Below are 288,358 nucleotides of genomic sequence, written 5' to 3'. Positions count from 1 at the left end.
GTTAGAGTCCCAAGGCTCAGCGGTGAGGGCACTTCATAGTCGCTGGAAGAGCTGGCAGAGACAGAGAGTGCCAATGGCGCCAGCAGTCGGAGGACTGCAGGGGACCAGGCACATGCTCAGTCGGTGCCTGATGATGTCCCTCTGGGGTCGTCTGCGATGTAGCAGGGGCAGGAAATGCGGCCGGGTGTGCAGGAGCATTTGGTGGAGATACATGAGGCTATGCTTGGCTTGGTGTCTGTGGTGGAAGAGTCTACGTGGACTATTGCTGAAGCAATGAGCCTCATGTCTGAGCACCATGCGTCCCCCATGGAGATAGTGGCGACTCTCATGGAGAGGCTCCTCCAGGAGACCCATCAGGGCTTCCTGGGGATGCGCTCGGACCAGCAAGCCCTCACATCGGCATTGACCTCAGCTGGTCATTGCCAATGTGGGTGATGGTCTGGGCACCAAGTTTCCTGCTTGGTGCCCACCCATCCATGGTGAGCAGGGAGGTCCGAAGCAAGCTCACGTTGGCGCAGCAGCTGCCTGTCGTCTCTGTGGGCTCCTCTCAGGACGTTCCGGATGAGGGCGGCACCTCCTCCACCCCTCTGCCAGTGACCGTTGCATCCGATGAGGCTGTGACGACTGGGGAGGTGCCAGCTGTGGAACTGGCAGCTCCCTCCCAGGCGGGGCCAGCACAGGCTCCACAGGCCAGAGGACGACTGCCAAGGTCATCGAGACCAACAGGACAGTAGAGTCAGCAGGCTGTCTCAGAAGCCACTCCCAGCGAGGGGGAAAAACCAAGATGTAGCAGCCGAAAAAATAAACAGAAGGCACCTTCAGCACACCATGGATTTATCACTGGTGTTTTTGTGTTGGCCCGCAATGAGGTCTTTATGAGTTGGTGTGATTTTTAACACCTTTGTCATTTTGTTTGATTAAGTTTCTTTAACTGTAATATTAAATTCAGACATGTCACCATTGCTGATGGTGCCTCTTTTCTTCTGCAGGTGGATGGTTTCCAAAAATGTAACGAGTGTTTTGTGGGACATTCAGCTTTATTAACAAGGCCCAGAGTTAATGTTCCTAACCAGGCAGATTTTGCATTTAGGTATCCAGTATGGAGCCTACAGCCCAGGCTTGTCCTGGAGGTCCATATGTGGTGTGCTAGCTGAAGGTTCATGGATTAAAGCCTCCCGTGTGTCCCTGCCTCCCTGGAGTATGCCCAGGTCAGCATTTACCCCATCAGCATTTCCCTGTGCATGCTCATCCTCGAACTCACTGCTGGACTCATCGTGTGCAGCCGTAGCCACTGCGTTTACATCATCATCATCCACTGCGTCCCCCCTTTCCAGCGCAAGATTGTGGCGAGCACAGCATGCACCCACTATCACCGAGACACAATCTGGGGGGTACTGGAGTGCGCCCCCTGAGCGGTCCATGCATCAGAAGCGCATCTTGAGAAGACAATGGTTCTCTCCACGACAGCCCTCGTGGAGCACTGGCTCCTATTGTAGCGCTGCTCAGCTTCTGTTCTTGGATGGTGGAGAGGCATCATGAGCCACCTTCTGAGGGGATAGCCCTTGTCACCCAGCAGCCATCCATCCAGCCGAGCCAGAGCATTGAAGAGCCCCGGCACCTGGGAGTGTCTGAGGATGTAGGCGTCGTGGGAGCTGCCTGGGTACCTTGCACAGACTTGTAGAATCTGCATCCTGTGATCACACACTATCTGCATGTTCATGGAGTGGAAGCCCTTCCTGTTGACAAAGGCACCGGGCTCACCTGCTGGCGCCTTGATGGCCACATGTGTACAGTCTATTGCACCCTGGATGCGGGGGAAGCCAGCAATGGCCGCGAAGCCTCTGGCTCGCTGTGTCTGACTTGCCTGGTCCCAACAGTAGTGGATGAAGGTCAATGCACGCCTGAACAGAGCGTCTGTGACCTGCTTGACACAAGTGTGGACAGCTGATTGGGAGACATCGCAAAGATCACCCACCGACCCCTGGAAGGAGCCAAAGGCATAGAAGTTGAGGGCAACTGTGACTTTCAGAGCCACTGGCATGTGGTGTCCACCCACACAGTTTGCAGGGATCTCACGCCCAATCATCTGACAGATATAGTTGACTGTCTCCCTTGAGAGACGGAGCCTCCTTTGGCACTGCACCTCAGGTATATTGAGGTAGCTGCTTCGCCGCCTGTATACCCTGGCGGCAGGATAGTGGCATCTTCTGCCACCCCTTCCGCCTTGGACAACCTCTTGGCCCTGCGCTCCTTGTGCCTGTGTCTGACCTCTCAAAGGTGACTCCCCTGGAGGCTGAATGGGCACTCCTGGCCTCCTCCCCCTCTAGTCCTCCCTTCCTCCTCAGAGGAGGTGCCTCCAGTGGATAGTTCAGCTCCCATTCCCAGGCTAAGGGAAGGCTTCCTGAAACCTGCAGGCCCAAAAAAGATTCCTCACTGCAGAGTGCTGACCTGAAGGTTGTGAGTCCAGACCAAGCAGCTGGTATACGTTTTGAAGTATTGCAGCTCACACAGGCAAGTATCAGTAACTTTGAAAAATCAATATTTGACAGAGCACACTCGCGACCCCACTGAGCCCTCTTAACATAGGGCAGAATTTTTCCGTCGGCGAGCTGGGGGCAGAACCCCCGACATCATCACGCCCCATTTAAATCTTTAGGAAGGTGGGGGCACAGTGAGATCAGCTGTCCGCCCGCTGACCTGTCAATGGCTAATCAAGGCCATTGACAGGGTAGTTACATCAATTAAAGGCCCTGCCCAACCAACCTTAAGGCTGGCGGGCAGGCCAGGAGCCCCAGCGGGCTTCTGAAAAAACATGAAACCTCATCCACCAGCAGGATGAGGTTTCATGTCGGTTTTAAAAAACTTTAATAAAGTTTCTGTGATATTTATTAACATGTCCCATCTCGTGTGACATTGTCACATGAGGGGGACATGTTAATAATTTTTTTATTTTTCTATTTTTAAACTTTCAAACACTGTCAGTGATCTCCCTGAGGCAGCACTTCGTGCACACGCGCGAAAGAGCACACTCTCGCTTTTTGGGGAATCCCTCCCCCCTCGCACAGGAAGCGCAAAGCGCTTCCCGTTGGGTGGAATTGGCCTGCCCACTCAAAATGGCGGCAGGGCCCGTTTCGGCAGCGGCGATCGGCTACCCGCCCACCGCCGAGCCAGTGGGGCACGCCCGCCCATCAAGGGCAAAATTCTGCCCATAGAAACTAGGAGCAGGAGTAGGCCATTTGGCCCTTCGAGCCTGCTCCACCATTCATTATGGTCATGGCTGATCATCCAAATCAATTGCCTGCTCCCGCTTTCTCCCCATATCCTTTGATCCCTTTTGCCCCAAGGGCTATATCTGACCCCTTCTTGAAAATATACAATGTTTTGGCCTCAACTACTTTCTGTGGTAATGAATTCCACAGGCTCACCACTCTCTGGGTGAAGAAATTTCTCCTCATTTTAGTCCCAAATGGTCTACCCCGTATCCTCAGACTGTGACCCCTGGTTCTGGACTCCCCCACCATTGGAAACATCCTTCCTGCATCTACCCTGTCTAGTCCTGTTAGAATCTTATAGGTTTCTATGATTTCCCCCCTCATTCTTCTGAACTCCAGCAAAGATAATCCTAACCAACTCAATTTCTCCTCATATGTCAGTCCTGCCATCCCAGAAATCAGTCGGGTAAACCTTCGCTGCACTCTATAGCAAGTACATCCTTCCTCAGATAAGGAGACCAAAACTGCACACAATATTCCAGTTGTGGTCTCACTAAGGCCCTGTACAATTACGGCAAGACATCCCTGTTCCTGTACTCGAATCCTCTGGCTATGAAGGCCAACATACCATTTGCCTTCTTTACCGCCTGCTGCACCTGCACCTTCAGCGACAGGTATACGAGGACACCCAGGTCTCGATGCACATTCCCCTCTCTCAATTTATAACCATTCAGACAATAATTTGCCTTCCTGTTTTTGCTACCAAAGTGGATAACCTCACATTTATCTGCATTATACTGCATCTGCCATGCATTTGCCCACTCACTCAGCTTGACCAAATCACACTGAAGTGTCTCTGCATCCTCCTCACAACTCACCCTCCCACCCAGCTTTGTATCATCTGCAAATTTGGAGATATTACATTTAGTTCCCTCATCTAAATCATTAATATATATTGTGAATAACTGGGGTCCCAGCACCGATCCCTGCGGTACCCCACTAGTCACTGCCTGCCATTCGGAAAAAGACTAATTTATTCCTACTCTTTGTTTCCTCTCTGCCAACCAGTTTTCTATCCATCTCAATACACTACCCCAGTCTCATGCGCTTTAATTTTACACGCCAATTTCTTATGTGGGACTTGGTCAAAAGCCTTCTGAAAGTCCAAATAAACCACATCCACTGGCTCCCCATCATCAACTCTACTAGTTACATCCTCGAAAAATTCCAGTAGATTTGTCAAGCATGATTTCTCTTTTGTAAATCCATGCTGACTCTGTCCAATTCTGCCTCTGTTTTCCACGTGCTCAGCTATTAAATCTTTTATAATGGACTCTAGAATTTTCCCCACTACTGACGCCAGGTTGACTGGTCCATAATTCCCTGTTTTCTCTCTACCTCCCTTTTTAAATGTCAGGGTTACATTAGCTACTCTCCAATCTGTAGTAACTGTTCTAGAGTCTATAGAATCTCAGAAGTTGACTGCCAATACATCCACTGTTTCTAGGGCCACTTCCTTAAGTGCTCTGGGATGTAGATTATCAGGCCCTGGGGATTTATCGGTCTTCAATCCCATCAATTTCTCCAACACCATTTCCCTACTAATACTGATTTCTTTCAGTTCCTCCTTCTCACTAAACCCTGTGTTCCCCAACATATCTGGTATGTTATTTGTGTCCTCCTTTGTGAAGACAGAATCAAAGTATGTATTTGGTTGGTCAGCCATTTATTTGTTCCCCATTATAAATTCCTCTGTTTCAGACTGTAAGGGACCTACATTTGTCTTCACCAATCTTTTTCTCTTCACATACCTATAGAAAGTTTTACAGTCAGATTTTATGTTCCCTGCAAGCTTACTCTCGTACTCTATTTTCCCCTTCTTAATCAAGCCCTTGGTCCTCCTTTGTTGAATTCTAAACTGCTCCCAACCCTCAGGTCTGTTGTTTTTTCTGGCCAATTTGTATGCCTCTTCCTTGCATCTAATAATATCTCTAATTTCCCTTGTAAGCCATGGTTTGACCACCTTTCCTGTTTTACTTTTGTGCCAGACAGGAATAAACAATTGTTGCAGTTCACCCATGTGCTCTTTGAATGTTTGCCATTGTCTATCCACTGTCATCCCTTTAAATAACTCTTATCCCACCCATGGATGAGGTTTATACAAATGTGTCCTACCCACCTGCCCGTTGCGCCCATGCGCCAACCCGAAGATTACATGGGCACTAAAAAATCGCCGTCGATTGGTGAGTCAAGGGCCTTAAGTGGCCGGTTAATTAATGGCGGGCACACATCGGAGATCAACACATGGCCGCCCAACGGAATATCACAATGGCACGCGGTGACATCAGGAAGCTCGCCCGACATCACCTCGCATCATTTTACCCGCATGCATGCAGAGCCTGCTCCGGCACACCAACGGGAAAATTCTGCCCAGGAAAATCTTTGTGAAAGAATGAGTAGTTCGGATTTGGAATGCACTGACTGTTAGGGTGGTGGATACAGATTAAATAATAATGCTCAAAAGGCAACTGGACAAATGCTTAAAGGGGAAAACATTTTAGGGGTTTAGGGAAAGGACAGGGAAGCAGGACAGGCTGAATCGATCTTTGATAAAGTTGGCAGTGACTCGATTGGCCGAATGGCCTCTTTCTATGCGGGTTTAATTCTATGATTCTAGCTATAAATATAAAGGCTAATTAATCATAGTTCTTACAAAACAATGCTCAAAGTTGTGACATTGAGCTCAAACGTTCCAGGAAAATCCCAGAATATAATGTATTAAAAACGAAATGTGATTTATTCAGTCTCCCTAAATCGACGGTCCTGATGTTATCCCTTACAAGTAACGCTATTGTTATAAGCAGCGAATACTTGGCCTCACTGTAAAAAATTTATCCAGACCTTTTTCCGAGCAGCCAGGGCGTCGACTAAAGATTGGTCACCATGAATGTTGCAGTAAAATCCCTGCCTGTGCAGATTGAGCATATGCCTTCCCACTGCTAAATCAGCTTGCTTTGGTAGCCCCTGGGTTCGGTGTACTTAAAGAGTAACAAGCATGGACAGATAAATTTATAATGAAAAATGTTGACAGCACGTGCAGCAAATGTAAGGTTTTTAACATACTGTGGATTAGTACATACAGTGGAATTGTGCCGAAGTAGAAGTCGATTAGCATCCCTATTCCTTTAAGGCTCAAAGGAAACATGCAGGACAAATGTCAGCTGCCCCCTCCTGCCTAATCCTAGTTATGATGAGTGTTATTGATCACTTTTGTATTGGCGTATTGACATCTCAATAAGCAAGTGTGGGACAATCGCCTATCTTGGGATAAACTTTCTGCTGTAGAAAACCTTGGAGCTGCATAAATACTGGCTGAAGAAGTTCAAGATATCCTGCTCTAGGCTTATCCTTAAGCTTGCAGGACCCATCACTTCAGAAACAATGATAATCAGCAAATATGCATCCAGGATCCAATCAGCTGTCACTTGACAATCAGATACTTGACATGGCGACAATATAAGTCTGGAGATCTGACCCTTTCAGATTGCCTGGTGTCGGGCCAGGTGATGACATGAGAGAGAGCGATCAAGGCAAAGGTCACCACTGGGGTTGGAATGATATCAAGGTTGTTGGTCCGGGTATGACTTGGAAATCTGCTCAGGGTAAATCTGCATGGAGCTTAAATGTTATTATTATTAAATACTTGGGCAGATGACCCTGACTTAATTCAATTCTTAACTATATCCCAAATCTGACACTAAAATCAGCACTGATTCGAACAATTTATCTTTGAGAGGTCACAAAAACAGGAATAAACTTGCTACACTGGTACAGGAGGGTAATTCTTGGAGAACTGAGACCGAGAAACATGATCTGACTCTCTGTCATCCATCATACCTTCTGTTTGCTCTATGCAGTTTAAGGACAGAATTTTCTCCCCATCTAAGGGGCTGAGCGGGAGCGGGTGCGAGCGGGCATGAAGCCAATCGACGACCGCGATCGGCTATGCGCCACCATTTTACATGAGCAGGTCAACTAAGGCCTGCCCAGCGTGACGCGCCACCAGAAGCGCTGAGCGCTCCCTGTACGGGCGGGAGATGGGGGGAGAGTCAGGGCCTGCGCTGTTTCGCGTACGCGCACGAAAGAGCCCAGAAATCTCCCTGAAGCATGGAGCTGCCTCAGGGAGATTACTTTGATTATGAAAAATTGAAATAAAGAAGAAAAAATATTCAGACATGTCCCCTCATGCGGCAGTGTCACACGAGCTGGGACATATCAATGAACTTTAATAAAAATTTTAATTCAATTTACAAACACTTCATGAAACCTCACCCCGCCTGTGGATGAGGTTTCATGATAAAAGCAAAGGCCACCTGGGCTCTTCGCCTGCCTGACAACCTTAAGGTTGGACGGGCGTCTCCATTAAGTATTTTAATTAGTTTTTAAATGGCCTTAATAGGTCTTCGACAGTTCGGCAGGTGGGCAGCCGACTCCGGTGCGCGCCCGCCAAACTGAAAATTGGAATGACGCACGGTGACGTCGGGACACACACCTGGCATCATCGCTCGGCATTTTACACGTCGGCGAGCAGGGCCCGGCCCCACAAGCCGACCCGAAGGTCCTGGCCTAAGAGTATCAAAGTGGGAAAGAAACATCCCATTCCCCAACACGCAAATCGCGAAATAATTACATTAAGAGAATTTATAATGATTTGTCCTAATTTGTATTTGCAAGACTGAAGATTGTACCAGCATCTTTAACTTGATATAAATTAACCAGGGTGTTTAGGTAAACCGTATTGTAACAATGGAATATTTGAGGTGTATATATTCAACCAAAATTATTATTTTTAATAAAAGCAGAACTGGGAGGAAAGCGGGTCCTTTTTATGAACTACACACATTAGAGACAAGTTCCACTGTCCCCACCTGACCAGAAATCTGACTGAGGGAGTCGGTGCCCCTTATAGAAACCAATTAGCACCCCATTGCAATCATGTGGGCTCGACAACAAGGGAAACATGGCCAGAATCTTCGGGTCGGCGGCAGTATCCCCATTAACTCAGCAGATCTCAAAGTTGAAAGTTAAAGAGCTATTTATATAGAACAGCAAATTTGATATGGAATAATCAAAGACAACATCCCAAATTCAACCCTCATTTACAAAGGAGGATAAAGTTCACTCCTTCTAGGTTTTTTTTACTCTTTCATGAGATGTGAGGTCGCTGGCAAGGCCAACATTTGTTGCTTATCCCTAACTGCCCTTGTGAAGGTGGTGGTGAGCTGCCTTCTTGAACCGCTGCAGCCCATGGGGTGTAAGTACTTACACAGTGCTGTTAGGGAGGGAGTTCCAGGATCTTGATCCAGCGACAATGAAGGAACAGTGATATATTTCCAAGTCAGGTTGGTGGGCGGCTTGAAGGGGAAATTTGCAGGTTGTTGTGCTCCCATGCATCTGCTGCCCTTGTCCTTCTAGGTGATAGAAGTTGCACATTTGGAAGGTGCTGTTGAAGGAGCCTTGGTGAGTTTCTGCAGTGCACACTGGTACAGTGGTACACACTGTTGCCTCTGTGTGCTAATGGTGGAGAGAGTGAATGTTTAATGCGATAGATGCGGAGCCAGTCAAGCAGGCTGCTTTGTCCTGAATTGTGTCAACTTTCTAGAGTGTTGTTGGAGCTGCACTCATCCAGGCAAGTGAAGAGTATTCCATCACATTCCTAACTTGTGCCTTGTGAAGGATGGGCAGGCTTTTGGGAGTCAGGAGTGTGTTACTTGCCACAGAAACTTCAGCCTCTGACCTGCCCTTGTAGCCATAGTATTTATGTGGCTAGTCCCGTTCTGTTTCTGGTCAATGGTAACTATTAGGATGTTGATAGTGGGGGATTCAGTGACGGTAATGCGATTGAACATCAAGGAGCGATGGTTAAATTCTCTCTAGTTGGAGATGGTCATCACCTGGCACTTGTGTGGCATGAATGTTACTTGCCACTTATCAGCTCAAGCCTCAACATTGTCCAGGTCTTGCTGCATTTGAGCACGGACCGCTTCAGTAACTTGGGAGTCACAAATCGTGCTGAACGTTGTGCAATCACCAGTGAACATCTGCACTTCCAACCTTATGTTGAAGGATTGTTCATTGATGAAACTGCTGAAGATGGCTGGAGCTAGGACACTACTCTGAGGAACTCCTGCAGCAACGTCCTGGAACTACTGTAGTACTACAGTCTGATTTTCAATCTTTCCTAGTTATGTAGATGTAAATATATATAGGGTCAGGAATTCATTTAATCTCATCTGATTAGTGTTTTTGGTTTCTTTTTAGCTTGTAGATAACCTGTAGCTTTGTAGTGCAGCTAGAAATACTGAATGTAAAGATTAAAGTTCTTCGCTCCTGGCTTTGATGTGTCTGAATATGGTTTTAGCTGGCACTGATCTTTAATTATCTGTTGGAAAATGTGGGCTGTAAGATTAGTGTTCCCTGAAGCAGTTAGCCAGGGTGGTTTTCAGATAACAGGTGGAAAAATGGAGAACAGAATGAAAAACAAGTGACTTCTGTTGTTTCTGTTGGAAACCAACTTTTCTGGGAGTATTGGTCATAATGCCGTAATCAGTTATCAATGACAGTGTTTGCTGAGAAGGATACTATAAGTTCTTGAGCTTTTATTTTAGCAATTTGTACGGATGATCAGAACTGAAAAGGAACAATGGATGTTACACCCAGTAATATTATTTATTTCTCTGTATGTTTGTCATTTAAAGCTATCGTGTCTATTTAATCCTGGCCTCATGACTAGTTTCAAACCATAATCTGGAGGCAGGAATCGAACTTGTTACATAAATTGATGGAAGTGGCAGAAATATGACTAGCAACTCTCCTAATTGGATGAAACAAATAGCCGTGATTCAGCCTTGTAGAAGCACTGGTGCTGGTACCATGAAATTGGGTCTGGCACTTCTGTCCCAGCAGAAGACAAAGAGCTGAATTTTATGTGCCCCTGGCAGGTGTGTTTCCGGCCTCCCCCCCGCCCCCATTATATGGGAGGGTAGCCAGGCGCCAAAACCTGCAGCCCACCCCCCATATTTAAATGAATAGTCGAGGGTCAACTAGGCTTGTTATCAAGTCAATTGACTTTAATAATATGCTCCCCATACCATAAAATGTTTGGTACAGGCAGCAGGGTGGGAGCAGGAAGCCCGATTTTTAAAATCACATGTGTTATGCCGTGGAAGATGATGTGTGCCAGGTGGATCAAATCCACGAGGGAACCTTGACCACACAGTCACAACTGTTTTGCAATTTGTATTTTATTTCGAGATGTGTGCCCTGAATGCAGAAGTAGTAAGACTACCAAGACTTCAGAGGTTTTTAGAAAACTAAATTAAACATTTATTAACAAAAGAAAAGATTTCAAGCACATACATAGGTCAACAAATTACCACTATAATAACTCCTAAAACCCCTAATTAATCTGGCTCCCAGTTATACCTCCATTAAGGCAGCAGTAAAAACAAATAGATTTAAACAGACCCAGGCAAAGCAACACGATACCCTGGACAGTGATATTCAAAGTGAGTTTTCTTAGCTTCGGTTCCTATACATAGCAACATGACGCACAGAGGCTGGAGGCTTTTCACATTTGTGTTAGATCTTAGAATGCCTTCTCTTCTCTCTGACACATAACCTCACCTCCTTTATACATGTTTTTCCCTATTTAATGTAAATTCCATTGTTCTTGTATTAATTTTTAATTTTATCATAATATAAATCTTTTGATAGTACTAATTTCATCAGTAACCATTGGGAAAAATAACCACACTGTTTGGCTTAGCTTCTTCTAGCTAAGTATAATGTTTTACCATCTCTTTGAAATTCAAACTACTCTGGTTTATCTAAAAATACAAATTTTCCTTATAACTCACATTCTAAAACTTCAGCCATGTTTACATATTTAGCATTTCAAACCTAGATTCTTGATGACTTAAAGCCTCAAGATCAGGTGTCTCCAATTCAATTAAATCACACACACACACACACACACACACACACACCAAGAAACAATCCAAACCCCATTATTAACCTACCTTTACAAAAAAATCACAATAATATTATGAGAATTATTATATTTTCAAGACAAATGCTTCAAGGGTGAGAAGGAATGGGGAGGTCGCACTATGGGGGCTGTCCTTTTCCAATCATGGGGCAAGACCTCTTGGGTCAATCCACCCATGTCCTTCCTCCCTACTCCTTCCCTTAAAACCACCCCTCCCCCTTTCGTCCCTCTCCCTGACCAAACCAACCTCTCCGGCCCAAGACCCCAGACTTAACTGCTCCAGGGACCCATGGGCCTTGATCTTCTTCTTCTCCTGCAGTCCCAGCAGTGGCCACTGACACCTTATTGGTGCTGGCAGGACTGATGGAATGATGCAGGTTGGCCAGTGAGAGGTGGAAGTCCCACTCAGCTCTCGTTAGTATGCCGCGTAGCACTTTATGGCTGCGGGGCAGGTCAGTGTGGAGTGTGTCGGTTTCACACCGATGTGGCTTCCTGAGGGGGTGGGGCGCGTGCCATCCACCCCTCATATTATTTCACCCAAAGAGCGGTGTGTGATGGGGAATCATCCTCTCCTAGAGATATGCTCTCTGGAGTGCCCCAGGGAACTGTGTTGGGACCTTTACCCTTCTTCACATAGATAAACAACATGCCCAAAAAGTTAAAAAAAAAACAGGGTGTGGCTATTTGCTGATGGCTATGTGGTTTACATGTCAGAAACATGCATGATCATATCAATTCACTGCAAGATTATCTTCTGGAATTGCAAAACTGACAGGACCATTCAATGCCACAAAATGCTATGTTACATGCATTACCAACAGAAAGGATCCGCCGGCTTTAAGTTTTGTAATCAAATTCTCCAGCAGGTAGATACACAACCGTACATGGGGGTTCAGCTGAAAAACAATTTTCAATGGGGATTCCACCTTCAGCAGATGGCATCTAAAGCAAACAGGGTTCTTGGATTTCTGAGGTGCAATCTTTGGCATTGTAACAAAAATATCAGAGTTATCGCTAACCAAACATTTGTTCATCTAATCCTGGAGCATGCAAATTTTGTGTGGGATCTTTATATGGCAAGAGATATAAGTAAGACTGAAGCAATCCAAAAACATGCTGCATGATTCCGCATGAATCAGTATGGGAAATACATCAGTATCACATCCTTAATCAAAGACTTGTAATGGGACAAGGTAGACATCCACACAAACTACAAAGACCATTTGTTTCCAAGGCAGTGTATCAACAATCATCCTTCCCAAGGACAATCCCACAATGGAAGAAGCTGCCAAAGGAAATAGCGTTACAACTGGGTGAGGAGGAGTGAACTGGCTCCCCTTTATTCAGTCTCCTCGAATGGTCACAACAAAGGATTTTTACAATTTATTTTCCCTGTAAATGCCTTTCTCTAATCTAAATGTATTTACTTTATAATAAGGGGCCACTCAAGCCAGGTTTTCTCACGTCAAAGAAAGAGTAAGTTTATTAGTTACGGAACCTGAGAAAAAATAATAAAAGATGCAATGACACACACACACAGATCTCAGAAGTAAGAAAAGTTAGAGTCCAAATGAAAGCTAAAAGAACATACAATCAAGTCCTTTGCTTGTCCTTAAGGCATAGATTGTTGAATGTTGCGGCCATTTGAAGTTAGCTGGTTTCCTTTAAAATCCTTGAGTTGAATTGAAGTTCAGGTAACTGCACTTTTCTGGAGACAACCCTGTCTTCAGAGAGAGAGATAGAGAGAGAAAAATCTTTACTGATCCCTTCAGCAGTGTTTCCTGATGACTTTGACTTTTCTCTCTGTTTCTGGCTTGGCAAAAAAAGTTCTTAAACCTCCTGTCTGTATGTTCCAAGAAGGAATTTGATTAACATGTCTTGCAGTCATTATTGTAGAAAAGTAATCACATTTTTGATCTTTCATCTCAGAAACATTTGACACATTTCAAGATAGTAGAAACAAAGCAGAGATGGGGGTTTTTCACCCTCCACAGGGGATTTTGTGTGTCCTTTGGGTGTGTCTGACTGGTTAGCAGTTCCCATAGTCTTTATAGAATTACACTTGATTAAAGACCAGCACTTTGCATTTTTAATGCCTTCCTTTCAAGAGTCCCTTTTTAAAGTGGACCTTGACACCTCTAGGTGTGGAATTACATGACCAACATGTCAACAGTGCAATCCGTATAGTAGTTTTCCAAAAAACATTAACTTACAGCTTCAGACATCAGGTGACTCATGGCAGCCATTTTTGGTCAATGGCCTGTCTTTTATTTTTTTAAGAAAACAGGTCTTCTTTAAACAGTTCAATATGTCTTTGGTTAGCTGGTGAGGCTATAGGTAGATCTTACTCAGTCACCATTTCCCGTCGTTGTGACAATAGTCACAGCCCCATCACTAGAAATCTTCAAGACCAACCTTTGGATTATTTCTATTTACAAGTCTTCACTATCAGGACTACCAGTTCAGCAGGACATGCCTGGTTTAGCTAATGCTACCCATATAAATGTTGACGGAATACGGTCATTAGTCTGTGATGCTGACACAACTAAAGCAGAAGCCGGGATCTCCAAAAAATTGGCTGGACAGCTCAACCCAGCCCCAGCTCTTTGACAGACACAGGCTCCTTGCATCACCAGAGCCCAAAGGAAGCCGTGTGTGCTTCAATTTTCCACTTTTATTCGATTATAAGGATACTAGCAAGGGCAAGACCTAAATCATCAGAAACAAGTGGGCAGATCATAATGTCAAACAATGCCTGATGCTGATTTGGAGCACAAACTGCCATTTTGGACCTTGGTGGTTGCGTTAAAACCCTTTCTCATCTACCCCTAGCTAAACATACATTCAGTTGCATGAGGGACCCCCAGACTCCAAGGGTGCTTATTAAAGAGATTCCCATGGGAACCTTAGGAGGTGGAGAAGAGTAGGAGAAAGAGGTGGAAGAGAAGGAAGAGAGGAAACATCTTGGTGCCTTTTGCTCTGGATAGGCTCTCCATGCCTAGCTATTCAGACTCTGATCCCGTAGAATCTCATCTCCACATCACCACTGTTCTAGAATTCCTTACCTTTCCATTCCTCTCTCATGGACCTACACAGTATCCCCTTCGCCACAATCCTAAATTAATGAACACCACATAATAAAACCATTCCTTAACATCTTTATTTAGTAATACTGTCAATAGTGCATACAAAATTGAACAATTCACCCTTATGCATTCTCTTATTGCCTGTCTTCCAGGCACCTTTGCATGACTGAGTGCTCCTACGCAGCGCTACCCCAGTGACTGCAGGTGATCCCAGTAACTGCAGGTGACAGCTGTAAAGTTGCTACCCTCAGTAGGGAAGACTGCAGGTAGCCTTGCAGGATGCCCTGGGGCAGATCTGGGCCTTGAGGGTCTGGCTTTAGACTTCACTTATATTCATGACTTAGATGAAGAGACAGAGAATAATGTATCTAAGTTTTTTTTATTCATTCACTGGATGTGGGCTTTGTTGGCTGGGCCAGCATTTATTGCCCATCCCTAGTGCCCTTCACAAGGCGGTGGTGAGCTGCCTTCTTGAACCACTGCAGTCCATGTGGTGTAGGTACACCCACAGTGCTGTTAGGGGGGGGGTTCCAGGATTTTGACCCAGCAACAGTGAGGGAACAACGATATATTTCCAAGTCAGGATGGTGAGTGACTTGGCGGAGAACTTCCAGGTGGTCATGTTCCCATCTATCTGCTGCCCTTGTCCTTCTAGATAATAGTGGTCATGGGTTTGGAAGATGCTGTCGAAGGAACCTTGGTGAACTCTTGCAGTGCACCTTATAGATGGTACACACTGCTGCTACTGTGCATCGGTGGTGGAGAGAGTAAATGTTTGTGGATGTGGTGCCAATCAAGAGGGCTGCTTTGTCCTGGTTGGTGTCAAGCTTCTTGAGTGTTGTGGGAGCTGCACTCATCCAGGCAAGTGGGGAGTATTCCATCACATTGCTGATTTGTGCCTTGTCGATGGGGGACAGGCTTTGGGGAGTCAGGAGATGAGTTACGTGTTGCAGGATTTCCAGCCTCTGACCTGCTCTTGCAGCCACAGTATTTATATGGCTAGTCCAGTTCAGTTTCTGGTCAATGGTAACTCCCAGTTGTTGATAGCTGATGATACCAAGCCAGATGAGAAGGTAAGCTGTGGGGAGGACACAAAAAAACTGCAAAGACACATAGGCTTTTAAGTGAGTGGGCAACAAGATGGCAGGTCGAGTATAATGTAGGGAAGTGTGAAGTCATTCACTTTGGTCATAAGACTAGAAAAGCAGAATATTTTTTCAAAGGTGTGAAACTTGTAAATATTGATATCCAAAGAGACTTGGGTGTACTCAGTTAGGGAACACAGTAAGTCAGCATGCAGGTTCAGCAAGTAATTAGGAAGGCAAATGGCTTATTGACCTTTAGAACCAAGGGGACTGAAGTACAGGAATAAAGAAGTCTTTAATGAAACAGAAAATGCTGGAAAAACTTAGCAGGTCTGACAGCATCTGTGGAGAGAGAAACAGAGTTGACGTTTCGAGTCCATATGTCTGATGCTGGCAGACCTGCTGAGTTTTTCAGCATTTTCTGTTTTTGTTTCAGCTTTCCAGCAGCCGCAGTATTTTGCTTTTATCTTAATAAACAAGTGTTGTTACAATTGCACAGGGCTTTGGTGAGACCACATCTGGAATCCTGTGTGCAGTTCTGTTCTCCACATTTAAGAAAGCATATACTTGCATTGGAGACGGTTCAGCGAAGGTTCATTAAATTGATCCCTGGGATGAGGGGTTATCCTATGATGAGAGGCTGAGTAAATTGGGTTTATATTCTCTGGGGTTTCGAAGAAGCGATCTCATTGAAACGTACAGGATTCTGAAGGAGCTTTTGCCAGTCAGCAGTGGGTTTTGCACTACAATCATGTCAATCATCAGGCAATACAAAGTTCGTATACCACCAGCCTCAAATTGACCTCATGTAGTCTGCACGCGCACGCTGCACCCCAACCACAGTGGCCCATCTGAGGCCTCCAGCGGCTCCTGTCCACACTACTGGTGATCAGTCCCCAGAAGATAGTATGGCTGGTCCCAACCCCATCCCCCAGCAGACACCTTGGACACTTTCGGCGTCCATCACTGAATAGCACACGGATCTTAGCGCCCACGGCAAGAAGGCGCATCTAGGTGCGGCGCCGATGCCAGCAGATGGCACTTGGCCAAAACACCTTGAGACACCCCTTGCACCATCTCATTACCATCAATATGACATGTGTTGGAGTTCTGAGTATGTGTCTAGCGGCCTCCCCTGCAGGTTGCCCCCAGACTATTCAAATGCCACAAAGATCAACATATGCTGCGGGGAGAACCCTTCTTCACCTCAACCACTAAGGCTGGTGTAAGCATGGTCAGTACCCATTTACCCACCCAGCGTGCACCAGATGCCCTATGCAGTAACGACAGCAAGACATGGTGGGGGAGCACAAAGGCTAAAGCTGCCTTCTGGGTCAAATGGCCAAGACCGACATGGTACTCACCCGTCCAGAGCGCAGCAAATCATTGAATCGTTTCATGCACTGGGTGCCAGTGTGCCACACATCATCATGGGCGCTTACAGCATCACCCACCTCCTCCCAGGCCTGGCTGGTGACATGGGGGGCCTTCCTCCTCCCATCCTCCGGATACAGAAGGTGCCGACGGATAGACACCTCTTGCAGGAGGACAGCAAGGCATGCATCTGAAAATCAGGGGGCACAGTGGCCCCCCCATCTGGCCTCTCCTGCAGTCTGCCCCCCTCCTCTTGCTCATGCTGCTGTCCACTCGGACCTCCCTCCCTCCCTCACTCCACGAGTGGCCATGGTGCACTGCCTCCAGCAGGCTGCCTGGCCACTCTTTATGCAGGCTGCCGGCTCCCCATTGGAACCGGCAGTCTGAGGCCGCCCGCCCCCGAGACTATTTTCCCGTTCTCCATGGGAGTCGCTTACCCGCTGGGCAGGCCTTAATTGGCCCACCCGTGGAAAATGGCGGCGCGGCCCGTTTCTTCAACAGCAATCGGCCGCCCACCTATAACTCTATGGGCAGAAATTTTCGTTGGGCGGCCAGTGCGCGCCCGACCCGCTGGAGTGTGAAATGATGCGCTTTGACATTGGCCGAGCATGCCAACGTCAACGCGCAGTCGCACGATAGTTCGGTCAGTAGGCACGTGCCGGACTCAGCGCCCGCTGACAATTAAAAGGCCAGTAAATAATCAATTAAATTAATATTTTCGTTGGCTATCCAAACTAACGGTTGGCGGGCAAGTGAAAATGCCAAGCGGCATTTGCGTTTTTTTTGGAAACCTCACCCCCGGGCGGGATGAGGTTTCCAAAAGCAAATAATAATAAAATAAAAGTTTAAAATTTAATCAATAACATGTCCCTGCACACAGGTCAGAGTCACATGAGGGCACATGTTTCATTACATTTTTATTTTTTTATTAATTTTTAAAATATCTCTTCATCTCCCTGAGGTAGCTCCGTGCCTCAGGGAGATTATGCAACACTGGCACAAAGCTCATGCATGGCGGGCTCCCCCCCACCCCCCCACAATGCACAGGGAGCACTCAGCACTGCCGCTCATGTAATTGGTCCACCAGCATGAAATCATGGTGCGGTGTCGCTCGCGAGCAGCGGTTGGCTTCCCGATCGCCCCCACCCGCCCCCACCGAGCACCCCAACCAACGGGGGAAATTCTGCTCTATGAATGCCTAGGACAAGATTCATAGTTTCATTTGGGTAGAAAGCTATGGTGGCAAGTATGTGGCTTTATTCCCCAAATAGTTTGAGTAACTTTTATGTCTTGGGTAAATGAGTTTGTGGGCCAACCGAACTCTAACTGCACGCCTTCCAATGTTCTCCTCAATTGCTACTTGCAACCAATAATGGGGAGAGACTGATATAAGAATAAACAGTGATGGTTAATTGAGACATAGGGCAGAGCAACAGATCATATGCGCTCACTCAGAAACCTCCAGAACGAGACTTACAGTTCCCAGTTACCTGCACTATACAGTGATTCTTCAGTGTTGTCACATGATCAGTACACTTGCATTCTCTTAAAGGGACAGGGTACCTCACTTTACCACATCCCTCTCCCTTTACTTTAAAGTGCGGATAACAAGCTTAAACACATTAACTATTTACACAATAAGTATTTACAGGCCAAGTCTCTCAGGAGGCTTTCTCGGACATGTTGAGCGTCTCAGTTTGACAACCTCGGCTGGTTTTTCCAAGGCCTCCTTTTCAGGGGATGGTTGTCCACTTGGTTCCTCAGTGGAAATTGGCAGGTTTGTCTCCCCGACCCCCTCGGGTCCCACAGGCCTCACCGGTGCTTCCCAACCATGTGGCCTGTCCTCTACATGTGGCACAAAGTCAAGCGTAGATGAAGACTGTATTTCTTCTTGTGGGACTGGTGTTCTTTTGCAGAGATGACCTACATATTGTCTAATCATTCGGCTGTTTACCAATACATTATAGAAGAGGGGTCCAGTTACTGCACTCACCTTGCCTATCAGTCAATTGGGCCCATCTCCAAAGTTCTTCACGAGGACCGTATCTCCCACCATGAAAGTTCTTTCGCAACCATGACCATCATGCCTGGCCTTCTGCACCTCTTGGCTTTTCTCCACCCTCCCCTCTAAATTCAGCTGTATAAGGGTCAGGCAGGTGCAGAGACATCTCTTTGTTAGTAGTTCTGAAGGGGCAATGCCGGTCGTCATGTGTGGCGTGGTCCGGTATGCGAACAACAACTGGGACAAGCTCGTGCTGATGGAATGCCCTTCCATCTTTTCATCCTGAATTTAAAGGTTTGGATTGACCTCTCAGCCATGCAGTTCGATGCTGGATGGTAAGGTGAGGTTTTGATATGGGTAATGCCATTAGGGGTAGAACTCCCCACTGGTAAAAGCAGTCCCATTGTTGGACACGAGGACCTCCGGCAACCCATGCACTGCAAAACTCTGCCACAAGCAGTCTATGGTGGCGGCCAACGTGGGCAAACGGAATTCATAGGCATCCATCCATATGGAGTGGGAGTCAAACAGTGAAAGGAACATTGTTCCCAAGAAGGATCCCATGTAATCGACGTGGAGGCGCACCCAAGGCCACCCCAGCCATTCCCATGGGTGAAATAGAGCTAAAGGGGGGAGCTTTTGCACCTGCTGGCATTGAGGACAGCTTTTGACCAATGTTTCTATATCTAAGTCCATGCCTGTGTTATGACTGATGCAGTTGGTAAAGCAGAGAGAAACTTTAAACAACTGTCATAACCAATAATTTTAAGTGTTATGTTTGAGATGTGACTCTAAATTTAAGAATCAGACCATTAGTTCTCGAGGCTTTACATTAAACTAAATGAAACATTTTATTAATTTTATACAGGTTAAAATATATATATATACATGGCTTCAAATTACTACTATCATAACTTATTACAAATTCCCGAACCAATCTCCATGAAGGCAACAGCAACCCATAAACTTAACCAAACACCAGGCAAAGCATTTTCACCTTACGAATTCAAAATGAGGTTCTTTCATTTTGGTTGCTGTGGAGCCAATTGGAGGCTTGCAGCTGCCTTTTGATCTGAAATTACTTCTGCTCTGCACACCCGAAAACTATTGAAGTCATACCTACCAGCCCCATTGAATGTTAATTCTCATTGTATCAACAACCTCTGAACTAAATCTCTCTAATAATAAAACCCCTTTCATAGTACCAACTTTATTAGTAGTATTATTGCTTGGTAGCTGCTAGAAAGGGCTCAGTTTTCACCCCACTTCTTGAATGCTCTATTCAAAAAATGCAAATGCACATTATCTCTCTTACAAAACTACTACCCAACAAAGCACCCAGACTAGCTGGCTTTAATCCAATTAAGACACAGCCGCAGACTAAACCTCTATTTTAAAATAAAAATATTTTCCAAAATATTGTATGCATTAATAGCTTCATGACAGCCTGCCCACCACAAATACCTGCACGTGAGCATCTTAATTCTGCTACTGCCCGGATGAGCGCTATGTAGCTCGACTAAAATTGGCCTTCACCCCCTCAGGGGCACGATAACCCTTGCTCCAAGAGTAATATGCCATCCTGGCAGGAGAGTTCATAGTTTTCGAGTCTGGGGCACGAGATGATGTGAGGCTGCGGATCAGCCCATACATTTTGCTCCCGCATGAGGACAAAAGAATCACCCCCTTCTTCTCCTCCCCCACGATGTCATTAGCAGTAAAAAAGATCAGAATAGGGCTTCATCTCCTCAGATTTAGATCCACCTGACCAACCATTCAAAACCTGCTCCCGGTGTTTAGACAATAGTGGGTCCCGGCTTGTCCAGTCACGGATTTGTCTGGTCTGAGCAGGGGAGGACTCCAAAAAATTTAGCACTAAGACCAATTCCTGGGGAATTGGAGCCTCCCCGTTATTCGCTAGAGAGCGTTTCCCGTCTTTCCATGGAATCCAAAGTTTTCACGCCTTTTGCTGCTGGATCGTCCCGCTCGACCAGATGGACGGCGCCATTTTGTGTCTCTTTTATAACTTTGGAATTTCTAACAGCACTCTCCATCGTGGTGGCTAATTCTAATGCCTTATTGAAGTCTAGACTAGGTTCGGCTAGCAAACATCTTTGGATTGGATCATCTCCAATCCCACATATCAGCCGGTTTCTCAACATATCACTAATGGATGTTCCGAATTCGCAATGCTTAGTTGATGCCTTTAAAACAGCCACATAGTCAGCTATTGTCTCCCCTGGAAGCCTATCCCTTGAATTGAACTTGAAGTGCTGCATAGTAACTGAGGGCTTTGATCTCAGGTGGCTCTGTAAAATTTTTATCAACTCGTCAAAAGTTTTCGAGTCTGGAGCACAAGATGATGTAAGGCTGCGGATCAGCCCATACTTTTTTCTCCCGCATGAGGACAAAAGAATTGCCCCCTCCTTCTCCTCCCCCGCGATGTCATTGGCAGTAAAAAACAATGCTAGGCATTCAACCTACTGAGACTAGTCATCTGAAATGGGGTAGAATGGATCAACACGCCCGAACTGTGGCATCGTGAACGACTCCAAGGGGATTGCACTTCTGATAGGCTTTCCAGGAATATAGGTATTTGGGTTACCGCGGAGTTGCCCTCTCTCTGGGGTCTCTTATTATTTTCTGCCCACAGCTATTTTTCATGTATTTACCAGTTTAAATGCATTACTGCTTTAAGAGCAGTCATCATTTTTTTTAGCTCTGTCTCTGCCGCACTCGGCTTTTTTCTGCTGAGTTTCGCACTCTTTTCAAGTTTTGGTAGGATCCCCATGATCACGATTCTGCAGGGTTTTTTTATTTTAAACTGCAGCACTGCTTTCTGCTCCAATTGCTGACTGTCACCTATTTTACAAGTTAAATACAGATGTTCTTTCCAATGTTTTGCTCACCCATCTTAAAATTTATTTTCTTTAGTTCTTTATCTCATCACCACTTTTATGTCTTGGGTAAATGAGTTTGTGGGCCAACTGAACTCTAACTGCATGTTTTCCTATGTTCTCCTCAATTGCTGCTTGCAATCAATAATGGGGAGAGACTGATGTAAGAATAAACAGTGATGGTTTATTGAGACATAGGGCAGAGCACCAGATCATATGTCCTCACTCAGAAACCTCCAGAACTAGACTTACAGTTCCCAGTTGCCTGCACTATACAGTGGTTTTTCAGTGCTGTCACATGATCAGTACACTTGCATTCTCTTAAAGGGACAGGGTACCTCACTTTACCACAGTAACCATGGAGGTTTAGGAAAGCTCTTCAAAATAAGTTTATTGATGTAGCTGGCAGTGAGGGGTTGATCACCGTAAGGACTAAGCAGCTATATGCGACGGTGATGACCCGCATAGAGGGGCTGATGAGTGAGAAAAAGATTAAATTAAAAGCAGCTATAAATTTGTTAAGATTCACGGCCTACTTTTGCACACAAAATTAAGGCAGTGTAACCAGTATCTTAAAAGAGAAAGCGCAGCAACAATATGTTGACAATACGAGGATATATCAGTTATGCTGCCTCATTTACAACTGGCAGCTACAACCCTAAGGGTTAGGGCGCAAGAATGAGATATTTTACAATCAGAGAACAGCATATTAAAGTAGAAGTTAGAAGATGCTAGAGCAGTCTTACGGATGCTTCTCATCCACCCATTGAAATTGATGGATCACACGCAATGCGAATTAACAATGTATGAGTTTCAGGGAAAGTTAAATAGACAAGGAACTATGGTCTCTGCTGCTACTTATGGCAAGGGTCTGGACAGAAAACACAGGTACAATACAATGACTGTAGTAACAGTTCTGTTGTCCCTGTCTTTAAAAATGATGACCAATGACAGAATACATTAATAAACAGCTGTTACTATCATTCATACCTCATACTGTGAGTGTCACTGTGCAAAAACAGGAAAGCTTATTTCTATAACTGCTTTTAAGGGATCTATGGGTCAGTGGCATGGAACCCAGGAGGTGCACTATGACTTTGGCCAGATAAACGTCATTGTTGACCATCCCGTAGCAATAAGAACGATAAACTGTGAAGGTGAAGATACTTTAGGATACATTTTTTTCAAACGTTGTGGTGTGATTGTTCATTCTACAATGTGTTATGGTTTCACCAAGGATCCGATCACATTGTGATGGACACACACATAGGGCAGAATTTTCTGCCTGTTAGGCGGGCAGGCCCGAACAAATCTCCGGCGGGCAGGGAGTCGATCCCCACCGGAAAAGAGGACCGAACCGCCATTTTACGTGGGCAGGCCAATTAAGGCCCACCTAGTGTGATGCCCGGCGGGAAGCGCTATGCACTTCTTGTGCGGGCAGGGGGGATTCCCCAAAAGTGAGAATGTGCTCTTTCACGCATGCGCACAAAATAGCGCACATCTCCCTGAGGCTAAGTGCTGCCTCAGGGAGATCGCTTACACTTTGAAAAAGATTAAAAATAGAAAAAAAAAATTCCCTAACATGTCCCTCTCATGTGAAAATGTCACATGAGATCCCACCACTTGATGAGGTTTCATGTTTTTTCTATTTCCCACCGGGGCTCCTGGCCTGCCCGCCAACCTTAAGGTTGGACGGGCAGGTCCTTTAATTGTTTAAATGATCCTGTCAATGGCTTCAATTGTCCATTGACAGGTCGGTGGGCGCACAGCTAATTCTGCTGAGCCCCTGCCTTCCTGAAAATTTAAATGGGGTGGGATGACTTTGGGTGTTCCGCCCAACGTCATCCCGCACCATTTTACGTGTTGGCGAGCAGGCCCCGCTCCCTGCTCCCCGACGGCAAAATTCTGCCCATAGTGTTCGCAATTAAGAAATCCAAGACATCCCTTACCAAGATATACAGGCGCTGTTAACACAGTACAGAGAGCAACTGTGAGTGTAGCAGCTGAAAGAGGAGAAAGGAATTAACAGGCTGTCGCATGATGAAGTTAAGCAGTACTCTATTCCAACTGAGAGCTACCCTGCCTTGCACAGTACACTTGAAGCACTGTAATAGCAGGGTGTTATATGGCAGGGAATTTTCATGACCAATTCGCCCATTTGGCTTGTTAAGAAACCAAATAGGAATTAGCATCTAATAATTGATTATCGAAAGTTAGACTCCGGGCTGTCCTCCAGACGTGAGTACCAAGTACCGAGGGAATGCATTGGTTTTCAACGCTCGATATCGTCAATAGGTTCTTGAGCATTCCTGTAAAGTGGGATGTCCAAAATCAATTTCCTTTTACTTTTCAGAATCAAAAGGAGGTCTTCTGGTGCAGTGAGCAGCATCTTTATCTCTGAGCCAGAAGCTCTGCGTTCAAGTCCTATTCCAGGACCTGATGGCCACAGAAGGTGCATTCACAACATAGCCAAACAGGTTGATCATCAACCTGCAAATCCTTCCAATATGCCTATATGACAGGTGATTAGAACAGGAGAGATTCCTGGTCAGCCATGCTTGATGCAAAGTGGTGCCCCTCAAGCTATAGCCTCTAGCTCCAGGCAAGGACACCTTCTCAAGAGTAATTAGGGATGGGCAATAAATGCTGGTCTAGCCAGTTTGCCCACATCCCATGAATGAATTTTAAAAAGCATCCTGTTTTAGGAAACCCAGCGGAAACTGTGCTGTATCTGCCTTTTGTGTCTCTAGATAATGAAGCTGTTTGGATAGCTGTCTAACATTTAAGAAGTATTTAGATAGTCACTTGTGTTGCCATAGCCTCCAGGACTATGGGCCAAGCGCTGGGAAATGGGATTAGTGTAATCAGATCTTTATTGACCAACACGGAGATGATGGGCTGAATGGCCTCCTTCTGTACTGTAAATGTTTATGAGTCTATGGCCAGAATTTTGATGTCAGCGTGCGTGGGCAGACCCGGCACGTCGACGCATAAAATGACGCACGGTGACATCGGGCGTGTATCCCGACATCACAGCGCATCATTTAAATCTTTCGTTCGGCGGGCATGCGCCGGAGGTGGCCCCGACTCTCCCTCCTCCCCCCACCCGCAATGGTAGCACCTTAATTGGCTCACCCACGTAAAATGGCGGCAATCGGCTCCACGCCTACCCGCGCCAGCTCCAGTCCGGCCCGCCCGACATTCAGAAAATTCTCCCCTATAAGTTTAGGGATCAGTACACCTGGGCCTGTCTACCATTTTTCATAAGAGAATAGCTACTGCAGCCAGTAACTTTGCACCCCCAGGTTTTTTTGTTACAGTTTGTAAGTGATTTGCTTTTTGCCACTGAAACCTGTGGCAAACACACACAACTGCTTCAGGAACTGCTGAAGCTGCCGACAGATACTGGTCTTAAAGTTAACCCTCGAAAGTCAAATCTCCAACAGCCTGACAATAACTTCCCTCGATTTTAAAATCTCGCATGAAGGATGGCCGCCCTGGTCAATATAAAGTAGATGTGATCCAGGGACTGCCGTTGCCGGCTCCGATGAAAGCTTTGCAATTTTTTTTCTGGGGTTAGTGGGATACTATCAATCATTTATTCCACAATCTGCTGATCTCACCACGACCACTGTGTGTCCTCTGAAGCACCAGGATAAAGAATTTAGAGGCAACTGGATAGACAGCTTTCGAGCAGTTAAAAGCAGTTAAAATGGAAGCTGCTTGCTTTATCTCACCCGATCCAGATAAAGCCTTTCAACTCAAAATCACTGCTACTGATCAAAACTTGACTGCAGTTTTATGCCAGGAGATTCGGAACAAATTACTTCCTATTGCATTTGCCTCATGGATTCTGATTGAATAGCAGTTTAAAATTTTAAAATTCTCATCCCTGTTTCCAAATCCCTCCATGGCCTCTCAATCCTGGCAATCTCCTCCAGCCCATAATCCTCCGAGATATCTGCATTCCTCGAATTCTGGCCTCTTGAGCATCCTGGTTTTAATCGCTCCTCCACTGGTGACCATGTCTTTAGCTGCGTGGGTGCTAAGCTCTGGAATTTTCTCCCGAAACTTCTCCAACTCTCTCCCTTGCTTTCCTCATTTAAGATGCTCCTTAAAACCTAGCTCTTTAACCAATCTTTTAGAACCATAGAAAAGTTACGGCACAGGAAGAGGCCATTCAGCCCACCGTGTCTGTGCCGGCATCTGACCAACCTTCTTGTGATGTGGTTTGGTGTAACATTTTCTTTTATATTCCCCATGTGATGCACCTTGAGGCATTTTATTATATTAAAGGCACTAGATAAATGCAAGATCTTGTTGTTGTTATGAGGGACATTTATTAGCCATGTTTTGGGCAATCCAACATTTTACCTTCATCACTAGTCTGCAGTCATTGATTTTTCACCTCCCTCATATACTATTTGAATCTCCTGATGCAACAGGGAAGCACTCTGATTTCCTGTGCAAGTGGAAACATTGGATTTTGTTACTATAATGGAGCGTGATTTACACATTGCACACCCCCAAAAATTACCTTGCTGCCACAACATTTACTTTACCCAGGGGAGCCTCATCAGTGCCCATTGCCACCGTTGGTGTTCAAAATACATCCTGTGTTGAAGAAACCACTGCCAGGTGGTGAAGCCATGTCTAGCAATAGGCCTTCCTTTCATCAAGATAAAACACCTATGATAGATTCACTGCTTCTTCTACTCACAACGTCAACCAGTGCAAGTGTGCCCTACCTTCAGCATTCCAAAATAGCTATTTTACTAATAGCTGTGAGGAGTCCCTCCCAAAGACCAGAAAATGTTTATGCTCTTAATACCACTCTGTCTCTCCCATAAAATACCATTAAAGTAATCTTAAAGCATGTGACAGGAAAATCTTAACCCATGCATTACCAACGATTTCTTTGTGGCACGTGGTCAAATCCAGACAGGCACCATCCCACATTAGTAAAGTAAAGGCACATACCAAGATAGATCACAAATATTTAAAGGAAAACTCACTAGCGGATAGGATAGCTAAAGAAGCAGCTTAAATAGGCTAGCCTTGGGAATCTCTCCTATTTAGGGCTTTCAACTTGTCTAAGACAGCACCACAGGAGTTGAATTTAGTATCTCTGCAGGGCATATTTGAATGTTAGCAAATAGCCAAGAAATGGCGCACCTCTGACAAATCACTGTATCAAGCTACTAAGTGGGCTAAGGATCATAGAAGCATAGAATGGATATATGCAGAAGGAGGCCATTCGACCCATTGAGTCCATGCTGGCTCTCTGCAAGAACAATCTAACTGTCCCAATCCCCCCGTTCTTTCCACATAGTCCTGCAACATTTTTTTCCTTCAAATAGTTATCTAATTCCCTTTTGCAAGCCATGATTGAATCTGCCTCCACCACGCTCTTAGGCAGTGCATTCCAGATCCTAATCACTCACTGGGTAAAGAAGTTCTTCCTCATGTCACCTTTGATTCTTTTGCCATTCGCATTAAGTCTGTGTCCTCTGGTTCTTGACACTTCTGCCAAAGGGAACAGTTTCTCTCTACCTACGCTGTCTCGGTCCCGCATAACTTTGAACATCTCTATCAAATCTCCTCACAACCTTCTCTGCTCGAATGACTTTTTAATCAGTTTCTCAACCTGCCCTTCAATGATTTGTACACATATACCCTCAGATCTCTCTGTTCCTGCACCCCATTTACCATTGTACACTTTATTTTAAAATTCTCTACTCATTCTTCCTACTAAAATGTATCGCTTTGGACTTCTCGGCATTAAATTTCATTTGCCACCAGTCCGCCCATTTCCACCAGTCTGTCTATGTTTTCTTGAAGTTTATCACCATTCTCCTCACTTTTCATGACACTCCCTAGTTACAATCATCTGCAAATTTTGAAATTGTGCTCCGTACATCCAAGTCTAAGTCATTAATATATATCATGAAAAGTAGCGGTCCTATTATCAATCCCCTGGGAATCCCACTGTATACCTTCTGCCAACTGAAAAAACCACCAGTCACCAAATCCTGTTCTTTAGCCAAATTTGCATCCACACTGCCATTGTCTGTTTTACCCCATGGACTTCAACTTTACGGACAAGCCTATTATGTACCACTTCAAATGCCTTTTGAAAATCTATGTACACCACATCACTCATTATATGGCTTGTCCAGTCAGTTTCTAGTCAATGGTAACCCCCAGGATGTTGATAGTGGGGGATTCAGTGATGGTAATGCCATTGAAAATCAAGGGGCGATGGTTGGATTCTTTCTTGTTGGAGATGGTTGCCTAACACTTGTGTGGCGCGAATGTTACTTGCCATTTGTCAGCCCAAGCCTGGATATTGTCCAGGCCTTGCTGCATTTGGAAGCAGTCCATGTCCAAATGCAATAAACCTGGACAATATCCAGGCTTGGGCTGACAAGTGGCAAATAACATTCACGCCACACAAGTGCCAGGTAATGACCATCTCCAATAAGAGAGAATCCAACCATCGCCCCTTGACATTCAATGGCATTACCATCGCTGAATCCCCCACTATCAACATCCTGGGGGTTACCATTGACCAGAAACTGAACTGGACTAGCCATATAAATACTGTGGCTACAAGAGCAGGTCAGAGGCTAGAAATTGTGCGATGAGTGACCCACCTCCTGACTCTCCAAAGTCTGTCCACCATCTACAAGGCACAGGTCAGGCGTGTGATGGAATGCTCCCCATTTACCTGGATGAGTGCAGTTCCCACAACACTCAAGAAGCTTGATACTATCCAGGACAAAGCAGCCCGATTGATTGGCAACACATCCACAGCATTCACTCCCTCCACCACTAACGTACAGTAGCAGCAGTGTGTACCACTTACAAGATGCACTGCAGGAATTCACCAAGGCTCCTTAGGCAGCACATTCCACACGGCCACCACCATCGAGAAGGACAAGGACAGCATATAGATGGGAACACCACTACCTGGACATTCACCATCCTGACTTAGAAATATACTGCTTTTCCTTCACTGTCGCTGGGCCAAAATCCTGGAACTCCATTCCTAACAGCACTGTCAGTGTACCTACACCACATGGACTGCAGCGGTTCAAGAAGGCAGCTCACCACCACCTTCTCAAGGACAATTAGGGATGGGCAATAAATGCTGGCCTAGCCAGCGAAGCCCACATCCCATGAATGAATAAAAAAAAGGGAAAATCATATTTAACTAACTTGCTGGAGTTTTTTGAGGTGGTAACAGAGAAGGTTGATAAGGGCAATGCTGTTGATGTTGTGTATATGGATTTTCAAAAGGCGTTTGGTATAGTACCACACAACAGACTTGTGAACAACATTCTAGCTCATGGAATAAATGGGAGAGAAGGCACTTGAATAAGAAATTAGCCGAATGACAGGAAACAAACAGGAGTGGTTAATGGATGTTTTTCAGATTGGACAAAGGTTTGTAGTTCCCTAGGGGTCAGTGTTGGGAATCTTGCTCTTCCTGATATATATATTAATGACCTAGACTGTGGTGTTCAGGGCATGATTTCAAAACTTACAGATGATATGAAGATTGGAAATGTTGTCAACTGTGATGAGGATAATCTTGAACTTCAAAAGGACATAGACATGTTGGTGGATTGGGCAGACACGTGGCAGATGAAGTTCAATGCAGAGAAGTGTGGGGTGATTCATTTTGGCAGGAAGAATATGGAGAGGTAGTATAAAATAAAGGGAGAAACTCTAAAGAAGGTGTAGGAACAGAGGGACCACTGTGTATAGGCACCAAATTAAGAAGCAGAATCTCAAAGGTAATAATCTCTGGATTATTACCTGAGCCACGTGCAAATTGGCATCGAGCAAAATAAGATTAGAGAGATGTATGTGTGGCTCAAAGACTGGTGTGGGAGAAGTGGGTTCCAGTTGGTGGGGCACTGGCACCAGTACTGGGGAAAATGGGGGCTATACCATTGGGACGGTCTACACCTGAACCATGCTGGGATGTCTGTTCTTGCGAATCACACAACTTGGGTAGTAGAGAGGGCTTTAAACTAAACAAGGGGGATGAGGGATGAAGCTAGGGTAGATGTGGCAAACCAACGGGTAAATTCTAGGCAGGAAACCATAATAATAAAATGGGAAATAGGGGTCATAGAATAGCAGAAAGGGACAGAAAACTACACCAATAGTCAAGACTAGATGTTACAAAGATAACAAAAAGACAAAACTAAAGGCTCTGTATCTGAATGCACTTAGCCTTCATAATAAAGTAAATAAATTGATAGCGCACATTGAAGTAAATAAATATTATCTGATAGCCATTACGGAAACGTGGCTGCCGGATGACCAGGATTGGATCCTGAATAGTGAGGGGTATATGATATTTAAGAAGAATAGGAAGCTAGGTAAAGGTGGAGGGCTGGCACTGTTGATCAAGGATGGCATTGGTGCAATAGTTAGATATGACATTGGTTCAGGAGATCCGGATGTAGAATCAGTTTGGGTAGAAATGAGGAATAGTAGGGGAGAAAAGTCACTAGTGGGAGTGGTCTACAGGCCCCCTAACAGTAACCACAATGTAGGACAGAGTATGCAAGAAGAAATATTGGCTGCTTGTGATAAAGGGACAGCAAAAATCATGGGTGATTTTAATCTACATATAAACTGGAAAAATCAGATTGGCAGTAGTAGCCTGGATGAGGAGTTCATTGAATGATTTCGAGGTAGCTTTTTAGAGCAGCACATTCTGGAACCAACCAGAGATCAGGCTATATTAGACTTGGTATTGTGTAATGTGACAGGATTAATTAATGACCTCAGAGTGAAGGCACCCCTAGGTAGCAGTGACCACAATATGATTGAATTTTACATCCAGTTTGAAAGGTAGAAGAGTGGGACTAAGACTAGTATTTTAAACTTTAAGGGCAACTATGTGGGGATGAAAGCTGAGCTAACTGAAGTGAACTGGGATACTAGGCTAGGAGATAGATCAATAAAGAAGCAGTGGCAGACATTTAAGAGGATATTTCAGAATACCGAGAATAAGTGTATTTCTACAATAAAGAAAAATTCTAAGAGGAGGACCCAGTATCCATGGTTAACTAAAGAATTTAAGGAAAGCATCAAACTTAAGAAAGTAGTATATAACCGTGCAAAGATGAGTGGCAGGTCAGAAGATTGGTCAGATTATAAAGAATGGCAGAGAATGACCAAAAGGTTAAACAGGAGAAAGAAATTAGGGTACGAGAGGAAGCTAGCTAGAAGTGTACAAATGGATAGCAAAGGAGTTTCTGCAGGTATTTAAGAAGGAAAAGAGTAAGTGTTGGTTCTCTAGAGAGTGACAGTGGGGATTTAATAGTGGATAATAAGGAAGTGGCGGATGAAATGAACAAATATTTTGCTTCTGTCTTCATTATTGAGGATATAAAAAACATTCCTGTAAATTAGGAGGTGGAAAGGAGAGAGGAGCTTGGTGAAACTACAATCACTAGGGAAGCGGTACTGAGCAAACTGATGGAACTGCGGGCTGGCAAGTCTCTGGGTCCCGATGGACTTCATCCTAGGGCTTTAAAAGAGTTAGCTAATGAGGTAGTAGATGCACTGGTGATAATTTTCCAAAATTCACTAGGTTTTGGAAAGGTTTCATCAGGCTGGAAAGAATCAGATATAACCCCTCTATTCAAGAAGGGAGGGAGGGAGGCAGAAAACAGGAAACTATAGGCCAGTTAGTTTGATGTCTGTCGTGGGGAATGTGTTAGTATCGATCATTAAGGAGGTTATAGCGAGGCACGTGGAGAAACTCAAGGTAATCAGGAAGAGTCAGCATGGTTATGTGAAAGAGAAATCATGTTTAACCAATTTATTGGAGTACTTTGAGGCAGCAACATGTGATGTGGATAAAGGGGAGCCTGTAGACATGCTGTACTTGAATTTCCAGAAGGCATTTGATAAGGTGCCACATAAAAGGTTATTGAGGAAAATAAAAACTCCTCATGGTATAGCAGGTAACATATTAGCATGGATAGGAGATTGACTGCCTGGCAAGAATCAGAGAGTATGCATAAATGGGTCTTTTTCTGATTGGCAGGATGTGACCCGCAGGGGGCTGTGCTGGGGCCTCAGCTTTTTACAATATTGATCAATGACTTAGATGACAGGAGTAAAGGCATGATGGCTAAATTTTCAGATGACACAAAGATAGGTAGGAAAGTATGTTGTGAAGAGGACATAGGGAGGTTGCAGACGGATATAGATAGGTTGAATGAGTGGGTAAAAATATGGCAGATGGAGTATAATGTAGGAAAATGTGAAGTTGTTCACTTGGCAGGAAAATTAAAAAGGCAGAACATTACTTAAACAGAGAATGGCTGCAAAATTCCAAGGCGCAGGGGGATCTAGGTGTTCTGGTGCATGAGTAATAAGTCAGTATGCAGGTACAGCAAGTAATTAAGAAGGCTAATGGAATGCTATCCTTTATCATGAGAGGAATTGAACATAAAAGTAAGGATGTTGTGCTTCAGTTATACGGGGCTTTGGTGAGACCACATCTCGAATATTGTGTGCAGTTTTGGTCTCCTTATTTAAGGAAGGATGTAAATATGTTGGAGGTGGTTCAGAGGAGGTTTACGAGATTGATATCTGGAATGAGCGTGTTGCCCTATGAGGAAAGATTGGACAGGCTGGGCTTGTTTCCACTAGAGTTTAGAAAAGTAAGGGTGACTTGAAGTATATAAGATCCTGAACAGTATTGACAAGGTGGGTGTGGGAAGGATGTTTCCTCTTGTAGATAAGTCCAGAACTAGGGGGGAATGCTTAAAATTAGGAGTTGCCCTTTCATGAAAGAGATGAGGAGAATTATTTTCCCTCAGAGGGGTGTGCAGCTCTGGAAGTCTCTGCCTCCAAAGGTGGTGAAGACGGGGGTCATTGAATATTTTTAAGGCATAGGTGGATAGATTTTTGCTAGGCATATGAATCAAAGGTTATCGGGGGTAGATGGGAATATGGAATTTGAAACACAAACAGATCAGCCATGATCTTATTTAATGGCAGAGCAGACTCAAGGGGCTGAATGGCCTACTTCTGCTCTGATTTCATATGTTCATATATGTACATAAGCCATTGAAGATGGCAGGTCATGTTGACAGAGCAGTTAATAAAGAATTTTGTATCTTAGGTTTTATTAATGGCGTTAGGAAATAGAGATAGTTTAAGTAGGTTATATTTATATTTGTGGGCGTTAGGAATGAGTTTTAGCTTTGATGTTTAAGTTTGATTTGTATTTCTGCATCTGTGTGTTAAGAAAGGTGAAATTGAGTGTTAGTTTCACTCTAAAAGGTGCCTACATTTCTAATGAGAGTTTTACAACTGTTGCAGCTAAGTTAAACAAACAAGGGTAGAGAAACTGGGCTGTTGCCTAGCAACAGGGGTCCAGAGAGGCAGGTCCTTCCCATAGATACACACAGAAGAAACTAGAAACAGCAGTTTGATTTGGAAACTGTTTGAGTTCAGTTAGTTTTGAAGACAGCTGCCAGGAGAGACTGGAGCAAAGGGAGCAGATAGCCAGTCCCAAGCTAAAGAAAAGATCCCAAAATCCTGGGGAGTGGAACAGGATAAAGTCCCAAGAAGACCTCCTAGTCAAAGGACGGACAGGAACTTGGAAAAGATCCTGTTAAGTGAAGTTAAGATTGAGAAGCAGAGAGAACAGCTCCAAGCTTCAGATTTAAAGAGACAAAAGCTACAGAAAGCAGAATTAAAGCGAGAACAGCTTGCAAGAGCCCAGGAGATCTGTAACTCTTTACTATGGGCATGTGAAGCAATGGTGTACTGTTAATGGGTGAGTCAGTGAGAGAGAGTGCATGGAAGATAGCTTGAATGCATGTGGTGACCCAGGGAAGAGGAAGATATGAAGGAGAGTTTGAAACTCTGAAGGTGAACCCTTGAGGAAGGCGTCTGAGAGAAAGTGTCAATTTGGGAGAAGACTACAAAGCGAGTTCTTCAGGAGTGGAGATTGGAACCCCTCGTGTGAAAGAAGGAGTTCAGTGAGACCGGTTGGCTCAGAGTGGGACAAGCGTCAGGTGTTGGGGGGGGGGGGGGGGGGGGGGGGGCGGGGGGGTGGAGTTGATGAGAGATCCATAGCATCTGTTAGGGGTGGCATCTATCACTTGGTTTCAGAGTGCGGTTTACATGGACTGTGTACTTACTGTGAACATTAGAGTATAAAATAGCGTTTGTAACTTGTGTTATCCTTACAAGCCTGCATATATCTGTAAAGGTATACTTGTGGGTGAAGGAGTATGGAATTATAGTTCATCTTTTCTTGTTTAATAAAAGTTTTATGCTTTTGTTAAAAGTTCACTAGCTGACTCTGGTAACCCTGTTCAGTGGCCCCTCTCTACATATCTAAACAAATAAATAAAAGTTAGGGTCTATCAAACTGGGTTCCACCCTGGGATCAGGCTTGTCCAGTGGTAACCTCAGCTGGGGATCATAACAATAGGGGCATTGAGCACAAGAGTAAGGAGGTCATGTTGAACTTGTATAAGACTAATTAGGCCTCATCTTTATTTATTCATTTACGTGATGTAGGCATCGCTGACTAGGCCAGCATTTATTGCCCATCACTAATTGCCCTCAAGAAGGTGATGGTGAGCTGCCTTCTCAAACCGCTGCAGTCCTTGTGATGTACGTATACCCACAGTGCTGTTGGGAAGGGAGTTCCAGGATTTTGACCCAGCGACAGTGAAGTAACAGCGAAATATTTCCAAGTCAGGATGGTGAGTGGTTTGCAGGGGAACTTCCAGGTGGTGGTGTTCCCATGTATCTGCTGCCCTTGTCCTTCCAGATGATAGTGTTTGTGGGTTTGGAAGGTGCTGCCTAAGGAGCCTTGGTGAGTCCCTACAGTGCATCATGTAGATGGTACACACTGCTGGCACTGTTTGTCGGTGGTGCTGGGAGTGAATGTTTGTGGATGTGCTGCCAATCAAATGGGCTGCTTTGTCCTGGATGGTGTCAAGCTTCTTGAGTGTTGTTGGAGCTGCACTCATCCAGGCAAGTGGAGAGTATTACATCATGCTCCTGACTTGTGCTTTGCGGAGTCAGGAGGTGAATTATTCGTTGCACAATTCTGAGCCTCTGACCGGCTCTTGTACCCAGAGTATTTAAATGGCTAATCCAGTTCAGTTTCTGGTCAATGGCAATACCAGGATGTTGATAGTGGGGGATTCGGTGATGGTAATGCCATTGAATGTCAAGGGCCGACAGTTAGATTCTCTCTTCTTGTAGCCTGGCATTTGTGTGGCACAAACGTTATTTGCCACTTGTCAGCCCAAGCCTGGATATTGTCCAGGTCTTGCTGCATTTGGACATGGACTGCTTCAGCACCTGAGCAGTCGCGAATGATTGTGAACATTGTGCAATCGTCAGCGAACATCCTCACTTCTGACCTTATGATGGAAGGAAGGTCATTGATGAAGCAGCTGAAGATGGTTGGACTGAGGACACTACCCTGAGGAACCCCTGCAGTGATGTCCTGGAACTGAGATGATTGATCTCCCATAGGCACACCCATCTTCCTTTGTTCTAGGTATGACTCCAACCAGCGGAGATTTTCCATTGTTTCCCATTGACTTCAGTTTTGCTAGGGCTCCTTGATGCCACAAAGTCCGGTTCTGGGCGCCATACTTGAGGAAGGATGTGAAGATATTGGAGAGAGTACAGAGGAGATTCACAATAATGATTCCAGGGATGAAGAACTGTAGCTATGAGGATAGATTGAAGAGGTTGGGACTGTTTTCCTTGGAGAAAAGAAGGCTGATAGGAGACTTGATAGAGGTATTCAGGATCCTAAGGGTTATGGACAGGGTAAATAGTGAGAAACTGCTCCCACTCAAGTGATCATCAAGAACTAGAGGGCACAGATTCAAAATAATTGGCAAAAGGTGTAAATGTGATGTGAGGAAAATTTTTTTCACCCTGAGGGTGGCTGGAACCTGGAACAAACTTCCTGAGTGTGGTGAAGCAAGTTCTATGGAGGTATTCAAAAAGGAATTGGATTGCTATCTGAAAAGAAAGAATGTACAAGGTTACGGGGATAAGGCAGGGGAGTGGGGCCAATAAGAATGCTCTTTCAGAGAGCCAGTGCAGGGTCGATGGGCCGAATGGCCTCCTTGTGCATGGTAAAGATTCAGTGATTCTGTAATTCTGTGATACCTCATCAACTCCCTCTATTACCTCATCAAAAACCTCAATCAAGTTAATAAAACACCATTTACCCTTAACAATTCCATGGCCTGAATTTTACATTCTGAGATAGAGCATACGCTCGACCCGAAAGCACGTAAAATTGCGCAAAATGACATCGGGCGTGCGTCCCGACATCATCGCACACACGTGCAATATTGAGGTAGGCGAACACATACGGAAGTCGGAGCCGCACCTGCCGCCAATTAAAGGGTCAATTAAGGCCATTAAAAAGCTTATTGACTGAGATTTTGCGTTGCCCTTGCGATTTTGCACTCGTCGCACAGGCAAAACGGGCAGGCGGGCAGCACGTTTTTAGCAAATTGTCATCCAAGGGCAGGAGAAAAAGAGTCTGGGGCATTGCCATTGTGAGTAGTGAGGAGTTTAGGAAATAGTTTACTATTGGTTGCTTAGTGAAACTTGACAGCTTTATCTCTGCTTTGAACTTCAGTCTTTATATTGCTAGCCTTCATTTCAGGACTCATTGGTGTCTCCAAGACCCCTGGAGGATTTATACCATGTGGACCCTTGCAGTCACCAGACAACCTTCTGTTTCTCCGATAATGGGGATTGTCTACTCCACTGGTGGCACCTCTTCTGAGGAGAAAGAGAGGGGCAGCAAGGAGAGGAGGCCAGGTGTCCCTTTTCAGCCTCCAAGGGAGTGACCTGTGTGAGGAGAGGCACAGGCAGTGCAGGGCTAGCAGATAGACCAAGGCGGAAGGGGCCGAAGAAGACGCCACTATCCTGCTGCCAGGGTTTACAGGCAGCGATGCAGCTACCTCAACATGTCAGAGGTGCAATGCCGAAGGAGGCTGCACCTCTCCAGCGAGACCGTGACCTCCATGTGTCATATGATTGGGCTGGAAATCACCTCCAATTGTCAGGCTGGCCACCCCATGCCAGTGGCTCTGAAGGTCACAGTGGCCCTCAACTTCTATGCCTTCAGCTCTTTCCAGGGGTCAGTGGAGAATGTGTGTGGAGTGTCCCAATCAGCTGTCCACAGTTGCGTGAAGCTGGTGACTGAAGCTCCATTCAGTCAGGTCATGACATTTATTCATTTCCGTATGGACGAGGCCAGCCAGGCTGACAGAGCCAGAGGGGTTGCAGCGATTGCTGGGATTCCCCGCATCTAGGGTGCCATCAACTGTACTCCTGTGGCCATCAAAGCACCAGCGGGTGAGCCGGGTGCCTTCGTCAACAGGAAGGGATTCCACTCCATGAACATGCAGATAGTTTGTGACCACAAGATGCAGATTCTGCAAATTTGTGCAAGGTACCCTGGCAGCTCCCATGATGCATATATCCTCCGACACTCACATGTGCCAAGGCTGTCCATCTCCCCATCTCGACTGGATGGATGGCTGCTGGGTAACAAAGCCTATCCATTGAAAAGGTGGCTTATGATGTCTCTCCGGCACCCAAAGGCAGAGGCAGAGCAGAGGTATAATAGGAGTTATGCCTCCACAAGGGTGGTGATAGAGAGGACCATTGGTCTGCTGAAGATGAGATTCAGATGCCTGGACCATTCAGGGGGGGGCACTACAATACACTCCAGAGCGGAGTCACTGATCGTGGTTGCAGGCTGCGCTTTCCGTAATCTGGCTCTGACAAGGGGGGACCCACTGGAAGAAGAGGATCGTGAGGCAGCTCCACAGGCCACAGAGGATGACCCCAGTGGTGGATCAGAAGAGGAGCCCGGGGAAGAACATGGTAAGGACGTGGAGGCAGACCGCTGGAACCTTCAGGGAGGCAGGGACACCAGGGAGGCCTTGATTCAATGCACCTTCAGCTAGGCTGCCAAGGCACTGTTTCCACCTCATGCCAGGGGTGCCACCTCCTTACCGAATGTTTGAAATGACCCATTCCATTCGGCCCAAAGTCCACTCAGTACCTGTGCAATCAATTTTAGGGCCTCTCACGTCCAGCATGAGATATCTATAAAACAAGTGAAGCATACTCAGGCCATTAACACAAAAGCAAAGTTTATTTGCTCTTGGCACTTAGAAGCAATGAACATAACATTATTAGGTGTTAACAGTCACATCAGTGAACAACTTAACAAATAATGGCAAAATGGAAGATCACCCATGAAAAGTCCTTCTTGTGCTCACAGTGTTTTAAACAAGCGTTTGCAAGTGCTGCCTCTTGGTGTCCCACCCTGCTGGCAACAGCATTGGAGGCAGCCCTGACTCGGTTGTCGTGTCAGCCTTGATGAACTTGGTGGTCACTGCCTGTGAGGGTGTGTCCAGCGCCATGGCTGGGCAATCCTCAGTCATTACCAGACGGCACGGCACAGTCACTGGCAGAGGGGTGGAGGAGCTGCTGTCGCCATCCAGAACACCCTGGGAGGAGCCTGCAAGACAGCACAAAGCTCGTCCAACATGAGGTTGGTCTGGACCTTCTTGCTTGCCATTGATGGACGGGCACCTAGCAGAGATACTAGGTGACTCATCCATCTCTCACACTGGCAGTGACATCCTGAGGTCAGTGCCTGTGTGAGAGCTTTCAAGCCCAAATGCAATCCCAGAGACCCCTGATTTTGTTCCTGGAGCTGCCTCTCCATGAGCGTCACCACTCTCTCAATAGAGGAGGCTGTGCATTTGGTGCTCAGGGTCACAGTGCTCATGCCCCGCATGTACTCCTCCATGACAGAGACCATGGCGCACAAACCTTCAGGAATCTCCGCCAGATCCTCCCACGCATCCCACTGCACATCCGGCATCTGCCACCTAATGGAGGACTCCAGAGCCTTGTCATCTGCCTCAGACTCAGCATGGTCCTGGTCTCCAGCAGTCCTCCGACTGCCGGCGCCTTGGCACTCTCTGTCTCCACTTGTCATGCAAATGTGCCGTGCCCTCACCGCTGTACACTAACATTGTGGCCAACGATCTAATGACCACTGAGGTGTTTGTATCTGCGCTGGTGCCTGGTGCAGAGAGTGGGTGTGACACAGGTGCATCTGACAGGTACTGGTCCTCCAGTGTCAAGGGAGCTCCTCAGGGTCCTGCAATAATTTGCTGGATGGTGATTTTAGGGGATGAAAATGACATGTCAGTAGTATCAGTTATCACACTGTCACTGTGCATGCTGGACGGGCTGGTGAGAAAATGGAGATCTGCATCATGGAGCCATCATCTTTCAATGAACAATGGGGACTGAAGGTTTCAGGTTTCCATTACAGATGAGACAACAATGTTTACACACTCTGACACTCTTGCAGCTGTGCACTGCACTCTTTGTCAGAGACCCCTGCCTCTCCATGACCAGTGGAGTGAGCTGGGCAACGGCACTCCATCTCCAGGGCATCCATCCCGTTCTTCATCAGAATTATCAGGTCTGGGGGGCCTCTGCCTGTCCTTGACCTCTTGATGGTGTCACAGCTTCTCTTCTCCTGAAAGGACAAAGGACCATTGATTAGTCCAATCTCTACCTGCAGCGCCAATGCAGCCTGGCCAACTCCACCTGAGGAACACCTTGCAGAGCACATCCAAGTCGTGGCCCTCAACTGGCAAGGAAATCGGGCCATGCAGCCAGGGGTCACCATGTTGGCTGGTGCTGATGTCAGTGACAGTTGGCACTCAGACTCTTACACCCCTGAGCACCATGGCGGGATGGCCAGCGGTTAACGCTTCTCCACACAGATCCATGCCAACTCGATACTCACCCTTGCTGAGCGCAGCAGATCATTGAACCCTTATGGCACTGCACCCATATGCGCCGCACAACATCATGGCCGCTGACCTGGGCATGCCTTCTTGGTGAGGTGCAGTGGCCTCCTCTTGCCATCCCAGGTTATCAAGATGTCCCATCGGGCACTGACCACCTCTACAAGGATTCCCAGGCACTCATCCGAGAACTGGGGGGAATGTGCCCACCGGACTTGCCCTCCCACCTGGCATGCCCAGCAGGTGCAGATGCCATTGCTATTCCATACAAATTTTTCTTCCTCAAACTCGAGAGCTCTCTCTGTGTCCCCTGGCAGCCTTCAGGGATCTGCCTCTGCTGCTTTTGAATCCTCTACCGGGTCGCCATTGGACCCAGCGCCCGACAGGCTCCAGCTCCCGCCTGGCCCTCCTGACCAGTGAAAAGATACGTTTCATGTTGGGTGAGCCTGAATTGGTCACCCAGCATGAAATGTGTTGAAAACACGATCTCGCCTGGGAGCGGATTCTACATCCACTTCTGGGCCCATCGACGTCACATGCGTACCAAGCGTGAAATTCAGGACCATCTTTGCTTTCTTTATTAGCCAATACACTTTCAAATGCCAATTAATTAATAATTTAATAATCTGCACTTGTCCAAGTGACTGCTAATTTTACCACACATTATCATTTCTGAAAGCTTTCCCTCCACCGAGGTTAAACTGACCGGCCTTTTATTTATTAAACATTCAAGGAATTAAAGTGTCAATGACAAAGGCCAGCATTCATTGCCTATCTTTAATTGCTCTTGAGAAGGTGGTGGTGAGCCATATTCTTGAACTGTTGATGCCCACATGGTGTAGGTACACCCATAGTGCTGTTAGGGAGGAATTTTGCATTCTAGCATTTTGATCGAGTGGCAGTGAATGAACGATGATATATTTCCACGTCAGGATGGTGTGTAGCTTGGAGGGGATCTTGCAGGTGGTTGTGTTCCCATACATCTGCTGCCCCTGTCATTCTAAGTGGTAGAGATCACAGGTTTGGAAGTGCTGTCAAAGGGACCTTGGTGAGTTGCTGCAGTCCATCTTGTAGATGGTACACACACTGGCGCCACTGTGCATTGGTGCTGGAGGGAGTGAATGTTTATTGTGGTGGAAGGAGTGCCAAGCAAACTGGCTGCATTGTCCTGGATGGTGTCAAGCTTCTTGTTGGAGATGCACTTATCCAGGCAAGTGGAGCCAAACCATCACATTCTTGATTTGTGCCTTGTAGATGGTGGACAGGCATTGTGGAGTCAGGAGTTTAGTTACTCTTTGCGAAATTCCCAGCCTGTGATATTCTCTGATAGCTACAGTACTTATCTAGCTGTCCCACTTAAGTTTCCAGTTCATGACAACCCCCAAGATGTTGATGGTGGGCACTCAGCAATGTGAATGTTGATGAACACCTAGGGGTGATGGCTAGATTCCCTTTTTCTGAAGATGGTTATTGCCCAGCACTTGTGTGGCAAAAATGTTACTTGTGTTGTGAAAATTTAGTTCATAATCATATATTTTAGAATATATCTTTCAGTTTTAGGAATATAACTTTTAGGTTGGTGGTTAAAGTGTTAAATGTAAGATAAGCAGAAACATCTGCTATAGAAATTGATAAACAACCCTGAAGTAAATGCAATTCAAACAAGCTTGGAATTTATTATGCTTAAAAAACAACTTGTGTTTATCTTTAAGATCAGAGATAGAATTGTAAACACTGAACAATGGGTGATCCATTTCGGGACCTGTTGTGTCTATCATTATCTCAATAAAAGAATCTAAAAGCTAGCAATTTTGGAAAAGAGGATTGTAATGCTCATTAGGGGTATAAATTATTCATATGAGTTAAAGAATCAAAGAGTTGTGTTGAAGGTAAAACATTCAGTTTGCATTTCTGTTTGAGAACATCCCAAAGTATGCCACATTGTCATAGAGATATGTTGTTGGTAGAAGGTTCTTTGTTTAATTTAGCTGGGCATTTCTTGCAGAAGGCAGTTGCAGTTTTGCTTTGGTGTAGACTGGATTCACTGGGCTAAAAGCCAACAGGAGATGATTCTTAGTCAAGCCTGCAGTTTAAGCAGAGCAAATACTAACTTTATTGTTCACCAGATGGAATGCAGGTGGGGTTCAAGCTCAGTTCCAATTTCGTGAGGGGAAAAGATTTGCCTAGCTCTAAGCTAGAGGAACAAACCTACAGTGGTCCTCACAGAGACTTGTGGTAGAAAGCAGTCAGTAGAGCTAGCTTGGAAGGCTGTGAGAAGGTAGTTTGGTATTTGCCAGCAAACAAAATAAGGGGCTGAGGCAGCTACAGTCATGAGGTCTTAAAGAAATGATGTGGGGTTGCATAGCAAAAAAGCTAATGGAAGGACCCCATAATATCTTAACTCAGAGAATAGCTGGAACACTGAGGGGAATTGAAATGAAGGCTGGAGGGTGATGGCATACCTTTGGGTTGGTTGCTAAAGAAGTGAATGAACCTTCAAGATTCTTGTAAAGTGTAAGAGAACTCTTGGGAGAAGTAAAAAGTAGCGCTAAGTATATAGAATCAGTAATTAAAATTATAATGTTAAGTTAATAGTTCTTGCTTTGCTTAATTACTTTTATATATAATATCATTTGTTTTAGTTTAAAAACATGAAATCTTGTGCGTAGTCCTGTCAGTTAATCACAGGGTATTTGGATCTCTCTTTAAATGTTAAGTGTCCCAAACAGAATTGTAATATTTACCACTGATCAGCCTAACCCTGATTGTTGTCAAGGTCTTGCTGCAAACGGACAAAGACTGCCTTAATATCTGAGAAGTCACGAATGGTACAGGACACATTGCAATCATCAGTGAACATCGGACTTCTGACCTTATGATGGAGGAAAGGTCGTTGATGAAGCAGCTGAAGATAGTTGGGCCTGTACTCCTGTCCAGAGATAATTGACCTCTAACAAGTACAACCATCTTCCTTTGTGCTAGATATGACTCCAACCAGTGGAGAGTTTTCCTCCTTATTTCTATTGATTTCAATTTGCTAGGGCTCCTTGATGCCACATTCAGTCAAATGCTGCCTTAATGTCAAGAGCAATTACTTTCATCTCACCTCTGGAATTCAGTTCTTTTATCCATGTTTGGACCGAGGCTGTAATGAGGTCTGGATCCTCATCCTGGTGGAAGCCAAACTGAGCATTGATGAGCAGGTTATTGCAGTGTGAGTGCTGCTTATTAGCACTGTCAATGCCACCTTCCATCACTTTGCTGATGATTGAGAATAGACTGAAGGGGCGGCAATTGGCCCTGCTGGATTTTTCCTGCTTTTTGTGTACAGGACTTACTTTGGCAATTGTCCACATCATCGGGTAGATGCCAATGTTATAGTTGTACTGGAACAATCTGGTTAGCGGCCCATCAAGTTCAGGAGCGTTAGCGTTCAGTACTACTGTTGGAATGTTGTCCAGGCCCATAGCCTCTGCAGTATCCTGTACCTTCAGTCAGAGGAAACCACCCCACCCCCCTCAGTTCTCTGCCTCTTCACAAGGCCGTGTGGTCTCTCCCCCTGCGAGGAGAGAAAACAGGGAGATATGATTGTTTGTAATAGCTTGTGTGGTTAGCAGGAAAGAGCAACATTTGTGGAGGGTTACTGTGAGGGTGTGTGAGGGCAATAGGATGACAGTGACTGTGAATGTTGTCTGCTCAGCTGGGGTTGTGACGACTTGCCCGGAGAGAGAGGAATGAGTGGAGCTGAAAGGTGTGTTGTTCAGAGGAATGCTGTTTAGGAGAATACTAGGAAAATCAATAGTGTGGGACTTGGCAACCGAAAGTGTCACGCCATCTGTCATGCGCCCCTGAGGTCCTGAATCATTCTGATGCACTGTCTCCAGGCTGGAAGGACCACACTCCTGCTGCTGACTTCCATGGCCACTTTGATTCACGCCTCCTTAGTTGGAGAAATTGTCCTCTTCCTCCTGTCCTTGAGAAAGATCGCCTCACTGCAGTTCGCCCTCAGACCCCATAGCAGAACCTTCAGGTAAGAGTGAGAGACCCTGGGAGTAGTTAGGGTCTCCTCTCCGTTCCTGTGGTTGCTATAGCCTCAAATATTCAAGTGCCGTTAAGCCAGTTTAACCAATGTAGTAGCACATTTAATTAGAATCCATCCTTTGACAGAGCCAGTGTGTCATCCCGCCCATCCTCCCTGATTAGCCAGGGATCTCGGCGGCAGGATGCTTATGCCGTGGCTCAATTAAAGAGCCTTGGCAAAGCCTGCTCCAGCTGTCAACAGGTTCCCGAATCGCTAATGGTCCCGCCATTTCAATAGGGACTAAGTTAAAAAAGTTCCGCTCAACATTTCAGATCAATGATCTTTTGTCAGAATAAATACTATTGTAATACTATTATGAATACTATTATAATACTATTATTAATGGCATTGTATTACTATCATAAGTGCTATTGTAGTACTATTAGAACTACTATTGTAATACTATTACAAATACCATTGTAATACTATTACAAATATCATTGTAATACTATTATAAATACTGTTGTAATACTATTATAAATACCATTGTAATACTGCTATAAATATTATTATAAATACCATTATAATACTACAATAAATATTATTGTAATACTATTATAAATATGATTCCTCAATAAATACTTTGGGTTTAGGAAGTAGAAGGATAGGCAAATCACCTGCAGGGCAATCCGCTCTAGAGATAGCTGATGTTATTGTCATGCCAGGTACCTTTAAGTCACTGTGGCAATTACATTATCCTTATAGTCAGAAAAGGTACAAACTCAAGTATGAATGTGTGCCAGTAACAAAGTACTGGAATCAGATTACATATACTCATGATATTTGTTACCCAGTATGAGCATGTGAGTCAATAACTGTTTAGGTTCAACAATATCCTCCAACAAGGGATACTCAATCCGAGGAAACAGTGTGTGATGGAGCATACTTTACAGCGGGATCCAATAATGGACTGGTGGCACAGGTCATACATCAAGTGGTGTACTCAAATGTGCAATGTGAAATTGCATTGGTTGTGATTGATTTAACAAGCATGATATAAGCTCAGAGACTGTGTGATAATGATTAGAAAGTCATACCTGAACAAACGTAGGATTGGTTATATAAACAAACTGCTGGAACTGGGGAGCAGAGTGAGAGAGTAGTGCTTCAGGACACTCTCACAACAAGGTTCATTATGTATTTGTTAGGAAGGTTGTGCTGCTGTTTGGGCTGGATGGAGCAGAATTGATATAGAAAGTCAGTATTATGATCAAAACAAATTAACTGATCAGTTGAGAAGTATATAACATTAGTAAGAAGAATTCAAAATAATGGGATTGTTGGATAGTAAGTGAAGAATCAGATTGGGATTTCTTCATTCTCAGTAGCAGAATTGTAAGATGTTGCATATTCATATATAGGGAGGATTAGGATTAGGTTCCACCTCATCTAATTAACCTTTTTCATTTCTGTTTAGTTTGTAGATTACCTGTAGATTTGTACTATGATACTGAATGAAATGGTTAAAGTTGTTCATTCCCATGATGCCTTAGGGTTTGATGTGTCAGGGTCCAATTTTAGCTGACACTGGGGTTTAATTGCCTGCTGGAAAGTGCAGAGTGTCAAATTTGTGTCTCTTGAAGCAGTTAGCCAGTGTAGTTTTCAGAAAGAAGATGGGATAATGGCAAACAGAATGAAGAACAACAGGCTTTTTTGTTTTTGTTAGAAATACATCTTTTCTAGAAGTATTGGCCACAATGCAATAATCAATTCTCAATGACTGTGTTTGCTGAGAAGCACTCTAAAGATCTGGAGCTTTTACTTTAATCATCTGTAGAGATGATCAGGAATCTACAACAATTGATGTTACTTCTCCTCTTGGGGAAAGAAAACATATGGTAGCATTGTTTTATTTCTCTTATTTTTAAAGATATTGGGTGTATTTGATTCTGGTCTCATGCAATAAATGGAGATTAATTGCAAAGGATATCTGATGTCAGGGCTTGAACTTGTTACACCAGGGTGTAATGTTGGTTTTGTATGATAGTTGATTTCAATGGAAATAAAAAAATCAAGGGAGATGTAAAATGGACTGCCGTTTCCCTTTGACCCATATTTCACTATGGCACAAAGTCCATTTCTATCATTATGTCTACTCAATGTCATTAGTAAAGCAGTAAATGATTCTACATTAATGTTCCAAGCAGTCTATAATCTACACAGGAACTGGCGAGGGGTGGGTGGGGGGGTGGAATGGGGCTTAGGGGAGGCCTTAAAGGAGAGAGAAACACAGTCATGAAGCTAATAGTATGGATGTGTCTGTTCAAATATTTAACTAATAATCCAAGACTAACACAGTGCTTGGGAATAACAGAAGTGCCCAGTGAGTTTCAATCCAAACCAAATTCTAAGCTCACAGGACTCAGGGAAAGTAAATCAGAAATATGTACTTCCTCTAAGAAGTAGAACTCGGTAAAACAGCTTACAGTCTCCAGCCAAATAATTGTTAATTCCACCATTTTCAAACAAACCCAAAATATGTCCCAGCAGGAATCAAATAAATATCAGCATTTAGTAAGTACTTTTCAGGCCAGGAATTGTGTTTGTCCTTCAGAGTAGAATCCCTTTCTGATAATTTAAAATAAAACAGAATTGATGGATTAGGGAGGCTCACTTTACTTTGATGCAGTCAGAAACTACATCAGGGCAATCTTGTTCAGAGAGGCCAGCTGAGCTGCCAGCATGATGAGTAATAGGGTGATAGGTTGTGTTACTCATGGCAACGCTGTCATTTATTGCTCATCCCTGACAAGGTAGTGGTAGGCCAGCTGAGTGGTTTGCTTGATCAGTGGTCTCAAAGTATGGACCACTGGTGGTCTGGGGGCGGGTCCAAAATACAATCACTGGCATGCAGTGCTACAGCAAAGGTCTCACAAGAACCTCATCACATAATTAGACCAATTCCCACGTACATGGCACGAGTTATCATGAGCGCTAACAACGACAATGCAGTTTTAAAAGCAAGATTTGTGTTACTGTAGCTGTTGTTTGATTAATATCAACGTAAGATAAATATTAGTTTCTCAGAGGAAGATTATTGTGATAATGTTAAAAAAACTATTAGGATGTTGCAAATAAATGCGTTCCCTTGTGTTAATGTTCATAATGGCATGAATTAATAATTTACTTATGATATTTAATGTTTTTTAAATGCCTTTTTTTACATTTAGTAGCACAAATGCACTGAAATCTTTATAGTTTTCATACGTTCCCATTATTTCTGATAAGTTTTTTTTGCAGTGGCAAGCGAAAGCAGATGGTATAGGAATGCTAAATGTTCTGCAGGGCCTTTTGTCCCTCTAAAGCGGTCCGTGGACTAAAATGTTTGAGAACCACTGCTCCAGGCCATGTCAGATGGCAGTTAGGAGTCAACCGCATTGTTGTGGTACTGAAGTCAAATACAGGCCAGACTCAGTGAGGACAGCAGGTTTTCTTCCCTTAAGGACACTAAAGAGCCAGCTGAGTTTTTACAGCAATCCAAAGTCACCTTTTTTGGTACCAGCTTGTTTAAAAACTGAATTCAGTTTCTCAAATTACCACAGTGGGATGTGCAATCATGTTCTGCTGCATTGTTAGTCCAGGTCCAGTGACATAATCGCTATGCTACCAGACCCCAGAGTTATAATGGTCCACATGCTAAATTTCAGATTTAGCCAACTGACCACTATGGGATGGGTCGTGGGGAAGGACCATTAATGGGAAGATGTATTCCTTTAGAAACATAGAAAATAGGAGAAGGAGTAGGCCATTCAGCCCCTTGAGCCTGCTCCACCATTCAATATGATCAAGGCTGATCCTCTATCTCAATGGTGGCATAGTGTTATTGTCACTGGACTAGAGACCCAGTGTACTGCTCTGGGGGACCTGGGTTTGATTCCTACCATGGCAGATAGTGAAATTTGAATTCAATAAAAATCTGTAATTAAAAGTCTGATGATGACCACAAAATCATTGCCAATTGTTGTAACAACCCATCTGGTTCACTGAAATCTGCTTACTGGTCTTACCAACATGTGATTCCAGACCCACCAGCAATGTGGTTGACTCTTAAATGCCCCCTGAACAAGGGCAATTAGAGATGGACAATAAATGCTGGCCTAGCCAGTGACGCCCACATCCTGTGAATGAATAAAAAAACATACTCAAGCTCTCTCCCCATACCCCTTGACACCTTTAGAGTATAGGAATCCATCTATTTCCTTCTTGAATATATTCAGTGACTTGGCCTTCATAGCCTTCTGTGGTAGAGAATTCCACAGATTCACCATCCTCTGAGTGAAGAAGTTTCTCTTCATCTCAGTCCTAAATGGCCTGCGCCGTATCCTGAGACTGTGACCTGTTGTTCTAGATTCCACACCCCCCAGCCAGAGGAAACATCATCCCTGCGTCCAGCCCTGTCAAAATTTTATATATTTCAATGGCACCAACAGAAAGTTGGAGGGAGAAACACTATGGAGAACCTCACCATTTCAGAAGGTCAATGGCAGACAGCTGAGAGAGATTGGCTGCTTCTCAGGCTTTGTGCACCAAAATCTAAAGAGAAAGCGAGCAAGGTGCCTAAAAACACATATGTACACTCCTACACACAAAGATCTTCTCACCTTTAAGCCGCTTCATTAAATTTGTATTTTTGATGATCTTTTTATATTGAAAATGAAAATATAAGATAGCCATTAAAAAATCCAATGAAGGTTTTACAGGAAACCTCTTTAGCCAGCAAGTGATTAGGTTGTGGAACTTGCTACTTCATGGAATGATTAAAGTGAATACTATGGATGAATTTAACGGGAAGTTAGATAGGTGCAATCAAGTTAAAGGGATAGGAGGATATGCTGATAGGATCACATGAAGCAAGGCGGAAGGAGGATTGTGTGGAACATAAACGTGGCAGAGATCATTATATCTGAGTGGGCCATTTTGAGCTGTAAATTCTACCTAATTTTATGAATGAACACATAATCAAATGTGTAGGGATGCAGATGTTCTAGTGATTTGTGGACTTGGAGACTAGACAACCAAAGAAAGTCATACAACTCTGGTTCTCTGTTACCATGGAACCATGGAACAGTTACGGTGCAAAAAGAGGCCATTCAGCTCATCATGTCTGCGCTGGCCCATAAAAAGAGTAAAAAGGAACTAGCTGCTCATTTTTAATTCCACTTTCCACGCCTGATCCGTAGCCTCGCAGGTTAAAGCACTTCAGATGCAAATCCAGGTCCTTTTAAATAATTTGAGATTTCTAGCCTCAACCACCAACTTAGGCAGTGAATACCAGATGCCCACCACCCTCTGGGCAAAAACGTTTTTCCTCATGTCCCATCTAATCCTTCTTCTGATCACCTTAAATCTATACCCCCGGGTAATTGACCCCTCAGCAAGTGAAAACAGGTCTTCCTATCTACCCTATCTAGGCTCCTCATAATTTTGTACATCTCAGTTAGGTCACCCCTCAGCCTCCTCTGTTCTAAGGAAAACAACACTAGTCTAACCAATCCTTCTTCATAGCTGCAATTTTCAAGCCCTGGCAACATTCTTGTAAATCTCCTCTGTACTCTCTCCAGAGCAATTATAGCCTTCCTGTAATGTGGTGACCAGAACTGTACACAAAATTCCAGCTGTGGCCTAACCAGTTTTTTATACAGTTCCAGCATTACATCCCTGCTTTTGTATTCAATACCTGGTCCAATAAAGGAAAGCATTCCATATGTTTTCTTGACCACCTTGTCCACCTGTCACCTTCAAGGACCTGTGGATATGCACTCCAAGGTCTCTCACTTCCTGAACCCCCCTCAATATCCTCCCGTTTATTGAGTATTACCTTGCTTTGTTTGCCCTCCCCAAATGCATGACCTCACACTTCTCTGGATTGAATTCCATTTGCCACTTTCATACCAAACCATTGATATAATTCTGGAGACAACAGCTATCCTCTTCACTATCAACTACATGGCCAATTTTTGTGTCATCTGCAAACTTCCCAATCATGCCTCTCACTTTTAAGTCCAAACCATTAATATATACAGCAAACAGCAAGGGCCCCAACACTGAGCCCCGTGGAACACCGCTGGAAACTGTTTTCCACTCGCAAAAACATCCATCGACCAATACTCTTTGTTTCCTGTCACTGAGGGAATTTTGGATCCAACTCACCACCTTCCCCTGTATCCCATGGGATCTCACTTTTCTGGCCAGTCTGCCTTGTGGGACCTTGTCAAATGTCTTACTAAGGATCCATGTAGACAATGTCCACCGCACTACCCTCATCAATCCTCCTTGTTGCTTCCTCAAAAAATTCTATTAAATTAGTCAGACACGATCTTCCCCTAACAAAACCATGCTGACTATCCCTGATCAATCTGTGCCTTTGTAATTTTATCCTGTCTCTCAGAATTAATTCCAATAATTTACCCACCACTGAAGTCAGACTGACTAGCCTGTAATTTTGGCCTATCCCTTGCACACTTTTTAAGTATTGGTACAACATTCGCCGACCTCCAATCCTCTGGTACCACACCTGTTTCTAGTGAGGGTTGGAAAATGATCCTCAGAGCTTCTGTTAGTTCCTCCCTGGCTTCCTTTAACAGCCTGGGATAGAATCCATCTGGCCCTGGTGATTTATCCAACTTCAAAGATGTCAGTCCCTCCAGTACTCCCTCTCTCATTATGCGTATTGTATTTAATATTTCACATTCTTCCTCTTTAACTAGAATGTGTCAATTATCTCTCTCCATAGTGAAAACAGAGATAAAATACTCATTTAGAACCTTGCCCACATCTTCAGCATCAATGCACAAGTTACCATATACATCTCTGATAGGCCTTACCCTTTCTTAGTTATCCTCCTGCTCTTAATGTACTGGTAAAACATCCTTGGATTTTCTTTGATTTTACCTGCCAATATTTTTTCATACCCTCTATTTGCTTTCCTAATTTCCTTTTTTACTTCACACCTGTACTTTCTATACTCATTTAGGTTTTCTACAGTATTAAGTATTTTGTGACTATCATAACTTTCTTTTTCTGATTTTTCTTACCCTGTATGCTTCTGGATAACCAGGGGGCCCTAGATTTGGCAATACCACCCTTTGTGGGAACATGTCTACACTGTGCCCATAGAATCTTGCTTTTGAATACCTGATTTGACACAGCTTTCCCTTCTAGTAGCTGTATCCAGTCTACTCTCACCAGTTCATCTCTCAGCTTTGTAAAATTTGTCTTTCCCCTTTTTAGAACTTTTACTCCTGTTCTATCGTTGTCCTTTCCAATAATGATGCTATATCTAACTGTATTATGGTCACTATCTCCAAAATGTTCCCCCACTGGTACTTCATCCACTTGCCCAGCTTCATTTCCTAAGACTAAATCTAGAATTGCACCCCCTTTCATTGGGCTTCTACATGCTGGCTGAAAAAGGTCTCGAATACAGTTCAAGAATTTTGTGCCCACAGTGTCCTTCACATTGTTAATATCCCAATTGACATGAGGGTAGTTGAATTATTACTGCCCTTTTTTTTTGGCACTCAGTAATCTGCCTACACAGTTGCTCTTCTAATTCCCTTCCACTATTTGGGGGTCTAGAGTACACTCCTAGTAATATGGCTGCCCCTTTTTTATTTCTGAGTTCAACCCACATGGCCTCATTTGATGCTACATTTAGTATATAGTCTCTCTTCACAGCTGTAATTGTTTGTTTAACCAATAATGCTGCACCCCCACCTTTTTCACCTCCTCTCTATCCTGTCTGAAAACTCTATAGGCCGGGATGTTGAGCTGCCATTTTTGCACCTCTTTAAGCCAAGTTTCCGTTATAGCGGTAATATCGTGCTGCCGTGTATCTATCTGTGCCCTCAGCACACCAGCTTTATTTGCTATAATTCTTGTATTTACATATTCACCATTTAACACTGCCAAATTCCTGTGCTGTACACTTTTTAACCTGTGCTCCTTCTGTCTTTCAGAGTCACTCACTAATTCTCCATCTCCAGTTCCCTGTTCTGACTTTGCCCTCAGGTTCCCATCCCCCTGCTAATCTAGTTTAAACCTCCCCACCTCCACCAGCACTCATAAATCTCCCTGCGAGGATATTCATCCCAGTCCTGTCCGGCTAGTGCAGGTCCTACCTTCCCCAGAACCAGTCCCAATACCTCAGAAATCTGATGCCCTCCCTCCCTCCTACATCAGCTTTCCAGCCACGTGTTTAATCACTCAATTCTCCTATTTCTACACTCACTAGCATGTGGGACTGGGTGTAATCCTGAGATTACTGCTTTAGAGATCCTGCTTTTCAATCTCCTTCTTAGCTCCATGAAATCTGCTTTCAGGACCTCATCCTCTTTCCTACCAAAGTCATTGGTACCAATGTGGACCACGACCTCTGGCTGATCACCCTCCCCCAGAAAAATATCCTGCAGCCTCTCGGTGACATCCTTGACCCTGGCACCAGGGAAGCAAAATACCAGCCTGGAGTCACGTCCAAAGCCAAAGAAATGCCAGCCTGTTCCCCTAACTAATGAATCCCCCTATCATTACTGCTTGTCCCTGCTTCTAACTTCCCTCTTGTACAGCAGGGCCACCTGGGGTGGCACAAACCAGGCTCTGACTGCATTCCTCTGAGGAACCAACGCCCTCACCAGTGTCCAAAATGGAAAACCAGCAAGCAAGCGGGACACCAGAGGACTCCTACACAACCTGCCTAGCTCTCTTGGACTACCTGGTGGTCACCCATTCCTTTTTTGCCTCCAGGCTCCTAAGCTGCGGAATTTTCCATGCCCACTGATGTCAGGCGTGCCCAGTGGTGTGAGCGAACAATATGGCATGATGGCGTGAAACCAGTTTGCGATTGTCCGCTCAGCCTGTCGTTGGAAAGCCACGTTTCCAAACTTCAGACGTCAGGAACCTCATTATAATACATCTGCACATTATTATTAGGCCAGCCCACCAGAGTCATCCTTGCCCCACCGGATCATCTATCCACGTCGGCGGGAAAGCACACCAACATGTTTCACAGCAGCACATAAAAGATGTGCACTCGGTGGGCTGCACTTTGAGGGGAACTCGGAGGTGAGTATACAGTAACGTTGTGCAGTGTTCGCGAGAGTCGCCTGTTGGACTTCAAGCTTGAGGCACGTTGATTATCCCGGGTGAGTTAAGGGCAGCTCTGCCATTGAGACAACATATGAGGGGGGTGGGCAAGGGCTGCCCTGTCGTTAAATATAGAACACAAGCATTTGGGTTGGGGGGTAGGGTGGGCAAGGGAAGCAGCCACACATTAGGGGAAACCTTGTATAAAGTGACCATTCCTCTGCAGCTGAGACAGTTCAGGCGCAGCCACATTGATATGATTGGAGTTGGGCCTCAAGCTTATCTGCCCACTCAAGCAACGCAGAGGCATCAAAGTGCCACCAAGTGCTTCAAAACCTTTCACCCCCATCCGGCGCAGACTGCAAAGTCATGAGCATTTTAGTGGACTGCAGAGCAGTTGGATGACTGCACACATTGTACAACCTCCTCACTAAAACTGGGCATGGAGCAGTCATTGGTGGAGGTACTCACAGCCCCGTGCAATGTCAGCATCTCGGTTTGGACCAGTCTCCCCCAGTGCAGCCTTGCAGTGTGGGTTAGGAGAATGCCTGCCCCTGAGCTGAGAGCACAGCATGCAATCTAACTGGAAAAGCTGTTGCTAATCGGCCGGCTGGAGTGGGGTGGAGGTAGTGGAGTTTTGGGCAGCCAAGCAGCACACTACACACTGGCCATCCAAGTGGTGGCCAGCACTCTCCAGGAAGTGTTAAGGGGTCTTCACACTTAGCCAGGATAGGTTCTTAGTACACCATGCTAACCACGTGTCTCTCTCTTTCATCCTGCAGGAGGACTACATCAGGATCATGAAGCCTAGTGAACTAGCTGTATGGCTGATGGCCTACAAAGAGCAAATACAACAGAGAAGAGAGTGACTGAGGCTCCTGGCTGTGCAAAGGCAGGAGCAGCAACCTTAGGAGGAAGGGGCGGCTAGGGCTCCCGCACATGCCCCCAAAGAGCCACAGCGAGCCGTCACTGGTTGGACCTAGCAACACCCAGGGTCTATAAACACAGCCTTTCATTCCTGCAGATGACTGAGAACCAGTGTTTCCAAAGACTGCGCATGTCTAGGCAACTGTTCAGTCACATCTGCCAGCTACTGCAGGATTTGACACCATTGGGACATGGAGGGTGTTAGGGGGAAGAAAGTAAATGAGAATTTGTGGTGAGGGAAAATTCATTATAAGGAAATGAATTACTTAAATTAGAAGCTATAGGCAGGCCAGCACAAACCAGTAAATCAACAATTAAACAGTTAAACCAGATGAACCGTATACACTCTTAAACTTTGTACACCCTCAAGGTTTGCAATCGCCAGCAAGGTCCTGGGAGTTAGACTAGAGACCTAGGTTGGAAAACAACTAAGATTAAGTGTGCTCTTCAAACAGAGAGGGGAAGAACAACAGATGGTCCTAGTTTAGGTAGGAGGGAAGATCTCTGCCTGGGTGAAAAATAGGGACATACGATGCATGTACCTGTTACCAGAGAGGTCTGTTTAATGTGAACCTATATGTTGATGAGATCAGAATCAGGAAACTGTTCTTGGACGTGACCAATAATGTATAAATATGTTGAACACTTGTAATTTAGCAGAGTGCTATCTCAAGCTGCATTGGGATGGTTCTCTCCTTGTAATCGCTCAAATAAACAATCGTGACCTGTACCTGAGACTCCTGTGGTCCATTTGTCAAAGTGACCACAACAGAGGGCATCCACTGCCAGTGGCCGTGAAAGTGACCATGGTGCTCAATTTCTACACCAGGGTCTCCTTTCAGGGCTCCACAGGTGACGTCTGTGGGATCTCTCAAGCCTCCACCCACAAATGCATCCATGAGGTCACGGATGCCACCTTTGCGAGCGCACACGTCCTTGTGCATTTTGCCCGGACCAGGAAAGCCAGAGCGATTCGATTCACCCAGATCACGAGTTTCCTACAGGTTCAGGGTGCAATCAACTGCACTCATGAGGCGCTCAGATCTCTGTCGCAACACACGGTGGTCAACTATGTAAACCGCAAGGGGTTCCACTCGCAGAATGTGCAGCTGGTGTGGGAGCACCAGAAATGCATCCTGCAGGTGTGTGCACAGTTTCCAAGGAATGTCCATGACTCCTACATCTTACTTCCCTTATGTTAACTTTATTTTACTTTGGTTTACTTATGCTGCTTTATTTTATCTGGCCTTGACTTAACTTTACTTCCCTATTGCTTGTGTTTCTTACTGAAATCTATGTAACTCCTCCTTTTAAGGAGAATGATTTCTCTAATTTTCGGCTAGTTGAATACTCTCCCTAACAGCAGTTTCTCACCAGCCGAACTTGTGTCCCTCCTGTGATGTCGCTCTTGGATGTTTTCGAAACTCAGCCCTCTCATGCAGCTTTTCAACTCCTGGTGTCCTGCAGGCTGAGAAAGAAAGAGATTAAAAAAGAAAAGAGCCCCCCACACACCGCACCCACCCCCGCCCCCCACCCCCCACCCCCCACCCCCCACCCCCCTCCACCTCTCCCTCCCTCCGCTCCTCACCAAACTCCCTTCTGACCAAACTCACAGCAATTCCACTCTGTAGCAGTACACTCTGTTAAAGTTACCTTTAATGATTTAACACAGCATCAAAATGGTTTGCACCAGCATAAAGAGAGCAGCAAGCAATGCACATAACCTTTAAACCAAGGAATTAGACGGGATTAAGATGATGTGCTCCCATGTGACACGATTGTTTCTCTAGTGGTACGTCCTCCTCCAGGCAAAGCTTTGTTGGACCCTCGTCAGCTGCAGTGTCACACTGTTGTAAGTGCTTGTTCAGTAAGTCTCATGAAGATGTTCAGGGGCTTGTAAGGTTGTGCTGTAGTGCTTATTGGTAACATATAAATATATGTATAAAATATAGCCCAAACTGGGAGCTAACTTCATGCTGACTTCTACTCGAGTCTCTCCATACAACTCTGTCTCCTATATAATGTCATGTGTGTCTCAATATCATACTATGGGCGGTTCTGTCCTCCAGTCCCACATTAACCCCTGCTTTGCTGAACACCCTTATACTACACACACCTGCCACCATTGTCCCAGCTGATGTTAACACTGGACAAGTCAGGTCCCAGGGTGAAACCTGGCTTGATAGATCCTAATTTTTTTTTAAACCATGGAGGAAAGTTACTGAACAAATTCACAGCAGTCTGCTGATGAACATTTAGCACAAAGAATAAAATACTTATTAAACAAGAAAAATGAACTATATTACACCAGACAAAAAGGTTGTAAAGATCTCAATACAAACACAAGAAAATGATTCAAATCACACTATTCCTTTACCCCAGCACTATCTTTACAGACACATACAACTTCAGAATGGTACAACAATTTACAATGTCAAGCTTACAATTTAACATTCAGGGTACGTATGAGCTACATGTGAATTAACAGGCAAACTGTGGTCAGACACGCCACACTGCAAAGTAAGTGACAGATGTGACCAAAGCAGATTCCTAGGATTTCTCAACAACCCACCCAAATGTTCATCACATTATGAGCCAACATATCTCACTGAAACTTTGTCTTCCTCACGAGAACTTCCAATCTCTACATTTGAAGAACTCATCTTGGAATTCTCTCTAGACATTTCTTCTGCTTGGATGGCTTCAGCAAGGATCCACTTCCAGGGTTTCAATCTCACCTTCTGAGATTCCATTCCCCTGGACCTCCAAGTACACTCAAGCTTCACCTTTCAAGCATAATTTCAGATCTTCAGCCATGCTAAGCAGAACACCACTGCTCCAAAACAGCCCACAGTAAGGAGCCGGCAACCTTTGGCTGCCTCCTTGGATCGTCAGGGCTTCTCTCAAGCCCATTTCACGTCAGGTCTGCTCCTTGCAGCTCTCTAACTTGGAGCCTTTTACTTTGCTCCTTTCTTTAAACTGGATTTGTGAGACCTCTTCTTGATCACTGTCTTTGTCCCTGCCTGGGACTTTCTACTGGGACCTCTCCCTGTACCCCTCCCCATGTCCTGCTCCCTGGGACACCTTTTCTGTATGGTGCTCCAGCTCAGATCACCTGACCTGCAGTTCTGCACCATTTCACTTTGCTTCTTTCTCCCTGCGCAGGCGCACACGGCCGGCTCCTGGCCTGAAGAACATAAAAGACTCAAACAGTGCATGTGCAGCCATTTCCCGGCTGGCGCATGCGCAAGAGGCCCAAAGCTCACTGGGATGGGAGTTCTTGGCTTTCAAAGGTAAGTATTTGCATTTTATCACTTCTTTGACCTTGGAAGAAAGAAATCTTCAGCGAAGGTTTCTGTACAATGGCTTTACACTTTCTTTACAAGAACTTAACATCATAATCTTCTAATAAAGAGCTTATTCCATACCATACAGGTAACCTTTTCATTTTGTTTCACATCTACACATGTCATTATAGTGGTACAAAGGTTTAACCAAAACAGAAGTCAATATATGTAACAAATAGGATTAGCAGGACCTAGCAAGGTGGCAGGAGGAGGTGGTGGTGTAGTGGTATTTTCACTGGACTGAGACATCCAGGGATAATAGTCTGGGGACCTCAGTTCATATCTCACCATGGCAGATGGTGCAATTTGAATCCAATACAAAAAAGTCTGGAATTAAAAAGTCTGATAATGACTGTGAAATCATTACCAATTGTCATTAAAAACCTATCTGGTTCACTGATGTCCATTAGGGAAGGAAATCTGTTTGTCCTTACCTGGTCTGGCCTACATGTGACTCCAGATCCACAGCAATGTTGTTGACTCTTCAAAATGCCCTCTGAACAAGGGAAATTGGGGATGGGCAATAAATGCTAGCTGAATGAATAAAAATATCTAATCATCAAATCATCATAACTCAGAATCTGCCTTTTCTCCTACAACCTTTCTTTGAACTCTGAATAGAACACCAACAATTATATGGTTTTTGGCCTTTTCAAGGCCTACCAAAGTAGCGGATACATTAAAGTTTTCTTTAGCAACATCTTGGCCAGCCTGTATTTCTGTTTTGTACCTTGCTGGTGTGACTGCAAACCAATAATAGGTGGCCTTCCCGTCTTCAAATGGATATCAGATATCGGAAATGGCGGAGGATGATCCTTTGAATGCGGAGGCTGGTGGGGTGATAAGTGAGGACAAGGGGGACTCTATCATGTTTCTGGGAGGGAGGAGAAGGCGTGAGGGTGGATGCGCGGGAGATGGGCCGGACACGGTTGAGGGCCTTTCCGTTTCTTCCCCCTCCCTTTTGTTTTTTCCAATAATTTATATAGATTTTTCTTTTCCCACCTATTTCCATTATTTTTAAATCTATACCTGTAATACCCTGTCAGTCTTTCCACCCCACCCCCACTGGAGCTGTACCTTGAGTGTCCTGCCATCCATTCTTAATTAGCACATTCTCTTAGATAATATCACCACTTTCAACACCTCTTTGTTCCTTTATCTGTGACATCTTTTGATTATCTGCTCCTATCACTGCTTGCTTGTCCCTACAACCACACACCACCCCCCCAACTTCTCTCACCCCACCCCCTCCCCATCTTAAACCAGCTTATATTTCACCCCTCTCCTATTTTTACTCAGTTCTGTTGAAGGGTCATGAGGACTCGAAATGTCAACTCTTTTCTTCTCTGCCGATGCTGCCAGACCTGCTGAGTTTTTCCAGATAGTTCTGTTTTTGTTTTGGATTTCCAGCATCCGCAGTAGTTTTTTGTTTTTATTTCAAAATTATCTTCTTCACTCATTTCTTCCATGGCAGATTTTCTCTTTTCATTGTTTTGATCAACACCAGATGAATGGGCTTGCATCGAGTGACTTCTCGTCTCTTTACTCAAATCATTTTCTAGCTCAGCCACGAGATGTTCCACAGTCTTCCGCACACATTCATATTCTTCTCGTTGATGTTTCAGAAATGGAACCTTCATTTCCACTTCTTTCACAAGTTTATCCAAGTATTTGCTTACTCTGGGGAAGGCAATGGCATAGTGGTATTGTTGCTGGACTAGAGATGCATGGTAATGTTCTGGGGACTTGAGTTCAAATCCTGCCATGGCAGATGGTGGAGTAGGAATTCAAATAAAAAAACATCTGGAATTAAAACTCTAATAATGACCATGAAACCACTGTTGTAAAAACCCATCTGGTTCACTAACATCCTTTAGGGAAGGAAATCTGCTGTCCTTCACCTGGTCTGGCCTACATGTGACTCCAGACCCACAGCAGGTGTGGTTGACTCTTAAATGCCCTCTGAACAAGGGCAATTTGGGATGGGCAATAAATGCTGGCCTAGCCAGTGATGCACACATCTCATGAACAAATAAAAAAAACTCTCTCATGTTCCACTTCTTTTCCAAGTTTGTCAATCTTTTCATTCAGCTCAGTAACTATCCTGGTGATTTCAGTTGTCATTGTTTCAAATCAGTTGTGGAACCTTTATACAAGGTTAAGAACTTCACATGGGCATTCAGTTCATTTTGGAATATTTCTTCCATGGTTACCAACTGCTCTTTAGGCTCCTTTATTTCACTCATTAGATCCTCAGTCCATTTTGAAAAATTTTCCTTGTCTGCTTTGAAATTCTGGATTTGCTCTCCATACCACACATCAGTTTGCATTGAAGTTCAAGAATCTCATTGTTCTTTTCACGACAAAGTTCTAACAGTTCATCAGTCTTGGTTTTTAGTTCTGCATTCGACCAACTGTTTTGATTCACCAGTAATTCTTTTTATTGTACAAGGTGTTTTTCATTATATTTCATCGAGACTTTTGATGCTTAAATTTCATCAAGCTTTAACTGAAGATCTATCTTTGTTGAATTTGCCTATCTCCTTTATTATTTTGGCATCCTTCTGCCTGTTCCTTAGAACTAGTACCTTTTCCATCACCAAGTTTCCATCAAGTTTTCTGTTCCTCCAGTTTCCCTGCTGATTCCCATATCACCATTTCCCCACATGTCACTGCCTGTGTGAGATATCATAGGTATCAGCCAAAGCTGCCGCTTCTTGGGCCTTTCACACTTGATGCATTAAGTCTTAATGGTTACTGAAATACTATTTCAGAATTCTTTACATAATCATAATTTCCCTCACGTTCTCAATTTCTTTTCTAACTAGTGATTGAAACCACTGATCCCACGGCACTTTTTCCCCCTAGCACATTCAACAAACATCTAATTAGGCTTTTTCCTTATGGTCCTAAACTGTAATTGATAAGCTTCAAGAACAAGTTCATAGGCATTGCCCTTTTAACCACTTCATAGCCTGCAGATTGATCTTCTGACAGACCATTGTACACATACATAGCTGTACCTGTCAGGACACTTCGTAACAGTAAGGTCCAAACATCTTTTGGCCACTTCAACTTCACAGGTATCTTTTCAAGTGAGATGAAATATCTTTCTACTCCATCTCCTGTAAAACAAAGATTCCCAGTGGAATCAGAATCATCCTCTGAATCACTATCTCTCCTTTCGTTCTTTATTCTAAGCTTTCTTCTAGCCAATGCATGTTACCCAAGTCCTTTCTCTCTTTGAAACTCTCTTTCCCTTTCCTTATCTCTCTCCTCCCTTGCTAACTTCTCTCTCTGGAGTTTGAGTTCATGTTTTCTCATTTCCATTTCTTTTGCCCCTTTTCATTTTTTTTCTCCTTTTTTTCTAATTCAAGTTTTTTTTTATTTCTCTTTCTTTTCCCTCCAATTCGAGCGTTTTCATTTCTCTCCCTTTCTATTTCAAGCTATTTCATCTGCAACTGAATTTTAACTCTAACTCCAGCTGTGATACATCCTTTTCAAGTTTCTTTCCTTTTAATTCTAATCATTTCATCCTTACAAAAATCCTGCTTTTATTTCTACCTTCAATTTATCTGCTAACTCTTAGTGTAGCCTTAGTCAAGGATTTCAAATAATTTACTGTTATACCTTCTATTCACAGAAAAGTGTTAGCAAAAGTCAAAGTCATTTGAGTTCCAACCAGTGTAATAGACTTCACAGCAAAACCTGTTCTTGTGCCCAGTATCGCCACATACTTGATTCTTCAAGGAATCACAGATATCACTCAAATTCAAGGGTTTTTGATGCCACAAAAGCCCCCACTTTATTATGATCCCAGCTGATGTTCATACTGGACAAGTCAGATCCCAGAGTGAAACCTGGCTTGATAGAGCCTGACTTTTTTTTGAAACCATGGAGGAAAGTTACTGAACAAATTCACAGGAGCCTGCTGATGAACATTTAACGCAAAGAATAATATATTTATTGAACAAGAAAATTAACCATATGACACCAGACAAATAGGTTGGAAAGATCTCAATACAAACTCAAGAAAATAATTCAAAATACACTATTCCTTTACCCTAGCAATGTATTTACAGACACATACAACTTCAAAAAGATACAACCATTTACAACATCTATCTTACACTTTAACATTCAGGGTATGTATGCATTACATGTGAATTAACAGGCAAACTGTGGTCAGATACACCATACTCCAAAGTAAGTGACAGATGTGACCAAAGCAGATTCGGTGGATTTCTCAACAACCCACCAGGCATTCACCACATTATAAGCCAACCAGTCTCACTGAAATTTTGTCTTTATCACAAGAATTTCCAATCTCCATATTTGAAAAGCTCGCCTTGGAATTCTGTCCAAATGTCACTCCCACTTGGACGACTTCGACAAGGATCCACCTCCAGGGTTTCAATCTCACCTTCTGTAAGTCCTTTCCCGAGGATCTCTGACACAACCTGTGCATGTGCGGCCATTTCCCAGCTGGCGCATGCGCAGGAGGCTCAAGGCTCATCGTGTACTGATGTTCCTGGCCTCTGAAGGTAAGTATTAGCATTTCATCCTCATTTTATGTTGTTTCTGCCTGTTGAAGCATAAGTAGAAGTTAGAGAAAGGTCCATTTTGTCCAATCACAGATCAATGCTCAACATTAATGATGGATAGTTGGCTTTTTGTTGTGCACCACGCATAAGCTCCACCTTCCAAGCACAATTCAGGTCTCCAGCCATGCCAAGTAGAACACTACTGCTCCAAAAGGCCTACAGTAATGGGTCACCAACCATTGGCTGCCTCCTCAAGTCTTCAGGGCTTCTCAAGCCCACTTTGCTTCAAGTACACTCTTCACAGCTCTCTCTAACTCAAAGACTATTGCTCTTCTCCTTTCTTTTAACTTGACTTCTGGGACCTCTTTTTGATCCCTGTCTTTGTCTCTGCCTGGGACTTTATTCTAGGATCTCTCTCATCCCCCTCCACCTGTCCTGCTCCCTGGGACACCTCCTCTGAAATGGTGCTCTGGTTCAGGTCACCTGACCTTCAGTTTTACACCGTTTCAATTATTTTCTTCTGTACAGGCTCGCAGGGCCGATTTCCTGAAGAACATAAAAAACACAACCTGTGCATGTGCAGCCATTTCCCAGCTGGCGCATGCACAGGAGGCCCAAGGCTCATCATGAACTGGTGTTCCTGGCCTCTGAAGGTAAGTATTAGCATTTTATCCTCTTTTTATGTTGTTTCTGCCTGTTGAAGCATAAGTAGAAGTTAGAGAAAGGTCCATTTTGTCCAATCACAGATCAATGCTCAACATTAATGATGGATAGTTGGCTTTTTGTTGTGCACCACTCAACTTCCTAGGAGATTAAACCTGGTTCAGCCCTTCACCAACAGCCTTTCTTCTTATCTCACTTTTTCCAGACTGCAGAGCATTTAGGCCTCTCTTAGTATCTGAACCCTCTTGAAGCCTTGCTTTGGACAGGGATGCCCTGATTTTCCCCAATACCTCAGCAGCCTTTAATAACTTTGTTCTCATTTGATCAGGCCTGTAGTATTTTGCAACAATTTCTGCCCAGGCTGCCTTTTTGTTTTAAATACACAATGTCCTAGGGTTGTTCACCCTTTGCGTTCAAGTGTGTTCCCTCCTTGTGGTTTTTCTCAACATGGGACGGTGCCATAGATGTATACTCCTCGACTTCACACAGTGAAGCATTCGGGGTTAAACAGATAACAGGGAATGTGGCATCATGAGTCATTTGAAAATTCTTTCTGGCCTTCATTCAGCATTTCCCTGCACCAGTGGATTGACTTGCTGGGCTGAGAGCACACCATGCGGTGACATCCGAAAACGCTGCCAGTACAGTCAACATTTCAGGTTAATGACCCTTTGTTAACTCTGGTCAGTGATGTGAAATGTTTACTCTGTTTCCCTTTCCACAGAAGTTGCCAGACCTGCTGAATATTTCCAGTATTTTCTGTTTATCTTTCAGATTTCCAGCATCTGTGGAACTTTGCCCCTAAGTCACGGGGTAACCTGGTAATGCGGTGACATGGAGCCAGATTGAGAATGAAACATTGCATCATATATATTATACCCTGGGTGGCAGAGTATAAATTGACCACTGATGCCTTGAAAAATCCCTCCAAAAACAGGGGTTGACTTATGGGCCGAGTATAGGAGCGAACCTACAGCTTGGGTGCAGGTGGTCGCCATTTTGAAATCTCATCGGTATCCGACGCAAAGAGTGGGTGAGTCTTAAATCCCTGCGCACCTTCACAACACAGCCCGTATCGCCTGCATGATCCTTGCACCCAGTTATAAGGTGCTGGAAAGTAAAACAAGCATTTATGCAGTGAAAAATTGAGGCTGACTACTAATGCAAGTATAGCATGTTGTGGATGAAATGGGGTTTGACTTATACACCGAGTATATGCAAAAACATTTTTTGGGACTGGAGAAATTAGGCCATCTTATACACCGGATCAACTTATACAATGTAATTTATGGTAAATGGCTCTACAGATAACGCATGGTCCATTTAATCTCCTGGAATAGTTTATATCCCTTAGTTTTCAAGCTTGGATGTTAACTGTAAATCAGTTGATAGTTAACTGTTGGTGAACTATAAATAGTAGTGCAAAATCCAGCTCAAACCATAAACACATTGAGAAGTGTGAAGATTGAGGTGAGAGCAGAATGAGAATAAAAAGCTTCTAAACCAGGAATTTGGTGAGATTGGGAAGAACCAACAGTGACGTGAGGAAAGGTGGTTCACCAAAGTTGCCCGTGAGTGTGTGTATTTTACCCCCCCACCCTGCCCAAGTGAGAAACTCAATTTAAAATAACCCAGCAAAGTCTTTTTACTAGTTTATTTCACTATTTTTCTCTGGAAGTTACCCAAGGGCAGGTTTCCCCAGTCGGCGAGCGGGGGCGGGGCCTGCTCACCAATGCATCAAATGATGCGGGGATACATCGAGCGTGCGTCCCGATGTCACCCTGCACCATTTAGATTTTCAGTTCAGCGGGCGTGCAGCCGAATCAGCTGCTCACCCGCCGAACTGTCAACGGCCTATTAAGGCCATTAAAAAGCTAATTAATTTGATTGACGGACCTGTCCATCCAACCTTAAGGTTGGCGGGCAGGCCGGGAGCCCCGGCGGGCCTTGGAAAAAGCACGAAGCCTCATCCACGGGCGGGATGAGGTTTCATGAGGGCTTTTAAATGTTTACCAAATGTTTAAATAAAAGTTAAGGACATGTCCCAACTCATGTGACAGTGTCACATGAGGGGACATGTCAGGGAAAATTTTTTATTACCTTTCTGTCAACTTTTGAATCGGAGCCAATCTCCCTGAGGAAGTACTTTGCCTCAGGGAGATCAGTGCACTCTTCCGCGCATATACATGAAAGAGCACACGCCCAGCTGAGGGAATCCCCCCCACCCACCCCCTCCCACCCTCGCCCGCACAGGGAGCACATAGCACTTCCTGGCGGACGTCACGCTGGGTGGGCCTTAATTGGCCTGCCCACATAAAATGGCAGTGCCCCCTGCCCCCCACCCCGGTTGGGGCGCCGATTGGAAGGCCGGCCACCGGCGCCCGCTCCCGCACATCCTTCCCCCCGACCGGGGGAAAATGTTCCCCTAAGAAAAGGTAAAGTTACGAACACATACACACACAAAGATTAATTACAAATGAAAATAGAACGGTACTTTAAAAAATTGGATCAGTTCATTCCCTCCATTGTTCGATCCAGGCCTGATATGTTAGAAGTCGAGATGTTGTGTTACCTGAAGTGAAGGTCTTGAGGTTGCAGAGTTGCGGCCATGATGGCTTCCACTGTGAACTTGCTGGAGGTTGCTTTAACAGGCGAGCGGACTAGGTGAAATCAGATTGACAGGGAGGAGACAAGGTCCCTTTCTTCTGGTTTTGCAGGTGTGACACTTTCAAACAGCCTAGTTTCTTACAACAGAAGCAGTGGCTGTTTCTAAATGTCTTTCTGTGTCTCTCCCTGGGTTGAAGCTCTTCAAAATGATTGTCTGTAGCTCTGCCCCTTCCTGCCCTTTACAATGCTTTTTGCCGGTAAGGAAAGATGGTCACCATTATCATGTGACCTGTACAAGAATGCCAAGTCACATCCACAAAAGGCAAGTGGTAATTCCATTACAGTTATCTGATGTCTCCTTACCCCCTGTAGTGATCAAAAGGATCAAGGTTGTTCACACCTTACAGCGGCTTATCAATTAGTCTCTTTGTGTTTGGAGGAAAAGTCATCAAGTCAATGAGTTTCTGTTTACTCTTTTGGAACACTCATTGAATTTTGAATTTTACTTGTATGTGTCTCAGGAATGCATCCTGGTCTTCTCGGGAGCAAGAGATGATTCTGTCTGGTAGCCTGGAGCCATTTTGAGAACAGTCTTTAAACTCAGTCCAATGTTTTCTTCAACAGAAAATTTTTCTACCATAACTGTGCACCTAATTAAAAGGATTTTTTTTTTTGCAGTGAGTGGTTAGGATCTGGAATGTATTGCCTGAGAATGTGGTGGAGGCAAATTCATTTATGACTTTTAAAAGGGAATTGGAGAGAGAGAAAAAATACAGGGCTACAAGGAAATGTGGGGCAGTGGAACCAGCTGAGTTGCTCTTGCAGAGGGCTGGCACAAACGTGATGGGTCGAATGGCTCCCTTTTTGCTGTAACCATTCTATGATTCTTTAGGTGCAAAGGGGAATCGAGGTCTTAGACAGACTAGTTAGTCAACTTGAAATATGTGCAAGTATGCAAATATGTGCAAACTGTGAAGTAGAACAAACTAAATCCAAAAACAGCAGCACAAGAAGGGACAATGATTTGTTATTCCATGTTGCACCAGCTGAATTATGTGAGATTATTTTGATTCTCTGATGACCTATATTCCTATCACATGAAGTGCCATCTTAAGGCTGAACTTTTAAAATGAGACCCTTTTGTGATTATAAACGGTCACTGTTCAAAGAATGACCAAGTGTATTGTTCAATATTCATCTCCCAACCAATACCACATTATTGCTGTGAAAGTTGTGCTATGTGAAAATGGATGCCATGTCTGTCTATCGAACAACAATCATTGCGATTCAAAGTAATTCATAGCATATGAACCACTTTGACATTACTTTTTCTTTCTCCCTTCCCTTCTCCTTCTCTTTCCCTTGTCTTCCCTCCCTTCCTTCTTTACTTCATTCCCTCCTTCCCACTCTGAAATATCTTCTCTAAAGCGAGATCATTCAGGTAATGTGCAACATGAAGGTCATGGGCATCAATGCAACCTTACTCAGGTCAATTGGTGATGAAAAAGACAACAGGTTAGATGAAAGGAACTGCTGTAAAATTAGTCAGGGTACCGACAAGGGAAGGCTATCCAGCTTCAGCTATTGACAGACTTATAGATGCGCAGGTGTCATCTTACAGTCTTTCCATTGCTGGGTTTACCTTCATTATGGGAATATATATTATCCATTTTCCATAACTCAATTTCCCTGAAACCGTCTGTCTGTCCCCTCTGGGAGCCCACATATCACATTTAATGATGGTTCAATTCAGAAACCTCAGCAAGGAGTGAGTTCAGGGAATAAACAGAAACACTTGGCCCTGTAATGTTCCATTACTGCCACCTCCTGGCTGCTCCAGGCTGTGGCACCCTCAACGGCCAATAAATAACATATGCAACTCTGACAGTAAAATAAAGATATAATCATTACATTATACTTCTACTAGACAGCTGCATAGGAGATGCAAAAGGCACCATTCCTGTTTAAATTGGAGATTTTTGCTGTAACTACCTGTTGTTTAAAGTTTACACAATGAAATATTAAAATGTTAAAACTGGTCAAGGAGATAGTAGACTATCTCATGTAGCAAGTAGCAGAGACAAAGGAGAGTGTTTCTGTATATCATAGTTAACAGGGAAGAATTGAAATGCCCAATTAGAGGTCGATTCTTCAGGTTCATTCAGAGCCAATGAAAACACTTAGGCCGGGATTTTCCGGCCCCACTGTGGTGGAACCCGCCGTGGGACGTTCAGCGGCCCAGTCACAAGCCCATTGACTTTGGGCTGAGCTAGACGATCCTGGCAGCGGACAGGGCCAGAGAATCCCATCCTTACTCTTCTCACCTACTCCCACCTTCTTCAATCATTATCATAGTAATAGGCTTTAAGGAATTCAATGCGGGAAGAAGTTATCATAGAAACATAGAAACCAGGAGCAGAAGAAGGCCATTTGGCCCTTCAAGCCTGCTCCGCCATTCAATATGATCATGGCTGACCCTCTATCTCAACGCCACACTCCCGCTTTCTCTCCATACCCCTTGATGCCTCTAATATCCAAAAAATTATCAATTTCTTTCTTGAATATACTCAATAACCCGGCCTCCACAGCCTCCTGTGGTAGCGAATTCCACAGGTTGACCACCCTCTGAGTGAAGAAATTATTCCTCATCTCAGTTCTAAATGACCTGCCCCGTATCCTGAGACTGTGGCTCCTGTTCTAGACTCTCCATCAGGGGAAACATCCTCCCTGCATCTAGTCTGTCTAGCCCTGTTAGAATTTTATCCATTTCAATCAGATCCCCTCTCATTCTTCTGAACGCTAGTGAACACAGGCCCAGTCAAACTGATCCTTCCTCATACGACAGTCCTGTCATCTCCAGTATCAGCCTAGTGAACCTTCGTTGCACTGCCTCTATGGCAAGTATATCCTTCCTTAGGTAGGGAGACCAAAACTGCATGCAATGCTCCAGGTGTGGCCTCACCAAGGTCTTGAATAACAGCAGTAAGACATCCCTACTTCTGAGCTCAAACCCTCTTGCAATGAAGGCCAACATACCATTTGCCTTCCTAATTGCTTGCTGCACCTGCCTGTTTACTTTCATTGACTGTGTAAAAGGACACCCAGATCCCTTTGTACATCCACATTTCCCAATATATCACCATTTAAATAATACTCTGCCTTTCTGTTTTTCACACCGAAGCGTGTAACTTCACATTTACCACATCATACTGCGTCTGCCATGTGTTTGCCCACAAACACAACTTGTCTAAATTGCCCTGAAGCCTCCTTGCATCCTCCTCACAACTCACAACCCCGCCCAGTTTTGTGTCATCAGCAAACTTGGAAATACTGCATTTGGTTTCCTCATCCAAGTCATTTATATATATCATGAATAGCTGGGGCCCAAGCACCGATCCCTACAGTACACCACTAGTCACCGCCTGCCATCTGGAAAAAGACCCACTTATTCCCGTTCTGTTTCTAGTCTGTCAACCAATTCTCAATCTATGCCAGTATATTACTCCCAATCCTATGTGCTTTAATTTTGCCCATTAGCCTCTTATGTGGGACCTTATCAAAAGCCTCCTTAAAATACAAATACACCACATCCACTGGCTCTCCCTTATCTATTCTACTAGTTACCTCTTCAAAAAGACTCCAGTAGATTAGTTAAGCATGATTTCCCTTTCATAAACCCATGCTGACTTTGTCTAATCCCGTTAATGCTTTCCAAGTGTTCTGTTACCACATCTTTTATAATAGATTCTAGCGTTTTCCCCACTATTGTTGTTAGGCTAACTGGTCTGTAATTGTCTGTTTTTTCTCTCCCTACTTTTTTAAACAGTGAGGTTACATTTGCCACCCTCCAATCTGTAGGAACTGCTCCAGAGTTTATAGGATTTTGGAAGATGACCACCAATGCATCCAATATTTCCAGGGCCACTTCCTTTAGTACTCTGGGATGTAGATTATCAGGCCCTAGGAATTTTTCAGCCTTTAACCCCATTAATTTCTCTGGCATCATTTTTTTACTGATACTGATTTTCTTCAACTCCTCCCTCACACTAGACCCTTGGTTCCCTAACATTTCTGGCAAATGTTTTGTGTCCTCTTGTGAAGACAGAACCAAAATATGTGTTCAATTCTTCTTCCATTTCTTTGTTCCCCTATTAAAATTTCCGCTGTTTCTGAATGTAAGGGACCTACGTTTGTCTTTGCTAATCATTTTCTCTTCACGTATTTATAAAAGCTTTTACAGTCAGTTTTTATGTTCCCTGCAAGTTTACTCTCATATTCCATTTTCTCCTTCTTGATCAATCTTTTTGTCCACTTTTGCTGAAGTCTAAATTGCTCCCAATCCTCAGGCTTGCTGCTTTTTCTGGCAATTTTATATGTCTCCTCTTTGGATCTAATACTATCCCTAATTTCTTTTGTATACCATGGTTGGACACCTTTCTTGTTTTATTTTTGCGCCAGACAGGAATGAGTAATTGTTGTAATTCATACATACGTTCCTTAAATATTAGCCATTACCTATCCACTGTCAACCCTTTTAGAAAGGTTCCCCAGTCCATCATTGCCAACTTGTGCCTCATACCCTCGCAATTCCCTTTATTTAGATTCAGGACCCTAGTTTTTCATTCAACTTCTTACTCTCCATCTTAATGAACAATTCTACCATTTTATGGTTGCTCTTCCCCAAGGGACCCCGCACAACAAGATTGTTAATTAATCCTTTCTCATTTCACAATACCCCGTCTAGGATAGCCTGCTCTCTAGTTAGTTCCTCAACGTATTGGTCTAAAAAAAACATTATGTACACACTCCAGGAAATCCTCTTCCACAGTATTACTGTTAGTTTGGTTTGTCCAATCTATATGTGGATTAAAGTCACCCATGATTACAATTGTACCCTTATTGCATCTCTAATTTACTGTTTAATGCCTTCCCTTATATCTCCATTACTGTTTCAGGGCCTATAGACAACGCCCACTAATGTTTTCTGCTCCTTGGTGTACCTTATCACCACCCAAACAGATTTCACATCCGAGCCAATATCCTTCCTCACTATTGCATTGATTTCATCCTTTACTAACAATGCTACCCCACCTCCTTCCCCTATATGTCTGTCCTTCCTAAATATTGAATACCCCTGGATGTTCAGTTCCCATCCTTGGTCACCCTGCAGCCATGTCTCCCATAATTGCAACTAGATCATAATCGTTTATATCTATTTGTGCTGTTAATTCGTCTACCTTAATACGAATGCTCTGCTCATCAAGATACAATGCCTTTAGACTTGTCTTTTTAACCTTGTTAGTCATCTTAGCTTTACTTTGCACTATGACCCCATTTGTTATTCACCCTTGTTTTTTCTGCCTTTCACTTTTGCTTCTTACTTTTCTGTCTTTCATTTCTACCCTTGTTTCCCCCTCCCCTGTCTCCCTGCTCAGGTTCCCATTCCCCTGCCATTCTAGCTTAAACCCTCCCCCAACTGCACTAGCAAACACCCCCTCCCCGAGAACATTGGTCCCAGTCCTGCCCAGATGCAACCAGTCCTGTTTGTGCTGGTCCCACCTTCCCCAGAACTGGTCCTAATGCCCCAGGAATCTGAATCCCTCCCCACTACACCATTTCTTCAGCCACATATTCATCTGATATATTGTGTTATTTCTACTCTTGCTAGGACATGACACTGGTAGTAATCCTGAGATTACTACCTTTGAGGTCCTGCTTTTAAATTTACGTCCTAACTCCCTATATTCATCTTGTAGGACGTCAACCCTTTTTTTACCTATGTTGCTGGTACCAATGTGTACCATGACCACTGGCTGTTCATCCTCCCCTTCAGAATGCCCTGCAGCCTCTCCGAGACAACCTTGACCCTGGCATCAGTGAGGCAATATACCATCCTGGAGTCTCTTTCACAGCCACAGAAATGCCTGTCTGTTCCCCTTACTATTGAATCCCCTATCACTATAGCCCTCACACTCTTCTTCCTCCCCTCTTGTGCAGCAGAGCCACCCATGGTGTCATGGACTTGACTCCTGCTGCTTTCCCCTGAGAAGTCATCTCCCCCAACAGTGACCAAAATGATATACCGGTTAGAGGGGGACGGCCACAGCGGACTCCTGCACTACCTACCTTCCTCTATTCTGCCTGGTAGTTACCCATCCCCTTTCTGCCTGTTCAGTCTTTACCTGCGGTGTGACCACCTCACTGAACACGCTGTCCACGACAATCTCAGCATCGCAGATACTCCACAGTGAATCCACCGACAGCTCCAGCCCCAAAAAGTGGTTACCCGGTAGCTGCACTGGACACACTTCCTGCATACATGGTTGTCAGGGACTTTGGAAGTGTCCATGACTTCCCACATAGCGCAGGAAGAGCATATCATGGGTGCAAGCTCTGCTGCCATGACTTTCCTTTAGATTAAGCTTGTTAGTTACTCCCTTTAAAGATTACTAACTACGCTTGGGGCCTTATTGGGGCCTTATTCCACTCCAAACACTCCCACTACAGTCTAAAGCCCTTACCTTATTTTGTTTAAGCTAATGGACTGCAGCAGTTTAATTAGTAGAGAAAGTAGAAGTAGAAGTACTCACCTGACCCTACTTACCAATCAGCTGCCTCCCCTGCATCAAGTCACTTTTTGAATTGTGATGTCGTTTCAAACTCCACCACCTGAGGGTACGCCTCTCCTCTCCGGTCTCGGCCTCCGTCTTTTGTGTCCTTTTATACCGCTCTCGCTGGCATCTCCTCTCTGGTCTAAAACTCACCTTCTTTCAACCCTAACAGCAACTTTTAGTTTAATTGCTAACTTAAAGAAAGACTAGACTTAAGACAGGATTTAACCCTTAAGCTCCCTCAGTCACCAATCTCCAACTGAAGCTCTCTACTGCAGCCAAACACAGCACTCCAGTGCAGATAAAGTCAGCACTATAAGATAGCCTACTTTCATACTCTCTGAACCTAGCCTCTGAAAACCTGATTAAGCCAGTTATCTAATTAACTAGTTACAGTTGCAAGCAGAGCCTGAATGAGCTCGGTTTAAAGGCTGGGCTAAAACTCACCTTCCAACCCTAACAGCAACTTTTAGTTAATTGCTAAATTAAAGAAAGACTAGACTTTAGATAGAATTTAACCCTTAATTTAACCCTTAAACTCCCTCAGTCACTAATCTCCAACTGAAGCTCTCTACTGCAGCCAAACACAGCACTCCTGTGCAGACATTGAACGAGCTGTACTCATATGGTTTGGGAACTTGCACAATGCTGATTTTCTGGGGGCAGGTGACTGGTACATTTGAATAGGAGCTACAAACACTATCATCTACTCATAGCAATAAGAAGGCAAGTGGCTGTTGGCCTTAATTGCAAGGGGATTGGGGTACAAGAATAAAAAAGTCTTGGTACAATTGTACAGGGCTTTGTTGAAACCACATCTGGAGTGCTGTGTGCAGTTTCGGCCTCCAAATTTAAGAAAGAATATATTTGCATTGGATGTGGTACATCAAAGGTTCGCTAGGTTGGTACCTGGGATGATGGGGTTGTCCAACGATGAGGGGCTGAGTAAATTGGGTCTATTTTCTCTGGAGTTCAGAAGAATGAGAGGCGATCTCATTGAAACATATAATATTCTGAAGGAGCTTGATAGGGTTGACACTGAGAGATTGTTTCCCCTGGCTGGGGAATCTAAAACACAGGGGCAGAGCCTCAGTGTAATTTCATTTAGGACTGAAATGAGGAGAAATTTCTTCACTCAAAGGGCCGTGAAACTTTGGAATTTTCTACCCCAGAGGGCTGTGCTCCATCATTGTATACATTTAATGCTGGGATAGACAAATTTTTCGTCTCTCAGGGAATTAAGGGATATAGGAACAGGCAGAAAAATGGAGTTGAAGCCCAAGATCAGCCACAATCATATTGAATGGCAGAGCAGGCTTGATGGGCCATGTGGTCTACTCCTGTTCCTATTTCTTGTGTTCTCCCTGTCAACAATAACAACTTGCACCTTTAGCATAGTCAAACATCCCAATGCATTGAGCCACATAAAGAGATGCTAGGGAAAATGGCTAAAACCTTGGTCAAAGTGATAGGTTTTATGGAGCGTCTTACAGGAGGAAAGAGAGGTAGAGAGGTGTATGAAGGGAATTCCAGAACTTAGGGCTGAGGCAGCTAAAGGCACAGCCACCAATGGTGGATCGCTGAGAATCAGGGATGTGAGTGATGCCACAATAAGAGATGGATAGGGATCTTGTAGGGCTGTAGGGCTAGAGGAGGTTACAGGGAGAGGGAGGGGTGAAGCCATGGAAGGATTTGAAAACATGCATTTGAGTTTTTAATTCAAGGCGTTGCCGGATCGGGAGCCAATGTAGATCAACAAACACAGAAGTGACGGGTGAATGGAGGATGGTGCAAGTAAGGATATGTGCAGCAGAGTTATCTCCTAATGTACCTGACTCCGGAATGCTCCGTGATGACACTGCGTGGTTGCCAAAAATGGAATTGGTCCAATCCCAGGATAATGTCTTACCTCAGTGAACACAAAATAAATCTGAACTGTCAGACTTTCAGCCCTTATCTCTCTTCCTATCTCTGCCCCGTTACTAATAGGGTGACTGTTTAAGCTGTGGTTACAGGTTGAGATTGCAAGATAGATTTACAACTTCACTCCCAGGCAGAAAGCTGGTATTGTCAGTCCCACGTTATGGATTTTAATGACAATTGATCCACAACACCAGGGAAGAAAGTTGAAAATTTCCCCTGATTTGAATCAACAAGGGGTCGAACAAGGTAGCTTCTGCTACAGGTTAGCAAACCTGCCATTTGCACTTACAATGTATGGAACAGAGGCTTTTACTGAACTGAAATTGTAGGCAACCCATGTGTATTGCTGAATTATACTGACCTACTGTGTAGCGCTGGGCCGGAATTGTATTGAGTGATATCCTATTACCTCAATAATTATTTTTTAAATAGAATTCCATCAAACATTCAATCTCAGCTTTGTAATAAAGAATGGTTGCAGATCTGCCTGGAGTGGAGAGATGGTTAAAAAAAAGCAAAGTATAAATGGACCTCTATTACACACAACCTTTAACAGCCAAGGATTCCACCCTCAAATCTGCTAAACTCTAGGTCATTTCTTTTCTCAGTGACAGAGACTTCAGATTCATTTTGTGTTCACTGAGGTGAAAGATTTTCCTGGGAATGGAACACTTCCATGTAGTGTCACCGAATGAGCCGAAGTCAGATAACAGTTCAGGGTCTCAGTCCCAGCATGAGGAGTCACGCACTCACTTCTGGGTCACGAGGGGTCACGCACTCACCTCTGGGTCATGAGGGGTCACGCACTCACCTCTGGGTCACGAGGGGTCACACATTCACCTCTGGGTCACGAGGGGTCACACATTCACCTCTGGGTCATGAGGGGTCACGCACTCACCTCTGGGTCATGAGAGGTCACGCACTCACCTCTGGGTCACGAGGGGTCACACATTCACCTCTGGGTCATGAGGGGTCACGCACTCACCTCTGGGTCATGAGGGGTCACACACTCACCTCTGGGTCACGAGGGGGGCGAGTACTCACATCTGGGTCACGAGAGAGGCCGAGTACTGACATCTGGGTCACGAGGGGTCACGCACTCACCTCTGGGTCACGAGGAGGCGAGTTCTCACCTCTGGGTCACGAGGGGTCACGCACTCATCTCTGGGTCATGAGGAGGCGAGTACTCACCTCTGGGTCACAAAGGGGCGAGTACTCACATCTGGGTCACGAGTGGTTGAGTACGCACCTCTGGGTCACGAGGGGTCACGTACTTACCTCTGGGTCATGAGGGTTCACATATTCACCTCTGCATCTTGAAGAGTCTCGAACTCACCTCTGGGTCATGAGGGGGTCACGTACTCACCTCTGGGTCATTAGGCCCTGGACTCAATCCCCTTCCTGGAATTCATAATCTCGACAGATATTTTCATGCAGGACTTGGTTAGATGTCTCATCCTAAAGGCAACACCTCTGACAGTGCAGCACTGGAGAGTCAGCCTAGGTTATGTGTTCAAGTATCTGAACCCATGACCTTTCAGTCTCCGAAGCGAGATTACTGAGCCACAGCTGATGGACTGATCCACCTGCACTATCAATATAATGCTGGGAATGTGGCCCAAGAGCCGCTTCACTTTCCTAAAAATATCTTATTTCCCTCCTTGTCTTATATCATTAATGAATCATGGACATTCAGCCCATATGATCATTTACAACATGTGCACAATTTTTTGTTTGACGATGGAATTATTTGACAAATGATGCTGTAAATGAGGGCGCAATAAAATGAGGCTGGACCTTATTCCTTTGATCCTCTATAGCTTTCCAGTTGCTAGGATTAATTCATCATTGTCAGCCAATGAGTGAAGCATCTTTTATTCTGATTTGCAGTCATCTTCCTTCATATTCTTTTTTCATCAGTATGCATTTCTGCCTCAGAGTTACCATTTGTTTGCTGCAGATTTACTCGTAGCTCTGTGGAGATTCCTGAGGTAAGCATTAATCAACCATTTCTAATTAGTCATCCTGGGTAGCTCTCCCAACCTGCTATTACAGTCTACCATCACCGATTGTCAGTGCTTTTCTCCTCAATAATACATCACTCTTAGTACCATCAGGAAACCAGTTGCCCAGAGCTCAAGTCTGAGGATTGTTGATTGATGAAGTCTGGCACTCACTGGGATTATTATATGTCTATGTGTGAAGGGGGCATGTGTTCATACCCCCAGCGTTGCAAATTAAAATCTATTTTTATTGTCTTCAGCCCTCAGCACTTGTGCCTGGTTAAGATAAATTCAGAAAGATCCCAGACAGATGAACGGCAGACTTATTACACAAACAGTAACCATATATATTAAAATAAACATGTTTTTTTTCATGAATTTGAACATAGGTCAGCATTCTGACCTAGGTTAGCTGTTGAGGGTGGCCTGATAAACCTGCGTTGGTTGCCATGCCACATTCTTGCACGACACAGGATCTAAGCTGGTGTTGCTGTCCCTTGCCTTGAGGGTGAGAGAGAGAGAGAGAGAAAGTAGGAAGAGAGAAAGAGGGGGAGAAAGAAGAGAGAAAGAAAAGTGTATCTAAAAGATCCTATGGCAATATTCATAGGAGAACAGGGAAGATTTCCCTGCTGCCCTGGGCCATGTTTATCCTTCAACCAAGATTGCTAAAACGTTGATTTTGTTTTATTCATATATGGGATGTGGGTGTTGCTGGCTTGGCCAGCATTTGTTGCCCTTCCCTAATTGTCCTTGAGAAGGTGGTGGTGAGCTGCCTTCTTGATCCGCTGCAGTCCATGTGCACAATTTGGCTGCCACGCTTCCTACACTTCCAAAATACGACATTCGTTGTAAAGTATTTTGGGAAGGCCTGAAGCCATGAAAGGCACTATACAAATGCAAGTTTCTTCTTTTTAATCTAATATTAGTGTCCAAGTAAATGTCATTTCATTATGCAGTTAGAATGGCAAGAGTTGACAAAGATGTTGAACTCGGTATCAGTGTTTGATTTGTAGCAGATCACAGCCAACAACTCTCGTGAATCCACATTCCTGCAGACAAGAGCCGTAGGAAAACTTACTACCTTCAAACATTTAAGAATAGTTTAACTTACCAATCTTCTGAAAGGGTGTAAAACAGCATAAGGATAACAAGAGTTTTAAACCTTCCATGATGAATACAAGTAATATATACACCAAGGGCAAAATTTAATGCCTTCCTTATGGCGAGTTTAGTGGTGGGGGGCATTTAATCGGGCAGGAGGGTGATAGGTTGGGACCCTACCACCTCCCTGCCTCTGCCGCGATTAAATCCATGGTGGGAAGGTTCAGGGTCGACCTTCCTGCCCCACCACCAATTGAGGCCTTAAATGAGCAATTAATGCGACCCCCATCACACCAACACCCACTTGTGCCTGGGTCTCTAGGTGATCCTGGGCCTTGGTCAGGTGCATTACCAGCAGCAGCAGCCATCACCGCCCTGGTGGCTTGCCGAGCAATGAAGAGCTGCCTGCCTCTGATTGGCCAGCAACTCCCGGCAGGCCTGAACTGTCTCAGCTGCAGAGGAATGGTCACTTTATACAAGGTTTTCCTAATGCGTGGCCGCTTCCCTCACCCAACACCTCCCCCTCCCCCAACCTACCTTCAACCGCAGGGCAGCCCTTGCCCCTCCCTTGAAGTCCAGCAGGCAACCCGGGCGAGCGCTCCACAACATTATGTCACATCCAGGTTCCCCTCAAAGTGCAGCCCACCAAGTGCACATCTTTTACTTGCTGTTGTGAAACACATTGGGGGCAGATGATCCAGCGGGGGGCTATGATTCCGGCGGGCTGGCTTTATCCTAATGTATTACAATGTGGTTCCCGACGTTCCCTGCCATCGATGGGCTGAGCGGACAATCGCAAACTGGTTTCACAACCGTGAAATCAATTTTTTGCCTTCTCACCATATTGTCTGCTCACCCCACCGAACACCCCTGATGCTAGAGGACATGTAAAATCCTGGCCTGACTCTGTATTCTCTAGAGTTTCGAAGAGTGAGAGATGATCCCATTGAAACATGCAAAATTCTTACAGGGCTCGACAGGGTAGATGCAGGAAGGACGTTTCCCTTGGCTGGGCTGGGCTGGGGGGGCTGCTGGTTGTCTAGAATCAGGGGACATGGTCTTGGAATAAGGGGTAGGCCATTTAAGATTGGATAAGGGGGAATTTCTTCTCTCAGAGGATGTTGAATCTTTGAAATTCTCTACCCCAGAGAGCTGTGGAGGCTGAGACATTGAATATGTTCAAGACAGAAATTGATAGATTTCTGGATATTAAAGACATCAAGGGATATGTGGCTAGTGCAGGGAAATGGTATTGAAATAGAAGATCAGCCATGATCCAGTTGAATGGCAGAGGAGGCTCAAGGGGCCGAATGGCCGACTCCTATTTTAGAGGAGATGGTGGAGTAGTGGTATTGTCTCTGGACCAGTAATTCAGAGGCCCAGACTAATGCTCTGCGGACTTGGGTTCAAGTCCCAAGGCAGCTGGTGGAGTTTAAATTCAATTTATAAAACTTGGGATTGAAAACTAGGGTGGGATTTTCCACCCACCCACTGCTGCAATCTTCTGATCTTGCCACAAGTCAAGGGACTTCTGGTTGGGGCGCTGCCTCGCCCGCGGCAGGTCCCAGCCCTAGTCTCGGTAATGGTGACCGTGAAACTATCATTGACTGTTGTCAAAATCCATTGGGTTTACTATTGTCCTTTAGGGAAGGAAATCTGCTATCCTTACCCTGACTGGCCTACATGTGACTTCAGGCCCACAGCAATGTGGTTGACTCTTTACTGCCCTCTGCAATGGCCCTAGCAGGCCCCTCAGTTCAAGGGTAGTTAGAGATGGGTACAAATGCTGGCCTTGCCAGTGATGCCCACATCCCATGGAAGAATAAATAAATAAAACATTTTGTTCCTTTGCAGGCCAGGAAGAAGCCCGTGCTGTGGGTTGCAGCTAGAGCCAAACCTTGGGCCTACACTCGAGTGTTGCTGTGCCATCCAGGGTCAAAGCAGGTGCAGAATGCTGTTCCGTTTAATAGTGGCTGACCTGAAAAGCCAAATGGTTTTATGAAGAAAGCCGGGTGAGTGGGACAATATTTCATCTGGAAAATGCACTCCCCCGCCACTATCCCAAATAAAACCTCCCTTGCAGTAAGATTTTATCTGCAATGGTAAGATGAATGATTGGGTGACTGGGCAAATGTCCCCTGCAGGCAGGCGTTCACATTAAGAGCAAGCCATTAACAGGTTTCCATTGTATCGTACCATCCAATTATCTAGACTGCTCAGGAGACAAAGAATTAGTTCAGATAATTGAATGTTTTAACAGGAATTGGCTGAGGAATGATTCCTGAAGCCCTAACTCCACACTGAGCTCTTTGACAAGGATAGATTTGCTTCTGGAGGAATCATCAAACTCTACATCTAATTATAGTGTGGCAGTGAATTTTAGCTCCCATTGTTGAAATATTGACTTATTCCGTGACTGCCACTGCTTTGATTAAGAATTCTCAACTCAAATAAATCAAAGGTGAAACCACCCTGTATGACCCTCCAAAGAGGAAATCAGATTGTCCTTATCCTTATAGATATAGCTTAGTAATAAAAAGAACTGAGAGTCATGGGGTGGCAGAAGGGAGGATGCAAGCAAAGCTTCACATTCTGTCAATCTACAATTTTGTTTTTTGTCAAGTATAAGGTTCAGGGAGTGATTTTCAACTTCGCGCTGGACCGTAAAGCTGTTAGTGTAGGCTAGATGATTGCCGCAGAAACTGCCTGACTTTCCTTTGCAATGGGATCAGCCTGCAGGGATGAAGGGGCAGATTTTCAATACCAGGCAGAATCGATCATAATCAGCTGAGCTGCCAGCCCATCAGGGGATGGTGGCCAGCAGGCTTGGCCCATTTTACTGCCCTGGTCTCATCAACATGCTGACCTTCAAAATGAGCGGGAGGTTGCTGCCTAGTGTAGGATTGCTCAGAACCAGACATATTGCAATGCCCAGGAAAATTTCACCCTTCATATTTCTCACTGTAGAGCTTACCCCTGACACCCCCGCCGCCCCGCCCTCTTTGCCCCCTCCCACCATCATCCTCCTCAGCACTGTAATGAAATATCAACTTAGGTTATCTGCCCCAGTCTCTGGCTTTCTTCTGACTCAGAGGTGAGAGAGTTGTACCCACTGAGTCACAGCCAAGACAATGTATTATCCTCAAAACCAATGGATAATGGGTAAAATTCTTTGAATCTACAATTACAAGGGGAAAACATTTCCACACTCTTCCACCAAACCTCCAAAACAAACCAGCTGTCTTTGCATGTTCAACTCAATCCCCAAATGCAAAGTGCACAAACAGAAGCCACAAGCTCCTCAAAGCTGATTTTAAAAGGCCCATAACAACACCCTTTCAGTTACTTGTAGTGATTTCAATAAATGCTCGGTGAATCCCACCAGTAATGCTGTTAAAATAGTAGAGAATCTTGGCCTTGAGTGTTATTGATAACATCATGATCCTCACCAGACTTGTTCCAAAGCCAAGTCCTCATAGATGTCTTCAGCGCCATCTTTTCTGAGTTCCTCTTCCTAAATTCTTTCTCCATCAATGCTCCAGAACCCTTTAGCTACACACTTAGAGGTGTAGAAACGGAGGTCATAATCCAGTAAAAGTCGACAATGAATCCAGTCAAACATTAGTTCAAATCCCACCATGGCAGTTTGGGAATTTAAATTCAGTTTCAAAATAAAGAAGTTAGCACCAGTAGAAAGTGACTACAAAGCTGTTGGATTGTCATAAAAATTTAATTGGTTCATTAATGCTCCTTGGTGAAAGAAAGCCTACTGTTCATGCCCAAAGCCTGGCCTGTATGTGACACCAGACCCACAGCAAACTGAACTGGACCAGCCATATAAATACTGTGGCTATAAAAGCAGGTCAGAGGTTGGGAACTCTGCAGAGAGTAACTCACCTCCTGACTCCCTAAAAAAGGCTGTCCACCATCTACAAGGCACAGTCAGGGGTGTGATGGAATACTCTCCACTCGTCTGGATGAGTGCAGCTCCCACAACACTCAGGAAACTCAACATCATCCAGAACAAAACAGCCCGCTTGACTGGCACCCCATCCGCCACTTTCAACATCCACTCCCTCCACCATCGACGCATAGTGGCAGCAGTGTGTACCATCCATAAGACACACTGCCACAGCTCATCAAAGTTCCTTTGACAGTACCTTCCAAACCTATAATCTCTACCACCTAGAAGAACAAGGGCAGCAGATGGGAACACCACCAGTGCAAGCCACACATCATCCTGACTTGGAACTATATTGCCATTCTTTCCACTATCACTGGGTCAAAATCCTGGAACTCCCTCCCTAACAGCACTGGGTGCATACCTACGTCACTGCAGCAGTTCAAAAGGTGGCTCAACACCACTTTCTCAAGGGCAATTAGGGATGGGCAATAAATGTTGGCCTAGCCAGTGATGCCCACATCCCAAGAATGAATAAAAAACATGATTGACTCTGAAGTTGCCTAGCAAGCCATTCAGTTGTATCATCACCTTCTTAGGACAATTGAAATGGGCAATAAATTCTGGCCCTGCCAGAGATCCTGACATCTCATTTAAATGCTGTGGAAAGCAGGCATTTTAAATGGACATTATTGGCTGTATTGCCAGCTGAATCTCAAAGAATCCCTCCAGCAGATGATGAACTAGCTCATCCCTCTGCTTTAACCTACTTCACTAGCTGATTTCTATTTTCCCTACAGATTGCTGTAGGCCTCGACACTTGCTGAGTTCTTGACACGCCAGTAATGGAATTTGCTAACTTGCAGTTTAACCACTTGACAGCCGCCTTCTCTCTATGCCGCTGTGAAGACATCACCTCTGTTGAAAGAGATTAGAAGCTGTCTGTCCATGGAAAGCCTCCATTTTCCCTTGTTTCCTTTTCTGTCCCCAAACATAGCAATAGATCAATTTAATAGAAAATAAATAAATAATGCTCTCGATCCAGGCAATTTGTCACGTTGAACAGTACACATTAATCAGATGGACTCTAACACAGAGTTGCTTTGTAGACTTGTAAATTGAAATTCAGGTCTATAATGGGGGAACTGTGTTGTAATGGACTGAGCAGACAGCACTTCCATACCTAGGACTTAGTTTGCAATGTTTTTGGGATGTTGAATGAGGGATAAATATTGGCTATGAGACTGGGGATAACTCATCTGCTCTTCTTTGAAATAGTGCCATGGGATTTTTTACGCCCAGCTGTGATGGCAGACAGGGCCTTGGTTTAACACCTCATCCAAAAGACAGCACCGCTGGCAGTGCAGCACTCTGCTAAAGTGTCAGCCTTGATTTTTATGCTTAAGTCCTGGAATAGGATTGAACCCATGACTTTCCTGACTCTGAAACAAGAGTGTTATTAACTGACTCACAGTTGAAATGCATTCCCCACATTATACAGTGACTACACTTCAGTAAGTATTAATTATAAAGCACTTTGGGACACCCAATGCTTGTGAAAGGTGCTGCATAAATGCTCTCTTTTTCTTTCTTTTCTGTTTTGAATCCAGCTCAGGGAGTTTCCTTTCTAACATGGAGCCCTGCCAATTGAAATGCCCATCAGTGGTCTGTACTGAGCCAGCCAGCCTCAGGGAAAGCGACTGTTGCTGCACTGCAATTGCTTTCAGTGCCCCTGGATGAAGGTGGGAGGTGTGAGGGTTTTATTCAAGGTTGGTTGCTTTCCAGTGATCCATGCGAGAATCATTCAACACAAAAATTTCCCCATCATGTCTGTGCCAGCTCTTTGAAAGAATGATCTAATTAATTCAATTCCCCTCCCTTTCCCTATATCCCTGTATTCAATTGCTTTTTGAAAGTTACTCTTAATTCCACTTCCGCCACCCTTTCAGACTAGGCATTCTAGGTCATAAAAACACACTGGGCAGGATTTTGCCCTTGGCAGGGGTGCTCAGCGGGGGTGGGCAGGGGCGGTAGGGCAGCCGACCGCTGCCCGCAATCAGCTCTGCACCGCGATTTCATACGGGCGGGCCAATTAAGACCCGCCCTGCGTGGATCGCAAGCGGCAGTGCTGAGCGCTGCCTGTGCGGGCGAGGGGGAGGAGGGAGATCTGGGTCTGGCGCGAGAAAGAGCGCTTCAGTCTCCCTGAGGCACGGAGCTGCCGAAGTGAGATTAAAGGGCTGTGTAAAAAAATAATGTAGTGAATAAAAATTTAACAAAACATGTCCCCTCGTGTGACTGTCACATGAGCTGAGACATGTTTTTAATTCAAAAATAAAGTTGTTATTTGATGAGGTTTCCTAAAAAATGTAAAGGCCACTTGACCTTTTCGCTTGCCCGCCAACCGTAAGGTTGGACAGGCAGCGTAAATTTTAATTTAGTTAAATTGTTAATGGCCTTAATAGGCCTTTTAATTACTGGCGCATGCCCGCTGAATGAAATGTTGCGAGACTGCGCGATGACATCGGGATGCACACCCGACGTCAACGCGCATCATTTTACATTCGGGCGTGCCGGGCACGTGCCCACCCGCCGACCATAATATTCTGCCCACTGAGTTAAAATAAAATCTCATCTCACACTTGGCTTTTTTGCCAATTACAGTAAGTCTGAGTCCTAGAGTCAGAGTTTTGCAGCATGGGAAGAGGCCCTTCAGCCCATTGTGTCCGTGCCGGTCATCAAGCCTCTATCTACTCTAATCGTATTTTCCAGCAATTGGCCCGTAGCCTTGTACGCTATGGCATTTCAAGTGTTCATATAAATACTTCTTAAATGTTGTGAGGGTCCCTGCCTCTGCCACCCTTGTGAGTTCCAGATACCCCCCACTTTCTGGGCGAAAAAAGTTTTCCCCAAATCCCCTCTAAACCTCCTGCCTTTTACCTTAAATCTATGCCCCCTGGTTATTGAACCCTCTGCTAAGGGGGAAAGTTTCTTCCTATCTACCCTATCTATGCCCCTCATAATTTTGTATACCACAATCAGGTCCCCCTCAGCCTTCTCTGCTCTAAGGAAGGCAATCCTAGCCTATCCAGTCTCTCTTCATAGCTGAAATGTTCCAGCTTCTGACACTTCTACCAATGGAAACAGTTTCTCCCTAGACCCTATCAAAACCCTTCGCAAATTTGAATAGCCCTATTAAATTACCTCCTCTACAGTAAAGGTAACAGCCATAGCTTCACTACTGTCCACACGTACATATATTTTAGCATCAGGTAGGTGAAGGGTCATGATCGGTTGTGAAACAACACCCAGTTCAATAGTCAGTCAATACTCATAACATTCAAGATCACACATGAAGAATGACCATTTGTAAAGAGAAGTTAGAGGTCTGTCTGGTTCTGTGAAATGATACCCTACTAAGGTACCTTTGGGAGAAGGGAGAGGCCAAAAAACCTGTCTGTAAGTCCCTTAATAAAATGAATCTCAAGCCACCCAAATCCAGTTCTTAAAATTGCCCATAATTCAGCCAGTTTGCTCCGAGTGAATCTACCCCCTGAGTTTGATTGGCCCTGCTGTTTACTTGGAGTTAATTGAGAGCTGGGTGCATCTGCTAAATCAAGTGGCTTGCTTGAAAAATTGAATGTGAAAATATTCAAATCAAGAGGAGCTAACTTTGGTGAAATGAAAAAGTATTGGGCCAGGTGGACTGGAATCAAAGATAAACAAGTAAAATAGCAAATAAGAAACAGGAAGCCCTGAAAGAGGGGATTGGCAGGATTTTTTGGTGGCATCAGAACCATCAGTCCCATAAGGGTGTCCCAAACCTGTCCATGTCATTAGTCCATGTCCATGACATCCGACGCATCCTTCCAGGAGAAAGCCTTCTATTGCCTGCCTGTGTGCCCATCGTCCTAGTAAGCATGGCAGGTGATGCTGTAGGCCCAACCAGAGGGCCCACAGCGATGTGAGGCTGGCAGCCCCAGAGGGAGATGTGGGCATTGCCGTAATAGAAAGGCAAGCCCAAGGGTGCCTCAGTGTGGGTGCACCCTCAGCTGACTGCATAGAAGCGATCAAATAGAGAGGCGCACACCCAGTAGGGCCATTGGGTTGTGTGGGGCACTTCTCTGCAGGAGTAGTGCCGGACGCGGTTGAAGCCTTTCATCCCCTTGACCCCATGATTGGGGCAAGGAGCCTTTAGCTCCAGTGGTGCACTGGCCTGCCACCGGGGGGCCATCCCAATTGAGCCAGATGCCCCCGCACACAGCAGGATGCTGCTGCACCATTGATAAAATACCAGCGCTGTCACAAAATGGCCCCTAGGTGGAACCTTAATTATACTAATTTGCTGCCCATCACCTTAGACCAGGCAGTCAATCCAGTCCCCAGATACATCGGTTACAGATTAGATACTTTCCTATGAGTGGGGGAGAAGGAAAGATATCTAGGCCTGAATCTTCTGGTCGGTGCGTGGGGGGTGGGCCCCACTCGCCAACGCGTGAAATGACATGCGGTGACGCCGGGCGTGCATCCCGACGTCACCGCACATCATTCTGATCTTCAATTCGGCAGGCATGCACCGGAGTCGGCTGCGCGCCTGCCGAACTGTCAAAGGCCTATTAAGGCCATTTAACAACCACTTGAAACAATTAACAGGGCTGCCTGTCCAACCTCAAGGTTGGCGGGCAGGCGAAGAGCCCAGGTGGTCTTCGCATTTATCATGAAACCTCGTCCACAGGCGGGGTGAGGTCTCATGAAGGCTTTACAAATTAATTAAAAATTTTTATTACAATTCATTGACATGTCCCAGCTCATGTGGCACTGTCACATGAGGGGACATAGCGGAATAATGCTTTTTTTCCTTATTTCAATTCTTCATAATCAAAGTAATCTCCCTGAGGCAGCTCCATGCTCCTGAGTACGCATCACGCTAGGTGGGCCTTAATTGGCCCGCCCACATAAAATGGCGGCATGCAGCCAATTGCAGGCGGCGATCGGCTGTGCGCCCGCCCATGCCCGCTCCCGCCCACCCGACGGGGAGAAAATTCTCCTCCTAAAGTTGCAGCTCTCTGGGTGACTAACGAAAGATATGGAGATAAAAACAAAAAACTACTGCGGATGCTGGAAATCCAAAACAAAAACAGAATTACCTGGAAAAACTCAGCAGGTCTGGCAGCATCGGCGGAGAAGAAAAGAGTTGACATTTCGAGTCCTCATGACCCTTCGGCAGAACTGAGTAAAGTTAGGAGAGGGGTGAAATATAAGCTGGTTTAAGGTTGGTGGGGGTGGGGGGTGGGGGGTGGGGTGGGGGGAGAGAAGTTGGGGGGGTGGAGTGGGGTGGTTGTAGGGACAAGCAAGCAGTGATAGGAGCAGATAATCAAAAGATGTCACAGACAAAAGGAACAAAGGGGTGTTTATCACCCCTTTAATAATATCACCACCTTTAGCACCCCTTTGTTCCTTTTGTCTGTGACATCTTTTGATTATCTGCTCCTATCACTGCTTGCTTGTCCCTACAACCACCCCACCCCCCAACTTCTCTCCCCCCACCCCACCCCCCAACCTTAAACCAGCTTATATTTCACCCCTCTCCTAACTTTACTCAGTTCTGCCAAAGGGTCATGAGGACTCGAAACGTCAACTCTTTTCTTCTTCGCTGATGCTGCCAGACCTGCTGAGTTTTTCCAGGTAATTCTGTTTTTGTGAAAGATATGGAGGTTAAAACGGAACTGAGAAAGACTTACAGTAAATCTCGGTTCCTAATTCATTAGAGAATTAAGCTAAGTACAGAAGTACGGAGGAGAACTGAAAATGAAGGGCAAAGAGACTGCATGAGTAACATCAAAGGGAACTCAAATGTCTTTGATAAATATGAAAATAGTAAAATGGAGTCAAAGGAAGGGTGGGGCTGTGTAGAAATGTCAAATTTCTCCACTGCATGATAAAATTCCATAGGTTTTTAAAACAAAAAGGTGTATTTTTTAAATGCTTGTGTAGATATTTCAGCTTCAACCTTAATCCCATGTGCATGTTGCAATTTTATTTCGCTTTCTATAAAGGTATAAAAAGTGAATGATATAATGTTTGTTACCTCCTGGTTTGCTGTCTGTGAGAATTCTTAAAAGTGATTGGCAACTTTCTTCAGGGTCAGTGTTGAGTGCCTTCACTTCAACATGAACCACAAAATACAGGCTCACAGATTTTCGCTCGCTTGTCAGTGCCAGATGTATGTGGGAGCAGTCAAGGTTTTTGATTCAAATCCAAACGTCTTGTGGGATTTGATCAAATATAAAAATAATTGAGGGGTGGGACCAGTTCTGGGTCCCAACTCCACTCTGGTTGTCAAGGTCCCCGTCTGGAAGATCTTCCCAGAGGTAGCCAATTAAGAGACTGTTTTCTATACCACCAGAGGTGGGTGTGGCTGCAGCAGGAGTGGATTCATTTTGAGACACCCTCTGAAGGGGTATTTACTTTCACAAAATAAACAGTGGTCACAGCTGCCAGGCCACCCCTGCGGAGGGAAACTCCTCCATAGGATGGTTGGCAGCTGCAGCTGTGGCCTACTGATGGCCATGGCTCTGGTGGGTGGGGTAAGAACAAGAGACCTCATGGGCTCCCGCCTCGACCAGCAGTCAGCAAGCTGCCTCCAGGCACCTGGCGCCATCCCCAGTCAGCCCATGAATGAGCAGTTAATTATTTAGATCGGCTACCCTCACCTGCCAGGCAGGTAGCCTCTGTCGGTAATTCCAGCCAGATCGGCCAGAGGTGGGACCACTGACCCAACGCTAGGATATCCAAATTTTCAAGCCCGCCTCCATGGGTCCTGAAATATTTCCCCCTTGATTAGCAGGGATTTGTTCAATTAAACAGCTCAACCGCAGTCACTTTTTAAATGATTTTATCATTCTGTCCTGTTTGAAACATCAGAAGCCTTCAGAGAGTGATAGTGAGCCTAGGGAGATAGCAAGGATATGAAAGGAACCATTAATCAAGAAATATTACTTATACCATAGTTCAGTGCAGCACTCACAAACTATTCATTATTTGCTGCTACTCAAGGAGCTAGTGAAGTTTAATAGGAACCATCATATACCGCTAATCGCTTGTTCATGAGCCAGAGTTATATTGGGTGGAATTTTCCATGCCCGCTGGCATTAGGTGTGCTCGGTGGCGTGAGCGGAAAATATGTCGAGAAGGACAAAAACTGGTTTCACGATGTTGTGAAACCAGTTTGTAATCGTCTGCTTAGCCCATCTAAGGCAGGCCATGTTTCCCGGCATTGGATGTCGGGAATCTCATTGTAATACATCTGCATATCATTATAAGGCTACACGCCAACGTGTTTCACAACTGTACATAAGCGACGTGCACCTGGCGAGCTGCCCTTCACTCGGGACTTCGAGGTTTGTTTGCCTATCTTGCTTCGGTCAGCGCTCACTGTCATCAGCGCCAGGCTTCACAGACAGAATCACATCACTTTTAGGGGGACTCACGGGCAGGTCTCCACTTATCAAACCAGCCACAAGGTGGGGGTGACTTTGTATAGTTGCAGGTCTAGGGCTTGCTTGGGGAAGTGGGAGAAGTGGCCTCAGGCAAGGGAAGAGGCTGCAGGGTGAGGGCTGTACTGGGGAAGGGGGATATCCCAGGGTTTGTGTGGGGGCACATGTTGATCTGTGCAAGTAGCCTCAAGATGGTGAGGGCTGAGGAGACAGCCTCCAGAGAAGATAAGGCCAGATGGAGATGTGAGGTGTGTGTGAGAGAGTGAGTGGTGATGTCCCGTGAGCTGGCAGTGAGTGAGATGCAAATGAATGTGCAATGGGCTTCTGTGCGTGTGAATTTAGAGTGATGAGATGGTTGCTGTTACACACAATAAGAAGTTGTGTGGAAGAACTAATCCAGGCTGGTCTCTTGGTTAAAGCTGGTTTATTTCTAAGACAACTCCTCAATGCTACTAACTTCCTAGTAACTTTCCCACAAAGTGTTCCAGCTGTACCTCTTTATTCTATTCAGTTGGGATAATTAATGCCCATCACCTGTTTAACTACCATTTGGTTTTAACAAGATGATTGGCATATTAATAGTTGCCATACTCTGGTTGCACTGATGAGATCATTCATCCTCTATCTGCATTGGATGGCCAAAGTCCTCTTGGCTCTGACCACCACTGCCACCGCCTACCTAGCCAGAGTGGTAATGTTGCTGCTCCTCCTACAGCCAGAGTGGGCACAGTGGACATCATGGCAGCTTCCACAGCATCCAAAAGGTGCTCGAGGGAAGCGTCACTAAATCCGCGGGCTGCAGTCTTCTTGCCTTTCGGGGCCATGTCTTATTTGCAGCAGTCCTGGGCTGGAAGCACTGAGAGGTGTGCTTGCGGCTGTACTTTAAATATGGTGCCCGGCATGGTGAAGCGGCAAGGTGATGATGTGGCAGGCGAATCGGAACCCGCCCGCCATCAAAAAGCCGTGTTTCCCGGGAATGCATAATTAATGCGGCAAGCTTGGGACAATAGTGTGAGAAGCCGCCATCGCGGCCAGCAGGTAAAATGTTGTTTTACTCGCCCGCTTCCACACTTAGTGCAAATCTGGGATGATTCCACCCATAGTGTTATGTTATTCTGTTGTCATCCATGGACGAAGAGATCACATGAGGATATCAAATAAAATCAATAAGCTGAAAAGTGTTCACTGGCACACCACGTTAAATACAGACCACATTATCGTACCACATTACATACAGTACACAGAAATCACAGCCTCAATTTTAATACCCCTCGCCCATCAGGAATGATTAAAGAGAGGAGTTAAGAGCAGGCTAAGTCCACTTACTGACCTGACATCACTCGGTTCTCCCTCATCGGCATCTTCATCAGCTTCAAAGTTCTGCTGCAGCAAGGTGTGGGCCCTAACATATTTAAAAGTTACAGCCTATAGGTGCCATCGATGCTGCAACGTGATTGTTACGGTGCTGCAGGAAGGGAGACAGGACAGAGGCGTGAGAAGATCAGGCCAAGTTAAGGTTTGTAAAATAACTGTGAAACCCTTGTGAGCCAGGAGGAGTAGGAGTGTTCTCTCACCTCAACCCCTCTACTCCTTAATTCCCACCAGCACCCTCCCACCAACCCCTACCTCCCTACCTTCCCACTACCACCACCCCCCTCCCCCCCGCCGCATGACTTTGCAAGGAGTCCTTGGGCCTCCCCAGCTCTGTCCTTGCCTCGATCTTGCTAGGCTGCTATTAGCTGCTGAAGCCCTTCCACTGAGGTTATGCCAGAGACTATCCCTCAACTCCTAGGGATCCAACGGCTCCCAAACTTGATTCTCACTCCTGTTTGCCAAGTTTGAAATACACCCTGCCGGTTTTAGGAGGGGCAGCTATCCTGGATTATTTGAGTGAAGCCCGGGATTAAAATGGTTCAAGCCTCTCGCTGAGACAAAACTAACTTACCCTCTATGAAGCAAATAATCCTAATTATATTTACCTCACCTCACCCCAGTTCCCATATCTATACAATCCTTTTTCTTTCATTCATCTGTCCAATCTAATCTTGCATGTTGATATAGTTTCTGCCTCAATCAAGAATCTTGAAAATTAGTTTTACAGCTTCTGAACTCTATTTGTGACTGAGTTTCCCTGCTCTCTGTTCTAAATCTTGTGTTTAATCTTGTATCTCAGGCCCCTCAGTTACTAGAAAATTGGCTTCTACGAGCCTGCCCCATCCTTTCATAATTTTCACCACTTTTACAATATTCTCCCAATTTGTGTTCTCATAAAATGTTTCTACTTATTATATATATTAGATAGATAGATAGATAGATAGATAGATAGATAGATAGATAGATAGATAGATAGATAGATAGATAGATAGATAGAGATAGATTGATTGATTGATTGATTGATTGATTGATTGATTGATTGATTGATTGATTGATTGATTGATTAGCAGAAATAACCAAGGGTTAACATTATCCCAGGAGTCTGTTACTATCCTTACCTCATGGAGCTGCAGGTTATTTTTGATCACTTTAATGAAATTTGTATTTCAGTTAATTGTCAGGCTGTCTGAATAAACCAGGGTTGGTGGTTGATCAAAACTTTCTGCTTGTGAAAAATATCTTTTATGCGATAAAAGGGATATGGGGATAGTGTGGGAAAGTGGACTTGAAGTAGAAGATCAGCCATGACCTCGTTGAAAGTGGAGCAGGTTCAAAGGGCCAAAAGGTCAACTCCAGCTCCCAAACCTTATGTTCTTATGTTCTCACACATTCAGACATATAAAATAGTATCAGGACTTAGGGAATTAGGAGTGACCTGTAATTGTGATGTGAGAAATGATATACCTGAAGCAAGAAGCCTCCAAAAAATATAATCATTGCACGTACTGCACTGGAATCCCGAACGTGCTACGTTCTACTCTCTGGCTAAATTGGAATGTGAGAACTGTTTGGTGCAAAAAGCCAATGGCCTGAGCCAATAGAGCCCTGAGAGTATGTTTGATCAGGCTGCAGCGATACAACTTGGGCTCCCCCAGCAGCTCTATCTACTAGGTCAGTGTTATCCAACATTGAGAGCCACAGATGTGGCTACGACTCTATTTTAGCCACATGTACTAATCTTAGTAGAATTTATCTTATGCACAATTCAGGTAAATGTACTTTGTAAGTGTATATTTATTTAACAAGCATCTACCATGATTAGTAACCAAGGAATGTAAAAGACTCACACTCTGCTTTTTACCTTTTTATGCACAGCAATGTTAAAGTTCAACAAAAACAAAAATTGCTGGAAAAACTCAGCAGGTATGACAGCATCTGTGGAGAGGAAGACAGAGTTAGCGTTTTGAGTCCGTATGACTCTTCATCAGAACTAAAGAGAAATAGAAATGTGGTGAAATATTCACTGTTTAAGGGCGGGAGGGACAGGTGGAGCTGGATAGAGGGCCAGTGATAGGTGGAGGTAAAGGAGAGATTGCCAAAGATGTCATTGACAAAAGGTCAAAGGGGTGTTGACGGTGGTGGAATTAGCTAAAGGATGTGCTAATGGTGACATTAAGGGTAGAAAGCAGGATGAGCAAGTGACAGATGGACCTAGTGGGGGTGGGGTGGGGGGAAGGGATTGAAATAGGCTAAAAGGTGGAGATAAAACAATGGATGGGAATACATTTTTTAAGTAGTAATAGAAATATGTGGGAAAAGAAAAATATTTATATATAAAAAATTATATAGTAATTGTTAGAAAAAAGGGGATCAAAAAGGGGGTGAGGATGGGGGAGAGAGTTCATGATCTGAAGTTGTTGAACTCAATGTTAAGTCTGGAAGGTTGTAAAGTGCCTAGTCGGAAGATGAGGTGCTGTTCCTCCAGTTTGCGTTGAGCTTCACTGGAACATTGCAGCAGGCCAAGGACTGACATGAGGGCATGAGAGCAGGGTGGTGTGTTGAAATGGCAAGCGACAGGGAGGTCTGGGTCATGCTTGTGTTCACCGCAAAGTGGACACCCAGTCTGCGTTTGGTCTCTCCAATGTAGAGGAGACCGCATTGGGAGCAGCAAATACAGCAGACCAAATTGAGGGAAGTGCAACTGAAGCGCTGCTTCACCTGAAAGGAGTTTTGAGCCCTCGGACAGTGAAAAGGGGGGAAGTAAAGGGGCAGGTGTTGCACCTTCTGCGGTTGCATGGGAGGGGGTTGAGGTGTAGGGGGTGATGGAGGAGTGGACCAGGGTGTCCCGGAGGAATGCCGATGGGGGGGTGAAGGGAAGATGTGTTTGGTGGTGGCATCATGCTGGAGTTGGCAGAAATGGCGAAGGATGATCCTTTGAATGCAGAGGCTGGTGGGGTGATAAGTGAGGACAAGGGGGACCCTAACTCCTCTCTATAATCATTCCTGATGGGCGAGGGGTGTTAAAATTGAGACTATAATTTCTGTGTACTGTAATGTGGTATGTAATGTGGTGCGATAATGTGGTCTGTATTTAACGTGGTGTGCCCAGTGAACACTTTTCAGCGGAATGGTGGTGGGCTAGCCACCCATCGTATTTTACGTGCACAAAACGCTGTTAGTGGTGGGCTGTACAATCCAGTCCATGGTCACAGTCCAGTCACCCCTGATAGAAAGTGCATGTGTGGATGTCAGCGGAGGCAAGCTCAGTGATGCTTTTCTCAGTTGAATGAATCCTTGGACTAGGTGACAGAGGGTTACCAGTGTTCATGAACGATGACCTCTCCTGAGCCCAACAAAGCACAAATAAGGGAAGGGAAGTATGGTATATAGTCAGAAAAATGCTGCTTTTGCCTTAATGCCATTTAGAACATGAAAACTGATTAAAAGACTTCCCTGCAGCAAATTTGCAATCACGTGACTTTACCTGAGTAACTTAAATTAGGTACAGTGCTCCATTGATTGTGTAGTGTTTATCTCACTAGATTAGTAATCTGTATGAGTTAGCCCGCAAGCCATGAATTAATTAAAAGAATGAAGAGTTTTCAGAAGGTAGTCGCAGCAATGATGTTTTCATCTGTGGGCGAATCCAAAATGAGCAGCTAGAAATATAAGATAGTCACTCACAAATCCAATAAAGGATTCAGGAAACACATCTTTACCCAGAGGGTGGGGAAAACATGGAACTTGTTGGCACTAGGACTAATTGAGGAAAATCGATGCACTTATAGAGAAACTAGATAAGTACATGAGGGAGAAAGAAATAGAAAGTGATTTTGATAGGGTGAGATGAAGGAGCTTAGGAGGAGACTTGTGTGGAGCATAAACACCGGCACAGACCAACTAGTCTACTTGGTCTGTTTCTGTTCTGTTGTAAACTCTGTGTAATTCTTCTGTGATTTAATGCAGCTTTAGTAATATGACTGAGAACAAGGGTTAATATTCATTGAATCAACAACCATGCTCCAGATGTATTATCAGCACAAGCTCAAAAATAAAGATAAAGGTGTCACTTCATGCAAATATTGTAATATTTAATTGTTAACCTTTAACACTGCACCACTCACAACATCTATTGCGCTAATCGCATGCTGCTCCTGTTTCGAAGTTGAACATGACTATAATGACGCTGTATGAGGCTGCCAAACGACTCTTCGCGCAGTCAATCTGTTTAGATTGCATTCGGCCTCAGTTAGAGCTGGGAGAAAGGCAAGTAACTTAAAACCAGAGATGGGCGACTTGGAGGGGAACTTGGAGGTAGTGGCGTTCACATGCACTGCTGCCCTTGTCCTTCTTGGTAGTAGAAGTCATGGGTTTGGAAGGTGCTGTTGAAAGAGCATTGGTGAGTTGCTGCAATGTATGTTGTAGGTACACACTGCTGCCACGGTGTGTTGGTGTTGGAGGGAGTGAATGTTGAAGGTGGTGGTTAGGGTGCCAATCAAGCAGGCTGCTTTGTCCTGGATGGTGTCAAGCTTCTTGAGTGTTTTTGGAGCTGCACTCATCCAGGCAAGTGGAGAGTATTCCATTACACTCCTGAATTGTGCCTTATCAATGGTGGACAGGCTTTGGGGAGGCAGAAGGTGAGTTACTGTTACAGAACTCCCAGCCTCTGACCTGCTCTTGTAGCCACAGTACTTTTATGGCTGATCCAGTTCAGTTTCTGGTCAATGGTATCCCCCAGGATCTTGACAGTGGGAGTTTCAGCGATGGTAATGCCATTGAATGTCAAGGAGAGTTGCTCGGATTCTCTCTTGTTGGAGATGGTCATTGCCTGGCACTTGTGTGACATGAATGTAACTTGCCACTATCCGCCCAAGCCTGAATGTTGTCCAGGTCGTGCTGCATATGGACATGGACCGCTTGAGTAACTGAGGAGTCGCGAATGATGCTAAAGATTGTGCAATCAGCGTGAACATCCCCAATTCTGACCTTATGATGGAAGGAAGGTCATTGATGAAGGAGTTGAAGATGGTTGGACCTAGGACACTATCCTGAAGAACTCCTGCAGTGATGTCCCAGGATTGAGATGATTGACCTCCAACAAACACAACCATCTTCCTTTGTGCTAGGTATGACTCCAACCAGTGGAGAGTTTTCACCCTGATTCCCAAAATTCCAGCTTTGCTAGGACTCCTTAATGTCACATTCAGTCAAATGCTGCCTTAATGTCAAGGGCAGTCACTGTCACCTTGCCTCTAGAGTTCGGCTCTTTTGTCCATGTTTGGACGAAGGCTGTAGTGAAGTCAGTGAATGGCATGTTTCTGTGCCGTATATCCTATATAAAAGCCCCAGCAGTCTCGGTACAGCCTGAATTGGAGTTTGAATCACTCCAGCCAGTTGTCTTTATATGACCCACACAATTGTAGGTTTGGACAGTTGGTGAAGTAGAATGATTTCGGTCATTGGGGTTTGCACATTGTGATGACCCCTATGAAGACCAATGGCCAAAAAGTACCAAACTTCCCAAATGACCCCAATGGAAGAAACGGATGTACAAGTTTTCACTACTGTAACTCTTACTCTAACAATCAAACAAAAGTCAATATAAATTAAACATAAATTAATAGGCAAATTGCATTCAATAGAAACCATTAATTATGCTTTAAATGGTTGATACAACAAAGATAGATCTCTCAGATTTAATGGCAGTCCCCTTAACACATATGCAGCATCATGTCCAGCCCCAAAACCCTTCACAACTCTGTCTTCCTCCAGTTGAGTTCAACTCCTCCTCCTTGTGCAGGATTTGATCGTCAAGTCGCCTCCGACAACAGTTTTACTCCATTCGAGTTCCACGGATATGGTTATCACCAAAAAGGATGCAGTTCTGCAGGACCTCCTTAGTTCAGTTCACAACAGTCCTGCTGACAGAAATTCTTCAGAGTTACTATAATCCAGTCACTCAGTAGCACCACAATACACGGTAAGGCCGTCTCTGGTTAAAAACTGAAGCAGCGGCTGTAACTTTATTTCACTATCTCTACTCCTAAACCCTGCCTCCAGTTTTCATTCTTTCTTAGCTGTCTCACTCACACAGCTCCTCAACCTCTGTACTTCCCTGACCTCATGCTGAAATCTGATCACTGCAACCCTTTTCCCCAATCAGCTTCTGCTTCCCTAGCAACCTAAGGTTACAGGCTGATTTCCCACAAGCCTGATGTCACAGCCAGGAATTCAGATTTGCAATGTACCCCCACCCACACCCCTCCCCCCCACCACCCCCGCCACCACCCCCCCAACCACCCACCACCACCACCACACACACACACACCACATATTTTCCCAGAAAGCTAAAGTTTTGGTTTATCTTTCAGCCGCCTCAAAAAATACAGGCTTCAAAACCAAAGTTACTGAGGACAAAAACTGGGACACAATTCCAAACTGGTCGTGCAAACTGCAGATTTCATCACAACATTTAACTGATTGATAAGCAAAAAGGGGCTGGACTGAGAGAAAGGAAAAAGACTTGTATTTATACAGTGCCTTCCATAAGCACCAGACATCTCAAAGCACTTTACAAACAATGGAGTAATTTTGAAGTGTGGTCACTGTTGTAAAGTAGGAAATGTGGCAGCCAATTTGTTCATAGCAATCTCCCACAAACTTCAATGTGTTAATGATCAGATGATCTGTTTTTCTGATGTTCATTGAGGGATAAGTATTTTCCAGGACACCATGGATAAGTTTCCTGCTCTTCGTTGAAATGGTGGCATGGGATCTTTTACATCCACCTAAGAGGCAGACATGGCCTCAGCTTAACTTCTCATCCAAAAGATGGCACCGTCAACAGTGAAAGTCTTCCTCAGCAATATACTGGAACATCAGCTTTGATTTTTGGACTCAAACCCTGAAGTGGGATTTGAACCCAGCATCTTCCACTTCACAGGTGCCACCAACTGAGCCACCACTGATACATTAACAAACTAGAACCATAGAGTGTCTATGCTGATGATTCACCAGGATAATGCCAGAGATGGACAATAAGAGTTGTGAGGAAAGACTTGAGATACCAGAGCCAAGAAAGTCAAAAGGAGGATACATCAAATAGGGAAAACTATTTCCTTTGGTTAGAGAATCAGTGACAAGGGGCTATCAATATGAAATCCGTGCTAAGAGACTGAGGATAGATATCAGGACTTTTTTTATGCAGAATATTGGTGGAGAATGGGATTACTTGAGAGAGACATTGAGTCAGAGACCACTTCTTCCAGAGAGTAGTGTTATGAGGATGTGCTTTCTTTTTTAAAGATACAATTTCTATTTTTTCTTTTTCTGGCTGGATTTAATAAAAAACTGAAAGGTTCTAAAAAGAATGGAGACTGCCCAGAGAATATACAGCTAGTATTCCACCAAGTCGGATGGAAAGAAAAGACACTCAATTCCCTAGGGAGCGTGAAAAGCCCTATCTCCTGTTGGCTTTACACTATCCTGAAACTTTGGAAATGGTTAATCTCCCTCTAGGACCAAAGGAATTATTTCAATGTTTTTTATTCACCCCAAACCTGAATCTGTAACTCTAATCAGCTTCAGCAACTTATTCAGCCCTTTTCATTAATTTTATACATCACAAACTTTTAAGCTTCACAAGATGTAGCCATGACAACTGTTCACTCCTATTCTACGGGGCTGAGTCTCTGCTCACTCCGTATCTGTCTCTGTATCTAAACCTGTCCTAAAGATAGCTCAGGCCTTGCTCTTTTATGACCTCGCTGAGATCACTCGTAAACTGAAATAACATTTTTACAGTTCATACGCTACTTCTGTTTTTGTCTTTTTTTATACTTTTAATAGCGTGAACTCTGATATCAAAAGTATCATGAATGCACACTCTTCAAAATGAATGGTTGATTGATTGATATATAGTTATATAGGCCGGGATTTTCTGCGCCCATCGGCATCAGGCATGTTCAGTGGCGTGAACGGACAATATGGTGCAATCGGTTTCACAATGGTATGAAACCAGTTCACAATCATCCGCTCGGTCCGCCAATGGCAGGCTGCATTCCCCGTCGTTAGATGTCGGGAACCTCACTGTAATATATCAGCATGTCATTATTAGGCCTGCCCGCCAGAATCATACCCCCACCCCGCCCCTCGCTGGATCGTCCGCCCACGTCGGTGGGAAAACAGGCTGACATGTTTCACAACAGCACATAGGCAACGTGTACCTGGCGGGCTGCACTTCATTCAGGATTTCAAGGTTTGTTTGCCTTCCTTGCTTCAGTCAGCACTCGCAATCAACAGTGCCAGGCTTCACAGGCAGCACCACATCACTTTTAGGGGGGCTCACGGCAGGTCTCTACCCACCAGATCAGCCATACATGGGTGGCTTTTCAATGGCTGCAGGGCTAGGGCTTGCTTGGTGAAGGGGGAAAAGTGGCCTCAGGCAAAGGAAGAGGCTACAGGGTGAAGGCTGTACTGGGGAATGGGGGTATCCCATGGTGAATGTGGGGGCACATGTTGATCTGTGCAAGTGGGCTCAAGATGGTGAGGGCTGAGGAGGCAGTCTCCAGAGGAGATGAGGTCAGATGGAGATGCAAGGGTATGTGTGTGAGAATGGGTGGCGATGTCCCTTGAGCTGGCAATGAGTGAGGTGCCAGTGAGTGTGTGATGGGCTTGAGTGTGTGAGTTTAGAGTGATGAGATGGTTGCCCTACCCTGGCTGCACAGATGAAATCGTTTGTCCTCTATCTGCATTGGATGGTCAACCTCTTCTGTGCAACATTGGCACAGATCACTACTGCCACCACCTCCAAAGCCTGGTTGGTCATGCTGCTGCTCATCCTGCAGCCAGAGCGGGGGTGGTTGGGGGGTGGGGGGGTTGGGGGGGTGGGTGGAGGATATCCCAGCAAGTCTCCACGATGTCCAAGATGCATTCCAGTGATGCGTCACTAAACCTGGGGGCTGCAGTCTTTTGGCCTTTCGTGGACATCTTCCTTGCAGCAGTCCTGGGCTGGAAGCACTGAGATGTGTGCACGCAGCTGGACTTTAAATATGGCGCCTGGCCTGATGGAGCGGCGACGTGATGGTGTGGCGGGTGAATGAGAGCCCGTCTCTCATCGAAACAGCGTGTTTCCCAGGAATGCATAACTAATGCGGCGGGTTTGGGGCAATACGACATGAAAACCTGCCATTGTGGCTGGCGAGTAAAACCTTTTACCCACCCGCTACAGCAATTCATGCAAATCTAGGACAATTCCGCCCATAGATAGACAGGCAGGCAAATAGATAGCGTGAGACAGAGGGAAAGAAAGAGAACACATAGACAAATGATAATTAGGCAAACAAAAAAGTCTCCTTCATTTTCATGCAGCATTACATACGCTATGCAGCACAGAAACAGGCCATTCAGCCCAACGAATCCATGTCAATGTTTATGCTTCACTTGAGCCTCCTCCCATCTTTTCCCATCTAAATCTACCGTTGTAAACCTCTATTCACTTCTCCCACATATACTTGTCAAGTTTCCCCCAAAATGCATCTATACTATACACTTCAACCACTCTCTGTGGTAATGAGTTCCACATTCTCCCATTCTTTGGATAAAGAAGTTTCTTCTGAATTGCCTACTGGGTTTCTTGGTGACTACCTTATGTTGATGGCCTCTAGTTTTGCTCTTCCCCACAACAGGAAACATTCTCTCTGTATCTTCTTGATCAAAACTTTGCATAATTTTAATGATCTCTGTTAGGTCACCCCTCCGCCTTCTTTTTTCCAAGAGAGAAGGTTAAATATTTGCATTGAGACTCACTGAGCCCCTGGCATGGTCTGCCCAACTCACCGTGACCTTCTCTCTCCAAAGCCTAAAGTAGTTACTTATAGATATTCATAAACATGCCACTATCCCTGGGTGTATTGATTTCGCCCCACCACCCCTTTCCCCATTGCACCCCCACCACCCCCCACCTCCTCACTCACAATGAACACCAAATTTGCATGGAACTAAAATGTTGCATTTGTAGAATTCTTCCACTGGGAGTCATGAGTGTTTCACCAACATCAAATCCTGATTATAATCGCATTGTACGGAGCCCTGCAGCAGGGTGATGCTTTTCTGATGACAGACCTGGCAGCCAAGATAGTGCAATAAAACATCTCAAACTCCCACAGAAGATCCCTTTCATCTATTTGGTTTATCATCCTTCCCCACCTCCCCCGGCCCCACAGGAGGCTTTCCATGCTGAAGCTGCTAGCTAAATTCTAACTACTGTTTGTTATTTAGACAACCAGGAAATATAGCAGAAACTAAAGTTCCCTCTTCACTACCCTGAAAAATGAACCTGATGCTTCATCCAACACTCCCTATTGTCTCAGTGTGACAGATACAATTGCCTCTCCAGCCATATTTTGGGTGCCTTAAACACTGAGTCAATCCATCATCAATCAGTAGTGAATAGTGAAAATGCTGCAACTTCGTATTAGCTCAAAGTTGGGTTTAAATTACACAAACCTTGGAGGCCTTGGGTGTAGTGGGGTATGCACTGACCATCCACCATTGGAACTTAATGTAAAAGCCCTCGAAGGAGTTTTGAAAATTTTAAACCATTTGTTTTTCAACATAGGCCATTCCAGAGAATTTGTAATGATTTAGTCACACCTCATCAGTCTCCATAATTCCTTCATTAACTCCAACAGATCATCGTTTAATGCCCTTTTTATTGGTCCCTACACTCCAGTTAAGTTTGCGTAACATTGGTTACATTCTTGTAGGCTTTGGGCCTTCTACAAGAACTAGCTTGGGAGAGGGAACATGAAAGGCACCATTTATGTCCGCTGGTTCATGCAACACATTCTGGAAGTCAAGGTAAGATCAAAGAAAGAAAGGAAGAGCTTGAAGTACATTTAGTAGCTGAGTCACTGATGTAAGCTAGGAAACATGGCAGCCAATTTACAGACAGCAATATGCGATGATAAGCAATGAGATGTTGATAATCTGTTTTAATGATGTTTATTGAGAGATAAATATTGGCCAGGACACAGGGGAGACTATCCCAACTCTTCTTCAAAAAGTACCATGGAATCTTTTAACCCCACCCTAGGGCAGACTGGGCCTTGATTTAATATCTCATCTAAAAGATGCCTTCTCCAACAGTGTAGCAGTCCCTCAGTACTACAGTAGGGTATCAACCTAGATTTTGGTGTCAAATCTCTAGATTAGATCTTGCTAAAACCTTTTTCTCACAAGAGGTCATTGTTTTTGATGGGTCAGTATTTTGGTAGTGACATGTAGCATAATATTACACCTACCTCAGCAGGGAAATGGAGAAGGCATCTCACACTGATGCTGAAGGGGTTGCTCTCTTGTTTTAGGGCTCAGGTATATCTAATTCTGTATCTCACTCTTACTATTCCTGGCCTGAGCTATTTGACACTGGATGCTCCATTCCGCAAAACCCTTCTTCTTGACGAATAGGAGGAAGAAATTGTCCAAAATCCTGGGATTTAGGAATTTTACCCCCAGCACAATCTAACGCAAGCCCCTGAGGTAAAGTGACAGGACTCGAACAGTGCATCACCCATCCATGATGAATTAATTTTGATATACTGTTAGATATAAATTGTATTGACAACAACAAAACACTTTGATCATAAACAGGAATCTTATGTGTTGAGCAAATGGATTTCAGCCCATGCATTTAGGGATATTTGAACAGTAGGTTAAGCAACTCGTCTCACGCTAATGTGATAACATGAGCGGTATTTCCTACTAAAAGGATGCTAATGTCAGTCCAAAAAGGTGTTCTGCCGACAATTAAGCAACATCGTGCATGAATTTCAGTGCTGAAGGGTTCTCAAAATTCCTAAATTTTTCATATCATCAACAAGGATATGACTTTTAGACTTTTACCTGAAACCAGACGACGAGAGGAGACAGAATATGCATTCTTCCCTTTAAAACAATCAACACGAAACTACAGATAAAAACAAAAAGCTAAAAGCTACTGCGGATGCTGGAAATCCAAAACAAAAACAGAATTACCTGGAAAAACTCAGCAGGTCTGGCAGCATCGGCGGAGAAGAAATCAGTTAACGTTTCGAGCCTTCATGGCCCTTCGGACGCTACCTTCAAAAACAGCTCCTCTGACATGTCCTCCTTCTTCCTTAACTGAGGTTTTCCATCCACGGTCGTTGACAGGGCCCTCAACCGTGTCCGGCCCATATCCCGCGCATCCTCCCTCACGCCTTCTCCTCCTTCCCAGAAACATGATAGGGTCCCCCTTGTCCTCACTTATCACCCCACCAGCCTCCGCATTCAAAGGATCATCCTCCGCCATTTCCGCCAACTCCAGCATGATGCCACCACCAAACACATCTTCCCTTCACCCCCCCTGACGGCATTCCATAGGGATCGTTCCCTCCGGGACACCCTGGTCCACTCCTCCATCACCCCCTACTCCTCAAACCCCACTTATGGCACTTCCCCATGCCCACGCAGAAGATGCAACACCTGCCCCTTCACTTCCTCTCTCCTCACCGTCCAAGGGCCCAAACACTCCTTTCAAGTGAAGCAGCATTTCACTTGCATTTCCCCTAACTTAGTCTACTGCATTCGTTGCTCCCAATGCGGTCTCCTCTACATTGGAGAGACCAAACGCAAACTGGGCGACCGTTTTGCGGAACACCTGCGGTCTGTCCGCAAGAAAGACCCAAACCTCCCTGTCACTTGCCATTTTAACACTCCACCCTGTTCTCTTGCCCACATGTCTGTCCTTGGTTTGCTGCATTGTTCCAGTGAAGCCCAACACAAACTGGAGGAACAGCACCTCATCTTCCGACTAGGCACTTTACAGCCTTCCGGGCTGAATATTGAATTCAACAACTTTAGATCTTAAACTCCCCCTCCCCCCATCCCCACCCCGTTTCTCCCTCCCGCCGCTCCCCCCCGCTTTTTTTTCAATAATTTATATAGATTCTTCTTTCCCCACCTATTTCCATTATTTTTAAATCTAAAACTAAAACCTCGTTAGTCTTTCCACCACACCCTCACTAGAGCTGTACTTTGAATATCCTGTCTTCCATTCTTAATTAGCACTTTTCTTAGACAAATATCACCACCTTCAACACCTCTTTGACCCTTTTGTCTGTGACATCTTTTGATTATCTGCTCATCTCCACAATCCCCACACCCTCAATGTCTCTCCCCCCCCCCCACCCCCACCCCCACCCACCTTAAACCAGTTATATTTCTCCCTTCTTCTAACTATGCTTCAGTTCTGCCGAAGGGCCATGAAGGCTCGAAACGTTAACTGATTTCTTCTCCGCCGATGCTGCCAGACCTGCTGAGTTTTTCCAGGTAATTCTGTTTTTGTTAACACGAAACTAAAGCCCATCAAAATCTTGCATAAATAACCGCTATTAACTATGGGGGCAGGAAGACCACAATCAATGCAATTATGCAAACCCATCAATACTCCACACATACAATGGCTTTCAGTTCAAAACTAGTTAAGGGGACAGGAAGACAATGATAAACATCATGCAAGCTCATTAAAAACAACAAGGCAACAATCACACGGGGAAGCTCACCAAAATCAAACAAAGAACTAACCTTGATTTGGATTGAGATAAGAAATTCGAAAAAAAACAGTATAGCTGGGTCAGGAGATCTGAAGTGAGCAGTTTTGGACAGGGACACAGAAGGGTGAGCAGTTTTGAAAGCTGACACAGGGCAGTGAGCAGGTGAGAGCAGTTGAAGCCGAGTTTAAGTAGGGAGCTGAGCCAAGCAGGGAGGAGATCCAGAAGTTTGCAGGCCCGCAGGCAACATCACGGCGAGGGGCACGGGGTGGCAGGCTCAACCGAAGACAACAAGGCCGCAACCGCAGCCCTCCATGAAGATCGACCACCCACAACCACGCCCTCCACCCAACTGAAGAACCTTTGCAGATTCCACAGACCAGGACCACGTGGGGACGGCAGGCCCCAGAGGACACAAAGAGCGTACCCCAAAACTGCAACCGGCTTACCTGGCTGGATTTCGAACTGTCAAGGAACCCTGGTTGGTGAGCATGATCCCTGACCTCTCCTAGTTCAATTTAGTTAGGTTTTGGGGGTGGGACAAGGGTAAGGGGATAAGTAGCGTGATTTTCCCTCGTTATGCCGTGTGTTCCACATTCTTAACTAAGTGTACTTTGTAGGTCTGTATAATCTCAGTGTAATCCAAATGTTATAAGTTCATTTGTGACTTCAATAAACTCAGTTTTTTTCTTGCACCAAAGCCAGTTGTCTGCTGCACTTTGTCACAACCGCCAAATAAGTCCATGGTCTAGAACCCAGGGAGTGGGAGCGATTCGAACTGCTCAGAAGTCAGAGGTGAAGCTGACACACACACCACCACCCCCTACAGTGCCAATGTGATGACAGGTACGTAGGCCATACTTCCCGATGATTGGCTGATCGAGTCAAAAAATGTTTCTCTGGCTGCTTGTAATAGGCAGAATAAACAACCAGTTCGTGCTTGCAAAACCCAAAACAAAATATCACTGTTAGATGTGATTCTGCAATTGAGCAGCACTTTCTGAATAATCCTGGCTGCGCTCATAGCTACGCTAACGCAAGCATCCTTTCTCTACAAACAAAAGAAGTGTAGGATGAAAATCTTTGGAAATTGTCTCTCTTTTCAGCAATAGTCAAGTTCTGTTTTACCAGCTGACTGTTTATTAGGGATATGTTCCCGTCACTGAGGTGAAAGATGATGTGTATGTGTGTACGTGTGTGCGTGTGTTTATGCAAGTAACAGGCAGTGAGTGAATAAGCAAGTGTGGGAGCATTTGTGTGACCATGTGGTTTTTACTTTCTGCAGTCTCTCTGATCAGCATCAGAGGGAGCTCCTAAACCAAACTTTACAGTCCTGAGGAAGCTGCAATCCAATCTGCATCGAGATACTGCATGCACTTTTGGCAAATTCTCTGCCAGGACTCAACACTTGCCAAAATCACACTGAGTTGATCTCCCAGAATTTCCTGAGGCTGTCCCCAGTATTTCCTTAGAGGGACTCTCAGGGCCCTGCCACCAGGACATGAGTGATAACAAGCAGCTGCCATTCTTAAAACAGCAACAATAAAGGGGCTCCACATTTCTGGGTTGCTGAAAGTGCAGAACCTCTCCATTTCTGAGGCTAGTCTGGATGTGATCGCAGACATTGTGCAGCAAAAGAAGCAATGGTATACTTGGAAGCAGATGGCTACCAGAGTCGTTGTGTCTCAACAATGATGGAGCTCAGTTTGGCCAGTTTGGGGTGGGGGTGATGGTACAGAATCCAAAATCTGTCCAACTTGGCAGCAAGGGGATCGAACTGGAAACTAGCAAGTGTTGAATGATCTGTCTGAAAGCCAGGCTGGGAGCTGCACTGACCTGGAGTCTGAACCTGGATGCTAATGGCAGGAGACAGGAGTTCCTGGAGGAGAAACAGAGGAGGTCCCAACAAAGCAGCATTGGTCAACTTTAAAACATTGGGGTTCATTATTTTCCCCGACCCATCCACCCTGAACTGGCTCCCCCATTAAGCCTCAAACATGCAGAGGAAATGGGAAGAAATTAATTCACAATGGTGAACTCTCCCTTCTCTGTAACCACCTGCAGCCCTACAACCGTCCAAGATCTCTGCACTCCTCCAATTGTGACCCCTTACACATCCCCAGCTGGCCGTGTCTGCAGCTGCCTAAGCGCTAAGCCCCGGAATTCCCTCCCTAAATCTTTACAACCCTCTTTTCTCCTTTAAGACACTCGTTTAACCAAGCTTTTGGTCACCTGTCCTAAAGTTTCCATTTGTGACCTGGTGTCAAATTTTGTTTAATAATGCTCTTGTGAATTGCCTTGGGACATTTTCCTACATTAAAGGTGCTGTGTAAATGCAAGTTGTGTTTTATTATTCTTTCATGGGATGTGAGTGTTGCTGGCTAGGCCGTTATTTGTTGCTCCATCTGAATTGCCCTTGAGAAGGTGGTGATGAGCCGCCTTCTTGAACCATTGCAGTCTAAACATGTAGGTACACCCAAAGTGCTGTTAGGAAGGGAGTTCCAGGATTTTAATCCAGCAACAGTGAAGGAACGACGATATAGTTCCAAGTCAGGACGGTGTGTGGCTTGGAGGGGAACTTACAGGTGGTGGTATTCACAGGCATCTGTTGCCCTTGTCCTTCTAGGTGGTAAAAGTCATTGGTTTGGAAGATGCTGTCGAAGGAGCCTTGGCATGTTGCTGATGTGCATCATGTATATGGTACACATTGCTGCCATTGTGCGCTAGTATTGGAGGCAGTGACTGTTTAATGTGGCAGATGAGGTGCCGATCAAGTGGGTTGCTTTGTCCTGGACGTTGCCAAGCTTCTTGAGCGTTGTTGAAGCTGCACTCATCCAGGCAAGTGGGGAGTATTCCATCACACTCCTGACTTGTGCCTTGTAGATGGTGAACAGGCTTTGGGGGGGTCAGGAGGTGGGTTACTCGTTGCACTATTCCTAGCCTCTGACCTGCTCTTTTAGCCACAGAATTAATATGGCTAGCCCAGTTCAGTTTCTGGTCACTGGTAACCCCCAGGATGTTGATAGTGGGGGATTTAGTGATGGTAATGCCATTGAAAAACAAGGGGAGATGGTTAGATTCTCTCTTGTTGGAGGTGGACATTATCTGGCATTATCTTGTGTGGCATGAATGTTGCTATAGTAACTGAAGGTATTGCCTCTCCTGCTGTCTATCAGGGTAACGTAATGTTCTTGGAGGCTCTGACCAATGAACTCTAAGCACGGGCTTCCAGACGAGAGTGCTGATCAATCATATACTATCTGAAAAGCTCCCTCTAATAAAGTTTATCTGTTTCTTGTTGAAACCAGTCCACTCCATCAAGTCATTACGTTTGGCGACGAGGGTAAAATAGCTCCGATTCTGCACCTCAGCTGGTTACCGTGAATATCGAACGTTAAGAAAAAAGAAAAGACTATTCACCAGTCATGCCACTCTTCGGCAGAATCGACCCTTATGATGCGACTATAGAAGACTGGAGCCAGTATGTAGAGCAGCTTGGTTTTTATTTCATAGCGAATGAAATTACTGCAGAGGAAAAACAGAAAGCCATCCTTTTGAGTGTATGTGGTAGCAAGACATACAATCTCACCCGCAGCCTGACGGCCCCGAGCGCGCCCAACTCTAAGTTCATTAATGAATTAGTGGACCTTGTGAAAATGCATTACCAGCCAAAACCATCCATAATAATGCAGCTTTTTAAATTTAATTCCAGAGTTAGGGCCCCAGGAATGTCCATCACAACCTATGTACCGAAGCTGAAGCAGTTGACAGAACACTGTGACTTCGGGGACACATTAAATGACATGCTGTGGGACCAATTCGTTTGTGGAGTTCAGGGCGATGCCACTCAGCACCATTTACTCGCCGAGTTCGACATCAACTTGAAGCGCAACCTGGAAATATCTCTTGCCATGGAAAGTGCTGTGAGAGACTCGCAGGCTTTGCAACACATACAACATGGCGCTGTTCTTCATGTGGGATGGGAACCAGAGACACAGCAGCAAAGCGAGAGGCAATGTCCACTGTTAGAATCATGAAAAGGCCTAGTAAGAACACTTCAGCAGTGATTCCAAGGTTAATTTGTTATAGATGTGAGGGTGATCACGGACCGGACACTTGTAAATTCAAGGAGGCAGATTGCCATTACTGCCATAAGAAAGGTCGTGTAGTAAGGAAATGTAGGAGGAAGTCTAAACAGCCCAACCTGGAAATCAGCAAACTAACGTGATTGAATTAAAAAATACAGCAGAACCTGAAGCTGCCGACGCCGACATTTATTCCCTGTATAATGTAACCACTGTAAAAACCAAACTTATCACTGTCACAATCCAAATTAATGGGAAGCCATTAATAATGGGGGTGGATACAGGTGCCTCAACCACAGTGGTGGGAGAGCACACCTTTAAGTACCTAAATGAAGGTACCCAGCCCTAAATCTGGAGCGGGCAACCACTAAATTGAAGATATATGTTGGAGAATCTATTCGGGTAAAGGGCATCGCCACAGTACCAGTATCTTATAGGCTCAGCTTCCAGTGATAATAGTGACAGCAGAAGGATCTAATCTTCCAGGCCGAGACTGGTTACAGAAGATCAAACTTGACTGGTCTGAGACATTTCACCTGAAAACAGGAGGAGTTCCTGGACTGCTGAGGAAATACGACATAGTATTTCGGGATGAATTAGGCAAGTTAAAAGGCGAGAAGGCAAAAATATATGTGGATCCTCAGGTAAACACCCCATTTCTTTAAGGCCAGACCTGTGCCTTATGCGTTGAAGGAGAAGGTGGATGCAGAACTGTGCCAGTTAGAAAAACTGGGCATCATCCAACCTGTCTAATTCTCGGAGTGGGCAGCACCCATAGTTCCAGTGGTTAAATCTGACCAAACCATACACATTTGTGGGGACTATAAAATGACCATAAAGAAAGCAGCCAAACTAGATAAGTTCCCCATTCCAAGGAAGGACGACATATGCAAAGCTGGCTGGAGGCAAATCCTCTACAAAATTGGATATGAGCCACGCCGACCAACAATTAGAGCTGGATAGCACGTCTAGAGAATACGTGACCATTAACACACACTAGGGTCTTTATCAATACACTCGCCTACTCTTTGGACTATCACTTGCATGCAACTATCTTCCAGAGAACAATGGAGAGTCTTTTGCAAGGACATCCCTGAGTGATAGTATACCTAGATGATGTTCTGATCACAGGGTCACTGAGACCAAACACTCGGCCAGCCTGGAGGAGGTGCTAAGAAGGTTCGTGGAAGCCGGCGTATGGTGAAAGAAGGAAAAATGCACATTTCAAGCGCTATAAGTTACTTACCTGGGTCACAGGGTGGATGCCATGGGTTTGCATCCAGTAGAAGAAAAAGTTCAGGCAATAAAAGACGTACCCTCACCATCCAATGTAACCGAAGTCAAATTCATCCTGGGTATGATCAACTACTATAGCTGCTTCTTGTCTAACATATCAACCATGTTGGCACCATTACACTTGTTCTGAAAAAAGTATCACCATTGGTCGTGGAATTCACAACAGGAATTTGTGTAAGTAGAGAAACTGTTGTATTCGTCATATTTATTGGTATACTACAACCCATCAAAAAAATAGGCATTAACATGTGATACTCCTCCTTATGGTATAGGAGCTGTGTTATCACATAGAATGGAAAATGGATCAGAAAGGCCCATTGACTATGTCTCGAGAACCCTCTCAACAGCTGAGAAGGGCTATTCCCAGCTGGAAAAGGAAGGTTTTTCGGTGACATTCGGAGTGAAGAAATTCCACCAGTACATGGACAATATTTCACCATTGTGTTGGCCATAAACCATTAAGGGATTTATTCAGTGAGGATAAGGCCATTCCGCCAATAGCATCAGCAAGAATTCAACGTTGAGCTGTGATATTATCTGCGTATGAGTATACCTTTATGCACCGTCCTGGCTTGCATATTGCAAATGCAGACACATTCAGTCATCTCCTGTTACCTGCATTGTACATGCTCCAGTGCCACAAGAGGTTGTGCTCGTGCTGAATTTCTTGGATTCTTCACCTGCGTGTGTGAAGCAAGTTAGAAATTAGATGAACAGAGATCCAATTTTGTCGAAAGTCAAAGACCTTCTATTGCAAGGGTGGTCAAATTCACCTGTATCTGAAGAGATGAGACCATTCCATGCCAGAAAAACAGTTAAGTTGTCAAGATGGAATTTTGTTGTGGGGATCAAGAGCTGTTGTCCCTTCGCAAGGTAGAGAACCACTCTTGACAGAGCTTCACAGTGCACACCCAGGCATATCAAAGATGAAAATGCTTGTGCGAAGCTATGTCTGGTGGCCAGGCATAGACAGTGACATTGAAAGCATGGTCAAGCGCTGTCTCCATTGTCAGCAACAAAGGAGTTGCCTGTTTCAGCTCCACTGCTGGGAGTGGCCTGGTCAGAGAACATATTGATTGTGTAGGACCATTCTTAGGTACCATGTTTTTGTTGATCGTAGATGCACATTCTAAATGGATGGATGTATACAAAGTTAAATCACCAACATCGGGAATGCAACTATCGAGAAGCTGCGTTATTGTTTTAGCATACATGGCCTACCGGAAATCGTCGTTTCTGATAAGGTAGAGTCTCTACCAGCGCGGAGTTTCAGAGATTCATGAATTTAAATGGAATCAGACATATTAAAACATCCCCTTACCATCCCTCATCAAATGGTTTAGCCAAGGGAGAGTTGTTCAAGCTTTCAAATCTAGAATGAAGAGGTTATCAGAAGGTACTCTAGAAACACGACTTTCTCGCTTTCTTCTTAGTTATTGTGCAACGCCACATTCAACTACGGGTTCAACACCATATGAATTATTGATGATACACCGCCTAGGTACAAGGTTAAGCCTGGTGTTTCAAAACTTGGAGAGGAAGGTGGAGAGCTATCAGAGTAACCAAAATTGAACCACGATATTCACAGCAAAGTTCGCACATTCAATATAGGAGACACAGTACTCATACGGAATTTTGGAAGTGGACCTTGTTGGGTTCCTGGAACCATTGTCTCAGAGACTGGTCCCTTATCCTTCCAGGTGGAAGTGGAAGACAGAATCATTCAAAAACACGTAGACCATATTTGTGATGGAGAGACATTCCAACAATCATCTATTCCGCCTATGATTAACATCAAACCATCAATCCCTACAGTGACAGATCGACCTAGAATAGACATGCCCTATGTCTCTGTAGAGTTGCCAAATCCAGAACTGACACTTTCTAATGATGTATCTTGTGCTGTAGTTCCTAATCATGTTGATCATGTGGAGGAACCTCAAGTGGTTGTGCTCTGCCACTCTAAGCGAATAAAGAGAGCACCTCAGAGACTTAATCTTTAATTGCCTGAAGTTGTATATATGTACATGTTGTTGGCTATTCAAATATTCTCTGTAAATAGAAACTGTAAAAGGCTAAAGAGGGAGGAAATATACTAACTTAAGATATAGCCCCTCCTGCTGTCTATCAGGGGTCACGTGATGTTCTTGGAGGTTCAGACCAATGAGCCCTAAGCGCGGGCTATCCGGGCAGCGGGGGCTTCCTGATGAGAGTCCTGATTCAGCATGTAGCATGTATCTGAAAAGCTCTCTGTAATACAATTTATCCATTTCTTGTTGAAACCTGTCCACTCCATCAAGTCATTACAGTTACTTGGCACTGATCAGCCCAAGCCTGAATATCATCCAGGTCTTGCTGAATATAGACATGGACTGTGTCAGTATCTGAGGAGTCACGAATCGTACTGAACATTGTGCAGTAATCAGCAAACTTCCCCACTCTTAGCCTTATGATGGAAGCAAGGTCATTGATAAAACAGCTGAAGATAATTGGACCTATCCTCATGAAGTTGGCCAAGTTGAAGTGAGCCAGCACCTCACAATAGATCAGCCACTGCTAACAATTTCCCTTTATCCTGTCACATCCTGACTAACCTTGTGTGCTAGGCAGTGACATAATAACACTTTTAAGGCTATACATGTCCATAGGGCAGCAGGGCACTTCCTCACACCATTTCAAGTTGGCACTGTCATTACATGCCAATTTGAGAAGGCGGCCCCCACAAGTAAGACAATTTAACTGCATGATGCATGTTATGATCTCCAATCCCTCCAAGGCCTCATTGCCCTCTATCTCTGTAATCTCCTCCTGTCCACAACCCTCTTGAGACATCTGCTTCCTCTAATTCTGGCCTCTTGAGCATCCCCGATTTTAATTCCTCCTGTTGGCAGCTGTGCCTTCTGCTGCCTGGTCCCTAAAATCTAGAATTGCCTCTCTAAACCTCTTGACCTCACTGTCCTCCTTTAGAATCATAGCATGGTTACAGCACAGAAGGAAGCCATTCAGCCCTACTTGCCCGTGCCGGCTTTATGCAAGAGCAACCTATCTAGTCCCTCACGTCGCCTTTGCTTCTTTCGCCTTTCCCCCGGAATCTGTGTTCTCTGGTTCTTGTCCCTTCTGCCAATGGGAAACATTTCTCCCTATTGACTCTGTTCAGACCCCTCATGTTTTTTGAACACCTATATCAAATCTCTTCTTAATCATCTCTCCAATTTCTCCAATCTATCCATATAGCTGAAGCCCCTCATCCCTGGAACTCACAAATCTGGTCTGCACCCTCTCTAATGCCTTCACATGCTTCCTAAAGTGTGGTGCCGAGAATTGGACACAATACTCCAGTTGAGGCCAAACTAGTGTTTTAACTTCTTTGTTTTGGTACTCTATGCCTTTATAAAGCCCAGGGTCCCATATGCCTCTTTCTCAAACTGTTCTACCGCATTCACTGATTTATGTACATATACCCCCAGGTCCCTCTGATCTTGCACAAGAATTGTATCCTTTTTTTTATAAGGCCTTTCCTTGTTCATCCTACCAAAATATGTCACTTCACACCACACTTCTGTGCATTAAATTTCATCTGCCACGTATCCACTCATTCCGCCAGTTTGTTTATGCCCTCTTGAAATTTAACACAATCCTTCTCCCAGTTCACAATACTTTCAAGTTATACGTCATCTGTAAATTTTGGAATTGTGTCCTGCGCACCAAAGTCTAGGTCATTAATATACATCAAGAAAATCAGTGGACCTTGTACCAATGCTTGGGGAGCCACACTGCATACCTTCCTCCAGTCCAAAAAACAACAGTTACTCTGTTTCCCATCACTCAGCTAACTTCGTATCCATGCTGCCACTGCCCCTATTTGGGCTCTGACTTTGCTGACAAGCCTGTTATGTGGCACATTATTATAACACCTTTTGTACACCACAACAACCACATTACCCTCATCAACCCTCTCTGTTACCTCATCAAAAAACACAATCAAGTTAGTTAAATATGATTTGACCTTAACAAAGCCCTGCTGGCTTCCTTAATCCAGATTTGTAGCATATTGCTTAAAAACTGTTTCCTTTACCAAGCTTTTGGCCATCTGTCCTTATGTGGCTCAGTGTATAATCTTATTGTATAATGCCGCTGCAAGGTTTTATTATATTAAAGGCACAATAGACATGTAATGTATTATAGTTAGTGACTTATTTGCATGCAAGTGGATTGCAGAATGAATACTTGACTGCTGCATGCCTAGGTGCTCTTCAGTTTTATAGTATTCAGTACTACGACCCACTTGCAAGATGATGAGGCACATTATAAACGAACTGGCCAAAAGCAAAAAGTGATCCCTATCATTTAGGCCTCTCAATTTGATGATATAGAGGCAATTTTTATTTCTTTATTCTTTCATGGGATGTAGGCATCACTGGCAAGGCCAGAGTTTGTTGCCCATCTCTAATTGCCCTTGAACTGAGTGGCTTGCTAGGACATTGCTGAGGACATTTAAGAGTCAACAACATTGTTGTGTGGCTGGAGTCACATGTAGGCAAAACCAGGTAAGGTTAGCAGATTTCCTTCCCTAAAGGACATTAGTTAACCGGATGGGTTTTTACAATAATCGATGTTAGTTGTCATGGTCACCATTACTGAGACTAGAAGCTACAAAGTGACATAGATAGGTTAAGTGAGCGGGCAAAGACCACAAATGGAGTATAGTGTGGGCAAATGTGAAATTGTCCATTTTGGCAGGAAGAATTTAAAGAAAGTATATTATCTAAATGGTGAGAGATTGCAGAGCTCTGAGATTCAGAGGGATCTGGGTGTCCTAGTGCATGAATCACAAAAGGCCAGTATGCAGATACAGCAAGTAATTAGGGAAGCTAATTGAATGTTATTGTTTATTGCGAGGGGAATTGAATACAGAAGTAGGGAGATCATGCTTCAGTTGTACAGGGCACTGGTGAGACCACATCTGCACTATTGTGTGGATTATTGGTCTCCTTCTTTAAGGAAAGATGTAAATGCTTTAGAAGCAGTTCAGAAAAGGTTTCCTAGGCTAAGACCAGGAAAGCAGGTTGTCTTATGAGGAAAGGCTGGACAGATAAGGATTGTAATCACTGGAGTTTAGAAGAGTAAGAGGTGACTTGATCGAAATCTTTAAGATCCTGAGGGATCTTGACAAAGTGGATGTGGAAATTATGTTTCCTCTTGTGGGAGAATCTAGAACTAGGGGTCACGGTTTAAAAATAAAATCATTCATTTAAGACAGAGATGAAGGGAGTTTTTTTCTCTCAGACGGTTATGTGTCTTTGGAAATCTCTTCCTCAAAAGGCAGTAGAAGCAGGGTCTTTGCATATTTTTAAGGCAGAGCTAGTTAGATTCTTGATCAACAAGGGAATGAAAGGTTATCAGGGGTAGGCAGGAAGTTAAAATCAGATCAGCCACGATCTTATTGAATGGCGGAGCAGCCTTGAAAGGCCCAGTGGTCTACTCCTGCTCCTAATTCATGTGTTCATATGTTCGTATTACAGGTTTATTAATTGAATTTAAATTCTCTCTAATTGTCCTTGAACTGAGTGGCTTGCTAGGCCATTACAAAAGGCAGTTAAGAGTCAACCACATTGCTGTGGTTTAGCATTGTCAACCTTCCAGGATTGGCCTGGAGTCTCCAGGAATTGAAGATCAATCTCCAGGATGCTGCAGTGTACAACCCTGAAGGAAAATCATTAGGATATTAAAAATGATTATGGTCTTTTGTCATTTTTTTAAACATTTTTCTTTACCATATACAAAAAATATTGAAAGTAGGGAAAAGACTGTTTGGCTGACAGTCAAGCATCATCCAATTGGGTAATGAGTCTTTTTTCTTTCCAATTAGCGTAGGAAGGTAATACATCACAAGGATGGATGTGTTGGCTGACTAATGACTAGACCATGGGGACAAGTCAAAGTGATGAAGCCTCTAAGAATACATTTAATCACAGTTTGCAACCCTACTGTGGGTCTGGAGTTACATGTTGGTCAGACCAGGTAAGGATGGCAGATTTCCTTCCCTACAGAGCATTAGTGAAGCAGATGGATTTTTACAACAATCGATAATAGCTGTCATGGTCACCAGTACTGAGACAAGCTTCCAAGTACAGGTTTATTGATTGAATTTAAATTCCACCAGCTGCAATGGTGGGACTTGAAACAGCATCCCCCAGAGCATTAGCCTGGGCCTCTGGATTAACTAATCCAGTAATATAACCACCACACCACCACCACAGCTAGAGGTATTTCCAAAACTCAGGGCCAATATTATCCTTTTCCTATTATGCTTCCACTGCTTACACACTCACTCACACACACACTCGCTCACTCACTCTCACACACACACATACACTCTCAAACACACACACATATACACTCTCAAACACACACACACAGACTTAGACAAACACACACATGCACACAATCACATGCACAAAAACACATGCACAAACACACACTCTCAAACACACAAACACACACACATACACACAGACATAGACACACACAAACACACACACACACTCTCAAACACACACAAACGCACACAGACATAGACACACACACGCTCTCAAACATGCACATACTCTCAAACACACACAAACACACACACGCATACACACAGACATAGACACACACACATATACACACAGACTAAAACATACATTGTAGCGCACTTCCATGACATACATGACATTAAATATGTAAGCTGTTTTGCAGTGCTTTTAGACATTGGTCTAACAGGTGTTGTTATTCTGCTTCTGTAGATGACACCCAAGAAGTATTGGCAAACCCTAGTAATACGCACAAACCCATTATGTTCCTGGAGAATAAATATTTGCTGCAGTTACTGGAGATGTGGAAATAATATGGTATATCTGAGTAGCTGTGCTGTAAAAGCAATGAACATCCTATAGCAATCTCTGGGACTCCAGTCTCTTACTTCAATCCATTCACAGTGCATAGAATCATACAGTACAGGAGGAGGACACTTGGGCTATTGTGCTTGTGCCAGCTCTTTGAAAGATTTAACCATTTATTCCCACTTTCTTGCTCTTCCCACTCCAAAGTTTTTCCTTTTCAAGAATATATCCAATTTCCTTTAAACAGTTACTAATGAATCCTTTTCCATCAGCATTTCAAGTAACACATTTCAGATGATAGAAAATTGCATTTTTCACAACCTCGAGATGCCCCAAAATGCTTTACAACCAGTGAATGCATTTTGAAATGAGGTCGCTGTTGTAGTGTAGGAAATGTGGAAGCCAATTTGCGCACAGCAAGCTCCAACAAACAGCAGTGAGATTGTGACCAGATCACTGTTCTAGGTTCTGGTTGAAGGATAAATGTTGACCAGGAAATCAAGGAAAACTCCTCTGCAGTTTGAATTGTACCAAGGGATATTTTACAATCACCTGAGAGGGCAGATAGGGTCTTGGGTTAACATCCCATCTGGAAGATGACTCCTCTAACAGTATAGCACTCCCGCACTGGAGTGTCATTCTGGATTGTGTGCTCAAGTATCTTAAGTGGGATTTGAACCCACAATGTTCTGAACTAGAAGTGAGAGTGCTACCATATAGAGACAAAGTTGACCCTTGGGGTAGTTGGAGTAGGGGCCATTAGAAAAATTTAAGGTTGTTAGTTTTCATTTTGTGCTCTAAGAGAGCTTCTCTGTTATTGTCACTGCTTCCGTCCATTTACCATTGTGATGAATATCTAGGTCATGGTTCACGTTCATACTTTAGAGGTAATGTTTTGCTCTGGGAAGATTGTTGTTGTGAAGGTAAGGTAATTAACATGCTGGGTTTTAGCAATAGCCAGAACACCTAAAAGAAAATGGCAGTTGAGAAGGTTACCCATCCATGTTTAATAGAGTCAGAATAGAAGAGATGGAACCATAAAACAGCAGGCAGGTTTACTATGCTGGAGAGCTGGAGATATGATGTCTACACTGTTTGCAAAGAAGTGCGGTCCAGGGAGATGTTTTGTTTTGTGAGTTAGAGTTAAATTAGCTTAAAAGCATTCAGTGAACCATGAAAGGCTAAGTTGTCATGGAGATGGGTGGAGCTTAAGAAGTTTCACTGGTTTCAATTTATCTATGTGTTTACTGGGAGAGGGGGGGTTGCTTACAGTTTGGACTTCATGTGGTTTTCAGTTCACAGAGAAGACGTAGGAGCCATTTGGTTCAGTTAGGGCTCAGGAGAAGTTCTAGAGAGCTGTGAAGGTGGCAGAAGGTGGCTGGTTCCATGCTGGAGAGGGTTAGGGCTCATAAGAGCACTTGGAACCATTTATAATGCGCTGCAGCTGGAAGACTAGTGTTTGGAGAAACCCAGGAGCACTGCCAGCTTAGGTGAAACAAGCAGCCTGCAAAGGAGTTGGAATTGTGCTATTAGTTAGAGGCAGTAGTGCAGCTTTATGAATCTCATGGAGAGCAGTCTCAGGAGAAGAGATTAAACTATCAGGATGTGTATAGTACTTGAGGCAATCCGAGTCAGAGCAGCTTTCGAGGGAATTCAGAGGCTAGATCTTCAAAAGTGAAGAATTGAAATCCCTTGTAATTGAGATAAGAGAGAAAGAGTTTTACAAGATTTTGTGACTCACAGTGGTCATTGATGTCTGCGCAGGTTGCTGAGAAATCCATGGAATCTGTCTTGGTTGTAACTGCCATTAAATGCGCAGTGTGGTGTGTTTAATCACAGTTTGCCTGCTAATTCATATTTATCTCATGTTAATTCTGGATGTTAGAGTATAAGATAGATATTGTAAATTGTTTTACTTTTCTGATTTTGTATAGTAAAGTTTATTTTGTTTGTTTAAAACTCTGGAATCGTGTTACTTTATTCTCCTAGTCGGTAACTGGGATATCTAACTTTGTCTACATTAAACAAAAAGTTACTGGTCCCAACCAGAGTGTAACACCATACGCAAACAAGAAAATAAGTCGGGAGCTATAACCAGGAGGAGTACATGGCTTTGAGTAAAGGGATGAGGGGGTTAAAATCGGGGAAATGGCAACACGTCAGGAAGCCAGCTTCAGCCCTCTGGCTTCCTCATTTCACTTTAGAGTGTATATGTGATGATGCACCCTCAGAAGAATTCAACTCCTCTGCAAAATCATAGTCCATGATCTCCAGAAACTGCTGCACACATGAAAGATCCATCGGGGTTAAGAGATATGAATTGGTCCTCGCAAAATAAGAATGTTTCAAGTTATCGTTACGGAGGTATTAATATTTCACTCACCATTGAAATTAAGCATGACTGAGTGCCATATGACATGGTTTTTGGCTGATATTTAATCGAATCACCAGTTAACTGGGAGATCCCCATCGCCCCAACTCCAACACACAGGCACACCAAATTTCCATCCATATCCAGTGCCTTCTCCCCTGCAGTTTTCAGATATGAGCTGGCTGAAGCACCACCTCCAGTTCTCGCTCTCTGGCTCTCATATTCTGTCCTCTCTTTTCCTGCAATGAATAAAAGAACAGGCCCATTAGTGACAGTAATGGCATGTGCTCAACCAATGGATGGAGAGCATTTAGTGAGAGTGAGTATCAGAGAGAGAGACATAAAAACACATAAGGGTGATGGTGAGATGGAGTGGTAGATGGATAGTTGGAAACCTGAGGAAGTGCATAGACAGAGAAGCATGAGACCTGAGAAGGCAGAGTAAGGGGTGGTGTGATGCATGCAGCATGATATAGGTGAGTATGCACCTGTAGTTACCCTTCCTGAACTGGTTAGGTCATCAAACTACTTCTGAACTGCATCCAGGAGTGTGATACTAAACTTCCGCTGCTCAACTCCTTGGCAACCTCGAAAAAATATATTTTTTATTCATTCATGGGATGTGGGCATCGCTGGCTGGGCCAGCATTTATTGTCCATCCCTAATTGCACTTGAGCAGGTGGTGGTGAGCTGCCTTCTTGAGCCACTGCAGTCTATGTGGTGTAGGTACACCCACAGTGCTGTTCGGGACGGAGTTCGAGGATTTTGACCCAGCGACAGTGAAGGAACGGCGACATATTTCCAAGTCAGGATGGCGTTGCTCCCATGTGTCTGCTGCCCATATCTTTCTAGATGGTAGCAGTCATGGGTTTGGAAGCTGCTGCCTAAGGAGCCTTGGTGAGTTCCTGCAATGCATCTTGTTGATAGGACACAATACTGCCACTGTGCATTGCTGGTGGAGAAAGTGAACGTTTGTGGATGGGGTTGCTTTGTCCTGGGTTGTGTCAAACTCCTCAAGTATTGTTGGAGCTGCACTCGTCCAGACAAGTGGAAAATATTCCATCGTACTCCTGACTTGTGCCTTGTAGATGGTGAACAGGCTTTGGGGAGTCAGGAGGTGAGTTATTCGCCACAAGATTCCTAGCTAGTCACCTGCTCTTGTAGCCACAGTATTTGTATAGCTAGTCCAGTTCAGTTTCTGGTCAATGGTAACACCCATGATGTTGATAGTGGGGGATTCAGCGATGGTAATACCATTGAATATCAAGGGGCAATGGTTGGATTATCTCTTGTTGGAGATGGTCATTGCCTAGCACTTGTGTGGCGCAAATGTTATTTTCCACTTGTCAGCCCAAGCCTGGATATTGCCCAGGCCTTGATGCATTTGGACATGGACTACTTCAGTATCTGAGGAGTCATGAATGGTGCTGCACATTGCACAATCATCAGCGAACATCTCCACTTCTGACCTTATGATGGAAGGAAGGTCACTGATGGAGCAGCTGAAGATGGTTGGGCCTAGGACACTACCCTGAGGAACTCCTGCAGTGATATCCTGGAGCTGAGATGACTGACGTCCAACAATCACAACCATCTTCCTTTGTGCTAGGTATGACTATAGCCAGTGGCAAGTTCTCCCCCGATTCCCATTGACTCCAGTTTTGCTCGGGCTCCTTCACGCTACTCGGTCAAATGCTGCCTTGATGTCAAGGGCAGTAACACTCACCTCACCTCGGGAGTTCAGCTTTTCTGTCCATGTTTGAACCAAGGCTGTAATGCGGTCAGTAGTTGCGGACAGGACATACCTGGGCAATTTTCCATGTTGTTGGGTAGATGCCAGTGTTGTAGCTGTACTGGAACAACTTGGCCTGAGGTGCGGCAAGTTCTGGTGCTCAGGTCTTCAGTACTAATGCCGGAATATTGTTAGGGCCCATAGCCTTTGCAGTATCGAATGCCTACAGTCGTTTCTGGATATCACGTGGAGTGAATCGAATTGGCTGAAGACTGGCATCTGCTATGAATCTCCGGAGGAGGCCGAGATGGATCATCCACTCAGCACTTCTAGCTGCTGATGCGTCAGCCTTATCTTTTGCACTGATGTGCTGGGCTCCTCCATCATTGAGGATGGGGATATTTGTGGAGCGTCCTCTTCCAGTGAGTTTTTTAATTGTCCACCACCATTCATGACTGGATGTGGCAGGACTGCAGAGCTTAGATCTGATCCGTTGGTTGTAGAATCGCTTACCTCTGTCTATCACTTGCTGCTTATGCTGTTTGGCAAGAAAGTAGCCCTGTGTTGTAGCTTTACCAGGTTGACACCTTATTATTAGGTATGCCTGGTGCTGCACCTGGCATGCCCCCTGCACTCTTCATTGAACCAAGTTGATCCCCTGGCTTGATGGTAATGGTAAAGTGGGGGATATGCCGGGCCATGATGTTACAGATTGTGTTCGAGTACAATTCTGCTGCTGCTGATGGCCCACAGCACCTCATGGTCACCCAGTCTTGAGTTGTTAGATCTGTTTGAAATCTATCCCATTTAGCATGGTGGTAGTGCCACACAACACAGTGGAGGGTATCCTCAATGTGAAGACATGACTTTGTCTCCACAAGGACTGTGCAGTGGTCACTCCTACCGAGACTGTCATGGACGGTTGCATCTCTGGCAGGCAGGTTGGTGAGGGTGAGGCCAAGTATGTTTTTTCCCTCTTGTTGGTTCCCTCACCACCTGCCGCAGACCCAGCTTAGGTTAGCAGTTATGCCCTTTAGGACTCAGCCAGCTCAGTCAGTAGTGGTGTCACCAAGCCACTGTTGGTGATGGACATTGAAGTCCCCCACCCAGAGTACATTCTGCACCCTTGCCACCCTCAGTGCTTCCTCCAAGTGGTGTTCAACATGGAGGAGCACTGATTCATCAGCTCAAAGCCGGTGGGAGGGGGGGGGGGGGGGGGCGGGGGGTGTGGGGGGGGGGGGGGGGGGGGGGGTGTGTTGGGGGAGTGGGGGGGTGGGGGGAGGGTGGGAGGTGGTGGGAGGGCAATATGTGGCAATCAGCAGGAAGTTTCCATGCCCATGTTTGACCTGATGCCATGAGACTTCATGGGGTCTGGAGTCGATGTTGAGGACTCCCAGGGCAACTCCCTCCCAATTGCATAACACTGTGCAGCCACCTCTGCTGGGTCTGTCCTGGCGTGGGACAGGACAAAACCAGGGATGGTGATGGTGGTGTCTGAGATGTTATCTGTAAGATATGATTCCATAATTATGACTACGTCAGGCTGTTGCTTGACTAGCCTGCGAGAGAGCTCTCCCAATTATGGCACAAACCCCCAGATGTTAATAAGGATGACTTTGCAGGGTTGACAGGGCTGAGTTTGCCGCTGTCGTTACCGATGCCTAGGTCAATGCCAGGTGGTCTGTCTAGTCTCATCCCTTATTGACTTTCTAGCAGTTTGATACAACTGAGTAGCTTGCTAGGCCATTTCAGAGGGCATTTAAGAGTCAACCACATTGCTTGTTGTTTCTGCCACAGGTGTCATCATTGCTGAAGAACAGTAGATCCTTCCAGCCCCCTTCAGCCCCCAAGAGTACATCGAGGGAGGCATCAGTCAACCCGAGTACAGCCTTGGAAAGGCTCAACTGCATTCTTTAACTTCCTCTTCTATTGATTCCAACTCTAATTCCCTCAAATTGCAACTCTGGGTCGGCCCTTTAAATACGTACACGTGCGTTATCATTTTCATCGTTATCACCCGTCCTTCGATTCAAGGATGATGTCGGTTGAGGGTCACCAATTCTACCATGGATCTACATGTGACTGAACAGGCCAATTCTCAACCCATAGAACTTTGGGTCCATGGAGCAGGATGTCCCAGGATGTAATGGGGTCTGGAGTGCAGGCTTTGCTTTCTTTTCTTTCCTTCTCTGCTGTCACTCTGCCTCATCATTGGGACATTGTGACTCAAAGCGTGATGCATGATGGACAAGTTGCCACCATTTTGGATGATTTTTTGCAAGCTCCTCCCGGTTATTAATGTCAATGCTGCTGCACTTCAAGGAGAGTTTCAGAGTGTCTCCGAATCGTTTTCTTTGTCCTTCCCTGAAACGTTGGCCATTGAGAGTTGATAAAACACTATTTGGCCGGGGAGACGGTTTTCAACCATCTGTACACAGTGTACAGTCCATCGAAGTTGAATTTGCAGGAGTTTTGGCTTAATGTTCATGGACCTGGCTTCAAGAAGGTCACCAGTGTTTATTCAATGGCCCTCCCAATGAATCTGGAGGATGCTTTGGAGGCATTGCTGAAGGAATTTCTCTAGCATTCTCATGTGTCACTGATACACAGTCCAGGTCTCACTACAATAGTGGAGTGTGGTGACTACAATTACTCTGTACACTAGAACCTTTGCTGAGTACTCCCCATTTGCCTGGATGAGTGCAGCTCCCACAACACTCAAGGGGTTTGACACCCCCCTGGACAAAGCAGCCCTGCTTGATTGGCACCACATCCACAAACATTCAATCCCTCCACCACCGACGCACAGTAGCAGCAGTGCGTACCATCTACAAGATGCACTGCAGGAATTCATCGAGGCTCTTTCGACAGCGCCTTCCAAACCCATCACCATTACCATCTAGAAGGACAAGGGCAGCAGATACATGGAAATACCATCACCTGAAAGTCACCCTCCAAGTCATTCACCATTCTGACTCGGAAATATATAGCTGTTCCTTCACTGTTGCTGGGTCAAAATCCTGGAACTCCCTCCCTAACAGCACTGTGGATGTACCTACATCACATGGACTACAGCAGCTCGAGGAGGCAGCTCACTACCACCTTCTCAAGGGCAACTAGGGATGGGCAATAAATGCTGGCTCAGCCAGCGAAGCCCACATCCCGTGAATGAATAAAAAAACAAATTAGTCGAGGTCTTTACTATCAAACACTCACTGCTGTAGCTTGTAGAAGTCTGAACTGGCAGGTCTGATCTGGTGTTATTTTCCTCGTCAATGGAGAAGACTGTGTGGGAGGTGTGTTGTCATTCTGTTCGCTGATTTTGATTGGAATGCAAACCTGCAAGCAAGATGATAATGTGGTGGCTGAGTTAAAAAGTCACTGGCAGACACGCTGTACTCACTTCCAGGTTTCCCATGTGATATCGGACCTCATCCACTCCACTGCCAGCTTGTCTCCCAGTTGGTCCAAATCTGTGAAACATTTCATTAGAAAACATTTAGGGCAATGGAGCTTAAAGAATCTGTGAAATGGTAAAAAATATAAACAACAAATGCAATTGAAGTTGGCAGATAATATATTTGCTTTGAATTCTATTCCTTCACCTCTGAGACCTTAAGTTGGAATTGAGCCCAAAGGTGGGGTAATCACACACCCCCTTTCTGTCAGTTTTTAAATGCTCCTAACTGGACAGCATTTGACCTGCTTAACCCAGTTAATAAAAAAATAACCAACCATTCAGCACAATTAAGACTAATTTAGTAATGTCATTCAGAGCGGCCAGCAGCCCATACTGATCGGGAAATAGGTAAGACACCCTGAGGCAGCACACCATTAGCATAGCGTCCATTCATCTCTGCCAGTTGGGTTTGGATACAGATTGACAGATTGAATAGATTGTTAGAGGTAACCAACTGCTAACAGGGCATTGCCAGGGACATTCCCAAGGATTTTACCAGAGGCGTAACCAGGGGCATTACCAGGGACTTTAATAAGGATGTTGCCAGAAACATTCACAGGGAAACAGAAATGAGAATTTCCCTCCCAAACCTGCCCCTCACCCGCTTCTCTTACAATAAGTGTCCTTTGAAATTCTGCCAGAGTCCTATGTGAAATTATTTTTAACCAGAGACTGAACTGGACCAGCCATATAAATACTATCCACCATCTACAAGGCATAAGTCAGGATTGTGATGGAATATTCTCCACTTGCCTGGATGAGTGCAACTCCAACAACACTCAAGAAGCTCGACATCATCCAGGAGAAAGCAGCCCAGTTAATTGGCACCCCAGCCAGCACCTACAACATTCACTCTTGCCACCACCAACACACAGTGGCAGCAGTGTGTACCATCTGCAAGTTGTCTGCATGTTCGTGCGGCAACTGACCAAGGATCCTTCGACAGTATCTTCCAAACTTGTGACCTCTACCACCTCGGAGTTCAAGGGCAGCAGATTCATGGGAACAGCACCACCTTCAAGTTCCCCTCCAAGCCACACACCATCAAGGAGTCAGCTCACCACCACCTTTGCAAGGGCAATTAGCAATGGGCAATGAATGTTGGTCTAGCCAGTGACTCCCATATCCTGAGAAAGAAGAATTTTTTTAAAATTCCCTACCCACCTGTGGAGGCCCAAGCCCACAGATGCCTATAATCTGTTACTGAACTGACAAAAAAAGCCAGAATGGAACAGATGGAAGTCAAACATCTCACAGAAGGAGACTTGCATTTACATTTTTATGGTTTTCATTAATATCTCAAAGCACTTCATGAACAGTGAATTAGTTTGATAAGCACTAGTTGTTTCTTACACCCTTTTCTATACAGCATGATTCCAAAAATAACTATCAGATGAACGATTTGTGTTGGCAGTGTTGGTTGGAAAGAATGTTAGTCAGGACAGATCTCTAGAAAAATCCTTCACAAACCATACCCCTACAAATTGGATCCCTACAAAATTTGACCTTTAACATACATTTGAACCACTGGAACATGCAGGCAGGACTCCAGTTTAATATAGCAACCAAAAACAGGGTAGTGCCTTAGTACTGTAAAGAAAGATGAAAGGCAGTTAAGGAAGGAAAGAGAGAATTTGTATTTATAAAGCACCTCTCATGGCCACAAGATATCTCAATGTACTTCACAACTAATGAAATACTCTTGAAGTGTAGTCAATATTCTAATGCAGGGAAATGCATTAGCCAATTTGTGCAAAGCAAACACAGACAGCAAGGAGAATGATGACCAGGGAATCTATTTTGGTGATGTTGGCTGAGGAATAAATATTGGTTAGGGTACCTGGTGAATTCCCCTGCTCTTAATCTGACATTGCTACTACTGAGTCAAGTGGCATGGAACATTTCCCATGATACATTGGGAGCTGCTCTTGTGGTTGGGAGTTAAAACACATTTTGAGGGCTAATAAGCAAAGGGAGCTCTGTTCTGCATACCCGTCCTATGCTATACCTTACCCGGGAGTTGACAGGCTGACTACACTGCAAAGACAGTGACCTATCTCCCAAATCCAGTATCATTTCTCTTGATGACCATTAATCGTCATCCACTTTTCAGCTGTGGCCCAGCGGTAGCACTGTCACCTCTATGTCAAAAAATTGCATGTTCAAGTCTCACTCCAATGACTTTAGCATGTTTTCTAGGGAGCTCTGAGGGAGTGCTGCACTGTTGCAGGTGATGACTAGAGGAGACAATAATCTGAGATCCAATTTGCCCTATCAAGGAGATGTGTAGGATCCCATGGTACACTGGTGCCCTGGCCAACATTTATTCCTCAAGCAACAGAAGTAAAAACAAACATATTCTATGCTCTTTAATATCATTGCTGTTTTTGGGAACTTGCAACGCACACATTGCTTGCCATATTTCCTACGTTAGAGAAGTAAGTTTAAAAAAAAGGATTTAATTTTCTGAAGTGTTTTGGAATGTGCTGAGGTCTTGAAACACACTATTAAAATGCAGCCTCTATTTCTTTTGATAAATATTGCATTGAATATGCCACAGATCCTTTTTGTATTAGATGAGTTTTGTCTCCATATCTGAAGATGTGACATGCAGGCCCATTAACCATCTGCAATCAAAATTGTTCATTTGTCTTCTGAATGAGACGCCTTGGATTAGAATTTGAACATTATGCAAATTTTAAACAAGAGAACTGCTGTTTGAATAGCTCCCTTGTGGAATTAAGTAATTTTATTACAAATGCAAAGTAAACAAACAAACACAGCTAAAGTCTGGTCAAAGCCTACTTCTAAAATGCTCCATTGTACTGATGAATTTTCCTTTGCCTGATACCTAGGATACAGCAAAGTTTCTCATTAAAGAGACATTAATCTTTTAGTTTCAAGGGCTCTGCATACAAGATAAGGCAGTGTACAGCGCTGCAATGGAATAGCAATGAATTAACGGAACTGTGAACACTTCTTGTATCTGGTGACAGTTGTAAAACACCCAGCTCATCAGTAAAATCAACTACAATGCCAATCTGTGTGGTCGAGTCCTTGCCAGCCTTGTCACTCTGAACATTATCCTTTCATGAGGGGGAATCAATGCTGGTGGCTTTCCATCAGATTTATGACATCATTTGGCCACCAGCTATTAAAAACCTCAACTCCCCACTTTACGTTACTGATCGCTGCTCCTTAAAACCTCTATTGCCTAAGGTATATTTCATCCACAGGTGGGCAGAGGCAAGGCAGAGGCAGTTGGAAATAGGTGGCCTTAGCAATGGAGAAGGTATGGGACCATAAGCTTAGCTCTTAGGAACATAAGGTTCAAATAGGACACTGATTTCACAAACGCTCTTATTCAGCAATAGGTCCAATTTTCCCCTCCTTATCCCATGGGTACTGAAGCAATTGTAGTACTCCTTCGACTGTACTGAATGAGATCAGCTAACTGGGTGTAAGCCTAGTTCCTTCCTATTCTGCAGGGCATATATCCTCACTGGGTGAAAACCGGACCCTTTGATGGGAGATATAGTGTGCATTTATACAGTGCCTTTCTTGTCCTCAGTACATCCACAAGTCACATGAATGTGAATGCTATTTAACCTTTGATGAAAGGCAGAAGGCAAAGTCAGAGAAAAGTGATTTGCCTGCTAATGTCTGCAAGATCTCCATCAGAACAACAGCAGTGTTACCAAATGATGAGCCAAATATCCAGAAACGTATCAGGAACATAAAAGATAGTTTTACTGATCCACAATAGCTGCTTGCAAGACCAGCAGTAAAGCTTCAGGTTCTGCTTCGCCTGCCTGTTAAAGACTCTCCCAGGCAGTGTCACCACTGGAGTTCAAAGGCTGAGTTAACCATTCCTGCTGAATAGATTTCTCAGAGTAGACAGTGAGATTGGCAGCACTTTGTTACATGCTACACTTAATTTTTGATCCTTGGAAGGTTTGCCGATTCCCGTGTCTCTTGATCTTCATTCACTGCCAGAAGTATGCGAGACTCTCTAAGATGGGACCCTGTGCCATTCCGACAATTGTTTGCTCTCTGACAAACATCTCTGTTCACTCTCATACTAGGGATTTGGCTCATAAACTAAGCTCACAGTCCAATTGAAAGTGCTGGAGTAAGCAAAGGTACCTTTGCTTCCTTTTCTGATACCTAACATAAAAAGTGTAGTTTTAAATTGCCCCACTCAACAATCTCCACTGAAATTCAAAAACAATATTTACACTCATTTGAAAGCTCAGTTGATGGTGTGGGTCAGAACTGAGCCATACAATCCAGGCAAGCCCCAGTTTTGATCCCCGATCTCTGAGGGGTTAACTGATCTCAGTCAGAACAATGCTGAGGCATTAAAATTGGCTTCAGTGTTCCCGGGCTAAGAAGTGAAAAAGTCAACCAGAGTTTCTGCCCCTGATCACCATTAACAGAAATCCCCACTGTCGGCACTCTCCCCCACTGACAGACATGCCTTCAGCTGCCTAGGCCCTAAGCTTCCCTAAACCTCCCCACCTCCCTATCCTTTTAAGGCACTCCATAAAACCTAACACGTTGACTAAGTTTTTGGTCAACTGTCCTAACATCTATGCCTCAAATTCTGCTTGATAATGCTCCTGCGAAACATCTTGAGATGTTTACATATTATAAGGGTGCTATATAAATGCAAAGGCTGTTATGGTCAGAAAGTGCATGGGTGTGAATGGCCTGGTTGAGAATAGGAAGAAGCTCATCTGCGATAACCTTGATGGAGAATTAAAACCACACACACTATCAAAGCTGCTACATGAAAAACAATGGTCCAGGTGATGTACCAAAGAGTTACCAGCACAAGTCAGCACTTGCAGGATAATAGGCGATGTTATATATTGTTTTATTATCTGTAAGTATCTGTAAACAGCTAGAAATTAATTAGTTAAGAACTAACGTGTTATGTGTAAGTGTTCCAGGGGGGCACATTTCATGGCTGCATTAGAGACTGATGTGAAGCATAACAGAACCAGTTCAATTGATCCTTCTTTGTACAGGACAGCAGGGCAAAATTAAGCACAAAGAATTTCTGATCTTTCCAACCTTAAAGTGTGATGACTAACAACATTTGGGAACCAAAAGACAACAAGAACATATAGCAGGAAATTAGAAGAATCATACTGACCAGAAATATTTTTAAAGATGCACCACTAAATTCTCAAAGCACAAGAAATTCTCCTACACATGAGCCCAGAGTGGTTGGCCTCACCTGCAGCCATAATTCATCACATTGTGCTGATCACTGAAGTACATCATTTCATCTGAAGTATGCACTACATTTTTTGTTGTTTTGGTAGAATTCAATAAAGATGAATCTGTATGATGTGCAGTGCAGTTCATAGTCAAAGGAAGTTGTCATAACTGAATTTGTCACACAAGCTTAATCAGCCCGTGTACTGGATAGTGGCTGGCAAATTTGGCAGGTTTGCCCCGAATGTTTTGGCTCAGTGCATGTTGTATGGCATGGAATTGCTAACGTATGGAGCAAGGAAATGCAGCTGGCACAGAAGCACTTGATACAGCCCATGTATCGGCTGCAGAGATAGGAGAGTGCAAGCTTGTAGCACTGCTATTTTTGGAAAGGATTGTAACTTATGGAAGTCATGGCTTATGGTGAGTTATTCATCAACTGTCACACACAAAATAAGCACGAATACACAATGGAAAGGTGTTACAATGTATCAAGGCATCTGTACACAATGCTTACAGAGCTGGAAGCATAGGTACTTTCTAGGGTTATCACCCCCGCTGCGATTTCAGGCATTTTTCCAGGTTGAAGGGTCAAAGCAGAATAGGCTTTGGGGGAAATCTCACCAGCCAGGGAAGATACATCTGGAAGTTACTTGTACTGTCCATAATTTTCCACTGACCCTTAAGGGGTGAAGTACAGGAAAGCACAAAGAGAACTTAGTCCCAGAATAAACTCACATACCTTGTAGAGAGGTTGAGGATTACGGAAGGATCCTGTTTGAAATGGGTTTGGTAGTTTAAGACTGTTTCTTCCCAGGGTGGGTCTGCAGTTCACAAAATTCCCAATAATTCAGAACCAGCAATTACACTTTAGCCACCAGGATGGCATTCTAAGGGAAATGGAAATGGATGCATTTTTCTTATGGGTAGAGGAAGGAGAATTTAACTCTTCAACAATCTTGGCCTGAATTAGCCTCAGAATGATGTCTCAAACACAATGGGGAAGACGTTATGCTTCAGTTGTGCAGGACCTTGGTCAGATTTTAGTCGTCATTGTTGTCATTGTCAGCTATCCCTCCGTTTGAAGATGGCGTCTAGTCAGGCTCACCAGTTTCTGCCATGGGTTGTCATGTGACCGAACAGGCTGATTCTTGACCCACAGATCTTTGGGCACATGGGGCCAGGCATCCCATGAGGTAGCGGGATCCGGAGTGCAGCATTTGCTTCCTCTTCTTGCCTTCACTATGCCTCATCACTAAGATGTTGGGCCTCAAAGCAAGATGCAGCTTGATGGACAAGTTGTTGCCATTTTGAACAATTAGTAGAAAACACCTCTCCATTATTAATGTCAATGCTGCCACTTCCAGGAGAGCTGCAGACTGCCTTTGAAACTTTCTCTCTGTCCTTCCCTGGAATCCTGGCCACTTGAGAATTGAGAAAACAGGACCTGGTGGGGAAGATGCTTTTTGGCCATCCAGGCAAAGTATCCAATCCCTTGAAGTTGATTTTGTAGGAATTTTGCCTCAATACTTGGAACCTGGCATCAAGAAAGCCAATAGCGTTTGTATGATGGTCCTTCTATTGAATCTGGAGGATATGGCAGAGGCACTGTTTATGGTTTGTCTCTAGTGCTCTTATGTGTTGCTGATGAACAGGCCAGGTCTCACTACAGTAGAAGATTGTGGCTACACCAGGATTTTATTGACATGAGGAGGTCTTTGTTGTCAAACACTCACTGCCATAGTTTGTAGAAGGCTGAGCCAGCACAGCTAATCCAGTGTTAGATCTCCTCATCAAAAGGGTCTTTTGGGAGAGATGGCTGCCAAGGTATGGGAAGTGCTCAACCCATTCTAGAGTCTCTCCTTCAACATATATGGAGATGGAATATTTGGCTGACCAGGTGTGGGTTGATATTTGAGTTTTGTTTTCACAACATTCAAGGACAGGCCGACCTTCTTGTAGGCAGAATTGAAGAGATTAAGAGTGACTTGCAAATATGGTGCAGAGCGGAAAACAACTCTGCAGTCAGCCACAAACTGTAGATCATGTACATTTATGGTGGTCAGCTCTTTCTCCTCCCAAACCCATAGGGTGAGTGTTTTGATGTGAGCAAAAGTCCATCAGCTTTGAAGACCTCTACTGGAATACCACCAGGGCCACAGGCTTTGTTGTTTTTCATCTGTTTGATTGCTTGTTGCAGCTCCCGCATTAATGGTGGTTCACCCATGGATCCTAACAGAGGGCACTGGGGGATAGTCTGGAGAGTATCAGCTGTCACTGTAGATTCATGGTTGAGGAGTTATTGAAATATTCTTTCCAGCATTGACAAATGGCATTGTCATCCTTAAGGAGAGAAACACCATCCTGTGAGCGAAGGGGATTTTGTCCATTTGACCTTGGTCTATAAATGGTCCTGGTAGCTTCAAAAAAGCTTCACATGTAATGATGGTCAGCACATTGTTGGATCTTTTGGACTTCTCTTCCCACCACATGTCCCTTATCTTCCAGGTTTGTATTTAGACGTCAGCTTTGAGCTGTTGTAATGCTGCCTTCTTGACGTGTTCTGTCTGGCAAAGAAGACTGCTCATTTTTGTTCCAGCAGGTCACATATTTGAGCATTATTTTTGTTGAAGTCTTGGTGATGACAATGCTCGAACCCAATGGTCTGAGCACAGGAGTCTAGTACAGCTGACTTTATTTGATCCCACTCATCTGGAATGGAGTTGGATGTGTGAAGACTTTCCAGTTTGATTGTGAGCTGCACTTGGAATTCCTCCCTTTGGTCAGACTGCTTTAGGGCTGAGGTATTGACCTTCTTCCTCCAGGACACTAGGGCTCAGATCGCCATCTTGGCATGGTGGAGAAGCTTGTACACTCTGGCGATCCCTTGCGATGCTGTCATAAACTTCTTGCTAATGGTAGGGCCACCCTTGGCAACAAGGAAGGAGGAGGTGCCAGAGAAAGTGCAGTCCAAAATGTCGTCAACGGCAGAGCAGGTGAAGGAAGACTGCATGTCTCAATGGCTGCCAAAGCGAAAGAAGGCTGCAGTGGCAAGGTGGTCCTGGTCATCGTGGTTTGACATGTCACTGAAATCTGATCACTAGCCCATCAAGGCCGTGTGGACAATGATAGTGCTCCAAGTTCTCCAAGTTAAACAAAGTCACGTGCAGGCTTCTACCAGGGCCCATTTGCCAAGTCCCATAGCAATCATCAGGCTCTACCTTGAGTGCTGCTTTCATTCCCAGCACTGCACCTTAGAAGGCTACATAGATCTTGAGGATTAGAGTTCATCAGAATTATACCAGGGCTTAATGTATTAAATTATAACTATAACTTGCATAAAATTGGTGTATTTTCCATTGTCTATAGAAGATTAAAGAGTGACCTAATTCAAGTGTTTAGAATTATAAAAGGATTGACCTAATTCAAGTGTTTAGTATTATAAAAGGATTCATTAGGGTAGCTAAAGAGAAATGATTTATTTGGTAGGGGAATCCAGAGCAAGAAGGCATAATCTTAAAACAAGAGCCAGGCCATTCAGGAGTGAAATCAGGAGGCACATTTTCACGCAAAGGGTGGTGGAAATCTGAAACGCACTCTCCCCACCAGAAGGCTGTGGATACTGGGAGCCAATTGAAACTTTCAAGGCTGAGATTGATAGGTTTTTTTATTGGATATGAGTATCAAGTGTTATGGAGCAAAGGCAGGTAAATGGGATTGAGATACAGAAAGCATTATGATCCAATTGAATGATGGAACAGGTTCGAGGGGTTGAATGGCCTACTCCTGCTCCTGTATTTCATTGCAAGTTTGATGTTAACACTAGGTTCAAGGGGGAACAAGTGTCCCATTCCGCCCAAGGATATTTCCCATCTTGCTCACAAAATTGCCTCACAAATTGAACCTTTATCCAAGTAGTGAATGTGTTAACAGCAAGACCAAGGTTGACAAATTATTAATTTTCAGTGTGAAATGTAATATGTAGTTAAACTATGTAGACAACAATGGTACAAAGAACACACCTGCAAGAACTCCCTTTCTGTCAAACATCATGTATTGTTATCATTTAATGTAATATAGAAATTCATCTAAAATTGTCCTTTTGCTGCAGTTCATACTGGGCATGTGTTTAATTGCAAACTGCCAGACATATGGGTGACAGAAGATTCACCAGAATCAAGAGTCATTAGCACATTGGCTGCAGCTGGCACAAGGAATGCTGCACTGCGGGGAACAGATGACATAAAGACCACAAATAATTTGGCTGGCATAGGGGCAGGTTGCACAGAAATTACAGAGAATGTAATTGGCAGCTTTGGCAAAGTTAATGAGTGGAGGGCAAAATGGCAAAAGAAGTAGGTATGCGAGCCGAGGTTTAGGAAAGTGTGCAATAATGTCAGTCCTGGATCAGTGGATAGTGATCTCGCCTATGATTTAGGAAGTCGGGGAAGTCAAGACCCTCTACAGAGACTTGAGTACAAAATCTAGGCTGCCACTTCAATGCAGCACTGAGGGAGTGCTGCACTGTTGGAGTTGCCATCTTTCGAATGAGATGTTAGACATTCTGTGCCTTCTCGGGGGTGTGAAACATCCCTTGGCACTATTTTGAAGAATAGCAGGGAGATTGTCCCAGCAAACTGGCCAACATTCAGCCCTCAGCCAACATCTAAGAGAGCACATTCATCATATTGCTGTTTGTAGGAACTTGCTTTGTGCAAACTGGCTGCTGTATATCCAACATCACAACAGTGACTGCACCCCAATTTTTTTTTTTGTTGGCTCTAACAAGCTTTGGGAGGTCCTGAGGTTGTGACAGAGGTTTTATAAATGTGAGTCTTTCTTCCTTAAAAACAGAAAAGCCTTTAGCAGCTGAAGTTAAACGTACAATAAAAACTGTCACAAAAATGCGCACGGTTTGTGTTAAATTGTATCATGAGTTGATATTTTCTTCACCTTTAAAGGAAGTGAATATTTGTTTGATTATTTTCTCTTTGTGTGTGAATTTAATGTGAATATATCATGGTTGGACTCTGGAGAGGAAGCCTGAGAACAGCTAGAGGATTGGGATTTATCATTTAGCTCTTTCAAGGAGCCTGCACAGGCACGATGGACCAAATGGCCTCCTTTTGTGCCGTGTGCTCCTATGACAAATGAGAGTGTTGTATAAAAAATTTTTAAAATCTCTATCATGATCCATTGTTGAGAGGCCATTGACCTGAAACATTAACGCCATTTCTCTCTCCCAAGGTGCCATTTGACCCATCTAGTGTTTCCAGTATTTTTGGTTTTATTTCACACTTCAACGTTTGAGGACTCTGGGTCTATACTCGATGGAGTTTAGAAGGATGAGGGGGGATCTGATTGAAACTTACAGAATACTGAAAGGCCTGGATAGAGTGAACGTGGGGAAAATGTTTCCATTAGTAGGAGAGACTAGGACCCGAAGGCACAGCCTCAGAGTAAAGGGAAGACCTTTTAGAACAGAGATGAGGAGAAACTTCTTTAGCCAGAGAGTGGTGAATCAATGGAATTCATTGCCACAGAAGGCTGTGGAGGCCAGGTCATTGAGTGTATTTAAGACCGAGATAGATAGGTTCTTGATTGGTAAGGGGATCAAAGGTTATGGGGAGAAGGTGGGAGAATGGAGTTGAGAAACTTATCAGCCATGATTGAATGGCAGAGCAGACTCGATGGGCTGAATGGCCTAATTTCTGCTCCTATGTCTTATGGTCTTATGGTCTTCAAACATCACTCAGTCAGAAATGCTGAAAAACATTTAGCTGTTTTGCATCTCTAAAGGTGGAATATGAATTTCAGTTATATAATTGTACAGAGCAGTTAGCATCTCTCTTATGAAAATGTCACTGAGATCATCACAGGTACAGTCACATGCAACTGAAAGGCTGTATGAATGCAAAGGGAGGAGACTCACGGGAAAGATTGTTGAGCTCAGCTGGAAGGAGTTTTTTCCATAGCTGTCAAATAAACAGCTGTGCAGATTTGTTTGTGAGATGTAAGGAACCTGAACAACAGTACGAAAACAGCAGGAATATTCACCAGTTTGTTTGGGGATGTGGCGAGGGAGGGAAGGGGAGGTCAGATCCTCAGATATAATCCTCCCACACCTCCACCCTCCTTTAATGTTTAAAAATGAATATGTTAAGCTATCCATTCTGAGATTACTAAAACATCAATATAACTACGAATCTTATTGACCATTTCTGTTCTTCCCCTCTTCACGAGACTGGGAAGAGCTATTCGTTTGAGGTTCTGAGGACAGGGACCATAACCTCAGAAAGCCACTTCTCAGGGAGGAATTACAATGGCTCCTCGATTCTCAGCACCCCAGCCCTCTCTTTCCTGATTATCTGACAGACTTTTTGAAAGACAGTCCATAAATGAGACATTGTGGTGTGACGATATTGTCTTGGGATGTAACACAAAATGGTCATTCTGGCATTGGGCACCCATTAAGCCCCAACATCCCCGCCCCCCCCACCCCCAACCACCCTCAGATCTATTGGGCAGAATTGTCTATATCCGCTGGTGTCGGGCATGTTCAGTGTCGTGAGCGGACAATATGGCGAGAAGGCCAAAATTTGGTTTCACGTCATGAAACCAGTTTGTGATCGTCCGCTCTGCCCACCAATGGTGGGTCGCATTTCCCGCCATCGGATGTCAGGAACCTCATTGTAATACCTCTGCATGCCCATTATAAGCCCAGCCCGCCAGAATCATCTACCCACGGCTGGATCGCCTGCCCACATCGGCAATGTTGCACACCAACGTGTTTCACAACAGTATATCAAAGGAGCGCAGTTGGCGGACTGCACTTTGAGGGGAACTCGGTGGTGAGTGCACAGTAATGTTGCAGAGTGCGCGCCCAGTTCATCTGTTGAGGCACGTTGTGCGGGGGGGGGGGGGGGGGGGGAACACAAGGGCTGCCCTGAGGTTAAGGCATGTTGTGGGGGGATCAAGGGCTGCCCTGCAGTTGAATGCAGCGCACAAGCACGTGTAGGGTCAGAGGGGAGGTGCGGGCAAGGGAAGCGGCCAGGCATTAGGGAAATCTGTATAAAGTGACCATTCCCCTGTGGCTGAGACAGTTCAGCCGCAGCCACATTGATATGATTGGAGTCGGGCCTCTAGCTTATCTGCCCACTCAAGGACCGCAGAGGCACCAAAATGCCACCAAGTGCTTCAAAACTTTTCGCCCCTTGGACAGAGATTGCAAAGTAATGAGCATTTTAGTGGATTGTGGAACAGTTGGATGACTGGGCACATTGTACAATCTCCTCGCTAAAGCTGGCCATGGAGCAGTCACTGGTGGAGGTGCTCACAGCCCCTTGCACTATCTGCATTCCGGTTTGGACCAGTCTCCCCCATGGTTCAAGCTAACAGTGTAGCCTTGCAGTGTGGGTTCGGAGAATGCCTGCACCTGAGCTGAGAGCACAGCATGCAGTCCAATGGGCAAAGCTGCCGCCAATCGGTCAGGTAAAGTGGGGTGGAGGTAGGTGCAGTTTCAGGCAGCCATACAGCGGACTAATCTCTGGCCATCGAAGTGGTGGCCAGCACACTCCAGGATGTGTTAAGGGGCCTTCAGACTTAACCAAGACAGGTCCTTAGTATATCCAAGCTAACCCATGCGTCTCTCTCTCTTTCATCCTGCGGGAGGAGTACATCAGGATCATGCAGCCTGGTGACCTAATTGTATGCCTTGTGGCTTACAGAGAGTGAAGACAACTGAGAAGAGAGCGACTGAGGTGCCTGGCTGCACAGAGGGAGGAGCAGCACCTTCTGGAAGAAGGGGCGGCTGGGGCTCCCGCACATGCTGCCAAAGAGCCACAGTGAGCTGGTCGGTGCCTAGCTAGACCCAGGGACTAAAGACACCACCTTTCATTCCTGCAGATGACTGAGAACCAGTGTCGCCGAAGACTGTGCATGTCTACGGAACTGGTCAGTCACATCTGCCACCTGCTGCAGGATTTGATGCCATGGGGACATGGAGGGCATCCACTGCCAGTGGCCGTGAAAGTGATCACAACGCTCAATTTCTACGTCAGTGGCTCCTTTCAGGACTCCACAGGTGATCTCTGTGGGATATCACAAGCCTCCTACATTCTCAGTCGGTCACAGATTCCTGAGGTTTTCCGGGGTCCACAGAAGCTGCAGGGTTGGCTCCTCGGGGACAAGGGCTACCCGCAGAGGCCGAGGCTGATGACACCCATGCGGTGGCCTCAGACTGCAGCAGAGCGAAGGTATAACGAGGCTTATGCTGCAACTCGCAACTTGGTGGAACAGACCATTGGGATGCTGAAAATGAAGTTCCGGTGCCTGGACCAGTCTGGTGGAGCCCTGCAATACAGTCCACAGAGGGTGTCACGCATCATCATCACCTGCTGTGCCCTTTACAACCTGGCGCTGCAGTGGGGAGAGGACCTGGCTGAGGAGGAGATGGAGGAGCTGGAGGTCGCTTCCAGTGAGGATGCAGATGGGGACGAGGGTGAGGAGGTCCTCGAAGGTGACAATGACAGGGATGAGACCCTCACACTGGCCAGACGAGGCAGGTGTGCTCGGGAAGCCCTTATAGCTGCTAGATTTGTGGAGAATGATGACGACATGCAGTGAGGAGACATCATAAATCCTCACATTGCATCTATGAACGTTTGACTCCAGTCTGGTTTATGGCAACACACATACCCTCTGTAATAATGCTCCTGTCATGGAGATGCAGTGGAGGCCTTAATAGTCGCTTGATTGATGAAGGATGATGACAACATGCAGTGAGGACACTCCATAGATCTTCACATAGCTTCTGAGAATGTCTTGACTCCTGTCTGGCTGAGGGCAACTTGCTTGCACTCTGTGATCAGGGTCATATTATTGAGACGCAGCCGTGAAACTTTAAAAGCATCTGATCCTTTGTCCACCTTCAGCACCTGAGCCCTTCAGGAGCACAGCATCACTGGTCGCAGATGCTGAAGAGATTGGGGCCAGCCCCGCCTTAAAGGTACTGAGAGCACACAGAGAGAATGACGGAACTCTGTGGCGCCTGCCCACAACATTCTGGCAGTGATGACCAGCACCACCGAGGTGCAGGCATCAGTAATGTTTCCAGGGAGTGTGAGGCTGGACCATCACTTTGGTCTGAAGGCTGCACAGAGCACAGGGAAGAGGCCCTGGACTGAGATGCCTGCTTTTTATCTTGTGCAGAAAGGTTTCACATCTGAGTGACATGGATACTGCTCATCAGAACAAGGAGCCATTGGCAGGGAGACATTCTTGGGGGTTTATTGACAATAGTGAGCAGCATGTATAAATGATTAGCACCCGTTCCCAGGCTGTACAACTACACCTTCTTAACTTTCCTAACTCTGCCGCTACGTCTTGGTGCTCCCCCGCCATCCACAGCGGAGGTGGAGGCAGCCTGCTGACTACTACACCCCATCTGTGATGACCCTGGCGGGCATCCTCTGGAGGGCCAAGACCTGGAGGGCCCCAGCCTGCTTTTGGGGTCCTGTTGTGTGGCAGTGGTACCCTCTTCGACCTGTGGAGCTGGAGCTGCTGGGGTCACAGGGAGAGTGGATATGGATAGCCTGACACTCCCGGAGTCACCTGGATGGTTGGCCCTGGAGGTGTGCACCTGCTGATCCTCCTTCCTATGGGTGCCCAAGGGCTCCTCTCTCACTCCTTGAGCAGAGGGGGTAGCTGGAGTTGAGATCGAGCTGCCCGCACCCCTCTTGCATAAACAATGCTGGAGGCCAACTATGGCATCAGTGATGGAGTTGAGCCCGTGCAGCAGTGCAGGAGCGACATCCTGGACCAAGGTCTCCATGGCGGCCGCCATCCTACCAGTGTTGACCTCGATGCATTGACATGCCAGTGCTATCGCCTCAGCCTGCAAGCGGACGGACTCCTCCATCATGCCTTGCAATCGGAGGAGTTCAGTGGTCATCCCTTCCTGATGTTCCCGAGCTTGCCTTTGCAGCTCCAGCAACTGTGACATAACCAAGTCCAGAGGCTCATCATCTGACTCGGACTCAGCAAATTTCTGGCCTCCAGCAGCCCCCAGAGTGCTGGACACCAGGGAAGTCCCTCCCACCGCCTACTGTGGATCAGACAGTGTGATGCGCTCAGGTTGTGATCCCAAGGTTTCTGTAAAGCTAGGTCCCACCAGTGTGCGTCTCTGTGCTGGTGGAGGGTGTGGGTTTGTGATGGGACTTCAAGGAGGGTGCCTCAAGATTCCTCTTCAGAGGTTTCTTCAGAGCTTGATTGGAGGCCCTAGATCATGGACTCGGTCGGCTGTTTGGCAGATGTGCCTGCAGAAGCAAGGAGAGATAATTAGTGCATGGCAGTGGCCTGTGGAAGAGGACACATCACTCACGGCATGGTTGTCTGATGGATGTTGCACTGCTGGATCCTCACTTGGTAAAGCACCCCTGACCTCACCGTCAGCACAAGAACTGTCCAGATCCTCACCGGCCAGCTGGGTGGCTCTGTTTTTAAAGTCCTTGAGGACCTTGATTTCACGCATTCCTCCACCAGCCTGCAACGTCTCCCTGTTGTTGTGTGCCAGCTTGCCCTACATGAATAGAGACAGAGAGAGTGTAAGCTGGATGCCTGCCGGGCCAGATGATATGTATGCCTGGCATGTGCGGTTGGTGAGTGATCTCATAGATGGGATGAGGACAAGGTGTGTGTAAGAGAGTGAATGGTGATGTCCCTTGAACTGGCAGTGAGTGAGACCCCTGTGGATGTGTGATGGGTTTGTGAGTGTGTGAGCTGAGAGTGATGAGAAGAGTAACTTACCCTGGCGGAACGGAGAAGGCCATTCACCCTCTTACGGCACTTGGTGGCTGTCCTCCTTTGAAGGGCATTGGCACGGACCACCTCTGCCTCCGCCTCCCAAGCCAGATTAGTGAGGTTCCCGGCCGTCATACGGCCAAAGTGGGGATAGAGGACATCACAGAGAGCCTTCACTGCGTTCAAAAGGCGCTCGAGGGTCGCGCAATTGAACTTGAGGGCTGTAGTCTTTTTGCCTTTCAGGGCCATGTCTTCTTTGCAGCAGTCATGGGCTGGAAGCACTGAGAGCTGTGCACGCGGCTGGGCTTTAAATATGGTGCCCAGCATGCTGAAGCAGCGAGGTGATGGCGTGGCGGGCGAATGTAAGCCCTACCTGCCATGGAAAGGGGCGTGTGTCCCGGGAATGCATAATTAATGCGGCGGATTTGGGACTATGCAGCGTGAAAAGCCACCATTGCGGCCGGCGGGTGTTTTACCCTCCCGCTACCGCACTTAATGCAAATCTGGGACGATTCTGCCCATTAAGTTTAATGACCATCAGTGACTTTCCTCCTGCCCTGAATATATTAAAATTGAAGGGTCAGCGGGAGGACACCTTTTTTGCATGGGTCAGGTAGGTGAAAGCACTATCTTCGGCACCTCCCCGCTGCCCGCCTTCCCCACGTCTGCCAGAAACTATGGAGGAGGCTCGTTAATCCATTGCTGGGTTGCCCAGGGCCTCCACCTACCCAGCTTTAGTTCTATCAAATCCCCTTATCAACACTGAATTAGACTATAGCTCCACCTCACCTTCTGATCAGATAAGAGGATCTCTGTGCAGGTACAGAACTCCACACATCCCGTTAAATTTTTAACGCTGGTGCTGAACCGGTGCAACAGTCACCTCTTCATTGACTCGCATCATTTGAAAGCATAAGTCCGAAACCTCCCCAGGTGGGCCAACATTTTGAAATTTCACTTCAGACCAACTGCAGTTGCACTGTGAAGGATCAGTTACATAGCAGCCGTGCAAAAATCAAGGTGATATCAATCATGCTGAGATGTCACATCACTGCACCACCAGCATACTGCAGATTTCCCATTAACATGACACATGAAGCTTGAAGTCGAACTGGCACCGGAGAATTCCTCAAAGGGAACAAACTGACCCATGGGTGAAATATGCAGAACAAACAAGAATAAATTACACATACAACATGCCTCCTTCAATGCTAATATATTTAAAAATTGACTGACGTCCAAGTATTTATGACTTAACCTGAGATTTTTAAATTGACCTTTAAGCTCTCTGTCACTCTTGCTTGAGGTTCTTCTGAAAAACTGCTAAGAGAAATAATGAAGGACAAACACACATTGAAAATTAGTTCTGCTACACAAGCTTTACATAAATTATCCTGATATTTACATATTAGCTGCACAAACAGAAGCTGTCTGTTACCTGGTGGGCTTTACTTCCATATCTTTCTCATACACAGTATCAAGTATCATTGCTGTAACTTAACAAACAAACAAAAGCAGAACACTGCGGCAGAGGAAAATCTGAAAAACAGCAAATGATGGAAATACTCAACAGGTCAGACAGTAACTGTGGTGAGAGAAACAGGCGCCTGGAGTATTATTACCCACTTAAGACCCTCAGTCCGCCGACGCTGCTAAAAAATAGTTGGGCAGTGGAAGGCGGGCAAAAGTAAGAAGGCCGATTTTTTTCACCCAAGCTGGTGTAAAGGCGGGAAGAAAGGGATGCACATCCTTTGGTGGGGTGTCCTGTGCGCATCGAGGGCACCTCCCCTAAGATCGTACTCCCCCTTTGTGCCCCCCCACCTGCCTTCCAAAACCCGCCCTCCCCCTACTCTCCTCACCTCCCTCCCTAGGGTGTCTGATCCCTTTCCACCCAAAAAGCCCAGAACTTTCCTGTCTCCAGCACCAATAACACTTCATCATGGGACTGCTTAACAATCCCAGCAGCGCCCACTTCTGGTGCTACTGGGACTACAAGAGTGTTGGCAGTTCCCGAGGGCGGGACTCCCTTCCACTGAGGGGTGGAAGTCCGACCCTCAGCTTGTTAAGGCCACTGCATGTTATCACTACTGGGCAGCCTTTTTTAAAGTCAATCATTCCGGAATCCAGCTCAGAGCTAATGCTTCAGGTCAATGATATTTCATTAGAACTTGATGATGGCAGAGATGCAACAGGTTTTCAGCAAGTATGCAGGGAAAGGGAGAGATCAAGGGTAGAAAGAGCAAGAGGGAAGGTCTGCAATAGGGTCGTAGATTGGAGAGATTAATTGATCAAAGAAATGATGGTGCATATGACAAAGGGACAAGGTAATTGGGCAAGTAAAGAGAGAAAAACTGGGCCTAGAGAGCATGTAAATGGGAAAACAGAAACATTACCAAAAGCTGTTGAACAAAAACATTGGATGCAATGATTATGGTTGAAATTGTTGAACTCAGTGTTGAGTCTGGGACGCTGTAAAGCGTCTAATCGAAAGATGAAGTCCTGATCTTCGAGCTTACATTCATATTCATTGGAGAAGTGCAGGAGGCAAAGGACAGAGAGGTCAGAGTGGCAGTGGGAGGAAGAATTAAAATAACAGGTGACTGGAAGCTCCAGGTCACACTTGTGAACTGAAAGGTCTTCCACAAAGCAGTTACCCAATCCACATTTGGTCTCCCCAATTTAAAAGAGACCACATGCAGTGAATACAATATATTCAATTGAAAGGAGTACAAGTAAATCACTTATTCGTCTGGAAGGAATGTATGGGGCTTTGGGTGGGGCGGAGAGAGGAGGTAAAAGGGCAGCTGTTGCATCTCCTGCATTTGCATGGAAAGGTGTCTTCAGGAAGGGAGGGGTTGTTGGGAGTGATCGAGGAGTTGACCAGGGTATCGTGTAGGGAATTGTCCCTTCAGAATGCTGAAAGGGGGAAGGCGAGGTAGATATATTTAGTGGTGGCTTCATGTTGGAGGTGGTAGAAATGAAGGAGGATGATCCATTGAATACAGAGACTGGCAGGGTAGAAGGTGAGGACAAGGGGAACCCATATCACTGTCCTGGGAGGAAGGGGAAGGGGTGAGAGCAGAAATGTAGGAAATGGAATAGACACAGTCAAGGGCCCTGTCAACCACAGTGAGGGGAGTCTTTGTTAGAGGAAAGAGGAAGGCATATCAGACTCACTGTATGGAAGATTGTATTGTTTAATAGAAAGAGATAACCAAGATGGAGAAACTGGGAGAATGCAATCGAGTCCTTACAAGAAGAGGGGTGTAATGAAGTGTTGTCAAGATAACTATGGGAGTCAGTGGGCTTTTTTTCCTTTCATGTGATGTGAACATCACTGACAATGGCACCATTTAGTGCCCATCCCTAAATACCTTTGAGAAGGTGGATCTAGCAAATATTTTCTGATAGCCTATCCCCAGAGATGGAGATAAAAAAATCGAGGAAGGGAAGGGAATAGTCAGAGATGGGTCATATGAAGGCACAGGAAGGGTGGAAACTGGAAGCAAAGTTAATAAAATTTTCCAATTTTGGACAAGAGCAGAAAGTGACACCGATGTACTGGAAACAGAGGTGAGGGAGGGGACCTGAGTAGGGCTGGAACAATGAATATACCACAAACCCCACAAAAAGGCAGGTATAGCTGCAATCCAGGTGGGTACCCATAGCAGCAACTTTATTTGGAGGAAGTGAGTGGAGTTGAAGACAATGTTGTTCAATGTGAGAAGAAATTCAGGCAGACAGAGAAGGATGGTGTTACCCGGGGACTAGTTGGGCTCCTGTTCAAGGAAGAAGCAGAGAGTCCTCAGGACGTCCTGGTGGGGCTGAAGCTGTAGAGAAATTTCCATTGTGAAGAGGAAATGGTATGGGCCAGGAAACTGGAAACTGTCAAAGTGACAGAGGGCATCAGATGAGTCACAGATGTAGGTGCAAAGAGCCTGGATAAGAGGAGAAAAAAAAAGAGTTGTGCTGGGAAGAAATTAGTTCCATGGGGCACAAACAGGCTGAAAAGATGGGTGTAACATGGCAGCCCTATTTGTGGATGTTGGGAAGGAGGTAGAAGCCGGCTGTTCAGGGTTGGAAGACTATGAGGTTTGAGGCCGTCAGGGAAAACCATCAGAGAAGATGCGGCCAGTGACAGTCTGGGAAATGTTGACTTGATTTTTGCTGGTGGGCTCATGCTGTGGGGAGGTAGGAGGAAGTGTCTGGGAGTTGGCATTCAGCCTCTGCAAGGTATATGACAGTTCACCAAACAACAACAGAACCAGCCTCGTCCGCAGGTTTAATTGCAATGTAAAGATTGGACATGAGAGGATGAAATGCTACACATGCAGTGGAAGATAGGTTAGAGAGAGTGAGGTGAGCATAAAAATTGAGACAGCCAATGTCATGCCACCAGTTCTCAATGAAAAGATTGAGAGAGGATAAGAGGCCAGAGGGAAAGGTTCAGGTCGAACGAGACTTTGCTGTGCAGAGAGAAGGCTCCTGGCCAAAGGAGTGGAGGTGAAAGTGATGAAAGAAGAGCCCAGTTTCATGCCAAGCTCGAAATTCATTGAGGTGGGGTTTTAAAGCATTGAAACTGAGCCCTTTGCTGTGGATTAATTGTTCAGGGTTGGAGGTGGGGCAGGTCAGAGGGCATGGTGAAAACATGGCAAGAGGTGAAATTGGAAGAAGGGATTGGTTCAGTGAAAAACGAAGGGAAAAAAGGATCCGGAAGCTCGTTGGTGTCAAATGTTGTTGAGCTTGCGCTCCTCGACATCTGAAAAAAAGTATTAAAGTGCCAGATGAAATGAAACTGCGGACCAGGACAACTTTGAGGTAGAACTAGTTGGTGCTGCTGCAGAGAGAGGCTGAGAATGGGCATGTGGCAGCTCATGGCATTGAGTTTGGATTTCAGGAACTGCGAGAACAGTGGTTTAAGGAACACTAGAGATATCTGTAACTGCAGGCGGGCCTGAAACATGAAGGATGGGGTTTCAGTTGGACTCCATGTGGAAGTCCAGTCAAAGTTCGGGACAGTTTCAGATTGAAGAGACGTGGCTTGAGAAACCAGCTTCAGTGGGTACACGGTAAAATGCAAGAAAGGAAACAAAGCAACGAAGAGGAACAAGATAAAAAAAACAAATGAAAATCCCATCAGAGTGAACAGAAGAATCTCTTCAAAGTGGACATACCTGGAAGAGGAGTGGGAGTGAATAAAACACTAATACAAAAGCAAAAATTCTGCAGATGCTGGAAATCTGAAATAAAACAGAAAATATTGAAAATACTTGGAAAATCTTTTCCCCCGTTTTTTCAGACGGTAACTGCTGGCGACGTTTCTGCTGTTCCTACTTACATCTCCTCTAGACAAATCTTTTGTTTTTTCACTTGTCCCACTTCTTTTTGACTTGCACCATCAATCCTTTCACCATTTAATCTCTCCTGCCTTCCAGCCTATCAGAGAGCTTTTCTCTCCACCCCCTTCCCTATTTGTATGCTTGCTTAAAACCAGCTACTTAGCTAACGTTTTCCAGTTGAGAGAGGCTATGATCCGAAACGTTAACTCTCTTTCTCACTCCATAGATACTACCTGATCTGCTGAACATTTCCAGCATTTTCTGTTTTTATTCTTGTAAGTGATCCTTTGGTCTCTGTAAGTCAGAGTATGTACCTTACATGCACAATATCTGGGAGGCTAGATTTTTTTTTTTTGTAAAAATATACTTTATTCATAAAAAATCTTCAATCACATTCAAAACCATTTCAAAAACAACATTACAAGGGTACAATCCAGGTTAAACTTTTACAAAATGTATCACCAGGTGCATCAGTACAAACAATATTACAATCATTTACAGCCTTTCATTTTGATCTGTACAGCCCGAGGGGCTCTAAACAGTTCCCAGTCTCTCGGTGCGCTGTGGTAGAAAGGTTTTAGACAGCGACCCTTCCCCATTGCGCCTTTGCGGCAGCTGCCCCAAGCTTTAGTGCGTCCCTCAGCACGTAGTCCTGGACTTTGGATTGTGCCAGTCCACAACAATCGGTCGGGGACAACTCTTTGTGCTGGAAGACCAACAAGTTTCGGGCAGACCAAAGCGCCTCTTTCACCGAGTTGATGATCCTCCAGCTGCAGTCGATGTTTGTCTCGGTGTGTGTCCCTGGGAACAGCCCGTAGAGCACAGAGTCCTGTGTCACAGAACTGCTCGGGATGAACCTCGACAGCAACCACTGCATCTCTCTCCAGACTTTCTTTGCAAAGGCACAATCCACAAGGAGGTGAACAACGGTCTCTTCCCCACCACAGCCACCTCGAGGGCAACGTGCAGAGGGGGTGAGACTCCTGGCGTGTAGGAAGGATCTGACGGGGAGGGCCTTTCTCACCACCAGCCAAGCTACGTCTTGGTGCTTGTTGGAAAGTTCTGGCGATGAGGCATTCTGCCAAATGACTTTGACAGTCTGCTCGGGGAACCATCCCACAGGGTCCACCCTCTCCTTTTCCCTCAGGGCCTCTAGGACGTTACGTGCTGACCACTGCCTGATGGACTTGTGGTCAAAGGTGTTTTTCTGCATAAATTTTTCCACCAGGGACAGGTGGTACGGCACGGTCCAACTACTTGGAGCGTTCCGCGGCAGCGTGGCCAGACCCATCCTTCGCAACACCGGGGACAGGTAGAACCTCAGCACGTAGTGACACTTGGTGTTTGCGTACTGAGGGTCTACGCACCGCTTGATGCAGCCACACACAAAGGTGGCCATCAGTATGAGGGCGATGTTGGGCACGTTTTTTCCCCCTTTATCTAGAGGCTTGTACATCGCGTCCCTGCAGACACGATCCATTTTCGACCTCCAGATAAAGCGGAAGATGGCTCGAGTGATCGCCATCGCGCAGGAGTGTGGAATGGGCCAGACCTGCGCCACGTACAGCAACAGCGAGAGTACCTCACACCTGATGACCAGGTTCTTACCCGCAATGGAGAGGGAGCGTCGCTCCCACATGCCCAGTTTCCTTTTCACCATAGCCACTCGCTCCTTCCAGTTTCTAACGCATGCCCCGGTCCCTCCGAACCATATCCCCAGCACCTTCAGGCCGTCAGCCCTGACAGTGAAGGGGACAAAGGATCGGTCAGCCCAGTTCCCAAAGAACATGGCCTCGCTCTTCCCACGATTTACCTTGGCTCCCGAGGCCAGTTCGAACTGGTCGCAGATGTGCATCAGTCTGCGCACCGACAGCGGATCCGAGCAGAAGACGGCGACGTCGTCCATGTACAGGGAGGCTTTTACCTGAGTGCCTCCACTGCCTGGGATCGTCACTCCTCTTATGCCCGGATCCTTCCTGATGGACTCGGCAAAGGGTTCTATGCAGCACACGAAAAGGACAGGCGAGAGAGGACAGCCCTGCCTGACTCCAGATTTAATCGGAAAGCTATCTGTTTCCCACCCATTGATTGAGACTGCGCTACTGATGTTAGTGTAGAGCAGTTGGATCCAATTTCGAATTCCCTCCCCAAAGCCCATTTTGGAGAGCACATCCCCCATGTAGGTGTGCGATATTCTGTCAAAGGCCTTCTCCTGATCCAAGCTGATGAGGCAGGTATCCACACCCCTGTCCTGTACATAGGCAATCGTATCCCTGAGCAGCGCCAGGCTGTCAGAGATCTTCCTGCCTGGCACAGAGCAGGTCTGGTCAGGGTGAATCACCAATTCCAGAGCGGATTTGACCCGGTTGGCGATGACCTTGGACAGAATCTTATAGTCCACATTCAACAGTGAAATGGGTCGCCAATTTCTAATTTCCTCCCTTTCCCCCTTGTGCTTGTAGATGAGGGTGATGATGCCTTTCCTCATGGATTCTGACATGCTGCCGGCCAGGAGCATACTCTCGTACACTTCTAGCAGGTCTGGGCCAATCAAGTCCCACAGAGCCGAATACAACTCCGCCGGCAGGCCGTCGCTTCCGGGGGTTTTACTCTTCTTGAAGGACTCGAGGGCCTTAGTCAGTTCGTCAGGAGTTAGCGGTTTGTCTAGGCTCTCCCGCGTACTGTGGTCTAAGACCTCCGTGATAGAGGACAGGAAGGACTGGGAGGCCGTGCTGTCCGTGGGCTTCACGTCATACAGTCCGGCATAAAAGGATTTGCTGATCCTCAGAATGTCGGACCGTGATGACTTTACTGAGCCGTCTTCTTCCTTCAGGCTGCTGATCACAGAGCGCTCTCTGTGTACCTTTTGGAAGAAGAAACGTGAGCACGTCTCATCCTGCTCCACGGAGCGGACTCTGGAACGGAAGATGATCTTGGAGGCCTCCGAGGCAAAGTGCGAGGCTTGCTGGCCCTTCACCTCTTGGAGCTCCTCCTTGACATCGACCCCCATCGACTGCAGCCGGAGCAGATTCTGCATCTTTTCCTGGAGTCGGGACATTTCCCTCTGTTCCTTTCTAGCTTTCTGGGTGCCTTTGCGGATGAAAAACCTCTTGATGCTTCCCTTGATCACTTCCCACCAGTGTGTCAGGGACTCAAAGAGGGGTTTCACGGTTCTCCAACCTTTGTAATCCCTCTTGAGCTCCTCAATGTTCTCTGGGGTCAGCAGTTGCACATTTAGCTTCCATGCCCCCCTGCCCACCCTCAGGTCTTCCTCCAAGTGGCAGTCCGCCAGTAGGAGGCAGTGGTCAGAGAAGAACACCGGCTTGACGTCGGTGGAATATCTGGGAGGCTAGATGCTGTATAAGTCATAAGCCAGTTTGTGATCTCCTAGGTTTCAAAGGGCAGTATGATAAATGCTCTATCAGATGGCGGCTTCACGTTTAACTTACAGTAGTAGCAAACGAGTAGTTGCAAAATCAATAAAGCAGATTACAATAGTGTACAGAATGTTGTCCATGCCTCCATGTAAAAATAACGAATGTGCAACATTTGACTAGATCTCTCAATAGCAATGAAGCAGCCTCCAGAGCATAATTTACATAGAATTACATGGGGTGGGATTTTCCGGAGTCGCCGCTGCTGGGATCGTCCAGTCCCACCAAACGTCAATGAACTTTTGGCTAGGCCACCGAATCTCCCATGGCAGGCCCCGCCATGACAAGGCCGGAAATTCCCGGCCATAGTATATACAGCAGAGAAACAGTTGACTCAACTAGTCTTTGCTGATGTTTATACTCTACATGAGTCTCTTAACTATTCCATCCACCACTACTCAGCCTCTCAGCATTATCTTTCTATTCTTTTTTCCCTAAAGTACTCACCAAATTTCCTTTTGAAAGCATCTAAACTATTTGCCTCAACCACTTACTGTTGTAGCACATTCCACATTCTAACCATTCTCTGAGTAAAGAACTTACTTTTTATTTCCCTATTGGATTTATTAGTAACTAGTATTTATAGTCCCGCGTTCTGGGTTCTCCCATATCCTCTCTACATCAATTCAGTCTAACCCATGGGTAACTATAAAGACCTTTTAAAAATTACAACATGAAGTTTCATTTCACCCCACCAAACCTCAAACCTCTCTCATGACTTCAGAAGAACCAATGGAATTGCCACAAGATAGGTCATGACAATGCTTTCCATATCTTTGAAGTTTGAACAGGGACAAACTAATTAAATAAAAAATATTTTCCAAATCAAATAAAGCTACTATTGTATGTAGAATTAAAGGCACTGAGAATTTCTGCAGGCATTGGGCCAGTGGCGTGTCAGTAGATTCTATCTCTTAGCTGTTCTTAATATCTATTTTTCACCATGTTTCAAGCCCCACTAGCCTTGATCGACCACTTTCTGAATAAAGCCAGCAATTAAAAGGAAAGTGTCCTAGTTAGATCAACTGAATTGCTGCAAGACTGCCATTAATAACTATTAATACATCAAACCCATTTTTCTCAAATTGGAAGGTTTATCTCTTAGAATGGGTGCACTGGCCTAATGAAAATGTAGCTCTTAAACTGGATTATTCCTTTAAGTGCACCTGGTTTTAACCCTGAAGAAAATGAAGAGGAAGAAAAGAAACAAAAATACTCCATTTTGTGACGGTTCTATGGAAATTGAGAAATACATCATCTTCTTCCCTAGTAATACACAACAGATAGACTGAATTGTATGTGACGAGAATATAATACTGTTCACTAACACATGGAAGCTTCTCATTATAAAATTCAATAATGTCAAATCTCAGAATTGAAAACTTAAAATTATCATCATAAAAGCAATAAAAAAAATGATGAGCTAAAACCTTCTCCTTCACAAAGCCCTGCCTCCCGAGAATAACAAAATGGTTTTAAAATCTATTTGATGAAAATCATAAACCATACTGAGCTGCATTAATACCTGAAATATGTTTCAGGCCTATCACTGAATCTCACTTGGGTCTTTCAAAGGATCGCACAATTAGAACAGATTACTTTAAATGTTCCTTTGGAGGCTTCCTTGTGGATTATAGCTGTGACAACAGAAGGATGCTCTAGAAGCTCCTATTAATAATAGTTTTGTTGCTGTCTGGGCTGCCTCATAGGGAGATAAGTCCTCCTGTTCCAAACACCAGCTTCCAATTTAATGTGCTGCATGACTGGGTCGGCCATTTGGTTCAACCTCTGACTTGCATTAAGTTGGCTAATCTCAGTGCAATCAGCTTGTGTTCTCTTAGCCTGAGAAAAATAATATCAGCTGGTGTTTGCACAACTAATCACTTATTCTCCAACTCCTGTAGGACAGTACACGTGTGAACATTGAGTCAGATTTGGCACGGCTGGGAAAGTCCAGTGGTTGAATATACAGGCAAGAAAGTGGAGTTAAGGTCACAATCAAATCAGCCATGATCTTACAGAATAGTGGAGCGGACTCAATGGGCCAAATGGCCTACTTTTGCTCCTACTTCTTATAATCTTTTGATCTTACGAATAGCCACTCACCATCTCTGACCTTGCTGACCTGCATCAGCTCCTAATCCCTCAATTAAATGAAAGTAGGAGAACAGCCAGGCAATAGTGACCATAACATAATAAGCATTAAGATGGTAATTGAAAAGGACATAAGTATGATGCAAACCAAGTTAATAGATTAGAGAAAAGCTTATTTTGAGCTGAGGATAGAACTTGGGAAAATAAAATGGGCATCAATATTGGCAATACAATTTCTAAATTTGCAGATGGCACCAAATTGCCAGGCAGGGTGAGGGGTAGAGCAGAATAGTCGATCCTGAGAAGGACTGCAACAGATTACAGCAGGAAGTGCAGAATGCGAAAATAATTGGCAAATGAAGTTCAACACAGATAAATGTAAGGTAGTACATTTCAGTAGGAAGAATAGGGAGGCCAGTTATTACTTGGAAGTTGAAAGGCTAAGTGAGGTAGAGGAACAAAGGGATCTTGGTGTACAAACACAGCAATCACTAAAGGTTGCACCACAGGTTAGAAAGGCCATAAAAAAAAGCAAAGCAAGCACTGGGCTTTATTTCTAGAGGGAGAGAATGGGCTGCATTTTTAAAGGACCGTGGGGTTGGGAATTGCAGGCAGGATTTCAAAATCATGGTCCCAGAAGTCATCTCAGGATCCTGATGTTTCCAGGCCAGTTTGTAATTTTTAAAGATAGTGAGGAGGAAACCCATTTGCCATCAATTAACAATCTCTGAAGCTCCTTGTTAAGGTGCCTGTCTGGTGCAGAATGAGATTTTTAAATTTCATTCCAGTGAACCTGAACTGTCTGTTGCATATTAGTGAACAGCTGTCAGGTTCGCCATGGGGACAAGTAAAGTTTATTTGTCTTAGTGCTGAAACTGCTTTTTAATGGGGTACCTGTGTCTTTGCGAACACTGGGCCTTCATTTTTCCTGCATGGCCCCTTTATCCCCATCAACACTGCTGGCCCTGTATGCAGCTGCCTGCTCTATCCAGCAAGGCAAGCAGCCCTTACTTCCTGGAGACACTTGATGCCACTAATTGGGTGCCAAGCTCACCTCCTGCCTAATTAGGACATTTACATTTAAGAACAGCTTCACAAGAGTGACACAGCTTGGGCATGGAGACAGGACCCAGGATTCAATTCAAAAATGCCACTCAATTTTTCAATTTTTGCTCCTAAGAACCTCCCATTCTCAACTTCAATGAGAACTGAGCAATATGGCTATGAAAAGAACATTTGAGGTGGTTTCCTGTTGCCTTCCTCATGTGTGCTTAAAGGAAACGCAAGTCCTCATCCCGAAGGATCCTCCACCTGGAAACAATTGCTTTCCCTCGAGGTTCTTGCTCTTCTGCCATCTCTACCGAAAATTCGTCGGCTCCCTCCGAAAACTCTTTTTCTAGTACATCAGTGATTGTATTGATGTCGCATCATGCTCTCATCTGGACCTGGAAAAAAATTATTGACTTTGCTTCCAATTTCCACCCCTCCTTCACCCTCACATGGTCCACCTCTGACTTTTCCCTTCCTTTCCCTGATCTCTCTGTCGCCATTTCTGGTGATAGGCTGTCCACCAATATTCATTACAAGGCCACCGACTCCCTCGACTGCAGCTCCTCACACCCTGCTTCCTGTAAGGACTCCATCCCATTCTCCCAGTTCCTCCGCCTCCGTCGCATCTGTTCCGATGATGCCACTTTCCAAAACAGTGTTTCTGACATATCTTCTTTTTTCCTTAACCAAGGGTTAACATCCACTGTGGTTGACAGGTCCCTCAACAGTTTCTGATCCATCTCCCACACCTTTATCCTCACCTCCTTTCCCTGTCCTCTCTTTTCATCTCATCAGCCTACAAAGGATTATGCTACGCCATTTCCGCCAACTCCAGCATGATACCACCACCATTCCCTTACACCCACTGTTAGCATTCCATAGGGACCATTCCCTCCGGGTCACCCTGGTCCACTTCTCCATCACCCCCGAATCTTCATTCCCTTCCCACATCACCTTTCCATGCAATCGCAGAAGGTGCAACACCTGTCCCTCTACCTCCTCTCTCCTCAACAGCCAAGGGCCCAACTATTCATTTCAGGTGAAGCAGATCTTCACTTGCACCTCCTTCAATTTGGTCTACTGCATCCACTGCTCCCAATGTGGTCTCCTCTACACTGGGGAGACTAACCCCAGACTGACTGACCGCTTTACGGAACATCATCGGTCTGTCCTCAAACATGACCCAGACCTTCCCGTCATTTGCCATTTCAACTCACCATCTTGCTCTCATGCCCACATGTCCATCCTTGGCCTGCACCAATGTTCCAGTGAAGCCCGACGCAAACTGGAGGAACAGCACCTCATCATCCAATTAGGCACTTTACAGCATTCCGGACTTAACATTGAGTTCAACAACTTCAGACCATGAACTCTCTCCTCCATCTTTACCCCTTTTTTAATCCATTTATTTTTTTTTTTTCCCCAAACCTCCCACCCCACCTACCACCCAGGGCCGTCTGTCACTTGTTTCTATGTTTTGCTTTCACAGAGCACTGACCTTTGTTCTGCTATTAACACATTCTGCTATCTTACCTTTATGCCACTATCAGCACCTTCTTTAGTCTTTAACTCTACCATTAACATTCCCTTTGTCCTGTGTCCATGACATCTTTATCAAATTTCTCCTGAGCTCCCACCTATCCCTGACCTTCTATTTTGCTCCACCTGCTTCATCCCTGCTTAAACAGTACAAAATCCATCACATTTCTACCTCTCTTTAGCTCTGAAGAAGAGTCATACGGACTCAAATCATTAACACTGTTTCTCCCTGCACAGATGCTGCCAGACCTGCTGAGTTTTACTGTTTTTCTTACATGTTAAATAGAATTGGCCATGGACCAGCCATGATCAAATTGAATGGTGGAACAGGCTTCAGGGGCTGAATAGCTTACTCCCACGAACATACGAATTAGGAGCTGGAGTAGGCCATTCGGCCCCTTGAGCCTACTCCATCTTTCGATAAGGACAAGGCTGATCTGATTGTGGCTTCAACTGCACCTTATGCCTTCCCCCAATAACCGTTGGCTCCCTTTTTATTCAAGAATCTATCTACCCCGGCCTTAAAAATAATCATTGACCCTCTCTCTATCGTTCTCTGGGGAAACGAGTTCCAAAGATTCACGATCTTCTGAGAGAAAAAAATTTCTTCTCATCTCCCTGTACGAACTGTTCTATGTTCTTATACATAGAGTAAACCTAGAATAATATTTCAAAGTACACCTGGCTAATATGACCACTGAGCATTAATTTCGATTAGCGAAACCCAAACTGCAAATAGACATGGGAACTACTTCACTCTTTGGGGTAGATTTTGACTTTGTGCAATAGGGTGAAACAATGAGGAGAATCAGCAGCTCCTTTTACATCTCTCAGAATTGTTTCCATCAAAAACCATGGGAAAAAAGGAGGGACATATAATCCAGTGCCAGGGAACCATTCACAGGGGTGCTGGGAAATCTCCCAATTGTACCAACCTGCACACAACACTCAACATTCAAAAGGAATCAATGACGGCTTGCATTTGTATAATGTTTTCATGTAGTAAAGCAGCCCAAAGCGCTCCACAGACAAAGCAGGTAAACACACAAAAAAAGGGGGAAAATTAGGACAAAGGTTGATCAGACAGTTGGGTTATAAAGTGCATCTCCAAGGAGCTGAGCGCATGATGGAGAGGCGGAGAGGTTTAGCGAGGGAATTACAGAACTTGGGGCTCAAATTGCCATCAAACTTGGGGCAAATGATGTGGAAGTGAGAAATATGAATAATTAAAGTGTCAGCATTCTCTGCGTTTCGAAGATTCTGAATGGAAAAGCTCCACCTTTCATCGTTCAAAAGTAGAGCTCAAAAAGTTTTAATATTTTAATCATCTGTTAAATATTTATCCATCCTGGCATTAAAAATTAAGATTTATACTGCCTTATTTGATTGCCTCCTGGCTTTTGTTTTAAATCCACTTAAAAACAAGTGATTCTCTTTTTTTAAAAAAAAATTCCTTTCAAACTGGTGACAAGGATTGATGTGGGATTTCAGGGAGGGTGGCAAATCACCTCTCCGCCTAACCTTCTCCCTGCTTCTCCCGCCCCCGGGAACTGCTGTGCTTTCATCTGAAAGGTGGGGGGAGGGGAGGGGAGCCTCATCTGGAAACAGTCAGTCACCCAGACTCAACAATCACAGCTTCAAAGAGCTCCTGACACCCAGACGCCCCTCCCAGTCAAACTGACAAGAGGCAATCAGCTTCTGCCAAAATAGAGAAGCTGCATTCATTTCACAGTGCAGCACAATCCCCTTCTTAAATCCGACCATCAGATGCCGGGGCTGGGGTGTCTGCAACTTAAAGAAAAGAGCAGGACTGGTCTGGACATCTTCTTTGCTGAGTCTCGGGGTTGGGGAGATTCTTTTTTTTTGGGGGGTGTGTGTGTGTGACTGACGATCCCTTTGCAGATTGCATTTGATCGGCGGCCTCCCTGGAAGGTACAGCTTGCATTAAGAGCATCCTTTATACAAATAGCTCCATCCACATATTGAAGAAGGGGAAAGGGGTGCGGGGGGTTGGGTGGGGGGGGAGAGGGAGGGCGGGGGGGAGAGAACAGGAGAGGAGGGGGGAGAAACGAGAGGTTGTGGGGATGTTGAGACTGTCACTGACCCAAGGACCTGGATTTCTGTGGGTTTGTGGAAAGCTATTTGACTGAATGTTATGTATCGCCAGAACGATGGGAGTGCATATGGAGCATAGCTTGGTGGATTTAAACCGGGGCGTCTTTCTCTTTTTGTTCTAAATATATTTTTTTTTTGGAAAAAAAAAAGAAAAAATAGAGCAACAAAAGAGTGATTTGAGAGATCATGGCCAGATTCCGCAGAAAAACCTGCATCGCCTTATCTCTCTTCACACTCTTCATTTTCGGCACTATGATGGGTTTGAAGACACTGAAACCGACCGATGGCTTCGGAGAGCTTGGCCCTGGACTTCACCGGCTGCCCTTTGCGGAGCGAGTGGACAGCAGGCGGCCCATCTCGGTCAAAGCCATCTTGATGCTTCCCCCCACCGTGACCAAGGCGAACGCCGCCCACCTGGCAGGTTACCCTCCCACAAACTACGACCTCCACATCTTTTACTACGGCTGGTATGGCAACCCCCGCTTCGACGGGAGGTTCGTGCACTGGGATCACCTGCTAGTGCCTCACTGGGACCCCAAAGTGGCGGCGAGTTACCCTAAAGGCAGGCACAACCCTCCCGAGGACATTGGCTCCAGCTTTTACCCTGAATTGGGACCCTACAGCTCCCGGGATCCCCATGTCATAGAGGAACATATGAGGCAACTTCGAACTGCAGCCGTAGGTAAGGAGTCTGCAAGCATTACAGTGAGAATGTGTTAAATGCTCGCCAATATTTTAACAATGACCTTGTACACTGGAGTGAACCAAACTAAATTCGTAAACAAAAAGTGATATGATGTGCGTGCAATTTTAAAGATGCATTATTATATAAATTTGGTGTTTTGTCTTTCACCCGTCCTTGCTCCAAGGGTTGGCCGCACTATGTACAATCTTTTTCCACTGATTTCTATTCTCCACTGCCCTCACTGCTTGCCCCATATAGAGAGGCCAGTCCATGTTCTGAGATTACCCATCCATGCCATCTTGGGTCTCCCTTGTGCACATTTTCCAGGTGCCTTGCCTTGCATTGCCTCTTTTTTTTTCAAAACACTCCCCTCCTGCGCACATCAAGTGTCCAAAATATGTGAGCTTCCTTAGTATCACTGCCTCAAACAAGTTCCTCTTAACACCACCTTTTCTCGAGCACCCACTCGTTTGTCCCCTTGGCCCTCCATGACACACGTAATATCCGTCGGAATCCTTTCATTTCAAATGCTCTAATTTGAGCCTCAAGTATTGTATGTATGTGTATGTGCATTGTGTATTGTTTGTGCATTGTATGTATAATATCACTATAACATGTGAGTATATCCAGAGTGGGTATAACATAATAATGGCTACAGATAAGCATCACTCAGGTTTAACCCTCTAGCACCACATTTTACACAGGTTTATTCCCTGTTGTACCTCAAAGAAACATAATCAAGGTTTTGGTTGCAGAGTTTGATCACAAATGTAACTGCGGAGGTTAAAGTCTCTCAGCAATGAGGTGAGCTTTGCTAACTCTGAAGAAGAGTAAAGGTCCGACAATGTTTTTCAAATGAAATTAGAAAATGCTGGACTTCCTCAGCAGGCCAGGTAGCGTCTGTGGAGTGAGAGGCAGAGTTAACGTTTCAGGTCAATGACTTTGTGTCAGAACTGAGGAAAGTTAGAAATGTGATAGTCTTAAGCAAATGAAAGTGGTGTGGGGGGTGTGGCGGAAGGTGGAAAAAGAACAAAAGAGAAGACCTATGATAGGGTGGAAGACAGGAGAGATTAAATAACAAAAGAGCTGGTGGTGCAGGGCCAAAGGGAGTGGTAATGGAACAAATAAAGAGACAAAAGACATGTCCTGAATGGCAGAATGATGAACAGCTGTTGGTCCGAAAGCAAAAACATGGGAACAAGAAGACTAAAACCAAAACCTGCAGAGAAAGGAAACAAAATGGAGGCAAAGATTATAGTCAGAAATTGTTGAATTCAACATGAGTCTAGAACATTATAGAGTGTCCAGCCGAAGGATGAGATGCTGTTCTTTGAGCTTCACTGCAGGAGGCTGAGAACAGAGAGGCGAGCATAACAGCAATGTGGAAAATTAATATGACAGGCGACTGGAAGCTCAAGGTCATGCTTGCAGACTGAATGGAGGTGTTCTGCAAAACGGTCACTCAATCTTTGTTTGGTCCCCCCCATTGTAGAGCAGGCTGCATTGTGAATACTGTATATTAAATTGAAAAAAACCAGACACAAATTGCTATTTCACCTGGAAGGAGTGTTTGGGGCCTTGATAAGGGAGGAGAGAGCAAGTAAAAAGGCAGGTGAATCATCGCTGCACGTGCAAGTGAAGATGCCATGGGAAAGGATGAAGGGGGTATTGGGAGTGACTGAGAAGCTTGTCCAGGGCATCATGTCGGGATGTGTCCCTTCAGAATGCTAAAAGGGGAGGGGAGAGGTAGATGTGCTTGGCGATGGCATCATGCTGAATGTGGGGAAATAGTGGAGGATGATCCATTGAATCCTGAGGCTGGTGGGGTGGAAGGCGAGGTCAAGGGGAATCCTATCATGGTTCAGAGGGGGAGGGGAAGGGGTGAGAGCAAAAGTGCAGGAAAGAGGACGGACATGTCTGAGGCCCTGTTAGCCTTGGGGTGGTGGGGGGGGATTCCTTAGTTGAGGAAAAAGAGCTATCAGGAGCGGGCCCTCGATAATGCCCATCTACAGCCTTCCAAATTCAATACTGTATTTAACAATTTCAGACTGTAATCTCTGCCCCCGTTTTGTTTCCTTTTCCTCTGCAGTTTTTGGTTTCAGTCTAATTTTTCCTTTGTTTTTGCTGTCAGAAAGCAGATACTCCACATTCTGCCATTCACACCTCCTCCAGACACATCAATTGTTCCTTTATTTGTTCCAATACTACTCCCTTTGGCCCTGCGCCACCAGCTCTTTTGTTATTTAACCTCTGCTGTCACAGGCCTTCCCTTTCGTTCTTTTCGCCACCCTCCCTCCCCTTTCACGTGCTTAAAACCTATTGCATTTCTCATTTTTCTCAGTTCTGATTGAAGGTCATTGACCTGAAACGTTAGCTCTGTTCCTCTCCCCGCAGCTGCGGCCGGAGCTGCTGAGTATTTCCAGCACTTGCTGTTTTTGTTTCAGATTACCAGCATCCACAGTATTTTGCTTTTGTGCCATGTTTTTCACGAGTGCAAGGAGTTAAAAGCTTAAACAATCCAGTATTCATTTTGGAAATGTCTTGATATTTGATTTGAAAGAGAATTTATAGATGTTGACTTAATAATAGTCAATGTGGCACCAAGATTGCAATTCTGCAAATGGTTGGAGCATCTTAAGAAGTCTGCATGACAAAATTTGTAAGCAGACGCTGTGGCTGCTGAATGTGAAATTGCGTAAAACCCATAATAAGATCCAGACTCCCCCAGTCCCAAAGATGAGTCTAATTGGACTCGAAATGTTAGCTTTGTTTCCCCTCTCCACTGATGCTGCCAGACCTGCTGAGCTTTTCCAGCAGTTTTTACTTCGGATTTTCATTAACCGCAGTATTTTGCTTTTGTTCCAGATCTCCCTACATGCGTTCAATGCTTGGATTCCTGAAAATTGTAGGGCAGAATTTTTCGCTCGCTGTACGGGTGCGCGCCCGACACGCTCAAGTGTAAAATGGTGCGCGATGGCGTCAGGTGAGTGTCCCGATGTCATCGCGCACTTGCCCGATATTTCACTTGGCAGGCACACACGTGTGCCAGAGCCGCGCCAACCATTAATTAAGGGGCCAGTTAAGGCCATTAGAAAGTCAATTGACGCCAATTTTTCGTTGCCCGTGCAATTTCGCGCTCGTCGCATGGGCAAAACGGGCAGGCGGCCAGCCGACAATTTCAAAAACCTCATCCAGGATAAACAGGGTCAGCCACATTGCCAATGTGAGTAGTGAGGAGTTTGGTGAATAGTTTGCTGCTGGTGACTCATTGGTATATGGCAGCTTCATCTCTGTTCGGGGCTTCATAGTTAGCATTTCCAGGCTTCATCTCAGGACTCCTTGATGTCTCCAAGGACCCCGGAGAATTCAGACCGTGTGGACCCTTCCAGCTATCAGACAGCCTTCCCTTACCCTGGTAATGGGGATTGTGGTCTCTGCTGGTGGCACCTCCTCTGAGGAAGAGAGGGGCAGAAGGGAGAGGAGACCAGGTGCCCCAATGCAGCTTCCAGTGGAGCAACCTATGGGACGAGAGGCGCAGGCACAGGGGGCGCAGGGCCAGCTGGCAGTACAAGGCAGAAGAGGCCACAGAAAACATCACTATCCTGCTGCCAGGGTTTACAGGCGGCAATGCAGCTACCTCAATATGTCCAAGGTGCAATGCCGAAGGAGGCTCCGCCTCTCCAGGGAGACTGTGACCTCCATTTGTCAGGTGATTGGACCTGAGATCACCTCCAACTGAGTGGGTGGACACCCCATGCCAGTGGCTCTGAAGGTGACAGTGGCCCTCAACTTCTATGCCTCTGGCTCTTTCCAGGGCTCAGTGGGGATCTGTGAGGAGAACACTGAGGGTGTGGAGGCAGACTCCTGTAACCTCCGGGGAGGCAGGGACACCAGGGACGCCTTGATCCAACGTTCCTTCAACTAAGCTGCCAAATACACGCTACCATCCATTTCCCTACAAATTAGAGAACCAGCAAATATAATAATTTCAACTTTGAGGAGAGAATCTGATACTGGATGTAACAGTGAGTTGCTACAATCCTAAACGAAATGTAACTTATAAAGAATTGCTGATTTTTGATGTGTGCAGAAAATGGGATCAGTACATGCCTGAAGGACAGACTGTCAAACCCACGAACTAACAGAATCACAATTTGTGGTGTTCCAGATAATTGTCTGAGAAAAGAGCTGCCAATGAAACAAGGCCTTAGCTTATCAGGAGGTGTGAACTAAGAAAAAAAATAAACCTTCTGTGCTATAATTTGTAAAATGAGCTTAAATGAACAGTAATCATAAATGCTACCCACCTTCGGGAGAAGGAACTAAGAGAAATTTGTGTGGATGGTATGGAATACAGTATAGATCCAAAGGTTCAATGAGTAAATGGCTAACTACCAAAGCATAATTATTTTGCAAAACAGTTGTAGTTACCAACTAAGATAAAAAGCAAAATACTGCGGATGCTGGAAATCTGAAACAAAAACAAAAATAGTTGGAAAAACTCAGCAAGTCTGACAGCATCTGTGGAGAGGAATACAGTTAACATTTCGAGTCCGTATGACTCTTCATCAGAACTAAGGAGAAATAGAAATGAGGTGAAATATAAGCTGGTTGAGGGGGGTGGGACAGGTAGAGCTGGATAGAGGGTCAGTGATAGGTGAAGGCAAAGAAGAGATTGCCAAAGATGTCATAGACAAAAGGACAAAGGGGTGTTGACGGTTGTGATATTAGCTAAGGAATGTGCTAATGGTGACATTAAGGGTAGAAAGCAGGACGAGCAAGTGACAGATATCCCAAGTGGGGGTGGGGTAGGGGGAAGGGATCGAAATGGGCTAAAAGGTGGAGATAAAAGAGTGAATGGAAATATATTTTAAAAATAATAGAAATAGGTGGGAAAAGAAAAATATATATATAAAGAAAATATATATATATTGAAAAAAATATAAGTTATTGGGAAAAGGGGGATCGGAAAGGGGGTGGGGATGGAAGAGAGAGTTCATGATCTGAAGTTGTTGAACACAATGTTAAGTCCGGAAGGCTGCAAAGTGCCTAATCAGAAGATGAGGCGCTGTTCCTCCAGTTTGCCATTTGAGCTTCACTGGAACATTGCAGCAGGCCAAGGATGGACATGTGGGCATGAGAGCAGGGTGGAGTGTTGAAATGGCAAGCGACAGGGAGGTCTGGGTCATGTTTACGGACAGACCGAAGGTGTTCCGCAAAGTGGTCACTCAGTCTGCGTTTGGTCTCTCCAATGTAGAGGAGACTGCATTGGGAGCAGCGAATGCAGTAGACCAAATTGAGGGAAGTACAAGTGAAGTGCAGCTTCACTTGAAAGGAGTGTTTGGGCCCTTGGACGGTGAGGAGGGGGGAAGTAAAGGGGCAGGTGTCGCACCTTCTGCGGTTGCATGGGAAGGTGCTGTGGGAGGGGGTTGAGGAGTAGGGGGTGATGGAGGAGTGGACCAGGGTGTCCCAGAGGGAACGGTCCCTATGGAATGCTGACAGGGTGGGTGAAGGGAAGATGTGTTTGGTGGTGGCATCATGCCTGAGTTGGCGGAAATGGCGGAGGATGATCCTCTGAATGCGGAGGCTGGTGGGGTGATAAGTGAGGACAAAGGGGACCCTGTCATGGTTCTAGGAGGGAGAGGAAGGTGCGAGGGCGGATGCGCGGGAGATGGGCCAAACACGGTTGAGGGCCCTGTCAACCACCGTGGATGGAAAACCTTGGTTAAGGAAGAAGGAAGGCATGCCAGAGGAACTGTTTTGAAAATTGGCATCATCGGAACAGATGCGACGGAGGTGAAGGAACTGAGAGAATGGAATGGAGTCCTTACAGGAAGCAGGATGTGAGGAGCTGTAGTCGAGGTAGCTGTGGAAGTCGGTAGGCTTGTAATGAATATTGGTGGACAGTCTATCACCAGAAATTGAGACAGAGAGGTCAAGGAAGGGAAGGGAAGTGTCAGTGATGGACTATGTGAAAATGATGGAGGGGTGGAGATTGGAAGCAAAATTAATAAATTTTTCCAGGTCCCGACGAGAGCATGAAGTGACACCAAAGCAGTCATCGATGTACCGGTGAAAGAGTTGTGGGAGGGGACCTGAGTAGGACTGGAACAAGGAATGTTCCACATACCCCATAAAGAAACAGGCATAACTGGGGCCCATGCGGGTACCCATAGCCACACCTTTTATTTGGAGGAAGAGAGAGGAGTTTAAGGAGAAATCGTTCAGTGAGAGAACAAGTTCAGCCAGATGGAGGAAAGTGGTCGTGGATGGGGATTGTTCAGGCCTCTGTTCAAGGAAGAAGCGGAGAGCCGTCAGACCATCCCAGTGGGGGATGGAGGTGTAGAGGGATTGGACGTCCATGGTGAAGAGGAGGCGGTTGGGGCCAGGGAACTGGAAATTGTTGATATGATGTAGGGCGTCAGAGGAATCGCAGATGTAGTTGGGAAGAGACTGGACAAGGGGAGAGAGAATGGTGTCAAGATAGCAAGAAATGAGTTCCGTGGGCCAGGAATAGGCTGACACGATCGGTCTGCCAGGACAGTCCTGTTTGTGGATTTTGGGCAGGAGGTAGAAGTGGGCTGTCCGAGGTTGGGAGACCATGAGGTTGGAAGCTGTGGAGGGAAGATCTCCAGAGGAGATAAGGTCAGTGACAGTCCTGGAAACAATGGCTTGATGTTCAGTGGTGGGGTCATGGTCCTGGGGAGGTAGGTGGAAGTGTCTGCGAGTTGACGCTCAGCCTCTGCGAGGTAGAGGTCAGTGCGCCAGACAACAACAGCACCACCCTTGTCAACAGGTTTGATGACAAAGTCAGGGTTGGACCTGAGAGAACGGAGTGCGGCAAGTTCAGAAGGAGACAGGGTAGAGGGGGTGAGAGGAGCAGAGAAATTGAGACGACTGATGTCACGCCGACAGTTCTCAATGAAAAGATCATGTTCCGATTAGGCATTTTGCAGCCTTCCAGACTTAACATTGAGTTCAACAACTTCAGATCATGAACTCTCTCTTCCATCCCCACCCCCTCTCCGATCCCCCTTCTTCCAATAACTTATATTTTTTTCTATATATATATATATATGTATATTTTCTTTATATATATGTTTTTCTTTTCTCACCTATTTCTATTATTTTAAAATGTATTTCCATTCATTCTTTTATCTCCACCTTTTAGCCCATTTCGATCCCTTCCCCCCTACCCCACCCCCACTAGGGCTATCTGTCACTTGCTTGTCCTGCTTTCTACCCATAATGTCACCATTAGCACATTCCATAACTAATATCACAACCGTCAACACCCCTTTGTCCTTTTGTCTATGACATCTTTGGCAATCTCTTCTTTGCCTCCACCTATCACTGGTCCTCTATCCAGCTCTACCTCTCCCACCCCTCTCAACCAGCTTATATTTCATCTCATTTCTCCTTAGTTCTGATGAAGAGTCATACGGACTCGAAACGTTAACTGTATTCCTCTCCGCAGATGCTGTCAGACTTGCTGAGTTTTTCCAGCTATTTTTGTTTTTGTTGTAGTTACCAATTGTCTGGGCTAGCTTGACTAACAAGCTAACCATTAATGAGACATGGAAGTATTACTAATGGCTGGGTGTGATTGGCAACTTGGAAGTGGGGGTTTGGTTGTGTGTACTAAACATGTTGTTTTAAGAAGATTGATTTGTAGGTTCATACAATGCAGAAGGAGGCCATTTGGCCCATCATGCCTGTGCCAGCTTTTGAAAGAGTTAGCCAATTAGTCTTCTCCACCCTTTTCCTTTCAAACATATTTCCAACTCATTTTTAAAGTTAAGTTGAAGTGTATTGCATCGAGGTATTGTATACTGTATTATATTGTATTATTATATTATTATATTGTATCTAAGTGTATTGGACAAGGAAGAGGCAAGAGGGCCTCAGAGTAAAAAGGTAACAGAGTAAGTATTAGGAGTTTGGCCTGAATTGGAATTCAGAACTGGTTTTGAAATGACCTTTAACCCATTTATTATTACAGGATAGTGAAATCCAATAGTATACGGAACTTGCATGATATGGGAGTTTCAAGAAACTTTGAGGGTCCAGGCAGTCAGAGTTGTAAGAAATGTCTCCAGGTAAACTCACCTGAGCTTCGAGTTACTGAACTCAAGAAACAATTTGAGTCGTTTTACACTGTATTGTGGGAGGATGGGTTTCTACAGCAAACATTACAGGAGGCAATCACATTACAACTTGGGAGAAATAGTGAGACACAGAAAAAGAGAAGTGGGTGATCATCCCCCCAGGGAAGAAGGAGGATTCAGATGGAGGCAGTTCAGGAAAGCCCAGGCTCCGGATATTTGTGGTGGAGGCAGGAATCAAGAAGCAGGTTCATTTCCACTGCTCAAACCCATCCCTGACAAGATGTAGAAACTTATCAGCGTTTTGGCGGAGGAGAGCTGTCATTTGGGCCGGGAACGGATTTGCCGGCTAATTAGTGGCTGGAGGGAGGCAAGAAAAGAAGTGAGTCACTGGAAAAGCAGAGCATGTTCTGACTCGCTTAGGCAACCATTGTTGTGACTGCTGTTTGATAACTTTTAAATTTGAAAAATGGAAAGTGCAAACTTTTCATGTATCAAAAGACAGATAGAGGCCTGGAACCCAGGACAGGGTAGGAACCTGAGAATCTGTTGAAATATTTTTGAATTTTTCTGTGATGGGTCTGCTCCACCGAGCCTCTTCATTGTCACTTATCAGTTGATCTCCTCCGTTCAAAATGCAGCCGACCCTGTTCTCGCCACTCTTCAGCTGATCTACATTGGACAGCTCCTGAACGCGGCCCAGCCCAGTGAAAATTTGGATAAGATTCAAAGGCAAGCTCTTAATGAGCTCTTTAAGTGTCTCAACTGGCCTGATAGTGACTGTAGGCGAGTTCACTAGCCTGCCCTCCTCCCAACTTCACAAAAATCGCCTGGGCCAGGAATGGAGGCGGCAGACCAGCCCACAAAGCGTCAGTGCTACTTTTTTTGGGGGTTGCCCACTTCCATTCTGGCCTGCTCCCAGCAGCGAAGAACCGGCCAGAGTCTGAAGTTGTTGATGTTAATGTTGCAATCCTGTCATAATGAAGTGCATGCTCTAGTTGTAAGTGAGAGCAGCTGTTACTAACTGGGGGAAAGGTTAGGGCATTATTCTCAAGTATATATAAGAACTGGTTTCCACCGGTGTGGGGAGAAGGGAAAGGAAGTCTGTGCTTTTGGGCTTTGTGAATCAACCTATGTTAAGTAGAGACTGACCCCAGATTCTTCCCTTACTCTGTAAATGAGCAATGAATTATAATAGTTGATAGAGTGTCCAGCATTGTCTAGCTATGGCACAGAGAAGGATGACAACTTGGGGTAGAACCCAAAGTAATCTGGTTAACTTTTAGCTGCCCTCAGAAGTGACCTAGCAAATTACTCAGTTGTTTCCAAGAAGGCAGCTCACCAACACCTTCTCGATAGCAATTAGGAATGAGTAAGAAGAAAAAAATACTTGAGAACTGACTTAACTCATGAAAAGTAAGTGAGTTGCTTACATAACATAGAAACAAAAGACTTGAATTTATATAGTGCTTTTCATGAACACAGGCCATCCAAAAGCACTTTTTGAAGTGTTCACTGTTTCAGGAAATATGATAGCCAATTTGCACATAGCAAGGCCCCACAAACAGCTATGTAACAATGATCCAATAATCTGGTTTTGTGATATTGGTCGAGAGATGCATTTTGGCCTGGACACTAGGGAGAACTCCCCTGCTTGTCTTTGAAATAGTGCTATGGGATCTTTTACATCCACCCGAGGGTCCATGGGGCCTTGGTTTGATGTCTCATCTGAAATATAGCACCTAACTAGAGTGTAGTACTTCCTCAGTACTGCACTGGATGGTCATGCTGGATCAGAGAGCCAGAACTGGCAATCAAGCAATGTTTTCCCTGGGGCTCAGGTGTTTCAGTGCTCTAATGAATTTCTGGGCTCTCAGCCAAGCCTTAGGGAAAACATTGCTTTATTGACAGCTCTGGCTCTCTGATCTCTTCTGTCAATTGCACAATGTTCATTTACACAAGATAAAAAGGTTTCAAATGCATGCAGTTTCAGATATTGATACTATAAAGAGGCTGGATAATTGAAACTTGCGTTGGCCCATAGTAAAAAGGAGTTTTTTTAAGAAAATTGAAAGTTATCAATAAATGACTTTTTTAAAGCTTTTTTTACACATACTATTGTCACTATAGGATTCATTGGATCTATACTGCGTATAGTGGGTGAATGGGCATGCAAGTGCCATAGCTTGGCATGGGGGCATGAGGGGCCATAAGGGGTGGTGGGAACCTTACCTCAGCATGGGGAGTCATGTGGGGTCACGAAGGGCTGTTTGGGGCATGAGGTGGCATGGATGGGGCATAGGGAGTGTGTGGGGTGTGAGGGCTAGAGGGCCTTACATTTTTCAGAACTGGGACAAAATCCCCCAGCACCGAGGTATGCCTTTTAAACAGCCTGCCTCAGCACCCAGCAGCCCCTGCGCTTTCCCAGGTCAGCTGGCCCGACTGCAGCTTGCACCCGTCCACCCCATCCCCTGCCCCCAACAATGAAAATCCCGTCTTTCCTGGCACTTTCTCACAAGGTGGGCGGGCCCTAGCCAAGAATTATCCCAACTCTTGCTACCTGCCTCGAGGATGAAAATCCAGCCCAGTAAAAGGGAAAACCACAAGCTTCGAATTTAAAATGAGATTGTAGCCTAGTTTGCTATTGCAAGATACCGCAGCAAGTCAGATCCATTCTGGCAACTGAAACTGAATGAAGCACGTTTCATGTTTTGGCATTTACAGTACTCCTTATGAGAGGTAATTATAATTATGACTGCCCTTTGACATCGCTCTGGAAGTTTGTAATTAAACCACTCTTAACACACAGAGCAGATTAACCCTATCTAAACACTAATGGATGGCAAAATGGTGCAGTGTTCATCCAAAGGGGAACATGAAGATCAGAAGATACTTAAAGTTATCGGAAGAATCGACATAAAATTCAGAGATAAATATCTACTTGGAGCCCCTGAGCTGAGTTTGTTGGTGACATCCCCGCTGGTGACGATGTTCAATCTGGCAATGTGAAAGTCTTACAAGTACTACACTATCCATACTAACTCCACCAACAAGAGAGATGTGGGGAAGTTTCTAGGCATTATCGATCAACTAGCACATTCTCGTCAAATTTTCAAAGGAGAAAAATGTATCAGATTTTGCAAAGCTGCAAGAAAATACTGCTGAATGGAGCTAGTTCTGATACAACAGCAACTTTCATTTATATAGTGCCTTTAATCTAGTAAAAGTGCTTCACAGGAGTGTAATCAAGTTAAAACAAAAAGCAATGAGCCAAAAGAGACATTAGGACAGGTGACCACAGAGATAGCTTTTATGGAGAGTTTTAAAGGAGGAGAGAGAAGTCAAGAAGCGGACTAAGGAGGCAATTTCAGAGCCAAGGCCCTATGTGGATGGAAGCATAGCTGCCAAGTATTGGGCGAGGGATGTGAGAAATGCACAAGAGACTAGAACTGGGGAAACGCAGATTTCTCAGAGTTATAGAGCTGCATGAAGTTACAGAGATAGAGTGGGCCGAGACCATGAATGGAACAGTGGAATAAGAATTTTAAAACTGAAGCCAGGGAACCAATGAAGGTCAACAAGCACTGGGACGATGGGTGAACGGGTTAGAATATAGGAAGCAGTGTTTTGGATAAGCAGGAAGAAATGTGGCAAGCCATAAAAGGAAATGCTCAGGTAAGAACTGGTTCCAAAGTTCTATGATCCTGAAAAGCCAATAAAGATTCCAAGTGATGCATCACCGATGGAATAAGTCACTGCAAAAGTGTGATATATGGCATTAATTCACCGGTACAGATTTAAGATATCCAGAGATCGAGAACAAGCTGTTAATCTTAGCATCTTCCAGTGAAAGTTCATTCAGCCTGTAATGGCTCCAACATTAGTCTTGAAAAGACCCTGCAACAATTATTAGGTGGCAAAAGTGAAGGTATCACACACACTGGGCAAATTTTAAGTGCAGCACTGATCCAGCACCAAGAGCAGTAGACCAGAATGCAAATGATAAAACAGACAAGGGTACTGCATGGCTAATGGCTATTGTAGATATTGTAGAAGCTAATCAGAACTCAGAATGAAAGGGGTAGGTCCTTTGTTAAACTGAAATAAACAATAATGAAGGATGGGCACAAGTAAAACAAGACATGAAAAATTATTAGACTTGGAAAGAGGAATTAATAGTAAAAGATGGAATTATGCAAGTGAGACCATGCAAAAAAATCAGCAAAAGATTCATGAGGGCATACAAGCGAAGAGAAACATAAAAATTGGGTTTAGGGAGTCCTGTTTTCATCCAGAACAATTCAGGACATTGATCATTGTCTAAAATATAGACTAAACCATTGAAGCTCAAATCAACAGTACAAGAGTGTCAGTCCTGTTTTGTTCACTTGGCAAGGGAAAGACTGCTCGCTTGTGACTAATTACTAGTCCATTTACCTAGAGGTGAGCAAACTACACAACGTCACTTGCAAAATGGTGATAAATTGCATGAAACCAATTTTCTCCAGACATGAAATACCTAATGGGCTACAGTTTGTAAAAGATTACTTCAGGCAGCATGCCAAAGAATGGGATTTCATTTCACACCTCTTCAAGTCCAAATTTTCCGCTGTCAAATGGACTCCTGGAGGAGTCAGTGCACACTGTAACGTAGAAATAATAGGACAGCGAGAGTGATGGGTATGGAACTCCCATAGTTTAGTGTGGTACCCTAGTACAGAATGGATTAGCATTCGTACAAGCAGTTACAGGAAGACTGATAAGAGCAAATCCACCTGCAGGGAGAATTACTGAAGACTACTAATTCAAAGTAGGTTAAGGCAGAAAAAAGAACAAAAGTTTAAGCAGAAGTAATCTTACAGCCCAGATATCTGCTGATAGTGCCTGAAAAATAGAACCACAAGTACATGAATACAGAAATATACACCAAGTAGCAAATGTATCCATATACACCAATGTAAGTTGGTGTGATCATACAGAACAAATAGAAGCCATTTGCTTCCACTCCCCTTTCAGGTGATGCACTCTCCATCATAACAATTTGTGGCATAAAGAATTTCTCTTCATTCGATACCCAGTATTTTTCAGCAATTATCTAAAAATTTGTGTTCTCTAGTTATTGACTCTCCTACCATTGGATCTATTCCTCCCTAGTTACTGTATTAAAACATCTCATAATGTACTGTAAGCGTAGAATTTTCATACCATTAGAGATGGGTTTCTCATGCATGCATATATTTTTTATGTACGATGTATGAATAAGTGCTTTTGAAAGTTGTGGTGACCCAATTCTGAAATGGATTCCAAGCTCTTTACTGAAAACTAAAATGGTTGCTCTGAGACAATAGATTGCCTCAAAGCTGCTGCCACTTTGTCACCATAGTATCACCAGAAGCCTTAATTTTACCACACTTCTGAAGGAGTTATAGAGGGAGCAGCTTCAAGGAAATTCCCCCAACACTTTTGACTTGCAGGTATATGTCTCCTCTGCGACTAATACCTGTTGCTTCTATCTTTCCTGGCTCTGTGGCACAGATTGATTCGCAATTCTTGGTCGTCATGTATTAATCTAAGCAGGCCATTCCCCAGGGAGACCAAAGGAAATTAATTCACCATCCCTCTGTTTACTAAGATGTGGAGAGTGTTAATGCTATTTTTTTGCTAGACCACTGAAGAAATTGCTTCAACTTCGGAGGGGAAAATAGCCTTCAATTCCATATGTCTTCCAACACTTATTGATTTCTGTTCAGTATGGAGCTGTGTTAGCCATGGCTCAGTGCTAGCACACTTGCCTCTGAGTCAGACGTTTGTGGGATCAAGCCTCACTCCAAAAGTTTGAGTACATAATGCAGGCTAACACTTCAGTGCAGTACTGATGGAGTGATGCACAGGTGGAGGAGCTGTCTTCCAGATAGGACATTAAATCGAGGCCCCACCTGCCCTCTCAGGTGACTATAAAAGATCCCATGGCACTATTTTGAAGAAGATCAGAGAGTTCTCCCTGGAGCCTTGGCCAATATTCATCCCCCAAACAATATCACAACACCAGATCATCCAGTTACTCATCGCGGTTTGTGGGAGTTCACTGTGAGCAAGTTGGTTGCTATTTTTCCTAAATTACAATAGTGAGTATACTGCTAAAAAAAAGTACTTAAATGGCTGTAAAGCAGTTTGGTACATCCTGGGGACATGGCAGGCGCTGCTAAATGCATCCTTTTTATGTTTGTTACATGGAAGTTGAAATCTCCCTGTGTAATATTAATGATAAGCATCTTAATATGAACTTCATCTGCTGTTTTAACACAGCCTTTAATGTAAATGGATTGACACGTTTGTTAAACTAATGGGCAAAGAATGTTTCAATATATTTGTTACTAATGTCATGCAAAAACAACTTGCATTTGTGTAGTGGTTTAACATAGAATGATGTCCCAAAGCACTTCACAGAAGAATGGTCAAGAAAAATGGGCTCCAAGGCAAAAAAGTGGGATCAAACACATCGGGGTTGAATAAAACAGTGGAGGGGTTGGGGGGAAACAGATTGCATACTTACTGGAAACCATGTCGGTGTGGAGCCAACACGCTCCACACCAACCTGCTCCATAGCCATGAAGCATTGCGGGACAGACTAATGAGGGCCAAGTGGAACTTCTGCCCCTCATTCTACCACCTTCTGCAGCTGCCGGCCAATCCGATTTGTCGGCAGCTCCATCAGTTCTGGCAGCACCAGGAAGGCAGCAGTGGCCACTGCCGCGAATGCAGGGGAAGAAAGGACCCAAGGCCTTGGATCCCCGGAGCAGGTAAGTCCAGGGTCTTGAGCTGGGAGGGTTTGGATAGGTTAGGGAGAGGTGCAGTGGGGTTTAAGGGAGGGACCGGGTCAGAAAGAAGGAGGAGTTCAACCTAAGGTGGGCCACCACGCAATCTGCAGAGGGCAGCTCCCAAAGAGTGAACCCTCCCTTCCTTCCCACCCTTTAAGCACTTGAGGTAAAAAAAAAACCAGGCTTCCCACTCCAGCCACACCAAACCTTTTATGACATGGATAGTTCATTATCAGGGTCAATTGGTTTGATAACAGGCCGAATTGACCCTTAATTGTTAATCTAAATATGGCGGGCAGGCTGCTGATTTCAGCGCCCGCTCACCCACTGTATCATGGAGGTGAGCCCAGGGGTACATATGAACATACAAAAATATGAACATTGAGCAGGAGGAGTAGGCCATTCAGCCCCTCGAGCCTGCTGTGCCATTTAATAAGATCATGGCTGATCTGATAGTAACCTGAAATCTGCATCCCGCCTACCCCCAATAACCTATCATCCCCTTGCTTACCAAGAATCTATCCACCTCTGCCTTAAAATTATTCAAAGACTCTACTTCTACTGCCTTTTCAGGAAGAGAGTTCCAAAGACTCATGACCCTCTGAGTGAAAAAAGTTTGCCTCATCTCTGTTTTAAATGGGTGACCCCTTATTTTTAAACAGTGGCCCCTAGTTCCAGGTTCTTCCGTAAGAGGAAACATTCTCTCCACATTCACCCTGTCAAGACCCCTCAGGATCTTATATGTTTCAATCAAGTTGCCTCTTACTCTTCTAAACTCCAGCGGATACAAGCCTAGTCTGTCCAACCTTTCCTCATAAGACAATCCACCCATTCCAGGTATTAGTCTGGTAAACGTTCTCTGAACTGCATCTAACACATTTACATCCTTCCTTAAATAAGGTGACCAATACTGTACACGGTACTCCAAAAGTGGTCTCCTCAATGCCCTGCACAACTGAAGCATAACCTCCCTACTACTGTATTCAATTCCCCTCACAATAAATGATGACATTCTATTAGCTTACCTAAAAACTTGCTGTACCTCCATTCTAGCCTTTTATGATTCATGCACCAGGACACCCAGATCCCTCTGCACTTCAGAGCTCTGCAATCTCTCACAATTTAGATAATATGTTTCTTTTTTATTCTTTCTGCCAAAATGGACAATTTCACATTTTCCCACATTATACTCCATTTGCCAGATCTTTACCCATTCACTTAACTTATCTATTTATATCTGTTTGTAGCCTCCTTATGTCCTCTTCACAACTTACTTTCCTACCTATCCTTGTGCCATCAGCAAATTCAGCAACCATCCCTTCAATCCCTTCATCCAAGTCATTTATATAAATTGTAAACAGTTGAAGTCCCAGCACTGATCCCTGTAGCACGCCACTCATTGCGCCTTGCCAACCTAAAAAAGACCCATTTATGCCTACTCTCTGCTTCCTGTTACACAGGGAAATTAACACACACAGACACAGGCACAGTAACACAGGCACAGCAATAGATAGTCACACATAGACATTATAACACACACACACAGACACAGTAACACGGGCAGACACAGTCACACACAGGCAAAGTAACAGACACAGTAACACAGGCACAGTAACAGACACAGTCACACACACAGACACAGTCACATACAGACACAGTAACACACGTAGGCAAGGCCACAGGCACAGTAGCACGCACATACATGGTAACAAACACACATATGGTGACACACACAGACACAGTAGCACACACAGAGACAGTCACACACACAGACACGATCATACACACACATACAGTAACACACAAAGACACAAACACACAGACACAGCCACACACACAGGCACCATAACATGCACATACTCCATAACACACACAGATACAGTAACGCACACACGCACACTAACACACACAGATACAGTAACACACAGACATAGTCACAAACACAGTAACACACATTGCAGACATGGTCACACATAGACGCAGTAACACACATGGATACAGTAACACACAGACATAGTAAGATGCACAGACATGGGGCAGAATTTCACGCCTTGCGGACGGGTGAGCGCCCGACCCGAACAGATGTGAAATAACGCTAGATGACGTCAGGCGGAAATCCTGACATCATCCTGCATGCGAGCAATCTTTGGGTCAGCCGCACCCGCCATCGATTAAAAGGCCACTTAAAGCCATTAAAAAGGCAATTGTTCACAATTTTACATTGCCCATGTGATTTCGCGCTCGTCGTACAGGTAAAACGGACAGCCAAGCAGTCCGCTTATAACAAAATCTCATCCAAGGGTGGGATAAAAAGGGTCGGCAGCTTTGCCAGTGTGAGCCGTGAGGAGTTTAGGAGATAGTTGGCAGCTGGTTGCTTATTTGAACTCGACAGCTTCATCTCCATTCTGAGCTTCAGTCTTAGCATTTCCAGGCTTCATTTGAGGACTCGTTGGTGTCTCCAGGGTCCCCAGAGAATTTTAACCGTGTGGACCCTCCCAGGCACCACACAGCCTACTGTTACCCTGGTAATGGGGATTGTGGTCTCTGCTAGCGGCACCTCCTCTGAGGAGGAAGAGAGGGGCAGAAGGGAGAGGAGGTCAGGTGTTCCATTGCAGCTTCCAGGAGAGAGACCTGTGGGAGGAGAGGCACAGGCACAAGGGGTGCAGGGCCAACAGGAAGTCCAAGTTGGAAGGGGCCACTATCTCGCAGCCAAGGTTTACAGGCAGTGATGCAGCTACCTCAATATATCTGAGGTGCAATGCCGCAGGAGACTCCACCTCTCCAGGGAGATGGTGACCTCCATTCGTCATCTCCAACTGTGTGGGTGGACACCCCATGCCAGTGACTCTGAAGGTCACAGTGGCCCTCAACTCCTGTGCCTGGGGCTCTTTCCAGGGGTCAGTGGGGGATCTGTGTGGAGTCTCCCAATCAGCTGTCTACATTTGCATCAAGCTGGTGACAGAAGCTCTGTTCAGGTAGGTAATGGCATTTATTCATTACCGTACGGATGAGGCCAGCCAGGCTGAGCGAGCCAGAGGCTTTGCGGCGATTGCTGGCTTCCCCTGCGTCCAGGGTGCCATTGACTGAACACGTGGCCATCAAGGCACCAACGGGTGAGCCCGGTGCCTTCGTCAAAATGAACGGATTCACTCCATGGATGTCCAGATAGGGATGCAGATTCTGCAAGTCTGTGCAAGGTACCCAGGCAGCTCCCACGACGCTTACATCCTCAGCCATTCCCAGGCGCTGAGACTCTTCAGTGCTCCAGCCCGGCTGGATGGATGGCTTCTGGGTGACAAAGGCTATCTATTGAAAGGATGGCTTATGTCGCCTCTCTGCCACCCAAGAGGCAGAGCAGCGTTATAATAGGAGTCATGCCTCCACACAGGTGGTGATAGAGAGGACCATAAGACTTCTGAAGATGTGCTCCCGATGCCTGGACCGTTCAGGGGGAGCACAACAATACCCCCCAGAGCGGGTGTCACTGATAGTGGTTACATGCTGCGCTCTCCACAATCTGGCAAGGGGGGACCCACTGGAGGATGAGGATCTTGAGGCAGCTCCACAGGCCCCAGAGGATGAATCCAGTAGTGAGTCAGAAGAAGAGCAAAGTGAGGAGAACAGTGAGGACATGGAGGCAGGCCTCTGGATCCTTCATGGAGTCAGGGACTCTTTGATCCAACGCACCTTCAGCTAGGCTGCCAAAGATCGGCTTCCACCTCATGCCAAGGCTGCTGCCTCCATTCCAGATGTTTGAAATGACCCTTTCCTTTGAACCCAAAGTCCACTCAGTGCCTGTGCAATAAATAGAGCCACTCAAGTCCAGTGTTAGATACTGGTGTAGTAAAATCAAGTGAAGCCTACTCAGGCCATTAAGATGAAAGCAAAATTTATATCATTTTGACATTCACAACAAATAAACAGAACTACATCTGGTGTTAATGGCCACACCAGTAAACATATTATCAACACATGGCAGAACAGAAGATCACCAGTGGACAGTCCCTCTTGTCCTCATGGTGCCTTAAACTTATGTTTGCAAGTGCTGCATCTTGCTGCAGCCCCCTCATTGGTAGCGGCATTGGAGACAGCCTGCCGACTGTGATGTCCTGTTGGCCTTGATGATCTTGGCAGTCGTCCTCTGGCCAATGGAGCTTGTGTTGGCCCTGCCTGGGAGACTGGCATCTCCTCAGTCATCACAGCCTCATCAGATACCATGATCATTGGCAGAGAGGCAGTGGAGCTGCTGCCGTCATCCAGAGCTCCCTGAGAGGAGCCCCTAGAGACAATAAGCAGGTCATGTGCCAATGTGAGATCGCTCTGGATCTCTCTGCTCGCTATTGATGGACAGGCACCTAGCTGGGAGACTGGGTGCCTCATCCATCTCCCACACTGACACTGACCACCTGAGGTCAGTGCCTGTGTGAGGGCTTGTAGGTCTGAGCACAACCCCAGGAGCCCCTGATTCTGTCCCTGGAGCTATCTCTCCATGAGAGTCACCACTATCTAAATGGAGGAGGCAGTGCGCTCAGCGATGAGGGTCAATGCAGCGCGCATGCTCTGCATGGATTCCTCCACAACAGAGACCATGGCACACAAACACTCATGGATCTCCAACAGGTCCTCCCTCACATCCCACTGGACACCCAGCATCTGCTGTCTAATGCACGACTCCAGAGGCTCATCATCTGCCTTCGAATCGTTCTGGTCTCCAGCAGTCCTCCGACTGCCGATGCCGTGGGCACTCTCTGCCTCCGTCTGCTCCTCAAGTGAGTGTGAAGTGCCCTCACCACTGTGCTCCGACATTCCAGCCAATGATCTAATGTCCACCAAGATGCTGGTAGCTGCACAGGTGCCTGGTTCAGAGAGTGTGACGCAGGTGCATCTGAAACCCGGTGGTCCTCTGACGTCGAGGGTGGCTCTTCAGGGTCCTGCATTCAAGTGTGTGCTGGCGAATCTAAGGGAGAACAATGATGTCATTAGTTTAAGTCACCACACTGTCACTGTGCATGCCAGGCACCCTGGTAAAACAATCGAGATCTGCATCATGGTGCCATCGTCTTTCAATGATCAATCGGGACTCCAGGTTTGAGGCTCCCATTAATGATGTGTTGCACAATCCAACACTCTCACCTCTGTGCACTGCACTCTTACCTTTGTCAGAAACTCCTGCCTCTCCACGACCAACTGACCGAGGTGGGTGGCAGCTCTCCAGCTCCAATGAATCCATTTTGTACCGTCTGAAGATTAGGATGCCTGTCCTTGACCTCTCGATGTTATTATGGCTCCTCTTCTCCTGAAAGGACAGAGGAGCATTGATTAGTCCACTCTCTACCTGCAGCGCCATTGCAGCCTGGCCAACCCCACCTGAGGAACACCTCGCAGGGCAGATCCAAGCCATGGCCCTCGAACTGCAAGGCACTCAGTCCAAGCAGCCAAGGCTCACCCCCTTGGCCGGCTCTGACAGTTGGCACTCAGACTCTAACACCCCTGAGCTTCACGAGAGGGATGGCCAGCCCTTAACACTTCTCCACACTGATCCACGCCAACTCAGTATTCACCCCTGCTGAGCGCAGCAGGTCGTTGAATCTTTTGTGGCACTACACTCATGTGCGCCTCACAATGTCATGGCTGCTGACCTCGGCTGCCACCTCCTCCCAAGATTTTTTGGTCTGGTGCGGTGGCCTCCTCCTGCCATCCCTGGTTACGAGGGTGTCCCGCCTGACACCCACCTCCTCCACGAGGACCACGAGGCATTCGTCTGAGAAATGGGGGGCCGAGTGCCCACCCGACCTGCCCTCCTGCCTGAAGTTTCCTGCCACTGGTGAGGCCATTGCTCCAGTCTCCGGACTGAGTTTAATGATTCTCCTCTGGCAGCCTTCAGGAAGCTGCCTTTGCCGGTTTTTTTAATTCATTCACGGGATGTGGGTGTCACTGGCTGGGCCAGCATTTATTGCCCATTCCGAGTTGCCCTTAAGAAGGTGGTGGTGAGCTGCATTCATAAACTGCTGCAGTCCATGTGGTGTAGGTACACCCACAGTGCTGTTAGGGAGAGAGTTCCAGGATTTTGACCCAGTGACAGTGAAAGAACGGCAATATATTTCCAAGTCAGGATGGTGAGTGACTTGGAGGGGAACTTCCAGGTGGTGGTGTTCCCATCTATCTGCTGCCCTTGTCCTTCTAGATGGTAGTGGCCATGGGTTTGGAAGGTGCTGTCGAAGGAGGCCTTGGTGATTTGCTGCAGTGCATCTTGTAGATAGTACACACTACTGCCACTGTGTGTCAGTGGTGGAGGGAGTGAGTGTTTGTGGATGTGGTGCCAATCAAGTGGGCTGCTTTGTCCTGGACGGTGTCAAGCTTCTTGAGTGTTGTGGGAGCTGCACTCATCCAGGCAAGTGGAGAGTATTCTATCATATTCTTGATTTGTGCCTTGTAGATGGTGGACAGGCTTTGGGGAGTCAGGAGGTGGGTTACTTGCCACAGGATTCCTAGCCTCTGACCTGCTCTTGCAGCCACAGTATTTATATGGCTAGTCCAGTTCAGTTTCTGGTCAATGGTAACCCCCAGGATGTTGATAGTGGGGGATTCAGTGATGGCAATGCCATTGAATGTCATGGAGAGGTAGTTAGGTTCTCTCTTGTTGGAGATGGTCATTGCCTGGCACTTGTGTGGCGCAAATGTTCCTTGCCTCTTGTCAGCCCAAGCTTGGGTATTATCCAGGTATTGCTGCATTTGGACATGGACTGCTTCAGTACCTAAGGAGTCGCAAGTGATGCTGAACATTGTTCAATCATCAGCGAAAATCCCCACTTCTGACCTTATGATGGAAGGAAGGTCATTGATGAAGCTGAAGACCTGGCCCGCGGACCCAGCCCACCGGGTCACCATTGGACTCAGTGCCCGACAGGACCCCGCTCCCACCCGGCCCTTCCTGACCATTCAGAAGACATATTTCATGCTGGGCAGACCTTAATTGACCATCCAATGTAAAATCACAGTCAGGGCCTGTTTCCCATCCACTCTCAGGCCCACCAACCGTACGCGCCCGACGAGGGAAACATTCAGGCCATGGTCATACAAATAGAAACGGTCACACACACAGACACAGTCACACACGCAGACATAGTAACACACACAGACACGGTCACACACAAACACAGTAACACACACAGACACAGTCACACACGCAGACATAGTAACACACACAGACACGGTCACACACAAACACAGTAACACACACAGGCACGGTAAGACACACAGACACAGTCATACACACTCACGGTCACACACATGCAAACATAGTCACACACAGATCCAGTCACACACACAGACACAGTCACACACAGACATTTCTCTAGAATGCACATAGACACGGTCATACATACAGGCACAGTCACACACACATGCAGTCACACACGCAGACAGGATAACACACACAAATACAGTAACACACACAGTGGTGTCTAGTTCTGGTTGAATATATTTCTGAAGGTTTCATCACATGACCTGCTCCCCCCACCCTGCCCAGAACACTCTGACACAGTCTGATCCTGTTCTTCATTGGATCACAGGTTTCATATTTCTGGAATGTAAATACTGATGTATATTTTTCAGATATTCTCACACTTTCACCACTTTTATGACACTGAAATTCTGAAGCCAGATTCTGTTCTGTCTGTGGAGCGGAGAGTGTGACTCCTCCTGTGTGCTTCATCCACACCAACCAGCTGGTGAGGAAACTCACACTTTGGTTGAAGTTGATTATCTAACTGCAGACCGATCAGACACAGCCACAGATCCCAACTTAACCCCTGATCGCTGGACAAGGCTAGAGAAATGTAAACCTTACTGGCCTAGTGTAATGTCCACCAGATTTGAGCAAAAAAGTGAATAGAACTTTCCCCATGGCACTGTGTAGTATTCCTGAGAATTTAATGCATCTGACTCCTTAATCAATGTTAAGAATTGGAAGTTCCCCTACAAGCCACACACCACCCTGACTTGGAAATATATCGCCGTTCCTTCGCTATCACTGAGTCAAAATCCTGGAACTCCCTCCCTAACAGCACTGTGGGTGTACCTACACCACATGGACTGCAGCAGTTCAAGAAGGCAGCTCACCACCGCCTTCTCAAGGGCAATTAGGGATGGGCAAAAATGCTGGTCTAGCCAGAAACACCCACATCTCGCGCATGAATGAAAAAAAGAACAATCTAAGAGCCAACTATCAAAATTATCGACTGACCCGGCATTTTCTACAAGTAAGGCATGACTGAAATACTAAACTGTGATTTCATTTTTAATCAGAAAACCATTCTCTGACTCTTATCGAGTTTTTTGCCTTGGCAATTGTCAGGCTATCACAATACACCCACTTTAAGAGGACTGCTTTTGCAACAGCCATTTTATCTAAATTTCTAGTCACAATTCTTCACAACAACAGCAGCTTGCATTTACATCGTGCCATTCACAACCTCAAGATATCCCAAAATGCTTCACAGCCACAGTGTTTTGGAAGCATTATCACTGTTGCAATTTTGACAAACAGAGCAGCAAGAGAAAGATATTGACTACGGTAACAATAAATAGGGTGCATAAAGACATTGGCCCAACAGGCACATCATTTAGCTAAGCTTCTATTAACTGCCTCTTCACACGATTCCTCAATATGCTTTTCCCTTTCCAGAAACTCTGCTAATAATTGCATCAACTCAAATTTAAACTTTGTATTTGGATCGCCTCACAATTAAATCTCCTCGCATTTAGATCAATTTGCAATTTTTTTTATCTGTTCTTGGGATGTGGATTCACTGGCCAGGCCTAATTGCCCTTTTCAGAGGGCATTTACACATTGCTGTGGGTCTGGAGTCACAGATAGGCAAGGACAGCAGGTTTCCTTCCCTAAAAGGCAATTAGTGAACTAGATGACTTTTTATGGCAATGGTTTCATTGTCATCATTTGACTTTTAACTCCAGATTTTTTTTTCTATTCAGATTCTACCATCTGCCATGGTGGGATTTGAACCCAGGTCACCAGAGAATTAACCCTGGGTCTCTGGATTGTCAACCCAGTGACAAGACCACTATGCCACCACCTCCCAATTACATCACTTGGAATTTAGATCACCTCACAATTGAATCTCTTTCTAAATAGCTCACCTTGTAATTAACTCTCGTATTTAGATCACCTTGCCTTGTCTTTTCTCAGCTCAGAATCCCTGACTTTTCCTTTCATAAACTTCTCTTGAGAACAATAACAACCATTCTATTGGTGATCAAAATTCCACACTATTTTCCAAATGGAGTGCCATCAACATTTATTACAAAAGTAATATAACTTTTTTATTAACTCTGCTTAAACGATCCAGCACCATTTTGCCTTTATCTGTGTGTTCATCTCTGAAAAAGATATAGAGGTAGCTATGGCACCTTGGTGTTAATAGCCTTTGTTATTATTTCTCCTTACTTGCCCTTCCCTCTTTGTAATTTCCCACATACTACCCTTGGTCTTAAAGACAGCAGACACCTGTTCCAAGGACTCTACCATTTGTGACTCTGTGGCCAACTGTGAGGAGGGGGGAAAGGGTAGCAGGGGATGACTCACATGCTTTTCCCTGAAAAGACTTGTCCTCGGACTGTACGCCCCTTTGACATCGCTCTTGAGAGTCACTGGATGGGCTACAGATCCCCCTATTCTGTGTAATTCAGTTTCCTGGAGACAAGTGACCTCTTTTTAGGAAATTTTACTCCTCTTTTTCTTGGGTTTTCCCACACTACTCATGACCAAAAACATAAGAAATAGGAGCAGGAATGGACCATACGACCTGGTGAGCCTGCTGCGCCATTCAGTACGATCATGGATGATCTTTGGCTTCAACTTAACTCTCCAGCCCGCTCCCCATATCCCTTAATTCCCTGAGAAGCCAAAATTTTGTCTATCCCGGCCTTAAATATATTCAACAATGGAACATCCACAACCCTCTGGGGTAGAGAATTCCAAAGATTCACAACCCTTTGAGTGAAGAAATTTCTCCTCATCTCTGTCCTAAATGATCAACTTCTTAACCTGAGATTGTGCTCCCATGCCCCAGAATCCCCAGCCAGGATAAACATCCTCTCAGTGTCTGCCCTGTCAAATCCCTGCGTGTCTGTGTGTCTGACCATGTCTCTGTGTGTTACTGTGTCTGTGTGTGTTACTGTGTCTGGGTGTATCACAATGTCTGGATGTGTCACTGTGTCTGTGACTGTGTCTGTGTGTGTTACTGTGTCTGGGTGTGTTACTGTGTCTGTGTGTGTCACTGTGTCTGTGACTGTGTCTGTGTGTGTTACTTTGTCTATATGTGACTGTGTCTGTCCGTGTCACCGTGTCTGGGTGTGTCACTGTGTCTGGGTGTGTCACCATGTGTGTGTGTGTGTGTGTGTGTGTGTGTGTGTGTGATGGTAGAGGTGGACGTGGCTTAAAAGGCTGAAGAGCCAACAAATTTGCCCTACTGCCTAATACCCCACTTAGGGGGATATTGAGACTGTGGCTGGGATTTTCTCGCCATCAGATTGGCCCCCGCTGAGGTGGAGGCTGGCAACATCTTTGAGGCAGTCACCTGCAAGGCCATTGGAGCATTATCTCACTAACCACATGAAAGCACCACAAAAGTGCAAAGGCTGCAACCTCGATCAGAACCCTTCCTGTGAAAGGGCTTCCTCTCCATATTGATGGCCCTACAAGCTGTGGGCTCTCCACATTTTAAGGTATTAAAAAGACTTCCAAGGGCGCCTCCATTTTGAGACACCCTCGCTCTTCCATACCTGCTTCAGCAGCCCCACCTCTGCCAGTAGGGCAGCTGTCAGTCCATTGCTTCCAGCCCTCCTATTGGGCTGACTGCATCAGGAACATGCCCACCATCCCTAATTTGATGACAAACGCAGAGGAGTCTTCTTATTTGGCCATCTCTAGAAAGATTCTAACTGTCACACATCTCTGGTCGATGTGGGATTGGGGCCTGGAAATTTTCCAACCGTTGGGGCACTGATGATGTCAGGAAAATTCAGCCCTGAGTATGTTTTAGTGTCTGGGGGTATGTGTGTCTCTATATGTGTGTGTGTGTGTGTGTCTCTTTGTCTGTTTGTGTGTCAGTGTGTCTCTCTCTCTGTTTGTTTGTGTGTCTATATTTATTTGTCCATGTATGTCTATGTGTGTCTTTGTGTATGCATGTGTGTGCTTGTGTGTGTGTGGTCTCTTCCTGTGTGTGTCTAAGTGTGTATATCTGTGTGTTTGTGTGCACGTGTTTGTGTGTCTGTGTGACTGTGTCTCCCTCTGTCTGTTTGTGTGTGTGTGTCTCTCCCTCTCTCTATTTGTTTGTGCGTCTGTGTGTATTTGTCCATGTGTGTCCAAGTGTGTCTGTGCATGTATGTTTGTGCTTGTGTGTGTGTGGTCTCTTCCTGTGTGTATCTGTGTGTGTATGTCTGTTGTAGATCGTGCTGTCATCTTCACCATTCAGTATCTTTGCATTTCATGCCCCATATTCCAGTGGTTCTCAGAGTATGGCCCTTGGACCCACTGATGGTCCGTGAAGGTCCTTCAGGTGGTCTGCAGGCAGCTGCAAAACACAAGTCACTGACACACAATATCATGCTGAGGCCATATGAGAGAACAGGCCCGAGTCCTCATCCCCATCACTTCATGATGTCCACAACCAGACCGGCTACCACATATGCAGCATAAATCAACATAAGCACGAGCAATAACAATGTTGTTTCATAAGCAAGATTTATGTTACTGTTGATATAGTTTGATTAATAAAGATGTAAGTTAAGCATTAGTTTCTCTGAAGATTATAGTTTATGGTATAACTCATATTAGAATACTTCAAACAAACATGTTCGCATGTAGTATTAATGTTTACAATATGAAAATATCTATACTTTTGTTTCTGCCATGAATTAATAATTTACTTATATTTAATAAAATTATTGCACATAAATTTATTCCACTTAGTACCGAAAAAGCAGTAAAATATTTAGTTCCCATAAATTCCCATTAACTTGGATGAATTTTTTGTGGAAACAAGAGAAAGTAGGTGGAGTGGGACTGGTAAGCACTCGGGCGAGGGGGGGACGTTGATGTGGCTTTTGCCTCGTCTAAGTGGTCTGAGGGCAAAAAAGATTTGAGAGCCACTGCCACACTCTATGATCTCTCATATGCCGAACCCCTGTCTGATTCTGCAATTTGGTAGAGCCCAGCAAACCATTCAGGCACGGTGAGAAGTTGGGATTGTTGATCTGCCATGGTGACACAGGTAAATTTGTGGAAGAAGCTAGTTGCCCAAGTGTAGATCTGCTTGGTTGTCGTTTCAATCATAACGGTGATAACATGATACTAACTCCAGGTCCACTTCTCCTATTGTGGAAAAGTTAGACGTATTTGACAGGCTGAATTATGCTGCTCAACTCCTCGCACTTCCATGAGAGGAATGACTGAAAAGACCACATCTTGGCTTTCGTTGGTTTGATTTTAAGTTCTCGTCCTTGGATTCAAATTCCTTCGTGGCTTCGCCCCTCCCTACCTCTGAAACATCCTTCAGTCCTAGAAGCTTCCAGTGGTTTGCATTCCTCCAATTCTGGCCTCTCATGCATTCCCAAAATTTTTTTTTTCATGGAATGTGGGCATCGCTGGCTAGGCGAGCATTTATTGCCCATCCCTAATTCCCCTTGAGAAAGTGATGGCGAGCTGCCTTCTTGAACTGCTGCAGTCCCTGTAGTGTAGGTACATCCACAGTGTGGTTAGAGAGGGAGTTTCAAGTTTTTGACCCAGCGACAGTGAAGGAATGGCGATATATTTCCAAGCCAGGATGGTGAGTGGCTTGGAGGGGAACTTCTAGGTGGCGGTGTTCCCATCCATGTGCTGCCTTTGTCCTTCTAGATGCTTGAGGTCACAGGATTGAAAAGTGCTGTCGAAGGAGCCTTGGTGAGTTGTTGCAGTGCATCTTGTAGATGGCGCACACTGCTGCCACTGTGTGTCAGTGGTGGAGGGAGTGAATGTTTTAAGGTGGTGGATGGGGTGCCAATCAAACGGGCTGCTTTGTCCTGGATGGCACCAAGCTACTGGAGTGTTGTTGGAGTTGTACTCATGCAGGCAAGTGGGGAGTATTCCATCACACTCCTGACTTGCGCCTTGCACCAAGGACAGGCTTTGGGGAGTCAGGAGGTGAGCTACTCACCACAGAATTCCCCAGCCTCTGACCTGCTCTTATAGCCATAGTATTTATATGGCTGGTCCAGTTCAGTTCCTGGTTAATGTTAACCCCCAGGATGTTGATAGTTGGGGATTCAGCAATGGTAATGCTATTGAACGTCATGGGGAGATGGTCCAATCCTCTCTTATTTCACCCCAACATTGATAGCCATACCTTCAGCTGTCTAGGCTCCAAGATCTGATATGCCTTCCCAACCTCTCTGCCTCTCCACCTCTCTTTCCTCCTTTAAGATGTTCCTTAAACTTACCTCTTTGACCAAACATTTGATCACCCATTCTAATGTCTCCTTCCTTGGCTCAATGTTTCTCTGATAGTTCTGCTAGGAAACACCTTGAAATGTTTTGCTTCATTAAACGGGTGTATAAATATCAATTATGTTATAATTAATTTTTTTATTCATTCAAGGAATGTGGGCTTCGCTGGCTAGGCCATCATTTATTGCCCATCCCTAATTTCCCTTTATAAGGTGGTGCGAGCCATTCTAAACTCCATTGACTTTGGTGGATATGTAAAATCCCGCTGCCGTCCAATTCCGTCCAATGTTTTGAGTCCATATGACTCTTCTCCAGAGCTGAAGAGAGGTAGAAATGTGATGGATTTTATTCTGTTTAAGAGGAGAATGAGCAGGTGGAGAAAATAGAAAATCAGGGATAGGTGGGAGCTCAAGGGAGATTCGACAAATATGTCATAGATACAAAACAAACGGAATGTTAATGGTAGTGTTAAAGACTAAAGAAGGTGCTAATAATGGCATAAAGGTAAGATAGCAGAATATGTTAACAGCAGAACAAGGGTCAGCGCTCTGAGAAAGCAAAACATGAAAACAAGTTACAGTTGTCCCTGTGGGGAAGGGGTTTGGGGAAAAAAAATTTTAAAAGATCAAAATGGAGGACAGAGTTCTTGGTCTGAAGTTGTTGATCTCAATGTTAAGTCCAGAAGGCTGTAAAGTGCCTAATCAGAAGATGAGGTGTTGTTCCTCCAGTTTTGCGTTGGGCTTCACTGGAACATTGCAGCAGGCCAAGGATGGACATGTGGGCATGAGAGCAGGATGGTGAATTGAAATAGCAAGCAGCAGGAAGGTCGGGGTCATACATGCAGACTGAGGGAAGGTGTTCCACAAAGCGGTCACCCAGTCTGCGCTTAGTCTCCCCAATGTAGAACAGCAGTGAATATAGTGGACTAACTTGAATGAGCTGCAAGTGAAGCGCTACTTCACCTGAAAGTGGTGTTTGGGGCCTTGGTGAGGAGGGAGGAGATAAAGGGGCAAGTGTTACACTTCCTGCGATTGCATGGGAAGGTGCCGTGGGAAGGGGATGAGGTGTTAGGGGTGATGGAGGAGTGGGCCAGGGTGTCACAGAAGAAACGGTCCCTACGGAATGCTGACAAGGTGGGGGTGGCATCATGCTGGAGTTGGCGGAAATTGCAGGGGATGACCCTTTGAATGCTGAGGCTGATGGGATGAATGGTGAGGTCAAGGGGAACCCTATCATGTTTCTGGGAGGGAGAGGAATGTGTGAGGGCAGCAGTGCGGGAGATGGGTTGGTCGCGGTTGAGGGCCTGTCAACCACAGTGGTGGGGAAACCTTGGCTCAGGAAGAAGGAAGGCATGTCAGAAACGCTGTTTTGGAAGGCAACATCATCTGAATAGATGACGCAGTAACTGATGACATTGCAGCCAGCCATGTGAGACACTTTTGACAGCGTGCTGTTTAGGCTCAAGGCTAGGGGTTGGGGTTAGTGGTTTGGGCTAAGGGTTAAGGTTATGGTGTTGAGGTCATTGGTAAGGATCTATGGTTCTAGTTAGAAGTTAGTGGTTAAGGTTAATGATTAGTGCTCAAGGTTAAAGTTACAACTGTTATTACCAACACCTTTGTCACTAGACATGTCCTTAGATGTCCATTGCTTCCTGTGGAAATTTGTATTGAGAGCATGAAGCAGTTCAGGCTGCCCATCCCCCATCCTCTTTCTTTAGATCTGGAATTCCATAACTTTGGAACAAATAAAAAGAAGTGTGTTCATTCAAAATTCCAAAATGTGGGGAAAATTTAGTTCCACAGAGAGAATTCCGTTTCATGCAAACAATTAGGAAGGACTTGGCATCACGATGGAGGTCAGTTAGAATGGGTTTATCACATTTCTCCACTCGAATCAACCAGCAACAATCTGCAAAGCACTAACCGGCTCATTTGCAGCTGTGCAAATGAATATGCTAATAGTTCTTGTGAGCTAATGCCTCATCATTCCTGAACTGGTCAAATGAAGTGTTGAAAAAAACCTTTCAAATGTGCTATTATTGCCAACTAAAGTGACACTTTACAAAGTAAATAGGTTTGTTCCCCATGCAGTGTAGTGGGTATTCTAGATATGTGTATAAACTCTGCAGAAAATCTGTTTTACACTTAAGTCCTTGCAGGCCTTGCTAAGGAGATCTGAACAGGAACTAATGGGAGATGAAGCCCATACTTCACATCAGTGATTAACTTATTTCGGCCCATAAACTGCAGTGAGACTCCTGGCTGTATTAAGATTCTAATTTGAGAGCTGTAATGGCAATCCTAATTCAGGAGCAAGATGCTGCTGCAATTGCACATCTGCACTCATTTGCATTGCCGTAAAGTCGACGCTGTGAAAACAAAGCCCAATGATGTTGTATCAGTAAATGTGAATTGTTTTGTTACAGTATTAATTGTGTGGCTCACTGAATCATATGCTGCAAAAGCCCCTGAAAGCTTTGTAATCTTGGGTGAAATTTTACACTTCTCCAAGGGCAGGTTGGAAGGCAGATGGGGTGGGGGGGTGGGGGGGGTGCGGGGTGAGGGGGCATAAAGTTCTGTGCACTGCTATGGGTGCTGCTCCTGCCACCTACCCACCTGCCCCACCCCGCCATAATTTTACGAGCAGTGGGGATGGTGTCAGGCTGCCCGCCCTCCTGCCCACTAATTAATGGCCGCTTAGTAGGGTTGCCAACCCTCCAGGACTGGCCTGGAGTCTTCAGGATTTGAAGATCAGTCTCCAGGACACTGCTGAACACAACCCTGGAGAAAAATCATTAAAAAAAGATTGGGTTTTTTTGTCATTCTCTTTGAACATTTCTCTTCACCAGATATAAAAATATTTTCCCATGGGGAAGAAAACCTGCCTGTTCTGGCATACATGTGACTCCAGACTCACAGTAATGTGATTGCCTCTTAACTGCCTTTAAAATGGCATGGCAAGCCACTCAGTTCAAGAGATGGGCAACAAATGCTGCCTTGCCAGTGATGCCCACATCCCATCAAAAGAATTTTTAAAATGCCCAGCTGCCAAAAGCAAAACATTTGCCACCAGATCTGTCATGATGTAAGGCAATGGCTCACAGCCCCTGTGCAATTGTCACTGCTCCAAACTCATCCATGGGTAATGGGGCACATTGAATGACTGTGATATAATGACAGCAACTGTATCACGTTTCAAACAGCAGTTTATTGAAAATATATGGTTTCAACTTTATTTTTGTGCAAACATCACTATATTCCCTCTCATCCAATTCCAGGTGTACTGGTGTTGTCCTGGTATCCTTCTGGATTGGAAGATGACAACAGAGAACCGGTGGATGACCTGGTACCTGCCATAATGGATGCTGCAGACAGATACAGTCTGAAGGTAGTATTGTGGGCGGCCAGCAATGTATTAAACACATATCCACTATTCAGCAGCACACCTTCACATTACTGTGTCTGAGTTGATTTTCTCTTGCTTTGCTGCTCCTTCTTTCACTCTTAGAAAACCTTGAGGAATACTGAAGGAGTAGTAGGGAGATAAAAAGGGAAATTTGAAATGTTAAATGTGAATATGAAAATATGCTAGCAGATAACATAAAAGGAAATGATAAATCTTTTACAATTATCAGAAAAGGCAATTAAGAGAAGGCATGACTGCTTAGGATGAAGTAGGAAATTAATTAAGGAAGGTGAAGGTATGACAGGGACATTAAATAATTAGTTAGAAGATGTTAGAAGTGATCATAGAAAGATGTACAAGTAAACCATTGTTTCACCTGGAAGGAGTGTTTGGGCCCTTAGTCGGCGTGAAGGGAGGAGGAGGGGAAAGCAATTTACTTATACTTCTTTCAGTTTAGTAAATTGGATTCACTGCTCACGATGTGGATCCTTCTACAGTTGGGGAGACCAAATGCAGACAGTGAGACTGCTTGGCAGAACACCTCCAATCTGCAAGAGCTTTTGTCATTTTAATTCTCAACCTTGTTCCCATTCTGAACTCTGTGACCTTGGCCTCCTGCACTGTCCAATGAAGTTCAATGCAAGCTCAAGGAACAGCACTTCATCTTTCGATTAGGCACTTTACAGCCTTCTGGACTCAACATTGAGTTCAACAATTTCACACTGTAACCTCTGCCCCCATTTTGCTTCCTTTGTCTTTGCCGGTTTTGGTTTTTCTGTCTTTATTTTGCTTTCAAATGGTGTTCTTGATTCTGCCATTCACAGCTCCTCTGGGTACATCATTTGTTTCTTTACTTGTCCCATTGATTCCCAAACCCTATTGATTTGCACCATCAGCTCTTTTGTCATTTAATCTCTTCTACCTTTCACGCTATTACAGACCTTCCCTTTTGTTCTGTTTCCACCCTCCCCCCATTCACTTGCTTAAAACCTGCTACATCTCTAGCTCTTCCCAGTTCTGATGAAAGGTCATCCACCTGAAACGTTGTTTCTCTCTCTCCACAGATGCTGCCTGACCAGCTGAGTATTCCCAGTATTTTCTGCAGTGTTTTACTATTCAGCATCTGCAGAATTTTACTTTTGTATTAGTGCTGCTTCTATACTGTATAGTTCACAGAATCTTAACAGCAAAGAAGGAGGCCATTTGGCTCATTGTGTCTGCACCAGCTCTCCAAATGAGCATTATGACCTAGTGTCATCGCCCTGCCTTTTCCCTGTACCCTTGCTTTCTATTCAAATATTCATCTAATGTCCTCTTGAATGCCTTGATTGAACCTGCCTCCACTATACTTCCAGGCAGTGCATTCCAGACCTCAACCACTCATTGTGTGAAAAGAAATTCTCACATCACACTTGCTTCTTTTGCAATCACTTTAAATCTGTGTTCTCTTGTTCTTGATCCTTTCACGAGTGGGAACAGCTTCTCCCTATCTACTCTGTCCAGCCCACTCATGATTTTGAACATCCCTATCAAATCTCCTGTCAGCTGCGGTCTCTCCAAGGAGAACAGTCCCAACCTCTCCAATCTGTCCTCATAGCTGAAGTTTTTCATCCCTGGAATCATTATTGTAAACTTCTTCTGCACTCTTTCCAATGTGTTCAGATCCTTCCTATAATATGGTGCCCAGGGCTGTACACAATATTCCAACTGAGGTCTAACGAGTGTCTTATATAAATTCAGCATAACCTCCCTGCTCTTGTACTCTATTCCCCTATTAATAAAGCCCAGGATACCATATGCTTTATTAACTGCCCTCTCCACCTGTCCTGCCACCTTCAATGATCTAGGCATATATACACCCAAGTCTTTCTGCTGCTGTACCCCCTTCAACATTTCACCCCTTATTTTATATTGCCTGTCTATGTTCTTCCTACCAAAATGCATCACCTCACACTTCTCCCCATTGAACTTCATCTGCCACCTATCTGCCCACTCCACCAACTTGTCTGTGTCCTCTTGAAGTTCTACACCAACCTCCTCGCAGTTCACAACACTCCCAAGCCTTGTATCATCGCAAACTTTAAAATTGTCCCCTGCACACAAAGATCTAGATCATTAATATATATCAGGAAAAGCAAGGGTCCCAATACCGACCCCTGGGGAATTCCACTACTTCTCTGCTTCCTGCCCCTTCTTCCTTTCTTCCATGAACACTTCCTCCCTAACTTCCTCTGTATCTATTGGCTTTCTTGTTCCTACTTGACAGTTACATTCTCATTCACTTTTCATAACCTACTCTCTCAGTGTGATTGCTTTCCTCCTTTGTCTCTGTCTCCCTTTCACACATACTGTTGAGCCAATAACTCAAGGTGTTTCCCTTTAGGCTGATGGAATTGAATCACTGATATTTTGTTTTTGTATGGAAATGAGGAGGACAGTGTCCGTGGTTACCATATTATGCAAATACACTTCCACCACTGTTATACACCTATAATAACAGATTCATGGATTGGACAGTGTGCAAAGATGAGCAATTAGAAAGATTCCCAAGTGTGAAGGGCATGAGCTATGATTAAAATGAAAATTTATGAAAAATAAATTTTAAACAATTATTCAGAAAAACCTCTTTATTCCAAGAATGCTGAATATTTTCAATAATCTGGCAGGCATGTAGTAAGGACAAAGACATCTGAGGAATTTAAAATGCAAATGAATACACAGTTTGGAGGGTCAGGGTAAAAGAGGCGTCAATGCGATGAATGGACTTTGCTCAGAAGAATATAGGAACAGCAATAGGACATTCTCTCAAGCCTATTGCACCTTTCTATTAGATCATACCTGATCTTTCACTCCATTTCATAAGGGATGAGATCCCTTCATACCATGAACTCTCTCCTCCATCCCCACCCCTTTTTGATCCCCCCTTTTTTCTTATTCAGTTTTAATTTTTAAAAATGTATTTATTCCCCCCCCCCCACTTATTTTCGTTATTATTGTTTTTTGAATTTATTTTCATTTTTATTCATTGTTTTATCGCCAGCCTTTAGCCTTTTCGATCTTTTTTTCCGCCACCGTCCCCTCACCCCACCCTACCCCCACTAGGGCCATCTGTCACTTACCCTGGCCTGGCCATTATCACATTCTGCTTTCCACTCTTAATGTCACCATTAGCACCACCTTTAGCCAGTAACACCGCTATTAACAACTCTTTGAACTTATGTTTATGACATCTTTCGCAATCTCTCCTTTGCCTCCACCTATCGCTGGCCTTCTATCCAGCTTCACCTGTTACACCCCCCTTAAACAGTATATATTTCACCACATTTCTACTGCCCTTTAGCTCTGAAGAAGTCATACGGGCTCAAAACATTAACTCTGCCTTTCTCTCCACAGATGCTGTCAGACCTGCTGAGTTTTTCCAGCATTTTTTGTTTTCCTTTCACTCCGCTTGCCTTCACTCCACATCCTTTTCCTAATCTCTTACCTCAGTTTTAAAAGTCTTAATTGGCCCCCACCCTCAGCTGACTTTTGAGGGAGAGAATTGCAGATTTCCAACACCCTTTGTGTGTAGAAATGCTTCCAAACGTTACCCCTGAATTACCTTTGTATTTGATTTAAGGTGAGAGGAGAAAACTTTAGACAGATGTGTGGGGCAAGTTTTTTACGCAGAGGGTAGTGAGTGTCTGGAATTCGCTGCCAGAGGAGGTGATGGAAGCAGGTACGACCATGGTGTTTAAGAGGCAGCTTGACAAATACATGAATAGGATGGGAATAGAGAGACACGGACCCCAGAAGTGCAAAATGTTTTAGTTTGACAGGCAATATGATCGGCGCAGGCTTGGAGGGCCGAAGGGCCTGTTCCTGTGCTGTACTTTTCTTTGTTCTTTGTTCTTGAGTCTTGTTCACACAATGGATGTCTTTGAAAAGATTGTCAAACACAAAGGGACAGAGTTTCTGTTCGTTTGACTAGGGATATCAGTGCGATCCAGGCAAAATCAGAAAAATTGACGGAGAAGATCAGCTCATTTCAACGTCAAGCAAGTTAGCCTGAAGGCACAAATGTTCGTGTTTCTGTGAATTTTTTTTACACCAGTTTAAGATTCATTTCTCCAGATCAGGTTCAGCCACCAAGATTGACCACGGCTGCAGGTCAAAATTCCGAGATTCTGTCGATGGTAGGTGGCTCAGGAAGGCTCCTCAAATTGCATTCACTTTCTTAGGTGATTTAGGCACAAGTAGGCACAATTTTAAAATGTTATATGTCACATGAAAAATGAATTAATGTACCAAGAAACTGACTTGTGTGCATCAATTAAACCATTAAATGGTTCAAGTATAGCTTTTTTAAAGCAATTTGTTTTAAATTTTCCATCAGTAGGTAGAGGACTGGACACCCTTATTTCCTTTTTAGCGATAAACCCATTTTCAGTTGCAGTAATCTTACGCTGCAGGTTATCACTCAAGGGAGACTTACTATTGGAAAGAAACAATTATGTTCCATTACAGGGCCCAATTGCAGCTGTTATTTGAAGATTTTACAGTTGTGGTTATGCAAATTAATTCTATTGGAAAATTGAACTGTCATCTGATTGCTCGCTAAATCTAAACTTTACCCCCAAAATAATCTTCATCTGTATATGCATTTTGGGTAGCCATGTAAGGGATGATTCTCTGATCTAATGTTCCCAATAGAGAAGGGCGCTCACAGGAAAGTGAATCCATGGAATTTCAGGCCAGGATTTTACGGGGCCACAGAGAGCATGCTGGGTGTAAAATTGGGTGGATGGCCATGGGATGGCGTGGCCATTGGGAAGTTTGCCATGTGGGGACACTGCCAGCTATACCCTGGCAGCCTCCCGACATGCTTGAAGAGGGCCCTCCTGATCAGGCAGCCTGTTGCCGATGGAGGGCCCAGTCCTGCTGAAAGATCCCGCCCTTGCCCCCACAACTGAACCTCCCCCCCACCCGCCCGATCCCTTACCGGGGCCTGCCGCATTGGCCCTGGCGAGCCCATCCCAACTTGCCTGCACTCTCGGGCCTCCTCCACGGTAGCTTAACTGGGACTGGCTGCAGTACTAGCACTGGCCATCGCCCAGTGGCGCTGCTGGGACTGAAGAGCTGCCGGCCCTCCGATTGGCTGGCAGCTCTTAAGAGCAGGACATCCTAACCTAGAGGGCGGAGCACATGACTGCAGGCAATTAACTGCCTGACCAATGTAAAATTCAGTCAGGGCTTCCATGGCAGGTAGAGGCGGGGTTGCCCTCACCTTTCAGCCTGTGGTGGGGGCCACCACCAGCCTGCAAGACTCTGGTCTGAATTTCTGACTCCCCAGGGGATGCTGGATCAGAAGATAATTCCAATAAGAAATATGCTTCTGTTTCATTTAATTTATAGAAATCGTTTAAATTGTGGCCTGTAGTAATATTGATGCAGTTAGTAATAGATATAACATACGGTTTCTCTAGCCAGCAATTCATACTCATGAAATTATAGATTCTTTGAGCACGGAAGGGGACAATTCAACTTATGTGCCTGTGTTGGCTCTTTGAAAAAACTATCCAATTATTCCCACTTACCCTGCACTTTCTCTATTGCCCTACAATTTATTTTCCCTTCAAGGGTATATCTCTTTGAAAGTTACTACCGAGTCTTCATCCACCATCCTTTCAGCCAGTTCATTCCACATCGTAACAACTCACTGCATAATAAACATTCTCATCTCACCTCTGGATTTTTTGCCAATTATTCTGAAGTTCTGTCCTTTGGTTACCAACCCTCCTGCCAGAGGAAATAGCTTCTCCTGATCTACTCAAGAAAAATTGTTTGTAATTTTGAACACCTCCATTAAATTTCCCCTTAACTTTCTGTACCCTAAAGAGAGAAATCCCAACTACTATGGCCTCTCCGTGTGATTGAATTCCCTCATCTCTGGTACCATTTCTAGTATATCTCTGTGCAGCTTCTCGAAGGCCTTGACATCCTTCATTAGGTGCAACATGCAGAATTTGACTTTTTTTTTGCATTACATATTATAATTTCATGTAATTCAATTCTGTTCTCTTCCTCACTAGCTCCTGAGAGGAATTATTTGTTTCTCTGCTTCTTGGTTTAATAGTGTCTTATGCTTGAGTTATTAGCTGAATGAAGCAGAATGACTAAAACTGTGACTGACTCCATTGTGCTCATGAATCATGAGCTCATTGTTTCTCTTGTGACCTAAAATATGTTTTCAATAAGTGGTTAATTCTGCACAGGTTTATAAGCTAAATAGGATGACTTTGTACTGTGGACCAAAAAACAATATTCATTGTCCAGTGGGCAAACATCCTGCCCTTTCATCTCAGAACTTGAATCAGTGAAGGGAAATTAGGGGGAACATTGCTGGTGCCCCGCTATTTACAGCTTGCCAGCCTAAAAATGTTCTGTTTATTTCTACTCTCTGGTTTCTGCCCATTAAACAATCCTCAACCCGTGCTAATATATTGCCCCTAAATCCATGAATCCTAATTTTGTATATTAACCAATGTGTGGCATCTTATTGAATGCTATTTGAAAGTCCAAATATGTTACATTCACTGGTTGTCCCTTATCCATCCTACAAGTTATATCCACAAAAGAAACTCTAACAGATTTGTCAAACATGATTTCTCTTTCATTAAATTCATATTGAAACTTTGCTCAATCATGTTATGATTTTCCAAGTAAAAACAGAAAATGCTGGATGTTGCCAGTCCTGCTGAGTTTTTCCAGCATTTTCTGTTTTTATTTCAGATTTCCAGCATCTGCAGTATTTTGCTTTATGATTCTCTAAGTGCCTTGTTACCATGTCCCTAGTAATAGATTTTCCTGACTATTGATGTTCAGCCATCTGGTCTATAGTTCCTCCTTTTCTCTCTTCCTCCTGCCTTAAATAGCAGGGTTATGTTTGTTACCTTCCAATCCTTGGGAACAGTTTTAGAATCTGGGGAATTCTGGAAGATCAAAATGAATGCACCCACTGTCTCTGCAAATACCTCTTTTAAAACCTAGGATGCAAGTCATCAAGTCCAGAGGATTTATCACCATTTAGTCCCATTAATTGCTCCAGTGCTATTTCTTTACTTATACTGACCTCTAAGTTCCTCATTCTTACTAGACCCTTCATTTTCCATTACCTCTGGAATTTGTTTTGTGTCTTCTAGCGTGAAGACAAATTCAAAGTATTTATTCAATGTCTCTGCATTTCCTTATTGCCCATTATAAGTTTATTAATGGCGCAGTTGTCTCTGATTTTAGTGTCCTGTCCAACCTTACAGTTGGCAGACGGACAAATCAACCAGGCGGCCTTGGCATTTTTCATCAAGCCTCATCCGAGGGCAGGATAAAATCTCCGTTATGAAATAAAATAAAAATAAATATCCGTGGACAGCATTTTTATGAGGTATGAGGGCTTGATTGTGATGCATGGATATTTTATTGCAGCTTTTTAAACCTTTATTTCATCATTTGCAGGTCTGCAGCTCTCTGAGGCAGCTGTCTGCCTTCAGGGAGCTCTCTTGCAGTGCTCACCCATGCCCGCGGTGACATCATCGCCCGCCCTCTTCCTGCCCCCACCCCAGCAGCACTGAGCTTTTCAGCGCTCGTTTCTCGCTGGCTGACCGTTAAATGGCCAGCTAGCATGAAATCGCGGTCGGGGGCCGATCGCCGTCCCGGGGCCCGTTTCCCGGCAGCTCCCGGGCCCACCGATCACGCACACCCGTCAAGGGTAAAATTCAGGCCTATGTGTCTCTGCCTCTAATGGGCCCACATTTGTTTCACTAATCTCTTCCTATTTGCATATCTGTAGAGAGGTTTCCAATCTGACCTCAGATCTCTTGCTAGTCCCTCTCATATTATGTTTTCTTTTTTCTTATCAATTATTCAGTCCTTTTTTTCTGAATTCCAAAGCCCTGCAAATCCTCAGGCCCACTTTTCTTTATGGCAGCATTATCAGCCTCGTTCTTTGATCAGATACAATCTTTAACTCCTCTTGTTAGCTGTGATTGAAGCATTTCTTCTGTGGGGCTTTTGTGCTTTAAAGGAATGTAATACTTATTACAAATTATGTTTTAGTTTTTAAAATACTAGTCATGCTTGTCTACAACATATATTGAAATATAGTTTCCCGATCAACCTTAGTCAACTCACCCTGCATACCTACATAGTTTGTGTGGAATAAGGGAGATTCTTTGTCCTGGACGATGTCAAACCTCTTGTACTCATCCAGGCAAGTGGAAAATATTTCATCACACTCCTAACTTGTGCCTTGTAGATGGTGCACAGGCCTTGGGGAGTCTGGAGGTGAGTTACTCACCACAGAATTCCCAGCCTCTAACCTGCTCTCGTAGCCACAGTATTTATATGGCTGGTCCAGTACAGCTTCTGGTCAATATCCAAGATATTGATGATGGGGGATTCAGCAATGGTAATGCCATTGAATATCAAGGGGAGATGGTTAGATTATCTTTTGGAGATGGTCAGGCACTTGTGTGGCATGACTGCCACTTGCCACTTATCAGCCCAAGCCTGAATGTTGTCCAGGTTTTGCTGCATATGGGCATAGACTGCATCAGTATCTGAGGAGTCGTGAATGGTACTGAGCATGTACAATCATCAGCAAACATTCCCACTTCTGACCTAATAATGTTTCTGCCCAGTTTCAAATCGGGAACCTTTCACATGTTAGACAAATGTGATAACCATGATCGAGGGAAGGTCATTGAGGAAGCAGCTGAAGATTGTCGGGCCTAGGACACCACCCTGACCAACTCCTGCAGTGATGTCCTGGGGGTGAGATGATTGGCTTGCAATGACCACAACCATTTTCCTTTGTGCCAGGTATGACTCCAACCAATGAAGAGTTTCTCCCTGATTTCCATTGACTCTAGTTTTAGGCTTCTTCATACCACACTCTGTCAAATGCTGCCTTGATAAAAAGGGCAGTCACTGATACCTTATCTCTTGAGTCAAGCTCTTTTGTCCAGGTTTGGACCAAGGCTGTAATGAAATCTGGAGCTGAGTGGCCCTGGCAAAACCCAAGCTGAGCATGGGTGAGCAGATCATTTGCTGTGTAAGTACCGCTTGGTAACACTGTCGATGACACCTTCCATCATTTTGGTTATGAGTCGAGTAGATTGACAGAGTGGTAGTTGGCCGGGTTGGATTTGTCCTTTTTTTTGACAGGACGTACCTGGGCAATTTTCCACATTGTCAGGTAGATGCCAGTGTTGTAGCTGCACTGGAACAGCTTGGTTACAGGCACAGGCAATTCTGGAGCACAAGTCTTCAGTACTACTGCCAGAACGTTGTCAGGGCCCATAGCCCCTTGTATCGTATTGGTATTCTCACCATCCCTTTCTGACTCATTCTATTTATTTTTACCCAATATGCTGCTCTGCTCGAGAGCCTTGACATTTCCCTTGCTGGTTTTGAATTTACTATTTCCTGACTCCCCCCCAACACTCTCCCCTCTTATCGGTTTAAGTCCCTCTCTAATGCCTAGTTATTCGATTCACCAGAACGCTAATCCCAGCCCAATTTAAGCGGAGCCCTTCCCAATTGGAACAGCGCCCTCTTTCTCTAGTACTGGTGCCAATGACACATGCCTCCCATCATTTTTCTTTCAGTCATAGTATTTAGCATTCTAATCTTTTTATGCCCATGCCGATTGACATGTGGCTCTGGTAACAATCCAGAGATTATTATCATGAAGATTTTGCCTTTAATTTGGATCCTATCTCTCGCAGCAAAACATCATTCCTATTTCTACCCATGTTGTTTGTTCCCATGTGGACCACGACAACTGGCTTTCCAGCATCCCCACCCACTTCCCTCCTTCGCCCCCGCCCCCACCCTTCCCCACCACCCCGACTGACTCCAGGTTCTTCACCAGCTGCGAGGAAATGCCTTTCACCCCTGCAGCTCAGATTCTACCTCAACTAATTTGAACTTAAGTTGATTGAGCTGCAGACACTTCCTGTCATGTTGTTATTATGAGAGAAAGGCACCAATCACTCATAAGAGATTGTGTAAACAAGCTGTGGGTCCATTTATTTAAACTAGGCATATGAGAACAGGTATACATGGACAGAAAGCTTGAAGACATCAGCAGTAGAGCTTTGTGTGTGTGCTCTGCTCAAAAGCAAAAAGTGAAACTAAGACTGGATCGCATGACACATTTCCCTTCTAGTGATGTCATGCTGCTATTCCTTAAAGGCATATTACAACATTTCCTAAAGATATGTTTGTCCAGGATCACAATGCCCTCCACAAGCTCCCACATATTATAGTTATGGTGTGACACCTGCCCTGCCATGTCTCTCAAATCTTATTTATTTACTTGATTAGCTAATTTGTTAATTTTTTAAATTATTATTTTAGTAGTATTAATTAATTCTAAGTTGCTAATTTAATAAAGTAATAGTGAGTTAGTTTCCTTGCTTAGAAAGAAAAAAACACTCACCGGCTACTGGGGGATAAAAAAATCAAAAGCAACACCTCCTTCCCCCTCTGCACTGAATTCTCACTTACACAATATTCTCGACGTTAGGGCTGTGTTAACAAAGCACTCTTTCGCAATCACACTCTGCACAGCAAGCTGCCAACACTGAAAGAGCACCAACAGGCAGCTCACCCATGCAAGGTGCAGGACATCTGGCAACTGCTGTGCAGATCCAATCTACAAGATTAGGTACATCTTTAAAGTGGGGGCAGGAGGAGGGGACAGTCCCGTCTGAGGGGCATGGAGGGTGGGTCATTCCATGGGAAGATTTTGAGAGGTTGGAAAGAGCATTAAAGTCACAAAAGTCATTCTATATAACTATCATTGTCACCATAATGTACTATCCTACTTCATCTTTCTTGAACGCTCGTCAGTCTTCAACACAATCAATCACTCCTTCCCCCAACAGTTCATGGGACTAGTGTTGATGGGTCCTGGTCTCAGCTAACCAAGCATAGTCATTGCACCTTCAGCACTCGCTTCTCAACCCACCCATTATTGTCATCTCAAGAGTTCTCCAAGGATTCGTTTTTGGCCTCCTTCTCTTCCACATGCTGCCCCTTAGCCATGGGGATCACCTCCCAAAAGCACGCTAATGGTACTTCCACTGCCTCCTGTTTTATCAGAATGTTTCCCCAGTGTCAGGTTTTGAATTAATCACAATTTCATCTAGTTAAACATTGGGAAGACCAAACTCATCCTCTTCAGCCCCCACCCTCTCCCTGCCCTCCACCCCACGCCTTTCCTGTCATTAATCACACCCCAACCCCTCTCCACCATTGGCCCTACCCATTTGACTCTCGCTAACTGATCCCACTCCAAACCCCTTCCTGTTATTAACCCCACCGCCCCTTCCTGTCACTGGCCCACCCCTCCCCCTCCCCACTACCGCCCCCACCACCTCCCTGCCACAGGCCTAATGCTTCCCACCACAAGCTCATGTATTTTTCTTTGCACCTCTTTGAAACACATTTTTCCACATTATGGGTATTATATCAATGCAAGTTGTTGCTGTATTCAATTGACCCTGAACTCAGGAATCAAGGGGTGTGGGACTGGGCAGCAAAATAGAGTTGAAACCCAAGATCAACCATGGTCATATTGAATGACAGAGTAGGCTCGATCCCACTCCTATTTCTTGTATTCATGTGTTCTTAGTGAGTGTACATGGTGTAAAAGATTTATGATGGTGTTCTGCAATAGTGTTGGAGGCAACATTTACAGCTTTAATAAAACCATAGTGTCCAATGCACATGCACCCAAAAAAGAATCTAAATCCTGTCTTACATGGTCCTATATTAGGGGAACATAAGAGCAGGAGTAGGCCATTCAGCCCTTCAAGACTGCTCCACCATTCAATAAGACGATGGGTGATCTGGTTGTGGTCTCAACACCATTTTGCCATCTGCGCCCCTTAACCCTTGACTAAATATAAGGAAAGCTGATAGTCAAGCAGAGATAGAGATAATGGTGAAAGTCATTGCACCCCCTTGATCTCCTGCGTTGACTTCACACTTTGGCTAAGCCATTGCTGAGCAGTACTGGCAATTGCTATATCACAGGGAGGGAAAGCACCCATAGTTGATGGCTCACACCTGCTGGAAGTTAATAACCTGTCCCCCCACAAAGAGAAAAGTGCAAAGAGTAAGGAGCATCCAATCTGTCTTCAGTTATGTCCAGCTCCTTGGCTTTGTAGCTATGTTGGATCAAGTGGACATCAAAAGAGAAAGAATTGCATTTATATAGCATTCTTCATGACCACTGGATATCTCAAAGCACTTCACAGCCAATGACATACTTTTGAAGTGCCATCACTGTTGTAATGTAGGAAATGCAATAGCCAATTTGTGTATAGCCAATTCCCACAAATAGCAATTAGATAATGACCAGGTGACCTGCATCTTTTGTAATGTTGAATGAGGAAAGACAGCTCAAGCAACTTTTATGAGATTGAGAATCCTCAAAAAGACTCCTTGCATTCAACAGTGATGGCATACTGCAGACTGTTGATAGCACTCCTGCCTCTGAATCTGAAAGTTGTGGATTCAGACCGCAGCCACAGGACTGATCTAGACTGACACTTCAGTGTACCACTGAAGAAGTGCTGCACTGTCAAGACGTACTAACTTCCATTCAATTGTGTCTAGCAGATCTGGTCTAAAAGATCCCAAGACATTATTGTATTTGAAGGACATTGTAGAGTGTTCCCAGTGCCCTGGTCTCCCCTCAATTAACACAATGTAAAAAAATAAACAAATTAACTAATCATTCATTCAGTTTGCAATTTGTAGTATCTTGCTGTAGCCATAATTACTTACATAACAAGAGTGACTGCACTTTAGAAGAAATTCAGTGAATGGGAAGTGCTTTGGAGTGTCCCAAAATTGTAACCAGTCTCTAAGTAAATTCAAGTTCTCCCTTCTTGTACTCCTGTGTGCTTCTACAAGAATCAGTCATCTCACATAAGCTGCGTAAGTGGCCATTTCACACACAAGCCTAAACATCGAGCATCAGCAGGTTGCTTTATCCTGGAAAGCAAGGATTATGGTTGAGTCCAACCCTATCCTCACCAGATACCCTCATACAAAATGTGTCATGCAACAACAGTCAAAAAGAACCCATCCAAACATGTACCTGTGTCCATGGGATCCAGATCTTTCTGAATCAAAGCATCACACTGAAAAAAAAGGGATCAGGATCTAATTGCACAGGAGGTCTTTGGTGCAGTGGGTGGTGCTCCTACCTCTATGCCAGAAGCTCCAGGTTCAAGTCCCACTCTGGGACTTGATAGCCACAGAAGATGTTTTCATAACATGGTTGATTATCAGCCTGTAAATCCTTTCAATATGCCTGATGGCAAGCAGTAAGAGCGGGAGAGTTTCCTGGTTGCCCATACTGCAGAACAGCAAACCACTGCAGTACTTTGCCAAGCATAATGATGGATCAATCCAACGGAAGTCCATGGTTGCTTGGAGCAGGGCACCTGAAGGAGGATCTAATTGTATAAGGTGCTTAAACAGTGATAACAGGGGATGACTTTGATTAAGCTCACTTCGATTTTAATGGAAGCTGAATTTTAAATCTAATAATTCCACTGAAAAGATGACACCATGACGCATTTTGTTACTGCTTACTGATCCCTACTTCAATAGTGATGAATTGCACACATGACAGCTTAATGTACAATCTAGTCAATAGCTTCAAAATCATCAATAAGTAGACAGTCTACAGATGCCTGCAGTCACAGGCAACCAGCCCTATTGCAACATATCAGCTTGTAATTAAATAATAATGCATCTGCAGGTTCATGAACAGGTCATTTGGATGTCATGGGAGGCTTTTATTATAATGCATTTCAGGCCTGCTACTTGGGTTTCCTTCCTACAATGTTTAATTTCATTGCTACAAATTTTTTGAGATTTAATTCTCACCCTTGTTTTCAAATCCCACCGTGACCTCAACCCTCCCTATCTCTGTAACCACTTCCAGCCCCATAACCTTCCAAGAACTCAGTGTTCCTCCAATTCTGGCCTCTTGTGCATATCTAATTGTAATCACCTCACCAATGTCGGCTGTGCCTTCCGTTGTCCAGGCTCTGAGGTCTGGAATTCCCTCCCTAAACCACTCTACTTTTCTTTCCTTCTTTAAGATACTCCTTAAAGCCTACCTCATTGGCCAAGTTTTTGGTCACCTGGCCTAATATTCTTTACATCTGTGTCAATTTTTGTCTGATTATAGTCCTGTGGAACGCCTTGAGATTTTTTTTTTTGTTCATCCATGTTATGTGAGTGTCAATGACGAGGCCAGCATTTATTACCTATCCTTAATTGCCCGTGAAAAGATAGTGGTGAGCCACCTTCTTGAACTGTTGCCTCCATGTGCTAAAGGTCCAGGCACTGTGCTGTTATGGAGGGAGCTCCAGGATTTTGCCCCACCGACAGTGAGGAACATTTTTACTATATTTAAGGCACTGTACAAATGCCAGTTACTATTGTTGTAGAGGTCCAACTGCATTATTGTGACTTTACAGAGGGTAGAAGTCACACAAGGTAGGACTCCCATTCTCAATGGGCATCTAGTGATTGCTGCTGGAAAGTGCATGCTAGTTAGGGCAAGGGTACAACTAGGCTCAGCAGTGATTCCTGCTATAGTTGGATAGCCTGAACATGCTTCATGCTCAAGGTTCAAACAAGATACCAGAGGGAAGCCACAGCTGAAAGGACTGCACATCAGGAGAGCAGGGGAGGTCATTAGAAGGTCAAAAAGAATTGAGCTTTCAGTGCCAATGGCAAACACACATATCTATCCATGGAGTGCCTAATAGATATTAAACCTCACTAACTATACTCCACTCATTAGTAATCCCTTTTTTAAAAACGTAATGTATGCTATCTGAAGCTCTGAAATGTTCTTTTTTCACTGGCGTAAATGCAATGCGTTGTGCCGGATGAAAGCTTTTAATTAATTTTCTAGGCTGTAATTAGATGCAGAACTCTATTGCTCCCACAGGGCCTATCTTGCGTTCATGTTTATTATCCTGACAAACAGGGAATAAGTTCAACGAAGCTGCTTTCATTTGGCTGATGAATAAGTGTTCCTACTTAATGATGCATTTTCCCCTGAACTTAGCCTGCATTACACTTAAAGCAAGCTCCCGGCAACCTCCATGTTGATTTGGTAATGTAATATAGCTGCTAGACCCTGTAACTGGGTATGTCTTCATCCAAATTTAGGGTACATAAAGAGCCTCTCAAAAGCAGTCCAAAATAAATAAGAAACCCTTTGTTTAAAATAATTTTTGGGAAAATATTTCATCTCCGTACACATAATTTAATATGCATGTGTGATATATTAATATTCATGTGTTTCCTTTAATTGCTCCTCCACAAAAGTCACAAGAGGGATGGCGCAGCTGTAGCCAGTCTGCCAAGGCGCAGCTTTTAACCCACTGGGAAATGCCCTTAAAATGTACACAGACACATTCTTCATTGCCTCAGTGAATGCGTTGCCCCTGGACACACTGAGCTATTGCTGTGATTTACAGATTCCTCAGAAACAGTAAAGGGGGTGCAAGCACGCATGCTACAAAACTTTTAACGAGCTGAGGTAACACAGCGTAGTATTCTCAGAATCGGATGGGACACGGCTGCATCTGTGCATTTTAAAGCCTGTAGTGAATCTGTCAATTAAAAAAAGAGAAAGGTTTATATTATTAATGCACCTTTTATGTCCACACAACATTCCAAAGCACTTTTTGTAGCCCATGCTTTTCAAGTGTAATCACTGTTGTAATGTAGGAAATACTGCAGTCAACTTGCAAAGCCAGCCCCACAGACACCAATGAGATAATGACCAGATAATCTGTGTTTGTGATGCTGATTGAGGGATAAAGATTGACCAGGATAGAACTTCTTTTTTCTTCAAATTGGCATGAAGTGATCTTTTACATCCACCTGACAGGGCTTTGGTTTAATGTCTCATCTGAAGGACAGTGCCTCCAACAATGCAGCACTCCCTCAGTGTTGCACTGGAGCATCAGCCTAGATCTTACATTCAAATCTTTGGACTGGACCTTGAACCTATGACCTTCTAACTTTGTGACAAGAGTGCTACCACTGAACCACAGCTGACATGCACACCCCCCTTGACAGCACCATACTTCCCTGGTGCGAATGGAGGGCCAAGTACATTAATCAGTCCTTGTACCCTGCCAGCACTCTATTTTAGAACAACATTAGTACGGGGTCTGAGAGCAGTTTGCAACACCCAGTATTAGGCAGTTATAGTGCGGAGAAATTCAAGATCCGAAAAATCAATAGTTGTTTTTCAAAAAAATGCACACACAATCAAGTGTAGAGAAAGTCTGCTAAAAAAAAAACACACCTCTCACCTCTCTGTACACTGTGACTCATTCCAAGAATTGTTTGTAGCACACCCACAGAAAATGTCACACCATCTAATAATGGGAACAATTTTGAAAGCCGTCTCTGGTCTGAGAGGAATAAGAAGGTGCTTTGTTTTAATTGGTTTTTTTTACTGTGCCATTAATAAGATTGCAAAATGTAATGAGTCATTGAGGCAGTAATTAATGAGGCTTCATAAATAAATCCTGGATTGGCCCCATGACAAGGTTCCACCTCCACCACTTATGGAGGCGGGTGATATTGAGGGCACCCCCAGAGCATAGAAATCATAAAAATAAGAATGCACGGCTTTCAGAAATCTGTTGAACACCACTCAGGGAGTGAGACCCAGAGAACCACCAACGCTACTTCTTCAAAAGGGAACTGAAAAGATGCCAGCAGAGTTGATGTGATTATATATCTCTCAGTCAATATTAATAGGCAGCAAATCTAATTGCATTTGAATTTCTGCCAACGCCAGCTCTCATGGACATTAGCCCCACAAAGGTGCTCTAATGTCCTTTCTTACCCAACTTTCTCCCTCTATCTCAATATTATGACCTTTCCTTGGGCCCCTCTCCATGGTTCCTTTGTCCAATTTTTTCCTGTCTGGTCACTCAGTAACTACCACCTGAGTTAGCTTATCCCTTTTGGTCCTATCAGCCTTGGTGTCCTGTAATATGGGGCTTGGCTCTTCATCTCAATTCTTCAATTCAAAACAAAAATGCAATATTAAATGGAGAACTCACAAGTAACAAAACTCAATCTCACGTGAAAATGCTGGTGCACTTCACTGGCACACAAGACACATTCAGATCATTCTTTGTTTCATTCAGTGTTCGATTGGAGTCAGTTCCAAGGCCAGCGATATCTCTTTCTGTCGCACGAATGTCAATGTAAAAGTTAGAGATAGAGGAAAGCTGTGCTGATCTGGTCATGGGGCGAAATCATCCGTGCCCACTGGCGTCGGACATGCCCGGCGGCGTGAGCGGACAATATGACGAGAAGGCCAAAATCAGTTTTACGACACCATGAAACCAGTTTGCGTTCGTCCACTCAGCCCCCCGCCATCGGATGTCAGGAACCTCATTGTAATACATCTGCTGGCTGTGGAGCAGTCACTGGTGGAGGCGCTCACAGCCCTTTGCAATGTCATCATCCCGATTTGGACCAGGCTCCGCCATGGTTCAAACTAACAGCACAGCCTTGCAGCACGGGTTAGGAGAATGCCTGCGTCTGACCTGAGAGCACAGCATGCAGTCCAGTGGGCAAAGCTGCCGCCAATCGGTCAGGAAGAGTGGGGTGGAGGTAGGTGCAGATTCAGGCAGCCATGCAGTGCACTAATCTCTGGCCATCCAATTGGTGGCCAGCAAACTCCAGGATGCGTTAAGGGGCCTTCAGACTTAACCAAGACAGGTTCTTATATACCCAAGCCACGTGTCTCTCTCTTTCATTCTGCAGGAGGAGTACATCAGGACCATGAAGCCTGGTAAACTAGCTGTATGCCTCATGGCATACAGAGAGCGGAGGCGACGGAGAAGAGAGCGACAGAGGCACCTGGCTGTGCAGAGGGAGGAGCAGCACCCTCAGGAAGAGGCGGCGGTTGAGGCTCCCGCACACACCTCTGAAGAGCCACAGCGAGCTGTTGTTGGTCAGCGCCTAGCTAGACCCAGGGTCTAACGATGCCGCCTTTCATTCCTGCAGATAACCAAGAACCAGTGTCGCCGAAGACTGCACATGTCTAGGGAACTGGTCGGTCACATCTGCCAGCTACTGCAGGATTTGGCGCCATGGGGACATGTGGGGCATCCACTGCCAGTTGGCATGAAAGTGACCGCCACACACAGTTTTTATGCCAGCGGCTCCTTTCAGGGCTCCACAGGTGACCTCTGTGGGATATCACAAGCCACCACCCACAAATGCATCCATGAGGTCGCAAATGCCACCTTCGTGAGGGCACACAACTTTGTGCATTTCACCCAGGACCAGGAGAGCCAGGATGCAAGAGCGATTGGATTTGCTCAGATCTCAGGTTTCCCATAGGTGCAGGGTGCCATCAACTGCACTCACGTGGCGCTCAGATCTCCGTCTCAACAAGGGGCCATCTATGTCAACCACAAGGGCTTCCATTTGCAGCTGGTGTGCGACCACCACAAACGCATCCTGCAGGTCTGCGCACGGTTTCCAGGGAGTGTGCACGGCTCCTACATTCTCAGTCGGGTACAGATCCCTGACATTTTCCAGGGTCCACAGAAGCTGCAGGGTTGGCTCCTCGGGGACAAGGGCTACCCGCAGAGGCCGTGGCTGATGACACCCACGCGGTGGCCTCAGACGGCAGCAGAGCGAAGGTATAACGAGGCTCATGCTGCAACTCGCAATTTGGTGGAGCAAACCATTGGGATGCTGAAAGTAAGGTTCTGGTGCCTGGACCAGCCTGGTGGAGCCCTGCAATACAGTCCGCAAAGGGTGTCACGCATTATCATCACCTGCTGCGCCCTTTACAACGTGGCGCTGCAATGGGGAGACAAGCTGGCTGAGGAGGAGATGCAGGAGCTGGAGGTCTCCTCCGATGAGGACATCAACGGTGATGAGGGAGCAGAGACAGTTGGACCTGCGAGGGATACCTCTACCCAGGCAGCGGATAAATAGAGGGTAAGGCTCGGGGCCCTCACTCACCTTCCAGGAGCGGAGATGGCCGGACCTGTGAGGGACACCTCTATTCGGGCAACGGGCTGAGTTTGAAAAAAAAACATCCAGAAGTGACATCACAGGAAAACTGTAAGTTCATTGGTTGGTGAAAAGTTGCTGTTAGGGGAGTGTGTTTAAATAGCCTAAAACCAGAAGAACGCAACAGTTGTAAAAAGTAGCCACTTGGATTTCAGTAAGGAACACTCGCAATGGGGAAGTAAACCAAGTCAAAGTGAAATAAAGTAAGCCAAAGTAAGATAAAGTTAGCGTAAGTGTAGTAAAGTTAAGTTACTAGTAATTTATTCTACTCATCCTACTTACTCTAAGTGTAATAAATAGTTTTTAGACTTACGGGATGGCAGCTCAGCTTGGCCAAGTGGAGTGTACATCCTGGGGTACGTGTGAAGTCGTCGACGCACCATGTGTCCCATCTGTAGGAAGTATCACCAGCTGCACAAGCTTGAGTTCCGGGTTTCAGAACTTGAGCGACGGCTGGAGTCACTGTTGTACATCCGCGAGGCAAACGACCATGTGGATACCATGCTTAGGGAGATGTTCGCACTGCAGGTCAGAATCTTACAGCCAGAAAGGGAATGGGTGACCGCCAGGCAGCCTAAGAGAGCCAGGCAGGTAGTGCAGGAGTCCCCTGAGTCTATCCTGCTTGCTAGTTGGCTTTCCATCTTGGATGCTGATGAGGGCAATGGTTCCTCAGGGAAGTGCAGCCAGAGCCAAGCCTGTGGTACCTGGTGTACAGGCAGGTAGGAAGAAGAATGGAAGGGCAATAGTGATAGGGGATTCCATAGTCAGGGAATCAGACAGGCATTTCTGCAGCAGTAAACGTGACTCCAGGATGGTGTGTTGCCTCCCTGGTGCCAGGGCCAAGGATGTCACAGAGCAGCTGCAGGACATTCTTTGGGGGGAGGGGAATCAGCCAGAAGTCGTGGTCCACATTGGTACCAACGACATAAATAGGAAGAAGGATGATGTCCTGAAAGCAGATTTCAGGAAGTTAGGAAGGAAATTAAAAAGGACCTCAAGAGCAGTAATCTCAGGATTACCCCCAGTGCTACGTGCTAGTGAGCATAGGAATAGGAGGACTGATCGATTAAATACGTGGCTGGGGAACTGGTGTAGGAGGGAGGGCATCAGGTTTCTGAGGCATTGGGACCAGTTCTGGGGCAAGTGGGACCTGTACAAGCAGGACAGGTTACATCTTAACAGGACTGGGGCTGATATACTCACAGGGAGATTTGCTAGTGCTGTTAGGGTGGATTTAAACTAGCTTGTCGGGGCGGGGGGGGACCTGAGGGATGGCCGGCCCAAATTGGAAGAAAGTAAAGTTGGTTAGAGGAAGTAGTACTGAGACTAGAAGGCAGGAGAAACAAAGCAGAACATTGAGTATGCTTTGAATGCAGAATGATGTCAAAAAGACAAAGTTAAGGGCACTCTACCTGAAAGCCCGCAGCATTCGCAATAAGGTAGAAGATCTAAAGGCACAAACAGAGGTAAATGGGTATGATATAATTGCCATTACGGAAACATGGCTGCATGGTGACCAAGACTGGGAACTGAATATTCAAGAATATTCGACGTTTAGGAAGGACAGACAAGAAGGGAAAGGAGGTGGAGTTGCATTGATAATAAGGGATGGGATCAGTGCATCAGTAAGGGGTTGATCTCAGATCGGAAGAACAATGTGTAGAGTCTGTTTGGGTGGAGCTAAGAAACAGCAAAGGGCAGCAGACCTTGGTTGGAGTTGTTTATCGGCCACCAAACAGTAGTGGTAATATGGAACATGGTATTAATCAGGGGATGAGAGAAGCATGTAGCATGGGCAACACAGTAATCATGGGTGACTTCAATCTGCATATAGACTGGGTAAACCAATTGAACACTAACGCTGTGCAAGACGAGTTTCTGGAGTGTGTTAGGGATGGTTTTCTAGAGCAGTATGTTGAGGAGCCGACTGGAGGACAGGTTATTTTAGATCTAATATTATGTAATGAAAAAGGGCTAATTAATAATCTTGTTATAAAATAACCTTTAGAGATGAGTGACCACAATATGATAGAATTTTACATCATGTTTGAAAGTGAGGTAGTTCACTCTGAAGCAAGGGTGTTAAAGTTGAATAAAGGAAATTATGAAGGCATGAGGGACAAATTGGCTGAGGTGCATTTGGAAAATATATTAAAAGGTATGACTGTACATAGACAATGAATAGTCTTCAAAGAACCATTACATAGCTCACAGCACCTATACATCCCTTTAAGGTGCAAAAGCCCAAAAAGTCAGTCAACTGTGGCTAACAAAGGAAGTTAAGGATTGTATAAGATTAAAAGAAAAGGCTTATAAAGTTGCCAGACATAGTAGTAAGCCTGACGATTGGGACATTTTTAGAATACAGCGAAGGAAGACCAAAAAACTGGTGAAGAAAGGGAGGATAGAATATGAATGCAATCTAGCCAAAAACATAAAAACAGACTGTAAAAGCTTCTATAGGTATGTAAAAAGAAAGCGTTTGGCTAAGACAACTGTGTGTAGAGATGGAGAAAGTGTAAGCAGGATGCCTGCCGGGCCAGGTGATAAGTATGCCTGGCATGTGGGAGTGGTGAGTGGTCCCATGGATGGGATGAGGACAATGTAGGTGCGTGTGAGAGAGTGAACGGTGATGTCCCATGAACTGGCAATGAGTGAAGGCCCCTGTGGATGTGCGATGGGTTTGTGAGTGTGAGAGTTGAGAGTGATGAGCAGAGTGACTTACCCTGGCAGAACAGAGGAGATCATTCATCCTCTTGCGGTACTGGGCGGCTGTCCTCTTTTGCCTGGGCATTGGCACTGACCACCGCTGCCACCACCTCCCATGCTGGATTGGTGATGTAGCTGCCCATCCTGCGGCCAGAGCGGGGGTAAAGGATACCACGGCGAGTCACATGGCGTCCAAAAGGCGCTGGAGGAATGCATCATTAAACCCGGGTGGTGAGGAGGGCTGCAATCTTTTCGTTTTTCAGGGCCGTGTCTTCCATGCAGCAGTCCAGGGCTGGAAGCACTGAGAAATGTGCGTGCAGCTGCACTTTAAATATGGCGCCCAGCGTGATAAAGCGGCGAAGTGATGGCATGGCGAACAAATGAGAGCCCGCCCCCCCATAGAAACGGCATGTTTCCCAGGAATGCATAATTAATGTGGCGGGTTTGGGACGATATGGCGTGAGAAGTCGCCATTGCAGCCGGCTGGTAAAACGTGGTTTTACCCGTCTGCTACTGCACTTAGCGCAAATCTGGGACAATTCTGCCCATGATGTTGCAAAAGATTGGAAGATACGTCTGAACTGACCTTAAATTGAGACCAATTCAGATTAATTAAATACATGAATTGTCCAATTTGGCTCAAATTAGAAATATCATTCAGAATTTGTACCAAACTGGAGGACAGATAATCATTGATAACAGATAATTACTAACAAAAAAGATTACTACTGATCACGTCAAGGTTCAGAATGTAATCTTATTTTCCTCTTACCAAAGGTTCAGGTAAACAATGCTAATTTAAAGAACTCATGAAGTACTATTTTGATCAAACTGTGTTGTTTCTCTCTGAGCAGAAAATTTATATGTGGATTGCCAGACAACATCCTGAATTGCCACCTCAGAATTGCAGCCCCATTGTACTAGTGGGTACATCCTGTTTCCTCCACCAGCCATCCTTATAGTCTGTTTCCAGGTGAAACTCATTTAATGCCAATCTGCAGGCAATTTTTCACAATGAACTCTAGCTTGAAAGAAACAAGACAAAAACAGAATTACCTGGAAAAACTCAGCAGGTCTGGCAGCACCGGCGGAGAAGAAAAGAGTTGACGTTTCGAGTCCTCATGACCCTTGCGGAAGGGTCATGAGGACTCGAAACGTCAACCCTTTTCTTCTCCGCCGATGCTGCCAGACCTGCTGAGTTTTTCCAGGAAATTCTGTTTTTGTTTTGGATTTCCAGCATCCGCAGTAGTTTTTTGTTTTGAAAGAAACAAGGTTTGGATCACCACAGATTTATTTACTGCACCATCTTCACAGGAGCAGAGAGGGCAGTCAATACCTCATTGATCTGGACTGTGTTTGAACCCTGCTCCTAGAAATGAAAGGATAATGTTCCAGCTCAGCACATCACTGACTTTCCAATCTTTTTTAAGTCTTTAAATCTTGCCTTCCCACACACTTAGAGGATTACAAGGACACATGGATCAATGTACATAAACTAAAGCATACGCTGACATGTTCTCATTCTAATCAATAGCACCTGACAAGTTAAAAAAGATGAAAAATAAGCATGTCAATGGCAGAAGGAAAGCAGGTAATTATGCATTTACATTCACTATTGTACAGTAAAAGTTATTCAGTGTTTAATTATAAATAGTAAGCTATTTCAGTTTTGAGATTTTGTGAAATGCTCTATAGAGGATGACAACATTGGGCTTGTGAGATACTGAAATAACAGGGTAACTACGCAAGTCCGAAAACAGAACATGGAAACAGCCTCACAATTACTGTTTCTGACTAGCGCTATCAAAATCTTCACAATGGATGCATCAGGTTGTCACCACGCGGTTTGTGTGGAAATACGACCGATTTGCCTCATGAGAGATGTCAATGCTGGAAATTTCCTTTTTAGCCAGGAAGCCTAGATAAAGGACTGAGGCCATTGTGTAGTGTTAAATACCATTAAAGGTGAAAAGAATAGGAGAGCTATCAAAATGTATCAGAAATAGTGATTGGAGGTAGAGGTTTGAGTGATAATGTAAAACTGATGATATCCATTCAGCTGCTCGTTATACGTCAATGGGTACATGCGATCTCCCAAAATGGTTTTGCTCACCTGAGGGGGTCAGAGAGGAATTTTCCAGATCTTTTTTTCCTTGATTGACCCTGGGAGAGTTTTCCTTTTTTCTGTCTGTTCCAGGAGATTACATGATTGAAGGGAGGGACAGAAAGTGGCTGGTCACAATGCATCACGAGGTGTGGAGCAGGCTTGACGGACTAGTTGGTCTTTTCCTGGCCATCAATTTCATGTGTTTGTATTTCTTCAATGGGAATGGCAATTGGACAAGGAATGATCCAGTTTAGACCATTGCCCAAAGTCAACATTACCCATATGAGTTTTAAAAGCCTGTTCATCAAAACAGGGAGGGAATGAAAGGAAGAAAAGACTACAGGCATATCACAACTTATTGATGGAGGATGTAGAAGCCTTACAGAAGGCTCAGAGGAGGATCCCTAGAATGATATCTAGGCTTAGGTCTTTTAGCTCTCAAGATAGGCTTAAGGAATTTGCCTGGATGAGTGCAGCTCCAACAACACTCAAGAAACTCAAGACCATCCAAGACAAAGTGGTCCACTTGACTGACAGACCATCCATCACCTTAAGCATACACCCCCTACACCACCAGTGCACAGTGGCTGCAGTGTGTACCATTTACAAAATGCACTGCAGCAATTCACCATGGCTTCTTTGACAGCATCTTCCAAACCTGCAACCCTACCACCTAGAAGGACAAAAGCAGCAAATGTGTGGAACAACACTACTTCCACGTTCCCATCGATGGGTTATCGGGGGTAGGCGGACGCAGATTTGAGCTTACTATCAGATCAGCCATGATCTTATCATATGGTGGATCAGGCTCGAGGGGCCGAATGGCCTACTCCTGCTCCTTGTTCGTATATTCGTAGTCACAAAACTGACTTGGACATATAAGCCACCATTCTTTCTTCTTGCTGGGTCAATAGTCTTGAATGTCACACCTAACAGTGCTGTAGGAGTATCTTCACCGCATAGATTGCAGCAATTTGAGAAGGTGGCTCACCATCACCTTATGAAGGACAACACTTAGTAATAAATGCTGGCTTTGCCAGTGATGCCATCACATCCTATGAATGAATAAATTTAAAACAGTTAAATCTGGGCCTTTTCATAGGAGAAGCATAGACTTCCAAGTTGATATGATTCAATATTTTAAAATGACGGGAATAGATTGTGTTTGAGTGAATTGGTTATTTGAGCTTGATTGGAAATGGAGAATTAAGAAGCATTAGTATAAATGTGATACCAAAGAATTAGATTAGATGCTAGGAAATATTCCCTTTCACTATGTCATCAACCTCTGGAATACATTACCAAAATGTGCAGTAAGCATTGATTTACTGCAGTCCTTCAGATGGAAGATGGACAAGTTCCTGAATTTCAAGGGCATCTCAAGCTAAATAAGATAGGGAAGAGTACCCGCAATTACTGCCATCTCCTGGAGCTTGCTCGACTCTGTTTGAGCATCTGAATGGATCTTGCACATGTACCCGAGGGCAGAAAAGGTCTCAGTTTAACATGCCATCTGAAAGATGGTACCTCTGACAGCGAAACACTCCCTCAGTACTGCACTCAAGTGTCGGCTTTGATTCTGTGCTCAAGTCTCTGCAGTGGAACCCTCAGCCTTCTGATTCAGAGGTGAAAGTACTGGCAGTGAGTCAAGGCTGACAACACCCATTCTAGCAAGGGTCACTGGACTGCAACTGGCAGTGGATCCTTGCTGATTATTTCCCTTCTCTAGAGGGGTGCTAATGTTAATTGCAGACAGCCTGACAGTTCAGCTAAAATAAGCTCACTCAGCACAGATGAAGGATTAATCTTGCTGGCCTGTACAGATTCGTATGACACAACATTCTGTATCTGTTACTAAGCCACTCCAGAGGATAGCTAAATCTAACTTGTTAAGTCACCTGTAACACAGATAACAGATGAACATTTGCAAACACTTCAGGAAATAAAATCAAAATTCTGCAGATGCTGGAAATCTGAAATAAAAACAGAATAAGCTGCAAATTATCAGCAGGTCAGGCAACCTTTCTGATGAAAGGTCATCGACCTGAAATCTTAACTCTGTTTCTCTCTGCACAAATGCTGCCAGGTCTGCTGGCTATTCCCATTATTTCTCTTTTTTATTACTGTAGGAAATTAAGGGTGCTTGAGTTCACTGCAGCTTTATCCAAACTATTCTGAACATATTATTCTGTCACAGTGCCTGTCCAAAATGAAACACAGCTGATTACTGTCCTGTTAATATGACTGATATTATTATAACAAAACTTTCCTCGAGTGTCCTATTCATTTCGTCTTTCGTCTAAAATAACTATGTTCCCTTTTACCTTTTTAATTTTGTGCCCCATTACTTTTCCTAGGTGGCATTTCACATCTTGCCTTATGCGGGGCGCAACGACCACACCGTGTACGAGAACATCAAGTACATTGTGGACAAGTGAGTGTTTGCAGCCAAAGAACCTCTTCGACACCTTGGGCAACAGGCACAAGGAGCACAGGACACTAGAATAGGCAACCAGAGATGAAGATTGGAGTGGACCAATTGAATTAGAGGGGGTTGACATTGGATCCCCATCAAGCAATGTACCAATTTGGGATTTTGAAAGTGCAGTTCTAAATGAATTTGGGGATAGGTTTTCCAGGGGTGGATATAGAAGGAAGTGGGCAATGAACTCAGAGGAGAGAGAGCATGATGTGTTGAGATGGAGGCTGAAGCCGTCAAGAATGAGAAGTCATTCAGTGCAGATGTTGCGGGAGGAAAACTGAAAATAGCTCAGTGAGAACATTTTTATTATACCGGATATCAAAAGTATTTCCGTATTTTATGCTTTGAGACTGCTAATTAGGGACAGACATATGGTGTAGAACTGCCCCAATATAACATATTTTTGAACACCAAAGGCATCATTAAAATAAAAGATGAGTGACCATGGGCAGAATGTCACACATATGATGGATTTTTCACAGACTGTTCCTATTCAGCAGCGGTGATGAAATAGATACAGATGAACACGTACCTCCCTTTATATTTTAAAATGAGCAGTTTAGCGGGATATTTTTGCCTTTTAACACACTGCTCACTATTACCAATCCACAATCACTCCGTTAACTGCTCTGAACCCCTATCCTAGCAGTTTCTAAATGCAGAAAACAGGACAATTGGTGACTCACACAGCCATACTATGACCAAGACCAGGAAGGCTCTCAAAATCCTTGTCATAAGCCAGGACCTTCCCCAAGCTTAAATGCTAGTGTCTTGTTGTCAAAGATTTCTGTTTTTTGCATGTAACAATTAATTTTCTTTTTATAGGTATGGGTCTCATTCAGCCTTTTACAAATACAGGACCAGCACAGGAAGATTATTGCCTATGTTTTACATCTATGACTCCTACCTGACACTCCCAGCTGCCTGGGCCAACCTCCTCACATCCTCAGGACCTCACAGTATCCGCAATACACCGTATGATGGCATGTTTATTGGACTGATAGTGGAGGAGAAGCACAAGCAGGACATCCTGGAGTCAGGATTTGATGGATTGTACACCTACTTCGCATCCAACGGATTCTCATTTGGATCGTCACACCAAAATTGGAAGACTATCAAGAATTTCTGTGATAGCAACAACCTGATGTTCATTCCAAGCGTGGGGCCTGGATACATAGATACCAGGATACGCCCTTGGAACAATCATAACACAAGGAACCGGGTCAGTGGAAAGTACTATGAAACCGCCTTCCATGCTGCACTCACAGTGAGGCCAGAGATAATCTCCATCACATCTTTTAATGAGTGGCATGAGGGCACACAGATAGAGAAAGCAGTGCCAAAGAAGACTGCACAGTACACCTACCTGGACTACCTGCCACATGAGCCGAACCTGTATTTAGTGCTGACCCACAAATGGGCCAAGCACTTTTGCAAAGAGAAAGAACAATGGCTGATGTAAAGGCTTTATGCACAAAAAGCTCCTCCTAAAATACCTGCAACTGAACCTTGACTTTTGTTGTTTTAAGAATAAATTTACCACGAGCCTTTTCTGATCCATAAAGTTTACAGAATATGCCTATAGCAGCACCCTTCACTATTTCTTCTGCGTGCTTGGTCATATTTCTCATACCAGTTGAGTAGCTTATGTCAACAGGCCTCAGAGGCATCTTAGCGACGTGCAAGTCCCATGGGACCATTCAACTGGTGGTACACTGTTGAGGTTTGGGATGGGATTTTGGATTGAGATAATGTAATAGCTGGGTTGGCTTGACATGTGCTGTTATCAATGATCAGCTTCTGGTCAATCCAGTGAAAGTCCGCTCTTATTCCTCCTTTTCCACACCCAACCCACCCACACAGCCCAAAAATGTTACAGAAGCTTCCCACCCACTAACTGGTACATGCGTGTTCTGTAGGGAATTGACTTCAAATACAAATAAGACATTTCTGTTTTGGGGTACAGTAGGTTACCAGTTCATAAAGAGCACAATCCAATTAATGGCACCGTTCAAGACTGTGTTGCATAAGTTTGGCCCTCTTTAATTATGAGTCAGACAACGGTATTCATTGCTGAAGTACACCATCAAGGGGGAAGCATCTGAGGTTTGTGAGAGATTCCAGCCAAAGACAAAAACAAAAACATGTTATAGGATTTTATTCACTCGATATTTTATGCGATCTGTTTAAGTGATAATGCACACTGCACTAAAAAGCAATTCAACTGTGAGATTGAAGTGCAAGATAGTCAAGTAAGATCCTTCTGCAAATTTGTCCTTCATTCCCTGTCTAATCTTGTAGCAACAAAACAAAAACTATATTCAACTTTTTTTTTTAACCAATTTAAAAAGTTCTGGGCAGCAATCACTGTTAGCTTCAGCTGGTTAGCTGTCCTGCCTCAATGGGATTTAGATATCCTAAAATATAATATGCAGGTTAAGAACTATGATTCACCACATACCCTAAACATGAGAGGGTTGGGGAGATGACAGACATTTAAGAGAAAACTAAACAGACAGCAACTTACCCTGGCTATTCCTGAACATTCAGTAATTTGTTTTACACAAAAGCACCATGGCCACATCTGCTTAGAAGCTGTGTGTCATAGAGGAAAACTTGGGGCAAGTCGGAGGGAAGAAGTGGATGTAAGACAAATAACGTACAGCATTCATCCAGCATTATAGCATACCATAGAGCTATGCTTGCACTAAGTTAGGGTGCTCAATGTATGGAAGGCCATGATCAGAATATCGCCCTGGAACTTACTCAGCGGCAGAGAAGTGGGGGTGGGGTGGGGGGGGGCTGCTGGCTAGAGAATCTGACAAGTATTGTCGCACTTGTGTATAACTAGAGACAGCTTGTGAGTATGATATACACACATGTGCATATTCAGCTACAGCAAAATAAAGAATAAAAAGCAAAATGCACAATTTTGTTGTATGCAACTTCAGCATCCTGTCAGTGTTGTCCAATATGTTAGCCACATATGGCTAATTGGGAATCCAGACATGGACAATTGCATTTCTGATTAGCGAATAAAAAATTGAAGACACCATCATTGATCGGGTGATCTCATTTTGATAACATATGCAGGTAAACTTTAATCTTACTAGGCATTTGTTGGTAAACTGGGAAGATCAACAGCCAAGTGTACAAATGTATTTTGGTCATTGAGAGTGCTTTACATGCTTTTTGCTGAGAGGATGTTTCCCCTCGTGGGGGAAATCTAGAACTAGGGGCCGCAGTTTCAAAATAAGGGATCTCCCTTTGAAGACGGGGATGAGGAGGAATTTCTTTTCTCAGAGGGTCATTAATTTTAGAATTCTCTGCCCCAGAGAGCAGTGGAGGTTGGGTCATTAAGTATATTTCAAGGCTGAGTTAGACAAATATTTGATCCTACAAGGGAATCAACGATTATGGGGGCAGGCAGTAAAGTAAAGTTAAAGCCACAATCAGATCAGCTCTTATTTCTTATGCCTCTAACAAATGGTGGTTGGTGTTTGTTAAGTAAACATGTATATGTGAGTACAGTACATTTACTTGGGTTGTGAGATTTGGATTTTAACTCAAATGAGTGTATGTGGCTAAAATGAGGTCACTGTGGCCTCACCTCTGGATAATCTGCATTCTCTATTAGGAAAAACTACTCTATGCATCCATTTTACCAGATTGGAAAATATATATTTCATCTTTAAAATTGGAGCAACTTTTTTGAATGGGACTCATATCGGGAGGAGTGGGGAAGGATGGAAAAACTGCTGCGGCAACTGTGGCCTGAGGTGAGATGGGGAGGAATCTCCCAGGCTAAGGAGCCGATTCATATAACCATCCAGCAAGTCATCAGTCCCCATGTACAACCATCTGAGAAGCTGTTATCCCCCCACAAAGCAAATCATGCACTGCAAACAATATTTCAATGAGCAAGTGGTCAAACTATGGAACAGGCTCCCAAGGGAAGACATTTGGAAGCTGTTAGTATTGCTTCATTCACCTGCAAATTTGACAGATTTGTTTTATGAAATAACATTTTGGGATACGGTATGAGTAAAGACATGATGGGTGGTAAATGTAGCAAGTGGCTTTTGTCCAATGTTTCCCAAAACTCTCCATGATTGGGCCTGCTATTGTCACATTCTGCTTTCTTACCTTAAGGCCACTATCAGCGCCTTTTTGTTTAGCCCTTACCACTACCATTAACACTCCCTTTGTCCATGATATCTTGGTCAATCTCTCCTTTGCCCCCACTAATTGTTGGTCTTCTCTCTCTAGCTTCACCTGCTCCACCCCCTTAAACAGTATAAGTTTTATCACATTTCTACTCTGTAGCTCAAGTCATACAGACTCAAAACATCAACTCTGTTTCTTTTCACAGATGCTATCAGACCTGAGTTTTTCCATCATTTTCTGTTTTTGTCTCCATGACTGGGTTTTCCTTCAGTTATGCCTTAGTCTGTTGTAGACTAATTGATAAGAGATTGATTGCTATGAGTAATCAACAGCTCCATTATCGTTGCATCACGTGACTACCAAGATGGTAGAAGTCAAACAAGATAGACTGTGGTCTTTATTTGTTCAGCAATTCTTCTATTCCTATGGTGCATGTGCACTCAGTAATTATGTCATTCCACCAGTTTCAAACGTGGAGGGTCAAGGCTTAATCACTTTGCTTTAGGCTCAGGCAACAGGATGGCTCACCTCACCCCACCAGGAGGGTGTATAGCTGACCCGCTCCACGCCAGCCTGCCCCACAGCCATAATGCACTGTGAGCAGGTTAATTAGGGACTGTGTGGGACTTCTGCTCCTCACCAGGGAGGAAGCCCTACCCTCGGGAGCTGCTAGCCAATCCAATTGACCAGCAGCTCCATCAGACCTGGCAGTGCCCACTAATGTGCCACTGGCACTGCTGGGACTGTAAGCAGGAAGAAGGTGGCAACCCAATGGGTCCAGACACAGGTTAGTCTGGAGCCTTGGGCAGGTTAGGGAGGGGGGTGGGGGTGTCTGGGTGATGTTTAGAGCAGCAGGTGGGTAGGAAGAAAAGGGAGGTTCCATTTTAGTGGCCGCCCCCAATCTACAAATGGAAGCCTCTGAAAGTAATACTCTCCCTCCCCACCCTTTGAGAATAAAAAAAAATCAGGCTGCCCACTTCCACCCAACAACCCACGCCAACAGTTTTATGGTATGGGCAGCATATTATCGGAGTCAATTGGCTTGTTAACAAGCCCATTTGACCTTTGAATATCTATTTAAATAAGGTGGGTGGGCTGCCTATTTTAGTGCCCACCCACTTAGGGAGGTGAGCTTGGGGAGGATGGTGGTGCTGTGGGCTCCTATCCTATTTTACATGCCTGCTGAAAACACAACTATTGGGGGCACATCAAACACAGCCCAGGGTCTTGAACTTGAAAGAGAAGGGAGAGAGATGGTGGTACTGCTCCACTGGCAGATTTCTTCTGGACTGATTTTAGTAGCTTAGGTGTTGGAGTAAAAGACATTTCAAAATGGTTATTCTGGTCACATGACCTCTCTCCCCATAGTGAGTTGGGAATTCCACAAGATGTAATTGATTAACTCATGTCCAGACAGACCTTGGCTGTTGTATTATGGCCTAGATGATTTGTTTATTTAATGTCCCAGCTATCACTTCTGAATGGGCCATTCTTCCCTGTGATGAGCTAGGAAGGACATCTATATAGCCATTATCCTACTAGACATGCTGTCTCTGCCTGAAAGGTAGCCTTCTACAAATGCGAATGGTAAGACAAAGTACAGTTTCAGTTCATCTTTGAAGTAATTCTTGACATCAGCAGATGTGAGACTCCATAGGTGATTGACTTGGCATGTCCTAATTGTAATCCATATTGGAAACTTCCAGAAGCTGATCAATTTGTAATACCAGACATGTCAGGTGACCTGTGGCAGCCATCTTAAGTCGATGTCTTTGAATTTAAAAAATCCTTTTAAAGTCAAATATATATTTGACCAGCCAATGAAATAAAAGATTATATTACACATATCAGCTTGACATCTCCACCTCATGGGGAATGCAATGTGGATTATGAGCATTTCATTACACAACGTCCAAATGTTAAGAAAATTTAAAATAAGACATGCACACCCATTCGCACTTATAATCTAATTGCATCAGTTATGCTCTACTGTGGTTTTTGTACCCTGATAACTCTACACTGAGTTAGACTCTGAATAGCATGCTGTTATATCGCTTTATCCTTTCAGGCAGTGGTTACAAACAAAACCTATATTCATCAGAAAAGATCAGTCTTGCATCAGGGTTCTGAAATTGCTTTATTCTTTTGGAGTTAGTCATAGCTGATAACTTTGTCAGAACCCCTGTGCCTGTTCCCCTCTGTAATGTAGGATAAAGTATTACCTAAAGGGTTTGGTCCTTTCACATGCCTGTTAGTTCCTAGGTATGTACAGGGGAGTACAGCAGGAGCTGAACATCCACTTGGGGGTCTGTAGCGTTCCAGGGGACATGGAACCGCTTAGGGGAAAGCCTATTCCCAAAACAGGAGAAAGTGAAGGGGACATACCTCAATGTAAACAACATTTGTGGAGAACACAAGGGGCCAAGTATGATTATGCAAATTATCCTGATTGCTAGCCTGGTCTGCTCTGATCAGTTTTAACCCTTCGCTGTCCACCTCTCTGACCTGTGAAGTTAATAGCTCAAACCTAGGCACTTTTACAAATTTGATTTCTAGGAGGTTAGTGGGCTGATTTTTGCCTCCTGTAGGAATTCCGGGCTGTTGTTCGGCACCTCACTTTTGGTGAATTTTATATCAGTGCTTCTGGGCTTGTTGAGGTTTAAAACTTGATCTTGTTCAATTTGCTTATCAGTAGGTAACCAACATGAATTTCACCGATATTCCCCTTGTGTTCTCCACAAATGTTGTTTACATTGGGGTACATCCCCTTCACTTCCTCCTGTTTTGGGAATAGGCTTTCCCCTAAGCTGTTCCATGTTCCCTGGAACACTACAGACCCCAAGTGGATGTTCAGCTCCTGCTGTACTCCCCTGTGGCTCTTTGACTGAGTGGGGCATCACCTTCACTCCCTCTTGGTCTCTTTAGGAACTTCCCTGGTCTGCATTTAAATCTGACATGAAGGTATGCTAACTAGATCACTGGCTCTCTTCCTTCATCCTTTTTAACCATTACAGCCCTTTCATGAATCTCTTTTACTTCTACTGGCCTGGCTTAGGCCTTTTTAAATTCAAGTGGCTGCTCCTTTGCCACTTCAAGACTCAGGAATTCTATTATCCACTGTAGAGCCTCTGAACCTCTCTTGGTTCCCAGCACCTCAGCAGATCCATGCTGGCATTCTACAGCCTTTTTAGCCTCTCTGGACTGTCTTTCACTTTTTGGGGGTACTAACCTCCAGCCTGCCAGCTCATTCCCTAGCAAATTGTCTACCCCTTGCATGGCTAAGCTTGGGATCACACCCATTGTTAGTAGCCCTGTAACAATCTCACTCTGCAAGCAAACTTTAATCAGTGGCACCTCCACTCTCCTGTGAGCCCTTCTACTAGCACACAGGAACTTACCCTGTTCTCAAGTGGAAAATGCTCAATTTTCTCCACTAGCAAAGTCTGTAAACAGCCAGTGTCTCGTAGAATGACAGATTTCCCACAATGTATTTTTCTGCATTTTACCTGCATTTTTTTTCAATTTTTAATAGATGTTAACCAAGGCACCAGTAATTTATGAGGTACATATTAAGACCATATTCAACAAAATTAAGTTTGACTTAAGGGAGCAAATTATCACAGCTCAAAACAGATAAACAAATGGCTGTACTCACTGAATGGAGAAGGCATGACAAAGAGCAATTTTCCTCTTACCCCGCACTCCCCGCAATGCTTCCGTAACTACTGAATTGCAAATCAATGGTACAAACCTAAATGTAGGGATATTTATTTGGATTTCTCATACCTACAAGTATTTAATACCCTATGAATCGTCATCATAATTTAAAAAAATAATTTAACAAACATATTCAATTTTCAATGCAGCATTGAATATTATCTTCAATTGAAAATCTACATGGCTGCTCAATAGTGAGTGTTAACTTGTCACTCTACTGATCAAAATAAAAGCTTTAGGTACATAATTTTTATGTTCCTGTTCTTAGTTTTCATTATTTCAGATGCTACTTTCATATTTTTCACAAGGGTATGTCCACCAGTTGGAGCAGATGGGCAAGGCTGCTATATTTAGCACTAGCCACCTCACGCCCCACCCCCCCCAAGCTAGTGCCCTTTTGGTAAAGGAACAGAATTCCTTTCCAGTAGGAAGGTGTCAGGGTTGGGAAAAGAGGCAGATGGCCACTAGCCCCCATCCTTGTTGAACAAAGACCATTAACTGGGGGGAAAAAGAGAGGGGGAGAAAGAGGGAGAGGGGAAGGGAGGAGGCGAGAGAAGGGGAAGAGAGTGGGAGGAGAGAGGGGGGAAAAGGGGAAAAAGAGAAAAGAGGGGTGCAGAAAAGGGGAGGTGCAGGAAAGAGTCAGCCACAAAACCTGGTCATAAACCTCCAACCTCTTGAATTAAAAACAAAATTGTTGAAGTGCCAGCTACAAGTTGTCCATTTACTCAGCTTCAAGAGAGGAATGATTAGCACAACCTTTACTGCCAGTAACAGAGGAGGAAAGGGTCTCCTGCTCCCCCCCGCAAACTACATCCCTATCAACCATCAATTATATGACACTGGAGCATAGTATCTTTGCATTTTGTTTGCTTGTCCTTACTCCAGATAAACTTAACCTGGACTTTATGCTTTAAATTCATTCATAAAAGTCGTATCCTATCACAGCACACTTGAAGCAGCAATTTTTTTAAATTAAAAACTATACAAATAATTGTACCTGAGGTAGCAGAGTGCATTTGAGAGTCTTTCCTACAATTCCACTACAGTTATCAATGTTCAAACTGAGCTCCCGTTTAATATTTCCTAACTAATTTTGAAGCAATACAATGAGAAAGAGTGAGCTTTGGAAGCTCCCCGGCACAGGACTCCACACCAGCAGTCACATAGTAGAACAATGCACAAAAGATGACAGTCATGTCTCACAAAAGTCTCCCAGAAAATTAGGAAGTGACGAACGAAAGTGCAACTTCTGAAATATAGCTGAGTCTTGGTCAACTTAATTTAGCAGATTTCCCGTCATAGCAGGATCGGTGCACACCGAGAATGCGACCACAGGTAGCACAATTTCTCAGACCATGACTTGCATTTCTCTTGGAACAGGCCTTCGCTGCTCTAAACTGTGCTGTGGGAGAATAACAGCAGGGCAAACCTGCAACAGAAGATCCACCAGTGGGTACAACATAGCCAATACAAGACGAGGAACAGACGAGTTTTCTCAGGAATCAAAACTTCCCATAAAAACAGATAGAGACACAGATGCAAGACTGAGTCCGCTGTATTGAGAGATTTGTTTTGTACGGAGGAAAGAAACCGCTTCCAATGAAGTTTCTGTCAATTGTATGACTGCAAGGACAAGCCATGTTTATCCTGGAGAATTTCCACCGTAGCATCAAATGCACTGTTTGGGGGTGAACATAGAGAGAAAATAAAATCAGTGATATACTTCTTCAGTAAACTCCCAAATGAGGCAAGTTCTTTGCAAACAACAAAATTCTACTAAAACAATTAACTTTTATCTATGACTCGGTAAAGCTAAGTTGATTAACCCACTACTCACTTAAACTTGAAAGGGCAATTGAAAGAGGATCAGTAACCAAAGGACACAATTGGCAAAAACCATGGGTGGCGGCGGGGGGGGAAAGAGGGAAAATTTGGACTTTTTTTAAACCGCAGTGAGTTATCATCTTAATCTTAATTTTGTCCCAAATTTAATTTAATAGTCACATGGGCAAACGTGGATTAAGAAAAGCTAGCATAGATTTCTTATGGAAAATCGTGTTTAACCAACTTGCTGGAGCTTTTCTGAATAGGTAACAGAAAGGGTTGATGAGGGCGATGCTGTTGATATGGTGTACATGAACTTTCAAAAGGCATTTGATACAGTACCGCACAGCAGGCTTTTGAGCAAGGATATGGCTCATGGAATAAAAGGGATAATAGCAACATGGATACGAAATTGGCTGAGTGGCAGGAAATAGTAGTGGTTAATGGGTGTTTCTGGGGTTGGAGGATGGTTTGCAGTGGAGTTTCCCAGGGGTCAGTGTTGGGACCCTTGCTTTTCCTGATATTGATTGAAGATGGTTCAATGAAAGATAGTTGTGGCTGTTGGAGGACGTTCATCTCCGTCCCAGGACATCACCGCAGGAGTTCCTTAGGGTAGTATCCTAGGCCCAACCATCTCCAGCTGTTTCATCAAAGACCTTTCCTCCATCATAAGATCAGAAGTGGGGATGTTTGCTAGTGGTAACACAGTATTCATCACCATTCACAACTCCTCAAATACTGAAGCATTGCATGCCCATATGCTGCAAGACCTAGATAATATTCAGGCTTGGGCTGATAAATAACAAGTAACGTTCACACCACACAGATGTCAGGCTATGACCATCTCCAACAAGAGAGAACCTAACTATCTCCCTTTGATAGGCAGTGGCATTACTGTCACTGAATCCCCCACTATCAACATGCTGTGTATTGACCAGAAATTGAACTGGACCAGCCATATAAATACTGTGGCTTACAGTATTAGGGTCTATACAGGTCTGAGGCTGGAAACTTCTGGCTGAGGCAGGAATTAACTCACCCCCTGGCTCCCAAAGCCTGTCCGCCATCTATAAGGCACAAATCAGGAGTGTGGTGGAATACTCTCCCCTTGCTTGGATGAGTGCAGCTCCAACAACACTCAAGAAGCTGGACACCATCCAGGACAGAGTAGCTCACTTGATTGGCACCACATCCAGCACCCTCAACATTCACTCCCTCCACCACCAACGCATAGTGGCAGCAGTATGTACCATCTACAAGATGCACTGCAGCAACTCACAACGCTCCTTCGACATCTTTTCAAACCCACGATCTCTGCCACCTAGAAGGACAAGGGCAGCAGATGCATGGGAACACCATCACCCGAAAGTTCCCCATCAGGCCACACACCATCCTGGCTTAGAACTTTATCGCCACTTCTTCACTTTCACTGGGTCAAGAACCTGGAATTCCCTTCCTAACAGCACTATGGGTGTACCTACACTACATGGACTGCAGCGGTTCAAGAAGGCAGCTTACGACCACCTTCTCAAGGGCAATAAATGCTGGCTTAGTCAGCGGCACCCACATCCCATGAACAAATATGAGAAAAAAATGTATGATCAAGACCTTAGTGTACAGGGCACAATTTCAAAATCTGCGGATGATACAGTTCACAATACTTGCAAGTTTTGTGAGAAGGATAGTGTAGAACTTCAGAAGGACAAATTGGTGGAATGGGCAGACAGGTGGCAGATGAAATTCAATGCAGAGAAATATGAAGTGATTCATTTTGATAGGGAATACATGGAGACACAATAAAGATGCAATTCGCAAGTGGGTGCAGGAGCACAGGGACCTGGGTGTACATGTGCATAAGTCATTAAAGGTGACGGGACATGTTGGGAGCACAGTTAATAAAGCGTACAATATCCTAGGCTTTATTAATAGGGGCATAGAGTACAAGAGCAAGGAGGTTATGTTGAAATTTTATAAGGCATTAGTTCAGCCTCAGCTGGAGTACTGCGTCCGGTTCTGGGTGTCACACTTTTAGGAAGGGTGTGAAGGCATTGGAGAGAGTGCAGATTCACTAGAATCGTTCCAGGGACGAGAAACGCAGTTACGAAGATAGACTGGAGAAGTTAGGAATGTTTCCCTTGGAGAAGAGAAGCCTGAGAGGAGATTTGATCGAGGTATTGTATGGGGGGGATGGTGGCGTAGTGGTAATGTCACTGGACTGGTAATCCAGAGGCCAAGGCTAGTAATCTGGAGTCATGGGTTCAAATTCCACCACGGCAGCTGGCGGAATTTAAATTCAACCACATTATTCTGGGTCTGGAGTCACATGTAGGCCAGACTGCGTAAGGATGGTAATTTCCTTCCCTAAAGGATATTATTCAATTAATAAATCTGGAATATAAATAACATATATAAAATAATAATATAAATAATATCTAATATAAATAATCTGGAATATATATAATACTAGTCTCAGTAATGGTGACCATGAAACTATCATCGGTTGTTGTAAAATTCCATCTAGTTCACCAATATCCTTTAGGGAAGGAAATCTGCCATCCTTACCAGTCTGGCCTACATGTGACTCTAGATCCACAATAATTTGGTTGACTCTTAACTGCCTTTGCAAATGGCCTAGCAGGCCACTCAGTTCAAGGGCAATTCAGGATGGGAAACAAATGTTGGCCTTGATGTGATGCTCACATCCCATGAAAGAATTTTTAAAAACATTCAAAATCATGAGGGGTCTGGAGAGAATAGATACACAGAAACTGTTCCCACTCATGAAAGGATCAAGAACAAGAGGGCACAGATTTAAAATAATTGATGAAAGAAGCAAAAGCAATGAGAAAAAAACATTTTCATGCAGCCAGTGGTTACGGTCAGGAATGCAGTGCCTGAGAATGTGGTGTGAATTCACCCTTGAAAGCTCCTAAAAAGGCTGCAAATATCAATCACAGGGGCAACCAAAGGGAGAAAAACCAACCTCACACGTGGAAGAGATAGAATCTGTAAGGAACTTCTCCAATCAACGATCCCATCTCTTCCATGCTCACTGCTCCAGATCCTTGAATCACAGGTTCCCTCTCTCTCACTCTTGCTGCTCCTCCAGAGACAGGATCTATGACTGGAGGAGCAATATTGGCAGGAGAGAGGGATCCTGTGATTGGGGGAACTGGAGCAGTTATTCTAGATGTCCCAAGTGCCAGCCTTGAGAGCAGGCCATTTTAATGATAAAGGTTTGAAGGCTTTGGTTAGCCAGGAAGTGAGAAACTCTCTGGTGAGTTGAACATTGCTGGAGGACAAGTCATTGGAAGAGATTTAAGGAACTTCGTAGGCACTGTTGTCCTCCAAATCCAACAAGGAAAGGAACAATGTTACGAAAATCGATCACTTTAATCGTCACAGTGCTGGGATGCTGGCAGCTGTCTCCACAAACAAGAAACTCAAATGATCAGAACAGTGATAGCAATAGCACTGATGATAATTCCCATGATCCAGGGAGTAAGAAATGGCTTCTTCTGTTAATCTACCCATAGGGATTAAGAATTCGGTCAAGCAGGGGATTTTGACAAGTATTTCCAATTATAAGTCTGGGTGAAAAACTGTCCTGCCTTATAATGGATTCAAACCATTTGCTAACTGTATTGCTAAGTTTGCAATCCCCTGTCTCTCTTTTCTTTTCCTTTGTGGTGGTGTATAGTTCATATTACTTTCAAGCCCCATAATTTCCAAGGAGTAAAGTGTGTATGCACGTGTCTCAGTTATTTTGAAAAAAAAACTTATGTTGCAAGCTTATCCCTGTTGTTTTCTTGCGCCATTTTAAATACTGCGGTATCTAGGAATTTACAGCTATCGTTGTGTTGTGGCTTTAAGTTTAATGGATGGGTCGTGATTATTGAGGGTATTGATGAATTCTTCTAACTCTGCTTCTGTGCGAATCCAAATGGCCCATGTGCTATCCAAATATCTATAGTACTACTTGGGAGGGTGGGACACTTTTTAAATACACTCCTCCCAATCTGCCATGTATATATAGTTGCGTGGGCTCCGGCAACTTTCTCACTCATATGTTTCCCTTTGATATGAAGATAAAATTTATTACTGAATTCAAAGTCGTTTTTTTGTTAAACCCAAGTGTAGTAACGGATTATAGTTTCATCTGGTCTGTCAGGCTGGGGAAATTTACTAAAGATATTCCGAACAACCAGTATACCTCTGTCTGTTTCTATATTTATGTACCGATAGCAATGTCCATTGTAAAGCCTGGCATTGGGGGCAGAGGGGTACAGTTAATGAGTTAACCATGTCTTTAAAGTGGTCCATGTCTTTAATGTAACTAGGTGCCTCTGTGCTAAGGGGTACCAATCTGTGTTTCATTAAAGCACAAATGATCATGTGAGGAGGTGCATTAGCTTGGAGAAAAAAAAAATCACTGAAATATAAAGTATATGTGAACTAAACAATTTATTATTTGATGGTTAGTTTGGTGCTTAACTAATTTATGCGTATTCCCCTTTCTGTACAGTTGGGCCTTTGGAAGTCAGTATTCTGACACGTTTGTCAGCACTCACATTAAATTGAAGTATTGAGGGGAAAGAAACTTGAAATGGACAGAACAAGACCAAAGAATGCTGGAGGGTACTAATTGCTAGCAATTATTTTTAAAAGGGGCTATAGATGTGAGACTCATTCCCAAGAAATTACTTTATAGTAAATAGTTAGAATTTTCATTTTGGAAATGAGGTATACGAGGTTTATTTATATTAAATTAACAAAAACATTGTTTGTTTCCCTTACCCATACTTACATCATCTGAATTTACTTAAACAGTTACTGAATTTTCACACTGTTGACTCTAGATTACTATGGAAACAAATACGCACAGATCTTTTAATGGCTCAGTCTGCATCGTCTATGCTTGCCCCACTTAAAACAAAAATCCAACAAACCATTGAGTAACTTTATCGCACTGAGATTCTTGTGGGATTCTCCACTGAGTTTGAAGTTTTCAGTGTGTAAGACCTCTGGCAGTGTGTGCATGGACTACTCGTGATTTCTCCCATTACCTAGTTTACAGTACATGTCATGGGCAGGTTTATGTGAGATTCTGGCGAGTTTTATCCTTTTGAAATTGAGGGGTGTTTGCATTGGGGGGATTGAAGCCATTTTGGACATTCCATACCTATGTCAGCCACTCTGTAATTAGGATGCAGAATTATAGAATAGTACAGCACAGAAGGAGGCCATTTGTCCTGTGGTGTCTATGCTTGCTGTTTTGAAGGGTCACTGTTTAAAAATAAGGGGTCACCAATTTAAGACAGAGATGAGAAGAATTTTTTTTCTGTCGGAGGGTACAATCTTTGGAACTCTCTCCCTCAAAAGGCAGTGGAAGCAGAGTCTTTGAATATTTTTTAAGGCAGAGCTAGACAGATTCTTGATAAGCAAGGGGTGAAAAGTTATCAGGGTAGTGGGAATGTAGTATTGAGGTTACAATCAGATCAGCCATGATCTTATTGAATGGCGGAGCAGGCTCAAGGGGCTCCTAATGCATATGTATGTATCAAGAACAATCCAGTTAGTCTTATTTGTTATATTCCCATATCCTTACATTTCTTTCCTTCAAGTATTTAATTAATTTCCTTGTGAAAGTTACTGTTGAATCTGTATTCACCACCCTGTCTGGCAGTGCATTCCAAATCTTAACCATGTGTTGCAGAAGAAGCTTTTCCTCATGTTGTCTCTGGTTCTTTTGCCAGTCACCTTAAATCTGTGCCCTCTGGTTATCGACCCTTCAGCTACCAGAAACAGCTTCTCTTTATTTACTGATTCCAAGTTAAAAGGCTTAATAACCTATGTACAGTTTTTGGTATATGTACTACCTTATCTACCTAAAGACAGAAACCCTAAAATTCAACCCCAATACAGAAGATTATGGTACTACATGACTACATTACCTCAATAAAGGAATTAGTGAGAAAACAAAACGTAGTCCTCAAGGAAATCGAACAAGGAGCACTTGGGGGAAAAAAATATTTTGACTCCTGAAAGAGACATTGTCTATTCAAAACGTAAAATGGATGCTTACCAACCAGGCCTGATGATGCTGTATTTTCCAGGTGTGCCCAAGTTAACTACTGTTGATCCCAACCGACATTCAGGGTTCATGTTGCCAATAGGTCCACCATCAACAACAAGACCCAACAAAGGCCAAAGGTCCCGAAATTCCTACAGAAGTTTGGGAGAAAATTGTTCACAAGGTCAGATTTCTTTTCTACTCGATTTTTACTTATGTACAGTTAGACGAACAGAACAATTGACATCAGTAATGAACAGGAACTGGGGAGTGCGTTGCTACAATGCCGATTCACGTCTGAGGCCCGAGTTCAAGTTTAGCCTGGCCTGAAAGAACCAAAATCTGGCACAGGTCTTAACGGAAGAGAGTTTGGAAAAACTGCCCATACTTTGTGACTAGCTAGCCCCAATCAAGAGAGACAACAGTTGGCACAGCCGGAGCGTTCTTAGGAGGAAGTGACAGTAATGGGAGGTTTACTTTGCAGCCAACAATATAATATAAAACACTAGCTTGGCCCCAACTGGAGTACTGTGTTCAATTCAGAGCACCACACTTTGGGAAGGACACAAATGCTTTGGAGAGGGTATGAAATAGATTTACTAGAAAGGGGCCACGGTTGTGTGGATAGCCTGGTGATCCTCTTAGAGCAGAGAAGGCCAGGAGGAGATTTGATACAGGTATTTAAAATCATGCAGGGTTTAAATACATTGAATAAAGAGCAACTGTTTCTGGTGGCTAAAGGGTCGATAACTAGAGGGCTCGGATTTAAGGTGACTGGCAAAAAAAGAGGCAACCTGAGGAAAGACCTCTTATGCAATGAGAAGTTAAAATTTGGAATGCACTGGCAGATAGGGTGGAGAATACAGATTCAACAGTAGCTTTCAAAAGGAAATTCATTAAATACTTGAAGGAAAAAAAATGCAGGAATATAGGGATAGAGCAAGTAAGACTAACTAGATTGTTCTTCAAAAGAACCAGCATAAACACCACGGGACAAACGGCTTCCTTCTGTGCTGTACTATTCTATGATTCTACATCCTAATTTGAGTGGCTGACACAGATATGGAATGTCCAAAATGGCTTCAATCCCTCCCAGTGTAAACATCCCTCAATTTCACAAGGACAAAACTCACTAGAACTTCACATAAACCTGCCCGTGACATGTACTGTAAGACTAGGTAATGGGAGATGTCATGAGTAGTCCATGCACACAATGCCAGAGGTATTATACACTGAAAACTTCAAACTCAGCTGAGATACCAACAAGAAACTCACTGTGATAAAGTTGCTCAATGGTTTGCCGCATTTTTGTTTTTAAATTAATTGGGGCAAGTATAGATGATGCAGACTGAGCCATTAATAGATGTGTGTATGTTTGTTTCCATAGTAATCTACAGTCAGAGTGAAAATTCAATAACAGTTCAGGTGATCGAAGTACAGATAAGGAAAACAAAATGGATCACTGCGGCCTCAAATAAATCCTGCGTATTACTCAGAGACTATTCCAGGTATTCGACACTGTTTGAAGATTCAATCTGGAACATAGGAAACAGAGTAAGCCACTCAGCCCCTCAAGCTTGGTCCACTATTCAATTAGGTCATAGCTGACCTTACCTTAACTCCATCTATCCACCTCGGGTTCATAACCCTTAAATCACTTGTCCAACAAAAACCCAGCAATCTCAACAGTTAGTGCTATTGGGAGAGTTTTAAGCTAATTCGGCAAGGGTGTGGGAACCAGGAAAGAGTATTAGAGAGGAATACCAGGGTGCACAAATTACTGGGAGAGACAGATAGCACTAGTATAGAGAATAGTAAGGTGGAGTCGGAGTAAGGGACAAAGTCATGAAGTCTAAATCAGGGTTACTGTGCATGTATGTGAATACACAGAGTAGAGTAAATAAGATTGGAGAGTTACAGGTGCAGTTTGCCATGTGGAAATATGATGTTGTGGCGATAACAGACACCTGGCTCAAGGAAGGGCAGGACTGGGTGTTAAATATTCCCGGATACAAGGTATTCAGAAAAGATAGGAAAGGAAGAAAAGGAGGAGGAGTGGCGGTATTGGTTAAGGAGAGCACTGCAGCGCTGGAGAAAGAGGATATCCCAGAGGGTTCAAGGACAGAATCAATTTGGCTACAGCTAAGGAACAAAAAGGGTGCAATTACATCCATCTGCAACCTCCTCATGTCCTCTTCACAACATACTTTCCTAACTGTCTTTGTGTCATCTGTAAATTTAGCTACCATGTCTTCACTCCCCTCACCTAAGTCATTGATGTAAATCGTAAAAAGTTGAGGCCCCAGTACAGGCCCCTGTGGGACTCCACTCGCCCCGTCTGCCAATCAGAAAAAGACCCCTTTATGCATACTTTCTGCCAGCCAATCTTCTATCCATGCTAATATGTTACCCACTACACCATGCACTTTTATTTTCCATAATAATCTTTGATGTGGCACCTTATCAAATGCCTTCTGGAAATCCAAGTACAGTAAGTCTACAGGCTCCCTTTATCCACTGCACATTTTACTCCTTCAAAAAACTCCCAATAAATTGGTTAAACATAATTTTCCTTTCACAAAACCATGCTGACTCTTCCCTATTGCCTTGAGCCCTTCTAAGTGCCCAGCTATAACCTCCTTAATGATCAATTCTAATATTTTCCCCACAACAGATGTCAAGCTAACAGTCCTATAAGTTTCCTGTTTTCTGCCTCCCTCCCTTCTTGAATAGGGGGTTATATTTGCTACTTTCCAGTCTGATGGAACCTTTCCAGAATCTAGCAAATTTTGGAAAATTAACACCAGCGCATCGACTACCTCATTAGCCACCTCTTTTAAGACCATAGGATGTAGTCCATCGGGACCCGGAGACTTGCCAGCCTGCAGCTCCATCAGCTTGCTCAGTACCGTTTCCCTAGTGATTTCAATTTCACCAAGTTCCTTTCTCCCATTCACCTCCTGATTTGCAGCTATTACTGGAATATTTTTTGTATGCTCTATAGTTATTTGTTCATTTCTTCTGCCATTTCCTTACTGTCTACTATTAAGTTCCCACTGTCACTCTCTAGAGGACCAATGCTCACTTTACTTACTTTCTTCCTTTTTAGATACCTGTAGAAACTCTTGCTATCCGTTTTTACGTTTCTAGCTAGCTTCCTCTCATACTCTAATTTCTTTCTCCTGATTAACCTTTTAGCCATTCTCTGCTGTTCTTTATATTCTGTCCAATCATCTTTCTTGCCACTCATCTTTGTCGACCTGTATGCTTTTTCCTTAAATTTGATGCTTTCCTTAATATCTTTAGTTAACCATGGATGGTGGGTCCTCCCCTTAGAATTTTTCTTTATAGTAGGAATGTGCTTAATTCTGAATACTCTAAAATGTCCCCTTAAATGTCTGCCACTGCTTCTCTATTGACCTATCCTCTAGCCTAATCTCCCAGTTTACTTCAGCTAGCTCAGCTTTCATCCCCAAATAGTTGCCCTTATTTAAGTTTAAGAAACTAGTCTTAGACCCACTCTTCTCCCTTTCAAACTGGGTGTAAAATTCAATCGGATGTGGGGTCACTGCTATCTAGGGGTGCCTTTACTCAGAGGTCATTAGTTAACCCTGTCATGTTACACAATACCAAGACTAATATAACCTGCTCTCTGGTTGGTTCCAGAACATGCTGCTCTAAAAAAAAAACTCTCTCAAAAGCATTCTAAGAACTCCTTATTCAGGCTACTACTGCCAATCTGATTTTTTCAGTTTGTGTGTAGATTATTGCCACCCCTTTATCACAAACACACAATATTTTCTCTTGAATACTTTGTTCTACACTGTGGCAACTGTTAAGGGGCCTGTAGGCCACTCCCACTAATGACTATTTCCCCCTATTCCTCATCTCCACCCAATCCAATTCTACATCCTGATCTCCTACAGCTATCCTACAACTATAGCTTAATTTGAAAGAGTGCACCAGATAAACATTTTCTATTCAGCTTAGTATCTCATATTCTTCTATAATATTCCTTCTCATTTACCTCCTTTCAAGACTGGAAGACAGTCCTCTTACACTCTCAGCACCTTTTCTGCACCATTTCCAGGCTAAAGAAGTTACCTGTTAACCTCTGTGATCACAATTGATTGTAGCATATTGCCTGGACTTCTTAAGCCTGCTCCTCCTGGTCAGTTTCTTCAATTTCCACCTGCCTCTCTTCCCACTGCCTCAGCAATTCTTTTATTCTTGATGTCTTGAAAATGTCTAATTTCTCGCTGTTTCTTACAGTCTCATATTTATATCACTTCTGGGCCTTGTGAAATGGAAAGAAGGGCTTTTGATTTCTTTCCAATGGCATCTGCTAGGAAGTTCAAAGGCTAAGTCAAGCCCATCTATCAACAGCCACCTGCCACGTCAACACATGCTTTGTCACATTGTCACAATAGAAAATAGTCAAAGAGCAATACTGGAAGGCTGAGAGAGCCCGAGGAACTGTGTTGAACAAAAAGTGGTTACCAGTACTGAGCAAATACCCACCTCTGAGGTTAGTGTGCTAGATTGAGAGCTGAGATTGGCACTTGTCAAAGCCAGAGGTTCACCACACATCTGTGCTAACTTCTGAATAAATGGATGCTTTGGAATACGTACTCCCACCAACTGCAAGCAAAATAAACACTATGACAAATTCAGCATCACAAGGTGGCAGCAATCATGATAAAAATATCAAGCAATAGACATTTTGAAGGGTGACCTTTTAATCTTGTCACAGTTTGAGTTTAAGTCGCTCTCCAATAAAAAAAACAGCAAAGCCATGTGACCAAACAAAAAGCACAGATTATTCAATTCATTCTTACATCAGTGAAAGGGTTCAAATCTTTGTTCAGCTCATCTGACCGCTGGAAGACCAATGTTACAGGTCCTGGCAGGAGATCTCTTAATACCTGATCAGAAACAGTGACATTACAGTACCTGTGGAAACAAAGGAAAGTACTCAATCCACAAAATATCTGTAGACTAGTATTTTCTATATTGCCAAACGATAAAGGGTGATTAATCTTGAAAAATGTGTTTAGGAACAGCAAAAGGGTCAAAATGAAACCTTTTAAGATAAATTAACGCCATCTATTCACCCTGATGCCATCTCTTCCAATCCCTTCTCACTCCAGGGACTCAACTAATTGTCTCAATGTCATTTATATTGTTGACTTCCCCATTAATCTACTGCACTATTCTATTAGCTTCTGGATTGAGAAATCGTACCAGGTATCCTGCTTGCACCCAACTATCAGCAAACATTCCTTGGTTCTTAAAACCCTTCATCATACTGACGAATTTGCTTGGATCAAACGTCCATTTATTTCAAAATCTTGACAACCTGAACTAGGCCACATCCAAGATTGCTCTTTTCCAAAGAAGAGCCTGACCTCCTTGTGCCTGTACTTAGAAACTAATAGAACCTTTAAATATGTGCTATGAGTCATAGGCAGGAGTTAAAGAACAGTCTGAAACCATACAGATTCACATACACAAATACAATGAAATATCAGATAGCATTTTTAGATTCAATATGTTCTGCGCTTGCACTCACTTATATATATCTTCCACATTTCCAACACAAATAGCTAAAGGCTTATCCTCATTCCGTCCTTTGATTTCATAAATCCTTCGGATGGCTTCAGAATTCTGCGCAAGGCAGGTGATTCCATAGATTGTGTCTGTAGGAACTGCCACTACCCGACCACACTGGAGAACCTTTGCAGTCTCTGTTAAGACCTCTTTCCAATCTGGGGTAAAGAGAACAGTTGCACATTGAGCTGTGTATTCATCAAATGTTTCGCGGGTGAAAATAAGCATGTAATCACATGCATGTTGAAGCCGACATTCTTGTACAATGGTGTCCTGATCACCTTAAAGGAGGTTTAGAAAAATCAAGGCTAGGATCCATCAGCCCAATGACAGAAAAGCAAAATTCTGCAGATGCTAGAAATACTCAGCATCTTTGCAGAGATAAAAATAGAATTAACATTTCAGATTGAAGATCCTTCAATAGCACTGGAAAAAGTTAGAGATGAAAAAGAGAGGCTAACTGTCTAAAGGGATGACGGTGCAAGGCAAAAGGAGATGATAATGTGACTAGTAAAGAAACAGAAGATAAATCCAGAAGAGGTGTAAATTGGAATAGCAGAATTGCCAAATAATTGTTCTCTGATGATCATCTCTCCAGTATTTCAGCTCTCCCAGCCTTGCATCCAATTGGGCTCTCAGCATCACTAAAGTTTACATCTCTACTCCCTATCTTACAATTTATTCCAGGCAGTTAGTGCCAGTACCTGGTCAAGGTCAGTGCTGAGCGACACCAGGATTGAAAGAACAAACAGTAAATGAACTATTTCTGTGGGATACGTCTGTTTGTAGCTTAAATTGCTACCCAGATTCAAAACTAAGTAATGAACAGTTCAGAAATAATCGAAGGAACATTAAAGGGTTCCTTTTTAAATTAAATATTTGGTCAAACTTTAAAACAGGACATTTCAAATTCTCCTGTAAGCTGGCCGAAGATCTGGAAAAGAATTTTCTCCTCAAAAACAAATTGTCCGATTACACTTCTATGAAGCACCTTGGAAAACCATCCATATTAAAGACACGATACAAATTCATGTTACCCGCCTTACACAGCACAACTTGTAAGGGAAGATATCGCAAACTACAGGTCCTTTCACGAACACAGAATGGTAGAAGACAATTTGGATGGACTATACACTTGCAAAGACATATTATAGAAATCTCCAACATAATTAGGGAAATGGAAAAGCGAAATCCAGAATATTACTTTTAATTAAACTGCAACAAAAGAACAAGGGACGCAGTAGCAAAGGCTAAATATAGGGGTCATATCAGAAGTTCTTCACATAAATACATGGATTGGGCATCTAGATGCAATCCTAACAGTAAAAAACCTTGAAATTATTTTGGAAATTAAATGCTGCAACTGGAGTAGGAAGGTTCTTCGTCGATGAGACAGTCTTCCTCCTGCGTGATTAAAATGTGGTTGCAACGGGGGCCAAACGAATCTGAAATGCATTTGCAACTTTGAGCTAACATAGACCAGAAGAATGTTACCTCTATGTACACCAGCCATCATGTAGCTGGGATGTCTATGGGCAGAATGCAGGATTATACTCTTAACATTGGCCTAGCCCAGGTTACCTGGTCACGGCTGCAAACATCTGCAATTCTCTCCTCCCTGCCTGGATGATGCAACCCGCAGACATAGGGCCAGGGTCAGGCTCCCCTCCACAGTGGCCTGGGTCACAGCTGCAGCACCCCCGTCATAGGGCGGGGATCCACCCTTTAAAAACGGTCCCGAGTTACCCGGCAACTTATAACGGCTGCTAAAGCGGGCGACACCAGCATCCTCCAAATCCCCAATTTACCTGCTACTCCGGCCCGAGGCTGCGGCCTGGGAATAGGCCCGGCTCCCGCAGCCGCCCCGGCCGCGGGCAGCCACAGCAAGCGGGCCGGGGCCCAGGGCTGCTCACCGCCCGCCGCCGTCGCCGCCACCGCTACCTGGCTCCTCATCAGCCGCTGCAGCAGCCGCCAGGTCACCATGGAACCCGCTCCATGCGCACCCTCGGCCCGGCTCGCGCTCCCGTTACCCGGGGCAACCGCTGATTGACGGCCTGGCCCGGCGCGCGCTGCTCACAGCCGCTTCCGCAATCAGTGAGATGCAGCGTCCGTCGCTTTTTGCAGCGATGGGAACTGCCGCTGCTAAATTAAATAAATATACAGCTCGGGGGAAAACAAAAATGGGTCCGTGCTGGTCTTCGGACGCCAGAGGAGTCTCGTAGCCCGCCTATTACATCTGTCTTATGGATTTCAGGGGGAGCTAAACAAGCATCTGAGAGAGAAAGGTTAGGATTTAGATGAGAAAAGATGGGAGGAGGCCCGAGTGGAGTGGGATGGAATGGTTGGGCTGAATGGCCTATTTCCCTATTCTAACCGCTCCCTGAGTAAAGAAATTTCTCTTTATTTCCATTTTGGATTAATTAACGCTCCTGGAAGTGCCTTACAAAAAAATACATTTTTAAAAATTTAATGTTTTATTACATTAAGGCTGCTATATATATATGTCATTGTTAATAGCTATCTTGAATATAAGACTTCTAGTAGCAGTATGAAAAAATAGGTCCAGGTAGATTGTTCTTTCTCCATTCATTAATGAACTTGAGCATCAAATGATAGACTCCAGCCAGATGTATGTGCTGATTAAAGTCAACATCCATTGCCTCTGCTGACAGAATTTCTGGATGTACAAAAAGCACAAATTAAATCACATCTTCTTTATGTGCCTCCACTCTCACCTCCACCAACAAGTGTGAGGAGCTCATGGACGTTTTGTGACGAAGACCAAGACCATCTGTGCAGCAGCCCTCTCTCAATCCTTTTGGCTCTCCATCACCTTAACTAAGCTTTTGGTCACTACTCATGATGTTTAATTTTTTTTCTTTTTGTGGGAGTCACTGGCAAGGCCAGCATTTGTTGCCCATCTGTGATTTCCCTTGAACTGAGTGGCTTGCTAGGCCGTTTCAGTGATCAAATTAAGAGCAGGCACGTAGTTGTGGATCTGGAGTCACATATAGGCCAGATAGCAGGTGGGAACTACATGGGTTTTTACAACAATTGACCATAGTTTCATGGTCACCATTGCTGAACTAAATTTAAATCCCACCAGCTGCCATGGTGGGATTTGAACCCATGTCCCTAGAGGATTAGGCTGGGAGCTTGGGGTTACCAGTCTAGTGATATTACCACTACACCACCATTTCCACATCATTGAGTTACACTCAGCGTAGAGTCATTATAGCACAGAAAGAGGACATTTGGCCCATTCAGTCCATGCAGAGCACTCCAGTCACTTCCACTCACCTGCTCTATCCCCATAAACTTGCAAATTTATTTCCCTCAAATGCCTATAATTTCCTTTTGAAATCATTGATTGTCTCCGTTTCCACCACCTGCATGAACATTGAGTTTCAGGTTGTTACCACTTGCTGCATAAAAAGTTTTTCCTCGCATCACCCCTTTACCCCTTGCTCAAAACCTTAAACCTGTGTCCTTATAGCATCAGCTAATAGGAACAGCTTTTCTTTGAAAAACAAGGGGAAGGAATTCCAAAGCTTAGGGCCTAAAAGATTGAAGGCCCTGCTGCCAATAATGAGGTGAAAAAAGTGGAGACCAGATTGGGGGAACATGAAGTTCTCGGAGGGTTGTGGGGTTGGAGGAAGCTAGAGAGGAGTGCAGATGTCTTGGAGGGTTGTGTAGCTGATGGAGATTACAGAAATGGAGAGAAAGGATTTGAAAATAAAGGTGAGAATTTTAAAATTAAGAAGCTGCTTGACTGGGAGCCAACGTAGATCAGCGAGCACAAAAATAGCAGAATGAGACTTGCTCCGAGTTAAGCAGCAGTGGTTTAGATGACCTCAAGTTTACAGAGGGAAGAACATGGGAGGCCCAGCCAGGACTGCATTGGAAGAGTCAGGTGTAGGTGTAACAAAGGCAGGAATGAGGGTTTCAGAAGCAGATGAGCTGAGACAGGGACAAAGTCGGGCAATGTTACGGAGGTGGAAATAGGCAGTCATAGTAATGGTGCAAATATGAGATTGGAAGCACATTTGTAGCAGCTGTAGCATGTGGCGGGAGCCGGTGGACATCTGTGTGATCCTCAGAAACCACATTTGCAATAAGTGTCTGCAGTTCGAGGAACTTCAGCTCAGAATTGATGAGCTGGAGTCTGAGATTTGAACACTGCAATGCATTAGGGAGGGGAAAGTTACCTGGACACTGTTTCAGAAGGCAGTCACAGCCCTTAGGCTAGGTACTTCAAACTTAGTGCCAGTGCCTAGTCAGGGACTGAAGGCTGTGACTGCAAGTGAGGCTGGTTTGGGGATCCAGAATGTAGCACTGGAGGAGGCTCAGCCCTTGCTATTGTCCGACAGGTTTGAGATTCTTTCAGTTCATGTAGATGAAAGCAGGGACTGTAGGGAGGATGAGCAAACTGACCACAGCACCATGGTGCAAGGGGCCAATCAAATGGGGGAAATAAAAAGAAACGTAATTATGGTAGGGGACATTATAGTTAAGGAGGGATAGATACTGTCCTCTGCAGCTGAGACCGTGAGTCCTAAAGAGTGTGTTGCTTACCCGGTGCCAGGGTTAAGGACATCTCAAGGTTGGAGAGGAACTCGGGAGTTGAAGGGGGAGGATCCAATTGTCATGGTCTGTGTGGGTACCAACGACATTGGTAGGACTAAGAAAGATGTTCTGCTAAGGGAATATGAGAAACTAGGGGCTAAATTAGAAAGCAGAACCGCAAAGGTAATAATCTCTGGAATTATGAGCAAATTGGCATTGGGTAAATAAGATCAGGGAGTTGAATGCATGGCTCAAAGATTGGTGTGGGATAAATGGGTTTAATTCATGGGACACTGGCACCAGTACTGGGGAAAGAGGGAGCCCCACCATTGGGACAGTCTTCACATGAACCACATGGGTCCAGAGTACTGGAAAACTACGGCTGTGGAGAGGGTGTTAAACTAAATAGAGGGATTGGGGGGCAGTCACATGAGGGTTGATTTGGAAAGTTAAAGAGAAAGGACAAGGCAATAGTACAGGGTAATGATACAGTTAATGGTAACCAGAGTGTCAGGAAAGGACAGACCATGCAAACATAAGAGTGCACCAGCAATTAAGGTGCGAAAAGACAAAAATGGTAAAAAGACAGAATTAAAGGCTCTATCTGAATGCTCACAGCATTTGTAACAAAACAAATGAATTGATAGCACAAACAAAAATAAATGCGTACAATATGATAGCCATTATAGAGACATGGTTGCAAGGTGACCAAGACTGGAATCTGATTATTGGACATTTTGGAAGGACATCAGGAAAGGAATAGGAGTTGTTAATAAAGGATGAGATCAGTACAATAGTGAGAAATCATCTTAGTTCAGAAGATCAAGATGTAGAATCAGCTTGGGTAGAGATAGGAAATCGCAAAGGAAATAAGTCACTTATAGGACTAGTCTATAGGCCCTCTAACAGTAGCTACACTATAGGACAGAGTGTACATCAAGAAATAATGGGGACTTGCAAGAAAGGTACTGCAATAATCATGGGAGATTTTAATCTTCACATCAGTTGGACAAATCAAATTGGCAAAGGTAACCTAGAGGATAAGTTAATAAAATATATTCAGGAGGGATCCATAGCACCTGTTTGGAGTGGCATCTGTCACTTGGTTTCAGAGTGTAGTGTGTCTGACCACAGGCCACCTATTGATTTACATGGACTGTGTACTTACTGTGAACACAAGAGTATAAGATAGCTTTTGTGACTTGTGTTATCCTTACAAATCTGTATATATCTGTAAAGTATAGTTGTAGGTGAAGAATTATTGTAATATAGTTCTTCCTTTCTTGTTTATTAATGTTTTATTCTTTTTCCAGAAGTTCCTCAGCTGACCCCTGTGACTCTGTTCAGTAACCACTCTCCCAAGTTTCTAAACAAAAAATAGAAGTTAGGATCTATTAAGCTAGGTTTCTCCCTGGGATCTGACATGTCCAATAATCAGCTGGGGTCATAACATTTGTATCCTTCTTCACAGTAGAAGACAAAAAAGCACCCCAAGAATAGTGGAAGATCAAGAAGCAAAAGGGAGGGAGGAACTTAAAATAATCACTATCACTAGAGAAAATGTATGAGGAAAACTAATGGGGCTAATGGTTGATAAGTCCCCTGGACCTAATGGCCTTCACCCTAGGGTCTTAAAATAAGTGACTATAGAGATAATGGATGCCGCTGTTGTGATGTAACAAAATTATCTAGATCCTGAATAGGTCCCAGCAGAGTGATAAACCTCAAATATAACAGCTCTGTTTAAGAAAGGAGGGAGACAGAAAGCAGGAAACTATAGGCCAATTAGCCTAATATCTGTCATTGGGAGAATGCTAGAATCTATTGTTAAAGAGGTAGTAGCAGGACGTTTAGAAAATCATAATACAATCAGGCAGAGTCAACATGGTTCTGCAAAAGGGAAATTGTATTAGATAAATTTATTAAGGCTCTTTGAAGCTGTAACAAGCAGGATGGATAAAGGGGGACCAGTAGATATAGTGTATTTGGATTTCCAAAAGGCATTTGATGAGGTGCCACATAAAGCATAAGTGTACAAGAAAGAGAACACAACTCCACTTCTCTGCCCATTTCCCATATCCCCTGATTCCCTGAGAGACTAAAATTCTGTCTGTCCCAGCTTTAAATGTATTCAATGATGGAGCATCCAGAACTCACTGAGGTAGAGAATTCCAAAGGATCACAACCCTTTAAGTGAATTAATTTCCCCTCATCTCAGTCCTAAATGATCAGCCCCTTATCCTGAGACTGAGCCCCTGCGTTTTAGATTCCCCGACCAGTGGAAACAATCTCTCAGTGCCTACCCTGGTAGGACCCTGGGAAGTACCAAGGATCAGAGGGACCTTGGTGTGCATGTCCACCGGTCCCTTAAGGTAGCGGGACAGGTAGATAAGATGGTTAAGAAGACATATGGGATACTTGCCTTTATTAGCCAAGGCATAGAATATAAGAGCAGGGAGGTTATGCTGGAACTGTATAAAATGCTGGTTAGGCCACAGCTAGAGTACTGTGTGCAGTTCTGGAATCCGCATTATAGGAAGGATATGATTGCACTAGAGAGAGTGCAGAGGAGATTTACCAGGATGTTACCTGGGCTGGAGAGTTTTAGTTATGAAGAGAGATTGGATAGACTGGGGTTATTTTCCTTGGAGCAGAGGAGATTGAGGGGGGGCATGATTGAGGTGTATAAAAGTATGAGGGGCATAGATAGGGTAGACAGGAAGAAACTTTTCCCCTTGGTGGAGGGATCAATAACCAGGGGGTGTAGATTTAAGGTAAGGGACAGGAGGTTTAGAGGGGATGTGAGGAAGAATTTTTTCACTCAGAGGGTGGTGGGAATCTGGAACTCACTGCCTGAAAGGGTGGTAGAGGCAAAAACCCTCATAACATTTCAAAAGTATTTGGGTGTGCACTTGCGATGCCATGGCACACAAGGCTATGGGCCTAGTGCTGGAAAATGGGATTAGAATAGTTAGGTACTTATTTGACTGGCACAGACTCGATGGGCCGAAGGGCCTTTTTCTGTGCTATAAACCTCTATGACACTATGACCCTGTCAAACCCCTTCAGAATCATGTACGTTCAAATGAGATCGCCCCTCATTCTTCTAAACACCAGAGAAAATAGACCCAATTTGCTCAGCCTCTCATCATAGGACAACCCCCTCATCTCAGGACCAATTTAGTAAAACTTCATTGTACCACCTCCAATACAAGATCATCCTTTCTTAAATGTGGAGACCAAAAACTGCACATAGTACTCCAGATGTGGTCTCACCAAAACCCTGTACAACACTAGCAAGACTTCTTTATTCCTGTACTCTAATCCCCTTGTAATTTTTTTTTTTAATTATGGGATGTGGGCATTGCTGGCTAGGCCAGCATTTATTGCCCATCCCTAATTGTCCTTGAGAAGGTGGTGGTCAGCTACCTTCTTGAACCGCTGAAGTCCATGTGGTGTAGGTACACCCACAGTGCTGTTCGGGAAGGAGTTCCAGGATTTCAATGCAGCGAAAGTGAAGGAACGGCAATATATTTCCAAAGTCAGGATGGTGAGTGGCTTGGAGGGGAACTTCCAGGTGATGGTGTTCCCATGTGTCTGCTGCCCTTGTTCTTCTAGATGGTAACGGCCGTGGGTTTGGAAGGTGCTACCTAAGGAGCCTTGGTGAGTTTCTGCAGTGCATCTTGTAGATGGTACACACTGCTGCAGCTGTTCATTGGTGGTGGAGAGAGTGAATGTTTGTGGATGGGGTGCCAATCAAGCGGGCTGCTTTGTCCTGGATGGTGTCAAGCTTCTTGAGTGTTGTTGGAACTGTACTGATCCAGGCAAGTGGGGATATTCCATTACATTCCTGACTTGCGCCTTGTAGACGGTGGACAGGCTTTGGGGAGTCAGGTGGTGAGTTACTTACCGCAGGATTCCTAACCTCTGACCTGCTCTTGTAGCCACAGCATTTATATGACTAGTCCAGTTCAGTTTCTGGACAATGGCAACCCCCAGGATGTTGATAGTCGGGGATTCAGCGATGGTAATGCCAACGAATGTCAAGGGGTGATGGTTAGATTCTCTCTTGTTGGAGATGGTAGGAGAGGGAGAGAGTTTAGGGAGATAGCTCCCGAGCCTAGAGCCGAGGCAGCAGAAGGCACGGCTGCCAATGGTGGAGCAATTAAAATCAGAGAATGCAAGTTTGAGGAAGACAGGAACTGAGAGGATTGGGAGTTTACCTTGTGATCTGCATTTGCAGAAAGGCCACTCCGCTTTGCACCCTGCTTTGTGAAGAAGCCTCAAATCAGCATCCCAAGGTGTGAGGAACTAAAATCAACTGAAGTCTAACTAGAGAGACAAGCATCTAAGAAGAAAACTTGAAGAATAAGTTGAAGAAGCTTCAGTACAGATTTAGAAGTTGAGGAATCCACCAGAGGGAGTGGAATTCCATTGCAAGACCCCTGAAGAAATTGCTGCAGTTTTAAAGGCTTTTTTTTTTAAAAAAAGAAAACCTAAGGACCAGAGGATAATAAACAGCAGTACCAGTGAAATGAAACACAGGATGTGAGTACCCTTCTAAGCATTTTGGAAATGCTGAAATCTGAGTTTTTATAAGCACTCTAAACTCAAAGGGAAATCGCTTCAAACGCTTGTTTTAAATCAGAGCAGATTTTCTCCCAAACTAAAACAGGCATAACCAAGTTCCGAGCCCAGGTCAGTACAAAAAACACTATGTACCTGCATTGATAGATTTGTTGGAAAATACAACACCTACGAAGCTTTTCAAAGATCTGCCCAGCAACAAGAACTCAGAAAAAACAGAGGGAGGCTTAATGTACCCTAGCAACTGCAGCCTGAATAAAAAAAGGTTGCTGCCGTTAAAGGGCAACACATTTAAAGCGGTAAATGCAAAAAGAAAACAGTTATGGATAGCAAGTTAGAATTTGCTGTTGGGGATTTGAAATAAACCAGCATGAGGACAGAGTGAGAGTTCCAGCGAGAATCGGGGCTTTGAAAATAAAACTGGCGCGAGGACAGAGCAAAAGCTCTAGTGAGAATTGGGACTTTGTGAAAAACTGGCGCAAGGACAGAATGAGAGCTAATTAACATTTTATTGCATTTACTTAAATTCCAATTTTGGTGCAGTAAATAAATAATTGGAGGCATGGCAGGGCTGCTCATACCCATTGAGTGCACATCCTGTGCTATGTGGGGACTCCAGGACCTGGACAACTACATGTGCAGAAAGTGCCACCAAATGGAAAAACTCAAGCGCCGTATCATGGAACTTGAGGAGCAGCTTGTGTCACTGAGGAGCATTCGCGAGGATGAGAGATACGTGGATAACACATTTCAGGAGGTAGTCATATAGCAGCTTAAGAAAGAGCAGGCAGAGAGGGACTGGGTGGCTGTCAGATAGACAAGAAAGGCAAGGCAGGAAGTGCAGCAGACCCCTGAGGACATCCCACTTTCTGAGTGCCAATGGGGGAGTGGATTCCTCTGGAGGGAGCAGCGAGAGTCATGACTAAAGCTTCATGGGTGGCTCAAGTAGTGCAGGAGGGGAGGAGTAAAGAGAGGAGCGCAATCGTGATAGGGGATTCTATATTTCAGGGAACAGACAGGTGCTTCTATGGTTACAGACGTGATTCCAGGAAGGTACGTTGCCTCCCTGGTGCAAGGGTCATGGATATCACCGAGCGGCTTCAGAGCATTCTGGAGGGTGAGGGTGCACAGCCAGAGGTCGTGGTTCACATTGGTACCAACGATATAGATAGAAAAAGGGATGAGGTCCTGCAGGCTGAGTTCAGAGAGTTAGGAAAGAGATTAGCAAGCAGGACCTCAAAGGTAGTAATCTCCGGATTATTTCCAAGGCCATGTGCTAGTGAGTGTGGAAATAAGAGAATACACCAGGTGAATGAGTGGCTGGAGAGAAGGTGCAGGAGGGAGGGCTTCAGATTTCTGGGGCATTGGGACTGGTTCTGGGGAAGGTGGGATCTGTACAAGCCGGACGGTCTACACCTGAAGAGGACCGGGATGAATGTCCTTGCAGGGAGATTTGCAAGTGTTGTTGGGAAGGGTTTAAACTAGATTGGCAGGGGATGGGAACCTGAGGGCAGATTCAGATAGGACAAATTCAGAGCAGGGAGCGGGAGACAGAAAATTAGCGGGTGACTGAAAGACAGAAGAAGCAAAGGTTAAAAGGTTTACAGCACAGGAATTTGGTGATGTTAAAAGGTATTTATTTAAATGCAAGGAGTATAGCAAACAAAGCCGATGAGCTGAAAGCATAGATAGACACATGGCAGCAGGATATCATTGCTATAACGGAAACTTGGCTTAGAAAGACGGGCAAAAGTGGCAGCTCAACGTCCCTGGATATAGGGTTTTCAGGCAGGATACAGAGGGGGGTTAAAAAGGTTGGGGTGTAGCATAATTTATTAAAGAATCAATTAAGCTGTGAGGAGGGATGATATACTAAATAAATCATCAAATGAGTCTATATGGGTTGAGCTCAGAGATAAAAAGGGGGCAGCTAGGAGTGTACTATAGACCCCCAAATAGTGAGAGGGAGATAGAAGAGCAACTATGTAGGCAAATTGCTGAGTGGAAAAACAGTAGGGCAATAATAGTTCGGGACTTCAACAACCCTGATATCAACTGGAATATGAACAGTGTAATAGGCACATACAAACATGGAGCAGTGGGCCATGCACCCTCAAGCCTTCCCTGCCATTTAATAAGATCATGGCTGACAGTAACCTCAAATCTGCATCCTGCCTACCCCCAATAACCTATCACACACCCTTAAAAACAAAAAACTACTGCGGATGCTGGAAATCCAAAACAAAAACAGAATTACCTGGAAAAACTCAGCAGGTCTGGCAGCATCGGTGGAGAAGAAAAGAGTTGACGTTTCGAGTCCTCATGACCCTTCAACAGAACAGTTCTGTTGAAGGGTCATGAGGACTCGAAACGTCAACTCTTTCCTTCTCCGCCGATGCTGCCAGACCTGCTGAGTTTTTCCAGGTAATTCTGTTTTTGTTTTTATCACACACCCTTGCTTATCAAGAATCTGTCCACCCCTCACATTAACAAATGAACAAGGAGCAGGAGTAGGACATTCGGCCTCTCGAGCCTGCTCCATCATTTAATAAGATCATATATGGCACAAAATTCTTGAACTGCATTCAAGAGAACATTTTTAGCCAGCACGTAAAAAGCCCAACGAGAGACAGTGCAATTCTAGATTTAGTATCAGGAAATGAAGCTGGACAAGTGGATGAAGTAGCAGTGGGTGACCATTTTGGAGATAGTGACCATAATACAGTTAGATTTAATATAATTATGGAAAAGGATAAAGATAGAACAGGAGTAAAAGTTCTAAATTGGGGAAAGACAAATTTTACGAAGCTGAAAGGTGATCTGGTGAAAGTGGACTGGTTACAGCTACATGAAGGGAAATCAGTGACAGACCAGTGGGAGGTATTCAAAAGCGAGATTCTACAGGCATAGTGTATACATGTCCCCACAAAGAAAAAGGGTGGTACTGCCAAATCTAGAGCCCCCTGGTTATGTAGAAGTATACAAGGTAAGATAAAGCAGAAAAAGAAAACTTATGACAATCACAAAAAGCTTACTATTGTAGGAAGCCTAGAGGAGTATAGAAAGGACAGGGGTGAAGTAAAAATGGTCATTAGGAAAGCAAAGAGAGGACATGAAAAAATATTGGCAGGTAAATCAAAGGAAACCCAAAGATGTTTTACCAGCACATTAGGAGCAAGAGGATAACTAAGGAAAGGGAATGGCTGATCAGAGATGCACATGGTAACTTGTGCTCTGATGCTGAATATGTGGGCAGGGTCCTCAGTGAGGACTTTGTCTCTGTCTTCACTAAGGAGAGTGATGAAGCAGATATTCTAGTTAGAGGAGGAGCATGAAATATTAGATACAAATAAGCATGGTGAGAGAGGATGTACTGGAGGGACTGAAATCCTTGAAGATGGATAAGTCACCAGGGCTGGATGGATTGTATCTCAGGTTGTTTAAGGAAGCCAGGGAAGAAATAGCAGATGTTCGGAGGATCATTTTCCAATCCTCACTAGATACAGGTGAGGTACCAGAGGATTGGAGGTCTGCAAACGTTGTGCCATTATTTAAAAAGGGTGCGAGGGATAGGCCAAATAATTATAGGCCAGTCAGTCTGACTTCAGTGGTGGATAAATTATTAGAATCAATTCTGAGAGACAGGATAAATTGTCACTTGGAAAAGAACGGATTAATCAGGGATAAACAGCATGGCTTTGTTAGGAGAAGGTCGTGTCTTACTAATTTAATCAAATTTTTTGAGGAAGTAACAAGGAGGATTGATGAGGGTAGTGTAGTGGATGTTGTCTTCATGAATTTTAGTAAGGCATTTAACAAGGTCCCACATGGCAGACTGGTCAGAAAAGTAAAAGCCCATGGGATACAGGGGAATATGACAAATTGGATGCAAAGTTGGCTCAGCAACAGGAAACAAGGTAAAGGTCATTGAATGTTTTTGCGAGTGGAAAGCAGTTTCCAGTGGCGTTCCACAGGGCTCAGTATGGGATCCTTGCTATTTGTTGTATATATTAATGATTTGGACTTAAATGTGGGTGGCATGATTGGGAAATTTGCAGGTGACACAAAAATTGTCTGTGTAGTTGATAGTGAAAGGGATAGCTGTTGCCTCCAGAATGATATCAATGATTAGGTTTAGTAGGCAGAAAAATGACAGATGGAATTCAATCCAGAGAAGTGTGAGGTAAAGCATTTTGGGGAGGGCAAACAAAGCAAGGGAACACACAATAAATGAGAGGATATTGGGGGGGTTAGAGGAAGTGAGAGACCTAGGAGTGCATGTCCACAGGTCCCTGAAGGTGGCAGGACAGGAGGATAAGGTTGTAAAGAAAGCATATGGAATGCTTTCCTTTATTGGACAAGGTCTTGAATACAAAAGCAGGGATGTAATGATGGAGCTGTATAAAACACTGGTTAGGCCACAGCTGGAATTTTGCGTACAGTTCTGGTCACCAAATTACAGGGAGGACATAATTGCCCTGGAGAGAGTACAGAGGAGATTTACAAGAATGTTGCCAGGGGTTGAAAATTGCAGCTATGAGGAAAGATTGGATAGGCTAGGGTTGTTTTCTTTGAACTGAGGAGTGACCTGATTGAGGTCACCTCAAGGTTATAAGGGGCCTAGATAGAATAGAAAGGGGTGTCCTGTTTCCCCTAGCGGAGAGGTCAATTACCAGGGGGCACAAATTTAAGGTGATTGGTAGAAGGGTTAGAGGGGACATGAGGAACAACTTCTTCACCCAGAGGATGGAGGGTGTTTGGAATTTGCTTCCTGGTTTGGTGGTGGAGGTAGAAACTCTCAACTCATTTAAAAGGCACCTGGATCTGCACCTGAAGTGCTGCAACCGACAAGGCTACTGACCAGGTGCTGTAAGGAGGGATTAAAATGGGCGGATAGTTTTTTTTGTGGCTGGCATAGGCATGATGGGCTGAATGGCCTCTTTCTGTGCTGTAACTTATCTATGGTTCCATGGCACTATCATCATTGCCTTGCATTTGTGTGGCACAAATGTTACTTGCCACTTGTCAGACCAAGCCTGAATATTGTCCAGGTCGTGCTGCATTTGGACATGGACTGCTTCAGTATCTGAAGAGTCGTGAATGGTGCTGAACATTGTCCAACATGCCATTTGCCTTCCTAATTGCTTGCTGTACCTGTGTGTTAACTTTTTGCATTCCTTGTACAAGTACAGCCAAGCCTATTTGAACATCCACACTTAACAAATTTCTCACTGTTTAAAAAATATTCAGCTCTTCTATTCTGTCGACCAAAGTGAATAACTTCACACTCTCCTACATTATACTCCAACTGCCATCTTGTTGCCCACTCACTCAACCTGTCTTTGCAGCCTCTCTGTGTCCTCCCCACATCTTACCTTTCCACCCAGCTTTGTATCATCAGCAAACTTAGATATATTGCTCTCTGTCTCTTCATCTAAATCATTAATTTGGATTGTATAAAGTTGAGGCCCCAGCACTGACCCTTGTGGTACTCCACTATCCACTACCTGCCAACTTGAAAAAGTCCCGTTTATGCCTGCTCTCTGCTTTCTATATGTTAACCAATCCTCTATCCAAAGAGCTTATGGTGTTGTGGCCAAGATATTTAGCTTGGATATAGGACTGGCTGACTAACAGGAAACAGAGTCAAGATAAGTGGGTCATTTTCAGGATAGCAAACTTTTACTTGTGCAGTGCCAGAGGGCTCAGTCCTGTGGCCCCAGTTATTTCCAATCTATATTAATGAGTTGCATGAAGGGGTATTGTACTCAAATTTATTGACAATACAAAAATAGATAAGAAAGCAAGTTGTGAGGAGGATACAAAGAGCCTGCAAAAGGATTTAGATCGGTTAAGTGAATGGGGAAAAAAATGGCAGATGGAGTATAATGCAGGAAAATGTTAGGTTGTCCACTTTGGCAGGAAGAATAGAAAAGCAGAATATTATTTAAATGTTTGGAGACCACAGAATGCTGCAGTACAGAGGGATCTCGATGTCCTTATATATGAATCACTAAAAGGCTAGAACAGGGTAGGAAGGCAAATGGAATGGTGGCATTCATTTCAAGGGGAATGGAGTATAAAAGTAGGGACGTCTTGCTACAACTGTACATGGTATTGATGGGACCACATCTAGAGTATTGTGTACAGTTTTGGTTACCTTACTTAAGGAGGGACATATTTGCAATGGAAGCAGTTCAGAAAAGGTTCACTAGGCTGATTCCTGGGATGAGGGCTCTGAATGATGAGGAAAGGCTGAGCATGTTGGGCCTACCCTCATTGGAGTTTAGAAGAATGAGAGTTTATCTTTTTGGAATATATAAGATTCTGAGGGGGCTTGACAGAGTAGATGCTGAGAGATTGCTCCCTCTCGTGGGGGAATCTAGAACTGGGGGGACAGTTTAAAAATAAGGGGTCTGCCATTTAAGATAGAGATAAAGAGGAATTTCTTCTCTAAGAGGGTCATTAGCCTTTGGAATTCTCTTCCCCAGCGAGCAGCGGAGGCTGGGTGATTATATATAATCAAGGCTGAGTTAGATTTTTTATCTGCAAAGGAGGCAAGGGTTATGGGGCGGGGGGCGCAGGCAGGAAAATGGAGTTAAGGCCATAGTCATACCAGCCATAATCTTACTGAATGGCAGAGAAGACTCAAGGGGATGAATTGCATACTTCTATTTCTCCTATTTCTTATGTTCTTATTTCAATATCAATTGTGACACCAAAATTTCAAGCAGACTGGCTTAATCTCAATGTTTTCAAGGAGAGGACTAGCAAACTCAGTTTGGAGCCGGGACCGAAAACAATGGGTGCAATCTTCCCAACATTTAATTGGAAGAAATTTATGTTCATCCAGTACTGGATATCAGATAAACAGTCTGATACTTTAGCAATAGTGGAGAAGTCAAGCGATGAAATAGAGCTGGGTGTCATCAATGTACATCTGACAATTAATGCTATGCCTTTGAACAATGACACCAAAGGGCAGCACGTAGCTGAGAAACAGGAGGAGGCCAAGAATAGATTGTTGCGGGACACCAGAGATAATGATGTGGGAGCAGGAAGAAAAGCCATTGCAAATGATTCTCTGACTATGAATAGATAAATAAGAATAGAGTCGGGTGAGAACAGTTGCACCCAGTTGGATGACAGTCAAGAGACGTTGGAAGAAGATGGTGTGGTTAACCGTGTTGTCATGATGATGTGCATGAGGGATATTAATCTGTAATTTCACTGGCTGACCAAATGTATACTGAACTGTTTAAGAAGGACTTTTTAAATACAGGAAAAGATATTGACTAAAGACGGCTCTCACAAGCCACCTGATGTATGGTATTGCCAGTTTCTGGAAAGTTCCAATGTGGAATACAATTCAGACATGCCAAAACATCCTTCTCTGGAATTTCACATCTGAGGATGTCAAGAATGACTTCAAAAGGATTTACAGAAAAATGTGCTGGATTATATTTACATTTTTATAAGACTATCTCTCCAGCGGACGTCTGCTAGAACAATGGTTTTATTGACATATGTCTTCCAATCTCATCAAGATGGAAAATGAATCATTTAGGAGGATAATGGCCAGGACATTTCAGAAACTACTCACCCCCTGGCCATGAAACAAAAACAACTGTCAGTTCAGACATCAGACAAACAAACCCTTTCTGAAATCATTATGGGGAGAGAGAGGTCATGTGACTGAAGTAACCATTTTGAAATCTCTTTAATACAAGCTGCTAAAGACAAAAGCAGAGAGTCATCTGGAAAAGCTGCCAATGGAGCAGTAAGGACCTCCCGTGTCTCCTCTCCCAAGTTAAAGCCCTATCTATTACAGTTTAAAAACCCAGCACAGAGATAGTGAATTTTCCTTTGAAAGGAACCTCAGGTGTAAAACTCAGCAACTTCTGGAAGAGACTGATGACAGATTAAAAATAAATTGTCTCCATCAGTTGCAGTTACATGGGTTTCAACTCAAGTCCTGAAATCCACAGGAACTTGGGAATATTTCTGCTTTAGCCACAGTGACCAACCAATGACTCATAAACAGTGAACTCTCAAGTTTTTATTTTATCTTTCAGCATTGAACTTTAATTTGGCTAAAAAAGTAACAACCTACAGTATAACTTGTAAATTTTGTATGCTTGTGAGTGGGTGAATGTGGGTTACAAAAGCTTGAGAAGCGCAGATTTACCTTTTTAAATATTTTGCTATCTTTACTTGGATGGGTTTTTAACCCAATAAAAACTAACCACATTTTGTTTTAAACCTTAAGAAAGCCTGCCAGACTAGTTTCTTTACAACCAGCACATAAATGATTAAGCACAGATTAGTGAAGGGAAGAAACCTGTTACGGTCAGAATTGGAGTGGTAGAACAGGGAAATCATCTTTATCCCTCATCATGTGACTGTAACAGTGTCAAAGGGCAGGAATTTTACCTCGTCGGGCGGGCGCAGTGAGTGGGCCCGGGAGCGGTCCCAAAACCGACCGCTGCCCGCAATCGGGCCCCAATCACGATTTCACGCTGGTTGTCCAATTAATGGCCAGCCAGCGTGAATCGCACGCTGGAAGCCTCCACGCTGCCTGAGTGGGGGGTGGGGTGGGGAGGAGGGAAAGCACAGACATTTGCACATGCATGCGGGTGCTGCACTGAAAGCTCCCTGAAGGCTCAGAGCTACCTCAAGGAGCTGAAGATTTTAAAAAACATGAATAAAGATAAAGATTAAAATTGTTAAAAGCATGTCCCCTCATGTGACATGAGCAGGGACATGTTATAAATGAGATTTCAACATTTTTATTTTATTTTTAATTCCTGTTGAAAACCTCATCCCGCCCGTAGATGAGGTTTCATAAAAAATCCAAAGGCTGCTTGGCCTTTTCGCCCGCCTGCCAACCAAACGGCTGGACGGGCAGCGAAAAATCAGATTTACTTAATTGATTAAGAGCCTTAATAGGCCTCTTAATTGTCGGCAGACACGTTGCCGCCTCTCGCTCGTGCCCGCCAAGCTAAATATCATGAGAGTGCGTGATGATGTCGGGACACTCGCCCAACATTATCGCATACTATTTTTCACTCGTTCGGGTCAGACGGACGCTTGCCCGACGAGAGAAAAGTTCTGCCCAAAGGCTGCAGGCAGTTGGAGAAGGACAAGTAGGCAAAATTTACCTTTGTCACGGTCACATGGGATGTCATTCATGACTTTAAGAGCTGTTACAGTACTGTATACCCAAGATTCAGACAGTCCCGTTTAAAACCAGTTAGACAACAACTCTACAGATAATTATTGGACCCATATGACCTGCACTAATGCTGAGACACCGTCACTTTACTCCCAAAATCATGTTGCACTGTTCTTCCTAAGATGCCACATAGCTGAAATTAACATGGTGCTATAGTGCTGTCCATCGAGCTGAATTCTTGGATCCAAATGCATATCTGCCAAATGTCAGTCATATTTCACTTTGTCAGTGTTTAACATGATTATTTTTTATCACTTTAAGGTGGTTAACGTTACTCAATCAGCTCATTTTGAATGCTGAAATTGAGACGGTCCAAACTAATTAGATTGTTCGGAAGGTGTATTGAAGTCTCTTAGACCCAAGCACATTATTTACTCCCATTGCTACACTCCTGCTTCAGCTCATCTGGTGCTGAAACCATCACCCAGGCCTTTGTTACCTCTTGACTTAACTGTTCCAATGCTCTCCTGACTGGCCTCCCATCCTCCATCCTACTTATACTTGAGCTCCTCCAAAATCCTGCTGCTCATATCCTAACTCACTAAAACTCACCCATTCATCCATCACCACTTTACTTGCTGAATTATATTGGCTCCCAGCCTGGCAATGCCTCATCGTTAAAGATTCTGTTCTTGTTTTCAAATCCCTCCATGGCCTCACTCAGCCCTAGCTCGGTACCCTCCTCCATCTCTACAAACAAACCTTCGCTATCTCTAGGCTGCTTCCATTCTGACTTCTAACATATACCTCAATTTTAAATTACTTCACCATTGACAGTCATGCCTTCAGCTGCTTAGGCCCTAGGCTCTGGATTCCCTCCCTAAACCTCTTTGCCTCCCTCAAAAACGCTTCTTACAGCTGTTTTTTAAAATCATTCATGGGATTGGGCATCACTGGTGAATCCAACATTTATTACCCATCCCTAATTGCCCTTGGGAAGGTGGTTGTGAGCTGCCTTCTTGAACCGCTGTAGTCCATGTGGTGTAGGTACACCCACAGTGCTGTTAGGAATGGAGTTCCAGGATTTTGACCCAGCGACAGTGAAGGAACAGCGATATATTTCCAAGTCAGGATAGTGAGTGGCTTGGAGGTGAACTTCCAGGTGGTGGTGTTCCCATGTACCTGCTGCCCTTGTCCTTCTAGACGGTAGCAATTGTGTGTAGGGAAGGTGCTGTCTAAGGAGCCTTGGTGAGTTCCTGCAGTGCATCTTGTAGATGGTACATACTGCTGCCACTGTTCGTCGGAGGGAGTGAATGTGGAAGGGGTGCCAATCAAGCAGGTTGCTTTGTCCTGCATGGTGTTGAGCTCCTTGAGTGTTTTTGGAGCTGCACTCATCCAGGCAAGTGGGGATTATTCCATCAAACTCCTGACTTGTGCCTTGTGGACAGTCTTTGGGGTATCAGGAGGTGAGTTACTTGCCACAGGATTCCTAGCCTCTGACCTGCTCTTGTAGCCACAGCATATATATGGCTGGTCCAGTTCAATTTCTGGTCAATGGTAAACCCCAGGATATTGATAGTGGGGGATTCAGTGATGGTAATTGAATGTCATGGGGAAATGGTTGGATTCTCTCTTGTTGGAGATGGTCATTGCCTGGCACTTGTGTAGCACAAATGTTACTTGCCACTTGTCAGCCCAAGCCTGGATATTGGTCATGTCTTGCTGCATTTGGACAAGGGCTGCTTCAGTATCTGAAGAGTCGCGAATGGTGCTGAACATTGTGCGGTCATCAGAGAACATCCCCACTTCTGCCTTATGATGGAAGGAAGATCATTGATGAAGCAGCTGAAGATGGTTGGACTGAAGACACTACCCTGAGGAACTCCTGCAGTGATGTCCTGGAACTGAGATGATTGGCCTCCAACAACCACAATCATCTTCCTTTGTGCTAGGTATGACTCCAACCAGTGGAGAGCTTTCCCTCGATTTCCATTGACTCCAGTTTTGCTAGGGCTCCTTGATGACATGGTCAAATGCTGCCTTGATGTTGAGGGCAGTCACTCTCACCTCACTTTGGGAATTCAGCTCTTTTATCCATGTTTCAGCCAAGGCTGTAATGAGGTCAGGAGCTGAGTGATCCTAGCGCAACCCAAACTGATGTCAGTGAGCAGGTTATTTCTAAGCAAGTGCCACTTCATAGTGCTGTTGATGACCCTTCCATCACTTTACTGATGATCGAGGGTAGACTGATGGGGCAGTAATTGGCCGCTTTGGATCTGTCCTGCTTTTTGTGTATAGGAGCCATACCTGGGTAATTTTCCACATTGCTAGGTAGATGCCACTGTTGTAGCTGTACTGGAACTTGGACAGGGACATGGTAAGTTCTGGAGCATAAGCCTTCAGTACTATTGCCAGAATATTGTCAGGGCCCATAATCTTTGCAGTATACAGTGCCTTGTGCCATTTCTTGATATCACATGGAGTGAATTGAATTGGATGAAGACTGGCACCTGTGATGCTGGAGACCTCCAGAGGAGGCCGAGATGGATCATCCACTCGGCACTTCTGGCTGAAGATTGTTGCAAATGCTTCAAGCCTTTTTCTTTTTTGCACTGATGTGTTAGACTCCCCCATCATTGAGAATAGGGATAGTTGTGAAGTCTCCTCCTCCAGTGAGTTGTTTATTTGTCCACCACCATTCACGACTGGATGTGGCAGCATTGCAGATCTTAGATCTGATCTGTTGGTTGTGGAATCACTTAGCTTTGTCTATCACTTGCTACTTATGCTGTTTGGCATGCAGGTAGTCCTGTTTTGTAGTTTCACCAGGTTGACACCTCATTTTTAGGTATGCTTGGTGCTGCTCCTGGCATGCCCTCCTACATTCTTCATTGAACCAGGGTTGATCCCCTGGCTTGGTGGTCATGGTAGAGTGGAGGGTATGCCAGGCCATGAGGTTACTAATTGTGTTCGAGTACAATTCTGCTGCTGCTGATGGCCCATAGCGCCTCATGATTGTCCAGTCTTGAGATGCTAGATCCGTTCAAAATCTGTTCCATTTAGCACGGTGGTAGTGCCACACAACACGATGGAGGATTTCCTCAACGTGAAGACGGGACTCGGTCTCCACAAAGGTGGTCACTCCTACAAATGCATCTGCGGCAGGCAGATTGGTGAGGTTGAGGTCAGGGAGTTTTTCCATCTTGTTGGTTCCCCCACCAAGTTGTTGTTCTAGATGTACAGGAACTTGAGGCAGACAATGAATGGTTGGTTTCAGAGAATCCGGGTTACGGGTGTGTTTGTTTAGCTTCTATGCCGATGTAACAAATAAACGGCTAAAATGCGGTTTTTAAATCCATTTCATTTTTCTCATGGGAATTTCCTTGGGCTCACCTGGCTGTTGTCCTACATGAAGGTTTATTTTCTTCACGTCCAGTTGGTGCAACTTTTTTGATATAAGGAAATGTTCCCAGTATCTGTATGAGAATCACAATAGGCTTGGAAATGTCAGAAAATGCTTCATAAGAGATGTAAAACTGAAATCAACATTCTCAGGAGAGGAAGCAATAAATCTTGTGCCTTCAACATTCACATCTACCTCAGTGACTTCTAAATCTACTGCAAACTCCACTTTCATCTACTCATCTTCATGTGTTGTGAGACCCATACCGAGGCATTTTTGATAAACCTGTGGAGAGACATCACACCAAGATGGCGCCAAACAGAAACATTACATCAGTATAACAAGTGCCCTTGGGCACCATTAATACAATGAACAAACAATAGATCATGATGAATAAATATGTCCAATAGACCAACATCTAAACAAATCAGCAATTGTAATATTGCTGTTGGCATCTAAAACACATTCCACAAACTGTGATGCCTACTGGTTGTGAAAGGAACCCATATCTCAGGCTTTTTCTGAGGTAAGAACATTTCTGGGGCTGTGTCATCTCTTTTGAAGCTGAAGTTTCCTCGACTGGCAAAAAACAATTTAGCCAGGAGGAACTAAGTAAACGTCCTTAGAAAGAAGAAAGGTAGGTATCTGGATCCCCTGTGATACCAGTAACTCACAATCGATTAAGATACACATGATCAAAAATGAGAGCTGCAGTGGAGAAATTTACAAAAAAAAAATACCTTTCACTTTTGGAGTCGCAGCAGCTTCACTGAATTCTGCTCTCCCTTCAATAACCATGTTCTGTTAAAGACCAGACTTGATACATGAGCCCATTTTCAGCATGGCCTGTTGCGCATTTACAGTATTTCCTCCTTTATATTTCAGATCTTTAAGCACCAATGGCTTACTTTTTATCATAATTCCATGTTAAAAAACAGGATTTTCATTTATACAGCACCTTTCACAATCCATAGCACTTTACAGACAATTGAATATGTTTCTTTATAATGTGTAGTCACTATCATAATTCATAATGAAGGAAACATGGCAGCCATTTTACAAACACCAAGCTTGCGATAATAAACAGATAGTCTGTTTTTGTGATGTTGGTTGAGGTATGAATATTGATCAGGATGCTGCTTTCCATGTAAATAGTGCTGCAGGATTTTTTATATTCACCTGAAAGAGCAGACAGGGTCCAATTCTCATTTGGTAGAAAGCACCACTGGCAATTGGTGCGGCATTGGACTGTCAGCTGAGGTTTAAGACCTTGGAGTGAGACTTAAACCCACAACTCAGAGGCAAGGGTATTACCACTGAGTCATGGTTAACACCTAGAGGTCCCCTCCAAGCCACACATTGTATTAGTCCCATGACTTGTAGGCAGTCTGCAAGCAGCAAGATAGAGATCAGATATACTATACTTAGCTCCCAGTGAATACTATCTGTATACAGTCTTATCTTCAAATAAAGAACCCACATTATTGTTTCACCAATCCTTGTGCATGATTGGTACGTTTACGTCAAAGAGAAGATGAACATAACATGGTAGCAGGGTGACAGCGGATTTTTTGAAAACTTGTCCGAACAGAATACAAGCCTCAACGCCTTCACATCCAACAGAAAAAAAGAGCTGGTGTGAAAGTGAAACAACTATCAAGACTCATCATATGTAAGGATTCTGCAGTTTTGTCGGGATTCTACTCAGCATCCCTTCATTCGAGGATTGCACCTCTGTCCAGCAAGCAGGCATTGGGTCTCAGTAAGATTGTTCAAATCTGGGAGAGTTCAATTAGTAAAAGTTTAACTACCGCAAAGTTTAAGCAGGAACAGAAATTAACTGTCAGACTGCAAGTGGTCTCATTACAAGTAGAACTCCAAGACAGGTGAATTCATTACCGCAGATGAAGTTAGGATGAAGAATCTATACAGTAATAACCCCTAACAGTTAGAAGAAACATGTACAAAATAGCTCTTTTCACTGTTTGCTTTCATTTTTGAAGTTTGCAGCCATTTTCCCACTGAAATCACTGCTTCATGGGTGGATCTTAGAATTAAACAGGGAAAAATCAGAAAGAGCTCAACACTGCCCCAATTGCAGTCAAGCAGTAACCTATTACCAGCTATGGCATGGGCCGCTAAAGGCACTGAAACTCAGAGCTAAATTAATTCTAAAAGAGCAGGGAGAAACATGAATAGCTGTCAAAAATTCCAAATAGCATTAAAAATCTTACAAAAAGCTAAAAAATGACCACAAAACTTCCAACACTCGATTGGAAGGCAATGGATCTCCCATCTGAGTTGGCTATGTTCCGACAACATATCAAGCTGTGTTTTCTGGCCCTCAATATCTCCGAACCAGAAAGAAAACTCTTAAAAATTAAAGTTGCTATAGGTAATGAAGGCCTCCAAAGACTGAACATATCAGGTCTATCCAGTGACCATCTGAAAAATCCGAACAAAATATGGTCAACATTCGAAGATCAATTAGAATGAAGCTCAACTTCAGAATACACTGTCTGGAATTCATATCTTTTAGGCAACAACCAACAGAAACCATTGACCAATTCATAAGAGGATGCAGAGACAAGGGGTGTGATTGCGACTTCACGGCAGCAGAGCTAGCCAACAGACTAATCAAGCTCGTGATAGCATATATCCCAATGGAAGCATTCCAAAAAGACATCTTGGAACAACTCAAAAGGTTACACCTTGGAAGCACTACAGCAAAGCATATGCAAGCATGAAGCCATACTAATGAGTAGTCAGAGTCTACAGGCTATGCATAATTCATCCACCATTGGCCAATATAGGCAAGCCACTATGCAACTCGGGTGATGCGGCCTCTTTCATGGGTCCAGAGATCTTTCTAGCTTTTATCACTGTCTGCAAGGCATGTGGCACCAGAGGACACTGGAAGCACCAATGCAGAAAGTAGAGGTGAAAGCAAGTGGTTCAACATCATGAGAAACCACCAACAGAGGCCAGACATGTACAGCATTCCAACCATCCAAGGGCACGTACCAAACAGTGTCAAGTCATGATCAACAAAATGTCAAGCCAAGCTATGCAGTCAGGTGATGAGGAAGTCAGAACATCAACACTCAAAGTGAGCAGACATCCTGCACAGTGAAAATATTGGCACAGAGGTACCAACAGAAGCCTTCGCCACTGTCCAGATTATATGTCACAGATGAAGGGCCAGGATAACCTATAAGCAAAATTGTATACCGGTACAGGTGCAAACACCCTTCCACTCCATACACTGAAACATATGAACCCACAGAAGTGGCAAGTGATGATTCAACCGCCCAGTGCCAAACACACCACGTAGTTTCGGAGATTCATCCCTGGGATCCACCACACTCAAGTATCACTACAAAAACTCACCATGGTCATCCCAGATGTTTTATATTGTGGACACCATGGGCCCAGTGATCACAGACCTACCGGCATCCAAGGACCTGTCCTTGGTCACCATCCATGGCAACATCAAGACAATGATGAGGACCAGAGACCCACGAGGAGCTCCATCGGAAACCTTCTGTTTACACTGGGAGAGGATCACCTAACTCTGCCAAGCAGATCATCAACCAACAGGCTGAATGGCACGGTTTGAATCAGTATGTAAACTGTCATGAGCTTTTTAAAGATACAATTTCAAATTTTTCTTTTCTAGCTGGATTTTTTAAAAAACTGGAACCCTCTAAGAGACAATGCGAAACTGCTCAGACTGCTACAATACACATAGTCTCGCAATCCACCAACTGGGATTGAAAAACAGACACTCAAACCCTTAGGAAGCATGGAAGACCCCATCCCTTGTTGGCTTCACACTATCCTGAGACTTTTCAAATGCTTTTGAGATGAGACATCAAAATGCAATTGCCTATTCTGAAACATTAACTGCAGCAGACATGAACTAATAGAATTTCTCTGTACTGTACAGCCAACAAAGTACTATAAGGACACCTTACCAAGCAGGAGAGAGAGAACAATAGGCAATGCTGTACTGAGCATAGGCTCTTGAAGCTGTGTGCCTCTCTGCCTCTCTCTGCCAGAAATATCGTGCCCAGTCTTGCAAAGTAATCATCCTGAGAAGAGAAATCTACTGCAAATCTTTTGGGAATAAAACGTGGAAATCTGCTCCATACAACTACACCCAGGAAGACAACTGAACAAAACAATCGTAGCTAGGAATTGCCACATCGAGACCAGCCAAAGAACAGCTAATCATATACTCCTCTGTTTTATTTTTCATAAACTATAAAAATCCTATGAGCCTATCCTCTTACTCTGCCATCTGAAATGGTGTGTGTGTGTGGGCCCAGGTGAATGCTTGTGATGTGTGAATGGTGGTTGTGATTTATCTATTATTTATTAGTTTGGGAAATAGTTTCAATGAACTTACCTTGTTCTTTGTTTAACCTAAGAAAATGTGTCTGACTAATTCTTTACAACCTAAAGGCATAAATAGTGGGAGTCTTACAGAATTGGCAAAGTACATCCTCGCTAAATGCACTAAAAACCCTGTTACAGTCAAACATAGAGTGGATGAATAGGGGTGTCATTTCACCCTTCCTCACACGGGCATAACAATACCCATTCCAAATGTGCAGACTTCATCGTACTGCTGAACCAATGTGAAATTATTGTTCAGCAGACAAGTACAGACAAACCTCTCCAGTCATTACTCATCAACACTCTCAGGAGTATGTGATGCACTACTCGAGAGACAGGGAGAGATGAAAAATGTCCATGACCATCATGCAGGTAATGAATTACCCAACCTGAACATCAGACAGAAAGTTTAAGTTCAGCACCAAACTGATGGCACCTGGAATCCAGCAGAAATCACCAGCTCATGCCCAAAACCAAGATTGTATCAAGTGCGAACACCAAATGGTATGATAATGCAACTAAACTGATGTCAAATCAGAACAATACCACAACCAGAAACACAGAGCAATTCTACTGCAAACAGAACACGGTCTCAGAAGCAACAAAAAGACACCTAACCAGCGTTCTGAAAATGTATAGCCAACACCAGAAAAGATCGCCATAACTAAAGCTGAACGGATAAGCAAACCACCGATACATTTCAGAGATTTGTAGATTTATTACTCTGTGCTAAAGTATCTTCAGACACAGTGTTATTTTCTTCTGCACTCATGTAAATTGATTCTTTAAAGGTAAAATTTTAGGTAGAAAAATGGATGTTGTGATATGATGTACAGGCACCTTTAAGGGTATGTATCTTACAATACTGTCAATCATTACCACCTCAACCAGATATGATGTATTAGTCCCATGACTTGCAGGCAATCTGCAAGCAGCAGTTGGGTCCAAAACCTGGAACTCCCTCCCTAACAGTACAGTGGGTGTACCTACACCACATGAACTAAACTGCAGTGATTCGAGAAGGCAGCTCACTTTCTCAAGGGCAATAAGGGGTGGGCAATAAATGCTGGCCTTGCCAACAATGCCCACATCCCGTGAGCAAATTTTTTAAAAATAGCTGTTCATTAAGTTCTTTCAGCTACTGGGCTAAGTGACTCATCCAAGTTGATGTCATTAATCAGGTGATGAACATAAATATTTCTGAAATCACTCAATAGAACAATAAAAACAAAATCCCTTAGTTGATTAGGGCTGATGAATTTTGAAAGGAATAATGAGGGTGAGTTTAGTTAACTTTTGAGGCAATAAACTTATTTCAGTATCACACTCAATGTTAATAACAACTAATCTGAGTTTGATTCAGCTATTGTAAAGGGACAATGATGGGGAATGCTGTGTTATGCTTTCCCCAACATGGCTACTGACAATCTTTCTCATTGTGTATTAGTTCCTCTCCAGCCTGGTGAAACTGAGCTTCACTGTGCAGCTACAACCACAGTCCAGAAAAGAGAGGTTCCATTGCCAGCCCCTGTACACAGCCACCCGACTGATAGTTACTAACTCTAGTTAGTAATTTAACCAGCTCATCAGGTATAGGATGGAGCAGACGCCTTGTGAGGAGAGTTATTTTGAGTTCAATCTTGAACTGTATTTTAGTGGCCAGAGAGCAAACTTGAAGATGGTCAACCTGTGGTCATTTACTCAGCAATTTTAGCATAGTACACAGCATCTTTCTGAAACATTTATTATTCATGTTGTTTTAATCCAACATGGAAAGGCAAATTAACAACAGATTTATTCTAGTTGTAAATAACTTTATATTCAGGCAACATTCAGCAATTTGCTAACGATCTCAAATTTTTCTGACAAATCCCTCCAACCTGTTTATGAACAGTTAACAATGTGGCCATGATTCAATCCCTGGAACATGCCTGGGTGCTCAGAGAATATAACTTTCTGCAACTGGGGAGATGACAGAAGATTTTGACTGTTTCATTGAGTCAAAACTTAATTTTTTTGGCACTTTAAATTCCCCAGTACCTATTTTTAATTTGAACAGGCCAATTAGATCATGGCTCATCTGTACCACAACTCCATTCACCTGCCTTTTCTCCATATCCCTTACCTAACTATTATCTATCGAAATCAGTGTGGAAAGCTCCAATTATCTTAGCTTCCTTTTGGAGAAAGATCTTCCTGATTTCTACTATCCTTGTGGCAAAAGTGCTTCCTGATTTCATGCCTTAGCTTGACTTAGCTCTAATATTAAGATTTTGTCCCCTTGTTCTGGAGGAAAACACTAGAGGAAATAGATTCTCTGTATCTACCCTATTGGAGGTCTTGTGGTGCAATGGGTAGTGTCCCTGCCTCTGAGTCAGAAGTTCCAGATTCAAGACCCACTCCAGGACTTGATGGTCAAGGAAGATATGTTCATAACATGGCAAAACAGGTCGATAATCATAAATCCTTGCAACACATGCCAATGGCAGGCAGTAAGAGTGGGAGAGATTCCTGGACAGCCAAAATTTGGAGCCTCTACGACTGCTATCCATAGCTCTGGACTACAACAAGAAATGCACATCGTCACTGCAACTCAGACTTCTTGGAGGGATGGATGGCTGGAATGGTTCAAATTGCAGCCAACAGAATGGGGTTAGATCCCTGCTGGGGTGGATTTGGGATCTGCCTCCTTGTCCTACCTGTGGTGCTTTGGGTTGGACCTGTCTTTTGACAGAGAACAGAAGAAGACCTACCCTCTCCAATTTTTAAAAAATAATTTTAAGCACCTCAACCAGGTAATCCCTCAATCTTCTTCACTTAATTTTGATTTTCTTCTAGTTTGTGGATAAAACTGCAAAAATAATTTTTATGCTGTTCAGGCCATTTGCATTTTCCAAAGAGACTGTGACCCCAACCTTAAACCTGCCAATTGTTGATTGGATACTTATGGCAAATGAGGTAAAGTTTGCAGCTAATCACTTTCAATTAGGTAAACTGATTAAAATCCAATGAATCTATGGTGGGTGCAATGTGCTTTGACTGATCTGGGACAAAATTAAATCAATCAAATGGAGGTTAAGATTTTTTTGTGCTATTCAAGAGATGAAATGTTTTGTATGTTGGGATTTATATTAAGAAAAGCAATAGTGCTGTTAATCTAGAAATTGGTGTTTTGCTTGAATAACATTGACATTTATACTTTGTTTTTTCCACATCTAATTGATAAAGGTTCAATCCCTTGTGAAATGTTTAAATCACCTAATACTTTCAGCTATAGGTGCTGAAATTAAGCACAATTCTGAATGGGAGGGGGTGTCAGCATTTTCCAGTGGAACAAGATTACCAACAGCCCCTCCCAAATAACATTTCTCCCTGTTGTCTCTGGGCCCAGGTTTCAGCCCAACCTGAGTCACACAAGTGAGTGGGACTATAAGCAGATTTTTCAGCACAGAAAGTGGGCTATTTAAACAATCCTCCATTAAGAGCTGTTACAATTTCTTGCACCTCTGCCTCTCAGTTTGAAATGTTTTTCTTTATGTCATCAACTTGTGCTTCAAAGTTTTTCTGAATTTCTAATGTTCAGCTCTCTAAAATTATTCAAACAGCTCTGGACTAGTGGGGGGCAAAAGCAGGAATTCAGTAACCAGGTAAAAGTAAGTTCCTTTCATTCGCTCTCAGGGAAATTCTTACACCCCAAAGAGAAAAGTTTGATGAGAAAATTGGTTATTTTTACCAGTTGGCTCTGCTTTGGAGAATGAGTATACAGATGTGTGTGTGTTGCACTGTAAAAACAGGGCAGGCTGGATTATCCAGAGAGGACTGGAACATAAGATTGAGAACTGAGTGTGGACAATTGTTGCTCCCACCTTTGTGATACTTGAATGAAAATGTTTCTGATTTAACAACTTGTTACATTTTTTAAAATGAAAATCTAAAGTTTGATGGTGAATTTGGCCTCTTGAATGCTAATTGATGCTGAATTGAGAATGGTAAAGCAGATTTCAGATTACTATATATTACTAATCTATTCATTTGGGGAAATAGTTAAATTATGTTAACTCTGTGGTACGTGCTACTGTTAGGAGCTGTATGAAGATGGTGACGTAATTGCCTCTTGTCCAAAATTAAAAGTTGTTTGTCTTTCCAAGGCTTGTAAATACTCTGGTACATCACTGATACTTTCAAAATTAATCTGTCTGGTGTCTGTTTTGCAGTTGGAGAATTCTGTTTCAGCATTGACAATAGCTGAAGAAATCATGGACCATCAGCCCCATTCTCCACTGCAATCCACACCTATTATTCAGGAAGAGAGCCTTGACTCCGTACAGCAGCCAGCTATTGATTCTGCTCAGGAGGTATGTGGTACAGTTGGTGAGGCAAGGAATGGATCAAGCTTGGAAACCATTTAGTTGGTGAGGCAAGGAATGGATCAAATGTGGAAACCATTAAAGTGTCAATCAATAAAATTGTTGCTCCCTGCCAAGATGTAATCTCATTAACATATACTTCATAAGGCAAAAAAAAAGTTCAATTTTAAATGTGTAGGACCCAGTAATGTTTTTGTTAATGAGGTTACGGACAGGAGGGAGATTAATTTGAACAGCCCTGGTTTCTCCTCTCACTACCTGTACGTAAACAGAAAGGTGTTTTTGATTTCTGATTTCCCCCTTTATAAGTGGTGGTGTGTTTTCCCCAACCCTTCGGTTTGGAGTGATCCAATCCTCTATTAATAATCCCACAGTAAACTCGAACTAAGGTAAAATAAGAGGGTTGTTTATTTTTGCGTGCACACACAACATGGGAAGGGGTGTCTGCCCTTGTTTGCACTCATACAATAATAGAGGGATAAGGGTAAAAAAGGGGTACAGGACAAGACCATGATAAAAATAAGAGTTATGGTTTTACGTGAGTCCAGAATCAAAAGTCCAGTAGGGTATTCCTTCAGAGGTTAGAAGGATGAAACTCCTGTAAGGCGATTCATCTTCCCAGAAGCAGGGACTTCCACAATGGAAGAAGGCATGTAGAGAGGCATTGGTTTTATAGACCCAGATACAGGAGTTCCGATATTCCAGTAATTCACAGTGTAGATGAGGGCCAGGCAATTTACCTGGACAGAGCTCTTTCTGCTGCTACCCGTCAGATGGTGAAATGATAGACTGCCATGTGGAACTGAACCCAGGCAATTTTACAGGTTCTAGCAGCTTGGGGGAAGTCATGTGACATACCTTCCACCACTTCTCCTGGGTGTTGGATAAAGGATGTATTTTTTCAGGTCTGGAATCTTGAAATGTTTAATGGAGGACTCAGGGTCTCTTTTGTCCTTACAGACATACCGTCTCCATTGGCCAGAGCTCTGCCTTAGAAACGTAAAGAGGGTTGGTGCATTTCTTTGGAGTTGTGATTTTCTACAGTCACGGGCACTAGTGCCTCTTTAAGGATAACGAGGTCCCTGATGGTTTCTGAAGGTTAGAAATTCCTCCGGTATGAGTCTTAGCTAGTCAGGGAAAAACCTTTACCCATTTAAAAAAAATGATAACTTTACAGAGTAGCCAGACATAGATATATAGTTTCCTTCCTGTTTTCTGGATGGGTCAAATCTCCCACGTTGGAGAAAAATGAAATTAATTCCATTTCATTTCATTTTTTCTAATGTAGTCTTGAGGAAGGAAGATAGGAAGTGGAGAATTTTACAGGCATTCTCCCATTCTTGCTGGCACATCAGACACAGTTGGGGGGTGTGGGGGGGGGGGTTGGTTGGTTGGCAGTCCCCTCCTGCATAGGAAGTCTATTCAGTCTTCCTTCTGTTGGGGGTCAAGCATTCCAACCTCCTAATTACGTATCCTCAAGAAAGGTCTGGGGGTTTTACAGGGTGGTTAGCACTCAGGGCCAGGTGATGGTAAAGCTACTCAGCATGATTCTCAGGGCAGTGCTGGACATCTCACTCTGTGGGTGCCAGGCCCTCGGATCATAGGGCTGAGCTGCTCTTGTCCAGCCTAGCTCCTGCCTGTCCACTTCGGTAACCCGTGGGCTCAGGTGTTCGGACCCAGAGACTGGGCTTTGGCTGAGGGTCAGGAGAGTGGGGTGTTTTAAAGGGTCCTTAGCCTCTTTAGGGGATTCCGGTTTGGGGTCCAGCTCAGGCGCTAGCACAACTGGAGAGTTCCAGTTTCCAGTGTTAGGTGCTTTTGACTGGCACAGCAATGGGTGGGTAATTGGCCCTTGAACTTGGCACAGCCTTTCTGGATTGGGAAGACAGGAAGATGGCCTTCTGGCAGGGGCCTCTCTTGCATCCATACCAGATATGGCTACAGGGCTGTAGCCTGGTGGGAGGGTTATGGATAATTTTAAAGGGAGTAGTTAACTCTGTCTGGCCATCTTGCAATTCTGTTTGATAGAAGGTGAACATGGGATCCAGTTTGGTTGGGGTCCCTTTGCTTGTCAATTGTGGGATAGATTCAGTGTCTTTTGGGACACCACTGCCCGCTGGGAATGGTTAGCTCGCTGTACCTCCAAGTGACTTATCAACTATGTGAGGCATCACTATCACTCTTTCTGGGCCAATTTGGGAACTTTCCAGCTCCACATTTAAATTCGCGGTAAAGTGGTCAGTGAAATCAATCACTGGCTTTCTGGCTGGGGCCTTTAGCCTAACATGTTCCTTGTCCTCTAGAACACCACTGCCCTGAAGTTGAGGTGCCGCTCTAGCTACCCTCTCTAGTGGCTTTTTGGCTAGGGGAGGCATCTGCCTCCCTCTCTGCTTATTGGTTTGGGAACTCCCTTTGTCCCTATTTAATGCCAGAAAGAAGGTTTCTGCCAGCCATACTTCAGGCAAGTCTTTAACCTTTTCCTTTCCAGGCCTAATACCCTGTCTGCTTTCAGGCTCTTCCACAATGTGGAGCATCTCCCTCACTATTTCTTTCCCTGCTTTAGGACTTCCCTGTTCCCTCTTTGATTTGGGGATATTTGGGGAATCTATTGCAGATTCTAGGGGCCTTCTCTGGACCCCATTTAGTTATACTGGCCTAGCTCCGGCCTTGCTACCTTTGAGCAGCTCTCGCTCGAGGTCTATGGGTGCTATCCCACCCTTTTGGGCCTTCGGACCTTCTCCAACTTTTTGCCCTTCTGCAGTTTTCTGCTGCTTGGCATGGGCTTCATTTCTCCCATTGGGTAGCACCATGCTGCCAGCCAGATCGTTCCCAAGGAGGGAATCAATTCCTGCTACAGATAGTTTAGGGACAATTCCAACTGTAACAGGGTCTGAAACAAGGTCACACTCTAGGTGTACCTTACGAAGGGGTGCAAACACAGATCCTGCTCCCACTCCATTGAGGTCTTTGGCCTTCAGGGAGGACTCTGATGGCCGGGTGGGTGGGGGATTGGGTGGGGATGGTGTAGATTTAAGTTTCCTTCTAACATCAAGGTCTGAGTGGCCCCTGTGTCCTGGAGCAGTACCACAGACTTGCTCACATTTTGGGCCAGGTAGAGGGACACTGTCTCTCAATGTACAAAACTCCAGAAACACTCTGGCAGTTTGTCTGGCTCAGACACACACAGTTCCGTGCCCTTGGAAGGGGTAAGTTTCTGTAGTGAGTGGCTCTGTCTGCTCTGCTGCACCACCCATTGGGGCATTCCTCAGGGAACTACTCATGAGAAGCCCGACTAGGCCAACTGGCTTGCCTCGCAATCTCCAGCATTCAGGTCTGGAACGGCCTATTCTGTTGCAATGAGAATGCACCGGCCTCCAGGAGTTCTCCTTTCAGGCTGCCTGGGGGCTTCTCGCACCCTCTCTTGTGTTTTCTTTTCTGGGTGGGGCCCTTTCCTATCCAGATCGCCCTGCTTCTCTTTCCAATGTTCATGGGTACAGTTTGGAAAGGGTCTGCCTGAGTTTCCAGGCCTATGGGTGAGGTCATAGCTGTCTGCTGTGACTGCTGCACCCCTGGCTGTGAGGGTTCTCTGCTCCTCTAAGTGTATTCGCAGGTTGGAGGGTAGGCAATTTTTGAATTCCACCAACAGTATCAGCTCACGCAACCCCTCATAGGTGCATGGGATTTTTAGGGATCTTATCCATCGGTCAAACACCATTTGTTTCAGCCGTTCAAACTCAATGTAGATTTGGGTTGGCTTTTTACAAGCATTCCAGAATTGCTGGTGGTATGCCTCCGGGGATAACTCATGGGTACTTAGGATGGCAACCTTACTCTGCTCATAATTTCGGGACACATCAGAAGGCAGCATGGAGTAGACCTCTTGGGCTCTCCCTGACCTGACAGCTGCCCTTGAAATAAAAATGTCCAGGTCTCTGACGGCCATTTTAGCTGTCCTGCTATTTTCTCAAAGGTGGTTTAAAAAATAACTCCGCATCACTCTCTTCAAATTTGAGAAGGAATCTCACATACTTGAGGGCCTCAGAGAGTGGTTCCAGGCTAGGGGGATAGGGGATGCTGATGGGTAGAGAGAGATTTTCCTTTGCCTCAGCTAGTTGTCTGCTCTCTCTCCCTTCGAGCTGCTAGCTCCATTTCCAATTTCTTGTTCCCTTGTTTTCTCTTCCCTCTCTTTCCCTCTCCTGTTTCTTTGCCCACTCCCTATCTTTCTCTCTTTCCTTCTCCTTTAAATTCTAGCTCTAATTTAAACTTTTCCAGCTTGAAATTGGTTAAGGGAGGAGATCTGGAGTCATGATTGAGCTCTTCATTTAACTGCTCCACTGGTAACGCCAGATCCAGATGTTCTACCAACATAGGGATTAGTTCTTTTCTTTTGGTCTTGCTGGGCAAGAGATGTATCTCCCTAGCTACAGCTTTTAATTGATCTGAGCTAGGGGTCTCCAAACTTTCCCCACTTCGATTCTCTTGCTGAACAAACATTTCGGCATCAAACGTTATCATTTTCTCAGTGTTAGGACAGGAACTTGCTGTGGTAAGTTACTTGTCTTAAAATTAGTTCTAATCGCCGAATTTTCCCTCTTCTGGCTTCCAGTTGACTTTTATCTCTAATTTGGCTGAATTCTTAACTTGGACTCTGGTCAAATTCAAATTGGATCAATCCTGGATGTGAGCTCCTAATTTCTGTTATGGACAGGAGGGGGATTAATTTAAACAGCCCTGGTTTCTCCTCTCACTACCTGTCCATAAACAGATGTTTTGATTTCTGATTTCCCCCTTTATAAGTGGTGGTGTGTTTTCCCCAACCCCTCAGTTTGGAGTGATCCAATCCTCTATTAATAACCCCACAGCAAACTCGAGATAAGGTAAAATAAGAGAGTTGGCTTATTTTTGCGCGAGCACACGACGAGGGAAAGGGTTTCACAACGTCCGCCCCTGTTTGCACTCATACTATAAAAGAGGGGTAAGGGAAAGAATGGGGTACAGGGCAGGACCACAATAAAAATAAGAGGTTTCATGTGAGTCCAGAATCAAAAGTCCAGAGGTTAGCAGGTTGAAACTGCTGCAGGGTGATCTGACTTTCCAGAAGCGAGGACTTCCACAATGGGCAAAAGCACATAGAAATGAATGAGTCTTATTAGCACAGGTACAGAATTTCCAATGTTCCAGTATAAATGAGGGCCAGGCAGTTTACCTGGACAGAACACTTTCTGCTGCTACCTGTTCCATGGTAAAATGGTAAACTGCCTGGGTTCAGTGCCACATGGCAAGATTGCAGGTTCTAGCAGCTTGGGGGAGGACCTCCCACCACTTCTCCTGGGTGTTGGAGAAAGGATGTATATCTTCAGGTCTGGAATCTTGAAGTGTTTAATAGAGGAGACAAGGTAACTTTGGTCGTTTGCAGACATATCATCTCCGTTGGTGAGAGCTGTGCCTTAGAAATGTAAAGGGTGTGGGTGCATTTCTTTGGAATTTGATTTTCTGCAGCCACAGGGGCATTAGCACCTCATTAAAGGTAACAAAATCCCTGCTGGTTTCTGAAGGTTAGAAATTCCTTTGGTATGAGTCATGGCTAGACCTTTGCCCATTTAAAAAGATAATTTTATAGAGTAGCTAGGTTGACATATATATTTTCCTTCCTGTCTACTGGACGGGACAATGACTTCATTCTGGTCAAAAGGACAATTTGTAACTCAAGGTTTCTTAAACAACTCATGTCACCATGTTTGCACACAAAGTATCAGAATGTATTTCAAATATAGTGAAGATGAGAACTGAGCCTGCATCCTGTTCTGATTCATCCTGCACTACCTAATGGATGCCACCGGAGGCTGAACTGAATCGAATTAAACCCATCACCCAGAGACTTAGGAGGAAAATGTAGCACCCCATTATTGCCTCCAAGCCCTTGTGTGGGAGAACACATGTTGCTGCACCTCCTCTCTCCAACCCCCGACCCCATTACAACTTCCAGCGCAATGACATTGGAATGTGGGAGAGGTAATTCTGCTCCCCAAACTGAAATCAGCCCAGATTGAATTAGATTCTATTGTGATCTGCACTGCTCAGATCAGAATCACACCTCCTAAAAAAAACTTCAAGTAATAAATCCATCAGCACCAATTATGTGTGAATGGTGGTTTGGAGTTTATTAAATGATAAATTGATACACTGCAGGAACTCACCAAGACTCCTTAGACAACATCTTGCTAACCCACGACCACTACCATCTAGAAGGACAAGGGCAGCAGATGGATGGGAACGCCTCCACCTGCAAGTTCTCCTCCAAGCCACACACCAGCCTGACTTGGAAATATATCGGCCGTTCCTTCACTGTCGCTGGGTCAAAATCCTGGAACTCCCTCCCTAACAGCACTGTTGGTGTACCTACACCACTTGGACTGCAGCGGCTCAAGAAGGCAGCTCATCACCACCTTCTCGAGGGTAATTAGGGATGGGCAATAAATGCTGGCTTAGCCAGTGAAGCCCACATCCCACGAACGAATATTAAAAATAAGTTGCAGTAACCCAATTGAAGTAGTGACCAGTAAAGCATCAGCTTTTACATTGCTGCAGCCTCTGATATTCCTGAAAAGGATGTGGAACGGGGCAGCACTTTGTGTGTGATGTACTGGACCTTGTAACCTTCGTGTTTTAGAAAATTTGAAGATCATAAAAGGTTTTGAATTGTTGCTTTGTTCCTGTCCGTGAAGCATGAAGGACAGCAAGAAGGTAGGAGCTGTGTTGTTTGCATTGTTTTCAAAATAATGAATGGTTGAGTGTGACTATAGAGCTGTGATCTCGTCTCAAGGCTGAGTTTTATAAAGATTGTCACTTTCACGCTGTCGTCACTCCTGGGTAGAGTATGTACTGCCTGAGGTGTATAATATATAGAAAATTTATTATGTAAGATAATATGGACATCTCCATTAACAGCTTCACAAATCATTTAAAGTAGCGATGCAGGATAATAAGGTCATAAAGTGAACACAAAGCACTGGGACTCATTTCTAAAGGCATGGAATTTTTAAAAAGTGAAGGCACTGGGTTATAACTTCTGAACTCCAGGGCAGTGCAGTTGGGCGGTGTATCCCAAAGATGTACTGGGCCCCCCCCACCCCCACCCCAGAAGTTCCCAGATAACAATTGCATGGCAATTGCCCGGAAGTGCAAACTTCGATGGGTAATTACCCTGCTGCACTAGGAACCATCCGAAAACGTGATTTAAGTCACAAACTTAAGGTGGTTCTGACTGGGCTATGTCAATAGTTACCCAGACAAAGTTAGAAGAATTAAAACCACTTCTAGCTTCTGGGTAACTATTGTACAGACCCACATCACCCCACCCCCCCCACCCCGGGCTGACTGCCAACCACCCTACGCCCACACCCCCCACCACCCACCCCAAAATCCTACTCCCTTACCTTATACACTTACCTTCTCTCTGACTTGTCAAAAACCTTTAAACCTGGCTGGACCTTTAAGCTTACCTGGTTTGCGGCAGCTAGTGCCGTAAAAAAAGGAGCGTGGCTTCCTTACCTGCGACTGAACTGCCCTCGACGTTAGGCCCCGGGAGCTCGCTGCACTGCACTGATCTTGCCCGGCCTGAGTCGGAAGGTCGGACCAGGTAGGATCACCTGGATTTCCAGCTAAGTACTTTCAAGCGGAGTGACAATCCGACTCGATTGCTACTCCATCAGAAGTTACGGCCCAACACTGTAAAGCACCTATAGAGTCTTGGTTCGACCACATTTGGAATGTTCTGATCTCCGTATTACAAAAATGACATGGAGGTATTAGAGTGAGTGCAAAAAATATTTTCCAGGATATCTGAATGGAGAGGTTGTACCTCAGGAAAGTCTGAATAGCCTGAGGCTCCTTTCTCTAGAAAAGAGAAGACTGAGGGGTGACCTGCAAGAGGTCCATAATATTACGAAAGGATTTGATAGGGTAGATGTAGAGAAGATGTTTCCACTTGTGATAGAGTCCAAAACTAGGACTATAAACATAAGAGAGCCACTAATATATCCAGTAAAGAATTCAGAAGAAACCTCCTTGCTCAGAGTGGAGAGAATGTGGAACTTGCCGCATGGAACGTTTGAGGTGAATAACATAGATGCATTTAAGAGGGAGCTAGATAAGTACATGAGGAAGGGAACAGAAGGATAAATTGGGAGAGTTAAATGAAGTAAGGTTAGAGGAGACTCATGTGAAGCATAAATACCAGTGGAGGCTCCTGTGCTGTGTGTAATCATTGAGCCCAGGGTGCATAATATTTAAAAAATTCTCCAAAATAAAGAAACTTGCATTTTTAACTATTACTCTTGTCATTATCTTTCCACAAAAGAACCTTTGTGCCAATGAAAGTAGTTGGCATGAGAGAAACACCTTTCTCATCAGACACTTTGCTGTCCATTAGGAGCAGAAGGAGGCCATTCATCCCCTTGAGTCTGTTCTGTCATTCAATCAGATCATGGTTGATCTGTTTCTTAACTCCATTCATCACTTTTGGTTGCATATCCCTGGGTATCTTACCCAACAAAAATCTATCCACCTTGGATTCGAACTTTCAATTGACCCCCAGCCTCAATAGTTTTTTAGTGGCCTGACTACCAGATGTACACCACCCTGTGTGTGAAGAGAAGTGTCCTGGTATTACTGTTAGACCCCTTCTATTTAGAACAATGTCTTCTAATTTTAAGTTTCATTGCATAGTAGAAATGACTGCTTAGCTTGTCTAGGTCAAAGGCATCTCTCTCAAACACCCCATCTATTTTCTGCTATAGGTTGTGCCTGATCATCCTGCATACCAACAACTACTGCAGTACGTTGAAGCTCGGCAGCAGGTTTTATTGTGTAACATTAGCTATTGCAATGCTATGCTAGAACAACTGGAGCAACTCCTGAGTGTCAATGAGGTAAGTGACCAATTGAATATGAGCTGCCATTGCAACGTATCATTTCCATTGCCTCTTGATCTGCTTTTTTTTTAATGCCAGAGCTTGGGGTGAAGAGTTTTCCAGCCCATTCTGCTTGTTTTCCTACTGCCTTTCATCGAGAGGATGTGCATTTACATGGCGCCTTTCATGACCGCACTATGTCCCAAAATCAGTGAAATGATTTTGAACTTGTAAAGTGGGGGGGAAGTGTGACTGAGAAAAGGATCTCAACATAAGGGAGATCATATCTGCATTTCATCACACTGCTTCCCAGTAGATTGATGCACAATATACTGCATCGCTAAGAAAAAACATCTTTTGTTTTTGTGAGACCACTCTTGTGAAACCTACATGTAAAGATATCTCCTCCCCTCTTAGAAATGTCCCATTCCCTTTGTGAAAGTTTGCAAAACATGAATTGGATTTTCTTGATTCATCATTCATTCACCTTTCTTGGAGAAATCAATGAATTTGACATGGAAGGACCTAGACTTCCCATGGTCATGCCATGCAACTAAGCACTGAGGTCTCCAAATACAACATATTGTATCCCATATCCTGCTTTCAGTTTCCCTATCAGAGCTCATGGGTCTATAAGTTTCAATGTCAGGTTTCTTCCTCTTATTGCATGAGAAGTTAAACTATGTCTGCCCTGTCAAATGGATAAAAATGATCCCATGATATTATTTTGAACATCAGGGGTGGGGGAGTTCAGCCTGGTGTTCTGACCAATATTTATCCCTCAACCAACATCGCTAAATAACTGATGACCTGGTCATTATCATATTGCAATTTTGTGGAACCTTGCCTGCGTGCAAATTGACTCCTGCGTCTCTTACATTACAACAGTGATTTCATCAAAAGTATTTCATTTATTGCAAAGTACTTTGGGACACCCTGAGATTGTGAAATATAAACCTTTCTTTCAAATAATGAACTGCAGCCTGAATCTGAACAAGAGATACTGAGTATTGGTATAATAAACTCTGAAAACTCCAGTTCAAACTATAATGTATAATGGCTCTTGAGTTGTTACTTCATAGGCATGATATCCTATAACTGCCCTTCATCCATGTGACTGAAGATAGTCAGTTGTTATGGAGGAGCACTTGGAACGAGTACTATGTACAGTGGTACCAATATTCCTGGGCACAAAGGGGAAATTACCCAATTGTTTCCAAACAATCAGGCCAGTAAGTCAAACTAATATAAAAACAGAAAATACTGGGAAAACTCAGCAGGTCTTACAGGATCTGTGTAGAGAGAAACAGAGTTAACGTTGAGTCCATGTGACTCTTCTTCAGAGCCAATAGACTCTTGGACAGAATATTTATGCATCACTCATTTAGTTCTGCACTCACTGAACCTGCTATATAACTGACGACATAAACTAGGGCTCTCAGTCGGGTGAAGGTTCTAACACATCAGCCAGAAATAAGTTTACATTAATCTGAAGCACCAGCTTTAGTTCGTGATTGGACATGGCATGGTGCTGCCACCCAGTGGCTCCCCAGGAACTGCAGATGTGAAGATTCACATTTCCTCTCTGGTTTGTTCACTTAAACAGAGTCCATGCATTCTTCTTGCTGAATTACACAAGGGAAGTGAACCGATCAATGGATAATTCCCCTTCATTTGGCAGCCTATATTAATTTGGTCTAGTGAACCAGGAGTAGCAGATTAATCTGTCATTCATCTCGATCATTGTGTTTCTTGGTGCCACTTGGGAAAATGTCTATAACAGAACTTTGGGCTTTACAGGCATCGGGTGATGAAAATCTCTTCGACACAAATGTTCAATCTCATGAATATAAGGAAAAGCAGAACAAGAGCTTCTGACTCCAGTGGCCTCTTAGATTCAATATTAAATGTAATATACTTGGGACAGCTCCAAAAAAGAAAGGGAACATGGTGAGGGAGGCTAAAGCAAGAATTCAAACTCCTTGGATCCTCTTGAGTTGTGACAATTAAAGACACTCATTTAGTGCCTGATACACCAGTGCTGGAGCAACAATAGTTCCAGTAAATTATAATCAAGGCACATACAAGATCCAATATGTGATTCCAAACTATCCCAGACAGATCCTTTTGACCTGACTGTAGAGGGTTTAGCTGCATATTCACAGAACCAAGGGTTACAGGCCCCCAAATTTATCCCAAGTGTTTAGCCAGCGTAGTGGGACTATTTCCTAGTATAGAGCACAGGGATAGCTTTCACTGGTCCAATCTCCAGGGGAATGCCTCCAATGGCTGTCCTCCCAAGTCTTGGAGATTCCCCTTTTGGCCAGAAATGTGGCAACTGCCTTCAGTGGGGGGTGTGTGAGGTTACAAAGGGCATATGGAGGGCATCAGCCACCATCACGTTCTCAATGTTTAAATTGAATGGCATTCACCAAATGCATGATCCTGCATTAAAAGGGTTTATAGCAGAGAAATCCTCACTTTGAGATTGATACTTAATCAATTTGCTTTTACCCAGAGTCTTTCCTCATTTGAAACGAGTTTCCTGTGCCTGAAATCCACCCCCTTGGTTGTGGATCTGGGAAATGGATCAGAGGGAGTCCTTCGACTACATATCTAAGGGTTTAAATCTCCTCTCTTGGCAGAAACGTTGCTCAATACCAGCAACAAACCTCATTAAGCAGAACAAAGATAATAAATAACTGTTTAATTGTTTAACTAATTTTTATACTGGAAAATCTATTTGTGCTACAAAGGTCCATGAAGTTTTTATAATGTGGAATGGGGTGGGGAGGAGCAAGGGTAGCTTCAGAAGCAAAAGGTTCAGAACCAAAAGCAAAACCCCTGCTATAAGCAGCACTCTGCCCTCTTTTAACTCTAAAGCTTATAATAAGCTTGTGTCTTTTGTCCCCTTTATTTGTATTTTTTAAGAATTCTGTATCAATATTCTTTTATTTCTACAGCCTTCCTCAATTGAAGCTGAGGCACAGTGTGAAAATAGAGACCAAAATCCCATCCAAGACAGTGGAGAGCCCATTGAAGATCCCAAGGCTGACTCTGAACCGCTTCAAGCTCAGCCTCTCTCTAATTTAGACAATCCCAATGGGACTTATTAAATTGGGGAATGAATGAAGCTGTCACACCACAATTGCCTTCTACTTGGTCTGTGATGCACAGCTGTACCAGGGTTAAATGGCTGGTATAATCTCATAAATAAATAGAATTACTACAAGGAAAACTTTGTAGTGTTGTGTTTACAGATGAACCAGCATCTTCCATCTCGGTCATCCAGGGTGTTTGGGATTCTGGTGGGTACGTAGGTGACCGCTAAGGTCACTCTGCTCCCGGAAGGTTGGGCTGCCGGTAGGATAGGGTACCGCAGGTGGTCGAGATTTGAACAAGCTGCTGGTTTGGGATTTTCTCTCTGCCTCAGATATGCACTTGTGAAGGAGGCCACACAAAATTAAAAAGTGGTTGCGTTAGGTGCAGCGATCCTGGGTGAGCTTCTCCCAGGACTTACAGTCAATATCATAACTCCTAAGTGGACTCTTCCATGTGTCCTTGTAGCACTTCTTTTAACTGCTGTGAGTGCACATCCCAGAATCCGTCAGCAATGGATAAGTTCACTAATCTCAGCACACTCTCTCAAGCTGTCCATATTGACAAGACACATGCAAGAATTGCTAAAGCCAGTGTAGCCTTTGGCAGACTTCAAACATCAGTCTGGGAAGGAAGAGGAGTAAGACTCCCTACCAAACTGAAAGTCTGGGGACCAACAGTCCTGCCCAATCTGCTCTACACATGCGAGACTTGGGATTGTGTACCAGTTATGCCAAGAAGCTCGGCCACTTTCATTTGAGCTGCCTTTGGAAACTTGTGAAAAATCAGAAGTTAGGACAAAATTCCAGACACTGAGGTGTTCACCTGAGTTGGCACGCAAAGCATCCGCATCATACTGTGAGTGACAAATGAGCTGGGCTGCTCATGTAGTCAGAATTCAAATCTTCTGTGGAGAGCTTCAGTCTTGGTGAACCAGTAAAAGATTGGAAACATGTTATGAATCCAAATTCAATGTTCAACTTGTATCAAATCGCACCCAAATAAATACTGTGGAATCCCTTGAAGGAAGCACATACTCTGAAAGATTTTGTTAGTTCTTGATTTTATAATTTAACCTTGTGTGGGATGACATGCTGTCACAACAGACACAAAGTGAAAGAGGTGATGAACCCTTAACGTTTTCAGATATCAAATCAAATCGATGTGATTGTCATCCAAGGTAATGTGGGATTATTATTTAGTTTACTTATTCAACAGTTGTGGTGATAGCGTTGAGTTAGGATCACTGAAGTTAAAGTAGTATCATCACACTCTTACTAGCACTAGCTATCTTTAGAAAGCACTGTGATCATGGTAGTATGGAATATACAAAGCCACTAACCGTAAATTGAAACTGAAAACTATGAATTTATTCCAATTACATTATCTCCTCAGGACCCATGTAAACTCAGTGGCTAAAATGATTGAAGTCAATAAAGCTCGACTAGAGAGTTCCAAAAATCAGTGTGCACGTTGTGCAGGTCAAACAATGCAGTAAAGCAAAAAACTGCGGATGCTGGAAATCCAAAACAAAAACAAAAATACCTGGAAAAACTCGGCAGGTCTGACAGCATCTGCGGAGAGGGACACAGTTAACATTTCGAGTCCGAATGACTCTTCCTTAGTTCTGATGAAGACTCAATGGGACTCAAAACGTTAACTGTATTCCTCTCCGCAGATGCCGTCAGACCTGCTCAGTATCTGATAAACTTGCTTTATCGTTTTAAATATGAAGTCACAGTAGGAAATCTTGCTTTAGTCAGTGGGCAGATGAGAACTACTACAGGATAAAATTAAGAGGCCCTCCATTTAATTGGATAAGACACCACTCTGACACGTCATCATTGCTTTGGATTTTGCTCAGATGCTTTGTGCATTGAGATGAGGTGCTCTTTATTTGGATACAATATAATAGAAATTTAAACAGATTTTCTGATAAAACTGACAACATTGTTCTTGAATTTTGATTTTGTTTTTAATGTTTAAAATTAGCACTCTTTAAAGGATTAGAGATCAAATTTACTGGAATGTTGTCATAGATTAAACTAAATGGAGATCCACGTTTCAGAACTCTACAACTTAACACTCCAACCTCAAAAATTTTTGGCTTGCAAACTATGATTTCTGTATTGCAGTAGGAGATGACCAATATAGAAACAGTGAAATGTAATTCCACTTTTAATCTATTTATTGCCAGAATTGCAGATCGGAAAGAACTGCTGAAAATAATAATCCTTATTCAGTAAACTTGTGACCGTAGGTCTTGTACAAGGTCCTTCTCTCTCTCTCTCTTTCCTGCTTGAAACTCAGTTATTATTCGCACTTCAAAAATAAAGAAATGCCTTTCAAAAAAATTATACAAGTAGCAAAACTTGTGGATTAATGTGGGAGGAATGAGTTGTCAGCATTATTAAATGCCTTGACTTGCCAATGGCAATCTTTTGATATTTATTAATTCATTCATTCAGCAGCTGTAGACACTGCTGGCAAAGACAGCAATTTATTCCCCTTGAGGTGGTGGTAAACTGCCTTCTCAAACAATTGGGATTGCACGGTGCTGTTAGGGAGGGAGGAAGTTCCAGGGTTTTGATCTGGAGATGCTGAAGGAACGGCAATTACGGGCCTGAACTTCCGAGCATTAGCAATCACCGTCGGATTGCCACTGCACTCCTTTTTGCTTACCCAGATTGGGATCTGCTGATTTCTCGCTTGATCTTCTGACCCAGGCCTGTTAAGAAATGTGCAGCGCAGCAGCTTCGGGGGAGAGGAAGCCACACCCACCCCCTTGTTACAGCACCAGCTGCCATAAACCAAGTAAGTTTAAAGGCCTCAGCCACTTTGTGAACCCAGGGAGAAGATAAGTGGGTGAGGAGGTAGGGTTGGTGGTGGGGGAGGGCAGGTGGTCAGTCAGGGAACAGGGGTGTAAAGTGGTCAGTTCAGGAGTGGGAGGTGTCAGGTTATTGGTGAGGGGTGGTCGGGTGGTCAGTTAGAGGGCGGGGGTAGTTGGGAGGATTGTCGGGGTGTAGTCAGGGGATTGGTAGTCAGAAGGGTAGTCGATAGCCTTAATATTATGTCCACATGTGGCGCTCCAGGCCATGTTGATTTATGACTGTCCTTTAACAAAGCAAATCCCATCTATAAATGGGGTGGGGGGAGGTGCGGGCGAAGAGAAATGGAAAGAGTAACTTCCATCTTGGCTCAGACATGAGTTTTCTTTCCATAATTACTTTGACAAAAAGGTTTTAGTAGTTCTTGATTTGGTTTTTAGGCTTTAATATTCCTGACCACAACTCAACTAGTGTGGTTTATCATCTGATTTAACCATTAATGTTGTGTTGCTCCCGACAATAAAGATGTGGGGGGATCAGGAGGTGCTCTGGAGTGGATCAGCCATCCTGTCATTACCGATCTGGTGAGATAACTTTCACAGCATGAGGGGTCCATCTGATTGCCATAAGCCACTTAGTCAGCATTTTTACCCATTGAGTTGGGTGATTAAGTGTAGAATTTTAAAAAATATTTCCTTTATTGTTCTGTTTCCCTTTTCTCCCACTCCTGTGGGTGGTGAGAAATATGCAATTTGTTTTATTTACATGATCTTCTGTAAAAGTGAAAATTTTGCCTGTAAAACGAGACACTTGCTCTCTAACAAAAACAGAAAATGCTGGAAAAACTCAGCAGGTCTAACAGCATCTGTGGAGAGAGTAATAGAGTTAATGTTTTGAGTTCGTATGACTCTTCTTCAAAGCCAAAGAGAAGTAAAAATGATGAAATTTATACTGTAAGGGGGGTGGAGCAGGTGAAGCTGGATAGGCGGCCAACAGTGGAGGCAAAGGAGAGATTGACAAAGATGACATGAAGAAAAGGATAAAGGGGTGTTAAAGGTGGTGGTACTGGCTAAAGGTGGTGCTGATAGTGGCATTAAGATAAAAAAGCAGAATGTGGTAATAGCTGGACAAGGGTAAACACTCTGGAAAGAACAACGTGAATAAGTGAGAGATGGCTCTGGTGGGGTGGGGGGAGGGGACGGTAATGGGAAAATAGGATTAAAAAGTGTGGATAAAGCAATGAATAAAAATGAAAATTTTAAAAAATTTAAAATTAAGAAAAATGAATATTGAAAAAAGGGGATTAAAAAGGGGTCCTGTTTGTGGATTTTGGGGAGGAGGTAGAAGCAGCTGTCCGGGGTTGGGAGACTGAGGTTGGAAGCTGTGGAGGGAAGATCTCCAGGGGAGATGAGGTCGGTGACAGTCCTGGAAACAATAGCTTGATGTTCGGTGGTGGGGTTATGGTCCAGGGGGAGGTAGGAGGAAGTATCTGAGAGTTGGCACTCAGCCTCTGTGAGGTAGAGGTCAGTACGCCAGACAACAACAGCATCACCCTTGTCAGCGGGTTTGATAACAAAGTCAGGGTTGGACCTGAGAGAACGGAGTGCGGCAAGTTCAGAAGGAGACAGGTTAGAGTGGGTGAGAGGAGCAGAGAAATTGAGACAACTGATGTCACGCCGACAGTTCTCAATGAAAAGATCAAGAGCAGGTAAGAGGCCAGAGGGAAGGGTCCAGGCGGAGGGAGAATACTGGAGGCAGGAGAAAGGATCTGTTGAACGGGGGAGGACTCCTGCCCAAAGAAGTGAGCACGGAGACGAAGGTGGCGGAAGATGAGTTCAGCATCGTGCTGAGCCCAGAATTTACTGAGGTGAGGGCGTAAGGGTATGAAACAGTCCTTTTCTGATCACTGAACGTTCAGCACCAGAGAGGGGAAGGTTAGAGGTTATGGTGAATACACGTCAAGGGCTGGGATTAGAAGACGGGATGGGGTCAGGAGGACGGGAAGGGGTGGAGTGTCCTGGATGGGCGTTGGTATCAATGAGTTGTTGGAGCTTGCGTTCCTTAGCACCTGAAAGGAAGAGACAAAGTTTGTTAAGGCGTCGGATGAGACGAAGAATAAAATGAAACTGGGGACAAGGGCAGCTTTGAGATAGGGTAAGTCGACACTGCTAGAGGGAGTGGTAGAGTGTGTTCATATGGTGGCGCGTGGCACTGAATGTGGATCTCAGGATGTGGCGAGAACAGCAGTCTGAGGAACATTGTATATCCCAGAGATACCTGGATTTGAAACATGAGGGATGGAACTTCAGTTGGAAACCACGTGGGGTAAGTCGGAGACGGAGACAGTCGCTGAGGAAGGAAATATGGCTGTGAAAGCGAATTTGATAAACACCTTGTCAAACACCAGGAGGGAAATGGAAAGCAATGAAGGTGAACAGGGCAAAAGAGACAAATAGAAATCCTGTCAGAGAGAAGCGCAGTACTTCTTCAAGGTAGGCATTCCTGGAAGAGAAGTGACAGTGAATTAAACACTAAGATAAAAGCAAAATACTGCGGATGCTGGAAATCTGAAACAAAAACAGAAAATGCTGAAAAAACTCAGCAGGTCTGGCAGCAACTGTGGAGAGAGGAACACGAGTTAATGTTTTGAGTCCGTATGATTCCTTTTCAGAATTGAGTGGCCCTGGCGGAACCCAAACTGAGTATCAGTGAGCAGGTTATTGCTAAACAAGTGCCACTTGATGCACTGTTGATGATCCCTTCCATCACTTTACTGATGATCGAGAGTAGACTGATGGGCGGTAATTGGCTGAGTTGGATTTGTCCTGATTTTTGAGCACAGGACATACCTGGGCAATTTTCCACATTGCTGGATAGATGCCAGTATTGTAGCTGTACTGGAACAGCTTGGCTAGGGGTGTGGCAAGTTCTGGAGTGCAAGTCTTCAGCACTATTGCTGGGATATTGTCAGGGCCTATAGCCTTTGCAGTGTCCAGTGCTTTCAGCCATTTCTTGATTTCATATGGAGTGAATTGAGTTGGCTGAAGACTGGCATCTGTGTTGCTGGGGACCTCCGGAGAAGGCAGAGATGGATCATCCACTAAGCTGGTAAGTGGCAAGTAACATTTGTGCCACACAATTGCCAGGCAATGACCATCTCCATCCAACAAGAGAGAATCCAACCATCTCCTCTTGACATTTAATGGCATTACCATTGCTGAATACTCCACTAGCAACATCCTGGGGGTTACCACTGACCAAAAATAGAACCGGAATAGCCATATAAATACCGTTGCTACAAGAGCAGGTCAGAGACTGGGCATTTTCAGCAGAGTAACTTGCCTCCTAATTCCCTATCTATAAAGCACAAGTCAGGAGTATGATGGAATACCCTCCACTTGCCTGGATGAGTGCAACTCCAACAACACTCAAGAAACTCAACACTATCCAGGACAAAACAACCCCATCCACCACTGACGAACAGCGGCAACAGTGTGTACTATCTACAAGATGCAATGCAACAACTCACCAGGCTCCTTCAACAGCACATCCAAACCCATGACCTCTACCATCTAGAAGGACAAGGGCAGCAGACATATGGGAATACTACCACCTGCAAGTTTCTCTCCAAAACACTAACCATCCTGACTTGGAAATATATCACCGTTCCTTCACTGTCACTGGGTCAAAATCCTGGAACTCCCTCTCTAACAGCACTGTGGGTGTACCTATACCACATGGACTGCAGCGATTCAAGAAGGTAGCACACAACCATTTTCTCAAGGGCAATTAGGGATGGGCAATATATGCTGGCCTAGCCATCAATGCCCACGTCCCGTGAAAGAATTTTTAAAAATTGAAGGGTTTTTCATCAATAAGCATGTCTGATGACTGAAACTAGCAGACAAGGACAACATATCTCCTGGTTTGTGGTTGAGTGAAGTATGTGGCACGCAGGGAGTCAGAGTTTGGAGGCTTAGGGTGCAGTTGAAGCGTTTTCACTACCAGTAGTCAGTGTCTCTCACAATAAATGCCTTCTCCGCTCAAGTCAATAACTTGCGATGTTTTAAGCAATAGGTAAAAGCTTACCTTGGACACACTGACATCAAATTGCCAACCAGGCTTTGGTCGGTTGCGCCTACCTCGTAAATAAAGTGGCTTGCTAGGATCTAGGTGACCAGGCAAGTTTCTTGTATTCTTGGGGCAAAATACTGTGGATGTTGGAAACCTGAAATAAAGAGAGAAATTGCTGGAAATACTCAGTAGGTCAGGCAGAATCTGTGAAGAGAGAAACAGAATTAATGTTTCAGGTCAATGTCTTTCTCTGGTATCCCACCAAGCCAGGAATAACTGAAGTACTGTTTTAGATGCTGGTAAAGGTAGACACTGAATAACTTGTATTTTGTGCTGCTCTGGCCTTTGTGCATCAGCAGAGGAAACGTCGAGGATCGCAATTCATTCCTGTAGTAGCTAAACATTTAGCTGATTCCATTTTAATCTAGCCCTTTTGGAACAGCTTGTCAAACAGCAGGAGATGTTTATCTCTTCATTGTTGCTAATAAATTATGTACTGCAACAATCAGGTTTAGAAAATCCTTCAATGGCATGAACAACTCGCTTATGAAATCTAGTTGGAGCATTTTCTGATATGTTTTAAACTGTTCTCGCTCTTCAGGTGTTGTCCCTTTCTCCTTTAAATCTGCTATCACCACACTTCTCAAAAAACTAACACTTGACCTCACTGTCCTTAAACGGCTGCTCATCTCCAACCTCCCTTTCCTATCCAAAGCCTTGGAATTTATGGACACCTCCAAATTCATGCCCACCTTTCCTGAAATGCCACGCTTGAATCCTTCCAATTAGGTTTTTGCCTCTTGCACAGTGCCAAAATGGATTTTATCAAAGCCATAAATGACATCCTATGTGACTGTGGCAAAGATAAACTATCCCTCCTCATCCTTCTCAATCTATCTGCAGCCTTCAACTTAATTGACCGCACCATCTTCCTCCAGCACCTCTCCATTGTTGTCCAGATGGGTAGGACTGCTCTCACCTGGTTCCATACTCATCCATCTAATCGTAGTCAGAGAATCATTTGCAATGACTTCACTTCCCCCTCTGGTGTTCTCCTCCCATTTCTTATCTACGTGCTGGCCCGCAGCAACATCATCTGAAAGCATAGCATTAGTTTTCAAATGTACACTGAACAACACGCAGCTCCACCTCACCACCACCTTTCCTCCACCGATGCCAAATTATCAGACTGCTTATCTAAAATCCCATACCGGACAGGCAAAAACTTCCTCCAATTAAATACTGGGAAAACCGAAGCTATTGTTTCCGGTCTCCGTTCCCTAACGACCAACTTCATCCCTTGCCCTGGAAGCAATGAGACTAAACTAGGCTGTTCGCAACCTCAGTGTCACACTTAACCCCAAGAGGAGTTCCAGCCACATATTTGGCTCCACTGTAAGACAGCACATTTCCACCAAATAGCATATCACAACTTCATCCCTGCCTCAGTCCTTTTGTTGCCTTGTTACCTCGGGACTTGACTATTCCAGTTCATTCCTTGCTGCTCCCCTTCATTCTACTGACTGTAAATTTGAGGACATCCAAAATTCTGCTATGTGCCTTACCTCACAGCAAGTCCCCATTACCCATCATCCATGCTCACTGATCCACATTAGCTCCCCGCCAAGCAACAACTGATTTAAAAATTCTCATCCTTATTTTCAAATCACTCCGTAGTCCCACTCCTCCCTATCTCTGTAATCTTCTCCAGCCCTACAAAGCTCTAAGATATCTACATTCCTCTACTTCTGGTCTCTTTAGCATTCCTAATTTTAATTGCTCCACCATTGGTTGCTATGCTTTCAGTTGCCTAGGCCCCAAGCTCTGGAATTTCCTCCCTCTCCCTCGCTTTCCTCCTTTAATAAGCTCCTTAAAACTTACCTCTCACCAAGCTTTTGGTTATCTCCTTATATGGCTTGGTGCTTTTTCATGCTTTTATAATGCCCCTGTGAAGCACTGGGGTGGTATGGCTTCAAAATAAGGGGTTGCCCATTTCAGATGGAGATGAGGAGGAATTTCTTCTCTCAGAGGGACATTAATCTTTGGAAATCACTGCCCAAGAGCAGTGATCAGAGCAGGAATAGGACATCCAACCTATCGAGCCTGCTGCACCATTCAATAAGGTCATGGCTGATTTGATTGTGGTCTTTATGCCACTTCCCTGCCTGCCTCTCATAGCCTTGGACTCCCTTGTAGATCGAAAATCTGTCTAACTCAGCCTTGACTGCTCTCCATGAAAGAGAATTCCAAAGATTAACAACCCGAAGAAATTCCTCCTCAGGTCCCTTATTTTTAAACTGTCCCCCCTAGTTCTAGGGTCCCCTATGCAGGGAGACATCCTCTCAGCATTTACCCTGTGAAGCCCCCTCAGATATTAAATGTTTCAAAAAGATCACCTCTCATTCTTTCAAACTCCAATGAACATAGGCCCAACCTGCTTAACCTTTCCTCATAAGATAAACTCATCCCACGAGTCAGTGGAGGCTGGGCTCTTGAATATATTCAAGCCTGAGTTAGGTAGGTGTTCAATCTACAAGGGAGTCAAGGGCTATTGGATGGGCGGCAGGCAGGAAAATGAAGTTAAACCACAGTCAAATCAGCCATGATCTTATTTAAGGGCAGTGTAGGCCTCAAGGTGTATTCAGCTACCTAGATACTACATGAAGTGAATTGAACTGGCTGATGAGTAGCCAGTGTGGTGATAGAGAAGCCAAGCTGGATCACCCACTCAGCTCTTCTGGATAAAGATGGTTGCAATGCTTCAGCCGTGTCTTTTGCATATTTATGCGTTCAGGATGGGGTTGTTCTGAGCTTCCTCCTCCCCTTGTTTAATGGTCTACCACCATTCATAACAGAATGTACAAGGCTGTGCGCTGGTCACTCCTACCAATACTGCCAGAGACATTCATCAGCAACAAGTGGATTGGTAAGGATGAGGTCAAGTAACTTTTGCCCTCACATGGTATTCTCAATTGCTAGCCTAAAGCCCAGATTTCAGTCATGTCCTTCGGGACTTGGGCAGTAATGGCACAACCGAACCATCCTTGATGAAGGACATTGAGGTCCACCAAGTGGACAATCTGTGCTCTTGCTACCCTCAGTCATTCGTGGGATCCTGCTGTGTGTAAACTGGCTATTACATTTTCCTGCGTTATGGCTGTGACTACACTTCAAAAGAAGTTTATTGGTCATTCTATTGGAGAGTAGTCTGTGGTAGTATAAATATGTATAGGCCGAATAAGAATCAGATAGGTTGCAACAGGAACACTTGCCCCCCTGGGTAAATGACCCAAAGCCTGAGCTCAGAACTACACTCAAGGGAACTGTTCACCTTCTGCCTGAGAAATGCTGTCACTATACTAAAGGCTCGCTCTGTATCTGTAACCCTTTGGGCCTGCTAATGTCACACCAGAGAAGCAAAAAAAAATTTATTTAAGGATTGTTCTTCCATATCTTCACATTGGTTTGACTCATCATACATTTGTTCACCCATCTAGCACACCTCTGCCATGTGCTACACATCGAGGGTCAAGGTGGATTTATTGCCTGCGATGTGGGTTGGAGGAGTTTTAGGCCTGTTGGGTGGGGTGCAAAACAGTCTTTTCTCTGAAGGACATTCAACTTGTGCATTATTTTTCATTTGCTGGTAGGCAGAATACAGTTAAATTGCAATGAGGACACCTTGCATTTGATCCTGGTGGTAGTTGATGTTATGGAAAACTGATATTTAACCACTCAACCAGTAATCCAACCAACTACAAACACTGTTCACTCAGTTAAGTAATACTAAAGAGCTGAAGGTTGTTTTGGAGTAGTCAGGAAAGAGAATGAAGAATGTATTCTAGAATAACACATCCTGCTCATAATAAGTCAGTATTTATTAATCAGGCTCTTATGCATCATATTGCTCAGTTTCAAAAAAGGTTAATTTTCCACAATAGCAGATATTCCAAACCAAAGTACAATATTACTTTTATACAAAAACAAGCAATTCAGCAAACAGCATTTTTTCCACATTTACATTCTTCAAAAATACAAATTCATTGTTATTCCTCACTCTTTGGATTTTGGAGACATTCTCTTCCTTTGGAAGCAACTGTTAATGTTTTTTTTCTTTCGCATCAGCATTCAGGAATGAAGACATTCCCATATATTTACACATTTAAATAGATCCAGTAATACAGTAAACACTGCAGTGTTTGATCTCCAATATCCCTAACCCAAACCCTTGGCTTCACCATGTAAGGCCTGTTGAAATTACAGAAAAGTCAGTACTAGAGAATCTTTTGCTCTTCCCACACTACAATCTACAATGGTGATATGGTTAGCTCTGAGGTTGCAT

At 44.4% G+C, this 288,358-nt stretch overlaps 3 protein-coding genes across 3 annotated transcripts; 2 read left to right on the top strand and 1 right to left on the bottom strand.

The window, feature by feature from the left end:
• The first annotated feature begins 154,326 nt into the window (after positions 1-154,326).
• LOC144695879 (glycoprotein endo-alpha-1,2-mannosidase-like protein) lies at positions 154,327-214,805 on the top strand. The gene is made up of 4 exons (XM_078566950.1): positions 154,327-154,934; positions 186,642-186,751; positions 213,092-213,168; positions 214,042-214,805. The coding sequence occupies exons 1-4, from the start codon at positions 154,439-154,441 to the stop codon at positions 214,676-214,678; spliced, it is 1,320 nt and encodes a 439-aa protein (XP_078423076.1). The 5' UTR covers positions 154,327-154,438; the 3' UTR covers positions 214,679-214,805.
• Positions 214,806-220,873: 6,068 nt separating this feature from the next.
• On the bottom strand, positions 220,874-236,733 carry yrdc (yrdC N(6)-threonylcarbamoyltransferase domain containing). Its single transcript, XM_078566925.1, has 6 exons — positions 236,416-236,733; positions 234,570-234,765; positions 233,836-233,950; positions 233,519-233,638; positions 229,010-229,149; positions 220,874-222,778 (listed from the first exon to the last, which is right to left on the bottom strand). The coding sequence occupies exons 1-6, from the start codon at positions 236,588-236,590 to the stop codon at positions 222,712-222,714; spliced, it is 813 nt and encodes a 270-aa protein (XP_078423051.1). The 5' UTR covers positions 236,591-236,733; the 3' UTR covers positions 220,874-222,711.
• A 31-nt stretch (positions 236,734-236,764) lies between these two features.
• LOC144695874 (uncharacterized) lies at positions 236,765-278,155 on the top strand. The gene is made up of 4 exons (XM_078566926.1): positions 236,765-236,892; positions 264,954-265,094; positions 273,902-274,033; positions 276,979-278,155. Exons 2-4 carry the CDS (start codon positions 264,996-264,998, stop codon positions 277,129-277,131), a joined length of 384 nt encoding a protein of 127 aa, XP_078423052.1. The 5' UTR covers positions 236,765-236,892; positions 264,954-264,995; the 3' UTR covers positions 277,132-278,155.
• Positions 278,156-288,358: the final 10,203 nt, after the last annotated feature.

The sequence above is a fragment of the Cetorhinus maximus genome, chromosome 21 (genome assembly GCF_964194155.1).
Source record: "Cetorhinus maximus chromosome 21, sCetMax3.hap1.1, whole genome shotgun sequence".
Taxonomy (NCBI): Eukaryota; Metazoa; Chordata; class Chondrichthyes; order Lamniformes; family Cetorhinidae; genus Cetorhinus; species Cetorhinus maximus.
The sequence above is the reverse complement of the archived record's forward strand: the minus strand, read 5'-3'. Positions and strand labels throughout refer to the sequence as shown.

What these genes read in the sequence shown, in the direction of transcription:
- LOC144695879 (XM_078566950.1), top strand. Translation starts at nt 154,439, where the DNA reads ATGGCCAGATTCCGCAGAAAAACCTGCATCGCCTTATCTCTCTTCACA. An exon ending in CAGACAGATACAGTCTGAAG is followed by an intron (nt 186,752 to 213,091) that starts GTAGTATTGTGG and finishes TACTTTTCCTAG; the next exon opens with GTGGCATTTCACATCTTGCC. An exon ending in ATCAAGTACATTGTGGACAA is followed by an intron (nt 213,169 to 214,041) that starts GTGAGTGTTTGC and finishes TTCTTTTTATAG; the next exon opens with GTATGGGTCTCATTCAGCCT.
- yrdc (XM_078566925.1), bottom strand. Translation starts at nt 236,590, where the DNA reads ATGGTGACCTGGCGGCTGCTGCAGCGGCTGATGAGGAGCCAGGTAGCG. An exon ending in AATGTGGAAGATATATATAA is followed by an intron (nt 233,951 to 234,569) that starts GTGAGTGCAAGC and finishes TTGTTTCCACAG; the next exon opens with GTACTGTAATGTCACTGTTT. An exon ending in ATTTGAACCCTTTCACTGAT is followed by an intron (nt 233,639 to 233,835) that starts GTAAGAATGAAT and finishes TTTTGCTTGCAG; the next exon opens with TTGGTGGGAGTACGTATTCC.
- LOC144695874 (XM_078566926.1), top strand. Translation starts at nt 264,996, where the DNA reads ATGGACCATCAGCCCCATTCTCCACTGCAATCCACACCTATTATTCAG. An exon ending in CTATTGATTCTGCTCAGGAG is followed by an intron (nt 265,095 to 273,901) that starts GTATGTGGTACA and finishes TTTCTGCTATAG; the next exon opens with GTTGTGCCTGATCATCCTGC. An exon ending in AACTCCTGAGTGTCAATGAG is followed by an intron (nt 274,034 to 276,978) that starts GTAAGTGACCAA and finishes TTATTTCTACAG; the next exon opens with CCTTCCTCAATTGAAGCTGA.